General features: G+C 48.8%; 6 protein-coding genes across 14 annotated transcripts in view; all 6 read right to left on the bottom strand.

Annotated features, from left to right (window-relative positions):
• The window catches only part of Ak1 (adenylate kinase 1), a 13,990-nt gene extending 6,352 nt beyond the window's left edge, over window positions 1-7,638 (bottom strand). Inside the window, exons 1-4 of one of the 2 annotated variants that reach the window (XM_045142039.1) lie at window positions 7,504-7,638; window positions 2,185-2,223; window positions 629-664; window positions 70-233 (exon numbers count right to left, since the gene is read on the bottom strand). In XM_045142039.1, coding sequence (XP_044997974.1) covers window positions 70-233; window positions 629-664; window positions 2,185-2,191 — 207 coding nt within the window. In that variant the 5' untranslated portion in view covers window positions 2,192-2,223; window positions 7,504-7,638. Of the gene's footprint in view, window positions 1-69; window positions 234-628; window positions 665-948; window positions 1,059-2,184; window positions 2,224-7,503 lie in introns of those variants that run through there. The other variant, XM_045142037.1, reaches the window with a different exon arrangement.
• A 7,916-nt stretch (window positions 7,639-15,554) lies between these two features.
• St6galnac6 (ST6 N-acetylgalactosaminide alpha-2,6-sialyltransferase 6) lies at window positions 15,555-44,041 on the bottom strand. 4 transcript variants are annotated; one of them, XM_004671630.2, is made up of 7 exons: window positions 38,497-38,604; window positions 37,592-37,646; window positions 36,170-36,260; window positions 31,092-31,271; window positions 26,752-27,158; window positions 18,612-18,719; window positions 15,555-16,982 (listed from the first exon to the last, which is right to left on the bottom strand). In XM_004671630.2, the coding sequence occupies exons 2-7, from the start codon at window positions 37,615-37,617 to the stop codon at window positions 16,793-16,795; spliced, it is 1,002 nt and encodes a 333-aa protein (XP_004671687.1). In that variant the 5' UTR covers window positions 37,618-37,646; window positions 38,497-38,604; the 3' UTR covers window positions 15,555-16,792. The 4 variants fall into 4 exon arrangements, with proteins under 4 accessions (XP_004671687.1, XP_004671686.1, XP_045005949.1 ...); XM_004671629.2 differs by lacking the exons at window positions 37,592-37,646; window positions 38,497-38,604 and adding an exon at window positions 37,448-37,558; XM_045150014.1 differs by lacking the exons at window positions 37,592-37,646; window positions 38,497-38,604 and adding an exon at window positions 36,855-37,003.
• Window positions 44,042-44,597: 556 nt separating this feature from the next.
• On the bottom strand, window positions 44,598-61,534 carry St6galnac4 (ST6 N-acetylgalactosaminide alpha-2,6-sialyltransferase 4). 2 transcript variants are annotated; one of them, XM_004671628.2, is made up of 6 exons: window positions 61,376-61,534; window positions 60,853-60,939; window positions 57,163-57,348; window positions 51,216-51,628; window positions 48,161-48,268; window positions 44,598-46,076 (listed from the first exon to the last, which is right to left on the bottom strand). In XM_004671628.2, exons 2-6 carry the CDS (start codon window positions 60,862-60,864, stop codon window positions 45,887-45,889), a joined length of 909 nt encoding a protein of 302 aa, XP_004671685.2. In that variant the 5' UTR covers window positions 60,865-60,939; window positions 61,376-61,534; the 3' UTR covers window positions 44,598-45,886. The 2 variants fall into 2 exon arrangements, with proteins under 2 accessions (XP_004671685.2, XP_045005972.1); XM_045150037.1 differs by lacking the exon at window positions 48,161-48,268.
• Window positions 61,535-70,834: 9,300 nt separating this feature from the next.
• Pip5kl1 (phosphatidylinositol-4-phosphate 5-kinase like 1) lies at window positions 70,835-81,521 on the bottom strand. 4 transcript variants are annotated; one of them, XM_004671668.2, is made up of 10 exons: window positions 81,432-81,521; window positions 80,460-80,663; window positions 79,148-79,201; window positions 78,820-78,974; window positions 78,540-78,664; window positions 78,310-78,344; window positions 78,145-78,200; window positions 75,615-75,727; window positions 75,177-75,330; window positions 70,835-72,206 (listed from the first exon to the last, which is right to left on the bottom strand). In XM_004671668.2, exons 1-10 carry the CDS (start codon window positions 81,459-81,461, stop codon window positions 71,936-71,938), a joined length of 1,197 nt encoding a protein of 398 aa, XP_004671725.1. In that variant the 5' UTR covers window positions 81,462-81,521; the 3' UTR covers window positions 70,835-71,935. The 4 variants fall into 4 exon arrangements, with proteins under 4 accessions (XP_004671725.1, XP_044989982.1, XP_044989989.1 ...); XM_045134047.1 differs by lacking the exons at window positions 78,820-78,974; window positions 79,148-79,201; window positions 80,460-80,663; window positions 81,432-81,521 and having other exon boundaries at window positions 78,548-78,642; XM_045134054.1 differs by lacking the exons at window positions 78,820-78,974; window positions 79,148-79,201; window positions 80,460-80,663; window positions 81,432-81,521 and having other exon boundaries at window positions 78,310-78,334; window positions 78,540-78,568.
• A 2,650-nt stretch (window positions 81,522-84,171) lies between these two features.
• Window positions 84,172-87,752, bottom strand: Dpm2 (dolichyl-phosphate mannosyltransferase subunit 2, regulatory). Its single transcript, XM_004671667.3, has 4 exons — window positions 87,617-87,752; window positions 87,283-87,372; window positions 85,841-85,943; window positions 84,172-84,742 (listed from the first exon to the last, which is right to left on the bottom strand). The coding sequence occupies exons 1-4, from the start codon at window positions 87,617-87,619 to the stop codon at window positions 84,684-84,686; spliced, it is 255 nt and encodes an 84-aa protein (XP_004671724.3). The 5' UTR covers window positions 87,620-87,752; the 3' UTR covers window positions 84,172-84,683.
• A 4,650-nt stretch (window positions 87,753-92,402) lies between these two features.
• On the bottom strand, window positions 92,403-134,506 carry Fam102a (family with sequence similarity 102 member A). Its single transcript, XM_004671627.2, has 11 exons — window positions 133,977-134,506; window positions 106,468-106,588; window positions 106,202-106,231; window positions 103,319-103,435; window positions 101,138-101,184; window positions 100,210-100,367; window positions 97,826-97,930; window positions 97,549-97,744; window positions 96,975-97,096; window positions 96,802-96,871; window positions 92,403-94,925 (listed from the first exon to the last, which is right to left on the bottom strand). The coding sequence occupies exons 1-11, from the start codon at window positions 134,120-134,122 to the stop codon at window positions 94,880-94,882; spliced, it is 1,158 nt and encodes a 385-aa protein (XP_004671684.1). The 5' UTR covers window positions 134,123-134,506; the 3' UTR covers window positions 92,403-94,879.
• Between the last annotated feature and the right edge of the window lie 96,459 nt (window positions 134,507-230,965).

Below are 230,965 nucleotides of genomic sequence, written 5' to 3'. Positions count from 1 at the left end.
GGCTTTGCTGGCTGGCCCCCGCTCCATGCCTTCATGGTTCCTCACCCTACCCCGCCAGGGTGCACTCACCAATGGCACCAGCTGCCCCTTCTCCATGATTTCTGACAGCATCTTGCCCCTGGATGAGCCTGAGCTGACCTCCGCGCGCAGGAGGTCGCCAGTGGAGAGGTGGGTGTAGCCATACTTCTGCACAATCTTCTCGCACTGGGTGCCCTTTCCTGAGCCAGGCCCACCTGCAAGCACCCACCCACTCAGAAAAGGGGCCTCAATGCCGGGTGTGGGGGGTGCATGCCGTTAATCCCTGCACTCGGGAGGCAGAGGGAGGATCATCGAGAGTTCGAGGCCATCCTGAGACTACATAGTGAATTCCAGGTCAGCCTGAGCTAGAGAGAGACCCTACCTCAAAAAAAAAAAAAAAAAGAAAAAGAAAAAGAAAAAGAAAGAAAGAAAGAAGAAAGGAAAGAAGGAAGAAAGGGAGGGAGGAAAGAAAGAAGAAAAGGGGTCTCAGAAGGGACTGGGATGATCAGGGTCCCCCATTGAGAGAGAGAAAGGCAGAGCCCCAGGTACAGCCCCGGGCCTGGGCTCCTGCTGCGCCTGCGCAGACCCTCCCTGCTTGCCAGCAACTCACCCACCACAAAGATGATCTTGGTGTGCTTCAGCTTCTCTGTGGAGAGAACCAGGGAGCAAAGCTCAGTCAGTAGCTGAACCAACAGCCGGAGGCACGTCTGTGTCCCAGGCTCAGGCCGAATGAGCAAGGATGGGGGCAGGGAGGGCAAGTTGCGCCAGGCGGGCAGGCATCCGCCCACGAGAAGGTCTGGAGGCTAGGAACCTAGCATGCTGTGGGGCTGGGATGCCAACCCCACGGGGGCGTGCTGAGACGCCAACCCCACGGGGGCGTGCTGGGACGCCAACCCCACGGGGGCGTGCTGGGACGCAAAGGTCAGTCACCTTTGGCCTTCTTGTCTCTGTTTTGGCGCGTGTCACTAGATGAGCAGCAGCCCATGATCCTGTGCTGTTTTGGTCCCCTACCCTTTCCCTCTCAGGCCTGGCCTTCCCATGGCCCGCCTGCCGGGGAAGTACTGAAGTGGAATTGGCAACCACAACATATGTTGCTATGGAGATGGTTGCCAGGGAGGAGGGCTGCCGGTGGGCAAGTGGAACTCTTGCCCAGACAGGGAGATGAGCTAACTTTCCAAACTGTCTCCTAAGAATCCACAGAGCTGGGGTACAATTCAACAGAGTGTTTTGCCTAACATGCTTGAGGGCTTGGGTTCCCCGTCCTGGGGGGAATGTAAAAAAAAAAAAAAAAAAAAAAGGCCCTTACAGCCCACTGGCTAGAGGAAAACTAGGGCGTAAAAAGTGCCTGAACCCAAACTGGAGCCTGGGGCTCTCCCCCGGACATCTTCCCCTTTAGGGACATGAAGTTGGGTCATCATGCATTGCTGTGGGACCTCTGGAAAGAAGTACCCTCTCTCTGTCCTCTGCTCCTGACCCAGGAAGAAACGGCCTTGGTGCTCCCAGGGGCCCTCCATGAGATTGGGTCCTAGAGGAGCTGTAGGCAAAGGGCACAGCCTGGGGCTCAGAGAGGCCTCAGCCCTGTGGCAGCTGAGGGGGTAGAAAATGGTCATGTAATTCAGACAGCGGCAGCAGTGAGACCCAGCGGGCTCCTTTAAGAGTCACCCAGACAGAGGCCCAGTGCCAGGGACTGGGTGACTAGCGCTGCCAGAAGCCAGGGCCAGCCCACTCCGGGCTCTCTGCCTACCCATGTCTCCCTCTAGGTCCCCAGTGCACAGGAGAGAGAGAGAGGCTCAAGGCATCAAGGCCCACCCCTCCAGTGACAGGGACACTGAGGGACAGTGAAGAGACAAGGAAGTTGCCTGTCACTGCCAGGCTTGGTAGTTGATAGACTTGGAGCTGTACTTAGGGGCAGCCCCTTCCCCAGCACCCGCCTTCTCCAAAACGTGGTGGGCACAGCTCTATAAACACCAGCGTAGGTGAGCCCTGGGCCACAGAAGGCTTGGGAGGCCTCCTTGCTTCTAAAATTAATCCTGGAGCCAGGCAGCCAGGGAAAGGCCGGAGGAGGAGTTCCACGGCCTCCTCCAACCCTTCCAGACTGGCTCTCCCAGAACCCACCCCTTACCACATGTGTGTGCTGAGGCGGGGCAACTCAGGGATTTGTCTTACCTTCCATCCTGTCGGGGTCCCGAGAGCAGAGTCAGCACTCTGCAAGACAAGGCATGGGTGGGAGTGAGGGGTTCTCCTCCTCACCCTGACTCAGCTTCCGCCAAGCCCCACCCATGTGGTGGTAGGTGTGTGCCAGGTCCCAACATGCAATCTAATCTGTAGCTCTATCCAAAACCACAGAGGGCAGAGAGGCCCCTGGGCGCGAAGATGCCCAGGAGGTGAGATGACCTTGAGAAAGTCACCTTCTTGTTGTCTTCCACTGCTTCACCTGTCTCAGGGCCCAGTCAGCCCTGCGGGGTGCCTGCGTGGTCTGCTGGAGGCACCTGGGTAGATGCCACAGAGGGGAGTGAACAGTGCTGTGGAGCCTCCTTGTCCCAAGACACCATGGGGCCAGCATCAGCCCATCGCCTTGACAACACTCCCCGGGGCCCTGGAAGGCTAGTGGGAGCTTCCAGGAGGATACACTGGGGCTCAAAGCCACTTCTGGGACACAATCCTTCCTAGGTTTTTGTTTTGTGTTGTTTTTGCAGGGTTTGGGGGTTGAGGCAGGGTCTTACTTTAGCCCAGGCTAACCTGGGATTCACTATGAAATCTCAGGATAGCCTTGAACTCATGGTGCTCCTCCTACCTCTACTTCCCAAGTGCTGGGATTAAAGGTGTGCGCCACCATTCCCGAATAATTTTTTTTTCTTTTGAAATATTTTATTTATTTAAGAGAGAGGGGTGAGAGAAAGAGAAAAATGGGCACACCAGGGCCTCTTAGCCACTGCAAAGGAACCACAGATGTACGTGCCACCTTGTGTACCTGGCTTATGTGGGTACTAGAGTATTGAACCTGGGTCTTTAGGCTTCCCAGGCAAGTGTCTTAACCACTGAACTATCTCTCCAACCCTAGTTTTTATTTTGATTTTGTTTAAGACAGGATTTCTCTATGTAACCCAAACTCACTATGTAGCCCAGGCTTGCCTCAAACTAACAGAAATCTTCCTGAGAATGGGAGTTTCAGGTGTGAGCCACCACACCCAGCTCTTTCCAGTTTATTAAAAATATTGATTTTTTTTTTTTTTTTTTTTTTGTAAGCAGAGAGAAAGAGAGAGCAAACACGAGAATGCCAGGGCCTTTTGTTACTGCAAACAAACTCCAGAAACATGCATCTTATGCATCTGGCTTTATGTGAGTACAAGGGAATAAAACCTAGGACCTTAGGCTTTGCAAGCAACTTCCTTTAACTGCTGTGTTATTTCTCCACCCTTCTTTCCAGTTTTTTGGTTTCTTTTAAATTTTTTTTTTGTTCATTTTTATCTACTTATTTGAGAGTGACAGACAGAGAGAGAAAGAGGCAGATAGAGAGAGAGAATGGGCATGCCAGGGCCTCCAGCCACTGCAAACAAACTCCAGATGTGTGTGCCCCTTTGTGCATCTGGCTAATGTGGGTCCTGGGGAATCAAGCCTTGAACCAGGGTCCTTAGGCTTCATAGGCAAGCCAGTTTTTTTGTTTTTGAGGTAAGGTCTCACTCTAGCCCAGGTTGACTTGGAATTCACTATATAGTGTCAGGGTGGCCTTGAACTCAAAGCAATCTTCCTATCTCTGCCTCCCAAGTGCTGAGATTAAAGGTGTGCACCAAAAAGCCTGGCTCTTTTTCCAGTGTTTAAAGTAGGGCTAGGGGGTTGGAGGGATGGCTTAGCAGTTAAGGCATTTGCCTGCAAAGCCAAAGGACCCAGGTCAACTCCCCAGGATACATGTTAGCCAGATGCACAAGGGGTCACACACGTCTGGAATTTGTTTTCAGTAGCTGGAGGCCCTGGCATGCCCATTCTCTCTCTCTCTCTCTCTCTTTCTCTGTCAAATAAATAAATAAATAAAATATTTTAAAGTAGGGCTAGGGATAAAATAGGGTTCAGTGGATAAAGCACTCGCTGCATAAGCCTGAGGTCCTGAATTCAGACCTGCAGAACCCTCATGAAAGTCAGACACTATCTAGCACTCCTACAATAAGAAGGGAGGCAAAGTCAGGAGCATCCCCTGAAAACTAACCAGCAAGCCAGTGAACAGAGCTATAAACAAGAAGAGATCCTGGAGCTGGAGAGATGGCTTAGGGGTTAAGGCATTTGCCTGTGAAGCCAAAGGACCCAGGTTCGATTCCCCAGGACCCATGTAAGCCAGGTGCACAAGGTAGCACATGTGCCTGGAGTTCACTTACAGCGGCTGAAGGCCCTGGTGTGCCCATTCTCTCTCTCTACCTCTCTCTTTGTCTCTCTGAAATAAATAATTAAAAAAAAAAACAAGTGACCCTGCTTCAAATGAGATGGAAGGCAAAGTTGTTTTCTGACAGCCACATGCATGTCATGACACACATGCATTTGTATCACACCTGTGAACATACATATCATACACCCCCCCAAAATATGCAAAACAGAGCTGGGGAGATGGCTCAAAGGTTAAAGGTGCTTGCTTATAAATCCTGTCAGCCATATTCAATCCCCCAGTACCCATGCACAAAGTGACACATACATCTGAAGTTCTTTTGCAGTGGTAAGAGGCCCTGGTGTGTCCATTATTTCTCTCATCCCCTCTCTCTTAAATAAATAAAAATATTATTTTTTAAAAATAAGCAAACAAGCCAGGCATGTTGGTGCATGCCTTTAATTTCAGCACTCAGGAGGCAGAGGTAAGAGGATCGCTGTCAGTTTAAGGACAGCCTAAGACTACATAGTGAATTCCAGGTCAGCCTGGGCTAGAGCGAGATCCTACCTAGGGGGGGAAAAAAGCAAACAAATAAATAAAAAGTAAGTACAGCTAAGCATGGTGGTGCATGTCTTTAATTTTAGCATTCTGGAGGCTGAGATAGTAGGATAGACATGAATTTGAGGCCAACCTGGGCTACAGCGTGAGTTCCAGGTCAGCCTTGTCTGAAAAAGGAGGGGGTTGGAGAGATGGCTCAGCAGTAAAGGCACTTGCCTGCAAAGCCAAGGAAAACAGGTTCGATTCCCCAGTACCCATGTAAAACCAAAGGCACAAGGTAGCGCATGCATCCGGAGTTCCTATGCTGTGGCTGAAGGGCATGGTACGCCCATTCTCCCTCTCTCTGTATCTACTTCTTTCCCTCTCTCTCTCTCTCTCTCAAATAAATAAATAATTATTTTTTTTAAAGAAAAGTACGTAGGAGCCGGGTATGGTGGCACATGCCTTTAATCCCAGCACTTGGAAGGCAGAGGTAGGAGGACTGCTGTGAATGCAAGCCCACCCTGAGACTACATAGTGAACGCCAGGTCAGCCTGAACAAGAGTGAGACCCTACCTAGAGCAACACCCCCCCCCCAAAAAAAAGAAAAGAAAGAAAGTAAGGTGGCCCCAGGCTTGAGGAAATTCCACATGCATCCACACCTGGCTCGGCTCCGTGGGGACCTTGCTACACTGGCCCTCCTTGCCTGTGCCTTACTCTGCTTCTCAAGTCTCCTAGTCCACCAGTGTCTTCAGAAGTGCCCCATTTCCTCACCCACTCAACACTGAAAATCCCCTTAGCCACCATGCCCGCTACCTACTCCATACTCAACCTTTGTCCTGCCTCTCACTCTGCCCTCTCCCCCTGGCTTCAGGCACCCCCTCCCTGAATCTAGGCAGCCAGCCCATCATGCTTCCTACCTTGCGTTTGCCCTTCCCACCACGTTCCAACCTTCTATTCCCCAATGGCTCTCTGATCTGCTTCTCCACCAACCATGCTGCTTCCAAGCACTGGCCTAGACCATGGCTGGCCTCGGTGAGGCCTCTGCACTCCACATACTCACCAGGCAATGGGCAGATTTTCACTGCCAAGCGTGAGCTACCTGACTATCACTTCTTGGCTCCCTAAATAAAACCTGAACCCCTCCACCTAGCTGGCAAGGCCCCAAAGATCTGGACCTTACCACCCTCCCTTATCCACTGTAACAATGTCTCCCCCTCTAAGCCTTGAAGAATGTTAGACCCGATGTTTGGGATGTAGCTCTCCAATATTATTGTTTAGGCCTCAGCAGGTGTCACCTCCTTCAGGAAGCCTTCCTAGACTTATGTTCCACAATCCCACATTGACAGGTGCACTCAGGCAGCATCACCCCCAGCATGAAATGTTAGGCCACACTGTTTCCTCGTGCGGGGACCAGTGTCTGGCTAGGGTCAGGCTCAGGCCTGGCTCCAAGAACCAGAGAACTGTGAGCAGCTGTGCAGACACAAACTGCCTGAGGGCACGAGTTACTGCTGAGTGTGCAGAAGATGGATGGCACTACCAAGGGCCCTTCAACAGCTGCCCAGGGCAGGAGGAGTGACCCAGGGCAGACACCGCTACCAGGAAACCCTGGGAAGTGGCTCTACCCCACCTGCCCCACCCCCTTCCTGGTAACCTAAGCCCCTCTATCCCACAGACATCTGCTACCTCCTTGGCTTAAAATAACTCGGGTTCTGAGGAGGCCTCCAGGAGACCAGGGCTAAGCACCCAGGCCTTATAAGGCCCCCTACCTAGGTCAAGGCCACAGTGGCTCTAAGTTTAGCTGGGTGGTCTGTTAGGTGGCCTGGAAAGCCAGGGCCCAGAGGGACAGCAATCTCTGATCACAAGGCAAGGCTGGCATGGGATCTGGGTCTCCCTGGAGGCTTGCCCAACAGCAGCCCTGGCAGTAGCTGGCATAGCTGGCAATCAGCTAGGGTTCAAATCGCAATGCCATCACTCAGCTGTGTGACCTTGGGCAGCAGCTGTCCCTATTCTGGCTTGTATACTCTGCAGAAGGGTCCTGGGCTAAGAGCTGAGCAGCAGGACCCCACAGGGGCAGGTCCCAGGACTTCGCTGGGGGAGGAGGGGCTCAACTTTGGCAGGAGGCAGAGGGGTCCAGCCTACAGGGGCAGGGTCTCCAGGTCCTCCCGACACTTGAAGTGACATGACCATCCTCACAGCACACATGTTGCCCCTGCCCAGGTCCTCTGGGACAGAGAGCCAGGCTAGAGGCCATTTTTCCCTGAGCTCCAGCTGAGACTTAACCAAAGGCAGGAACCCCAGGACCCCAGGAGAGCGGGCAGAGACATAGGGGCCTGGGGGTGCTGGAATGGGCTACACATGCATGCATGCACAGGGCACATGCTGGGAGGTACAAGACCCAGGGCTGAGAGAACACTGATATGTGAATACACTTAGTCCATAACCATGGATACACACACACACACACACACACACACACACACACACACACACACACACACACACCCCTCCCAGGTGACACTTCCCCGCGTCCCACAGGCGCGCCCTCCCCGCAGGCATCCGCCCAGGGGCCGTGGATGGAGCAGTCACACACTGACCTGGAGCTGGGCAGTGGGCGATGGGCGGTGGGCGGTGGGCGCCGGGACCAGTGCGTGCCCTGCCCGTCCTCACAGCCGCCTGCAAAGGCGACTATTTATAAGGCTGTCAGCGCCCGCACAGCATGCTGGGAGCCAGCCCTCCGTGCGCGAAGGCAGGGAGAGGGGAGGGAGGGCGGGAGGGAAGGAGAAGGAGGGGAAAGGAGCAAGTGGGGGCCGGACCGAGCTCGGATGGAAAACCCAGGCAAGATTTAGCACCCCCACGGGGCACCCCAGGAGCCTGTACCTGCACAGTTTTCCATTCTTCTGTTACCTCCACATTGCCCACATCACTGTGGGGAGCAGGGAAGGGAGTTGGACACGATTAAAATCCTCTGCGGTAGCTGGGGAAACTGAAGCCCAGAGAGCCGAGATCGTTTGCATAAAATCCTACCGCGAGAGAGAAGGGCATGGACCTTGGGATTCCAAGGGCCCTCCTTGGACCCTGCCCCGAGGGACTGGGGGGAGAGGGCTTCCCTGTTGGGAGAACCCCTCGAGGTCCTCTAGGGACCAAAATTTCTGGGACTCAAGACCTGGTGTTGGGTAGATTATGACTTCATGGAGCTGCCAGTGTCCAGTGGGCAAGCACGGAAGTGAAGGATTTTCAGAGAGCTGTGGGGACCCAAATGGGGGTCTGACAATCCTGGTTTAAAAAAAAAAAAAAGGGCTGAAGAGATGGCTTAGTGGTTAAGCGCTTGCCTATGAAGCCTAAGGACCCGTGCTTGAGGCTCGATTCCCCAGGACCCACGTTAGCCAGATGCACAAAGGGGCGCACGCGTCTGGAGTTCGTTTGCAGTGGCTGGAAGCCCTGGCGCGCCCATTCTCTCTCTCTCCCTTCCTCCCTCTGTCTGTCTCTATCTAATAAGTAAATAAATGGGAAAAAAAATTACCTATTGTTGGGGCTGGAGAGATGGCTTAGTGGTTAAGGTGCTTTCTGCGAAGCCTGAGGACCCAGACTGGAGATTCCCTAGTACCCAAAGTAAGCCAGATGCACAAGGTGGTGCATGTATCTGGAGTTCCTTTGCAGACAGTAGAGGGCCTGGCGTAGTTTTTTGAGGCAGGGTCTCACTTTAGCTCAGGCTGACCTGGAATTCACTATGTATTTTCAAGGTGGCCTCGAACTGACAGTGATCCTCTTACCTCTGCCTCCCAGTGCTAGCATTAAAGGCACAGGCCACCACACCCAGCAGAAATATATATATTTTTAAAGTACCCATTGCCAGGCTTGGTGGCACACGCACACCTTTAATCCCAACACTGGGGGTGGGGGGGGGAACAGTAGGAATGTGTAGAAAGTCTCTACCTGGTGGGGAGGTACTCATTAATGAGAGTATCTAGGTAGCCAGCAAACCCCAGCTAAGTCTGAAAGCCCTGAGGACAAACGAAAACAGTGAAGATGCCCAAGGCATCCTGGTGAAGGGGTAAATTCCCCCAGCATTTTGCAGGGTAACTGACACAGAGTAGGTAGTCAACCATGTAGAAGGGTGAGGATTGGAGCCTGGGATCATGCAGGTTCAGAATTCACACGTCTGATCACTAGACCATGTAAGACCTGGAAGGCAGTGACTCTGAATGGGAGGGTGGGCTGAAATTGAAATTTGTCTTACAGGTGCTAGGGAGCACAGAAGGCATTTGAGCAAGAAAGTGCAACTCCTGGAGCATGAGGGCTATCTCAAGTGACGGTGCCTAAGCAACAGCAGCAGCTTGGATACCAGGAAGCCTGAATCCAGTCCCCGCTCTGCCACCTGTGGCATCAGGCAACTCCTAATCTCTTAGGACTTTAGTTTCATCTTCTGAGGGAGGGTGGGTGCAATGAGACGGTGGGCTTTTATTGCAAATGGTCTGGAAGGCCCACCCAGAAGCCAGAGGTGGGCATGAGCATTAGCAACCACCTTTGGAGAAGGTGAATTGATAGTGTCAGCAAAACTTCCACTGTGTTCTACTTTAGAATTCCATTCAAGGGCTAGAGAGATGGCTTAGCAGTTAAGGCACTTGGATCCTGGTTCGATTCCCCAGGATCCACATAAGCCAGATGCACAAGGGGGCGCACGCGTCTGGAGTTCGTTTGCAGTGGCTGGAAGCCCTGGAGTGCCCATTCTCTCTCTCTCTTAAATAAATAACTAAAAATATATATTTTTTAAAAAGGATTCCATTTGAAGAAAGTACTTGTGCACACAGAACTTCATACAGGAAGGGTTCCTCATGCCAGCCAAGGTTGACTGGAATGGGTGGGTGGGAGGTGGTGACTCTGACATAAGGACTTGGTGAGAAAAGAAGTATGAACCAGATAGGGTGGCGCATGCCTTTAGTCCCACCACTGGGGTACGGGTGCTAAGGTAAGGGGGTCTCTGTGAGTTCAAGGCCAGCCTGGGCTCCAGAGTGAGGCTCAGGTCAGCCTGGATTAGAGTGAGACCCTACCTGAAAACACATGTAACTGATCATGGCAGCTTTAATTCCAGCACTCAGGGGGCTGAGATAGAAGGATGGCCATGGATTTGAGGCCAACTTGGGACTACAGAGTGAGTTCCAGGTCAGCCTGGGCTAGAGTGAGACCCTTCCTTAAAAAAAAATAAAGTCTTCCTAGCTACAGATGATGGGGCTTCTGCGCGAGAAGGAAAATACTTGGTAGCAGAGGACAGTAAGTTAAAAAGGAGACATAAAGGGAAGAGAAAGGAAGGAGGAGGGTACTTAATAGGTTGATATTGTGTATATGTAAGTACAATGATTGTAATGGGGAAGTAATATGATGGAGAATGGAATTTCAAAGGGGAAAGTGTGGGGGTGGGGAGGGAGGGAATTACCATGGGATATTTTTATAATCATGGAAAATGTTAATAAACATTTAAAAATTAAAAAAATATATATTAAAAAAAAATAAAGTCTGGCCGGGCTTGGTGGCGCACGCCTTTAATCCCAGCACTAGGGAGGCAGACATAGGAGAATCACCATGAGTTTGAGGACCCCCTGAGACTACATAGTGAATTCCACATCAGCCTGAGCTCGAGTGAGATGCTACCAAAAAAAAAAAAAAAAAGTCTGATCATTCATGATGGGGTAGGAAACCCCAGACATGCATAAGTTAGTGAAAAATAGATACGAATCCTACGGGCCCAGGTCTGATCCTATCTGCATAAAAATTACTCTAGGGGGCTGGAGAGATGGCTTAGTGGTTAAGCACTTGCCTGTGAAGCCTAAGGACCCTGGTTCGAGGCTCGATTCTCCAGTACCCATGTAAGCCAGATGCACAGGTGGCACATGCGTCTGGAGTTTGTTTGCAGTGGCTGGAGGCCCTGGCACACCCATTCTCTCTTTCTCTTTTTTATCTCTCAAATTTCAAATTTATATATCTGTATTTTATTCTAAGACAGGTGTGGTGACGCACACCTGTTTTTTTTTATTTTTATTTCTTTTTTGTTTTGTTTTTCAAGGCAGGGTCTTACTCTAGCTCAGGCTGACCTGGAATTCACTATGTAGTCTCAGGGTGACCTTGAACTCACAGTGATCCTTCTACCTCTGTCTCCTAAGGGCTGGGATTAAAGGCGCGCACCACCACACCTGGCTTTGTGGGGTGTATTTTGCTTCTGCAAATTCAAAATCATGTCGTCTTACTATCAGAAAGAAAGCAGGCATCCTGAGCTTGGGACATGACGTGGCTCAGTAGTTAAAGACACTGCTTGCACAGCCTTCTGGCCCACACAAAGCAGGATACCCAGTGGCACACGCATCTGCGATCCCATTGCCGATGAAGCTTGCAGGCCGGCTAATCTGACCTTCCTTTGCAGTATGGCACTGTGTTTGCAATGGTAAGAGACCTGTTTCAGAGAAGGTGGTGCACAGACACTTGACGTTGTCCTCTGACCCCACACAGGCACCTGTACCCTCAAATAAATAAATACAGATAAACATACAATCCAATAAATATAAATACAAATAAATTGTATTTATTTATTTGCAAGCAGAGAGAGACAGAGAGAATGGGCATGCCAGGGCCTCTAGCCACTGCAAATGAACATGATACATGAGCCACTTTATGCATTTGGCTTTATGTGGGTACTGGGGAAGTGAACCCATGTCATTAGGCTTTGCAGGCAAGCACCTCTAACCACTTAAAACTAGGCGTAGGGGCTGGAGGGATGCTTAGTGGTTAAGACGCTTGCCTACAAAGCCAAAGGACCCAGGTTTGATTTCTTAGGATCATGTTAGCCAAATGTACATGGGGGCGTATGTATCTGGAGTTCATCTGCAGTGGCTGGAGACCATGGTGCATCCATTCTCTCTCTCTCTCTCCCTCCTTCCCTATTTCTTTTTGTCAAATAAATAAATAAAAATAAAAAAAATTTTTTTTAAAGCAGGCATGGTGGCACATTCCTGTAATTCCAGACCACTGGAGATAGAGGAAGATCAGAAATTCAAGGTCAGGGCTGGTGAAATGGCTTAGTGGTTAAGGCACTTGCCTGCAAAACTAAAAGACCCAGGGCTGGAGAGATGGCTTAGCGGTTAAGCGCTTGCCTGTGAAGCCTAAGGACCCCGGTTCGAGGCTCGGTTCCCCAGGTCCCATGTTAGCCAGATGCACAAGGGGGCGCACGCGTCTGGAGTTCGTTTGCAGAGGCTGGAAGCCCTGGCGCGCCCATTCTCTCTCTCTCCCTCTATCTGTCTTTCTGTGTCTGTTGCTCTCAAATAAATAAATAAATAAAAATTAAAAAAAAAAAAAAAAAACAAAACTAAAAGACCCAGCTAGGTACAGAAAGTGGCCCATGAGTCTGGAGTTCATTTGCAGTGGCTGGGGGCTGTGGTGTACCCATTCTTTCTCTCTGCTTCTTTCTCTCTCAAGTAAATAAATTTAAATAAAATATTTTAAAAAAGAAGTTCAAGGTCATCTTCAGCTATACAGCTGACAGCCTAGTACTGTAACAGGGTGTTAGGGGCCCAGGAATATACTTGAACCCCAAACCCTAAGTTTGTTTCTAATTTTAATCAAAAAATTGAACAAAAAAAGATTGAGATGGATAATTATTAAATTATTATATTTGTTGAGGGAAGTACAGAGCCAAGGAAAGATACCTGTGGCTAGAGATCCCACGTGGAGGGCCTGGAAAAGCCATGGAAAGAAAAAAGAAAGTGCAAGGAGCTCCTGCCTTGTGGAGAGCTGGAGGGGGATCAAGAACCCAGCTGGTCCTGGGCCTGGCTGGGGCCCCAGGCCCAGATGAGGGAACTCACCCACAGCTGGAAGTTTTTAAGTAGTCTGACAGCCTGCCCCCCCCCCACCTTTTTTAAAAAAAAATTTTGTTTTAGTTTTTTGAGGTAGGGTCTCACTCTAACCCAGGCTAACCTGGAGTTCACTATGTAGTCTCAGGGTGGCCTTGAACTAAGGATGATCATCCTACCTCTGCCTCCTGAGTGCTGGGATTAAAGGCGTGCGCCACCACACCCAGCTAAAAAACTTATTTATTTGAGAGAGAGAGAGAGAGAGGGAGGGAGGGAGAAAGAAAGAAAGAAATGGTGTGCCAGGGCCTCCAGCTGCTGCAAACTCCAGATGCATGTGCCACCTTGTGTGTGCATCTGGCTTAAGTGAGAACTGGAGAATTGAACCTGGGCCTTTGGCTTTTCAGGCAAACACATTTATTAACCACCAAGCCATCTCTTCATCCCCAAAAATTGTTTGTTTGTTGTTTTGAGTTTTTTTTTTTTTTTTTTTGAGGTAAGCCCAACAAACTGGCCTTGTTTTATTTGAAAGAGGAGACAGAAGGAGAGGGAAAAAAAAAAGAAAGGGGGAGGGAGAGAGAATTGGTGTACCAGGGCCTCCAGCCACTGCAATTGAACTCCAGACACATGCACCCCTTTGTGTGTGTGTGTGACATTGTGTACTTGCGTCACTGTGTGTGAGGCTTACGTGGAACCTAGAGAGTCGAACATGAGTCCTTAGGCTTTGCAGGCAATCCATCTCTCCAGCCCCTAAAACTGTTTTTTACAAAAACATTTTAAACATATTTTGTCTGCAGCTGGGCATGGTGGCACATGTCTTTAATCCCAACACTTGGGGGCACAGGTAGGAAGATTGCCATGAGTTCAAGGCCACCCTGAGACTACATAGTGAATTTCAGGTCAGCCTGAGCTAGAGTGAGACCCTACCTCAGACAAAACAAAACAAACAAAAATTGTCTATAGAAAGAACTGCAAGGCTTAAAAGACACCCTGCAGGGGCCTAGGGCAGGTATAATTCAGGCCTCCTCAGTGAGCCTCACACCAGGACCACTGGCTGTGGGTCAGCACTAGGGTCAGGGCTAGGAGTGGGGGGGGGGGTGCCCAGGTGGCCTGGCCGGTGGGGCAGGAGGAGCCAGTGACGCACATCCTCAGGAAACAGCTGGAGAGGAAGGGGGAGAGGAACAGAGGGGAGCGGCCCCGGCTGTGCAGCTGAGGCGCAAGAGAAGGCCAGTCCTCCAGGCTCGGCCCCTAGCGGGGTGAGGAGGTGGAGAGGCCTGATGGAGCTTCTTCCCTCCTCCCCACCCCAGGAATGCACACCCAGAGGAAGTTGCTGGAGGGCCTAGGATGCCTGGTGAAATGGGTTGGGTCCTGGTTAAAGAATGAACCGGGAGTCCATAGAAGACTTCAGAGCCATGGAGAGATGGCTTTCCGAAGCTAACTTTGCCAACGAAGAACAGGTATCTGTCGGGTTCCAGTTGAGCGGGTGAGTTGGGGTGCAGAACTACGCTCTCGGACTGCCAGCCTCCACCATCCTCCACCAACATCCCACCTCCTGATGCCTAACTTACTTACTTCTAAGCAACTGGTGCTCACCCAGCACCTGAACCCTCCTGATGCCCCTCACCAACTTCCTCCACAATACTCTGAGGGAAATTCTACCCAGAAAGCCCTGCAAGGACCCAGATTCCCAGAAGCCTTTGCAGAGAGTCAGAAGCATGTCCTATCTCCAAGCCCACACAGGGCTCAGTGTGCCCCATGTTGTGACATTGCAAAGGGTCCCTTCTCCCCCAGAAGTGCACTGTAGTCACTGCCTGCACCGCAGTGGCTGCTCAGCTCCTGGGCCTTGCTACCGTCCTGCTGGACTTCTGCAGACTTTGCCACCCTCAGACTGGCATTCCTGGCCTTTGGCCATCTGGCCCTGAGTCTCTTGTCTGAGATCACTCTGGCTGCTGCCACCTCACTCCTACTGAGCAAGGCTTTTCACTCCCACCACTCGGCTTCGGTCTGAGTTATTGGTCCCAACTGATATCCTTCCCCTCACCCAGTTGCACCTAATGTAGTGTGTGGCACGTGGCTACGTACAGACCACGTAGAATAAGAGAGGAACGCTAGCGGCCATTCTTGCCTCTCTGCTCCTGCGGCCCTCCATCCTGGCTGGCCTGCGGCCCAGGAAAGCGCTTTCCACCCCCAGCAACCCCCTGGGAGATCTCGGCAGGCTGTCTGCCCTTGTCTCACAGCTCCCCTTTGTTAGGCCTTGCTCCCAAGGGTATCTTATCTGCCTAAACAGACTGTAATCGCTCAGGAGTCAGGGACCCCTTGTCTCCTGCCAACCTGAAGTAAACAGCCCTGTGCTAAGAGACTGGCAGCAATGCGAGGCCATGGCTCACCACACCCTACCATGGGTAGAACCACAGGGCCAGAAATCTCCCAGCTATAAGATCCCCAGACCCTAGTGCTCACCTCCGGTCCTAGTCAGCCTGCCCTTAACCTTTCTGCCCAGTTTGTAGCTGCTCTCTGTGGCCGATGTCTTCCCCCAACCTGTAAAGAAACTCCTTCTAGAAGTCATGGTGCCTCTTCCTTCCAACACCCTGTGCTCCTTGAGGAAAGTGTGTGGTCCTTGGTGTTCCTGGAGAGGAAGTGACTTGCCCAAGGTCACACAGGCAGAGCTGTCATTCTGGACACAAGACTCCCTGGCCAGCTAAAGTAGCTGACTGACCTAGTTTGGAAGCTTCCAGTGCAAAGGATGTGGGCCTGGTCCTCCTGACATCCCCAGCTGAGACGGAGAGAGAGGGAGCTAACACGCAACACACAGCTGGGGCACAGGTGTGTTTATTCCTGTACAAATCATTACAAAACCAGCCTCGGGGGGCTCTCACTGCCCCCCACACATCGCCCCAGTGTGCGAGGGCTCAGAGCTGGCCTCTACTGATCCCTCCCATTCCACAGCCTCCTGTTAGAAGCCCTTCCCTTGCAGGCTGAGGAAGGGCAGACAGTACACACCCCATCGAGCCCCAGCTTATTAAAGTGCCCGAGCAAGGGACAGAACCCAGGTGACCCAACCCCTGGCTCCCTACACCTATCCCACGCCCAGCACAGGGGAGACATCTCCTCCCCAAGCCCTCCACATCTCCAGTCTACTCCCGTGTGCCTGGGATCCCCCTTCCTCAGCCCCCAAAGACTCCTGGGTAGGGGAAGTCCCATACTGCTGGACAGTTCTGAAGAAAGGCCTGGTCTTTCAAGGTCCAGACTAATGGCAACTGGGCTGAGAAAACAGCTTAAGGTTTGTTTCCTTTCTGTCAAGGGTCCCCCAACCCTAGGGACATTTACCCAAAACTACCCTAAAATTTTCCAGAGGTGGGGAAGGGCACCTCAGTCCCCACTCAGGGAGATGAGTCCCCCAGCAAGGGATGGTGGCTGGGGGATCCATACTTAGGGGCCACGGGAGTGGTGTGGAAGGATCTCCTACTCCACACCAGAACCTGCCACGGACAGAGGGGTCCAGGAAGATGGAGGGGCTTGTCCAAGGTTACTCAGGAAGAAGCTGAGACCTGGACATGTGACTCTGGCCTCCTGGGCCTCTACACTCTGCAGCCCTGCCTCCTGACAGACAGCTCTGATCCCACACAATCTCTGATGCTGGGAATGAATGGACAATACCATGTCCTCAGCTCCTTGGGACAGGACCCCACTGTCCCTGATAAGGAGAGAATGATTATGAGGTTCATTCCTGGGGCTCTGAACCAAGGCCTCATGGGAAAGGACATGTCCTTAACCTCCAATTGACTCAGAAAGACCCCTATACCCTGATTGACTATGCGCAGACCCTGACTGGACAAGAAAAACCCAACACCTGAATAACCACACAGAATCTCAAATCCCTGATTGGTCAAGAGACATCCCCAGCCCTTTGGCAGGAGGACACACCCTCATCAAGGCCCTGATTGGACAGGAAGCATTCCAGCCAGCCTGCATTGGTCAGAAGACGGCCACGGTCAAGTGGTTTGGGCCCAGGGCCATTTTTCCCCCATTCAAGGTCACACCGACAAGGAGGCTAGGTCCAGGAAGGGTGGGAGAAGGTGATGCCATACAGTTGCGCCCACGAGGAGAAGACCCTCTTCTCGGTGATGAAGCGGTGGTGGTTGCCCTTGCGGCTGTGTTCATTCTGGATGTAGGTGACACACTCATCCGGCCCCTTGGGCTCATAGTAGTGGTAGGGCATGCGCTGGAGGCGGGGCCGCTGGCTGGTGACAGCAGATGGGAGACGTCAGGGTAGGGTGGGCACCTGGGAGACCCTTCGCTTTTCCACCCCTCACTTGCCATAGACCTTCAGTGGTGGGTATTCCTGCCCTTCCCTGGCCTGTTTCCTCTTCTATACACGGGTTCGTGGTGGATTAGGTTTGCAACCATCTAGCTTCTTTTTAAGGTGATGAAAACTTTTTCTTTTCCCAACAGGGCAGCTACAAGAATTCAACCTTGAGGCCCAACCTACCCCTTATAGTTTGAGACTTTAAGCCTCTCACCACACACCCACCTTAGTTTTTTCTCACTGAAGACATGAGGAGGGCTAGAGAGATAGCTCAGTGGTTAAGACATATGCCTGTGAAGCCTAAGGACCCTGGTTTGATTCTCCAGGTCCCACGTAAGCCAGATGCACATGGTGACACATGCATCTGGAGTTCGTTTGCAGAGGCTAGAGGCTCTGGCGCGCCCATTCTCACTCTCTTTCTCTCTCCCTCTGTCTTTAATAAAAAAATAATAAATAAATAAATAAATATATATATTTTTAAGTTTATTGGAAAAAAAAAAAAAGGAAAATGCCAGGTGTGGTGGTGCATGCCTTTAATCCCAGCACTCACGAGGCAGAGGTAGGAGGATCATCCTGAGTTCAAGGTCACCCTGAGAATACAGAGTGAATTCCAGGTCAGCCTAGACTAGAGTGAGACTCTACCTCAGAAAACATCAAAAAATAAGTAAATAAAGAAAGAAAAGAAAAGAAATGAGGAGAAGCCAGGTGTGGTGGTGCATGCCTTTAATCTCAGCACTCGGTAGGCAGGGGTAGGAGGATCGTTGTGGGTTTGAGGCCACCCTGAGACTACATAGTGAATGTCATGTCAGCCTAGGCTACAGTGAGACCCTACCTGGAAAAAACAAAGACAAAACAAGAAATGACGGCTGGGGGATAGTGGTGAAGGTACTTGCCTGCAAAGCCAAAGGACCCAGGTTCTATTCCCCAGGACCCACATAAGCCAGATGCTCAAGGTGGTGTATGAGTCTGGAGTTCGTCTGTAGCAGCTAGAGGCCCTGAGCACCTATTTTCTCTTTCTCCCCACCCACTGCCTCTTTCTCTCAAATAAATTTTTTTTTTTTTTTTTTTTTTTTTTTTTTAAGGTACGGTCTTGCTCTTGCCCAGGCTGACCTGGAATTCACTATGGAGTCTCAGGGTGGCCTTGAACTCATGGCAATCCTCCTACCTCTGCCTCCCAAGTGCTGGGATTAAAGGTGTGCACCACCACACCCAGCTTAAATAAAATATTTTTTAAAAATGAGAAAAAAGAAAGAAATGGGGAAAAACGACAGCACCTCTCCCTTAGCGCTGCTGTGAGTAGGAATCAAGGTGATAAGTGCAGCCATGCCTAGTAACCTGGCCACAGCACTCAGTAAAGCACAGCTGTCACCTGACAGGTTGTTTATACACTCACTACTATGAATAAACAAACCTACACAAAGCTTAAGGTGAAAGCCCCCAAGAATCCATTTCTGCAGACCATGAGAGGCCTTTGAAGCAACTCCAGCCCAGCTCACCAGGTCCCCGAGCTCTGCAGCTAGCAACTAGGCATTGTCCCCGGAGGGCACTGGCCAGGAGGGCTCACCTGCAGTAGTCAGGAGGGACCATGCCATAGACGTGAACGTGATCACACAACTCCACCGCAATCACCATGGTAAACCAGCCAGTGCTCAACCACGAATGAGATTTGGCCCTGGAGGCAGAAAAGGGTCACAACAGGAGTGGGGGGCAGGCAGGGAGAAAAGGTCAACCCACACAGAGCTTCCCAGGAACTCTTCCCACCACTCATGAAGGCCATGCTGGGCTGACCATAGCACTACCAGCCATGTGTGGGTGGCTTAATAAGGACTTTACATATGGCTAAGTGGTGCTGTGATACACACTGGAGTTCATGGGTAGTATGAAAAGCACAATGTAGAATATGTCTGTGACAGTGTATTACTATTATTATTCATTTTGAGAGAGAGGAAGGGGCGGGAAGAGAGAAAGAGAGAGAATGGGTGCGCCAGGGCCTTCAGCTGCTGCAAACGAATTCCAGATGAGTGCCCTCTCTTGTGCGCAAGTGTGACACTGCGCTTGCATCACTGCGCATCCGGCTCCATGGGACCTGGAGTCCTTAGGCTCTGCAGAGAAGTGCCTTAACTGCGAAGCCATCTTTCCAGCCCTGTGATAGTTTTTTCAATTTTTTTTTTCTTTCAAGATGTGGGTTCATGCTAGTCCAGGCTGATCTGGAATTAACTCTGCAGTCTCAGGGTGGCCTAGAACTCATGGCGATCCTCCTATCTCTGCCTCTCAAGTGCTGGTATTAAAAGCGTGAGCCACCATGCCCGGCTAGTTTTTAAAAAAAAAAATATATATATATATATATATATATATATATATATATATATATATATATATATATTTTTTTTTTTTTTTTTTTTTTTTTTTGGTTTTTCGAGGTAGGGTATCACTCTGGCTCAGGCTGACCTGGAATTCACTATGTAGTCTCAGGGTGGCCTCGAACTCTTGGCAATCCTCCTACCTCTGCCTCCCAAGTGCTGGGATTAAAGGCGTGCGCCACCACGCCCGGCTTAAAAATATTTTTTATTGCACCCATTCTCTATCTCTCTCAAATAAATAATCGTATTAAAAAAAATTTAAACAGTGGGGTTCTTTTGGTTGTTTTTAAAATATTTTATTTATTTATTTACTAGAGAGAGAGAAAGAGCCAGAGAGCAAGAGAATGGGTGTGCCAGGGTGTGGCCTCCAGCCACTGCAAACAAACTGAGGTTGCATGAGCCCCCTTGTGCATCTGGCTTACATGGGTCCTGGAGAGTCGAAACCAGATCCTTTGGCTTTGCAGGCAAACGCCTTAACTGCTAAGCCATCTCTCCAGCCCCATTGGTTTTTGAGGTAGGGTCTTGCTCTAGCCGAGGCTGACCTGGAATTCACTAGGCAGTCTCAGGGTGGCCTCAAACTCAGGGCAATCCTTCTACCTCTGCCTCCCAAGGGCTGGGATTAAAGATGTGCACTGCCACTCCCAGCCAAAAGAAAGTTTTAAAGGGGGACTGGAGATGGTTCAGTGGTTACCAAGCCTGACAGCCCAGATTCAATTCCCCAGCACCCACGTAAAGCCTGATGCACAAAGTGACATGCATCTGGAATCATTTGCAATGGGAAGAGGCCCTAGTGTGCCCACCCCCCCCATTTTCTCTGTCCCTGCATTAAGTAAAGTAAAAATACTTATGTTTAGAAGACAGACATTGTGGCACACACCTTTAATCCCAGCCGTTGGGAGGCAGAGGATTGCTATGAGTTCGAGGCCACCCTGAGACTACATAGTGAATTTCAGGTAAGCCTGAGCTAGAGTAAGACCCTACCTTGAAAAACCAAAAATAAATAAATAAATAAATAACCAACACCACCACCAAAAAGTAGGGCTGGAGAGATGGATTAGCGGTTAAGGTGCTTGCCTGCAAAGCCTAAGGACCCATGTTGGATTCTCTAGATCCCACGTAAGCCAGATGCACAAAGGTGAGGCAAACACAAGGATGCCCATGCCCACTAGGTGGCAGAAGCATCTGGAGTTCAATTATGGTGGCTGAGGCCCTGGTGTGCCAATTCTCTCTTTCTGCCTCACTTTCTCTAAAAGAAAAAAACTCAATAAATATTTTTTTAAAACTATAAATAAATAAATAAATAAAAATTTTAAGGCTGGGTGTGGTGGCACACACCCTTAGTCTCAGCACTTGGGAGGCAGAGTTAGGAGGATCACTGTAAGTTTGAGGCTAGCCTGGGCTAGAGTGAGACCCTACCTCAAAAAAAAGAAAAAAAAAAAAACAGGGCTGGAGGAATGGCTTAGCAGTTATGGTATTTGCCTGCAAATCTAAAGGATCTTGGTTCAATTCTCCAGGACTCACGTAAGCACAAGGGGGCACAAGCATCGGAGTTCGTTTGCAGTGGCTGGAGGCCCTGGTGTGCCCATTCTCTCTCTCAAATAAACAAATAATAAATTTACAAAAAAATTAAGTTTTAAAGTTTTAAAAAACACACCTCTATCAAGTCTGACAAAGAAAAGATGATATAGGGCTGGAGAGATGGCTTAGCGGTTAAGTGCTTGCCTGTGAAGCCTAAGGATCCCGGTTCGAGGCTCGGTTCCCCAGGTCCCACATTAGCCAGATGCACAAGGGGCGCATGCATCTGGAGTTCGTTTGCAGAGGCTGGAAGCCCTGGAGCGCCCATTCTCTCTCTCTCCCTCTATCTGTCTTTCTCTCTGTGTGTCTGTCTCTCTCAAATAAATAAATTTAAAAAAAAAATTAAAAAAAAAAAAAAAGAAAAGATGATATAAATTACCAAACTCAGGAATAAAAGAGAAGTGACCACATATCCCCATAGACATTAAAATGGTAAGAAAATTCCACAAACTACATATGCAATTTTTCTTTTTTGTTTGTTTTTCGAGGTAGGGTCTCACTCTAACTCAGGCTGTCCTGGAAATCACTATGTAGTCTCAGGGTGGCCTTGAACTCACAGCAATCCTACCTCTGTCTCCTGAGTGCTGGAATTAAAGGCATGCGTCACCACACCCGGCTTTTAAAGAATTCCAGATACATGTGCCCCCTCGGGCTTCTGGTTTACATGGGTCCTGGTGAATCGAACCATGGTCCTTAGGTTTCACAGGCAAATGCCTTAACTGCAAACCATTTCCCCAGTCCCATATAAATTTGACAAGATAGATAAAATGGCCAACTGCTTAAAACCCGTAAGTTACCCAAGATGAAACAGTCACTTGATTATCTTTCTTCCCCGCCACCCACAAGGTAGGGTCTCACTCTAGCCCAGGCTGACCTGGAATTCACTATGTAGTTTCAGGGTGCCCTTGAGGCCTTGAACTCATAGCAGTCCTTTAATCCCAGCACCTGGGAGGCAGAGGTGGAGGACTGCAGTGAGTTCTAGGCCACCCTGAGACTACATAGTGAATTCCAGGTCAGCCTGGGCTACAGCAAGACCCTACCTGGAAAAAACAAACAAAAAAAACCTTCTGAGAAATAACTGTCTAGACTAGGTTATCAATTCTACACAATATCTTCCACAGAATTAAAGAAGGTCAATTTTCAAGGTATTTTCTGAGGCCAGCATGACCTCAATACAAAACTTGGCAAACAACAACCATCACATAACAAAAACATACCAGGTTGAAAGAACTCTAGCCAGTATAATAAAGCAAAAAAAAAAAAAAAAAAAAAAAAAAAAAACTGAAGCATATATTAGAAGTAAAAAAAAAATCTGGGGCTGGAGAGATGGCTTAGCGGTTAAGCGCTTGCCTGTGAAGCCTAAGGACCCTGGTTCAAGGCTCGGTTCCCCAGGTCCCATGTTAGCCAGATGCACAAGGGGGCACACGCGACTGGAGTTCGTTTGCAGAGGCTGGAAGCCCTGGCACACCCATTCTCTCTCTTTCCCTCTATCTGTCTTTCTCTCTTTGTCTGTCGCTCTCAAATTAAAAAAAAATTCTGAATATCTTTATTTGTATATACCATGATTATCTGCATAGAGCAATCTCAAGAGCCTATAGAAATCTCCTAGAAACAGACTTAGAAGATGGATCACCAGTTAAAGGTGCTTTTTCTTTTTTCCTTTTTTTTTTTTTTTGTTTTTTGTTTTTTGTGTTTTGTTTTTTGAGGTAGTCTCATTCTAGCCCAGGCTGACCAGGCTGGAATTCACTATGTAGTCTCATGGTGCATATTCAATTTCTCAGTGAAGGAGGATAGGAGAAAGCTTGCTCTTTTCAGGCAGTTTTTGTTAGAAATTGAGGCCCAGAGAGAACCAGGAGATCCTACCCCACATGCTATCTCGCCCTGACATAAGAACTTAACTCTTCTTAAAAACATTTTTTTAGAACTGGAGAGATGGCTTAGTGGTTAAGTGCTTGCCTGTGAAGCCTAACGACCCCGGTTCAAGGCTCGATTCCCCAGGACCCACGTTAGCCAGATGCACAAGGGGGCGCACGCATCTGGAGTTCGTTTGCAGTGGCTGGAGGCCCTGGCGCGCCCATTCTCTCTCTCTCTCTCTATTGACCTCATTCTCTCTCTGTCTGTCCCTCTCACATAAATAAATAAAACATAAAAAATTTTTTTTAATTTTTTTAAATTAATTTATGTATTCGAGACAGAAAGGCAGATAGAGAGAATGGGCCTCCAAACCCTGCAAATGAACTTCAGATACATGTGCTACCTTGTGCATCTGGCTTATATGAGTACTGGAGAATTGAACCTGGCTCCTCTTGGGCTTCACAGGCAAGCACCTTAACTGCTAAGCCATCTCTCCAGCCCAAAGAACTGAACTCCTGGCAGAAATGAACTCGTGTTTGATAGAGACTGATCTACAGTAGCCCCTGCTGCCCACAGTCTAGCATGCTAAGTAGACAGATAGCCTAGGTGGGCTGGCTCTGGGATCCATCCTCCAAATCTAAAACCCAATCCAGTCCCTTGCCCCTGTCACTAACGCTACTCCACCCTGCCCAGCTCAACTCCGCTCAGTTCTTCTTCAGCTCTGTTCTGCCTCTTTGCTTCACCACATGGACACAAATGAGTCCGGCTTCCCCCTGGGGGAGCATCAAAGTGTTTCTTGGTCCGAGGGAACTTTTCTGCTTGTCTCTGCTTTATACTTTGGGGTAACTTCTCACTTTGATTATATGCATGATTTTCCTCTAGTCTCTAATCTACCATTTGTGTATTTTCCTTATAGCCCAGATCTACCATGTGGGTATTTTCACTAACTCTACGTCTGCTACCTGTGAAATTTCTTTAAACTCAGGGTAACTATGAGTGTAACTCTCTTCATTACTCATTTCTCCTCTGAATCTCTTACTCTCTGCTTTGATATCTACCCTCTCATTTTTTCCTTGAGCCTCACCATTTGCCCTCTTAACTTCTCTAAAAACACATGGCAGATGCCATGTGGGTTCCTCCTCTCCCTATAACAAGCTCCTAGATTACACTTTCCACACATTTGCAGCTCTATTCCACTTTTTCCCCAAGAACCTCAATGTCTCTTAAATGAACCTTATAAACTATGCAGTATTTCCTTAGGAGACCCACATAAAATCAGATATACAAAGTTGTGGTTGCATGTGCCTACAGTTAGTTTGCAACAGTGAGAGAGGCCCTGGCAAACCCATGCTCACTCTGCTCTCTCTCTGTTAAATAAATAAATAAAAATAATTTAGGGCTGGATAGATGGCTTAGCAGTTCAGACATTTTGCCTGCAAAGCCAAAGGATCCCGGTTCAACTCTCCAGGACCCACATAAGCCAGATGCACAAGGGGTTCATGCGTCTGGAGTTCATTTGTAGTGGCTGGATGCCCTGGCATGCCCATTCTCTCTCTCCCTCTTTCTCTCTCTCAAAAAAATAAACAAAATATATTTAAGAAATAATTTTTTAGCCGGGTGTGGTGGCGCACGCCTTTAATCCCAGCACTCGGGAGGCAGAAGTAGGAGGATCACCATGAGTTCAAGGCCACCCTGAGACTACATAGTGAATTCCAGGTCAGCCTGAGCCAGAGTGAGACCCTACCTCGAAAAACAAAAAAAAAAAAAAAAAGAAATAATTGTTTAAAATCTCGGGGGGGGGGGCTTAGGAGATGGCTTAATGGTTAAAGCACTTGCCTGTGAGGCCTAGGGACCCATGTTTGATTCCCTAGTACCCACATAAGCCAGATGCAAAAGGTGGCTCATGCATCTGGCCTCGTTTACAGTGGCTAAAGGCCCTGCCACACTTATTCTCTATCTGTCTGATGTCCTGAGTTTGATTCCCCAGTAACCACATAACCCCCGATGCACAAAGTGGGGCATGCATCTGCAGCTTGTTTTCAGTGACAAAAGGCCCTGGCATGCCCATTCTCTCTTTGCCTTTGTCTCTGTCTTTCCTTGTAAATAAATAAAGAGCCAGGCGTGGTGGCGCATGCCTTTAATCCCAGCACTCGGGAGGCAGAGGTAGGAGGATCGCCGAGAGTTCGAGGCCACCCTGAGACTACATAGTGAATTCCAGACTACATAGTGAATTCCAGGTCAGCCTGAGCCAGAGTGAGACCCTACCTCGAAAAACCAAAATAAATAAATAAATAAATAAAGAGACATTAAAAGAAAAAAGAGGGCTGGAGAGATGGCTTAGTGATTAAGCGCTTGCCTGTGAAGCCGAAGGACCCTGGTTCGAGGCTTGGTTCCTCAGGACCCACATTAACCAGATGCACAAGGGGGTACACACATCTAGAGTTTGTTTGCAGTGGATGAAGGCCCTGGTGCACCCATTTTCTCTCTATATATATATCTGCCTCTTTCTCTCTCTGTCACTCTCAAATAAATAAATAAAAAATGAACAAAATAATTTAAAAAATAAAGAATAAGGGCTGGAGAAATGGCTTAGCAGATAAAGTGCTTGTTTGGGAAACCAAAGGACCCAGGTTCCATTTCCCAGTGATCACATAAAGCCAGATGCAAAAAGTGATACATGCATCTGGAGTTTGTTTGCAATGGCTACAGGCCCTGGCATGCCCAGTTTCTCTTCTCTCTGTTTCTTTCTCTTTCTCTAAAATAAATAAATAAACGAAAATTTAAAAAAAAATTTTTTTGGTTTTTAAAGGTAGTGTGTCGCTCTAGCTCAGGCTGACCTGGAATCCACTATGTAGTCTCAGGGTGGCCTTGAACTCAGCAATCCTCCTACCTCTGCCCCCCAAGTGCTGGGATTACAGGCATGCACCATCACACTTAGCTTAAAATATTTTTTTTTTCTTTAAAAGAATAATAAATGCTGGGCATGGTGGTGCATGCCTTTAATCTCAGAGGTAGGAGAATCACCTGAGTTTGAGGCCACCCTGAGACTACATAGTGAATTCCAGGTCAGCTTGAGCTAGAGTGAGACCTTACTAGGGGAAAAAAAAATCTCCAGGGGGCTGGGAAGATGATTTAGTGGTTAAAGTACTTGTCTGCAAAGCCTAAGTATCCATGTTTAATTCCCCAGTATCCATATAAAGCCAGATGCACAAGGCAGTGCATGCATCTGGAGCTTGTTTGCGGTGGCCGGAGGCCCTGGCGTGCTCATTAAATAAAAAAAAAGAGTCTCCTAAAATGGACACATTAGTGGTGCATGCCTTTAATCCCAGCACTTAACAGGCAAGCACCTTCACTAAGCCATTTCTCCAGCCCTATATTTTGGTTTTTTGAGACAGAGTTTTCACTTCAGCCCAGGCTGATCTGGAATTCACTATGTAGTCTGAGGGTGGCCTTGAACTCACAGTGATCCTCCTGTCCTCTGCCTCCTGAGTGCTGGAATTCCCACCCCAGCCCATATCTATTTTGAAAAGCACTGACCTAGGTTTTAGGGAGATCAGAGAAGAGCAGGCTGGGGATGATGCATCCATAGAATAGAGCATGCTGGGAACAACTGTGTGTTTAAATCCAAGCATGCTAGGAATAGTCATTATTTCACGTTAGGTGCCGCCTTTAAGGTGAGCCTTTGAGAAAGAATGGTGTAACCCTACAGCAGAGCACTGTGGGGGTCCTTGTCCCCACACAACAGAGTGGTACATGTTGGGAGGAAGCTCATCCAAGGACGAGGAGCCATGCACAGCATGACAGAGCTGACCCATGAGAACCTTCCTAGGAAACCTGACCAGTGGGAGGCAAGGTGGGGAGATGCTGGGAGCCAGCACAGGGATGGCCAGAGAGGGCAGGCTGGGAGGCTGGTACCTGTCCTTGCCCGTCTCACCCCGGAAGAGGTCGTCAAACTGCTGCATGCGGACGGGAGAGACGGCGTAGGCCTCCAGGTTGGGGAAGGCGAGGCCCGCCCGCTGGATAACGCGCACGAGGCTGCCCTGGGGCTTCTGCATCTTGCTTGGGGGACCCCAGAAAATGAACACTGTTTCTGGGGTCCGGTTGACAAATTCCTGGGGCCTCCGCAGCACATGGAACACACTGGAATGGGCCACGATGCGGAAGGTGGTTTTGTTGCCCACGTCGGCAGAGTAGCCTGTGGTGGGTGCGTCGTTCATGCGGATGGCACACTCAGCCCGCTCAATCTCAGGGCCCAGCTTGGTGCCCAGCAGGTGGCTAGAGCTGGTGACGATCACACACTGGTTGCACCGGGAGGGCAGCGTCTGCAGAGACAAGGAAAGTGAATACTATTGCAACCACTCTGCACAGACCTGTGCACTATACGTCCCTGCCTTCTCTAACCAGGAGCCATTATACCCATTCCTTCCTCTCTTCATGACAGAGAGAGAGAGAGAGACAGAGGGAGAGAGAGTGTGTGTGGGGGGGAGCACTAGGGCCTCTTGCCACTGCAAATGAACTTCAGATTCATGTGCCACTTTGTGCATTTGGTTTTATGTAGATACTGAGCAATCAAACCCAGGCTGGCAGGCTTTGCAAGCAAGTGCCTTTAACTTCTGGGCCTCCCCAGCCCCATTATGCTTGTTTCAAAGACAAGGAAACTGGGCTAGAGAAATGGCTCAGCAGTTAAGGTACTTACCTATAAAGCCCAACAACCTGGGTTCAATTCCCCTGGTACCCCAGTAAAGGCAGATGCACAAAGTGGCTCATACATTGGAGTTCATTTGCAGTGGATGGAGGCCCTGACATGCCCATTCTCTATGTCTGTCTCTCTTCAATCTCTCTCTGTTTACAAATAAATAAAAAATATTTTTTTAAAAAATGACAAGGAGCCAGGTGTGGTGGCACACACCTTTAATCCCAGCACTTGGGAGGTAGAGATAGGAGGATCGCTGTGAAATTGAGGCCACCCTGAGACTACATAGTGAATTCCTGGTCAGCCTGGACTAGAGTGAGACCTTACCTCAAAAAACAAAACAAAACAAAGTAAAGCAAAAAAGGAAACTAAAAACCCTTTCAATAAACATTTAGCAAATATTCATAAGAGTCTGATATGGTGGCACATACCTTTAGTCCCAGTATTCAAGAGGCTGAGGAAGGACAATTGCCCTGAGTTCAAGACCAGCCTGGGCTAGAAAGAGCCCCTTCCCAGAAAAGATAACCAAAAATTCGCAAGCTGGGTGGGGGTGGTTCAATAAACAATGACATTTGCTCCTTCTCTCAACAACTCAGAAAGCCAGACTAAGTGCAACACATGCAAGGAAAAAGTAACACAGGGTGATGGAGTCCTTATGGATGGAGGTTTCTTTAGAACAGAGTGAAAACTGGAGGATAAGACACTACCACTTAGGGAAGAGTAAAAGCATTCTAGGGCTGGAGAGATAGCTTAGCAGTTAAGGCATTTCCCTGCAAAGCCAAAGGACCCAGGTTCAATTCCCTAGGGCCCATGTAAATCAGATGCACAAGGTGTCTGGAGTTCATTTGCAGTGGCTGGAGCCTGGCGCACCCATTCTCTCCTCTCTAGCTCCTCCCCCTCATATAATAATTAATGGAGATAATAACCATAATAAAGTATTTCCAGGCCACAGGACCAACAAGTACAGAGACTGGTGGAATACAGGTGGTATGCTGAGAAATAGAAGAGGGCTGGGTGGAGTTTACAAATGAGAAAACAAAAGGCCACCTCCAGGAGCCTGCACTTGACCTAGAAGGTCTATGTGGCCCTGAACCCCAGTGTCAGCCCTAGCTCCCCAAGCACAATGCCTCCCCGCCCCCAAATGTACTCAGGACATTGTACATAGCCTCTAACTAGCTCTTGCTCCTACAGCCACTGCAACACATCTCACGTCTCCTGAGCTCTTTTTTTTTTTTAAACAATTTAAGGACGGAAGAGATAGCTCAATGGTTAAGGCACCTGCCTGCAAAGCCTAACGACCAGAGTTTGATTACCAGTACCCATGTAAAGCCAGATGCACAAAATAGTGTATGTATCTGAAGTTCTTTTATACTGGCTGGAGGCCCTGGCATGCCCATTCTCTCTCTCTCTGCTTGCAAGTAAATAAAATAAAAATATTTTTTAAAGAATAATTATTAAGCCGGGCGTGGTGGCGCACGCCTTTAATCCCAGCACTCGGGAGGCAGAGGTAGGAGGATCGCCGTGAGTTCAAGGCCACCCTGAGACTACAGAGTTAATTCCAGGTCAGCCTGGACCAGAGTGAGACCCTACCTCAAAAAACCAAAAAAATAAAAAAATAAAAAAATAAAAAAAATAATTATTTAGGGCTGGAGAGATGGCTTATCGGTTAAGGCACTTGCCTGCAAAGCCTAAAGACTCATATTCAACTCCCCATATTCCATGTAAGCCAGACACACAAGGTGACACATGTATAAGGTCGCACATGTACACAAGGTAGTACACACATCTGTAGTTCAACTGCAGTGGCTAGAGTCCCTGGCATGCTGATTCCCTCTCTCTCTCTCACTCTCTCTTTCTCTCATAAAAATTAATAATAATTTATTGGCACATGTGCGTATGTGCCTCTGTAACAAATGAACTCCAGAGTGCATGTGGCATGGGGGAGCAGCACCCAGGCCGGCAGGCTTTGTGAACAAGCCCCTTTGGCAGCCGAGCCCTCTCCCAATGCCCTCAGCTCATTTTGTGGCTTCCCCATGGTGCTAGAAGCAGCAACAAGCCCAGCGGCACTCCTTTCCTTCCACACTCAAAAACTGTTCCACGCTCTTCTCCTTCACCTTTCCTGTTTCTCTTTTGGAGGTTTTTTAGGGTCAAGAAAGATTCAGGGGCTGGAAAGATGGCTTAGCGGTTAAGCGCTTGCCTGTGAAGCCTAAGGACCCCGGTTCGAGGCTCGGTTCCCCAGGTCCCACGTTAGCCAGATGCACAAGGGGTGCACACGCGTCTGGAGTTCGTTTGCAGAGGCTGGAAGCCCTGGCGCGCCCATTCTCTCTCTCTCCCTATATCTGTCTTTCTCTCTGTGTCTGTCGCTCTCAAATAAATAAATAAATAATTTTTAAATAAAAAATAAAAAAATAAAAATAAAGAAAGATTCAGGTATCACTCCGTCTCTAAACACCTGCTAATGGGCCCTTTCCCAGGGCGAGTATGTCCAAAGCCAAGGGACAGGGTTTCTTGTATTCCAGAGTGGCCTCAAACTCACTATGAAGTGAGGCTGGCTTTGAACTCCTGATCCTGCAGCCTCCACCTCCTGAATGCTAAGATGACAGGTGTGTACCACCATGTCGAGTCCATGCAGTGCTGGGGACTGAACCCAGAGGTTCATGCATGTTAAGTAAGCGCTCTACCAACTGAGCTACCTCCCCAGCCAGGACTTGGCCTTTCTTCTCAGCTGCAGTTTGGTAGGGACCAAGGAAATCTTTAGCTTTATCCTTCCTCTCCGTGGGGCTTTAGACAAGGGATTCACCTTTCTGAGCCTTGGGTACCTTCTCTCTGCTAAGGAGATAACACTGGCCAGCTGGCACTTGGTAAAGAGCAGCACCTCTGTGTCCTGTCTGTGTGGAGTCCCCAGAGAGCCATGAAACTCAGAATCTGCCTCAGGAGATTACAGAATTTGAACATTCTGGAGCGCACTGAGGCTCAGAAAAGAGCAGGGCACTGTTCAAAGTCACACCGCACGGATCTGGGGAGATGGCTCAGTGGTTAAAGGCACTTGCTTGCAAAGCCTCACGGCCCTAGGTTCAATTCCTTAGCACCCATGTAAAGACAAAAGTACAAAGTGTGGCATGCATCTGGGGTTTGCTTGCAACAGCAAGAGGCCTTGATGTGCTCATTCTCATTCTCTTCCCCCCCCCCCCGCTTACAAATAAACAAATAAAAATATTTTTAGCCTGGTGTAGTGGCACACACCTTAATCCCAGCACTTGGGAAGCAGAGGTAGGAGGACAGCTGTGAGTTTGAGGCCACCCTGAGATTACATAGTGAATTCCAGGTCAGCCTGGGCTAGAGTGAGACCCTATCTCAAAGAAACAAAATAAAAACAAAAAAATTTTTTTTTTAATTTCACACAGCAGGCAAGGGGTCAGGGTCTTGATTCTTGGAGCCCACTGTGTCTGCTAGAAGGCAGGAAGGTGGAGAGCAGAGGCGGGGAACTGGAGACGAGACTGCAGAACAGCCAGCGGGAGGGAGCAGCACGGGGGGGGGGGGGATACCCCAAGTGGCCACTTACTTTGTTGCCGAGGATAGGAACGTAGCCATTGGTTATGCTCCACTTCTTCAGGTTGATGGGCTGTCGCGTGTGGCCCCGCAGAGAGCCGTAGTGGAAGACCTCGTTGGCACTGTTAGAGCTGTAGAGGATGAGGATGGTGATGAGGGCAAAGAGGACCACGAACACTGCTGACCGCTGCTCCTGGAGAAGAAAGAGGCCATGGACGGTCCAGGCAATCCAACAAGCTGGGCACCCCACCTCCTTGCCGCCCACCATGCTCTTCGTGCCAGACCTGCTGGGGCACCACTTCTGACAGCTCCTGAGTTCCCCATCGCAGCAGCGACGGGCAGTTCTGGAGGTGGCATCTAGGGCCACTGAGCTAAGTCTCCAGCCCCATCGCATTGCCTGCAAACTGCCAATTTCCTCAACTAGACCAGGAGTGCTGGGGACCGGGGCTGAGCGAGTCTTGAAACCCCGATCCCTGCACGGGTCCTGCAGCACAGAAAGTTCTCAAGAAGGAACAGGGCGTGGTGCTGCATACTGGTGATCCCAGCACTAGGGAGGCTGAGGCAGGCAGATCACTGTGAGTTTGAGACCAGCCTGGCCTATAGTATAAAACCTAGTTTCAAATAAAGTCATACACATGTACATAAATAAGGACTGAAGGGCTGGCTCAGTGGTTCAAGACCCTAGCTTGCAAAGCCTGATGGCCTGAGTTTGATTTCCTAGCGCCCATGTAAAGTCAAATACAAAAAGTGGTACACTGGGCGTGGTGGCACACGCCTTTAATCCCAGCACTCAGGAGGCAGAGGTAGGAGGATCGCCATGAGTTCAAGACCACCCTGAGACTACACAGTGAATTCTAGGTCAGCCTGACGTACATCAAGACTTTACCTTGAAAAACCAAAACAAACAAAAAGAAAGTGCTCAGGTCTACAATGGCTGTGTCATGTACAGGCTTTTCACACTGTTATTATCCCGAAACAATATAGTACATATCCCCCCCCCCACTGGGAGACAGGGTCTCATGTAGCTCAGGCTGGCTCAAATTCCCAATCCTCCAGCCTTCACCCTTGCATGCAGGGACCAAGGATGCCATTACACCACGCTGCACCACTGGTTTTTGCAGCATTTGCATTATACAAGGTGCCATAAGTAATCTATAGATGACTGAAAGTATATAGGGCTATGTATATATTATATGCAATCATGAAGCCATTTTATTTAATCATTATTTTTAAACATATATATTTATTTATTTATTTATTTGAGAGAGAGAAAGAGGAAGAGAGAGAGAGAATGGGTGTGCCAGGGCCTCTAGCCACTGCAAATGAACTTCAGACACATGCACCACCTCATGCACCTGGTTTACGTGGGTACTGGGGAATCAAAACTGGGTCTCTAGGCTTCCCAGGCACGCGCCTTAACCACTAAGCCATCTTTCCAACCCCTAAATATATATATTGGTTTTTCTGAGGTAGGGTCTCACTCTAGCTCAGGCTGATCTGGAATTCACTGTGTAGTCTCAGGGTGGCCTGGAGCTCACGGCAATCCTCCTACCTCTGCCTCCAAAGTGCTGGGATTAAAGGCATGTGCCACCATGCCCGGCCTAAATATTATTATTTATTTGTAAGAGAAAGTAAGTATGGGCACATCAGGGCCTCTTGCTGCTGCAAACAAACTCTAGATGCATGTGCCACTTTGTGCATCTGGCTTTACATGTATTACTGGGGAACTGAACTCAGGCCAGCAGGCTTTGCATGCAAGTACTTTTAACTGCTAAGCCTTCTCCCCAAGTGCAAAGCCATGTTATATAAAGGAGTTAAACACCCTTGATTTTTTTTTTTTTTTTGGTCTGATCATAAGATCCAGGCACAAATTTCCTATGTTTACCAAGAAATAACTACTTCCCTTCTCAGCTCCAAGCTCATCTATTTGCCCTGACTGTGAAAATGGATCTGGGCCCTTTAAATATTTTCCCTTGACAGCCAGTTGCAAATTAAGTAAACTTTGTCAGTAGAGGGCACTGGAGAGACACTGCAGGCATGGACCCCAGGTCTCTTTCTGGCTCTTGCTGGGGTCACAGCTTCCCCAAAGTCCAGCTCCTGTCGGGCCCTTTACCACTTGCAGCACTCAGAGGCCAGCAGCTTCCCCTACCAGGACAGAGTAGCATGGAAGACAATGGGCTATGACCGCGCCCTCTCCAGCCAGGCCTGTACCTCAGCCCTTGGGCTTGGGGTGGGAGTTCCTTACACCCACTGTTCCTACACAAACAGTCCTTGACTTAGAATCAGGTTACACACTGAGAACCCAAATGAGGCTCTGTCTGCAATGGATAGCACATTGGACTTTTGATAAATGCATTGCAAGTGGAAAATAACAGAGCTGAGAAAATACATCTGGGGGCTGGAGGGATGGCTTAAGGCATTTGCCTGCAAAGCCAAAGGACCCAGGTTTGATTTTGCAGGACCCACGTTAGCCAGATACACTAGGGGGTACACGCATCTGGAGTTTGTTTGCAGTGGCTGGAGGCCCTGGCACGCCCATTCTCTCTCTCCCTCTTTCTTTGTCAAATAAATAAATTAATTAATTAATTAAATAAATAAAGAAAAGAAAATGCATCTGATACCTCTAGGCAGTAGAACAAGCACTCAGCCACACAGGGTGCTGTGGAGTCAGTTATTCCTCTGGGGTTCACAGGGGCTCTCTGGGAGCAAAGATGCAACTATGAAGCCATTTTATTTAAATATTATTATTATCATCATTGCATATTGCTGACCACAGAAAAGATCAAGACTGGGGCTGGGGGCTGTAGAGAGGGCTTAGCTGTTAAGGCGTTTGCCTGCAAAGCCAAAGGACCCAGGTTTGATTCCCCAGGACCCACATAAGCCAGATGCACAAGGTGGCGCAAGCGTCTAAAGGTTTACAATGGCTGAAGGCTCTGGTGCACTCATTCTCTCCCCTCCCCTCATCTACCTCTTTCTCTCTCTTTCTCAAATAAATAAAACTAAAGTAAAAAAAAAAAAGAGGGATGGAAGCATTTGCCTGTGAAGCCTAAGGACCCAGGTTCAATTCTCCAGGTCCCACGTAAGCCAGGTGCACAAGGGGGGCACATGCATCTGGAGTTTGTTTGCAGTGGCTGGAGGCCCTGGCACACTCATTGTCTCTCTCATAAATAAATAAATAAAACAAAATAAACTGGGAAAGCCAGGCATGGTGGCATACGCCTTTAATCCCAGCACTGGGGAGACTGAGGTAGGAAGACTGTTGTGAGTTTGAAGCCAGCCTGAGACAATTCCAGGCCAGACTGGGCTAAAGCAAGACCCTGCCTTGGAAAACAAAACAAAACAAAACAAAACACTGGGGCTGGAAAGATTGCTCAGTGGTTAAAGATGCTTACTTGCAAAGTCTGCCAGCCTCAATTCAATTCCCCGGTACCCATGTAACACCAGACGCATGAAGTAGCATCTGCATCTGGAGTTCATTTGCAGTGGCAAGTCCTGGGCAAACCCATTTTCTCTCTTATTCTCTTTCTCTTTAGGGGCTAAAGATGTGGCTCAGTTTGTACAGGGTTTTCTCACACACACAAAGCTCCGGGTTTGATCACATAAACCTGGTATAGTGACACATGTCTATAATCCCAGCACGACTGAGGTGGGCATAGGAGGGTCAGAAGTTCAGGGTTAGCCTCAGCTACATGAGACCCCATCCCAAAAAGTTAAAAGAAAATCTAACCATCATAAGTCAGTGACCTCCGTATTATTAATTTTTTTGTTGTTGTTGTTTTGATTTTTTTAAGGTAGAGTCTCACTGTAACCCAGGCTGACCTGGAACTCACTCTGTAGTCCCAGGCTGGCCAAATACTCACAGTGATCCTCCTATCTCTGACTCCTGAATGCTGGGATCAAAGGCGTGTGCTATCACACCTCGCCCTATTTAGTTAGTTAGTTTTTTGAGGTAGGGTCTCCTTCTAGCCGAGGCTGACCTGGAATTCAGTCGGCTTTCACTGCGAACCTCCTACCTCTGCCTCCCAAGCGCTGGGATTAAAGATGTGTGCCACCACACCCAGCTCCTATTTTTTTTTAATTTATTTATTGAAAAAGAGAATGAGCACACCAGTGCCTCCTCCCACTGCAAATGAACTCCAAAGGAATGTGCCACTTTGTGTATCTGCTTTACCTGGGTGCTAGGGAACAGAACCTTGGGCCACCTGGCTTTGTAAATAAGCACCTTTAACCACGGAGCCATCTTTCCAGTTCCTTTCCAGGCCCATGCTGTTCCAGTGTCCTACTGTCAATGATGGTTATTAATCTTTCCCTGCCAAAATACTACCTAGTCTTTCCCCTAGCCCCACAGTGATACAACCACCCACCCACTTCCAAACCTCACGCTCTCTGTGCGAGGACCAGATATACAGTAGGTACTCAGGAAAGACTGGAGGAATGCATTATGGGAAATCCTAGTGTTCAGGGTCAGCTTTCACTCTGAACACTAGCACCCCGAGTCCCCTGCTCACCGTTACCTCTCCAGCCCATCCCACCCCACCCCACCTGCCACACAACATTCCCCAGGCACCTTCACAACCAGTTCCTCACCTCAGATATACCAGTCAAGCCCTAGAATGATGGAGAAGACCCCAGGGCCAGTAGGACATAGGACACCCCCCCCACCCCCCGCCTCCCAGAGATACTCAGAAAAACCAGTGACTGAAGCAGAGCTGAAACCCAGGCCTCCTGGGCATTAGCCTTCCCCAGTGGCTTAGAGTCATGGTGGTTGGGCCAGAGGCAGGTTCAGAGGACCCTATTTCACAGAAAGATATGAGAGGTTCTAAGGAATAAGAAACGGAGAATGGGGCTGGAGAGATGGCTCAGCTGTTAAAGGTCCTTGCTTGCAAAGCCTGACAACCTGGGTTCGATTCCCCAGTACCCACATTAATGTCAGATGCACAAAGTGGTGCATACATCTGGGGTTCTTTGGCAATGGCAAGAGGTCCTGGCGCTCCCATTCTCTCTCTCTCTCTCTCTCTCTCTCTCTGCCTCTTTCTCTGTCACAAATAAATAAGTAAAAAATAAAAAGGAAAGGAAGTGAAGGGGACTTACTTTCTTGCTACTCATCTCTCTCCGACGTCTGCTGAGGGGTAGGGGCCAGCGTCCTGCAGGTGGCCCAGGGGGCAGGGATGTGGGGTCACACCTGCAAGCCACCAGAAAGTGTTACGGCTTGGGGCCTTCCCCTGGGTCCAACTGGTCTCACTTCTCTACCCCAACAGCTGCCCTACATGCCCCAACTTTTAAGGCTAAGAGCTGTTATTCATTTTGTCCCGAGTCCCACCCATCCCTCCAAAGCCTGGGTAGACCCAGCAAACATTTCTAAGATCCTCCTCTCTCTCCAGGCTGAGAGCTCCCTAGGGTGCAGCCCACGCACATCCTCACTGCCACCCTTCCCTAAGCCTCTGCAGACTCAGCGACAGCAGCAGGTGCCACAGGGGCTCGGTGGGTGAATCGGGTCATGAGCAAGTGCAAGGTGGGGGTCAAGGGCACAGCCTCAGGTCTGAGAGATCTAGTCCTGCCTCGTGTGGTCTCTGCTAGGCCTCAACCGCCTCTTCGCTGTAATCACAGCCTTTCTTGGTCACTGCCTCCTGACCCGAGCTGGATGAGGGACCAGGCCAGCTGGACTCAACCCTCGCCCCCTCCCTCCCCCCCAAAGCTGGGACCTGGCCTTCAAGCTTCCATCCCCCCACCTCTGAGCGGGCCCCGTGCGTGCGCCCCCCCACCCCGTCCACCACACCTGCTACGGGTCAGAGGATGAACAGGGGAGGAGGTGAAGGAGGGAGGCTTGGAGAGGGGGGGCTCCTCACTTCCGTGCCTCGTCCGGAGGCCTCTCGGCCGCCACTATCTCCGCCCCGTGACCTAGCGGCTGTTTACTCCTAACCCGTCACGGGAAGAGCTGAAGCACCTCAGGCCAGAGCGCCACTCGCTCACCCCGCTCCTGATTGGTCACGGGGACCCCGCCCACCCCGGGACCCCGCCTCTTCCCCCTCCCCAAGCCCCCGCCCCTTCGCTGCTAGTCTGGGAGACCCCGGGCTCCCACCTGTGCCCCTGCGGGACAGGCCAGCAAAGTGAGGCTCGTGCTTGGACTCACAGACGGATGGCTCAGGACGAAAAAGACAGGGGTATGGGGGGGGGGAGTGGGGAGAGGGAGCTCCATCGGCCCCTGGGGGGGTCTCTGGCCTTCCAAGCGCTCCCGTGTCCAGCCAGCAGCAGCATCTCCCCAGCCACGGCTCGGTCTCACTACCCTTCCTTGCGCATGCCCCGCGCGCGCGGTCCAGACACCTAGAGCACTCCAGGGTCCCAGGCCCGCCCCCTCCCCCACTGTCCCACCTTTGCCTGAGAGCAGTGCCCTCAGCCAGGACCACACCACGGTCCCCCTGGTCAGCCCCGTCACAGTCCTGCTCTGAGAAGGCCATGGTCTCAGGACAGCGTGTCAAAGTCAGGTGCCAGTGCGAAAGTCGGGTCCACACTTACTGGCTGGGGGGCCTCGCGCAAGCCATGGGACCTCTCTGAGCCTCAGCCTCCTCATCTGCGAAACGGGAATTATAAGAACGGGTAACTGCAGGGTTATGGCAAGGGTTCCTGCAGCTGTGACATGAGACTTTTCAGGGCCTGGAAGTGCTCCATCAACAGCAGCAGCCCTGACTTTTATCTTGGGGTTACTGATAGTTCATGGCCCGACCCCTGCACGAGCTTGCCACTGAAACAACCCTCCTCGCCTGACCCCCCCCCCCAAGTCCAGTATGTCTCTCTAATCAGGGAACGTGCCTCGGAACCCCGCTAGGCGTCTCCCACCCACTGAATCCTCCTTAACAACACGGCCTCCAAGGAGTTCTTCCTCCCCCCATTGCACAGATGAGGAGACTGAGGTTAAGGGAGGCAACGTGTCTAGCGGGCCTCCGGAGCACCTGAGGAATCCCGAAGAGGGGGCGTTGGGGGTACAGGCTTGTTGACAAGGTGGAGCCCGCCAGGGTCGGCCAGGAGGGTCCCCTCCGACCCGTATGGGTGCCATCTAGGGGGCAGGCCTGGCGGGGGAGCAGCTGGGCAGCATGGACGTGCACAGGCTGAGCTCAGGGTGGGGGCCGCACCCTGCGCTCTGTCGTGGGCCCCCTCCACGATCCGCTCGGAGAGAGGGGACTCCAGGAGGGACCCGCGCCCCTCGGCAGCTCGTGCATGCCGGGGTCCTGCGGCCTGACCCTGGCTCCAAAAGGGAGGGCAGGAGGCCCAGCGAACCCCGGGGGCCTTTGGGGTCTCGGGGAGCCCCACGGGGTCCCGCATGCACCCTTATCCCCAGCAGTTCTCCATCCTCCCCCTCCCTCCCGCACGGACATCATCATTCCCCCCCACACACTGCCCGCCCCCGCGCGGCGCCCGCTCACCTCCGCCGGGGAGCGCCCGGCCCCCCGCGGCTCCCGAACCCCCTCACATGGCGCCGGGAGTAGGGGTCCCAGCTGCTCGGGCCGCCCGGGCCTGCGGGGTCCTAGCGCCGCTGCGGCTCGGCTCCCGGGCCTAGGCCGGGGGAGGAGGGCGGAGCCTCTGCGGAGGCGGAGTCGGCGAGGAAGAGCGAGGGGCGGACCCCCAGAGTCATGCAGTCCTGGGGACGCACCCGCCACCTTTCCGGACTAACGGCTCGGGTGGAGTGCCCTAGCGTGAATCTGGCCCACTTCTTGCTCTCCTTGATGATACCACGGCCTCAGATAGGGAAACTGAGTCTCAAAAAAAAAAAAAAAACACATGGAACCCTCACTTAGGGTGTGTCCAGAACCTGGAACCCAGTATCACCCTGGGATTCAAGTCAGGGTTCAAGACCGCTCTGCCATCCACCCACTGACTGTGCTGCTCAGATGCGTTATTTCCGGTTGCTTACCCATATTAATAGAGAATAAAGACTTAAAATGTGACTTTTGCTGGTGCAGATGGCACAGGTCAATAAATCACGACACTTGGAGAGCAAAGACAGTATTTGCTGCAAGTTCGAGGCCATCCTGGTCTGCACAGTAAATTCCAGTCCAGCCTGGTCTACATAAGGAGATCCTTTCTGAAATATTAACCCCCAAACACTCATACACGGAAGTACTACTTTTTTGGAGGGAGGCTCTCATTCTAGAACAGGCTGACCTGGAACTCAGTGATCTTCTGGCCTCAACCTCCTGAGTGCTAGGATTCAAGGAATAAGACACCACACTATGGTGTTATTTTTTATTTTTCCAAGGTAGTATCTTGCTCTAGCCCAGGCTGACCTGGAATTCACTATGTAGTCTCAGGGTGGCCTCGAACTCACGGTGATCCTTCTATCTCCCAAATGCTGGGATTGAAAGCATGCACCACCACACCCAGCTCTGGTGTTACTTTTTAAAACTACCTAGGTATTCATTAATCTTTTCATGTGACTGAAAACAAGCAATATAAATAACCTTTGTTAGGAGATTAATTAAGTAAACACAGACCCAGCCTGCCCAGAGTACACTAAGACGTTATTAAAATTAAGCATACGGGCGGGGCGTGGTAGCGCATGCCTTTAATCCCAGCAATCCGGAGGTAGAGGTAGGAGGATTGCCATGAGTTTGAGGCCGCCCTGAGACTCCAGAGTGAATACCAGGTCAGCCTGGACTAGAGTGAGATCCTACCTCGAAAAACAAAACCCCCCAAAAAAGTATATGGGCTGGAGAGATGGTTTAGCAGTTAAGGCTCTTGCCTATGAAGCCTAGGGACCCAAGTTTGATTCTCCAGGTCCCATATTAGCCAGATGCACATCGTGGTGCATGCATCTGGAGTTGGTTTGTGGTGGCTAGAGGCCTTGGCATGCCCATTCTCTCTCTCTAGCTCCCTCTTTCTCTGTCAAATAAATATATAAATAAAATGTTTTTTTTTAAAAAAAAAAAAGCATTTGCAGTGGAAAGAGACCCTGCCCCCCCACACAAATAAAAATGTTTTACAGAATTATTTACTTATTTATTTGAGAGCAACAGACAAAAGAGGCGAGAGAAAAAAAAATGGGTGCAGCAGAGCCTCTGGTCACTGCAAACAAACTCCAGATGCATATGCCTCCTTATGCCCATGTGCATCTGGCTTACATGGGTACTGGGGAATCGAGCCTCAAACCGGGGTCCTTAGGCTTCAAAGGCAAGCACTTAACCACTAAGCTATCTCTCCAGCCCCAAAAATGTTTTAAATTTTTTTTGTTTATTTTCCTTTATTTATTTGAGAGCGACAGAGAGAAAGAGGCAGGAGAGAGAAAAAGAGAGAATGGGCCCGCCAGGGCCTCCAGCCACTTCAAATGAACTCCAGACACGTGGGCCCCCTTGTGCATCTGGCTAACTTGGATACTGGAGAACCGAGCCTCAAACCAGGGTCTTTAGGCTTCACAGGCAAGCGCTTAACCGCTAAGCCATCTCTCCAGCCCCCCAAAATGTTTTAAAGAAACAAAAAACAGCTGGGCCTGGTGTGGTAGCGCACGCCTTTAATCCCAGCACTTGGGAGGCAGAGATAGGAGGATTGCTGTGAATTTGAGGTCACCCTGGGACTACAGAGTGAGTTGCAGGTCAGTCTGGGCTACAGTGAGACCCTATTTCAAACAAAACAAAACAAAGCAGAAATTAAAAAGAAGAAAAGAAAAGGAAAAAAAAAAAAGAAAATATCTATTAACCAACTACACAGCGTTGCTAAGGCATAAAGCTCTCACAGCCAGGGAAGGAGATAGCTTTTGCTTATCTCAGTGATTAAAGTTTTAAAAGCAATAGTTCTGTTTCTAGGGGAGGAAATGGAGAAGTGTGCACACTATAGTAACAGTGGGGACTAAGTGCAAGAGGTTCATCATATTAATATTTTATAATTACAAATATGAAATAGACATTTGTGTGTGTAAAGAAAGGTGCAGGGGCATAGTGGCACACACCTTTAGTGCCAGCACTCTTTAAAGCCAGCGGAGGTAGGAGGATTGCTGTGTGTTCAAGGCTGAGACTACATAGTGAATTCCAGGTCAGCCTGGGCTAGAGTGAGACCCATCTCTAAAACAAACTAAAGGGGGGGGGGAACAGGTGCAAAAAGGACAGGTAACAAGTTATGCCTTGTTTATTGGGATTAAAGTGTCAGTAAAGCCAGGCTGGGTGGCATGCCTCTAATCCCAGCACTTGGGAAGCTGAGGTAGGAGAATCACCAGGAATTTGAGGACAGACTGGGCCAGAGAGTTGCATTCAGGCCAGCTTGAACAAGAGAGAAACCGTGCCTCAGAAAAAAAAAAAAAAAAAAAAAAAAAAAGCCGGGCACGGTGGTACATGCCTTTAATCCCACCAAGGCTGAGGTAGAGGTAGGAGGATTGCTGTGAGTTCAGGTCAGCCTGAGACTCCAGAGTGAATACCAGGTCAGCCTGGACTAGAGTGAGATCCTACCTCGAAAAACAAAACCCCCCAAAAAAGTATATGGGCTGGAGAGATGGTTTAGCAGTTAAGGCTCTTGCCTATGAAGCCTAGGGACCCAAGTTTGATTCTCCAGGTCCCATATTAGCCAGATGCACATCGTGGTGCATGCATCTGGAGTTGGTTTGTGGTGGCTAGAGGCCTTGGCATGCCCATTCTCATAGTTGAGAGTTGAGTTCCAGGTCAGCCGGAGCTACAATGACACTGTACCTCAAAAGAGCAAAAATAAAGAAATAAATCACTGATGATGGATATAGTGGTGGAAATTTGTAATCCCAGCTACTGGGGAGGCTGAGGCAGAATTTTGAGTTCAAGGTTAGCCTGGACTAAACAGCAATTTGGGCCAGCCAGTATTATGTTAGACCCTATTGAGGGAGAGATAGGAGCAAGGTAGTTGTTTTCAAATAGGCAATCAGAGGGCTGGAGAGATGGCTTAGCGGCTAAGCCAGGTCAGCCTGGGCTAGAGCAAAACCCCACCTGGGGGGGGGGGAGTACAAGACTTCAGCCTCCAACCACCATGGGGAGGGGTCAACCCACCAGAATGGGAGTGGGAGGTCTGGTTTCCTGGTGTCCATCTCCAAGTGCTTTGGGAGCCAGAGCCCCATTGCAACCTGACCCTGCCCTGCCCAAGCCACAGCAGAAACCACAAGGGTGTGGAGGAAGTTCTAATTAGAAGCCTGAAGCTCTTGGGCTGGAGAGATGGCTTAGCGGTTAAGCGCTTGCCTGTGAAGCCTAAGGACCCCGGTTTGAGGCTCGGTTCCCCAGGTCCCACGTTAGCCAGATGCACAAGGGGGCGCACGCGTCTGGAGTTCGTTTGCAGAGGCTGGAAGCCCTGGCGCGCCCATTCTCTCTCTCTCCCTCTATCTGTCTTTCTCTGTGAGTCTGTCGCTCTCAAATAAATACATTAAAAAAAAAAAAAAAAAAAGAAGAAGCCTGAAGCTCCTGACCCAGCAAGGCCACCAAGAGACTGAAAACTGGGGAGGCTCCTGTGCTTCGGCCGGGCCTGGGTGCCACAGCTGAAATATCCCCTTCAGACCTCCCAGGACAATGTGTGGATCCAGGGTGAGTGTAGGAAGCCTGGTTTCCCTTCCATGACCATCTCTGTATCAGGAGTTTGAGAAAAGGAGCCTGTCCCATGTGTGCGGTGCAACCATACCTCATTGGCTGTCTAAGAACCTGTGGACTGGGAGCTACTGGGAACCCACATTCCAGATGTAACTCTAAAACTCTGGGGACATGGAGGTGACAAGGGTGGGATTCCACTGGGCTGGCCTGATGAATCCGCATCAAGCATTCAGGGAGAGCTGGGCCAGTCACACCAGAATGCTCATGAATGAGGCCTGTGGCTGCTCCTGGCAGGAGATGGAGGGTTTGTGTGTGACAACCTGACACCTGTACCTCTGAAGCAAGTGGATCTACCAGAGCCACGCTTGGTCTCCCTTTAGCAAACTTCTGTAGGTTCTTAGGATTTTCCCCTCCATGGGACACCATGAAACTTTTCAACAGCTAGAGAGATGGTTCAATGGTCAAAGGCACTTGTTTGCAAAGCCTGGAGGGCCAGATTCGATTCTCCGGTTGTCATGTAAAGCCAGATGCACAAAATGTGCATTTACAGTGGCCATTCCCTCTCTCTGCTTACAAATACATAAAAAGAGCGCTCCTTACCTACCAATCTACTTTCGTGTGTGTGTGTGTGTGTGTGTGTGTGTGTGTGTGTGTGTGTATGTTTTGTTTTGAAGGCAGGGTCTCACTCTAGCCCAGGCTGATCTGGAACTCACTCGAGCCCCAGGCTGGCCTTGAATTCACGGCTATCCTCCTACCTCTGCCTTCTGAGTGCTGGGATTGAAGACGTGCTACTTTCTAATTATAAATAATGCTTTCCAATTTATAAAAACCAAATTACTGAAGCCTAAAAAGAGGTCAGGGCCTGCCCACCGTTCCCCAGAGGGAGCTGCACAGAGCTGGGCTGGGGGTCAGGCCTGGGAACTCCTGCTTTTAGCCTCTGGAGAAGGGTCCTGAGAGCGGCGGGTGGTGTGGGGGCGCCTGCGTGGGCGCTGCAGCCTGTGCTCGCTCTGAGCTTGGCCCCGGGGTCAGGAACCGCAGCGCCTGTACAGGATGCGGATATGGGAACCCACCAGCTCTCAGCCACCTGGCGTTCCTTTCTTTCTGAAGTAGTTTTCTTCTAGGTAGTTCTAAAGCAGGCTGTGAAGTCTGCCTGGCTTTCTCTTGGGGCTTGGATGGAAGTAAACGGGTCCCCAGCCAGTGCACGAAAGGGACAAAGGAACCAGAGTGGGGAAAGGAACACAAAATCTCAAAGACAGGCACACCTGGGTGACCCTAACTCAAGCATGGAGATGTTTCCTGGCCACCACCCCCCACTCACCTGCCAGCAGCCACAGGGCCAGCAGTGACCAAGGAGGGGGGTCCTCAGTGTCATCATGGCGCGTCTTCAGCAGCCACCACACTTGTCAGGGGCATCTTCACGTGTCGGGAGGAAGTGGTGGATGGGACTTCTTATAGGTCACCACCCAGGGAAGAATATTTGGGCCAACCCACCAATTAACACTCCACCCGAGGGGGTGGGAAGGGGCAGGGCCAGGACAGAAGCGCCTCTGTGCTCTGGGCCCAAAGGCTGGGCCAACAGTTTTCTGGGGCGGAGGAGGAGGAAGACCCGGTTTCTCTGAAGACTGCTGAGTTGGAATCCCATTAGGTCTCGGCCAGGATGAGTGTGTGGGCAAGCAAAGGGCCTGCTTCTCATCTACACCAAAGTGGAGCAGGGTCCGCTGAAGGGCAGTCTCCTCACTTAAATGGTGGACCCCACAACCATGTACCAAGTGCATCCTAAGTCCCTGAAATGCAGTCTAGCATTTCTGAGCTGTGAGGCAGGGACGACGTTAATGCTGAGACCCGAGAGGACCCTGATCAACCAGACACACGCAGCAGGTCCCCAGTCCCTCTTGAGATGTCAAGGGAGGAAGGGAGAGTACACCAGGACATTGGAGTCCTTAGCATGACCGGCTCTGTCATCTTTGAGATCTAGCATAAAAACCAAAATGGGAGGCTCCTTATTGAAAACCAAACATCATGAAAAACTTCAAGTTTGAACAACAACCAACAAAAAATTCAAGTTCGCAACATCAGAGATTAAACTACACAGAGTTCTGGGTTACCACACTCAGAAGGGCCCTGAACCCTGGAGCTAAAAGCTAGAAGCCAGGGGCTCCATCCTTCAGTCACCTGGTGGGGGAAGGATTCAGGGCAGAGATGAGCATCCCAGCTTAGTCACCCGTGGAAGATGGTCTTGGTCATGCACAGCCTACCTCACCTGTGTCCCTGTGCAAGGAAGCCTCTCTCCCCAGATGGCCACACCCCCCATCAACAACGGGACAGCAGCTGTTGCGACACTTCACAGGTGAGTCAGGCCTGGGCTTGAACCAGCCTAACACTGACTGGATCACTTCCAGAAACCCCCCTTCTCAACACCCACCCTGGGGCTGCCTTTGGAACCCAACCCAGAATTAAAAGGCAAAGGGACTGGTGAAGACATCGGAATCTGACCCGTGGGCCAGAAAAGCAACATGAGGTGGAATTTCCTTCTTACCCTGAGGAAAGCAACATGGGTGGAATTTCCTTCCTTACCCCAAACCCAAGGCCTTGGCTCAGCTCCTGCTGACTTCGCAGGGGAGGTGCCCAAGAAGCCTGGTGAGGATGGGGAGGCTGTGGGCCAGACACAGTGTGGAAACACAGGCACCTGTGGGCCTGGGGAGGGACTGCCCTGAAATGAGCAGGTTCATGGGCCTGCGGCAGGGACAGGAGGCTTGACCTCCACCTCACACCCATGACCACAGTAGACAGTGTCCAGAGAACACGTTTACCCGTACACTCCGGAGGTGGCCCTGGGAGTCACTGCTCAGAGGCCCTGCCACCCAACAAACCCCAGGCTCCAGGTTGCCCCAGCCAGGACCACTAGCCTGAGAGTGTGGCACCTCGGGCGGCAGGGGGTAGGCAGAGGGAATATCAGAACTGGCACAAGGTCATAATGCTGGTGAGTGGGGACCATTGGCCCCAGGGCAAAGGCCACTTGAGAGTCCCGGTGGTGGATGAAAACCCCGAAATGAAGACATGGATTCTTCAGGGAGCAGGGGTTGAAATAGTAGTACCCCTCGACTCCTCTTCAAGTCATGAGGTCCAGAATTTTCCCAAGTGTCTCCAGAGTGGAAACAAAAGGCATCCCCAAGTCCACTAGGCAGGTGGCAGGAGGCAAAAGTCACAAATTAAATGTTCTTGATGGAGTGCGGTGGCCTGGGAGGGGCCGTGGGCCTGGTAGAGGCAGATGGCCGCCGGGGACCAGGGACTACTCGGCCTTCCAGGATGGGTGAGCAAACACGATGGGCCTCTTCTTGGCCCAGCGAGAGAACACAGCCTTCTCGGTGATGAAGCGGTGGGCACTCCGAGGTGCCCTCTCGTGTGCCAAGTACATCTGACACTCGTCCAGCCGGCCTTTCTCAAAGTAGTGGTAAGGCACCGAGGGGGGGCTCTTCTCCCTACAGGGAGGGAACAGGGCCAGGTGGAACAGATGTGGGACCCCAGAGTGGCCTGCATCCTGTGACCACACCTCCTTAGGTTCCAAGGCCTAAAAAGACCCACATCTGGACAGCCAGCAGGAGCTGGGTAGCCATGGAACCCAGTGACCAGGGTTCAGATCACAGCCCCATTTCCCTCTTGTAAGATAGGTGACTTGGGATTAAAGATAAACCCCTAGGAGCCTCAACAGCCCATCCAGAAAATGGAGACAGGGCCACCCAGCTTCCAGAGCAAGCACAGGTTGCTGTGCTCTCTGTGAGTGATCCCCAACGCCCCTCAGCACAGACCTACCAGCCTCATGTACCCGCTGTGTAGATCAGCCATGGCAGGGTGCTAGGCTCCTGTGATCTCACCCCTGTGCCCAAGAAACATGTTCTGAAGAGGGTGAAAACCTGAGGTCTTTTCTGAACTCCTTAAATCATACAGTACTGAAATCAAGGCAACAATGTTTGTGGGTACAGTGGCTCATACCTTTAGTCCCAGCATTTGAAAGACTTAAGGTGGGAGGATTACCATGACTTCAAGACCAGCCTGGGCTACAGTGAGACCCTGCCTTGATTAAAAGAAAAAAAAAAAAAAAAGGAGCCGGGTGTGGTGGTGCACGCCTTTAATCCCAGCACTCCGGAGGCAGAGGTAGGAAGATCACTGTGAGTTCAAGGCCACCCTGAGACTACATAGTGAATTTCAGGTTAGCCTGGGCTAGAGTGAGACCCTACCTTTAAGAAATAAAAATAAAAAAGTAACCACAATACTAATCTACACTTGCACTTAATATTAATATTATAACTTAATATTTAAGTTACAGCTAAACCAAAAATTTATCTGTAATCTATCTCCAATGTATGTATGGGTCCAATGTAGGGGGAAAAGCAATATTCTCTCTAGATAATTCAAAAACCTTCTGAGAAAAGTGCAATTCTTTGGACTGCAGAGATTGCTAAGTGGTTAAAGGCACTTGCTTGCAAAACCTGATGGCTTGGGCTTGATTCCCCAGTATCCATGCACAAAGTGGTCCATGCATCTGGACCACTTTGCATCCTGCCAAGGCCACTCTCACTCTCTGCTGCAACTTTCTGTCTCTGTCTCTCCCACAGATAATTTTTTGGGGGGTTCTCATTCTAGCCCAGACTGACCTGGAATTCACTATGTAGTCTCAGGCTGGCCTCACACAGCAATCTTCCTGCCTCAGCCTCCTAAGTGCTGGGATTAAAAATGCCTAGCTATATATATTTTTAAATTTATTTTCAAGCAGAGAGAGAGAGAGAGACTGAGAATGAGATGAATGGGCACACCAGGGCCTCCAGCCACTGCAAACAAACTCCAGATGCACGCACCACTTGGACAGCTAGCTTTATATGGGTAATGGAGAATCGTACCTGGGTCCTTTGACTTTGCAGGCAAGTGCCTTAACCAATGAGCCCTGTTTTGATTTTTTTTGTTGTTTTGTTTTTATTTTGAGGCAGGGTCTCATTCTAGCCCCAGGCTGGAGTAGAACTCACAGGTGATCTTCCAAAGTGCGGGAACCAAAGGGATGTGCGATCATGCCCGCCTTGATTTTAGTTTTTAAAATTTTTGTATAGATGACGTGTATATGTATATTCCTGTAAGTGTGGGTGTGTGCATGCCACAGTGGAGGTCCGGGACAACTATGTATGTTAGTACTTGCCTTTCTACCTTGTTTGAGGCAGGGTCTCTTATGCTACCATGTCCAGCTTTATATGGGCTCTGGGGGTCCAAACTCAAGTAATCAAGCTTGTGCAGCAAGCATTTTTGTTCACTCAGCTATCTCCCTAGACCTAATTTTGTTTTTTTTGAGACAAGAAATCATGTAGTCCAGGCTGCCCTTGAACTCCTGATCCTCCTGCCCCAACCCCCCAAGTGCTAGGGTTACAGACGTATACTGTACTCTGCCTGGGGCAAAGTCAAATTCTTTCTGAAAGCCTGCACTTGTGGGGGGCTCAGTGCTTGAGCCCCCCATCCTAAAACCCCCACTGTTCCTAGACCCTCTGGTTTAAGGGCCCCCCCTCCCAGCTGCTAGGCTGACCTGCAGTAGCTGTCACTGACCATCCCGTAGACTACGATCTCCTCACACAGATCCAGGGCCAGGATCATGGTGAACCAGCCAGTGCTGAGGAAGGAGCCGGACTGCCTCCTGGGGAAGAGTGGGAACATGGTCAGTGACCCCCTACACCTGGGGGAGGGTAAGAAAGGGGCAGAGCCAGCCCAAGGCCAGCAATGGGTCAGAGGAGGAAATGGATGCAAACCCACGTCCACTCATTATCCACCACCCAGGCTGATGACAGGGTAAGGGCCCTGGCGAAATCCTCCCTCATCTAAGGGGCCAGGCCCAGGGAAACAGCAGATCACATAGCAGGTAAAACTTAGGGAGTCTGGGGCTGGGAAGATGGCTCAGTAGTTAAGGGCGCTTGCTTACAAAGCCTGACAGTCTGTGTTCAATAATTCCCCAGTACCCACATTAAAGACAGATGCACAAAGTGACAAGTTTCTGGAGGTCATCTGCAGTGGCAAGAGGCCCTAGCATGCACATATTCTCTCTCTCAGATAAATAAATAATTTGTTAAAAAAAAAAAAAAAGGTTGGAAGCCAGGTATGGTGGTGCACGCCTTTAATCCCAGCACTTGGGAGGCAGAGGTAGGAGGATCACCGTGAGTTCAAGACCACCCTGAGATTACATAGTGAATTCCAGGCAAGCCCAGACTAGAGTAAAACCCTACCTCAAAAAACAAAAACAAGGGCTGGAGAGATGGCTTAGCGGTTAAGCGCTTGCCTGTGAAGCCTAAGGACCCCAGTTCAAGGTTCGATTCCCCAAGACTCACGTTAGCCAGATGCACAAGGGGGCGCACGCGTCTGGAGTTTGTTTGCATTGGCTGGAGGCCCTGGCATGACCATTCTCTCTCTCTCTCTCTCCCCCTCTTTCTCTGTCTGTCATTCTCAAATAAATAAATAAAAATAAAAAATATTTTTTAAAAAACAACAAAAGTTTGGGAGTCTGTTTCAAGTCAAATAACCCTCTGTTTCAGGCCTGCCTCTGTGGTGGGCATCTGACTTGTTCATTCCCTTCTCTCTGATCCAGAGCGGTGAAATGGGGATGACTGCAGGCGATTTTGGAGAAGGAATCCTAGCAGGGGAATCCCACCCAGCACAGGAGGGCTCTGGCTGCCTCCCAGTGCAGGGTCACCTACCTCCATCTCTCCTGAGGGCACCTATAGGCTGGCTCGTCCATTCCAGAACCTGCACACCTGGTGCTAACATATTCTCAGGGGAGAGGGCAGCAGGGAGACAATGCAAGTCAGATGACGCCAGACAGCAGCAGAGACTGGGAAATAGAGGCGTGAGGTAAAGAATGTGAGGGTGGCGAGTGTCCCTTCAGATACAGTGGTCAGCATGTACAAAAGCGTTGCCAGGTGGGAAGAGCGTGGATGTCTGAGCCCCAGCCAGTACCAGTGCTAGCTGGTCTCAGAGGCAGACAGGGCCTGGATCTCCAAGAACGGCAGGACAGGATACGGATGGGACCCAATTCACACGAACTACTGGAAGAGTCCAGACCATGGGGGGGATGGTGGAGTGACAGCAGAGAGCTCAGTGTGAGGTGGCTAGGAGGGCAGGGAGGGATGGTGGCGTGGGCTGAGTTGGTGCCCAAATGCATGGGGAAAGACTTGGGAGTCAACTGTTTGTGACAGGGTGGAACGTGAGGAGTTCAGGTTTTGGCGGAAGTTCTTGAGGCTGCTGGTTCTGTGTTCTGAGCTGGGGTGGGGGAGGTGTGTGGGTGTGGAGAAGGAGCCAGTGAAGCTGAGAGTTGGAAGGACTCTCTTTTGAGTGAAGGACAAAAAGATCTTCGATGGCTTTCGTTGTTTCTTTTGAGGCAGGCTCTCATTCAAGCCCAGGCTGGCCTCTAACTCATAGCGATCCTCCTATCTCAGCCTCCTGAGTGCTGGGATTATAGGTGCAGGCCATCACAGCCAGCTTTTTATTTATTTGTTTGTTTTGTTTTCAAGGTAGGGTTTCACTCTAGCCCAGGCTGAATTCACTATGGAGTCTCAGGGGGGCCTCGAACTCACAGCGATCCTTCTAACTCTGCCTCCCAAATGCTGGGATTAAAGATGTGCACCACCATGCCCAGCTTCAGCCTCCTTAAAAAAAATTATTTATTTGAGAGAGATAGAAACAGGCAGATAGAGATAGGGCCTTTTTGCACCAGGGCCTCTAGCCACCACAAATGAACTCCAGACACATGTGCCACCTTGTGCATCTGGCTGACACGGGTCCTGGGAAATGGAGCCTGGGGTCCTTTGGCTTTGCAGACAAATGCCTTAACCACTAAGCCATCTCTCCAGCGCCACCCCCTCCTTTTTTTTTTTTTTTTTTTCATGGTAGGGTCTCACTCTAGCCCACGCCAATCTAGAATTCACTATGTAGTCTCAGAGTGGCCTCAAACTCACAGAAATCCTCCTACCTCTGCCTCCTAAGTGCTAGGATTAAAGACATGTGCCACTACTTTTTTTTTTTAAGAGAGAGAGGAGATAAGAGAATTGGTACGCCAGGGCCTCAGCCACTGCAATCGAACTCCAGACGCTCTCAGCACCTAGTGGGCATGTGAGACCTTGCACTTGCCTCACCTTTGTGTGTCTGGCTAATGTGGGATCTGGAGAGTACACCATGGGTCCTTAGGCTTCGCAGTCAAGTGCCTTAAGTGCTAAGCCATCTCTCCAGCCACCGCCCCCCCGCCTTTTATTGAGACTAGATCTCATGCAACCCAGGCTTGCTTTAAACTATGTAATCAAGGATGACATTGAACTCCTGATCCTCCTGCCTCTACCTCTGTAGCGCTGGAATTATAGACAAGTGCCACTACACCTGTCAGTTTAAGTGGTTCTAGGAATCAAACCCAGGGCTTTCTGAATGCTAGGCAAACACTCTACCAACTGAGCCACATTCTCAGCTGGACTGCAACTAGCACTTCAGTTATTTAGAAGGGACCTCAGAGGCCAACTCAGACCTCAGTGCATCCCCTGTAGGACAGACTAGACAGAAGCTCCTTGGAGAAGGCAGGCCCCAGCTACCAGGGGTGCCCAGCTCACCGGTTCTTGCCCGTCTCATCCTGGAAGATCTGGTCACAGTGGGCCATCATGCGCTCGGTGAAGGTGTATATCTGCAGGCCTGGGTACATTTTGGTGAGCTGCAGCAGCGTGCGGTAGGTCCGGCCACCCAGCACCCGGTCCATGTGCCTGCCCTGGCCCCACACCACATAGACCGTGTCCCGGGCCTGCTGGAAATAGTGAGAATAGTTGCGCAGCAGCAGAGGCACGCTCGTGTGAGAGATCACACGCAGGGTACTACGCTGGCCCACATCGGCCTCAAAGCCCAGGGTGGGTGCCTGGTTCATGCGTAGAACACAATCAGCACCATCGATCTGGGTGCCCAGGCCAGAGCCCAGCATCTGGCCAGAACTGGATACCACCGCACAGCTGTGACATGGTTCTCGGACGAGTGGCTGCAGAGGAAGAGAGAAAGAGCGAGAAGCTTGGACACTGGGCTGCCGTCCACCTGCCCCTCCCTCACCCTGTCTCACTCACTGACCTTGCCAGATGGCTGGATCAGTTCCAAGGATTAAGATTTGCTGAGGATTTTTTCGGTTTGTTTCAGGTTTTGTTTTTGAGACAGGGTCTCGCTACACAGCGCATGCTAGCCTTAAACTCTCTGTAACCCTTCCACATCGGAAGTGCTGGGACCACAGACAGCCATCCCCACACTGGCTCCAAGGACTGAGCTTAAACCACTTGGCAAGCTAGGCAGGTAGAATGACTTTCCCAAACTTCCTTATCAGTTATAGCCATCACTATTGCCTTCCCTAAGGCCCTAAAAGTCCCTACATCATAGGGATCTTGTTAAGGTTACAGGAGCAAATATTTAAAAAGCACTTAAAAGGGCACAGACTAGATGTCATATAAGTGTTTATTAAGTAACAGGAACTTGGCCCTTCAAAAACATTCTCAGACTCTCTCTGTCCTGTCCAAGTCCCACCCATACTAACACCAAGTTTACTAGAAGGATCTTCTTTTTTTTTAATTATTTATTTATTTATTTGAGAGCGACAGACACAGAGAGAAAGACAGGTAGAGGGAGAGAGAGAGAATGGGCGCGCCAGGGCTTCCAGCCTCTGCAAACGAACTCCAGACATGTGCGCCCCCTTGTGCATCTGGCTAACGTGGGACCTGGGGAACCGAGCCTCGAGCCGGGGTCCTTAGGCTTCACAGGCAAGCGCTTAACCGCTAAGCCATCTCTCCAGCCCTAGAAGGATCTTCTTAACAGAAGAGGTTTCATGTCTCTCACACCTTCTGTGGTGGTTTGATTCAGGTGTCCCCCATAAACTTAGGTGTTCTGAATGCTAGGTTCCCAGCTGATGGAGATTTGGGAATTAACGCCTCCTGGAGGGAGTGTATTGTTGGGGGCTGGCTTATGGGTATTAAAGCCAGTTTCCCCTTACCAGTGTTTGGCACACCCTCCTGTTGCTGTGGTCCATCTTATGTTGGCCAGGGGGTGATGTCCACCCTCTGCTTATGCCATCGTTTTCCCCTGCCATCGTGGAGCTTCCCCTCGAGCCTGTAAGCCAAAATAAATCTCTTTTTCCCAGAAGCTGCTCTTGGTTGGGTGATTTCTACCAGCAATGCAAACCGGACTGCAACACCTTCCAAGGCTCAGGGACCATTGTGGAAGAGGCGACAGAAAGGATGGAGGAGCCAAAGAAGGGGAGGAGTGCTTACAATACTGTCTTCCAGACACAAAGTGGCCGCTGTACTCATGACCTCACAGTGGCTACCTACGCAAGACTTACACAATAGGATGGGGGAGAAGATGACATCAAAATAAAAGACCGCAGGGGGCGGGACTAGAAAGAGGGTTTTACAGTCAAGGCGTTTGCCTGCTAAGCCTAAGGACCAAGGTTGGATTCCTCAGTACCCACATAGGCCAGATGCACAAGGTGGTGCATGCATCTGGAATTTGTTTGCAGTGGCTAGAGGCCCAGTTGTGCCCATTCTCTCTCTATCTGCCTCTTTCTCAAATAAGTAAATGAAAAAATATGTTTAAAAATATTAAAAAAAAAAACAAGAGTGGGCAGGAGAGATGGCTCAGTGGCTAAGGCGTTTGCCTGCAAAGCCTATCCCCAGTACCTACATAAAGCCAGATGCAGAAGCTGGCACATGCATCTGGAGTTCATTTGCAGTGGCTGGAGGCTCTGGTGTACCTATCTGACCCCCCTCTTTATTTTTCAAGGTAGGGACTCACTCTAGCTTAGGCTGACCTGGACATCACTATGTAGTTCCAGGCTGGTCTTGAACTCACAGGGGTCCTCCTACCTCTGCCTCCTAAGTGCTGGGATTAAAGATGTAAATCACCACACCCAGCAGGTAGGTTCTTTCTCTATCTCTCTCTCAAATAAATAAAATAAAGAAATGACTAGTTGGCCAGGTGTGGTGGTGCACGCCTTTAATCCCAGCACTCGGGAGGCAGAGGTAGGAGGATTGCCGTGAGTTCAAGACCATCCTTGAGTTCAAGGCCACCCTGAGACTCCATAGTGAATTCCAGGTCAGCCTGGGCTACAGTGAGACCCTACCTCAAAAAACCAAAAAAAAAAAAAAAGAAATGACTAGTTGGAAAGCAAGGATTCAGCGGAGGAGGAACTAGGAAGAGGGAGGGGGAGAGGATTATGATCATGGTGTATTGTCTACATATACGGAAATATCAATAAAAAAGTTGAAAACAGGGCTGGAGTAGCCAGGCATGTTGGTGCACGCCTTTAATCCCAGCATTGGGAAGGCAGAGGTAGGAGGGTCACCGAGAGTTCAGAGCCATCCTGAGACTACATAGCGAATTCCATGTCAGCCTGGACTAGATGAGACCCTACCTCGAAAAACAAACAAACAAAAAATAGGGCTAGAAAGATGACTTAGTGGTTAAGGCACTTGCCTGTGAAGCCTAAGGACTCTCCAGGTCCCACGAAAGCCAGATGCACAGTGATGCAAACACACAAAGTCACACGTGCGCACACGTGTCTGGAATCTGATTACAATGGCTGGAGGCTCTGGCATGCCAATTCTCTTCCTCACTCTCGCATTAAAAAAAAAAAGTTAAAAATAAGCAGAGCATGGTGGTGGTGCATGCCTTTAATCCCAGCACTCAGAAGGCAGAGAGAGGTAGGAGGGTCACTGTGATTTCGAGGCCACCCTGAGACTAAAGAGTGAATTCCAAGTCAGCCTGGGCTATAATGAGACCCTACCTTGAAAAAAACAACAAAACAAACAAAAGTTAAAAATTAAAAGAAACCTAGCCCTTTTAGGTACTAAGGAATTAAACACAGGCCAACAGGTTTTGTAAGCAAATGCCTGTAAGCACGGAGCCATCTTCCCAGGCCCAAAACTGGTCTTTTAGTCTACACTAAGGATGTTTGGTTTACCTCCTGGTCCATAGGCCCAGTGCCGACCATCCTTGAAATTGGTCTCCATAGAGACTGGATTCTGGGAACTGTGGTGTGGGGCTACACCTAGGAGGCTGGGTGCAGTTTCCTGGTCCCATGACCACTGTCCCCAGCAGGGTCACGTTCTGTTCGCTGTACTCCGCTCCTTGACTTTTTTTTAAAAAATGCCTGGGCAGTGATTGGCCCAGACCTCACATATCGTAAGGACCTACTTCCAATTAGTTATCTACCAAGAGGCAGAAGCTGAGTCACCACAGGATATTAGGTCTCCCAGGTAAGGACTAGCTCCTCACCCAAGCCTCTGGCTCTTCCTGGAGAAACTGGGGTTAATGAAGGCATGTAAAAGATGTGGGAACATTAATTCTACTCCATAAAAGGTAACTGCCAAATCCCACTCAGGGACATTTTTATTTGACAAAATGTTGATTTAAGGCCTATTTTCTGTGTTCCAGTGATAAAGATTTCCTAAAGCAGGTGTGGCACACACCTGTAATTCTGGCACCTGGGGGTGGAGGTAGGCGGATCAGTTCAAGGTCATTCTCTGCTAAAGACCAGCCTGGTGGGGTGTGAGGGGGGAGGTTAGAAGGGAGAGGAAGAAGACTTCCTTATTTTGCCTTCAATTTCAGTCTGTCTAGACAATTGGGGAGGTCTGTTCTGATCCCAAACCAGGCAAGCATAGGGAATGATAGCTCAGCCACCATGTGGCTTGAAGAATAACACTTCCCTACAATGCACCCGGCAACCTGTTGGGAACCTGGGACACCCCCTCCCATACTTGCACGCCACTCACATGTACACCTCACTCCAAAAACTCAAACTGCTTTCTGCTCCACCAGCAAGTATGATTTGTGATCAGTTTTGTTGTTGCTGTTGTTTCTTTCAGGGTAGGTTCTCACTCAAGCCCAGGCTGACCTGGAACTCACTCAGTAAGTAGTTCCAGGCTGGCCTTGAATTCATTGATTCTCCTTCCTCTGCCTCCCAAGTGCTGGGATTAAAGGCATGAGCCACCACACCCATCTTATTTATTTATTTACAAACAGGGAGAGAAGGAGAGACAGAGAATGAGCATGGCCAAAAACCTCATAAGTTAGAGGCCAGCCTGAACGAGATCCTGCCTCAAAATAACAACAAAAAAGGGATGGAAAGATGGCTCAGTGGTTAAGGCGCTTGCCTGCAATGCCGAAGGACCCAGGTTTGATTCCCCAGTACCCACATAAAGCCAGCTGCACAGTGGCGCATGCATTTGGAGTTTGCAGTGGCTCGGGGCCCTGGCACACCCATTCTTTAAAAAAATAAAAATAAATTAATTAAATAACAACAAAAAGTCTACCAAATGGGACCACTGCTATCAGGATGAGGGAAGTAAAGAGCCCTGAGCCTCACCAGGCAGAGCAAGTGGAAGCAGATCAGCACAATGGGTAAAGGGACATGGCTGCTTCATCCACCCTGGGACACGGCGACCCTGCTTCCTCCATGGAGGGAGAGTGCTGGGACTGCAGATAGCCCTGATCTGTCACTTCTTTACTCTTAGCTGCCATCGGCACAGGGCCAAACACACTGCAGGTGACAAGCACATGCCTGTTGAGCAGGTGGCGTGTAGACAGCTACATTTAAAAACATACAGGATAGGGCTGGAGAGATGGCTTAGTGGTTAAGGTGTATACCTGTGAAACCTAAGGACCCCAGTTCAATTTTCCAGGTCCCACATAAGCCAGATGCACAAGGTGATGCATGCGTCTGGAGTTCGTTTGCAGTGGCTAAAGGCCCTGGCACACCCATTCTCTCTCTCTCTCTTTCTCTCCTTCTCTCTAATAAACAAATAAAAAATAAAATCCAAGCCAGGCGTGGTGGTGCAAGCCTTTAATCCCAGCACTCGGGAGGCAGAGGTAGGAGGAGCGCCATGAGTTCGAGGCCACCCTGAGACTACATAGTTAATTCCAGGTCAGCCTGAGCCAGAGCCAAACCCTACCTTGGAAAACCATAAAATAATAAAAAATAAAATAAGATCCTTTTTTAAAAAGTGTAAAAAATATTTTAAAAAAACATACAGAATAGGGCTAGAGGAAAGGCTTAGCAATTAAGGCACTTGCCTGCAAAGCCAAAGGACCCAGGTTCAATTCCACAGGACCCACATAAGCTAGATGCACAAGGGGCACATGCATCTGGAGTTCGTTTGCAGTGGCTACAGGCTCTGGCGTGCCCATTCTCTGTCTGTCTGTCTTTCTCTCTCCTCTTGTAAATAAATAAAATAACACAAAAAGCATACAGGATATACACATCACAGACCCCCTGCTGTTATCCAGTGTAGGCAGCAACTCTGTCTAAGGCACCTCTTCATCCTCAGCAGCCCGCTGGGCATAGCCAGGCAATATTTGCTTCGTACAAATCCGGTGTCTGCTAAACTCTGGGGGCTCAGAGAGGCAAGGTGGTCAGCAGAGGTCATAGAGGTGCTGAGCACAGAAACCAAGCTCAGGGTCCATCCTGTTGTTCCCATTGGGGGTACGCTGGCCTCCTCAGCACAGCCTGTCTAACAAGGTACCTGGCTGACTCACCTTCCCATCTGGCACGCTGCTGTAGCCACTGAAGGGCAGGGGACCCGGCACAGTAGGCCTCGAGCCCCCAGGGAGGTGGCGATCCAGGCAGGTTGCCAGGCAGAGGGGCAGGCAGGTCCAGCAGCACAGGAGGATGTAGATGACAGGGAACGTCAAGGAGCAGAGTATGATGAACAGAATGCGACCCTGAGGGAGACAGTGGTCATGGGAGCATACCCAGCCTCCTCGGTGTGGCCCCACTCCAGCAGTTCCTAGAATCCCGTCTCTACTGACAGAACCTATTTCAGGGATGAGCAGTGCTGGGCCCATGAACCAGGAGGTAAACCCAACATCCTTAGTCGACTTTAAAAAAAAAAACAGTTTGGGGGCTGGACAGATGGCTCAATGCTTAAAGACACTTGCTTACAAAGCCTGTTGGCCCACACTTTATATCCTCCAGTACCCACATAAAGCCAAGACACACAAAGTGGCACAAACATCTAGAGTTTGTTTGCAGCAGCAAGAAGCCCTGGTGCACACATGGTCTGTCTCTCTCTGCTTGCGAGTAACTAGTTTAAAAAGGGGGAGCTGGAGAGATGGCTTAGTGGTTAAGGCACTTGCCTGGAAAACCTAAGGACCCAGGTTCGATTCCCCAGTACCCATGTAAGCCAAATGCACAAGGTGGCACATGCATCTGGAGCTCATTTGCAGTGGCTAGAGGCCCCGGAATGATAGATGAGGGAGGGAGGGAGAATGGGCACACCAGGGCCTCTAGCCACTGCAATCGAACTCCAGATGTGTGCGCCCCCTTGTGCATCTGGCTTATGTGGGTCCTGGGGAATAGAACTTTGATCCTTTGACTTTGCAGGCAAGTGCCTTAACTGCTAAACCATCTTTCCAGCCCCCCCCCCACCGAGTGCCCATTCTCTATCTCTCTTTCTCTAATAAATGAATAAAAATAAATATTTTCCTGAGCTAGAGTGAGACCCTACCTTGAAAAACAACAAAAAATTTTTCTGAGTCCGGCATGGTGGCACACTCCTTTAATCCCAGCACTTTGGAGAGAGAGGTAGGAGATCACCATGAGTTCAAGGCCAGCCTAATGCTACCTCATGAATTTCAGGTCGGCCTGGGCTAGAGTGAGATCCTACCATGAAAAACAAACAAACAGAATATACATACATATACATACGTACATACAATCAGTGAGAGAGCTGGAAAGATGGCTCAGTGGTTAAGGCATTTGCCTGCAAAGCCTAACAACCCAGGTTTGATTACCCAGTGCCCATGTAAAGCCATATGCACAAAGTGGCACATGCATCTAGAGGTCATTTGCAGCAGCCAGAGGCCCCGATTCACCCATTTTCTCTCTCTCTTTCATTCTATCTCTCTCTGCTTGCCAATAAATAAAGTGTTTCTTTTTTTAAATGCCAGTTTTATTTGGGCATGGTGGCTCACGTCTTTAATCTCAGCATTCAGGAGGCAGAGGTAGGAGGATTGAAGTTAAGATCACCCTGAGACTACAAAGTGAATTCCAAGTCAGCCTGGGCCAGAGTGAGACTCTGCCTTGAAAAAAACAAAAGAAAAAAACAACAAAGCCAGTTTTGGCTGAAAACTAAATATGACAGCAAGGAAGTTCAGGGTAGGGCCTTAAATCCAAAGTGCAGAGTTCAGATTCTCAATCTAGAAGTAGAAACACTTTGTGTCTTTGCGTATGCATGACCCTCATTCTTACTGGCCTTCAGTCCAGGCCCAACGCCACCTCCATGGCCCCACGTCTGACTCTGTGCATCCCCCTAGCAGAAAGGTAAGCTTTCTAGCTAGGCATGGTTGCTCACACATGTAATCCTAGCACTTGGGAGTCTGAGGCAGTTCAAAACCAGCCTATGTTACATAGAGTCCCAGCTTAGCCAAGGCTACATATAGACCCTATCTCTAAAACAGAGGGAGTTGTAATCTGGGACTGGTGAGATTGCTCAGTGGGTAAAGTAAAACTCACATTCAGATTCCCAACACTCATAAATACTGGGCATGGTGGTATGTTCTATAATCCCAGCACTGAGGAAACAGAGATCGGGGATTCCTGGGGCGTACTGGCTATCTAGTCTAGCCAAAAGAGTCAGCCTCAGGATCTGCGAGAGAATCCCTGTCTCTAAATAAATAAATAAATAAATAAATAAATAAAAATAAGGCTGGGTGTGGTAGCAGATGGTAGGAGGATCATTGTGAGATGGAGGACAGTCTGGGCTACAGTGAGACCCTGTCTTGAAAAAAAAAATCAAAAACAAAACATAAAAAAAAAAAAAAATAAGATGAAGAGCCAGGCGTGGTGGTGCACGCCTTGAATCCCAGCACTTGGGAGGCAGAGGTTGGAGGATCGCCGTGAATTCAAGACCACCCTGAGAGTACATAGTGAATTCCAGGTCAGCCTGGGCTAGAGCAAGACCCTACCTTGAAAAGCCAAAAATAAAAATAAAATAAAATAAATAAGGTGAACAACTGGGGCGTGGTGGTGCATGCCTTTCATCCCAGCACTCAGGAGGCAGAGGTAGGAAGATTGCCATGAGTTCAAGACCACCCTGAGACTATAGTGAATTCCAGGTCATCCTGGGCTTAAAAAAAAAAAACACACAGCTGGGCATGGCCATGCACATCTGTAACCCTAGTCCTGTGGGCAGTACAGATAGGAGAATGGCTGGGCCTGGAAAGGGAAAGCTCTGGAACCAGTAAGAAACTCTGTCCAAAGGAAAAGCAGGCAGGTGAGTGATGGAGGGAGGCCAGGCAAACACATGGGCCACAGCCTCAGCACATACACTTGCATACGTCATGGGACCGCCCACATGCATAAAGAAATGTTTCCGATAACTGGAAAGCTGCTGCACTGCCTCGAGAAACCACATGCCAAAGGCCACTGGAATGGGAAGCCTTCTGGCCCTCTCTCCCGCTGGCTGATCCACTAAAATGGCTCACCAAACCTTGGAGAGGAACTGTGGCTGGGGGGCGGGGGAATGGATAGGCAGGAGCCTGAATCTGCCACCGTGTACTGGACCATCCTGGTCAGTAGCCGTGACTCTATGGCTCCAATTTTCTAGGCCGCAGGCTACCTCTAAGAAACTGCCTACGAGCTGGCTGGTACTCCCAGAAAATCAGAGGTGGGGAAGCAGGCGCCACTCCCAAGCTCCCGGGCACATCCTGACAGAGGCCCACCCTTTCTTGTCTGCCTGGAAGCCACAGCACTTTCTACAAATAAGCTTCCTCCCTGTGGCCAGCTGTTCAGCCCACAAAGTACCAGAGACGTTAACTCAGGCGGTGGAAGTCATCTGACCTTAACAACCCCAGGACTCCCAAACCAAGACAAGAGCAACAGACCTGAACCCCCATGCTCTCTCCCATGCCCAGGCGACTTCTGTGGATGACCTCGGCCTATTCAGGAAGGGGAGCGAGGAAATGAAACCGAATGGGGCTGTCACTTGCCTGGGGTTACACAGCTCCAAGAGCAGGGCTGGCCGGCAGTCAGGGCCCCTGCTGCTTTACTTGGGGACCCTGGGGCTGAAGCAGGGGCTCGGTGTTTGGAGCATGTGCTTAAGCCTATGCAAGGCCCTGAGTTCATTTCCCAGGAATCTCTCTCTCTCTCTCAGTAGTTCTGGCGTGGGAAGGCTGCTGAGAGAATGCTTGGCCCCGAGTTACCTCCAGGTCCCCAGTGCCGCTTACCCGAGTCTTCATGCTGCCGCTGGCCCTCAGCAGTCCGGGGGCTGCTGTCTCCAGGGATTGGGATGAGAGAGGTGGTGAGCTGGTGTCCTGCCACGACAAGGAACTCAGAGCCAAGAAATGGGGAACATGGACCTGATCCCAGGACGTGAGGGAAACTGAGGCAAAAGGAAGGTACAGACCGACCCAGGACAAGGCAAACGGCGTTCAGGAATCAAACGCCTTAAAGTCCCCAAACACAGGACAACGGCGTCCCATGTTAAAGGATCTGGGATCCACGACCTTCACCAAACCAACCCCATCGTGCATCTAGATGGGGAAGGAGAGGCAGAAAGGAGGCGCTTGCAGCTCAAGGTCACCCATCGGGTCCGAGGCAGACGGGGCCAGGAGCCAGGAGCCCGGGCTTTCTACCCCATCCACCCCACCTCCCTGCCGCGGGTCCATGGAAAGGCCTGGGGATGGCAGGACGTGGGATTTTTATCCTTCTTCAAGATTCCATCGCCCCCGTTCCCTGGCCGGCACTAACCGGATGGGCAGGCTGGGGTGCTCCCGAGGCTCACGATCCGCTGCTCGGAGCTCCATGTCCTGCGGGCCGGGCCAGCCGGCCTGGAACCTGGGCCCCAGGGCGGAGGCGACACAGCCACCGCAGCTTCTGCAGGCTGGAAGGCGACCCGGCGCTGCCGGGGCCCGGGCGGGGGCTGCCGGAGGGGCGGAGACTTTGCGTGCAGGGGCGGAGCCCTGAAGGCGGCCGAGGAATCCTGGGGCGGGGTCTGCGCGGGGAGACCTCCGGGCTGGGGGCGGGGCCTCAGCATCAGGACCCGGCCACGCTGACCTCGCACCCTATCTTTGTTTACTTGTTTTAAAAAAAGATTTTTATTTATTTGTTTATTTATTAGAGAGAGGGGGGATAGAGAGACAGAGAGTGAGAATGGGCACACCAGGGTCTCTAGCCACTGCAAACGAACTCCAGATGCATGTGCCATCATGTACACCTGGCTTACGTGGGACCTGGAGCATCGAACCTGGGTCTTTAGTCTTCATAGGCAAGCCCCTTAACTGCTAAGCCATTCCTCCAGCCCTTATTTATTTATTTTAAATATATTTTATTTGTTTATTTAAGAGAGAGAGGGAATGGGAACGCCAGGGCCTCCAGCCACTGCAAATGAACTCCAGATGCATGCGCCCTCCTTGTGCATCGCTTACGTGGGTCCTGGAGAATTGAACCGGGATCCTTTGGCTTTGCAGGCAAACGCCTTAACCGCTAAGCCATCTCTCCAGCTCTATTTATTTATTTGACACAGAGAGAGAATGGGTGCACCAGGACTTCCAGCCGCTGCAAACAAACTCCAGACGCATGTGCGCCCTTGTGCTTCTGGCTTATGTGGGTCCTGGGGTGTTGAACCTGGGTCCATTAGCTTTGCAGGCCAAAGCCTTAATTGCTAAGCCATCCCTCCAGCCTGGTTTCTGCGCAGGGAGTGGACTGCTGAGAAAAGAGACCTGCAGAAGGTGGAAGCCACCACATAGTGGTGGACTAGCTGGACAGACTTTAGATTTGAGCTTCTCCATTTACTAATCAAGAGCCCTCAATCAGGCAGCCTTGGGTAGCAGGCAGGGAGGATTGGTCAGATGTAGCAAGTAAAATACGAGATGCCCAGTTAAGTTGGAATTTCAGGTAACAATCAAGAAAGAACGGCTTTATATTTTTTCGGCTGGGGGGGTTGAGGTAGGGTCTCACTCTAGCTCAGGCTGACCTGGAATTCACTCTGTATTCTCAGGGTGGCCTCGAACTCATACCTCTGCCTCCCGAGTGCTAGGATTAAAGGCATGTACCACCACCCCTGGCTACTGTTGTGTTGTCTTTTAAGGAAAGGTCTCACTTTAGCCCAAGCTGAACTGGAAGTCATTCTGTAGCCCAGGCTGGCCTTGAACTCATGGTGATCCTCCTACCTCAGCCTCCCTGAGGTCTGGTACTAAAGGAGTGGGCCACCACACTTGGCATATATATGTATATAAAAAGTTTTATATATATATATATGTGTGTGTGTGTACATACACACACACACATATATATACATATACATATTTTTTAATTTGCAGAGACAGAGAGAATGGGCGCACCAAGGCCCCCAGCTGCTGCAAACAAACTCCAGACACATGCACCACTTTGTGCATCTGTTTTTTTGTGAGTACTGGGGAACTGAGCCTGAGTCTTCAGGCTTCACAGGCAAGTGCTTTAAGCCACTGAGCCATCTCATCAGTCCCCCCTCCTTTATTTAAACTTATTTATGAGAGAGAGAGAAAGAAAGAAACAGAGAAATGGGTGCACCAGGGACCCTAGCCACTGAAAAAAAAAAAAAAAACCACTCCATATGAATGTGTCACCTTGTGCATTTGGCTTTATGTGAGTACAGGGGAATCAGACTCAGGTCCTTAGGCTTTGCAAGCAAGTGCCTTAACTGCTGAGCCATCTCTTCAGCCCCCCTTTTATTACTTTTTTTTGGAAAGAGAGAGAGGGAGAATGGGTGTGTCAGAACCTCTTGACACTGCAAATGAACTCCAGACACATACGCCACTTTGTGCATCTAGCTTTACATGGGTGCTGGGGAATCAAATCCAGGGCTGTCAGGCCTTGAAAGCAAGCACCTTAACCGCTGAGCCATCTCTCCAGTCCCCTGTCCCATTTTGATGAATTGCTTTATTTTAACTGTCAGTTTGACCTTCACTTTCAGTTTTTCTCCTCTACAAAGTGAGAGAAATAATCCCTCCTAGTGAAAAATAGCAGAGATAGCTCAGGATAGCTGGGTTTCAAACCCAGGGAAAGCTGCCTTTCCAGAGCCATGACCTGGACCTACTTGGACCTCACACAGGCTCTCTTGCTGAGTGACCCCGGTACAAGCCAGTTCTGTCTGGCATTGGCGGGCAGCAAAACGTGTCCCATTGCAAGGCTCCTATGGGCTTCTTGTCAACTGTAGACGCCTCTAAGTGAAGGAGTTAACTGAGAATACGAAGGAAGTTGAATCAGGAGACCAAAGAATTCTCAGGCATATAAAGAGAATAATTGGACGTGCTTGGTGGCATGCCACCCAAGTGCATTCTTTTATTTATTTATTTATTTATTTATTTATTTATTTATTTATTTATTTGAGAGCGACAGACACAGAGAGAAAGACAGATAGAGGGAGAGCGAGAGAATGGGCGCGCCAGGGCTTCCAGCCTCTGCAAACGAACTCCAGACGCGTGCGCCCCCTTGTGCATCTGGCTAACGTGGGACCTGGGGAACCGAGCCTTGAACCGGAGTCCTTAGGCTTCACAGGCAAGCGCTTAACCGCTAAGCCATCTCTCCAGCCCCCAGGTGCATTCTTGTGTTGAACCTCCTACACTGCTCTCAGAATGACTCCCTATGGCTCCATATTATAAGTAACATATAGTGATTGAGCTCTTACTCTCTGTTCGGCTCAGGGCACAGCTCCTGTCTTAAGGTATAGTTGCTTTTGATTTCACCTCACACACACAAACATTTTTCTTTGTCTTGGTTCATAATAAAAATCACCATGTCGGGCTGGAGAGATGGCTTAGCGGTTAAGCGCTTGCCTGTGAAGCCTAAGGACCCCGGTTCGAGGCTCGGTTCCCCAGGTCCCACGTTAGCCAGATGCACAAGGGGGCGCATGCGTCTGGAGTGCGTTTGCAGAGGCTGGAAGCCCTGGCGCGCCCATTCTCTCTCTCTCCCTCTATCTGTCTTTCTCTCTGTGTCTGTCGCTCTCAAATAAATAAATAAATAAATAAAAATTAAAAATAAAAAAAATTAAAAAAAAATCACCATGTCTCCCAAAAACAAACAAACAAACAAAAAAAGAAGAAGCTGGGCGTGGTGGCACACGCCTTTAATCCTAGCACTCGGGAGGTAGAGGTAGGAGGATTGCCATGAGTTCAAGACCACCCTGAGACTCCATAGTGAATTCCAGGTCAGCCTGGGCTAGAGTGAGACCCTACCTCAAAAACCAACAAAAAAAATTTTTTTAATCACCATGTCAGGCTGGAGAGATGGCTTAGCTGTTAAGGCACATGCCTGCAAAGCCTTAGGACCCAGGATCAATTCTCCAGGTCTCATGTAAGACAGATGCACATGGTGGCACATGCATTTGGAGTTCGTTTGCTGTACCTAGAGGCCCTGATGAGCCCATTCTCTCTCTAATAAATAAATAAAAATAAATCTTAAAACTAAACAAAAAAGAGTGTGCCATCATACCTAGCTTTTTTTTTTTTTGAGGTAGGGTCTCACGCTAGTCCAGGCTGACCTGAAATTGACTATGAGTGTCAGGGTGACCTCGAACTCACAGCAATCCTCCTACCTCTGCCTCCCAAGTGCTGGGATTAAAGATGTGCGCCACCACGCCTGGCTTTTTTTTTTTTTTTTTTTTTAGTGCTTAACTGCTAAGCCATCTCTCCAGCCCAGCCCAGCCCAGCCCAGTTTTTTTTTTTTTTTTAAGGTACACTTGAGCAAAGGTAGGTAGCTCTCGCAAACATTCATAAATCCCAGTGTTCATTCTAGGCAAGGCCAAAAAAAGAAGGTTGTGTTAGCCAGAAGACTCATCTCACCATCCTGTCCATGCCTGCCTGCTCAAGGTCCCAGTCTGGGAACTAGCCCAGACTCCCCTCTGACTATGCTCCCCCCTTTTTGCTGTTGTCTTTTGAGGCAGGGTCTCATTCCAGCTCAGGCTGACCTGGGACTCACTCTTTAGTCGCAGGCTAGCCTCTAATTTGCCGCAATCCTACTTCTTCCTCCCAAGTGCTGGGGCTATAGGTACGTGCCAGCACACTCCACTATCCTCCGCCACTTTTTTGTTTTGATTTGTCTTCTTTTTGAACAGAGAACACTTTAAGCAGCATTCTGTGTTCAGTCATTTCCTCTCTTTTTTTGTGAGAGATACAGAATTGGCACATCAGGGCCTTTAGCCTCTGCAATTGAACTCCAGACGTGTGCCACCTAGTGGGCACCTGCAACCTTAAGCACGCGTCACCTTGTGCATCTGACTAACGTGGGATCTGGGGAGTCGAACATGAGTCCTTAAGCTTCGCAGGCAAACGCCTTAACTGCTAAGCCATCTCTCCAGCCCTGTCCCCAGCTTCTTAAAAAAACATATTTTATTTATTTGCAAGCAGAGACAGAATGAAGAAGAGGGAGGGAGGGAATGGGTGCACCAGGGCCTCCTGCCATTGTAAACGAACTCCAGATGTGTGAGCTACTTTTGCATCTTACATGGGTACTGGGGACTCAAACCCAAGCCGTCAGACTTTAAGCAAGCAGCTTAAACCACTGAGATGCTTCCCCAGCCCATTTGACTCCCTTATCAGACTCTGCTCTTCTACACACACACACACACACACACACACACACACACACACACACACAATTTATTTGAGAGAGAGAAAGCTGCTGTAAACGAACTCCAGACACACGTGCCCCCAGGTGCACATGTGTGACATTGTATGCTTACATCACTGTGCATCTGGCTTACATGGGATGTGGACATTCAAACATGAGTTCTTGTGTTGCAGGCAAGGGCCTTAACTGCTAAGCCATCTCTCCAGCCCCCCCTTTTTTTTTCCGAGGTAAATCTCAGTCTAGCTCAGGCTGACCTGGAATTCACTACATCATCTCAGGGTGGCCTCGAACTCTCGGTGATCCTCCTCCCTCTGCCTCTGGAGTGCTGGGGTTAAAGGTGTGAGCCACCACACCCAGCTACCAGCCCTCTTTTTAAATTAAATTTAATTTTTATTATTTATGTAAGAGAGAGAATAGATGCTCCAGGGCCACTAGCCACTGCAAACAAACTGCAGACTCATGCGCCACCTTGTGCATCTGTCCAGCCCTCTTTTTATTTATCTATTTTTATTGGTTTTTCAAGGTAGGGTCTTGCTCTAGTCCAGGCTGACCTGGAATTCACTATGTAGTCTCAAGCTGGCTTCAAACTCAGTGATCCTCCTAGTTGTACCTCCAGAGTGCTGGGATTTAAGGCATGAGCCACCTTGCCCGGCTGCTTTTCTTTTTTATCTTGGCTCAGGTATGAGGAGGATTCCAGGACTCCATCCACAGTTCAGTGTCCTACAATGTCTAACTCCTATCACTGAGTTACATAGTTTCTGCCCAGGGAGTGGACAGCTGGGGAAAGAGAAGTGCAGAAGGTTGCAACCACCACATAGTGGTGGGCCAGCTGTACAGAAAACTTAAGAGTTGAGTTTCCCCATTTACTAAACAAGAGCTCTGAGCCTGGCAACCCTGGGTATCAGGTGGGTAGGACTGGACAGATGGGCCCCCATGTCTTGCCCTGCATTATCCAGGAGGCAGGAAGGGTGGCTGAAGTCTCTGACCCCAGAGGCCCCCTTTGATCACAAGCCTTCCTTGTCCTTCCCATAAAAGCAAGAGTGGATCTTCAAAGTCAGGCACTGTTGGTTCCAGTTTGAGAAAAGAGGATTCTGAGATGAACTGTTTCTTGGGGCCATGAGATTTATTTAGCACCAGATGACAGCACGGGCAGAAGAGGCTTGGCATGCCTCTTGTAAGGGAAGGGTGTTGGTTACAAGGCTTCTCCAGGAGGGAAGGGGCTTCTTGGACTGTGAGGAAGGGCCACGCAAGGGAGAGTTCAGACACAAGATACAGGTGGACAGCAGGGACCCAAGACTATGTGACCTGCTAAACTCCTTCAAGGAAGTAAATCTTGGAATGTCACTCCTCCATTCAGGGCCATGGGCAGAAACCTGATTTTTGTCCCTTTCATCTTCACCCTGGGGTAGTGGGGCTGTACGCCAGGGATTACAGTCACAGACCTGGGTACACCGCAGGTACCTACGGAGAGGGGCACAGAGAGGCAGCTTTCCTAAAACCGGACATCCAATTTCTCAGTTTTCAAATGTCTCACCGTAGATGAAACCCCAAGGGAGAAGTTCCCTATAGAGTCGTGGGTCACCCACAATGGAAGATGAGGAGAGAACCCCTTTCCCAATGAGGCCACTTCTCCCTTGCTAAGGTCACATGGCTTCAGTAATACACCGAGATGGGTCCACCTCCCTAGACAGATGAGGGTCCACAGTGGAACTGAGACCTGGACATTCCACAGCCCAAGATGAGGAGCTTCCGCTTGGTTGCATTGAATACACAGTTTTTACTCTGGCCTGTAAGCCACTGAGGGCGCGAACAGCCTCCCTCCACCACAGCTACCTTCTCATGGCCGATCACACTGAGCTCACATCTACCTCAGGTCTCTGCACTTGCTGTATCCTCTACCTGCACTGCGGTGGGCCTATGGCCTGCATGGCCAGGAAGGCTCCTTGTCTCTCAGCTCAAACCTTACCTCCTCACAAAGGCCCTTGCCAACCACCCTAACACTGCACCCCATGTTGCTTCTCTTACCCAGTGTTTTTTGTTTGTTTGTTTGTTTTTGTGAGCAGAGAGAGAGGGAGGAAGGGAGGGCAAGGACACACTAGGGCTTCATGTACCACTTGGTGCAGCTGGCTTTATGTGGGTACTGAGGAATCGAACCTAGGCTACCAGGCTTTGCAAACAAGTACCTTTAACCACTGAACAATCTCCCCAACCTACTTTTGAAGGTGCTTTGTAGTTCCAGGCCTGCCTCTCACAGTGACCCTCCTACTTCTGCCTCCTGAGTGCTGGGATTAAAGTGTGCATCACCATCCCTGGCTTGTTTTTGGTGTTTTTTGTTTGTTTGTTTGTTTTTGAGATAGGGTCTTGCTTTTCTAGCCTAGGCTGACCTGGAATTCACTATGTAGTCTCAGAGTGGCCTCAAACTCATGGCAATCCTACCTTTGCCTACACCAGTGCTGGGATTAAAGATGTGTACCACCACGCACGGCTCTCACCTTTGCTTTTTTGTTTTAAGAGGGGGGGGGGAGGGGTCTTACTATATATATAGCCCAGGCTAGCCTTGAGCTGGTGACAATCCTCCTGCCTCAGCCTTCCAAAGTGCTGGGATTATAGGCATGAACCAACATACTTGGCAACACACTCTGAAATCACCCTATTAATGGGTTTGTTTATGACCACCATGCCCATTAGATCCTCAGCTCTGCATGGTCCTGTGCTCCATCATGTTCAGCACATGCATGGTGGCCAATACATATAGAACAAAAGAGCCAGGAGTCCTGGGGTGAGGACTTAGTTATGCCATATCACTCTGTTCAATTCCCCAGCCGCCCACATAATGCTGGATGTGCATTCATCTGTAGTGGCAAGAGCAGGTGCACACATACACACACACATATGCAAATTTATCAATTTAAAAAAAGAAGTTAGAAGCTGGGCGTGGTGGCACACACCCTTAATCCCAGCACTCAGGAGGCAGAGGTAGAAGGATCGCCTTGAGCTTGAGGCCACCCTGAGACTACGTAGTGAATTCCAGGTCAGCCTGAGCTAGAATGAGACCCCTACCTCAAAAATAAAAATAAAAATAAATAGAGAGAGAAAGAGAGAGTAGCTTAGCAGCTAAGGTGCTTGCTTATAAAGCCTAAGGACCCAGGTTTGATTCCTCAGAACCCACATAAATGCACAAGGTGGCACATGTGCCTGAAGTTTGATTTTATTTATTTTTTTCTTTTTGGTTTTTCTCTCAGGGTGGCCTTGAACTCATGGCAATCCTCTTACCTCTACCTCCTGAGTGCTGGGATTAAAGGTGTACACCACCATAAACCCAGCTAAATAAAATATTTTTAAAATTTTTTAAAGAAGTTAAAAAAAACACTCAGGGTTGGGGATATGGCTCAGAAGTTAAAGGCACTTGCTTACAAAGACTGCTCTTGAGGCTGGGTGTGGTGGCACAAGCCTTTAATCCCAGCGCTTGGGAGGCAGAGGTAGGATTGCCGTGAATTCGAGGCCACCTGAGACTACATAGTGAATTACAGGTCAGCCTGAGCTAAAGTGAGACCCTACCTCAAAAATAAACAAACAAACAAATAAATAAATAAATAAAAAGACTACTCTTAGGGATTCAGTTTCCCAGTACCCACATAAAGCCAGATACACAAAGTGACATGCATGTTTCTGGAGTTCATGTGCAGTGTCAAGGGGCTGTGCCATGCTCATTCTCTCTTTCCCCCTCTATTTCACTCAAATAAATAAATATTTTTAGGAGGGCTGGAGAGATGACTTAATGGTTAAGGTGCTTGTCTGCAAAGCCAAAGGAGCCAGGTTTGATTCCCCAGATGCACAAGATGACACATGCATCTGGAGTTCCTCTGCAGTAGCTGGAGGGCCTAGCATGCCCATTCTCTCTACCTGCCTCTTTCTCTTTCAAATAAATAAGAAAAAGCTGGGCATGGTGTTGCATGCTTTTAATCCCAGCACTTGGGAGGCAGAAGTAGGAGCTTCACTGTGAATTCAAAGCCACCCTAAGACTACATAGTGAATTCCAGGTCAGCCTGGGCCAGAGTGAAATTCTACTTTGAAAAACAAACAAACAAAAAAACTAAAAGAAAAAATTACACACACACACACACACACACACACACACACATATATATGTATGCATGTATGTATTTAATCCCAACAACCTCTATGTATCAATTTCCTGTGAGAAATCCATGCAGTCATACCAGCCCACAGAGGTTGAGTAATGGCCCAAGGTCACTCTGACTCAAGGCTGTGATGTCTCCCATTTAAGTGCTAACCAGGCCCAACCCTGCTAAGCTTCCAGGATCAGATGAGATCGAGTGCATTCAGAGACAAGGCTGTGATGTCTGTGTTTGAAAAGTATGTTCCCAGAATTCACACTCAGGGCAACCCCATCAGCCCTGCCCTGCTCACCAGCCGCTCTTCTCTGGCTATAGCTGATGGCTCAGTGGGACAACAATGTTTAAAGTCAGAGGGAAGCTTTCTCAGTATCTTGGCTGCCCAGTCCTGGGGGTCAACTCTCGTCCCATGTAGCCCTCCATGACTTTCACACTACCCCCTCTTGCTGTTTTTTTTTTTTTTTTCTCTCTCTCTCTCTCTCAAATGTTAGTCCCCTTCATTATGCACTGGGACCCAAAAGGGACATGTCTGACCCTACTGGTCTCAGTTTAGAAGTAGATATCAGTAGAAGATAAAATGATTGTATAACGTTCCTCCCCCCAGCTCTGCCCACCCCCCACTTCTCCATGAGGCTGTCATCCCTAGGACTCTGTCACCCATCACAGGGCGGGAGCTCAGTTAGTGTTTAATGAGTTAATGAGATCTGTTTATATCATTCCCATTTTACACATTAGACCACTGAGGCACAGAGAGATTTAGCACCTTGTCCTGGTCATATGGCCAGCTTGGAAGGAGAAGTCCCTTAAGCCTGATTGGACTGGACTGGGGTCAGAGGCCAAGGTGGTTTTCCAGAAGAGAGAGAATGGGTGGTCAGGGGCTACACACCCTAGTCCAGACAATGGCTTCAGCACTGAGCACATTTCTCAGATGGGAAAAGCCTGAGGATCTCAGAGGTCACTCAATATCGACAGTGTGATCCTTCCAAGTGCCTCCCAGACTCACCTCCGGAAGCTGGCCACTGGCCCATCTCCTTCTACCTGCATCCCAGAAGGAAACAGCGGGGCCTGAGTCACAGCAGGGAGTCGAGGGGCGTGGGTTATTAAATTGACGTTGCTGCTTACGGGGCATTAGCCCCTCAAAGTCTCTGGGCTCCTGTCCCCCTAGAGGGACCAGGGACGGAGCCTTCAGCCTCCCGCTTCCCTCCAGCAGGGGCTTGAGCTGTGGGAGCCGGTGACTTGAGAATACACGCTCCCAGGTCCACAAGGCATGATAGGTGTTGGTTCCGGCATTTATTGCTGAATGCTCTTACTCAGCTCCTTTATGTCCTAAGCCTCCATCTTGTGGTCCGTAAAAAAGAGATTCCTAGCGTTTCTGAGGGCTAAATGAGATAATGGAGGGGAGTCCTCGGCACTGCGCGTGGCACAGCACCACCACCGCAGCTGGGCGCTTACAGCTTTAGTTGGGGAAATGCTGCCTCCCGGTGGTCACCAAGAGGAACAGCAGGCGCGTTTCCCGCCTCCCGCTTGGGCAGCTCGGGAGAAGGAACCCAGGGATGCCCGACGTGGGTCACTCGGTGGTGTGCGCTTCCATCCACTGGCACAGGCGACTGGCATAGCGAGCCGGGCTGACGGTAGAGAAGGTCCGGCCAGGGTAGCGCAATGTCTTCCACAGGTGCTCCAGCCGTTTGCGAAGCCCGTAGACAGTGGCCAGATCCACTAGGCCCAGAAAATAGCGCTGCTCAGGCCCGTCCAGGATGTGGATGGCGTTGGAGGTGTCCGGCAGCAGCCGGCGGTTCTGGGATCCTGGTTCCTCCGAGCTTTGAACACCGTGCATAGACCTAGGCGTGGAAAGAGACGGAGGGGAGTCTCAGCCTCTTGTGTGTACGTGTGTGCCCTGTGCAGGTGTGTGAATGCAGGTGGGTGCATGTGTGTGTAGGGCCAAAGGCCCATGTCAGGTGTCTTCCTCAGTTGCTCTCCACCTACCTTAGTTATTTAACAGATTACTCCTTTTTTTGGGGGGGGGGGTTCAGGGTAGGGTCACACTCTAGCTCAGACTGACCTGGAATTCACTATGTAGTGTCAGGGTGGCCTCGAACGCATGGCGACCCTCCTACCTCTGCCTCCCAAGTGCTGGAATTAAAGGTGTGCTCCACCACACCTGGCTTTCAACAGATTATGCTCTTTTATTCCCTTTCCCCTGTTCCTGTTTTTTTTTTTTTTAATTTCTTTCTTGTTCTTGCTCTCTTGATTAAAAAAAAAAAAACACAAAAAAAAAAAGAGAGGAAGGAAGAGGGAGAGGAAAAGAGAGAGAGAGAATTGGTACCAGGCCCTCCAGCCACTGTAATGGAACTCCAGATGTGCGCACCACCTTGTGCGCATGTGCGACCTTGTACGCTTGTGTCACTTTGTGTGTCTGGCTTACATGAGATTTAGAGAGTCTAACATGGGGCCTTAGGCTTTGCAGACAAGCGCCTTAACCACTAAGTCATCTCTCCAGCCACATTTATTTATTCTAGATGTTTTATTTTATTTATTATATAGACAGAGTAAGAAGTAGATAGGGAATGGGCATGCCAGAGCCTCTAGCCACTGCAAGTGGACTCCAGGGGCAAGTACCACCTTGTGCATTTGGCTTTATGTAGGGAATTGAACCTGGGTCCTTTGGATTAGCTAACAAGTACCTTAACTGCTAAGCCTTCTCTCCAGCCCTACTATATATTTGTTTGCAAAGAGGGTGGGGGAGAAAGAGAGAATATGGGCATATGAGGGTCTCTTGTCACTACAAATTCCAGATGCATGTGCCACTTTGTGCATCTGCCTTTATATGGGTGCTGGGGAATTGAACTCTGGCTAACACAGTCCAGCAGGCTTAGCAAGCAAGTGCCTTTACCCACTGAGCCATCTCCCCATCCTTCTACACCTTGCTTTTTTTTTTTTTTTAACTTTTGAAAGTAGGGTCTTGCTGTAACTCAAGCTAACCTGGAATTCAGGCTGTAGTCTCTGGCTGGCCTTGAACTCACAGTGATCCTCAGAGTGCTGGGATTAAAGGAGTGTGCCATCACACCTGGCTCCAATTTACCACTACTTTTTTTTTTTTTTTTTGCCCAGGTAGGGTCTCGCTCTAGCCCAGGCTGACCTGGAATTCACTATGGAGTCTCAGGGTGGCCTCAAACTCACAGCGATCCTCCTACCTCTGCCTCCCAAGTGCTGGGATTAAAGGCTCGTGCCACCACGCCCGGCTTCTCAGGCTGACCTTGAACTCATGATGATCCTTGGCCTCCTGAGTGCTGGGACCTGGCTCCACCTTACTTTTTTTTTTTTTTTTTAACTTACTTCCTTACTTATTTATTCATTTTGAGGCAAGCCCAACAGACTGTGCCTTTTTTGTGTGTGTGTGAGAGAGAGAGGAGAGTGTGTGTGAGTTGGTGTACCAGCACCTGCAGCCACTGTATTCAAACTCTAGTCACATATGCCCACTGTACGCATGCGCGACCTTGCGTGCTGACCTGGAGGTCACTATGGAGTCTCAGGCTGGTCTCGAATTCACAGCAATCCTCCTACCTCTGCTTCCCAAGTGCTGGGATTAAAGGCTCGTGCCACCACATCTGGCTATTTATTTTCTTGAGAAAGAGAGAGCATGGGCTCACCAGGGCCTCCATGTGCCATATTGTTCATCTGGCTTATGTGGGTCCCGGGGAATCGAACTTGGGTCTTTTAACTTTGTAGGAAAGCACCTTACCACTAAGCCATCTCTCCTTTCCAGCCCAAGCCTGGAAATTTTCTGTCTCTGTTTCTCCAGCACTGGGATTATAGGTGGGCACTGTGTTCAGCATTTTACATGGGTGCTAGGAATCTGAACTCAGACCCTTGCAAGGCAAGCACTTTACCCACTGATTTATCTCCCCAGTCCCTCCCCCTTCATTTTTTTTTTTTTTTTTGAGGTAGGGTTTTGCTCTAGCTCAAGCTGGCCTGGAATTCACTATGTAGTCTCAGGCTGGCCTTGAACTCACTGCAATTCTCCTACCTCTACCGCCCGAGTGCTGGGATTAAAGACATGTGCCACCATGCCTGACTTAATTTTTTTTTCAAGGTAGGGTCTCACTGTAGCTCAGGTTGACCTGGAATTCGCTATGTAGTCTCAGGCTGGCCTCTAACTCACAATGATCCTATCTCAGGCTCCCAAGTGCTGGGATTAAAGGTGTGCACCAACACTCTTGGTTTTATTTTTATTTTTATTTATTTATTTGAGAAAGAGAGAGAGAGAGAGGTGAGTAGATAGAGAATGATTGTGCTGCTGTAGCTACTGCAAATAAACTTCACATGCATTTGCTACCTTTGCTGCCTTGTACATCTGATTTACATGGGTACTGGGGAATTGAACCTGAGTCCTTAGGCTTCATAGGCAAGTGCCTTAACCACTGAGCCATCTCTCCAGCCCATAACCCCCCCCCCCTTTTGAGATAGGGTCTCACTCTAGCCCAAGCTGACCTGGAATTCATTACATAGTTTCACAGCCTTAAACTCATAGCGGTCCTTCTACCTCTGTCTCCCAAGTGCTGGATTAAAGACATGTGCTACCATGTCCGGCACCCCTTTAATTTTTGGGACAGGGAATTGCACTGAACCTAGAACTCATTGATTCATCTAGACTAGCTAGCAAGCAAGCTCCAGGGACTCTCTTGTCTCAGCCTCCCATCACTAGGACTACAGGTTTTTAAACTTTTGGTCGGTAATCTACCATAATCATAATCCCCTTCCACCACCCTCTCCTTTTACACATACTTTTGGCCCCTGGGGACAGAGCTTACCTGGCCATGCGAATGATGAGATTGCTGCTTGAGCCCTTCTCATCCTCATGGAGAAGCTGAAAGGCCATCAAGAGGCTGTAATCCAGCACATTGAGCTCCCGCAGGAAGGTGGTGTCCAGCTCCATCTGGCGGAGGAGCCAGCTCCGCTGGGGCCCTGCAGGAGTGCCGGAGTCACACTTGAGCTCTCATCACATGATGGCCACAGAGCTCCACATGCAGATGTCACTGCTGTCCGCAACGTTGTGCTAACAAGCAGAGCCATTTATTTTGCTTTGTACCCCCTGTTGTATGTCTGGTACCAGGGTTTGTACCCTGTCTGCCTGAGCCCTGAATCTGGGCTCCTAAGGACTTGGGCAGAGGACAGTACCAGAGACCCCCTTCAGAACCTCACCATGAATGGATGAAGAAGAGAGAGGCACTGATCACCCCATGACTCACCTAGATTGATTGTCTTGCCCTGAAAATTGAGGTCCTTCAGTACCAGGACAAGGGGGCTGCCCTCAGGTGCTGGCTCCACCCAGCGGCTCACCTCACAGCCCTTGATGTCATATCTGGGAGGTGGGAGACACACAGAGAGCCCCACAGGAATCAGTGGAAACAAGAACTTCCTCTAAGCCGGGCATGGTGGTGCACGCCTTGAATCCCAGCACCCGGGAGGCAGAGGTAGGAGGATCACCGTGAGTTCGAGGCCACCCTGAGACTCCATAGTGAATTCCAGGTCAGCCTGGGCTAGTGAGACCTACCTCAAAAAAAAAAAAAAAAAAAAAAGAACTTCCTCTGGGTGACTGTGTAGGCAGGGAATCATTGCATATGGTACCTCCAAACCATATGGTACCTCCAAACCTCAGCATACCCCAGAACATGGCCCCAGTGTTACAGATGTAAAAACAAGCACCAGCATTCCTCATACTTGCCCCATGGTAAGCACAGGGCACACCAACAATTTGCACTCAGCTGGATGTGGTGGTACATGCCTTTAATCTCAGCACTCAGGAGGCAGAGAATCACATGAGTTCAAGGCCAACCTAAGACTACATAGTAGATTCCAGGTCAGCCTAGGCTAGTACAAGACCCTACCTCAAAAAAAAAAAAAAATTTTTTTTTTTTTTTTTTTTTAAGGGAGAGGGCTGGAGAGATGGGTTACCAGTTAAGGAGTTTGCCTGCAAAGCCAAAGGACCCATGTAAGCCAGATGCACAAGGTGGCACACTCGTCTGGAGCTTGTTTGCAGTGGCTTGAGGCCCCGGTGCACCCATTCTCCTTCTCTCTCTCCTTCTTTCTCTCTCTCGCTCCCTCAAATAAATAAATTAAAGGGGGGGTGCAAGCCCAGCCCAGGCGTTAGCTTTAGCCTGCCTTACTGGTCTTCTTTGTCACCTTGCCTCCTAGAAACAGTGCCAGACGTAGAGATCCCACCCTGGGTTTGAATCCCTGCTCCTGTTAGCTTCCTCATTTTCTCAGCTATGAGGGTTGTCAGCCAGCTGTGGTGGTCCACACCGGTAATCCCAGCGCTTGGGAGATAGAGGCAGGGCAATGGCAAATCGAAGGACAGCCTGGGGTGATATGGGAAGCCATTGACTCAAACTGAAATTTAAAAAGGGGCTGGGAATGTAGCTCAGTGGAAGAGCATTTGCCTGGCATGGGCCAGGTCCTGAGTTCCACCCCCAGGGGTTGGAGATTTAGCTCAGTGGATGGGCACTTGCCTAGCAAGCACGAGACCCTGGGTTCGGTCACCTCAACACCAGAAAAAAAAAAATCCAAAAAGACCAAAAAGGGGAGTGGTGAGTTCCATCCCCAGTACTTGCCCTTCAAAAGATAAGTGGGACTTACACAAGACCCTCATAGTAGGAGTAAAAGATGATGACATCAAAATAAAAGAGGGGGAAGATTATGATTTAAAGGGGGAAGAGCTATGATGGAGAATGGATTTGCAAAGGGAAGGGGAGAGAGGAAATTAACATGGTTAATAAAACTACAGACAATAGTCTATAATTATGAAAGTTGCCAATAAAAAAAATAATAATAGGAGCTGGAGAGATGGCTTAGCAGTCAAGGCATTTGCCTGCAAAGCCAAGGATGCAAAGGTTCAATTCTCTAGGACCCGTGTAAGCCAGATGCACAAGGAGGTGCATGCATCTGGAGTTCATTTGCAGTGGCTAGAGGCCCTGGCACGCTCTCTCTTTCTCTCTGCCTATTTCTCTCTCTTAAATAAATAATTAAATATAATAATAATAATAATAATAGTAATAATAATAACTCGGCCGGGTGTGGTGGCACACGCCTTTAATCCCAGCTCTCGGGAGGCAGAGATGGGAGGATTACTGTGAGTTTGAAGCCACCCTGAGACTCCATAGTTAACTCCAGGGGCAACTCTACCTCAAAAATCTAAAACTAAAAAAAAAAAAAAAAAATGAAGAAGAAGATAAATGGGACGCAACTGGTTCAGCAGAAGTCCTTGTGCATACTGAGCTGTCAATAGTGGTGTCTGGCACTCTCTCTGGTCCACCAGACCTTGTCTTTTTTTTTTTTTTTTCCCTGTCTTTTTTGAGATAGAGTCTTGCTCTAGCCCAGGTTGATCTGGAATTTACTATGTAGTATCAGGGTGGCCTCGAACTCACGGAGATCCTCCTACCTCTGCCTCCTGAGTGCTGGGATTAAAGGCATGAGCCACCAAGCCAGGCAACTCAGGGTCCAATCTTTTGTTGTTGTTGCTTTTTTTTTGTTTTTTGAGGTAGGGTCTCGCTCTAGGCCAGGGTGGCCAGGAATGTCATATCAGGCTGCCCCCAAACTCACAGTGACCCTACCACTGCCTCCTGGGTACTGGGATTACAGGCATACACCACCATGCCCTGTAACTCTGTGTCCAGTCTTGCTGGGCCTCAGTTTCCCTGTGGACCTGGTGAGTGCAAGTGTCTCAGGTGATGCCCACCCTGTGGGGTTGGGTTCTCTCTACACCTGCTCCCTCAGACTCACCTCTCGGAGATGCGCCCGGCAGGATAGAAGACACTCTGCATGACGATGAAGTACTTCTGGGGATGGAGGGCAGGGGGGGTTGGGGGAGATGAGGAGTGAGGGAAGCCAGGACCTCACCCGCCAGCCACCCCCTCTGCCCAGCCACCTCGCCTCAGCCTCACCCACCTTCTTTCCCTGGGCCACCCGCAGACTGTACACTCCTGGAAGGGAGGAGGTGATGTAAGTCCCCACCTGGCCCAGATCCCAACTGCAAGGCTTCTCACTTCCTTTTCAAGACCCTGCCCCCAAACACCTGCCAGTCCTCCACCTCCACCCCCCCCCACCATAGCTCCAATGATGTCCACCCCTAGGCATGACCCCACCCGCAGCCTCCACCCCCATACCAGTACCCGTACCCAGCAACCTGGCGAGCAGCGAGTGCGGGTGCCTTTGAAGGTGCTGCATGTAGCGGGGCAGGTGAGCTAACAGCACCTGCACCTCCTGGCGACACTGGGTCTTCAGGAAGAAGCGCTGGTCATGGCTGCAGGACAGGAAGCAGAGGTCACTTGCCAGGCTTGGCTGGAGCGGCTCCCACCGGGGCTCCTGTTCCCAGGGTGCACGTGAGGATCAAGGATCAGCTTTCCCTGGTCTTGGGACCTCGCTCCCACCCTGCCCCCAGCCCTGCTGCAAGCTCACGACATGAAGAATCTGGCCTTGCTCTTGGAGGTACTGAGGAACTGCAGATAGGGGCCACCGGGGCCCAGTGTGGCCTGATAGTCCTCCTCGGTCAGGCCCAGGGAGCGGCGCAGGCGGGCGAAGGCAGGGCCAGCAAGCGTGTCCAGCTCGAAGCCCTGTGAGGGAGAAAGAGCCGGCCCCAAGGGTGTCCAGGTATGTGCACTTGACCCTGGTATGGGCGGGGACCACACCATTCCTTCAAAGCCCCAGGTGAGGGTGAGGGGGAGAAGGAAGCAGGACCAAAGCCGAGCAGAGGACCCCTCCCACACTGGAGTGGCCGGCTTCCTACCTCTTCGTGAACCTGGGTCATGACTTCTGAGAAATCCTCCTGGGTGGTTGGCCCCTGCAGGCATGGATTAGAGGGGCATAGAAAAGTCAAAGTCCTTCACAGCCCACAGGAGGGTCCCCCAGTGTCTTGTACCTGGCCCTGCCCCCAGTTTGATTCCTTTAGCAAGCAGGGACTTGTCATGTCCCCTGGGTGTGCCCAGGTTGGGCAGATGGGCTACTGGTCCACCTAGAGCAGGAGGGGAGGATGAGTGTGACTTGAGCCAGGATCTGGACTGTGTCAGCCACTTCTGGGTCCTAGGCACCGGGCTCTGAGTTTAAGACCAGCTCTCAAACACTCATGCTGGCCAAGTAAAGCCAGATTCTGTCCCAGTATAAAGAGACGGCCCTGAAGTCCAATGATCTGCCTGCCTGGGAAGGCTGTGATGGATGGGAAAAGGCTGCCTGAGGGAGGTGACCTCTGAAATGAAGTCTGAAGGGAGGTGGAGGAGCAGGGTGCTCATGGCAATGGAAATGGCACTGGTGGCCAGCAGCAGGGTGAAGGGACCTGAGCTTCGGGGCCAGGCAGCCAGGTACATGTGGATGAAGCTGAAAGCTGGTCCTTGCAGCATCTCAAGACCATGCCCAATACTAGGGAGCCATGGGAGATGGTCAGCAGGTGGGGAGGTCAGGGAGTGGGCAAGGGGACTTCCTCGGGATCCTGTGATAGGAGCAGTTCACATATGCACACACACAAACAACACATAGGCTTCCCTGCCTGCCAGGCTGCTGAGCTGGCAATTGGGGTGGCCTTTTCTGCTGAGCCAGCGTGGCCCCAGCCTGAGCTCCAGGGAGAATGATGGGCTGTGCTGGTCTGGAGGGGGTGGGGTCCCTTCTCAGCCATACACAATTTGGCAGGGCTGGGGGGGGTGCTCAGAAACCAAGGAGTATGGTTCCCTCCACCCCCATTATGTGGATGAGAGCACTGAGGTTAAAGAGAGACAGAGGCCCACCTAGAGGCAGATAGCCACCACTTCAGTCAGGGAGTTCCTTATGCCCCAAACTCCTGGATTTTCTAACTTCCACCCCAAAGTGTCCCTCTTTCCTGGCATAGACCCTGCCTTCTTCCCATTGGTTGGCCTTTCTGATCCCCAGTGTGGCAGTATTAGAAAAACACACATCAAAAAAGAAAAACAAACAAACAACAAAAAAAGAAGAAAAGAATAAAGAAAAACACACACCAACAGAAAAACAATAAAAAAAAAAAAAAGAGAAAAGATTCATCAGCTGTGTCTTGCCATCAATGTTTGGGGTACATAAGGCAAAATGTCATTCACCGTGGGTGGGTTGTCCATGGAGACCTGGGTGGCAGCCCACAGCCCTGCCTGCATCATACACGTCAGCCCATGCAGTTCATGCCCTGGGCCGATCTCAAACAGGCCAAGACGCAACTGCTTGTCTCGTAGGCGCCAGAGGAGGCCATGGTGACGGGCACCTGAAGTGGCTGCTGGGTGTCCAGCCTCTGGGGAGGGGGCCAGGATCTGGTGGGAAGAGGCACAGGACACAAAAGCACGTGGTGGCATTTCTGAGGGGGAAAGAGGCAGATTCCAATCCTGCTTCCACCACCTATGAGCCTTCCCACCTGTACGCTCTGCCTCAGTTGAGCTGGAAAACACAGGGCCAGTGCTGTAGCCCTCTCACCAGGTGTTGTGAGGGGCCCACAAAGCACCTGGAACCCAGTGAGCATCTGAATAAAGTGGAGGCAGGGCATCCATTCTGCAGCCAAACCCAGCTGAGACTAACGGACTGCATGACCTTAGATCCATCCCAGCCGCATTTTTTTCTCCTCTGGAATAGAACTCCCAGTAAGGAAGTCCTTCCCGGCAAGTGTTAACTGTTACTGGTGCGTTTGACTTCTCTGCACAGAAGCCTTGCTAGCAGGTGCCAGGATGCCAGGGAATCAGTGAAATATATTCCCACCTTGGTCAATGTTGTGATCATACCGGTTGACCCACTGCAAGTGGGCAGCCCAAAGATAAAAGCTTGAGTCCTAACAGTCCTATTGAAGCAGCTTGTTACCATATATTCCATTTTCCTGTGAGGAAACTGAAGATCATCTGAGGGAAGATACCCACAAGATTACCCCTCCCTTCATACCTGCGCCCCATGTGGGGCGTGTCCTGGTCCTCACCTAGGGCAGGGCCCCTCCCTGCTGAGATGGGGGCGTGTCCGCGCCTTGGTCGGAGAGGAGACTGGGCTCCTGCCTACCTACCCTTCCCTCTTCTGTCCCCTCTCAGGTCCGCACCTACCTCACGAGGCCCCGGGCTTGGCGCGGCCATCGCCCCCTCAAGCAGCTTCCCCGGGCTTTGGCCGGGTCCCCGCTGCCCCGCTGCAGGAACCAGGCCCCGCCCCTGCCTCGAGACCGACCAATCGTGAGGCTCCTGTCACGGCTGCACCCAATCCGCGCCGGGGGCGCTGGCAATTGCCTGCGGGTCCCGCCCCCGCGGCTGCAGCATCCTTCGGACCGCGGTCCAGGCCGGGCGGGGCCGCCGGGCGTTGGCTGGGGTCACCAGGAGGGAGGACATTTCCTAATCTCTCCCTGGGAAAGGACTCATCTCCAGGGCTGCCTGGGGAGGCGCGTAACCTACATGCTGTCCCGCCCATCCATTCAGGCGTGAGATTCCCATTGACTGTCTCCGGTGAAGAAACTAGGATCCAGAGAAAGAAGCGACTACCTCCAGGTCACACAGGAAGTCCGGACATTCGTTCATTCAATTCGGAACATCCACTTGGGACCAGGATCAATGCTAGGCCTGGGAGATTTCGTGGTGAGGTAATAGGAGACACAGCTACCACCGGAATCTTTTAAAAGCATGAGTCAGTTGATGTCACTCTCGTGTTTTAAGCCTGCCGTGGCTTCCCATGGCAATGGAACAAAATTTAAGCTGCTGGCCATGGCCCCAGGGCTTTGGCCCCACTCTAGACCCACCTCCAAACACCCACCAGCCCCCAGCTGGGAAGTTCCCATCTGCAGGTCTTCTCACTCCCTATCTAGTGCTTTCCCAGGCTTTTGTGTACGAGTATATGCATGTGTGTGTGTGTGTGGTCAGAGGACAACCTTGGTGCATAGGTTCTCAGCTCCCACCTTGCTTGAAATAGTTTCTCGCTTGTTCACTGCTGTGAAATGCCAGGCTAGCTGGCCCATGAACTTTGTGGTTCTCTTTATCTGGGCTCTGGAGATTTAAACCGTCATGGTCAGACTTGCGTAACCTGTGCCTCCAGGCTGGGAACCATAGGACCTCATTCCTTGCCTCAGTGTCCAGAACAAACTGGTGCTTGATATATGGGTCCAATGTGAGTAGCGTAAAGGGCCTTGGTTAGTCCTGGGAAGTGAGAGGCCAGAGTGGCTGCAGTGATTAGAGGGGAAGCACTGAGTGTACAGGGTCTTGCAAGCAGTGGTGGGAGGAATGACCCGGAGAAGCATTAGAAGTGAAGGCGAGAAGATGCTCAAATGTGTTTTCAACAGGCCATCAGTTGTCATGTATAATCAGAATGGAGGCCAGAGTAGCTAGGGAAGGGCAGTGAGCAAGCCTGTACTCACTTAGGGCAAGCAGAGGCACCTTTGTATCAGAAAGGGATCTGGAGGGAGAGGCAGAAAAAGGGAAGGAGAATGGACAGAATTTGGAGTCATATGTGTGAGTGATGGAGGAAGAGAGCTGTGGTCAAAGGCATAGGACATCAGACATCAGGCTTGAGCTTTTAGGGGAGGGGCTCTAAAGGTCCCTAAAATACTAGTCCATCTTGGCTGAGCAGGCACAGGAATGGCATAGCAAAGGTGTGCTAAGACCATTGCTGACTCCCCAGCTGTGACATCTACCCAGCCAAAACACAATGGCTCCACTTTACCCCGTGGAAGGCATGAAGGGAACCATATTTGGGGAAGTCTGAGAATTCAGCTCATGATGGGAGGAGGTGCCACCATCCAGTGGGCAACTAGAGCCTTTGTATTCCCATTGGAGCTCCAGGAAAGCTGGGCTGGAAGGTGAGGTCCCCAAAGAGGATGTGGGAGGCACACCCAGCCCTGAGGTGCCTAGCATCTCATGACAAAACAAAGACATCAGTAAAACCATCCACCTGACAGGACCTGAGGTTGGACCCAAGGGTGCGTCACAGACCAAATGGGGAAGAGTGTCAGGTGGTCCTTTTGGACTTAAAGAGCTCTCATTGGTGGTGTCAGTGGGTATTTCCTGGAGTGATGGAGAGAGGGGAGGCCTAGCACAGCTGGGACTAAAGAAATCACTGGGAAGAGAGAGAGAGAGGGGGGTGGGGGAGAGCGCGCACACACCGCAAGCTAGCTGGAGGAAGTACACTGTTGGTAGAAGCTTCTATTGGTGGGAGTCTAGAGAACCTCCTACTGGGAGGCAGATGTGTTCCCGAGACTCCTGCCTGGCCTACAGGACAGAAGAGATGGTAAAGCATGGGAACGCAGGGTCTCTCTGATGAGGGAGATATCTTTGCTAACTGAGGACCTGTGAGCATCCAAGGTTGCAAGGATGGAGGTTTTCTCCAGGCACTGGGAGAATGGGTGAGCTAGCTGCTTTATGGCGGGATGGCAAGCAGGACTGGAGGCCGCACCAGCTAAGTCAACCCTAACACAGAGGAAGTGGTGCTGCTCTAGCTCACTGCTCAGAGCCACACCACGGGCTGCTGGGTAGAAGAGATAGAAGATAGGCTTGGACTGTCAGGGGAGTGGCTTGAAGATCCCTAAAATACTAGTCCATCCTGGCTAAACTGGTACAGGGGAGGCATGGCAGAGGTGGGCCAGGCCTCTGCTGACTCCTACCCAGCTAGAACCACATCCATCCCATTTCCCATTCTACCCTGTATCCACACAGGCAGAGCAGAAATGGCACTTGAGGCATCCTCACTGAACAGTCAGGGCTTCCTGATGATGGATGGATGGATATATATGAGACTCATGTGAGCAGAGCCACTTCTGAGACCCCTCTGGCCCACTTCTCCATGACAAAGTTAATAGAGAGGCAAATACCCACATGATAAATATTTATTAGTAAGTTCTCCCAAAGCCAGCCAGCCTGGTGTGGCTAACTCCAGTATGTCCTTGTGTCAGACTTTCTCCAGAGGTTTCCAGGCCCAGAAGTTCCCATGGAGTCTGGTGATACCAGACTCAAAAGAGCTGCCTTTATAGAGGGTCAGGCCTTGTGGAGAGAAACAAGGAGGTCCCGTGCAGCCTCAGAACCTGTGAAGTCCAATACCAGCACGTGACAGGAGGGAAACTGAGGCAAGAGAGCAGAACCTAGAGGAACAATTGACAGGAGCCTGACAGTGAGGTGGCCAGGACCAACCCCATTCAGGCTCTGCGCCCAAAGAGGGTGGGAGGGAGTCCTCTGCTTCTTAGCTTCTGGAAGGGTGCGCAAGAAAAGGGAGCTCCAGTCTGTCAGAGCTGAGCTGTGCAGAGCTGTCTTGCACACGGCAAACCTGCTCCCTGCCCTGGCAGGGCTGTGTAGAAGGTGCTGCCATGCTCCATCCCCACTGGTCCTTCACTGAGCCTTCTTGGCCACCCTCTGGCTCTTCAACATCACGTAGGTGATGAACAATCCTGGAATGTACAGAGCGGAGAAGGCAGTAAGATCCATGCAGTGGCTAGGAGGCCAGGAGGAGCCTCATGCAAGGTCATGCACACAACCACCTTGATGGTTCCAGGGGCATCTCCCCAGCCACTGACAAGCTGCACGCCCATTCACATCCATCCAACCATCACCAAGTGAGTGTCTACTACAGGCAAAATGCCACATGGAGTGTTTCAGATTCCAAGGGGGGAACAGGATCCACCCATCTACTCGTGCATCTGCCTTCCTACCACACTGGCTCATCCACTCCATCATCAAACCGCTCTCCCGAGCATCAGCTCAGTGTCGCAGCCTGTGCTGGAACTGAGAACACCATGATGATGAGGCCCTGGTCCCCAGCCCCCAGAAGGCATGACAGGAGAGGGGTGCAGGAGGTAGAAACCAGGGTGACAAGTGGGTAGGAGATGACTGAGGTGTGAACGAAGTGATGATGACGGTGGGGATAGGAAAATGGGAGACATATTACTGTCCCAAGAACTTGAGGTGTTGGGAAGACTGGCGGCGGGGGGGGGGCTGTGGACTTGAGGCTGTGGAGGAGGAACAGGAAAATCCCAGTGAGAGCTGGAGACAAAGAGATTAAAGTAGGATGTATAGCAAATGTCAAAACACGGAAGGAAAGAGGGCGGGGAGATGGCTCTGCAGTTACAGGCACAAGCTTGCAAAGTCTGGTGCCTGGGTTTGAGTCCCCAACATCCACAAAAAGCCAGATGCAAAAAGTCACATAAGCATCTGATATTTATTTGCAGCAAAATGTAAGAGACGCTGGCGTGTGTGTGCACACACATAACGTAACTAAATATTTTTATTTTATTTTATTTTTTTTATTTATTTATTTGAGAGCGACAGACACAGAGAGAAAGACAGATAAGAGGGAGAGAGAGAGAGAATGGGCGCGCCAGGGCTTCCAGCCTCTGCAAACGAACTCCAGACGCGTGCGCCCCATTGTGCATCTGGCTAACGTGGGACCTGGGGAACCGAGCCTCGAACCAGGGTCCTTAGGCTTCACAGGCAAGCACTTAACTGCTAAGCCATCTCTCCAGCCCACTAAATATATTTTTAAGACTTACCCACAAACAGGAGCAGAAGGAGGCCTGCAGCCAGTGGAATGATGATGGCATAAGCTCGGGGCAGGAAGTACTTGTGGATGACATGCTGGCTGTCAATGAAGGGCTGGCACCAAAAACAGCTCTGGTGAGCACTGCTCACCTGACCCACCCCCTGTGCAACCATCCCACCTCTAAGGTTCACCCAACTGAGAGCGCTGGAAAAGCATTTGCCTAGTACCGGGGAGGACCTGCCCAAAGGCATCCAGAGCCTGTCAAAGGCACATGAAGAATCTTAAAGAGATTCTCAACCTGGGCTCTCCTGGATTTTTTTTTTGGGGGTGGAGGGGTAGGGGAGGTACAGAATCTCACTATGTACTCCAAACTAGCCTTGAACTTGAGATCCTCCTGCCTTAGTCTCCTGAGTGAACTCCAGGTCTTCTAACTGTGAGCAATACAGAGATGTGCTATCTTTTTTCTCAAAGGGTTAAAAAGACAAGAGAAACTCCATGCTGGAAGGACACATTCTGTGAGAAGCCCCTCTTTGTGAGTTGTCTGTCCCTGAGATCAGAATAGTTAACAGTCCTTGAGACCAAGACAAACAAACAAACAAACAAAAAAACCCAATTCTTGAAAACACCGCTTCTATTTCTATATCTGGTTTTTAAAAAAAAAAAAGTCCTTAAAACGTCCCTTCCTTTAGCTTTATCCTAGAAACAAGTCCCTCCCCCCCACCCAAGGTAGGGTCTCTCTCTCTCTCTCTCTAGCCGAGGCTTACCTGTCATTTACTGTGTAGTTTCGGGCTGGCCTCGAACTCACAGCGATCCTCCTACCTCCCAAGTGCTGGGATTAGACTTGTGCCACCCCCCCCCCCCAGGTAGTTTTTATATTTTAGCCAATCGCATGAGATTGTGAGGCTAAATTCTGACTCAGAATAACACCCAGAATCCTGTCTACATTACAAAATATAAAAACGTCAGCAGATCCTCTGCTTTTGTGCTCGCTGCCAGAACGCTTTAAAACGCCCTGCGCCGTTCTGCAGAAGTAAACACTGCCTTGCCAATATCCTTGGATTGTATGACTATTCTCGAACCCTAGACTCGTTTTTAACATTACCAAGTGATGCAAGATTTTTGCCTTCCAAACCTCACCGCACTTTTAAAACGACGACTTAACAAAATTTCCCAGATATTAGGACAAAACAGGAACAGAGCTCTACAGTGCTGAGGTTAAGGATGAGCGCTAGAGCCAGACCTCTTCACCTTGAGCCTCAGCCTCATCGATCACATGCGGACACCATCAGCAATGTCCTCATCGTGGCTGACCCGGAGATCTCAAGGGCTAAGTAAGGTAGGCAAAGCACCCGGCAGTGTCTGGCAAGTGGTTTTAAGCAGCTTGCATAAGTTGTGTCAGGGGTCAGCTTAGAGCTGCGTGGAAGTGAGCCAGGTGGAGGGGGAGACACATACCAAGAGAATCACCCAGGCGGTGTAGTAGGCGAAGATGATCAGGCTAACGGTGACGAGGCCAAATCCCACTACCTGGTCTGTCCCGGTGGCCTGGAGAAAAGGGGAGGCTCAGCTGACGAGATGGCCCTCCGTTTTAAGGGCACCAGTCGAAGGGCGGCACAACCACTTTACGCCTTAAACTCATTCACTTAAAACAGTTGTACGGAGCGGCTGACAGCATGAGAAGTTGTGCCGAGCCTTGGCATTTTCACCAATACATAGCCCAAGCCCAGCTCCTAAGCAGACTCCCTTGACGACCCCCAACCCCACGCCATAAGCTTCCACCCAAGCTCACCATTTCCCAAGCGTAGTACACGAGCAACAGGCTACATCCGCTTCCTGGTCGGGGCACTTCCGGCTTCGGATCGCGGTGCACGCCGGGAGTTGTAGTCCCTAAGGCTGGCCCAGTGCCTTGTTGCCCGAGTCCTGCAAGCGTTTCCGACTCCCCTTTTCCGCGCCTTTTGCATGTTGGGAAATGTAGTTTCTCAAGAGTACAGCCGGGAGTTTTGTTTCCCATGTCCCCGGAGGGAGCCGGAGCTGGCAATCCTGACTGCTTGATCTTTGCCATAGTCCAGTCAGAGCCTTCCCACCAATAATATACATATAAACGTCACAGTCTCAAAGCTAGAATGAAATGAGGGGCTGGAGTTAGAAGTGCCAGTTTTCTGATGGGAAAGGTGAAGTTTACAGAGGGATGGATTATAATCTGCGTCAGTGGGGAAAGTGACACCAGAACTCAGGGCCCGACTTCCTGGTCCGGAGGCCCTAATCTGTTCCTCTTTTTTTTTTTTTTTTTGTTTGTTTGTTTAGTTTTGTTTTGTTTTTGAAGGTAGCTCAGGCTGACGTGGAATTCACTATGTAGTCTAAGGTGGCCTCGAACTTGTGGCGATCTTCCTACCTCTGCTTCCCGAGCGCTGGGATTAAAGGCGTGCGCCACCACACCCAGCATTAATCTGTCTGTTGGCCGAATTAGTGCAGAGAAGGAACTCTGGTCTAGGTTGTGAGGAGGAACGGGCTCTCCAGAAGGGATTGGGAGGATTTCCATCAGCATAGAAACAGATACTCCTTTACCATTGCCTGGCTGCCCTTGTGACCCCCCCCCCCCTTGGGCACCCTCCCTCCTTTCATTACCAGCCTCTAGGATGTTGGGTATCTATCACACGGTTCAGATTGGCTCTGTGCGCTGGTCCATCTCATCTTGGAGGCTCTTTCCTCCAGAACAAGGAGAGGGCCAGGCCAATTCTGATGCTTTTATGTCAGCTCTTGTCTGCATTTCGATCATTTCTCCTGCTTATCTATCAGGTCTTGCCAGAGGCTACACCCTCTAGGGGAGCAGAGGCTCCCTCTGCAGTGCCCTACAGCCACAGAGTGTCCTCACTATGACTCCTTTGAGTGCATTGATCTGGCCCTCCTTAGAATCATGGCTACATTCCCTGCACTCAAGAGTGGAGCTCTACTTGGAAGCAGCAACTTTGAATGCATCAACCAGCTTTAAGATTCAGTGACTTATGGTCTGGAGAGATGGCTCAGTGGTTAAAAGCACTTTCTTTAAAAAAATTTTTTATTTATTTGAGAAGGAGGAAGAGGCAGAGAGAATGGGCACACCAGGGCCTCTGGCCACTGCAACGGACAAACTTCAGACAAATGTGCAACCTTGTGCATCTAGCTTTACATGGGTACTGGGGAATTTAACCTGGGTCCTTAGGCTTTCCAGGCAAGTACCTTAACCACTAAGCCACCTCTCTAGCCCCAAAGCACGTTTTCTTCTTCCTCCTCCTCCTCCTTCCTTCCTCCTTCTTTCTTCCTTCTTCTTTTGGCTTTTTGAGGTAGGGTCTCACTCTAGCCCAGGCTGACCTGGAACTCACTATGTAGTCATAGCATTCCTCCTACCTCTGCCTCCCAAGTGCTGAGATTAAAGGCATGCACCACCATGCCAGGTTTAAAAGCACTTTCTTTCAAAACCGAAAGACCTGGTTTCAATTCCCCAGTATCCACATAAAGCCAGATTCACAAAATGGCACATACATTTGGAGTTCATTTGTAGTGGAGGAGGCCCTGTCATAATCATACTCTCTCTCTTTTTGTTTTGTTTTTCAAGTTAGGGTCTCACTCTAGCCCAGGCTGACCTAGAATTCACTATGTAGTTACAGGGTGGCCTCGAACTCACAGCAATCCTCCTACCTCTGCCTCCCAAATGCTGGGATTAAAGACGTGCACCACCACACCTGGCTTCACTGTATCTCTTTAATAAATAAAAATATTTTTAAAAATTGGTGACTAATGTTAGGCATCATGGCCCATACTTGTAACCCACCACTTTGGAGGTAGAAGCAGGAGGATCTAGAGCTCACGGTTAGCCGGGCATGGTGGTGCATGCTTTAATCCCAGCACTTGGGAGACCAAGATAGAATGTTCGAGGCCACCCTAAGACTATAGAGTGAATCCCAGGTTAGCCTGGACTAGAGCAAGACACTTCCTCAAAAAAAAAAAAAAAAAAAATTCAGGGCTGGAGAGATGGTTTAGCACTTACGGTGCTTGCCTGCAAAGCCAAAGGACCCAGATTCTATTCCCCAGGACCCATGTAAGCCAAAAAGGTTGAGGTTACCCTGAGCTACATGAGACTGTCTCAAAAAAAAAAAGCCAGGCGTGGTGGCGCACACCTTTAATCCCAGCACTCAGGAGGCAGGGGTAAGAGGATTCTATGAGTTCGTGGCCACCCTGAGATGACTACATAGTGAAATCCAGGTCAGGCTGTGTTAGAGTGAGACCTTACCTCGAAAAACAAAACAAACAAAAGGCATGGTGGCACACGCACCTTTAATCCCAGCACTCAGAAGGCAGAGGTAGGAGGATCGCCCTGAGACTACATAGTGACTTCTAGGTCAGTCTGTGCTGGAACAAGGCCTAAACAAAAACCACCAAAAAATACCCCCCCCCCCAATAAATCAGTATTCCTTGTTGTTGTTGATCTCCCCATAAAGGGACTGATCAGCAGCCTCAGTAAAGGGTGCTGTGGAAAGGTGGGCTCTGAGCATAATAGCCATTTCTCTTAATCAAGGCAGCTGATTACTTGATCGCACCAGATTCCAGCCACATACTCCATCCGGGGCCTCCCTTCCAGCTGTCATTCTGTGGTCTCTGGAAGTGCTAGCATATGGGGGCGGGGAGCTAACAGGGAAGAGGGGAACTCGGCAGCTGTGCAAGTCATCACCCATGCTGGGATGAGATTTCTCAGGGATGGAGCTGTCAACCATGCTCCTGTAAAGCTAATGCTCACTAGACTTGGGTGGAATCACTACTTTCCTCTGTTGTTGGTACCCTATTTAGGGTGAGTGGATGTCTGTGATTCTTCAGGAAAAGTTGACCCTTCCAAGAGAAAGGGCAACTCCGGACTCCAGACTGCTGGGTTGTTTCTTCAAGCCCGTCTGCTGCAGAGGAAGCTGGCAGTTACTTGCCCTTGGGTAGGCAGGCATCTGAGTCAGTTGGAACTTAGACTCAGAACAGAGCTATCAACACCCGCCCCCCCAAAAAAAACTTGGGGTGTGTGGTGGTTTGATTCAGGTGCACCCATAAACTTGGGTATTCTGAATGCTAGGTCCCCAGCTGATAGCAATTTGAGAATTAACGCCTCTTGGAAGCAGTGCATATATTGTTGGGGGCGGGCTTATGGGTCTTATAGCCAACTTCCTCTTGCCAGTGTTTGGCACTCTCCTGTTGCTGTTGTCCATCTGATGTTGGCTAGGAAGTGATCTCCAACCTCTGTTCATGTCATCATTTCCCTCTGCCATCATAGAGCCTCCCCGTGACTCTAAGCCCAAATAAACACTTTTTCCCACATGCTGCTCTTGGTCGGATATTTTCTGCCAGCAATGCAAACCTGACTACAACAGGGTGATTGTGGGGGCACATGTCTTTAATCCCAGCACTCAGGAGGCAGAGATAATAGGATCACTGTGAGTTCAAGGCCAGAATGGGACTGCAGAGTGAGTTCTAGGTCAGCCTGGGCTACAGTGAGACCCTACCTCAGAAAAGCAAAAGAACGAGCCAGGCACGGTGGCGTATGTCTTAATCCCAGCACTCAGGAGGTAGAGGTTAGGAGGATCACCATGAGTTCCAGGCTACCCTGAAAATACTTAGTGAAATACAGATCAGTCTGAGCTAGAGTGAGACCTTACCTCAAAAAACAAAACAACTTGCCGGGCGTGGTGGCGCACGCCTTTAATCCCAGCACTCGGGAGGCAGAGGTAGGAGCATAGCTGAGAGTTCGAGGCCACCCTGAGACTCCATAGAAATTCCAGGTCAGCCTGGGCTAGAGTGACACCCTACCTGGGAAAAACAAAAAAGTAGGGGCTGTAGAAATGGCATAGTGGTTAAGGTGCTTGCTTGCTTGTAAAGCCAAAGGACCCAGGTTCAATTCCCCAGGACCCATATAAGCCATATGCATAAGGTAGTGTACATGTCTGGGGTTTTTTGCAATGGCTGAAGGTCCTGGCGCACCCATTCTCTTTTTGCTTCTCTTGTCTCTCTCTCTCTCAAAATAAAAAAATATTGTTAAAAAACAATAAGTGGTGGTGAGGACTGCGACTGGGGTCAGCAGTTTAGAGAGATGTCCTATCCCTTCCCCACTCGTGGCATGTCATCTTACACACATGGCTCCCTTCCATTTGGTGGTTTTGTTTGTTTTTCAAGGTAGGGTCTCACTCTAGCTCAGGCTGACCTGGAATTCACTGTCTCCTCAGGGTGGCCTTGAACTCATGGCAATCCTCCTAACCTCTACCTCCCAAGTGCTGAAATTAAAGGCGTGTACCACCACACCCCGCTTGATGCTTGTTTTTGACCTCAAAGTCAACTGGGTAATTGTTTTTAAATTTTTATTTTGGGGGGTGCACTGGGGCTTTTAGCCACTGTAAACAAACCCCAGACACATGTACCAATCACCTTGTGCATCTAGCTTATATGGGTCCTGGAGAATTGAACCTAGGTCCTTTGGTTTTTCTAAGACAAACACCTTAACCACTAAGCCACCTTTCTAGCCCACAACTTGGTTAACTTGAGGTGATTAAAAAAAAAATACAAGAGAGTAAACAAAAACTGCAACATTTAATTTTCCCCCAAACCAAAGACTGATACTAGGCCGATTTCCCGTTACATTATTTTCTACAAGCTGGGACAGAGATACACATAGCCCATGGACTGAGAGCAGCAGTGACAACATTCTGTTAGAAAGGAGGGAGGCTAAAAATCAGCACACCACCCCTTCCCCATCACCTCCCTGTAGGGAGGAAAATAAGGGAACCCTCCATCCTGGCAGACCATGCAACACAGTGTGTGGTAACCAGAAAGAACTCAAAAACATTGTACACCTTTATTTTCTTTACAACTCCTAATAGAAACATTAAACTGTCTTTCAAGAAGATTCCAAACTGGCATTGCATAGACCAATTAATTCCTTTCCAAAAATATCTCTAATATATCCTATCTCTGTATGGAGTTTGAAGCGTGGGCACCGGGAATCATTGGGAAAGCCCCTGGCCTCTGGCTCCCACCAGCGTTCATTTGGTTAGGACCAAAGTCTTAGCCCAGTTATTTTGGCTCAGGGCCCAGTGTGAGAGAATGGGGTAGGCTCCGTCTCCTTCTGGGGTGACTGTTGAGCTCAGACCTTGACTTGGGTGGGGGGTGGGGCTACTGGTTTGGGGGAGTCTTCCTGATAATGCCAAAGTGAGCTTCATTGTGCTCAGAGCATTGAATCAATATCCTGGCTGCCACCGCCCCCCTGAGCTGGGTGAGGTCATGGATACCAAAGGGAATGGCCATGTTCCCCCAACTTTAGCGGTCACCTCATCTGGAGACATTGAGACCAGCTTCCTTTAAAGTGCCAGTACCTGCTGGGCAGGAAGGGACTCTGAGCTGACCATCATCTTCCCCAGCCAGAGCCCATGTTCTGCTCTGCCTCAGTAGCACCTTCTAACATTCATTTTCTAAGAGTTAATGAGTGATCAAAACCGTGGCAACAACAGAATCTAGAAATGTTCTGGTCCCAACACCAGGGAGTTCCAAGACCACAAACCCCAACTCTTGCTGGCTGGGGCAGACAGACAGGGACAGGGCAAAGAACCTCCCATCCTGGGGAGGCCAGTCACCCCTTACCCAGAGAACAAACTCGTGAAGTCGTCAATCCCCAGCCCCGCTGGGACCCAGCCAGCAGGTAGGGTGGAGAACAAGATGCCCCTTCTCTCACTGGGAGAGGAGGAGATACAGAGCTGTGAACTTAAAAAAAAAAAAGAGAAAAAAATAATAAAGCAAGCCTGTGGGGCAAAGGAACACCAGCCTGCTGGTTGAGACAAATGAAACTTAAAGGGAGGGAGTCTGTCCAGGGCTTGGCTAGCGGCCAGAACCCTCCTTCAAGCAAGTTACAGGATGGAGAAAGTGCTGGGGGTGAGGGCTTTAGCAAAGGGAAAGGCTGGGAGGGGGGGAAGGGTCAGACTGCTCCCCAGGGCACACATGCCCCTTTGGGGACCCCTTTCCTTGCCCAGAAGTGGGAGGTGCATCCAGTAGAGGGCTGAGGCCTGTCCAGTAGCAGGAAGCCAGCTCCGGCCTTTCCAGTCACAGCCCACCGCCGCCTCTCTAGTCTGGGCCCCAGCCCGTGCTTGCTGACCCGAGGGCAGAGGAAGGGGGCTTTGCTTGCCCAGCCCAGCTAGGCTTCTTCCTTCCTGCAGGAAGACCAGCTGCTCAGGTCCCAGCCCTGGGCAGATGGCACTATGACACTCAGGCCTTGCTAGGTTCTGCTCTTGGTCCTGAGCTGGGGTTAACTGCAGAGCTGGGCAGCACCGCGTACCAGCCGGGGCTGTGGACCCTAGGCCTGGCTGCACAGCAGGCGGCACTCGGGAGTCCCAGGGAATGGGGAGAGGGGACAGGGCAGGGGCCAGTGGGACTGTGTGCTAAGGACAAGCATGTGCAAAGTGCAGGCTGCCTGGGCAGCAGGACAACATTCGATAAGGGAGGTGGCGTCTCAGTCTGGAGTAGGGTGGGGTCTGAGGTCTTGGTTCCTAGGAGGAGGCCGCCAGCGGGTCCCCCCAGGACATAGGGAAGGGACAGCTGAAGCACTAAGCAGAGGGTCACAGGTGGCAGGATTCTAGGAGTGATCCAGCCCCTCAAGGGCAAGGGGCAACGGAGCAAGGCCGTGACAACCTGGTGGAAGCGGGTGCTCCTGGAGTAGGCAGGTGGCAGGGGCAAGAGGCGCCCTCAGGCATGAGCACCCCAAAGTGGAGGAGCTCCCACGCGTCCTCGTCCAAGGCCAGATCCATCTCCTGGCCAGCTCTGTCTTGCCCCCTGCCTTCTAGTGGTTCAGAGGATATTCACAGTGGCACCCAGGCCCTGTGGTCCTGGGGTGGATAGGACAATGGAATGACACTTTCGGGACAGGGGTAGGCTGGAGTACGTAGAGGAGGCACAGATGCGAGGCGGCATGGATCCGAAAGGCAGGCTCCTGTTCGTCCTGGAATGATGCAGGCCGGGGCAGCCGAGACAGCAGGGCCTTCTCCAGCTGCACTCTGCGCTCTCAATGGCTTTCAATCACCACTGGCTCGTAGACCCCAGAGGAGACCCTGCAGGGACAGATAGACAAGCTTATCACCTCAATGCTCCAGTTACAGCATTCCCCTGGGCCAGGCCAGGCCCTTGAGGGTACTTCATAAACAATTACGGTTCCTATTTTTTATTTTATTTTATTTTTTGAGGTAGAGTTTCACTCTGGTCCAGGCTGACCTGGAATTCACTACGTAGTCTCAGGGTGGCCTTGAACTCACAGAGGCTCTCCTACCTCTGCTACCTCCCGAGTGCTGGGATTAAAGGCGTGCGCCACCATGCACGGCCCCAGCTGTGTTTTACAGAGCAGCTAAAACTGAGACATATAGATGTTAAGTTACTTGCCCAGCGTGAGAGAGACAGTAAGATATAGTTTATGGGGTCCACTGAACTGGCAAAGTTGTACCTGAGCCCCTCCTGATATTGGCAGCTCACATCCTCCGGGTGTGCTGCCCCTATCCTCAGAATAGCCCTGGCAAGGAAGGATTGGGCCCTGTTCCATTTGATGAAAGATGAAGAAAGAGACAGATTCAGCACTGGAGAGAGAGTTCTGTGGTTGAAAGCATTTGCTTATAAAGCTTGAAAGTCTGACAACCCAGGTTCAATTCCCCAGTACCCACGTAAAGCCAGATGCCCAAAGTGGCACATGTGCCTGGAGTTTGTCTGCAGTGGTAGAGGGCCCTGGCATCCCCTATACTCTCTATTTTGGTTTCTCAAGGTAGGGCCTCACTCTAGCCCAGGCTGACCTGGAATTCACTATATGTAGTCTCAGGCTAGCCTTGAACTCATAGTGATCCTCTTACCTCTGCCTCCTGAATGCTGGGATTACAGGTGTGTGCCGCCACACCCAGCTGTCACTCTGTCTGCATCTTTCTTTCTCTCATAAAATAAATGAAAAAATAAAAATAAAAGAAAGCTGGGTGTGGCGGCACACACCTGTAATCCCAGCACTTGGGGGGACAGAGGTAGGAGGATCATCATGAATTCGAGGCCACTTGAGTCTACACAGTGAATTCCAGGTCAGTCTGATCTAGAGCAAGACCCTATCTGGAAAACAAAAACAAAACAAACAAACAGAAACAACAACAACAAAACCCTGAGGCTTAGAAGGACTCTGAGGTTTGCTAGATAGGAGAAGAAAGTTCGGGGGCCTGACCTGCTCTTTCCTGCTGAGGTATTTGAAAGTAAGTGCCTTTGACCGCTGAGCCATTTCCCCAGCCCCTGTTGAGGTATTTGGAGTCTGCATGCTACCCTGCTGCAGTCTTGCTGCTCAACAGACTGATTTCTTCCCCACTATCTCCAAAGCACCAGCTTCCTTATTGTTCCAGGGAACAAGGGACAAGTCTTCTCAACCTTGCGAGGAGGCCTTTGTGGTATCTTCTGGCTTTCTCTTTCAGGGCAGCCCAGAATGCTGACTGGGAGAGTGGTTGTAATTTTTTTTCTTATTTATTTATTTATTTTTAATTTTCATTAATTTCCATGATTATAAAAAAAAAATCCCATGGTAATCCCCCACCACCACCACACTTGCCCCTTTGAAGTTCCATTCTCCAGAGTGGCTGTAATTTCTAGCCTTATCCAGCTGGGGTCAGCAAAGTGGCATGAGGGTACAAATCCTGGGACAGAGCTGCTAAGGCCATTTCTTGGGCTCTGGACCCAGAAGTTCAACAGGCACCTGGCCGGCAGGAAGCAAACAAAGCCTTTGGCACAGCCCACAGTGTAAGAAGCCAGAAACACAGGTGCTCACTCTAAAGGAGTGAGAAGGTGCTCTGCCAACCACAGGGTTGGAAAACAGGCTGAGGGAGATGGAACAGGCCCAGTCAGTGATGACATTCAAAGCCAGGTCAGGCAGCTCCGTGGCCACCTGGCCACCCCTTCCTGGTGCTTGCCCCCTACCTGTTGGCCAGCTGAATGCCGCTCAGTGTGGTGGAGCCGTCACGGCTCACGAAGAGCCGGAGGTTGCTGTCTGTGGGGACGCAAGGAAGGACAGAGGATGAGTGGGGGAAGAGGACACCCTTGGCGCACACGGTGTTGTCTGTCCCCCAGCTGGTTGGGGGCCGGCAGCTCACCCTCGGTGTTGCTGCCGTCGGTGAAGTCCTGGCTCTGCATGATCTTCTCCACGATGTCATCGGCATCGATTCGTGTGTCATCCACCCAGGTCGGGTGGCTCTCCACTGAGTCCTTCTTTCGCCTTGGGGGAAGCGGGGACGTCATGACAGTCAGGGCAGCAACAGGCACAGCAACAAGACAAGGTTGGTACCCCGGCACCTACAGCACTTCCCTGTCCTCTGCACACCCCACGCTACGTTTCATCTAGCAGGTGCTGCTGCTGTCTGGGTTGATGGACAAGGATGCTGGGCACTGAAAGGTTAAGCAAACTGCCTGAAGCCACACAGCATGTTTGTGTATGGTGGAGATAAAGCTCAACCCCAGGGGTACTGGGTTTACAGATGGGCAAAACTACAAATGGCAGCATCAACGAAGCGCAGGTGGTACGCCAGGTCTGGGGCTGCACCTTTTATGACCAACGGAGGCTAAATCCTCACCATCCAGTGCTCAGAAGTGGGGACTCTACTGACCCCGTGTCATGGACAAAGAGAGAAGTTTAGGAGGCCACTTGTAGGGATCCGCAATGGGACTCACCGAAATGAGCGGTCTGACAGATGCAGGGGACGCGGTGGCCGAGGTGGCTTCTCGGGGGGCCGGTGCTCCCGCTCAGTGCCCTCAGGGCCCTCCACAGCCATGCTGAGGCCACCAGAGGCACTGCTGCTAGTGGATGTGTTGCGGCGGTGTGTCAAGTCGGACAGGCTGGAGGAGCGCGAGTGCTCCGTGCTATGGCCTGTGGGCACGTGACACAGGAAAGTTATTACAGGGGTCCTGGGGCTGCAGGAGGTCCCGGATACAGGGTCAGGTCACTCACTGGAGAGCTTGGACTGCTGGCTGGCATAGCTGGAGTTGCGGGAATGGCCTGAGTGGAATACCTCCTCAGGGCTGGACAGGCTCTGGTCTGGCTCCTCCGGCAGCCCTGGGGAAGGGAAGAGGACAGGCTTACACAGGGTTCCTACCTCATCCTCAACCTCCTCTCCCAGAGCCTTCAGGAGCAGTTTCTTCACTTAGCCTGAAGACTGAGGGCTGAAGGAACAGCAACCTGCCCTGAGCCACAGATCACCCTCTGAACTCAGGTTGCTAAACCCACACACAGCTGTGAGGACCTCTTTGTACAGGGCCCCTGTGCCAGCCAATGAGGAGGAAGGATGCTGAACAAATTCTGGGTCAGTTACCACAACTACGGGAGTGGTGTGGAGAAGAGGCAGTATGCTTGGGACCTAATCCTGTCTGTGAACCATAAACATGGCATCGGGGAAGGGAAGCCAGAGGAGGGGGCAGGGATGGGCCTTTCCAAACAGCATACCCCAAGGCCTAAGTAAGGTTGGAATGAAGTTGGATCTATTGACTGAGCAGGAAGAAGGCAGAGCAAGGGAGGCCAACAGTTCTACCCCCCAAGTTACCTCAAAACAAACTTTCCTGGCATCCACAGCTGTGCACAGGAGAAATGGGAAAAGGAAAAACCTACCTCCCAGCCCTCCCCATCAATACAGGAAAGGACTCACTTATTCCTCTTCAGAGATGAGCACACCCACTGAGGCCATGGGTACACTCAGGTCTGCTCATATGCTCACCCCAAACCAGGTGGCTTTTTGTTTATTTTTATTCATTAAAATGTTTTATTTATTTATTTGAGACAGAGAGAAGGGGTTAGGGGTGTATGTGTGTGAGAGAGAGCGCAAGAGAATGGGTGCGCCAGGGCTTTTAGCTGCTGCAAGCAAACTCCAGACACATGCACTACCTTGTGTATTTGGCTTCCGTAGTTATAGGGAATCGAACCTGGGTCCTTTGGCTTTGCAGGCCTTAACTGCTAAGCCATCTCTCCAGCCTTTTATTTTATTATACTGAGGTAGGGCCTCCTGCATTGCAGACAGGTCTCAAACACTACGTAGCTGAAGACGATCACGAACTCCTGATCCTCCTGCCTCCACCTCCCAGGTTCTAGGATTCCAGGCATGGGCTACCATGCAGGCCCACATGGTTTTTCACATCCATGTGTTCTCTCTCTGACTATGATAGGGGAACCACCTGCAGAGACAAATGGACCCTCAAGTCCCACCCAGCCGGGGAGAGATACCTCATTCACTCTATACAAGGGCACCATCTGTGCTGAGGTGGCCTTGTAGACCCACAGGTACAGAAAGCAATGGCCCTCCTCCTACACACACCTAAGAGGCCAAGGCAGACAGGAGCCAAAGCCTTCTGCTCTGGGCTTCTCTGGGTTGGGTAACAGCTAAGCCCTAGAGGCTGGAGGGTCCCTCAGCTCCCAAGCCCCAGGGACGAACCCTCCTAGAAGACCTGTGACCTTCTAATTCTGCCGGTGGCCCACATTAGGGCCACATGAGCTGCCTGCTGACTGATCAGCCTTGGGGACTGTCTACCTCTCAGCTGAGCCCCATCCCAAGAGGGGGTGAGGGCTGAAGCTCGTGACTCTGGGACTCCCATTCCACCCTGCAGTGACAGACCCAAGTTGGGGTTCAGCAAACACCAGAGGGCAGGACAGGGCCTCCTCTCAAGGCAGCACCTCTCTTCCAATGGCCATGATGTCCCCTCAAGGGATTTAGGCTCCTTCCCCTTTTCCGTAACAGCATCCGTAGTCATGACGATGCAGTAAAGCGACACAGCACTGTGCTGCGGGCTCATGGGGTGTCAGGCTTATACTGACGTACTTACAGGCTTAGTTAACTTTCAAGCAAACACTGATGTAGTTAGTCTCACCAATCTTATTTTCCAGAGTAAGTAACTTGAGAAAGGAGAGGTGCGACGGCCAGTCAAGGTTACCCCACAAGTGGAAGTCCAAGAGTCCAAGAGTCCTCAGGATGTCCCTCTGCTAGGTACACCCAACCTCAGACACCACCTCCCCAGAGCTCTCCCAGCCATCACACCCAGCATCAGCAGGATCCTCCCCTCCAAGCCCGTCCCTGTCTCCTCAGCTCTCATTGTATCAGTAGGGAGACATGCTGTTTTCTTGGGCTGGAGAGCCACAAGGGCGTGAGGACTGCCCCCCCCCCCCCGTCTCAGCACCAGGTGCTACCCAGATCCCAAGTGCAGCATGGCAGCAGGCACATGGGCAGACAGCGCATGAGCAGGTTCACACGCCATCCTCCAACCCCTCGATAAGCGTGTCCCCAGCACAGAATGGTCCCGGAAAGCAGCTGGGAACACTGGCAGGGGAGTGACAGGCAGATGGGACAGTACCTGAGGCCAGGACGGTGGGCCGGGCCTTGGGGGGCCGGGACCCAGTCAGAGAGTTGGTGCTGCCGCCGCCACCACTGCTGGTGCCACCACCTTTACATGTCAGTTGTAGGGAGGAGTCCTGGCCCGGGATGGAGATGGACTTGGCAGTGGACGGTGGCCTTGGGAAAGGACAAATGGGTGACTGACGTGCCCCATCTCAGGCTCAGATGGAGATGGAGCACCTCAGAGCCTGAAGGAAGTTAAGAATCCCTGTCTTTTAAAAAAAATATTTACTTATGAAAGAGAGAATGAGAATGGGCACGCCAGGGCCTCCAACCACTGCATATGAACTCCAGGTATACACACCACCTTGTTTATTTAGCTTACATGGGTCTTGGGGAAATCAAACCTGGGTCCTTTGGCTTTGCAGGCAAGCGCCTTAGCTGCTAAGCCATTATCTCCAGCCCCACTTTTTAAAAATTTAATTTATTTGGGAGAGAGAGGGGCAGAGAGACAGAACATATGTGCCAGGGCATGTGCCACCTTGTACATCTGGCTTACATGGGTCCTGGGGAATCAAACCTGGGTCCTATGGATTTGCAGGCAAGCACTTTAACTGCTAAGCCATCTCTCCTGCCTCCACAATTTTTTTTTTTTTAAGTGAGGGACAGAGAGAGTGTGTGTGAGAGAGAATTGGCACACCAGGGCCTCTGGCCACTGAAGTTGAACTCCAGGTGCATGTGCCACCTTGTGCACAGGCATCACTTCGTGTGTCTGGCCTATGTGAGTTCTGGGAGGCAGACCTGGATCCTTAGGCTTCACAGGTAAGCACCTTAACTACTAAGCCATCTAGCCATCTCCAGCCCCAAGAACCCCTGTCTTGAACACCCTGCATCCTAGTACCCAGGACAGAGCTCCCATCCACTCCCAGCACCTGTTCAGCACTCACGTCTTGAAGCAGGGGTCTCCAGAGAGCAGGAACATGCCAATGGTGACCTATAGGTAGAGGGGAAAGATCAGCCCTGGCTTCTCACACCCAGACCAGGCCAGCCACCCCAGCAGCCCCTGGGCTCAGGCTCAAGAAGGTCTAGGACAGTCCTGACTCTGCTCCTTCCCACCAGGGTGCTGGTGCAGCCACTTGCCCACAGTGAGTCCTGTTTCTTGTGTGGAGGGTGAAGTGGATAATGAGGAGACACAATGAAAAGAGGTTCAACTAGCTGGGGGCCTGGCAGCCTGGGTGTACAACAAGTGAGCTCCTGTGATTGCAAACTGTGATTGGACTGAGCCCCAGGGGAGCACGTTTGCTTAAAATGCAGAGCTCTCGGGGAAGGAAAAGGGTTCACAGAGGCTCACAGGGGTGGAGGACACCACAAGGACCACTATGGCAAGCAGAGGATGGTCAAAATTTGATAAATGAACTGGACGTGGTGGTGTACGCCTTTAATCCCATCACTTGGGAGGCAGAAGTAGGAGGACTGCTATGAGTTCAAGGCTAGCCTGAAACTACAGAGTAAGTTCCAGGTCAGCCTGACCTAGAGCTGAGGTAGGAGGATTGCTAAGAATTTGAGGATAGCTTGGAACTACACAAAGTGAGTTCCAGGTCAGCCTGAGCTAGAGTGAGACCCTATCTCAAAAAAAAAAAAAAAAAAAAAAAAAAAGGAAGCTGGGTATGGTGTCGCATGCTTTTAATCCCAGCACTCGGGAGGCAGAGGTAGGAGTTTCACCATTAGTTCAAGGCCATTCAGAGACTACATAGTGAATTCCAGGTCATCCTGGGCCAGAGTGGGAACCTACCTCGAATAACCCCCCCCCCCAAAAAAAGGGTGAACAGAGAAAAACAAGAAGCCAGTATGGAATTTTGCACTTACTTGCCAAAGATTAGGCCAGTGCCTGAACACGGCAAAGTTACCAAATCTGGGTTGAGATGGAGTGACAAGAGGAGAGAGTGCTCAGATCCTAGGGCTACCACTGACATCAGTGTCATGCGACCACTGGACTGAGGCTTTATGAATAATGATTTCACTCAACTATGGTAACAACATACAAAGTAGGTAATGGCCCCAGGTTGTAAGCAAAGGAATTAAGACTCGATAGAGGTGACCAGACTGCATGTGGGGAACTGGCCTTGAACCTGAGGCCACCTGGCCTTAAGGCCGTTGACTATCTTCACTGAGGGTGTGCACAGACCCACTAAGGCAAGGCTGAAGGGTTTGGCTCTCACCAGTCAGCCTGGACCGTTTCTCTCTCAATCTCTTTTTTTCTTGGAGACAAAGTTGCGTTTCTATATATATATATAACCCAGACTAGCCTCCGACTTTGATCTTCCTGCCTCAGTCTCCTGAATTCTGGAATTGCAGGTCATGCCATTATACACATTGGCCTAGATTTATTCAGATACATCTCAGGACTCTGTCTACCACCTTATGCCCAGCTTGGTACCAGGCACAGTGGCCACTCCTGAGTCAGTTCTTGGAGGTGGCAGTAGAACAGACTTGTTTCCTCAGCCAGATGGAAGGGTGTGGAGAGAGGAAAAGGTGTGCACTGGCAGCAGACACGTGGGCATCTCTGCTTCCAAGAGGACAAGAAGGCAGCTCTCTGGGGGGAGGAAGCTGTCCGGGCTCCTGGGAACTATGTGGCCAGCAGGGCAGATGTGCTATGCACAGCGCCTATGGGCCTCAGACATTGGTTCTTCTGCTCACTCACGCTGTGCCAGGAGCATCATGAGGGCAATGATTAGGAGCTGGGCCATGGAGGTAAATGACAGGTAGGGTCAAGTGTCCGCTCTCCTTGTGAACTGGAGCCAATGATGGACTTCAGTGTCTCAACCATCTCCTATGCAAATTTGGTGCTAATAACAGCCACCACACCCATGGGCTGCTGTCAGGGTCACGAGACAGGAGAAGCAGGCGCTCACTCAGCACAAGGCTGATCTTGTCAAAGGTGTGCTCACCAAACCTTTATAGTAGAGGGGAGGGGAGAGGAGGTCCACATTTTCCCAGTGTCTCTAGCTGCTATCTAGGTGGAAACCGGTATTTTTATAGCCCTGGTGGTGGTGGTAGGAGACTCTGATACGAGCTAGGTTTGTTCCCACGCCTTGGTGAGGCAGAAGAGGCAGCAGGGGCCCTGGTACCTTGAGGATGGAGTTGTCCTGGCGCGTGTTTTTCGTGTCATATCCCTCCAACAGGCAGCAGCGCACAGTGGAGCCTGAGCCTGCAAACTCAGCCAGGTTCAAGTCGGCAAAGCCCAGCTGGGAGGAGAAAGAGAGCGTATGTGGTTGTCTGCAGGGAGTTTGGACAGGGGGCAAGCTAATGCACTGAAAGGGTTAACTGAAGAACTGGGGGAGGGGAGGGGAGGGGAGGGGAGGGCAGGCAAAGTCCCTGGGCCTGTCCCATAGCCCCAACTGTTGCATAACCAGGACCCAAGGACAGGGTCCCCGGGTCAGCAGCATCAACGTGGCAAAGCAAGGAGCTCACATCCCTGAGAGGCACAAAGCGCCCTTTGTGCCGAGTCCCAGGGTGCACCGGGGCCAGTGTGCCAGAGATGAAAGGACATTGTTGTCTGTGACACAGACACATTGTTCCCCGGGAAACAAGGCCAGGCTGTCGGGAGCTGCTAGGAGAGCAGGCAGAGGAGTAGGAGGAGGATGAGGAGGAGGAGGAGGGAAGGCCCCTGGGAGCTTGGTGATGGGGATGAGGTGAGGGGACACCCCCATAAGGGGCCTAGGAAGAAATTCTGTAGAGTGGGCAGGATCTTTGTGGAAATCTATAGAGTCCAGTGTCTGGGCATGTTCCTCGGGGAGCGGGGGCCTGCTCCTCTGGCACTTCATCCAGGAAGGGGGCAAGCTAGATGGAATCTGAATTTGCCTAACTAAGGGAAACTGAGGCTGAGGTAAGAGAGTGCCAGGCTTAGGGATCAGAGGAACAAGCAAACCAGTCTGGTATACTTGTCCACCACCAACTGCATATGAGTGTCTACTGCAATGTTTAGGGGCAGAGGCCCCAGAATCAGAAGACTCTAGCTTGCCAATGACTCAGAGGGACCTCATTTACAGATAAGGTCACTAAATTCAGGGAGGACAGATGCAGCAACCAGGGTCAGACAGCTTGGCCAGAGGAGACAGGACCGGAATTAGGCCCAATCGGAATAGTCAGACCCTTGTGAGGGCATCAGTTTCCTTGTCTGCAGCATGGGTTTTGCAGGGCCTGTGGTGAGCTTCAGCAATGGAACGGCAAGTAAGGGCACAGCAGAGTCTGTCATGAGCCGGAGGGTTCTGGCTGCTACTGGCAGCCCGCTCCTCCCCTCATGAAACCAACAGGAGACATTCACACTCTGACAGCTCCCTCCACTGCTGAACTGCCCCTTCTGCCCTCTGCTTCTGGAACAGGCAGGCAGCTAGCACCTGGGTTGGGACAGAGCATGCCCAGTGCAGGAGGCCTTCTGCACAGGATGAGAGGTGAGGTGAAGGCATACTGCCTCTCCTGTGCTGGGATGGAGAGCTGCACAGGCTCACTCAAAGCCTGGACCTCTTCTTGCACTTTTCCCCATAGAAAAAGCTCACACTGTCTGAGGAGACCACAGAAGCTCAAGAAGAACTCAACTGTCCCAACAGCAGGGACTGGCTAAGTGAACACTCATCAGGCACACAATGAGACAAAGCTGCCATGAAAACGCATGCAGAGCAGGGCGTGGTGGCGCACACCTTTAATCCCAGCACACGGAAGGCAGAGGAAGGAGGATCGCTATGAGTTCAAGGCCACCCTGAGACTACATAGTGAATTCCAGGTCAGCCTGGGCTACAGTGAGACTCTACCTTGAAAAAACTAAAACAGAAAACTGAGAGTACCTGAAGAGATGCTCATGGTGTGCTGAGCAAGTAAAAGCTCAAGTGGCAGAACCTCCCTATTCTAAAAAAATAAAAATAAATAAAAAAAATCAGTTTGCAGACATGTGAGCATGCAAGGAAGGGGCTCACTTTATTTTTCTACACCACACGCATGTTTCTTTCCTTCTTTTTTCCTCAGAGGTTGAGGGTACACATGTCAGCGGTAGAGCACTTGCCCAGCATGCACGAAGCCATAGGTGCAACCTCCAGTCCCCTGCCACGACTGCCAACATGCACGCGTGCACACCAGCACATACACATGTAAAAAGAGCCTAACCAACTCTATTGGTGAGGTCCTAGGAAAAGGCAGAGAAGGGGTCCCCCAAACAAGACCTCTCACTCCCCAGCCTTCTGTCCCATTTGCACTGTCGCAAGCAAGCACTGTCTTCCTAACAAGGGCAAAGCTTCTCAGTGCAGCTACTCCCCTAAATGCTACACCGCAGGGGCTGAAGCGATGGCTTAGCAGTTAAGGCATTTGTCTGCAAAGCCAAAGGACCCAGGTTCAATTCCCCAGGACCCACGTTAGTTAGATGCACAAGGGGGCGTCTGGAGTTCCTTTTGCAGTGGCTGAGCCCCTGGCACGCCCATCCTCTCTCTCTCTCTCTCTCTCTCTCTCTCTCTCTCTCTCTCCCTTTTTTTTGTCAAATAAACAAATACATTTTTTTTAAAATTTTTATTTATTTATTTGAGAGCGACAGACACAGAGAGAAAGACAGATAGAGGGAGAAAGAGAGAATGGGCGCGCCAGGGCTTCCAGCCTCTGCAAACGAACTCCAGACGCGTGCGCCCCCTTGTGCATCTGGCTAACGTGGGTCCTGGGGAACCGAGCCTCGAACCAGGGTCCTTAGGCTTCACAGGCAAGCGCTTAAACCGCTAAGCCATCTCTCCAGCCCAACAAATACATTTTTAAAACCTTTAAAAAATCTTATTTTAAAAAAAGAATATAAGTGAGACCCTACCTCAAAAAAAAAAAACCAAAAAAAAAAAAAAGAATATACACCTCATGTTGGGGTTGGTGTCTCCTGTTTGGGGCAGTGAGGAGGTTAGAAGTTCTGCAACTTTCTCCCATGCTTGCCCCCAGCCACCCACTGCGCCCATCCGAGTGCCCCTGCACATGGCTGTACTTCTTACCTTGGAATAAGCCTTCCCACCTTTCAGCTCCTGCAGAGAGGGAGACACACAAGCACAATGACTAGGGAACCAGGGCCCCTCTGAAGTAAGTCTTCCCAGGCCCCCCGAATGTGAGCGCCAGGACAGCAGGGCACAAAAAGGGGCTGAGCAACAGCCACATCTTCCCTTGAAGGGGACACAGCAGGAGAGTGGCCTAAAACGCCATCCCCACCCTCAGCTCTGGGCTCACAGCCTTCCTCCCACCCAGCCACAGAAGCTGGCCTCACCTTGCGCACAGACACCCGGAAGATGCAGGGGTCCAGCAGGCCGGTCGCTGGGTTGGCGCTCATCTTACAGGCAAAGGTGAACCTCTTCCGCCACCGCACGCAGTTCTCCTGCACCTCCTCCCTGTGGAGACAGGCTGGGTGAGCGTGGGACGGGGGACTGTGGAGCCCCCCCCCAAACCTAGGGCCTATAGGGATAGGGCAAGGGTCTTACTGTTGGGAGTGTTTGCACAAGTGTGTGCTAGTGTGATCATAAGCACAGAAAGAAAAGCATGCCATGAAAAATGAAGCAACTCTAAGACACTCTCCATGAGGTGAGGACAGGCTGTGGCAGCTGCTCTTCCCAGGCAGCCCCTGCCGCATTGAGTCTCAGCTCCAGCACGGGGAGGGGGGCAAGGGGGGCCCCATCTCTCTGACCTTGGCGGGCCCATTATCTGTGCCTGCCAGGCTCCTGCTGACCACCTCATATGACCTCTCATTAGTCTTCTCAGGCCTGACTATGCAGCCCCTGTACTGATAAGAAGCCACAGCTAGGTCAATTCCTCGGATCTCCAGTCAGCCACCCTCACTGGGGCCCGGCCAGACTTCAGAACCACGAGTAACAATAATGACAACAGCAATAATCCTAATAGCTGATGACCCCAGTGCTGCCTCCCACGTGCCAGGCACCGCTCAAAGCGCTGCGAAGCCAGTAATCAAGTCCTGCTCGAGTACCCTAGCTACCCAACCACCGTGTGGGCAGGTGCCATAGCCAGCCCAAGTCTCCAGAGAACCTGGAAGCTCTGAGATACCAATACAGGAACACTGAGTGAGGGGTTGGCCTTCTAGCCCTGGGACAAGTCCACAGTGACAATCTAGCACCCCTAAATGGGGAGGTCATCGTGCCCTGGGCACGGTGCAAGCGGTCCATCTGAGCTTGGCCTCGTTGCTGCAGGAGTGTGGAGAAAATGCTGCAGCCCCCACCCCCACTCCTGGCAGAATCAGTCCTCAGGAAGGGGTGGCCACGGAAGGGTGGGGTGCTGAGACAGTATCTCTGCTCAGCGCATCCCACTTAACCGGATGGACTGCCACGCGGACAGCTGAGAAGTGACCTCTCTACACTCTGGATGTCCCTGAGAAGCACAGGTCACCCGCCAGATCAAGGCTGCAGGTGAGGGTCAGAGAGGCATCTCCTCCTGGCTTCTCACAGCAGCTTGGGGGGGGGGGGCGGGGACGGGGGGGGGGGGGGGGTTGAGGCTCCACAAGATCACACCACCCAGTAACTGACCAAGCAAGGTGAAACCCAGGCTTCCAGCTTCCGAGTCAGAGCCCTCAATTGTCACCCAGGCTCGGGGGGCACAGAGCCCAGGAAACCCTGGTAACACAAGCCCATGGGCTTTGGGGCCAGCAGTGCCCTCTATGTGCCCCCAGAAACTGGCTCATGTCACAGAGCCCAGGAAACCCTGGTAACACAAGCCCATGGGCTTTGGGGCCAGCAGGGCCCTCTATGTGCCCCCAGAAACTGGCTCATGTCTTTCAGCAAACTGGCCATTCCTCAGCATCTACCGTGCTAGCAGAGGACTAGCAATTAGGTCTTCACCTGACAGAAATGGAACCGACACCCACACCAAAACCTGCATATCAATGTGCAGCGAATACTACAATAGCCAAAAGGTGATGGCAACTCAATGCCCATCCCTGGTGAATGGACATATGGACACACACACACGTCTGCTCCTGGCACAGAGGATTACTTGGTAACCAAAGAAAAGCAGCACTTACACAATGGGACTAACCTCATGTAGATTTCTTACAAAATGCCCAGAACTGGGCTGGAAAGATGGCTTAGTAGTTAAGGCACTTGCCTGCAGAGCCTAAGGATCTGGGTTCGATTCCCCAGTACCCACAAAAGCCAGATTCACAAGGTGGTACATGTGTCTGGAGTTTATTTGCAGTGGCTAGAGGCCCTGGTGTGTCCATTCTCTCTCAATAAATGAAAATAAATTTTAAAAAGTACCCAGAGCAGGCAAATCCAGAGAGAGAAAGTAGACGGTGTTTGCCAGGGGATGGAGGTGGGGAAATGAGGAGTAACAGCAAGCAGGCATGGGGGTGCTGTGTGGGGGATGAGAATGTTCACAGGACACTGGTGTGAGTGTTAAGAGCCACTGACTTGTGGGCTGGAGCCGGGACTGAGTGTGGAGTGCTGGCCTAGCACTCACAAGGCGCTAGGTTCCATCCCCAGTACCACAAAGCAACCCACTTAACCAACACTGAAGAGCACATTCAAGTGGATGGATAACGTGGTATGTGAGCCCAATGTTAAGAGGTTTAGATAAATAGAAATAAGGAAAACGGAGCAGGGGTGGGGGAAGCTGGGCAGAGGTGAGAAGGTACAGCTGCTAACTTTAGGCAAGTAGATGACCCTGATGGCAGTGATGAGTGTGAGGATGGACAGAGCAAACAATTAGCAAGTGCAAAGGCCTTGAGAACATGCTCGGTAAACAGAGACAGCAAGAAGGCCAGTGGGGAGTGTGGTGGTTTGAATAGAATAGATGGCTCCCAATATATTCAGTTCTTTATTGTTTGTAGTTTGCATCTGCTGGCTACCTGGCTGGTGGCAATGTCACTGGGTGATCTTAAAGTGTGGTGGTGGGTTTCCGGATTTCAACCTAAAGATATGCAAGTGTGCCTAGCTGGAGTTCCTGAAGTGTGCTGTGGCTTTTGACCTTTAGGCTTGTGCTTCTCTCTGTAGCTTGGTCCTGTGAAGGCAGGCCAATTTCTTCTGCCATTATGGAACTTCCCCTGGACCTGTAAGCTTCAATAAATTTCCCTTCCTCCGTAACTGTGCCTGGTCTGGAAGTTTATGTCAGTGAACCTGAAGCTGTCTGTTACAGGGAGAGAGGAGGGGCTGGGGATGCCACTGGTGAGAGGCTGGGGGTCAGCTCTCTGGACCTCACTCTGAGGGCAGACACACAGGCTGTGTGGATCCTTAGACCCTACCCCTACCCTACCTAGGAGTGGGAACACCTGCAGGAGACCTGAGGGAGCTGGCAGTTGGGACATGCTCAAACACCCAGAGGAATTAGAAACACCCAGAGGAATTAGGATTAGAGTCCTGGAACAAAGGCAAATTGCCTACCCCACCCTCTCCCGCCTAAGAGACTTGCCATGGGAACACCAGCCAGGAAGCCCAGAGGCACATTTGTGGTTCCTGTCAGCCCTGCTAGGCCAGACTAGAGAGAAAGCCACGTGGAGCCCTCCCAGGCTCAGGTGACAGGCGTGTTCCCTCCTTCTGCAGGAAGGTGAGCAGGGCAGAGCTCAGGGATCCCTCCTGTTTCCACAGAACTCTGAACAATTAGGGTTACATGTCACCACCCCTAGGGGAAGAAGCCCGCAGCCTCACCCTGGCCCACGGGGGGGGGGGGGGGGGGGGTCACAACAAGGGTGAAATAAACACCACAGCGGCAGTCACTTCCTGAGGACCTACTGTGCCCTCTGCCACTCTTCAACACGGAGGGGTGGCCTTTCCCGTGGCTCGCTGTCACATGGAGAAAGTGAGGCCCAGAAATGCTTATACTAAGTCTAAGAGCTACAAAAAACCTAGCTTGCCTCTCCACGCCCCCAGGCCTGCCTGCATCTACGGCCTGGGCACAGACCTGCAGGGATGGCAGAGGCACCCTAACAGGCCCAGGGCCCCTCTAGAGAGGATAGAATGAGGTCCCAGACACAGGGCAGGGAGGAGAAGAACACAAGCTCAGGCCAAAGGGGCGCAGAGGGATGCTTGGAAAGAGGCGGACTGAGGATGCCAAGTGGACAGCCATGAGCCAGAGGGGTAGGAGGTGGCTAGGCTGGGTTTGAGGGACTCTTGGACAAGTTTCCCTCAAAAACTTTTCTACTGAGCACACACTGTGCTTTGGACACTGCCAAAAGCCCCAGAGACGGAAGCAGTGCACAAATAGACAGGATCCCTGCCTTTGAGGGGCTGATAACTGTGGCAGTGGGTAGGAGACTCACAAAACTAGGCAAAGGTGTGTCCTAGGTGTATTAAGTGTCATGGGGAAAAGGAATGGAGGAAGGGGGCCTCCTGCAAGTCACACATGAGGGGAAAGTGGGCAGGGAAGCCCTTAACAGGAGGTGATATAAGAGCAAAGAACTGAAGGAAGAGAGAGAGCAAGAGTCACACAGGTATATGCAAGTCAATGTATAAGGAACAACAAGGACAAAGGCCCCAAGGTCCTTTGGAATGTGGACAATGTGTGTGCAGAGCGGCAAGGGGGCCAGGAAGGGGCAAAGAGTGGCAGGAAGGGAGATGAAGAGGGAGATTTGGCCTCTCACACCCACACGGGGTGAGAGGCCCCAAGCCTTCCCAACTGTACAACAGGAAACTGCTCAGTGGCATGAAGCAGGTAATTGGCAGAAAGGAGGGAAGGGAAGGGGGTGCTCTTGTTCACCAACAAGGAAAGAGCCCTGTTCCACCAGCAGGAAAAGCATCATACAGGAGGGCTGTCTAAACAATGGCACGGCCTTTATTTTTCAAAGGGACATATACAAATGTTGGTGTGGTAGAAAATGTTGGAGATGGCCCCACAATATCACACTGAAAGTGAGGGTCATCTTGGGCCACAGAATTGTCTGTAGGCTAGAGATGAGGAGGCAGGGAGGGGACATTGTACCTTTATTACAATTTTTGGTGGTATACCTGGGGATTGAACCCAAGGCCTTACACACGTATAAGTGTTTTACCACTAAGCTACAACCCTAGCTACCCCCCATTTATTTATTTATTTATTTTGAATTGGAAGAATTCGTTGTCAAATTTAGCTAATGCATGCCTTGGATAAAGGAAACAAACTCCTCTCAGAGTCCTGGAGATTGCAGGGTGGTAAGAGGCAGAAAAGCCACCATGGAGATGGCAGAGGCGTCCTGAAAAGTGAGGACCCCAAGAGAGTCAAGGAATCTGAGAGCTCGGCACCACCCTGTGGCATCTGAAACTTCAAGGGACTGAGGGTGCTAGGAGAGCAGAGGCTGTCAGGGTGCTGTGCATCCATGGAGCAGTGTCAAAGACATGTCCCACTGAGCAGAAGCCAGGTAGCTGCCGGCCTTGGAAGGAGAGGAAGTGGGAAATATAAAGCACATGAGCACCTGCAGATCTCAGGAAGGCCAAGGTAGGGGGATTGCTATGAGTTTGAGGCCAGCCTGGGTTATAGTGAGATCCTGGCTGAAATAAAGAAAGCTGGAGAGATGGCTTAGCGTTAAGGTTAAGGCGCCTGCCAGCAAAGCCAATGGACCCCAGGTTCCATTCCTCAGTACCCATGTTAAACCAAGGGGTGCATGTGTCCGGAGTTCGTTTGCAGTGGATAGAGGCCTAGTACACACATTCCCATCCCCCCACCTCTTTCTCAGTTCTCTCTCAAATAAATAAATAAATATATGCATATATATACACACACATATATGCATACACACACATATATATACATATACATATACACATACATATATATTTCTTTGGGGGGGGGGTTCAAGGTAGGGTCTCACTCTAGCTCAGGTGACCTGGAATTCACTATGAAGTCTCAGGCTAGCCTTGAACACATGATGATCCTCCTGCCTCTGCCTCCCAAGTGCTGGGATTAAAAGCATGCACCACCACGCCAGTCTCAAAAATAAAATTATTTTATTTTATTTATATATATATATATATATTTATTTATTTGCAGGTAGAGAGAGGAGAGAGTATGGGATCACTGGGCCTCTTGCTGCTGAAAATAAAATGTACCACTTTGTGTGTCTGGCTTCACATGGGTACTGGGGAATCAAACCCAGAGAATCAGGCTTTACAAGCAAAAATTATTTTTTTTAAAAGAAATCAATCACACCCTCCAGGTCTCAGGGTCCATTGCGGCAGAGGTGGCAGAAAGAATGTAAGAGCCGAAGGAAGGGTACCACTCCTTACATACAACTGTCTGGACAGAAACTGGCCTCTATATCCAAGACCTTGTTCCCAGTGCCTAGAAATACCTATACCCTCATAATAGGAGAAAAAGATGATGACATCAAATTAAAAGAGAGACTAATGGAGAGAGGGAGGGATATGACAGAGAGTAGAGTTATGAAGGGGAAAGCAGGGAAGGGGTGGGAAATACCATGGTTTGTTATTTGTAAGTATAGAAGTTGTCAATGAAAATTATACATATTTAAAAAAAAAAGAAAGCAAGAAAGGGCTGTGGAGATGATTCAGTAGTTAAAAGGAGCTTATTTGCAAAGCCTGCCAACATGGGTTTGATTTCCCAGTATCCACATAAAACCAAATGCACAAAGTGGTGCATGCATCTTGAGTATGTTCGTAGCAGCAAGAGGCCCTGGCACACCCATGCGTATATGCTCTCTCTCTGTTCACAAACAAAAATATATGTATTTTTTTAAATGTGCATTGGGAAAATAGGCTGTGCATCCCCCTTCTCCATTACCTGTCCTGCTAATGTGGTTCAAGATAAGATTGGACAGCATCAATCAATTCTAGATTAATTTTTAAAAATTTATTTATTTGTGTGCATATGAGCTTAGCAGGGTCTTTTGCTGCTGCAAATGAGTGTTAGTTAGGCGTGTGCTCCACTTTGCATCTGGCTGTATGTGGGTATATATAGGGAAGCGAACTGGGTCAGTAGGCTTTGCAAGCAAGTTCTTTTAACTACTGAGTCAACCCTGGCCATATCGATATTTATTTATTTGAGAATGAGTGTGTGAGTGTGGGCACATCAGGGCCTCTAGCCACTGGAAACAACCTCCAGATGCATATACCACTTTGTGCATCTGGCTTTACATGGGCACTGGGGAATCGAAACCAGGCTGGCAGGCTTTGCAATCTCCTCAGCTCAACAATTTTAAAATCACAAAACTGAGCAGCGGGCATAGCTTTGGGAAGGCTTCTGCGTGCCCACAGCACCCACCCCAAAGCTGCCAAGAGATGTTCCAGAGGAAGGTCAGCTCCACTGAGGGCACAGGTGCAGTGAAGGATGAGCGCAAGCACACACTGGCCAGGCTGCCTGCCAAATCCATTCCAGCCAAAGTGGAAACAAAGCCAAAGAGAGACCGTGGGAAGATAAAACTCCAGGAAAAAAACAAAGTCCCAGCACAGGCAGAGGTAGGAGGATCACCATGAGTTCAAGGCTACCCTGAGACTACATAGTGAATTCCAGGTCAGCCTGGGCTAGAACAAGACCCTATCTCAAAGTACCAAAAAAGACGCGCAAACAAAAGAAGAAAAGAAGGGAGCAGAGGAAAAACAGGCTGAAGCAACTAATCCAAAAACTGATCCACCTGCAGAAAACGGAGACACTAAACAGAAGGTGAGCCCAGCCCCTGACGAAGTACAAGAGAGAGCAACAGTCTGACATCACTGTGTCCGTCAGCAGCCCTGTCTCCCTCCTGCACTACCCAGAGGGATGCTTTTATCAACTATTTTGTAAATGTAAGCTTTTTAGTAGCTCTAGAAACATTTTTATTTTTTAGGTTTGTTTTCTTTTTCCACTCTAGCCCAGGTTGACCTGGATCTCACTGTATTGTGCCAGGCTGGCCTTGAACTCACAGCAATTCGCCTACCTCTGCCTACTGAGTGCTAGGATTAAAGGTGTGTGTCACCACACTCCCTGATTTATTCCATTAAAAAAAAAATTGACTTATTTGAGGGCAGGAGGAAGAGAAAGAATAGGCATGCCAGGGTCTCTTGCTGCTGCAAAGGAACTTCAGTCATTCCAGTTTTTAAGTGTTAAGTAATTTTTTTTTTTTAGGGTAAGGTCTCACTCTAACCCAAGCTGACCTAGAACTCAATCTGTAGTCCCAGGCTAGCCTCAAACTCAAGGCAATCCTCCTACCTCCGCACCGAGTACTGGAATTAAAGGTGTGCGCCACCGTACCCGGATATGAGTAACTTTTTTTTGGGGGGGGGGTTCCAAGGTAGGGTTACACTGTAGCTCAGGCTGACTTGTAACTCACTATGTAGTTTTAGGGTGGCCTTGAATTCATGGCGATCCTCTTACCTCTGCCTCCCAAGTGCTGGGATTAAAGGTGTGCACCACCACACTGGCTTGGAGTAATTTTTAAAGAGACACAATACATGGTTTTCTATTTCGGTACTAGATGACTAAAATGCTTGTATACTCCTCCTTAGCACTAATAAAATTATGAATAGATGTATTATTGCCACCCTGAGACAACATAGTGAATTCCAGATCAGCCTGGGCTACAGTAAGACCCCACCTCAAAAAAAAAAAAAGAAAAAGAAATATTACAACTTTTGTTTGTTTGTTTTTCAAGGTAGGGCCTCACTCTAGTCCAGGCTGACCTGGAATTCACTATGTCCTCTCAGGGTGGCCTCAAGCTCACGGCAATCCTCCTACCTCTGCCTCCCAAGTGCTGGGATTAAAAGTGTGCACCACCATGCCCGGCTCTTCTTTTTTTTTTCTTTCTTTTTTCTTCTTTTTCTTAATATTGTCACTCTTTAGTCTGATGTTATTTAAGTTGTACAAAAATATTTTGTTATCTTCCTATAATAGAGGTCTGAACTTTAAACTCTTAAAATAGGCTAAAAAGTCGGGCATAATAATAATAATAAAATTAAATTAAAAAGTCGGGTGTGGTGGCACACATCTTTAATCCCAGCACTTGGGAGGCAGAGGTAGGAGGATCATTGTGACTTCAGGGCCACCCTGAGACTACACAGTGAATTCCAGGTCAGCCTGGGCTAGAGTGAGACCCTACCTCAAAAAAACAAAATAAATAAATAAATAAAATAGGTTAAAAATAAAAATAATGTTTTTTGGGGGGCAGAACACCAAACCTTAGCTCAAGGCCCTGCAGTCAATTCCTAGCCCCAAACTGACGACTAAATAAATAAAATGAAGGTCTGGGAGATGGTTCAGTGGTTAAAGACGCTTGCAAAGCTTTCTGGTCCAGGTTCAATTTCCCAGTGCCCACATAAAAGCCAGATGCACAAAGTAGCACATATTTTTGGAGTTTGTTTGCAGTGGCAAGAGGTCCTGGAATACACACTCTGCTTTCAGATAAATAAATAAATAAAAGTAAGCAAGTAAGTAAGTAAATAAATAAATAAATGCATGCAAAACCAAGACCCAGAAATCATTCCAACCCAAGAAGGCATGGTTCTATAGGAGCCCTGGACACATGGCTGAATAAGCCCATGTGAGTAAGACTGGTGTGTGGGGACAGTGGCCAGAAGGGGGCAGCTCAGCCAAACCTGACAACGATGCAGGTGAGGCGTGCTGGGCCACTTCCTGTGTTTGTTTCCCAGAGTTGTTCCCTCACTCAAAATTTAACTGTCAAGGATTGGGGAGATGGCTCAGCAGTTACAGATACTTGCTTACAATCCTGCTGGCCGGAGTGTGATTCCCTAGCACCCACATAAAGTCTGCATACCTCCTATGGCAATGGGAGTTGAAGCCAGGAGAGCCCAGACACTCACAAGCCAGCTAGTCTGGCTGGCATCCAGCAGCAAGATAACGAAGCTAAAAGGCCGGGCGTGGTAGCACACGGCTTTGATCCCAGCACTTGGGAGCAGGCAGAGGTAGGAGGACTACATGAGTTCGAGGTCACCCTGGGCTAGAGTGAGACCCTACCTGGAAAAAAACAAAAACAAACAGCAACAAAAACCCAAGGGAGACTGCATTTCAAAAAAGGTGAAGGGGAGCCAGGTATGGTGGCTCACACCTTTAATGCCAGCACTTGGGAGGCAGAGGTAGGAGGATCACTAGGAGCTCAAGGCCACCGTGAGACTACAGAGTGAGTTCTAGAGTCAGCCTGGTCTAGAGTGAGACCCTACCCTGAAAAACCAAAAGGGGGGGATGTGAAAGGGGGACTAGAGAGATGGCCAGTGATTAAAGCACTTGCCTGCAAAGCCTGAGGACCCAGATTCAGTTCTCCAGTATCCATGTAAAGCCAGATGCACAAGGTGGCTCATGAGTCTAAAGGTCATTTACAGTGGCTAGAGGCGCTGGTGTGCCCATTCATTCTCTTTCTCTCTCTGCCTCTTGCTCTCTCTCAAATAAATAAATAAATAAATAAATAAATTTAAAAGTATTTTTAAAAAGGTGAAGAGGACAAACACCCTTAAGTTTTCTTCTGATGACCTCTTCCATGACGTACACACACTCACACATACAATTTTTTAAAATATATTTTGTTCATTTTTTATTTATTTATTTGAGAGCGACAGACACACAGAGAAAGACAGATAGAGAGAGAGAGAGAGAGAATGGGCGCGCCAGGGCTTCCAGCCTCTGCAAACGAACTCCAGACACGTGCGCCCTCTTGTGCATCTGGCTAACGTGGGACCTGGGGAACCGAGCCTCAAACCGGGGTCTATAGGCTTCACAGGCGAGCACTTAACCGCTAAGCCATCTCTCCAGCCACCCACACACAATTTTTAAAAAGTGTAAACAAGGGCTGGAGAGATGGCTTAGCAGTTAAGCACTTGCCTGTGAAGCCTAAGGACCCCATTTTGAGGCTCGATTCCCCAGGACCCAAGGAGGTGCACGCGTCTAGAGTTCATTTGCAGTGGCTGGAAGCCCTGGCATGCCCATTTTCTCTCTCTCTCTCTGCTTCTTTTTCTCTCTGTCACTCTCAAATAGATAAATAAAAACAAAAACATTTTTTAAGTGTAAGCAAGTTAAAATTAAATGGAGAAAAAGGAACAAGGTTAGGAGGGCTGCTTATATGAAAAAGGGATTTGAGTCTCACCTAGCAGATTCAAGCCCTGAGTCCACTCTTGCCCTCCTGAGGCACTGTCAAGTGGGGACACGCTACGTGATGTGGGAGACTGGTTGGTAGGGCTGGTGGTTGGCCCTCCCAGCTTGGGGTATCAGGATGTGCCTCCCCACTGCTCCTTGCTGCCCCTGCCCAGGACAGGTAATTACAGAGACAGGTTTTGTTTTTAGCTTTAAGATATACAATTAGACCTGCAAATCCCAGCAAGGCAGGGTGAGCCCTCCACCCACCGCGGCCGCTGCAGCCACCACAGAGGCAGAATGCAGCTATTTCTGAGCTGTCCTGAAATAGAGCGAGGGCCCACCAGCCTGTGTACTCCAAAGCTCCGAACTTTGCCAGAGTTTTCCTGGCCCAGAAGGCCAGCCTGGCTCCCTGGCTGCCCTCTGCCTATCCCAGACAGCCATTAGGGAAACTCAGGGACCTGGACCCAAATGCCAAGCTGAGCCTCTGTGAGACATCCAAGCTGGCTGCAGGTACCAGCTCAGGTTGTGGGCACAGGGCAAACCTGGAGGGGATGCTTTGCAGGAAAAGAACTGGCAGCTACTGGAGTTTCAAGGAAGAAAGCTAAGGAGCTCATCACAGACACAGCAGGAGCGACTAGTCTAGGGTGACGTCAGAGCTGGGAACCCCCCCACACCCAAGGCTGTGGTCAGTTGGGTAAATGAGGACCAAGATGTCCCCGGTAATGAGGAGAGCAGAGAGAAGTCTGAGGGGGGCATGAGGCTACTAGGTGTCCAGGGAGGCCTCTGAAGAGAAAGGGTGATTTACCCAGGCACCGGGTTGTTGAGGTGACTCCTCCAATGCTCAGCCCACGGAGGGTATATAAAGAAGTCTGTTGTCAGGCACGGTGGCACATGCTTTTAATCCCAGGAGGCAGAGGTAGGAGGATCACTATGAGTTCAAGGCCAGCCTGAGACTACAGAATGAATTCCAGGTCAGCCTGGGTAGAGTGAGACCCTACCTCGAGGAAAAAAAAAAAAAAGTTGACCTGGCATCTTCAGGGCTACATCTTCCTAACGCCTGCCCTGTTGCCTTGGACTAGGCTAAAGTAAGCAGTGGACCTCAGTTTCTCAGATGGAACCTTTGAATACCCCCATCAAGGGCCACCCTGAGTCTGGGTCCCATGGTCCCTGAGGTCAGTTCACGGCCATATCCTCAGCACTTGGCCTGGGCATAGTAGCATCACTGTGCAGTGATGCAGCACCAGGATCCCGTAGCCTTGGTGGCCCCAGGTCTCTTTCATACAGACAACAGCGGCTCAGCGCTGTGGGAGCCACCTCCCACCCACACGGAGCCTCCCCCCAAAACTTGATCCTAAAGTGCATGCATGGCAGCAGTTGCAACCCCAACAAAGTTAGGAAAGGGAACCCCAAGGATTAGTGGGGCAGCCCAACCTATGACAGGGCTCCAGGGTGACAGTACGCCCACCCTCAGCACTTCACTTCCCAAGGCGTTAAGTGCCCGTCAGTACATCTGCCCACCACTATGGCATGTAAGGCAACAGATAGGGCTTTGCTCATGAGCAAAGGGGGATGTGAGGCCCAGCACACTCAAGGGACCATAAATGTGTCCACTAGCCTGCCAACAACCCAGAGTTCCCGTAGGCCCTGCAAAGACCGTGCACGGGACTTCTGTCAAGAGCTGACCTGTGCCTGCTCTGCAGTGCAGTACTTATCTGATCAGTACAAGCACCCCCACCACCTCCAATCTCATGTGAAAACCTCCACCTCCAGACATTACCAAACCTGCCCCAGTTGAGAACCAACCACTGCGAGGCGCTTTGGAAGCACTCTTTCAACAGTTTCCAGGTGACTCCAGCCTAGGGAGGTAGACATCTGTGTGTGACATTAGGGACCTCTCAACCCCAGCTATGTTCCTGGCAGACCTGGACCCTCCATCCGGCCCGGCCCACAGGCACAAGAACAAGCTTCATCACCTGGGTCCCTCTTCTGCTGTCCAGCCTGCCCCTCCTTGGCAGTGTCCTCTGCCAGTCTGGTCCCCTAGGCCTTGCCTAGGTTCCTCGAGGAACAAGCATCCCAATGATGCAATCAAGGCTCCTGGCTGATGAGAGGCGGCCTGGGCTGGGAAAGGGAGTCCAATAAGGAAACAGTTCAAATGTGCCAGTGCTTTCCCGAAGAGAAGAGCACAGCTGCCTGGGGAGGGGCCCACCCCAGGGACCAGCTAAGGCATCTGTCCAGGGGCTGTAGGCCGGAAGAGCCAACGTGGCAGCCCAACAGGGCTGCGTGCGGAGAAGCAGCTCTCGGCAGTTCTGGCAGAGCCAGCCCCTCCTCCTGCAGCGAGGCAGCAAGAAGTTCCTAGAAGCCAAGCCACTCGGTGCCTCACACAAGCACTCAGAGGCGCGTGTTGTCCCCCGCCCCTGCCCCCGCCCCTGCCAGAGCTCCAGGCTGCCTGCTCTGCTCTCCTGCCAGTAAGGGCCCTAAGAATGGCTGAGGGTTGACAGATGGGCTGCAACACAGGCTGCTGTCAGCACAGGGTAGACAGCCCATCAGATGTTTGGAAATTTCACCACAGACAAGGGTGTTGGCCAGGGCACTCAGACTTGCTAGGTTGAGGAGGGTCAGGGTCAGACACTCATGGGCTTGAGTCCTGAGGAATGATCTACAAAAATCCATGGCAGCCAGGTGCTAACATCCCTTGTCTAGGAACACAGAGGAGCAGCTGGCCTACTCCGCCTTCCGCTCCGGAGCCCGGGGAACTGCAGACAGCTCGGGCTACCACCCAGGCAAATGTCTGTGAGCATGACTCTCGACTGATGCCAGGAGCCACGACCTTTTCCTTTCTGGTGCTAGGGATGGGACCCAGGACCTTGTGCATGCTAGGTAAGTGAGCTGAGCTGCATCCCCAGGCCTTGGTCCCTCTGCCTTGCTCTTAAAGGATCCAAAACAAACTGCTGGCCTTAACTCAAGCGCAGTTTAACCCCACGCACTGAGGAAAGGAGCCCCTGCCACCAAGTGTGGCCCAGCTTGGTTCCTGTGTGCTGGGCACCCTACTTGTGCTGGGTACTTCTCGGGCACTGCCTCCTTGCTTCCACTTCACAGACCAAGACGCTGATTCTCAGGGAGCCCAGGGGCTTGCTTCACGTCACACTGTGAGTGAGGGATCGTCTGTCCCCTCAGCTCCTCTCCTGCAGGACCCTTGGAAAAACCCGCCCAGATAGCAGAGCTATTCTCACTGCAGGCTGCTTCTCTGGGCTGGGCGTCAGGTGCAGTGGAAGTGCAGGGGACACAGCAGCACAGTGATTGGCTCACACCAGAATCCAGGGACCTGAGCTCTGGGGCTGACCCTGTACCATCCTGCTTGGAGGAAGATACGGGAAGACACTCCCACATCAGAAACTCGAAGCAAGAAGATGCGGCGGGCATCGCACTGGGCTGTGTGGATGGCAGCTTCCTTTCCCGGTACCCACCTAGACTGTAGTCCACAGAGCTGTGGGGCTGGTGCTGCTGCTTAGGGGACTTCCTTTCCTGCACCTGTTGCCCTTCCAGCCCACCAACTTGGAAGGCACAGGGAGGTAGAGAGTTGGGTCCAAGTGAGCCTCTTGCCATCCAGCAGGCACCTGAGCTCTCGGGGCCTCAGCCCCCACTCTTTCCCTGACTCATGGAGTTGCTATAGTATCTGGCCCAAACACGTGTCATCCACGATGACTGGAGGTCATGGCCTAGTCCTTCAGAATATCTCAGAGAGTGAGCCTCAGAGGTCAGGGGTCCAAGAAGCATACAAAGACCCTTCCCTGCTTGGGAACCATGGGTCATTTCCCTGGAGCTGTGATGTCTAGGGAAGAGCAGTGAGTGGCAGGTGGCCAGGCATGTGTGACAAGCTCCTGACTGACTCAAGCCTGGGTGGTGGTTGATTCACCAGAGAAGGAAGGACTGAGGGGGAGGGCTCCCCATGGGGCCTGGTTCCTCAAATGACTGGACTCCAGTCATGGGGAAGCCTCCACCCAAGCCCATCCTGAAGGCACCCTTGCCCATGCAGGTTTCTTCTTTGGGCCTGGGTGTCAGATGCAGTGGAAATGGAACGTGGCTCCCGTCTCCCACAGCAGAACTCATGCAGGCAGGGCCACTGTGGGCTCACTGCTATCTGTCTTGCTTGGTGAGGATCTTAAAACTGAACAGAGAACCTTTTGCACTTCTGCTTTACAAGGGATTCCCCACCCCCCAAGCCCTCCTGCACCTTCTCCAGGCAAAGGTTCCAGATGTGGTTACGCCTCATTCTCTACTGAGTCTGAGGTTAGAGCCATCATCGCTGCCTCTGTTACCCAGGGGCTGCAACTCCTGCCACACAGCATTCATTTCCTGTGGCTCCCTGGGCTTCTGAGGTGACGAGATAATCAGGAGCTGCTTGGTCAGAGTCACTTTTTCTTCCAGCCTGGCACTGACTCAGACTTGTTGTACAAGGCAGTCCAAGATTCCAACCACAGGGTGGAGGGCTTCGGACCAGGCAGGACCATGAGAGCCTGATTCAAGGTCTCCACCTCCTCCCTGGACACCTGAGTTTCTACAGACTCACTGACCATCCCTGAGTTAATTTTTTAAATATTTATATTTTTATTTATTTATTAGAGAAAGAGAGGCAGAGAGAGAAAAAATGGGCGTGCCAGGGCATCCAGCCACTGCAAACGAACTCCAGATGCATGCGCCACCTTGAGCATCCAGCTTATGTGAGTCCTGGGTCCTTTGACTTTGTAGGCCAGTGCCTTAAATGCTAAGCCATCTCTCCAGTCCCTGAGTTGACTGACTGGTCAATTGATTTCTTTCTTTTTAAAAAATATTTATTTATTTGCAAGCAGAGAGAGATACAGAGGAGAGAGAGACAAAGAGAATGGTTGTGCCAGGGCCTCTAGCCACTGCACATGAACTCCAGATGCATGTGCAACTTTGTGCATCTGGCTTACGTAGGTCCTGGGAAATCAACCCTGAGTCCTCAGGCTTCGCAGGCAAGCACCTTAACTGTTAAGCCATCTCTCCAGTCCCCAACCCTGGGTTGATTTCTGCCTGTCATTCAGTTACTCCACACTCATTTGCCTAGCACTTAGTAGGAGCCGAGCTGAGCAGGAACTGAGGGTACAAGCAAACAGACCAGACTGTGGTCTTGAGTGTTTAAGATGGGCAGGTCCAGCTATACGGAGTGGTCTTCTTAGCTGCCTCAGCCCAGGGTTGGCCTTCTGGAGCTGCAGGAACACATCAGTCAGGGGTTCATACCCAAAGGCGGCTCAGGACCAGCGTAAGTGGAGTGGCGAAGCCCATCCTCTGCCCTGCACTGAGATGGATGTATCTAGTAGTCTCCTCACACTGGTAGGCCCCAAGCAGAGACCATCGGTATCTTGGCCAGGGCAATGCCCCAGCTCTAATCACAATGGGGAAACTTGTAGAAAAGAGTGGAGCAACAACTCAAGGAAGACAGGAAGGAGTGTGGACCTGTCTTTCAGCCCCAGGTCCCCTTCACCCACTGCCCTGGATAACAAATACCAGCCTTTACTAAGCATGTACTCAGGAGCCCCCCACCAGACTTCTGAACTGCTAAGCCCCACCATGCGCAAGCCTTGCTTAGGTTGCAAGAGGTAGAAGGAAAATCCCCAGGCTAAGAGGAGCTCTGGCAGCTGCCAAGACGAGCTGCTGCCTCATAAACAAGTGATGCTCATCATGTTGGAATGGTTGAGGCTGTCTCGCCAGAAAGGCCCAGCAAGAGCCTCGAGGACCAACTCCAGGCTTCCAGGCACCTTCTGTTGGTCTAGAGGCCTTTGATGCCTGCTCAGAGGCCAAAGGTGTGGGTGTCTATCTCAAGGTCTATTTCTGGCACTGAGATGTGCTGCTCACAGGTCATCAGAGAGAACACACCCACGGAACCAAGCCCAAAAGTGGAACTCAGCAGGCAAAGAAGCCCCTTCCAGACATGACTTAATGAAGACGACCTTAGCCTTCCTGAACCAGGACGCTTGTAAGGGTCACCACGGGCTCTTGGCACAGCTCTTCTTTGCTCAGCAGTGTCCTGGGATGAGTCCCTGAGGCAGGGGCAGCATGATGGGTGAGAAGCCACCCTTCTCGGCTCACACTCACCTGCCCCTTCTGCAACCTGCAGCCCCACGCAGTCCACCCGCTGCTGACCTTGGTGGCTCTGAAACTCAAGTCCAACTTGGATTCAAAGCCTCCTGAGACTCCTCAGTGCACTGTCAAGTCCCTCCCATGAGCCTCCCTGCCCCAAGCTCCCTCCCAGACGGCTGGCTCTCCTCTGCTCAGCCACTCTTCTCCCACGACCAACTTCTCACCCTTCCCACTCTCCAGACCCCAACCCAACTTTCTCAGAGCCCGCCCAGCACTGGCGGGATTCATGCGCCACAGAAAAGTCCTCCAGGGAGGGGCGTCGGCTGCATCCCCAGGACTCGGGAAAGGGCAGAGGTGCTCAGGAGACTGTCATGGAGCAAGGGGGGAGGTGGTGGAAGCACAGCCACAGGTGCTGCCTGTGCACATCCGCAGAGGACAGTTGAGGAAGTGGTGGGAGGAAAGGGGCTTCACATTCAAAGGGGGCCCTGACTCCGCCCCTCCAGCACAGGCCCAGGGCTGCTCACTTCCTTTTTCAGCTGCTTTAGTTAGTGGTAGCTGCCAGGGCCTGGCCATGTGCTGAATAGAAGCTCTAACTTCAGGGAGCCCTCCTGCCACCAGGTGAGCACTTCCTGGAAGAGAAACACTTAGGCTGTAGGGACAGAGCCTTTGGTTATAGTCACAGAGCCATGCAGCAGCTGCAAGGCCCGGTGGCGCCTGAGCAGGGTCCCGGCTCACTTTCCTCCTCCGCAGTCAGCCACGGAGAACACTACCTTCTGCCAGGGTGGACCCAACTCAGCCACTTGGCCGCCTCAGATGCAGTCTCTGAGCCCACAGTGGACCCAGCTGCCCGGTATGTGGGCGAGGGCTGCTCCTGACACGGACTGGGACTGACCCATAGGGGGAGGGGGTTTGGCAGCTGGTGGTGGCCACCGTTCAGTCAACACCAGCACCCACACTGGTTCAGAGCCAGGGGAGAAAAGTCCCAGTCTGTGGTGGTGCCAACCCATAGCAAGAGGCCTCAGGACTAAGATGCAATGGAGGCTCTGCGGCCTGTGAAGGCCCACAGTCTGGGATGGAGCGGGACACAGGGATGGGGACTGTAACACTAAAGGCCCACACTGAATGACAAGCGGCCAGGGAGGATGGTTCCCCAGAAGTGGCCCTTGGAATGGGCAGAAGCAAAAGGTACGGGGTGGAGGAAAACCAGAGAAACCAAACAGGAAAGCAGCAGGATAAGGGCCACTGAAGAACCCTGGGCGCTCCCATCTGTCCCTGCCTGCCAGCAAGCAGTCAGTGCCCTCCACCTCTGGGAGAGCTGCATGGGGACAAGAAAGTATGCCAACCCTGAGCTCAGGGCACTCCTTATTGGCGCCCATTCCTATTGGGGGCAGAATGTGCAGTGAGCAGGATACTATCATCTCTTGGATACTATCATCTCTTGGAAGCACCCCAGCGTCCTGGCCCTCAGGAGAGTGCTGGCTGCCATGAAGTATGCCTTTTGGCCCTGGGGCAGGAGGGCAGAGTATAGCATCCAGGGTCCCCACCATGGGCCAGAAGCCAAGCTTGCTGTCTACAAACATTACCACCACATCCTCCCAAGAATAAGTGGGGCCGGCAACGATAGCCCTGCTTCAAGGGAGGGTCAAGAAGGCTGGGGTTCAGGCCAAGGGCACAAGCAGTGAAGGACAGGCCCAGGGAAGGGCAAAGCAGGAAGCTAACAGGTAAGGGAGTCTTCTATTTCTTTTAAAAAATATTTTTATTTATTTATTTGACAGAGAAAGAAGGAGAGAGAGAGAGAGACAGACAGACAGACAGACAGAATGGGCACACCAGGGCCTCCAGCCACTGCAAACAAACTCCAGATGCATGGGCCCCCTTGTGTATCTGGCTAACGTGGGTCCTGGGAAATAGAACCTGGGTCCTTTGGCTTTGCAGACAAATGCCTTAACCGCTAAGCCATCCCTCCAGCCAAAGGGAATCTTCTTTATCAGAGCTCCTTCCTCCAGCCATTTAAAGCTGGCTGCCAGGGTGGAGGGCTGCCCACTGCCAGTCAACACCGGGGCAGGATGAGAGTGAGTGCAGTTCTAGGCCTAAGCTCAAGAACTCTTCCAAGCACTGGAACCAAAAGAGACGCAGAGCAAAACCACCAAGGGTTTGCAGGCACAGTCTTTGGGGGCTACATCAAGGCCAGAAGACATTTACTGGTCAGTTTCAAGCCAATCACATTGCAGTCTAACCTTCCCAGGAGGTGGCTAACAGGTCCCAGAATACATACAGTATCTGGGAGCAGAACTCAAGTCCTCATGATCCCAAGGACTTGCCAGGAGAGGGCAATGAGGGGCCTCACCCCATTAGCTCCAGGTCTCTGGCTAAGCAAATCTGTTGTCTCTCCTCTGCTCAAACCTCTCAGTAGCTTCCTAGTGAAATGCAGATCGATCTACACTGGCTTATTGTCCAGTCTATGACTCCATACAGTGAGTCCGTGGGCTCCTTTCAACTGGAGGCAGACCTTCCACCAGCCATCTGAATGCAAGCTGGGGCTTCTAGGCACTGAAAAAGCAGGGCTCAAAGCTATCCAGGGCCTCCCAGCTACTCCCAGGCAAGCAGGCCCCAGGTGGGAAGTGTTACAGCTGCCAAGAAGCCCCAGCAAAGTAGCTCCCAGGATGGGGCTCCACGCAACGAACAGGCCTCAGGGAACAGCCCTGGCTCCATGGAGCCAGGAGTCAGGGCTACTGCCAGGTAGGCAGGCAGAGGCACTGCCAGGGTGGCACATGCCAAGTGTGGCCAACTGGCAGCATAGGACAGGTCTAAGCGGCAGTCACATTGGCCAGGCAGAGACTGGACAGCTTCAGACTTCTCTCAGGACATCAGCAGTGTAAGCTCAAGGGGAGCCAGCTGACTTGGTGCCATAGCCTTGCTGCCCAGTTAGCCTCTTGATGCCTACTGTTGGCTCTGCCTACTCCTGCCAGCAGGGCTTCACTCCATGGGCCCCTCGGCCCTGTGCCTGTACACTGAAGGCTTTCTACAGGGGTCCTAGAAAAGAGGCTGGTCATGACATGAGGCACGTCAGCCATACCAGGGATCTAAGGGGATATGGTGAGATTAAGAGGAGCCCTGCTGCATGCCTCCCAGTTGACTACAAAACCCTTTGAGCAAAATACTACCACATATCACTGTCGTTAGAGCTTCCACTTAAAAGAAAGGAAAGTCTTAGGTTTTCAAGTAATAGGTCTATAAAACCTTGGCCAGGGCTGGTTTGATTGCTTAGTGGTTAAGGCACTTAACCACTGCAAAGCCTAAGGACTCAGGTTCAATTCCCCAGGACCCACATAAGCCAGATGCACAAGGTAGCGCCTGCATCTGGAATTAGTTTGCAGTGGCTAGAGCCCATGGCATGCCCATTCTCTATCAAATAAATATATAAATATTAAAAAAAAACAAACCTGGACATCTTGGGCCACTGTGCACCTCTATCCCCCAGCGTTTTTTCTTCTTTTTTTTTTTTCCAAAAAAAATATTTTTTTGCTTGAGAGAGAGAGACAAAGAGACACACAGAGAGATTGGGTGTTCCAGGGCTTCCAGCTGCTGCAAGCAAACTATATATGCATGTGCCACCTTTTGCATCTGCCTTTGCATGGGCACTGGGGAATTGAACCTGGGTCCTCAGGCTTGGCAGGCAAGTGCCTTATTCACTAAGCCATCTTTTCAGCACCCCCCCTTTTTTTTTGCTAACCTGCAAATATATATGTGTGTGTATGTGTACATGTGTGTGTGTGTGTGTGTGTGTGTGTGTGTGTGTGTATGTATGTATGTATGTATGTATGTAGCTCAGGCTCACCTGGAATTTACTATGTAGTCTCAGGGTGGCCTCAAACTCACAGCAATGCTCCAATCTCTGCCTCCTAAATGCTGGAATTAAAGGTGTGTATCATCATGCCCTCTTCCAGCATGGTGCCGGGATGGCGACCTCTCCTGCCCACTCTGCCTGCTACCCTTTCTAATATGGTCTTTTTTTCTCCCTCTATTGCCACCACCCAGCACAGCCTGCCAGCCCATTTCAGCTGCCTCTTATAGGATGAGTGCCCAGCCAGCCTCCTAAGAGTTTCTCTTTAATTTTTAAATTTTTCTTGTTTTAAATTTTTTTGTTTATTTTAATTTATTTATTTGAGAGTGACAGACAGAGAGAGAAAGAGGCAGATAGAGAGTGAGAGAGAGAATGGGCGTGCCAGGGCCTCCAGCCACTGCCAACAAACTCTAGACGCATGCGCCCCTTCTGCATCTGGCTAAAGTGGGTCCTGGGAAAATCGAGCCTCGAACTGGCGTCCTTAGGCTTCACAAGCAAGCGCTTAACCGCTAAGCCATCTCTCCAGCCCAATTTTTTTATTTTTAGAGAGAGTGAGAGAGAATTGGTGCATCAGGGCCTCAGTCACTGAAATCGAAATCCAGACAATTGTGCCACCTAGTGGACAAGTACGACCTTGTGCTTGCCTCACCTTTGTGTATCTGGTTTACATGGGATCCGAAGAGTCAAACATGGGTCCTCAGGCTTTGCAGGCAAGCGCCTTAATGGCTAAGCCATCTCTCCCACCCTCTTACAGTTTCTCTGCCTGGCATCTAAGAGCTATCATCCTAATTGGCAAACCAGGCTACAGCATTCCTATGCCCCTCACAGGGCTTCCAAGACCAGGGGGAAAAAAACCTAGTCCAGGGCTGGAGGGATGGCTTAGTGGTTAAGGCGTCTGCCTGCAAAGGCAAAGGACCCAGGTTCAATTTCCCAGGACCCATGTTAGCCAGATACAGAAGGGGGTACATGCGTCTCTCTCCTGCTCCTTCTTTCTCTGTCAAATAAATAAAAATAAAATATTTTTAAAAAACCTAGTCCAGCTGGACATTGTGGCACATGTCTTTAATCCCAGGACTTGGGAGTCAGAGGTAAGAGGACTGCTGTGAGTTCAAGGCCACCCTGAGACTACACAGTGAATTCCAGGTCAGCCTGGGTTAGATCAAAACCCTACCTGGAAAAACAAAACTAGTTGGAGCCAGGCATGGTGGTGCATGCCTTTAATCCCAGTACTTGGGAGGCAAAGATAGGAGGATCTCTGTGAGTTTGAGGCCACCCTGAGACTACATAGTGAATTCCAGGTCAGCCTGGACTAGAGTGAAACCCTACCTCCCCCAAAAAAGACTAGTCCAAAACCTTCAAGGCTCCTGTGAGGAGTTCCTTCATTCCTCAGGGAAGTTGTGGGAGGGTGGGGACCACCCCCTAGCCTGGGTGGGTGCTCACTCAACACCTGCCAAATGAGTGGAACAAAATGATTCCCCAATTTATCTGCCTGGGGTCCACTGGGACCCATATGGACCTGCTCCAGTTCTGCTTGGCCTACCAGGCATACTGCCACCACCCACCTGGGGGCTCCCAGGAACAGGGCTATCTGGTCCCACTTAACCTCTGGAAGTCCAGGAGCTGGGCAGTGAGTCCCAGTGGAGGAGGAACAGAGACCCATGCCAGCCTGCCTATTCCTCCCTCCTCGGTGGCTCAACCTACAGACCCCTGCTCTGAGGAGGCCTTGCTCATCTCAAGGGTTCCCTGGCACCCCCACATCGCCACCTTCCTAGAGCTCCACACCAATATATCCTAGCGTACTTTTCATGGCTATGGACCCAAGTGGCGTTTTACAGCCTTTTCCAAGGAGGGAGGAACTGGGAACAGGGGCAGGGCCCTGGCAAGTATGTGGCCTGTGTGAGGAAAAGACCAAGTCAGCCCAGCCTCCCTGGGCCCGGCCACAGGGTCTCCAGCTGTGGAGCTGATAGGCCCACAGAGTTATTATTATTTTTTTTAATTTTTAATTTATTTTTTAATTTTTGGTTTTTCAAGGTAATATCTTGCTCTAGAGCTCAGGCTGATATGGAATTCACTATGTAATCTTGGGTGACCTTGAACTCACAGCGATCCTACCTCTGCCTCCAGAGTGCTGAATTAAAGGCATGCACTACCATGACTGTTTTTTTTTTTTTTAAATATTTATTTATTTGCAAGCAGAGAGACAGAGGCACAGAGAGAATGGGCACACCAGGGCTTCTAGCCATTGCAAATGAACTCCAGATGCATGTGCCATTTTGTGCATCTGGCTTTATGTGGGTACTGAGGAATCGAATCCTGGTCATTAGGCCTTACAGGCAAGCACCTTAACCAGTGAGCCATCTCTTCAACCTGTCCATGGACTTCTTTTATGCTGAAAGAATCCCAAAGGCACTGAGCATGGTAATACACGCCTTTAATCCCAGCCCTTGGGAATCAGAGGCAGGAGGATCACCATAGGTTCAAGGCCACCCAGAGACTACATATAGTGAATTACAGGTCAGCCTGGACTGACCCTGGCTAATGTCACAAGATTTACTTAGCCAGAGACCTGAAGCTAACATGGGGTGGGGTGTGGGGGAGGCTCCTTATTGTCTGCCTCTCCTGGCCAGTGCTTTGGAGTTTGGGGACATTAGTTACTAATGTTGAGACCCTACCCCAAATGAACAAAGAAACAAACAAATCCCAAAGGCTCGTAGGAGGCCTCCCACCTGTGTCCAGAGAAGGTAGGCAGTGCCTGGGTGGCCAGCATCCAGGGCTCTAGTTGCTAAAATAAAATCCGGCTGAAGGTCGACAGAGAAGCCAAAGCAGGATGTAGGGGGGCCTTACAGGGTCATCTGACTTCTTGACAGGCTGGCACTCAAGTGCAGAGCAGGAGCTAGCGTGCCCCACCAGGGTCAGAGGGGGCCAGAGTTCAGGGCCAGACTATGGTCCGTGCAACTGGGCAGTCTGCTTTTCCTATGAAGTGACCCAGACAAGTGATTTCTGTACCCCCAGGCCTCAGTTTCCCCACTAAGTGGCCGAGAAAGCACTGCCTTTCTCTCCTTTCCCTCCCCTCTCCTGGCCCAGCAGCCACATGCATGGACCACGCCAGAGGACCCGTGCCAGCCTGGAGCACAGCCCTTGGGAAGTTTGGGATTCTTCCTGCCTAAAGGCTGTCTTGGACAGGTTGGTTACTTCCTGACTCACTAGACTTGGCTGGGACCTCTACAGCCCTCCCAAAACACCCTCCATCCAAAAACCTCCCAGCTGCCTTTTGAATTGTCTGCCTTGAAGGTCTCCAGGCAGGGAGCCCAGCCAATGCCCACTGTACTCCGGTGCTAGTCTGTGCCTGCCTGGCCATAGGTTCAGGGCAGTGACCTTAGACCCACCCTTGCTATATGGTCCTAGGGGCTCTTAACCTAGGGCCTCATACGACACCCAGCCAGCACCTCCAAACTGTTCAGCTCCAGACTGTGCCACTTAACCCACTGACAGGAGCCTATGTGAGGGTCCAAGGTGTCACATGTGGGTCTATATATGTATGCTTCTAACCCATGCTACCAAAGCAAGGCAGAGCTCTGAGCTGAACTGAAGGTTCCATTGAGTTGTATCTCTGCTACACACTGAGCGACCAGGGCTCAGCCACTTCAGTCCTCTCTCTCTCTCGTGTGTGTGTGTGTGTGTGTGTGTGTGTGTGTGTGTGTGTGTGTGTGTTGTGGGGGGGGTATGTATGCTGGGCGCAGAGGCATATGCCACATCACATGTGTGTGGTGGCCAGGGGACAATGCTGGGTGTTCCCTGTACCACTCCTCCACCTTGTTTCCCTGAGACAGGGTCTCTCATGTAACCTGGCACTTGCTGTTTCTCATTTAGACTGGCTGACCAGTGAGCCCAGGTGATCCTCCTGTCTTGCCCCCTCCTCACTACCAGAGTTACAGGTGTGCATGGTCATGCTCATCTTTTGACATGGCTGCTGGGAATTGAAATCAGGTCCTCAAGCTTGCCAAACAAGGTTCTAACCCACTGAGCCAGCTCCTCAGCTCGCCACTTCAACTCTCTCGACCCCGGTGCCCTTACCACAAGTGGAGCTAATGGCCACGCATTGGAGGAGCTTAGCATGCCCCTGGCACCAGTAAGTGCACTATCAAAGGAGGCCACAGTGAGCAAAGAATTGCTTTCCTAATGCCCATCTATCACCTGGTGCCCTTCCGCAAGTGGTTTTACTCTCTGGCCTTGGTGCTTTATCCAGATGAGCAAAGGATTAATGGGGTACCACAGGTGAAACACATCACAGTGCATGGCCAAGCCCAGACACTCCAAACACAGAAACTCAGAACTGCCTCCCCCTCACCCCGTTCCTGGGGAGGTGTTGGAAAATAAGCTGGGGGACAGCCTAACAAACCACCTGCTGTACCTGCTCAAATTGGGTCACGCAAAACTGTGTACCCAGCTGTTGCCATGGCACCCAACACACAGGGAAACAGCAGTTAGGAGGGCGGGTGCTGCGGGGTGGGGCCTGGAGCTGTGTCAATCTGACACTCCTCCCCTCCCTGTGCGGCCAACAGCAGGTCTGAGCCACCTCAGAGGTCTCTGGGCTGAGTTTCTAACCAGATCCAGTCACCCCAGTGGCCCCACTACAACTTGTAAGTAACTGGACTTTGGCAGTGGAGGAGCGGCTGAGGCAGGGCTCGTGGTCTACACAGCAGAGTGGGAGGGTTGTGGGTAGAAGGAGCAGCAACACAGGAATCCCCATCTCCTGGGCAAAAAGCCCACAGAACCAACCCAGCTGTGAAGAGGCTCAGGCTCCAGGGTCACTGCTCCCTGCCGCTAGCCCCGCCTGCAGCACACAGCATCCTCTAACGGGCTCAGCCTAGGGCGTCAAGGTCGCCTCCTTCCTCCACAGCACCCCTCAGGCTTCATCTAGGATGAGGGCTGGCAAAAGCTAGCTACCTGGGGTTAGCTGGGTTCTGGGAATTGAAGGCTCCCTGCCAGGAGGAAGAGGGAAAACAGGTGAAATCCAGACATGTGGGCTAAGACCAGGAACTTTCCAGACTTTCCCGGATGTTGGGGCAGGTTAGGGCAATGGAAAGGCTGACAGGTAAGGTGACAGTGGCTAAGAGTTTGGGAGGTCAGATGACTCCTAAGAGTGGGCTTGGTACCAATTCCTCAGTAATGTCACCCCTTCCAGCTCACGGGTAGGCATCCCGCTGACTCTATGGGGGGTATCCTCCCTATACCTGAAGGGGCTGGGGGAGGGGGTCAAGTCTCCTCTGCCATGGTAACCTTAACTGGTGCAGCAACTTGCCTGGCCACACAGGTGCATTACCCATTCCCTGCAAAACCAAGGAGTGGGTATTACTTCCCGTTTACAAGAGAGGAAATAGAGGCACGACAGGATAGTGCTAACAGCTCATCTTGAGTTTCAATCTAGGCTGCACCATATTAACTCAGATAGGTCACACTCTCTGAGCCTCGGTTTTCATCTGTGAAAAGGGGATAATCCTTTGGGGGGGGGTTACATGCTAGAAAAACAAGGGGCACAGCACCAATAATCGTTGGCTCTTGAAATCAGAGAGGTGGGGTAACTCATCCAGGGTCATCCAGCCTGACTCCAGGCTCAATCTCTGAGCACAGAGATCCGCTGGGCCGCTGTGTGGGGCAGTGGAGGACTACAGACTTCACTGGCAACAGACAGCCGCTGCCCCCTCCACACCGGGCTACTCTGGTCCAAATTCCTCAGATAAGCAGCTCCCAACTGAACAGAAAGCTAGTGCACAGAAAAGGCAGCCCCGCCCCGTCCACTCAGAAGATTCCAAAAATCTGAAATAGGCCACACAATTCCCCACCTCCCAGCAGATTCATCCAACAGGTCTCTCCAGAGGCCAAGTTCAGCTGACAGCTACCTCCGGCAAGGTCCCCAGCAAGCCACTAACTTCCCCTTTCTGAGCCTCATTTTCTCCCATCTCAGAAGAGCTGGGTAGCTCAAGTTAACTGGGCCCATGACAAGGCCTAAGGAGCAAAACGCGGACCAGAGAAGGGGAGCAGAGTGCCCCGGGCCCTGCACTGTGTTCTATCTGCTTACTGCGACTTCTGCAGGACTCTGATGGAGAGACCTGCGTTAGCTGCAGTTTCCAAAAGAGGTAACGGAAGCCCAGAAAGCGCCAGGGAGACTTCATCACCCCCCACCCCACTCCACACACCCACCCATCTGTTGGAACTTCAGGGATCTCTACAGATAAGCCAGGTCTGTATGACCCCCAGGTGGTATACAGCCGTAAGTGGACAGCTGGACCTGCCGGGATGGGAGATCAACACAAAACCAAACTCGACAGCTTCTTTCAGAAGTCTCCAGACAAGGGTATTTGCAATGCAAAGCAACCCAGCTCCAGTCCAGAGGAGGGCAGTCAATCAGATGGGGGGCTGGGCAGGCCAAAATCCAGTCCACCACCCTCCAGAGAGATCCAGGGAGTGCCAAGGACAGGGCTTTCCCAGGCAGCCACAGGAGAGTGCCAGAAAACCTGTGGCTGGCCCAGACTCAAAGACAAGCCAGCTGGGGGGCAAGGCAGCCTGGAACATCCCTAACACACTCTCAGAGCAAATCTCACTTGGCTCTCCGAGCAAATCTGCAGAATGAACTCTGCATCCAGGGCCCTTTAAAAGAAGAGACTGAAAAAATAAACCTCCAGGGATCTGGCTGGTTACCTGCAGACAGGTGCCTGGAACAATGCCAATTTGCCCTGGACACAGAAAATGCCTGGAACCCGCCTGGTCCCGAGAGGCTCCCTCGCTTGCCAAGTAGCTAGATCCCATTCATCAGTGCCCTTCCCCGCACGCGAAAGGCCGGTTCCTACCTGGACGACAAGCTGACGAAATCCCCGCCATCCAGCAGCCGGACTTTGCAGAAGAGGACCCCGTTCACGAAGGGGACTGCCGTCAGCTCCTCCAGAGTGAAAGTGGTTTGGAATTTGAATTTCTTCTTCTTCATCAAGAAAGCCATGAGCGAGTTCCCTGAGTCTGAAGCCCCAAAAGCCAAAAATACAAGGAGGAAGGGGGACCAGAAACCCCCAGGATTCCTTTCCTAACACCACAACCCCTCCCCAAAAAAACCCAGAGCCGGATCCCGCCCAGATGGTGGCGGTGGCGGAGACGGCGGCGTAGCAATCGAGGATGAGTCCGGAGCCTCCGGTCTGAGAGACCAGTCCACTTCTGCAGGGCAGCTGGCTTCACCCTCGGGGAGCCGGGGTTCGGAGGGGCGCGGAGCGGCCGGAGGCTCCACCGGCATGTAAACCGAGGGGCACAGCCCAGGAGGCAAGGACAGGGGTGGCCGGCGGCGCGCGAACCACTGCACGGGCGGGCAGCATCCCGAACCGCGGGCCGCGGGAGCTCACGCCGCACGGCCAGGCAGACCGGTGAGACTGAAGGGCTGCAGGCGGTCCCGGGGAACCGAGGGTTGCTGGCCGCCCCGCCCCGCGGGCGGCCGGGGGAGGCGCCCTCGCCGTGCACACGCCCCCGCACCTGGGGCCAGGAGGCCCGAGCAGGTGAGGCCACGAGAGGTGGAAAGAAGCCCAGGGGCGGGCCGGGGCTTCCCGGGAGGCCTCTCCGAGAGGCGCAGCGGGAACGCTCGGTGCCGGGATCGTCCTGCAGCTGGACCTCCTCCGGGAAGGCACTGGCGGGGGGGCGCTGCCTCCTCCTCGGCTCAGGGATCCCGCGCTGCGGGCCCCTTGGCGGAGCTGAGGCGTCCTCCGGCCCCGCCGGCGGTTTTCGCCTAGTCCGCAGCTTCTGTCCCAGCACCCGGCGGGCAGCAACGCTGCCACTGGCCGCCACCCTCGACGCAGCCGCCCGAGCCCGACGCAGCGCGGCGCCGCTCGGAGAATGCCGAGGCCCTTCGCGGCTGCCCGCCGAGCCCGGGCCGAGCGCGGCAAGGGCGGGGCGCTGGAAGCCTAGCCTAACAGCGATTGGGTAGTGAGGCGGGGCGTGCGCGGCCCTCCATTGGTTGGATGGGGCCTGGGGGCGGGACTTGTGGAGGCAGAGGCGGATGGGGGCGCTCGGATTGGTGCGTTCGCGATAGGACCCGCCTCCTCGGGAGGAGAGGGGGGTGCCCCCCACGAGGCAGTGGGAGGTCGCGGAGTGGGGGGCCGGGTGCTGCCTGGGACTAGGGGAGAGCGCGAGCTGAAGAAAAGAAACAATGACTGGGAGAAAAGATCTGAAAAGTATGGCCGGAACAGCCTTGCAGATTTCCCGCCAGACTGAGCACGCGGAGCAGTGAAACAATGCAGGCAGTGAACCCCCTCATTTCTCAGGAAACTGACACCCCGAGAAGTGGCCCACGACTCAAAGCTGGTCTTTCTCGGCTCCGAATCTAGTCTTAAGAAGTGTCGCCGGTGAGGTGACTTGGAGCAGTAAAATCATACAACCCTGTGACCCGACTTGACTCGTTCCAGGCTTTTTTGTTGTCCTTCAGTTTCTTGGATAGCTCTGGCAACATGATCTGCCCTGGAGGCAGTGGACACTTCAAAAGCCTGGTACTTCCCAGGCTCTGGGCATTTTGTAGCGTATTCATTCCGTCGCCCCGAGTACAGGGGCGGGAAGTTTGGCGGGCTTGTCCTCTCTGATTCCTTCAACCTTAGAATAAGAAACAAACAGGGACGCAGACAACTATAAATCTGGTAGAGCTGTGAAGTAGGAGATACTCAAAGACACCCACCTCTTGGCATGTTGAGACAGAAAGGAGATTCAGAGAGAAGGTCTCTGGCACAAGCAGTCCATGCACGCTGCATGTCCTGAATGGGACAGGGTGCAGCCCACAAAAGGAGTACCAGGAGCATAGTGGCCAGACAGCCCTGTGCTCACAGAAGACTTTGAGCATTTCCTCTGCTTGCATTTGATTTGGGAGAGGGGCAAGAGATCAGACTGGAAAGACCTGTAGCAGCTTGATCTAGCAGTATTCTAGAACCAGAATAAGGAGGGAGCCACCAGCACGTGTTTGAACCAGAGTGTGACCCAGCTACATTTGCTTTTTGTAGTAAGAAGCTTGTTCTGGCTTCAGATAAATGTGGAGGGGAGAAGATGGGAAATGGGTCATTAAGGGGCCTGTTTGCGATCCAGGCAAGGGATGAGGTTCCTGCAGGGCCTCAGCATGGGGGAATGACTGAAAAGTCTGAGGCATTCCAAAGGCAGATTCAACTGAACTTGGGATTCATGTCTGGACATGTGAATGAAGATTCCATTCTGAGGGCTGGAGAGACGGCTCAGCAGTTAAAGGCTTACAAAGCCTGATGGTCTGGGTTCAACTCCCCAGTATCCATGTAAAGCCAGATGCACAAAGTGGTGAATGTATCTGGAGTTTGTTTGCATTAGCAAGAGGCTCTAGTGTGTCCATTTTTCTCTGATTGCAAATAAATAAATATTTTTGTTTTGTTTTGTTTTGAGGTAGGGTCTCGCTATACCCCAGGCTGACCTGGAATTCACCATGTAGTCTCAGGGTGGCCTCGAACTCATGGTGATTCTTCTACCTCTGCTGGCCAAGTGCTGGGATTAAAGGCATGTGCCATCGCTCCTGGCTATAAATAAACATATTTTTAACAGATTCCATTCTGATCCTGCTTCCCAGTGACATGAGTGGAAATCTGTGCTTCTTCCTTTCTTGTTTTTTTTTTTTTTTTTTAGAGAGAGGAAGAGAGATTTGGCATGCCAGGGCCTCAGCCACTGCAATCAAACTCCAAATGCTTGTGCCAGCTAGTGGGCATATAACCTTGGGCTTGCCTCACCTTTGTGCATCTGGCTAATGTGGGATCTGGAGAGATCGAACACAGGTCTTTAGGCTTCACAGGCAAGCGCCTTAACCACTAAGCCATCTTTCCAGCCCAAGTTTCTTTATATATATATAGAATTTTTTTTCAAGTTAGGTTCTCGCTGTAATCCAGGTTGACCTGGAATTCGCTATGTAGTCTCAGGGTGGCCTTGAACTCACAGTAATCCTCCTACCTCTGCCTCCCAGTGCTGGGATTAAAGGCGTGCTCCACTATGCCTGGCTAATATATATTTTTTGTGTGTGTATGTATTTATTTATTTGAGAGAGAGAAAGAGGCAGACATATATATGGGGGGGTGGACATGCCAGGGCCTCTAGCCACTGCAAATGAACTCTCCCTGAATGTGCCACCTTGTACATGTGCTATGTGAATACTGGGGAATTGAACCTGGGTCCTTGGGATTTGCAGGCAAGTACCTTAATAACCAAGCCTGTGTTTCAGCCTTGTGCTTCTTTCATTTGTTGTATAATGTAGAAAATAAAGCCAGGGGTCTGGAGAGATGGCTTAGCAGTTAAGGCATGTGCCTGCAAAGCCAAAGGACCCAGTTTCAATTCACCAGGACCCACGTAAGCCAGATACACAAGGTGGCACATACATATGGAGCTCATTTGCAGCCACTGGAGGCCCTGGCAGGCTCATTCTCTTTCTCTCTATCTGCCTCTCTGTCTTGCTTGCTCTCTCTCTCTCAAATAAATAAATAAAAACATTTTAGCTTGGTATGGTGGCACATACCTTTAATTCCAGCACTTGGGAAGCAGAGGTAGGAGGATCACTGTGAGTTTGAGGCCATCCTGAGACTACATGGTGAACTCCAGGTCAACCTGGGCTAGAGTGAGACCCTACGTCAAAAAAATTTTTTTTTAATTTTTATTTATTTATTTGAAAGTGACAGACAGAGAGAGAAAGAGGCAGATAGAGAAAGAATGGGCCTACAGTCACTGCAAACGAACTCCAGATGTGTGTGCCCTCTTATGCATCTGGCTAATGTGGGTCCTGGGGAATCGAGCCTCGAACTGAGGTCCTTAGGCTTCACAGGCAAACGTTTAACTGCTAAGCCATCTCCCCAGCCCCCCCCTCCACTTTTTGTTTTTTAAGGTAGGGTCTCACTCTAGCTCAGGCTGACCAGGAATTCACTATGTAGTCTCAGGATGGCCTTGAACTCATGGTGATCCTCCTACCTCTGCCTCCCGAGTGCTGGGATTAAAGACGTGGGCCACCACACTCAGCTCAAAATCTTTTTAATTAAAAAAGAAAGAAAATACAGCCAGATTGGAGCAAAATGAAAATGGTTGTTCCTAGTGCTATTCAATATCCCCATTTACGGACAGTAAAATAGAGGTCTAGATGGTTTAGATCCCTCTCTGGGGTCTTGACCTTGGCCCCCAAGTCCAGGGTACGGAACTGGGTTGCCCTCATAGCACAGGGGCTGGGTTTTGCTCACATGCTGCTGGAGACTGCTCCACAAGGGAGAAGCCTATGGTCAGCTGAGCCTAATAGGACTTGAGAAGAGATAGCCAGCCTAGGATATCCCAGCCTCTCAGCTGTGGCCATGGATAAACCTCAGGGCACTCCAAGAGGAAGTGGAATGGGACTTGCTACCAGACTTAGCTCCATTCCATTTACCTCTGTGTAGCCTAATTGCTGGGAACCCAGGGAAGATCTCTTCCCTCACTTCCCAGATGGCACAGATAAATAGATAATGGGCTTTACCTGGGCCTCCAGCTGCTGCAAACAAACTCCAGATGCATGTGCCACCTTGTGCATCTGGCTAATGTGGGCCCTGGGGTATTGAACCTGGGTCCTTTGGCTTTGCAAGCAAGCACCTTAACCACTAAGCCATCTCTCCAGCCCAAAATATTTTTTTTCTTTTTCTGTTTTTTTTAGAGACGAGAGAGAGAGAGAATTGACACATCAGGGCCTCATCCACTGAAATCAAACTCCAGATGCTTGTGTCAACTAGTGGGCATGTGTGCCCTTGCACTTGCCTCACCTTTGTGTATCTGGCTTACATGAGATCTGGAGAGTGATTGAACATGGGTCCTTATGATTCACAAGCAAGTGGCTTAACCACTAAGCCATCTCTCTGGCCCCCAAAATATTTTTTTAAAAAAGAAAAAAAAAAAAGAATCTTGAAGAGCCTGTTACTGGAGCTATTAGGGTCAGAGCCTTGGCTCTGGCAGCCCTAACAAGTGAGGCTCAGCCACCCTCAACATGCCAATTAAATAGACAAGTAATATGGTAAAAAGAAAAGAAAGGCGATTTATTCAGTGTGGCTACACTGGGAAGAGAAAGATCTAGTAAGCCCCTTCCAAGTCCATCTTTGGGGTAATGACATGAGGTTTAGATTTAAATAGAGGGTAAGAGGTATACTTATAGAATATCTCACTCCTGCCAAGATGGTTACAAGCTAAATGAATGAGGACTATTTTGAGCCTGCTTCCCAGTGACATGGGTGGCAATTTCATTTGCCCCATAATGTAGACATTATGAAGAGGAATTATGCTGGTAATTCCTAGTGCTACTTGATGTACCCTTTTATAGGCAGGGAAGCAGAGGCTCAGGGGACTTAAATCCCTCAGCTGAGTCTTGACCCTGGCCTCTAGGCTCAGAGAATACTGAGCTGGGCTGTTTGAGGGGGAGAGGGTTGGTCAAAAGGCAGTAAACTCTGTTGGCAGAAGCACAAATTGGTATATTTGGGAGACTTTGTGTAACTAAAAAGGGTAGAGGGGCCATAAAAAGGGTTGGGGCAGGTAGGGCCCTGCTCACATGGGTTCTTATGGGTCTAAGAATTTACATTTTACTTTTTTTTTTTTTTTTTTTTTGGTTTTTCGAGGTAGGGTTTCCTACATTTTACTCTAAACCAAAGGGAAACCAGGCACACTCCACTTGGGAGGTAGATGCAGGAGGAAGGAGTTCAAGGTCATTCTCTGAGATTTAATGAATTTGAGGCCAGCCTAAGTCACATATGAGACCCTGTCCCAACCCCCTACCCTGAATAAATGCATACATAAATAAATATAAACCTCATACCGGGAAGATGGCTCAGTGGTTAAAGGAATTCGCTTGTTCAAAGCCTGCCAGCCCCAGGTTTGATTCCCACTACCTACATAAAGCCAGATGTACTAAGTGGCTTGTCATTTATTTATTTATTTTGGTTTTTCAAGGTAGGGTCTCACTATAGCCCAGGCTGACCTGGAATTCACTATGTAGTCTCAGGATGGCCTTGAACTCATGGCAGTCTTCCTACCTCTGCCTCCCAAGTGCTGAGATTAAAGTCATGTGCTACCACGCCCAGCTTAGAATATTTTTTAAAAGGATACATCTACAAGACAGTCCCATCATTGCTAGGTAGATATCTCACTCCTGCCAAGATGGAAGAATGATGAGGTAGGAAGCTAGATGTTGGAGAGCAGGAGGAAGAGGAAGGCCTTAAGAGCAAGGACTGAGTTTTATCTCCTGCTCCCTTCAGGGCACCCAGGAGAGCACATGCCATACACTAGCGCTCAGTAGGTATCTTGAAAAGGCAGGAGATAGATGGGCTGAGGTGAAAGAGTGCATCCTCCCTCACAGAGCAGTCTGCAAAGGACAAGCTTATTTTTATGAAGAAACCTGGTATGTTTATGCAGGCGTGGAGAAGAATCTTGAAGGATACACCCAAAACTTACTGCCAGAGGCCTCCATCTGAGGAGAGGGTTTGGAAGGAAATGTTTGTTTGATTTGAATGAATTTCCCAGGCTATTCTGGGTCAGGGTGTGGCCTAGCAGTAAATCACCTAGCATGTGTGCAGTTTATGGGGTTTGATCTCCAGCAACCCCCCCCCCCCCGACACACACAGAGTCAATTACTTTAAAATAATAATAATAAAAAAAAAATCTCCTGGCCTGGACAAATGGCTTAGTGGTTAAGGCACTTTGATATCCCAGTACCCACCCACATAAAGCCAGATGCACAAAGTGGCACATGCATCTGGAGTTCATTGGCAGTGGCTGGAGGCCCTGACTCACCCATTCTCTCTCTTTCTCTCTTCTCTCCCTTGTTCTCCTTGCAAATAAATTTTAAAAATTAATAAAAATTAAAAAAAAATACTCCTGCCTATTGTTTGATTTTTGTAATAGGATAAGTTAAGCTCTATTTGTTGTTGTTGATGTTTGCTTTTTTTTTTTTTTGGAGGTAGGGTCTCACTCTAGCCCAGGTTGACCAGGAACTCACTCTGAAGTTCCAAGCTGGCCTTAAACTCACAGCGATCCCCCTACCTCTGTCTCCCAAATACTGAGATTAAAGGTGTGAGCCACCTCACCCAGCTGAGTTAGTATTGTTTCTGTTTTGAAATAGTCTCATGTAGCCCAGGCTGGCCTCAATCTCATTTTGTACCCAAGGATGACCTTGAACTTCTGATCCTTTAGCCTGCAACCCCCCCGGTGCTGAGAGTACCGGTGGGTACCACCATGCCCAGTTTTTATTTTTTTATTTTTTACTTTTTTGGTGCTGGAGATCAAACTGAAGGCTTCATGCCTGTCGGGTAAATACTCTATCAACTGAGCTGCATCTCCTAGTCCTGAGTTAGTTTTATCATTCAACAATATGTAATTATAAAGATAAACAAAAGCCCTTCCTTGTTTCTCTGTCTCTCTCCATAAAAGACAAGTTCTTAGCCTGGTGTTCAAGACCTCTTTTTTTTTTTTTTTTTTTAATTTTTCGAGGTAGGGTCTCACTCTAGCCCAGGCTGACCTGGAATTCACTATGTAGTCTCAGGGTGGCCTCGAACTCACGGCGATCCTCCTCCCTCTGCCTCCCGAGTGCTGGGATTAAAGGCGTGCACCACCATGCCCGGCCAGACCTCTTGAAGCAACTACCCAGCCCCTCTCTGCGTCTTCTCTCAGGTCCCTGTATGCTACTACCCAAAGATACTCAGCCTATCACCCTCCATTTCTGCCCCTGCTCAGTGGCTGGCTCTAGTTCAAGAGCATTCACTCCGCCTTCACCATCAGGTATAAAGTCCTGGCCCTGTGTCCTGTTACCAAACTTCCCGTGTGCAGAGGAAATGAAGGCCCTGGTTCCTATTTACGGTCTCCCCAGAGTTCAGGACAATACCTGGGGGCATTAATTGGAAGAACGAGCAGAAGGGAACAAGGAGTGATCGAAAGAGAGAAATAGAAAGAAAGGAGAAACTGAGGTCGAAATGGTAAATGTCACTTGCCCAAATCACCCTGAGGGCAGCTACCCAGCTGGCCCAGGCTGTCTGTCACCTGACACCCGGCACAGAGCCTTCTTCACACAGCCATGCCACGTCAAGCCGCCTTCCCGGCCGGCTTGCCAAGGGCAGTCAGTGCTGATTCACCGGTGACTGGCTCCAATTATTTGCAGAACCGGAATGGCAGCCGAGCCCCTGCAGCAGCTGGCCAAGGGCATATTGATTTGTCCTGGGCTCCTTGCTGCCATCTGAGCCAGTCACATGAGAAGATAAAAGCTCCAAAGAACTCGCCCACAGCATTATCCATCCTGTTTAAGCCTCCCACAACCAAGCCCACAAGTCTTCCTGTTAATCAGCCAACTCTCCCCTTTCCAACCAAAGCCTGACCATTGCTCACAGAGGCTAGTAGTCATGGTTCACAGCACGAGATCTGGAGTCAGGCGGTCTTGAGTTCTGGCCTCAGACTTATTGAGTTCAGGGGGTATTTGCATATTTATTGTTGAGAGATTCTGTCAGACTGCCTTCTAAAAAGGTTGGACACCACTTCATCCACAAGTGCCACCAATGACAAGAAAGTGCCCATTCCCTCGCCTCGTCTATCTGTGCTCGCCTGTGGAAATGAACAGATTAAGCTCTCCTCCAGTGCCTGCACGGCTTTCATCAGCATATTCTCACTTCTTTTGTCTATTTGAATTTCTTCTTCTACAAATTGTATAGACCCTTCATTCGTTTCTTTTTTATTTTAATTTTTATTTATTTATTTGAGAGAGAGAGAGATACAGAAATAGGCAGAGATTGAGAGAAAGAGAAAGAGAGAATGGGCATGCCAGGGCTTCCAGTGGCTGCAAACAAACTCCAGATGCATACACCCCCTTGTGCATCTGGCGTATGTGGGTCCTGGGGAATTGAATCTGGGTCCTTTGACTTTGCAGGCAAGTGCCTTAACTGCTAAGCCATCTCTCCAGCCTTCATTTCTATTTATTTATTTATTTATTATGTTTTCTTTTTGGGATTTTTGAGATAGGGTTTCTCTCTAGCCCAGGCTGACCTGGACCTCATGGTGATCCTCCTACCTCAGCCTCCTGAGTGCTGTGATTAAAGGGGTGCCCCACCATACCTGGTTCCTTAGCTCATTCATAAATCAAGGCAATAATATTTTCTTATTCGTAGTAGCTTATAATGTATTATGGACGTCCACTGTGATTATATATGTTCAAGTATTGTTCCCATTTAAATTATCTCTGGGGATGGGGAGATGATTCAGCAGTTAAAGGAACTTGCTTGCAAAGCCTGCTGGCCTAGGTTCAGTTCCCCAGTACCCACATAAAGCCAGATGCACAAAAAGGTACATGCATCTGGAGTTTGTAGAGAAAAGAGGCCCTGGCACACCCGTACTTTCTCTTTTTATGTTTCTCACTTTCAAATTAAAAAAAAAAAATTTTAAGTTTTTTGTTTTTTTGAGATAGGGTTTCACTCTAGCCCAGGTTGACCTGGAATTCACTATGTAATCTCAGGCTGGCATCAAACTCATGGTGATCCTCCTACCTCTACCTTCTGTGTTGGTATTAAACGTGTGTGCTACCACACCTGGCCCTAAATTATTTTTTAAAGAAAAAATATTTTCAGATTTTTTAAAACTTATTTATTTGAGAGAAAGAGATACAGAAATAAGCAGAGACAGAGAGAGAGAGAGAGAGAGAGAGAGAGAGAGAGAGAGAGAGAGAGAGGGAGAATGAGCACACCAGGCCTCCAGCCACTGCAAATGAACTCCAGATGTATATGCCACCCTTGTGTATCTGGTTTACGTGGGATCTGGGGAATTGAACCAAGGTCCTTTGGCTTTGCAGGCAAGCGCCTTAACTGCTAAGCCATCTCTAAATAATTAAATATGTTAATATTTAATTTAATATTTAAAATATTTTATTTTTTATTTATTTGTGAGAGAGAGAAAATAGGCATACCATGGCCTCTAGCCACTGCGAATAAACTTCAGATGCATGTGCCACCATGTGCATCTGGTTTACGTGGGTTTGGGGGATTTCTTTTTTTCTTTTTTCTTTTTTCTTTTGTGTGTGTGTGTGTGTGTGTGTGTGTGTGTGTGTGTGTGTGTTTGTGTGTGTGTGGTGTTTTTTTTGAGGTAAGATCTCACTCTAGCTCAGGCTGACCTGGAATTCACTATGTAGTCTCAGGGTGGCCTCGAACTCACAGCGATCCTCCTACCTCTGCCTCCTGAGTGCTGGGATTAAAGGCATGTGCCAGTACACCGGGCAGGTTCTGGGAGTTCTAACCTGGATCCTTAGGCTTGGCAGACCAGCGCCTTAACCGCTAAGCCATCTCTCCAGCTTCTTCAGTTTTTAATTCTCCTTCCTCACCTCCCAAGTGGAGGGATTAAAGGTGTGTACCACCACGCCCAGCCCTAATTTCCACTTTCCTTCCCTGATTCTCTGTATGACTTTGAACCAGTCCTTAACTTCTCTTTCCCTGTGTGCTAATTATGAGTATTCAATTAAATGGTCTCTGAGGCTTATCAACTTCCATAGTCTAGACCAGCGCTGTGCAACAGATCTTTGTGACATAACTGAAATATTGTATACCTGCACAGTCCAACATGATAACACTAGACATGTGACTATTGAGTACTTGAAATTGGTTAGCATGATGGAGGAACTGAGTTTTCCTTCCTTCCTTTCCCCTTCCTTCCTTTCTTCCTTCCCTTTTATCCTTTCTCTATGTCTTTTTTTAATGCTTTTATTGCTGCGCATGATGTCATACACCTTTAATCTCAGCACTCTGGGAGGCAGAGGTAGGGGTAGGAGGATCACTGTGAATTCAAGCTCAGCCTGCATAAGAGTGAAACCCTACCTTGAAAAAAATTTTTTTTTTAATTTATTTGGAAGGAAGAGAATGGGTGCAGGGCCTCTTGCTGCTGCAAACGAACTTCAGACACATGCACCACTTTGTGCATCTGGCTTTAAGTGGGTACTGGGGAATTGAACCCAGGCCAGCAGGCTTTGCAGGCAAGCACTTTTAACCACTGAGCCATCTCCCCAGCACTTTCTCCATGTCTTTTGAGACAGGGCTATAGCTAACTTGTATAACTCAGACTGGCCTATAATGTGTAATCTTCCTGCTTCCACCTCCCAGGAAGAATTTAGATTTTTGTTGTTGTTGTTGTTGTTTCCTTTTCTTTTCCAAGGTAGGGTCTCACTCTAGCTCAGGCTGACCTGGAATTCACTGTATAGTCTCAGGATGGCCTCAAACTCATAGTGATCCTCCTACCTCTGCCTCCTGAGTGCTGGGATTAAAGGCATGCGCTACCCTGCCTAGCAGAACTTAGTTTTCAATTTCATTTGATTCAAGTTTAAAATGTAGATAGCCCCTCATGGTTAATGACTGCCATACTGAATAGGACAGGTGGAGAGGGCCTGTACCTCTGAGGGGACTACAGTATAGACTTGTACCTAGGAAGGGGCTCTAGAGTAGATCTCACTCTACCTCTATGAGCCTCAGTTTTCCCATCTGCTCAGTGGAGCCCGCAGCAGCTTTGATTTGTGAGCACACGTAAAGGCTAAGGCCTGACATGGCAGAATCTGGCCAAATTTCTGGGTTGAAACCTGAAAGTGCGTTTGCCCTATTTAACTTATGACCCATGATGGCTTTCCCAGAGCTGCCCATCTCCTCCTCCAGCCCCTCTCTAGTACTTCAGCTCTAGAAGACCTTCACCAGGCATGCAGACTGCGGCAGGGCAAGGGCCACCTGCAGCCCATGTCCGTGGCCAGTGAAAGCTAGCCCGCCCTTGGAATGCCACCGTTTGTACAGCCTATTGGGTGATTGGCCCAGCAGCTCCCACCCTCACCTGCATCTGCCTCCCATCCTTGCTTTCGAAGTTCTGCTGAGCCCTTCATTCATTCACTTCATTCATTCTCAGGTGTGTACCCCACCATCTGCTGGTGGGGTTGGGAGGGAGCTGGGGCTGCAGAGAGGGCCCGGCAGATGTGATACATCTTGGTGGTGTTCTTTGGAAAGGAGTGTCAGGAGCATGGGGACATAGAGAAACCCGACGCAGTGGACTCCCCTGAGGAAGTGGCATTGAGTCCAGGTCTGAGGAATGGGTAAAAGTCAACCAGAAGAGAGGGAAACTGGTGGAGAGGACCCCCTTAGCTGGCTCATGACAGGAGGGAGTGTAGGAACCCAGGATCGGCCAGAGGGATGAGCACAATAGGGCAACACGGCGGACCCGATCCCACAGAGGACAGTGGAGGCTCTGTTAGTGATGTGGTAGTTAGGTGATGGGGAATCTTGTGAAGCATCTGGAGAAGTAAGCCCAGGCCAGCTTGCCATGTGCCTTTTGCTTCGTTGTAAGATTCAGAAATTCAGCCTCTCCACCTTTCCTTTTCCTATTTCCTTCCTGGGTCTTAAAATACCTCATGAGCCTGCGGTTCCCAGGACCCCAAGTGTCATCTGTCCACTCAAGATGTGACGGGAGTTCAGATCCCAGCCCTGCCACGCCTTGGCGTTAAAGGGAATCATTAACCTCTTTCACCTCCAGTGTCCTCACCTGTAAAATAGAGATAATGACACTCTCTTTGCACAGTTACATAAGCCATTGGAGGAAAGGGCACTGTACAGTCACTTGGATAGTGGAGGGAGTCTGGCTGAGTGGGACCTCTGCAAAGCCCAAGAAGGGGGCTGAAAGGGTTTCCCCAAAGGGAAAGCCAAGTACCATGCCTGGGAAGCGTCTCTTGGATTCAGCCAGCCTGAGGGGTAGAGAGGGAGGTGCTGGCTGAGGTCCTCTTTAGTTAGCCTGACAACATACTAGGTCACCTTGAAGAAGACCTGCTGAACCTAGATTTGGTCTTCTCGATCTTTCTAAACCCCCACCCAGTGGCCAGCAGTCAGCTGCAGGCATAGCGCTTATATAACTTGGCAGGAGCCCAAGACCAACCAGTGATCAGGGCTTTGTTGGTGCTCCTTGGTCACCGCCCTGTCCTGGGACACCTGCCTTCAGCCTTCCTGAGCTCTGCATATTTGCTGAGTTCTTAGTCACGGTCCTTAGGCTGCAACTGTCAGCCAGCGCTATTGTTTTTAAAGGTCAGAAGCCTGGAAGGAAGTGGTAAAATAGTGGGAAGGTGGGAGCAGTGGTAAGGCCAGAAGGGGCAGGAGACATTCGGGCTAGAGAGCCACCAGGGGTGTGAGTGCCACCCTCTGCACCTGCTAGCTCTGTGACCTGGAGCCAGTTGCTTTGCATATCTAATCCTATTTTTTAGATTAATTTTTCAAATTATTTAGTTATTTATTGTTGTTGTTTTGAGGTAGGGTTTCACTCTGGAATTCACTATGTAGTCTCAGAGTGGCCTCAAATTCACAGTGCTCCTCCTACCTCTGGTGTACACCACTACGCCCAGTTTCTTCTTCTTCTTCTTTTGTTAAAAAAAGTATTTATTTATTGTAAGTAGAGATAGATAGAAGAGAGAGAGAGAGAGTGAATGGGTGTGCCAGGGCCTCTAGCCACTGCAAACGAACTCCAAATGCATGTACCACCTCATGTATCTGGCTTTATGTGGGCACTGGGGGATCAAACACAGATTGTGAGGTTTTGCGGACAAGTATCTTAACTGCTGAGATATCTGTTCAGCCCAAATTTTCTTTCTATTTTAAAAAATATTTTATTTATTTACTTACTTATTATTTATTTGAAAATGGGTGCACCAGGGCCTCCATCCACTGCAAATGAACTCCAGATACATGTATTATTTTGTGTATCTGGCTTATGTGGGTCCTGGGGACTCAAACCTGGATCCTTTGGCTTTGCAGGCAAATGCTTTAACCATTAAACAATCTCTTCAGCCCTTTTTGTAAATTTTATTTATTTATTTGAAAGCAAAGATAGGTGGAAGAGAGACAAACAGAGAGAATGGGCATTCCAGAGCCTCTAGCCACTGCAAATGAACTCCAGATGCATGTACTACCTTGTGTATTTGGTTTTACATGGGCATTGGGGAATTGAATACAGGCTGGCAGGTTTAAGAAAGTGCCTTTAATTGCCGAGCCATCTCTCCAGCCCATACTTTATGTTATTTTTAGAAAGACAAAAATGAGATAACATGGGCTAGGCATGGTGGTGCATGCCTTTAATCCCAGCACTTGGGAGTCAGAGGTAGGAGGATCACCAATGAGCTCTGAGCCAGCCTGAGACTCCATAGTGAATTCCAGATCAGTGAAACCCTACCTCAAAAAAAACAAAACAAAAAAGAATCATCAGTTGGGAGTTAAAAAAAATTTTTTTAAATTTATTTGTCTAAGAGAAACTGAGAAAGAATGTGTGTGTCAGAGCCTCCAGCCACTGCAAACAAACTCCAGATGCATGCACCACTTTGTGCATCTGGCTTACTTGGGTACTGGGGAATCGAATCTGTGTCCTTTGGCTTCATGCAAGTGACTTAACTGATAAGCTATCTCTTCAGCCCCAATTGGGTATTTTGTAGATGGCCCTTTCATATTATTTTTTGTCTGTTTTTCCCATGATTATCTTCTGAGGACAGGATGAGACAGAAGTGATGAAGCACTTGTTCATTTCTCTCTATCAAAAGGTCATGCTGGGGCTGGGGAGATGGCTCGGCCATTAAAGGGGATTGCTTGCAAAGCCTACCAGATGGATTTTAATTCCCTAACACCCGCATAAAACCAGATGCAACAAACAGTTCATGCATCTGGAATTTATTTACAGTGGCAAGAAATCCTGATATGCACACACACAGGACATAAATAAGAACTTTAAAAAAACTTTTTTTGTTTATTTTTATTTGAGAGCGACAGAGAGAGAAAGAGGCAAATAGAGAGAAAGAATGGGTGCGCCAGGGCCTCCAGCCACTGCAAACGAACTCCAGATGCATGCGCCTCCTTGTGCATCTGGCTTATGTGGGTACTGGGGAATTGAGCCTTGAACCCGGGTCCTTAGGCTTCACAGGCAAGCACTTAACCACTAAGCCATCTCTCCAGCCCATAAATACTTTTTTTAAAAGAAAGCTGTTTGTGGAAGTTGGGCTTGGTGGCACATGCCTTTATTCCCAGCACTCAGGGGTTCTAGGTCACCCTGAGTCTACATAGTGGTCAGCCTAGGCTAGAGTGAGACCCTACTTTGAAAAACCAGGAAAAAAACAAAAGATAACTTAAGACATACTGTCTTGTTTCACCTGTCAGGGACTCTTTAGAGACTGCTCTGAACAGTGTTCCAGTGTTGTTTGAACAACATTCTCTTCGGGGCTTCAAGGTCCTCCAGGTGAGGGCATCCGCACTGGATTTAGCTGGTTCCATCAGGCTCTGTGGAGGTGCTCACAAGTTTTTCCTATTTCTGGCTACACGGTGCTGAACACTTTGTCTCTGTCCCCCTGTGTGCTGGTGGGAGGGTCTTGGGTAGAGCCTGTGAGCCAAAGGGCAAGAACGTTTAAGGTTTCCTCCCAGACATCAAGCCAGCTCTGTCAGAGGGCAGAGGGCAGGAAGCCTGGAGACTCTCCCTGCCCACTGTCGCTACTGTTTTGTTAAGCAGGTTTAGGAGAGTCCTTTTTGCCCAGTCTCTCCCAGTGACAGCTCTGGCTGTTGCCATCCACATTCAGAAATGGACCATCCCAGCCGGGCGTGATGGCTTACGACTTTAATCTCAGCACTCAGGAGGCAGAGGTAGGAGGACCACCAGGAGCTTGAGGCCACCCTGAGACTACATAGTGAGTTCCAGGTCAGCCTGGGCTACAGTGAAACCCTACCTTGAAAAAACCAGGAAAAAAGAAAGAAAGAAATAGACCGTCCTTATCAAGATGTTTTATCAGGTGGCTAAGCCCAAGCACTTGTCAAAAACCTCAGTGTTTGCATTGAACTCGTTTAGAGAAGCCAGGAGTGCCCCGCACAAGCTCTTGGAGAAAAGCCAGGGCTGCCTCTCTTCGCTCTTAAGAGAACCACCAGACCCTAGCGGCCAGCCTCTGATCAGCACCTCCACGCAAGGCTGGTCGCCTGGCTGCTCCACTTACCTTCCCATCAAGCCAGTACCCTTTTTTTTCCTGACTCATCATCGACTCCCACACACAGCATCACAGGACGATTTGGGGGCCAATGTCTCCTGGTCACACTCCGGGGTTGTCGTCTTGTCATCTCTAAGAAAGCGACAACTCTGATTGGTGATTGGGAGGGTGGGACAGGGTCACAGAGAGCAGCTGCTTACCTGGAGACCAAGTCAGGGTCCTTATCAAGCCTTGTCACCAGCGCCCAGGTGACCTTTGGCAAAGTGCTTGCCTCATCCGGGGAATACTGTACATGCTGTTCCCTCTCGTCTGGCATCTCCACACTTTACCTGGTTTCTCTGGGTCTCAGTACCGGTGCTCTCTTTGATGCCAGGGAGGGATGGTCCCTCTCTAGAAACACTTACAAGGACAAAGCTTGCAGCACCTAAAAAAAATGATATCATTACTCTTCCCTTTCCTCCTCCTCCTCCTCCTCTTCTTCTTCTTCTCCTTTTTCTTCTTTTCCCCCAAGGTAGGGTCTCACTCTCTATCCCAGACTGACCTGTAGTCTCAGGGTGGCCTTGAACTCAAAGTGATCTACCTACTTCTGCCTCCCAAGTGCTGGATTAAAGGCGTGCACCACCACGCCTGGCTTCTCATTGCTCTTTCTTATATCCTTTCCCCAGCAGTTAAGCCCAGGCAGCAGACCCAATGTCTTGGTCTGTTTTTCAGTATCTAGAATTGTGACAGACCCATGCCTAGGGAACAGTGTAGCGCAGTAAATACAAGTGGGACTTGGGGATTTCAGAGCCTGTTACCCAGGTTTGAATCTTGCCTCCTCCACCAACTGGGCAAGTTGCGGAATCTCTGTGCCTTAGTGTTTCCCACCTGCAAAATGGGGCCAAGCATAGTGCCTGATGTTAGGGTTAAGTGGGCTACATGTGCGGAACCATGGGAGGTACCTGGCCTGCAGGAGTGCTGGATCCAGGCTAATCATGCACTCCATGCGAGTGGTTGGATAAAGGTCCCGAAGGTTCCACTGCAGATGCTGCCTCCATAGCACCCTTCTGCATGGGAACTACGGACCGTGTGGAAAGCACTGTCTTCGTCATGGCGATCGTTTTGTCAGCTGCATCCCTGCTCACATTCTTCTGCTTCAGCTGCCTGCTTTGTTGTGTCTTTTCCACCCCTGCTTGGGTTGACAAGAGCCTGGCCTTTCCGCTCACAGCCTAGCTCTGTTCTCTTCCTGTGGGCGCCCTGTTGGGGCAGAGCTCTACAAGAAGATTCCCCAGAAGCCAGGCTCCATGGCGCATACCTATCATCCCAGCCCTTGGGAGGTGGAGGCAGGAGGATTAGGAGTACATGGTCATCATTCTCAGATATATGCTCAGTTTAGGCTAAGGCACAGATCCTGATAATGGGCCACTTTGTGGGAGGGGTTTGGGACAGACTGGCTCTCTGGGCTTGGAACCCTTACAATAGCTGCCACATAGAGACACCATGCTGCCTGGGGGCTTCCCCTTGTTTACAGCGTGCTCCTGTGGGAACAGGCAGCCCACTCCTGCCTCTTCTTTGAGAACTCCCTAGGAGGCATCTTTAGTAGGCTTGACCTTACCCCACTGGCTGACTGCGTGCCAAGATGGGCCAGTTAGATTTTACCCTGGGAATTTTGATTCAGAGTAACTTATTTAATTTTATTTAGTTATTTATTTATGTGCAAGGAGAGAGAGGGAGAAAGAGAGAATCGGCACACCAGGGCCTGCAGCCACGGCACACGGACTCCAGATGCATTTGCCACTTTGTGTAACTGGCTCCACGTGGGCACTGGGGAATCAAACGCAGGTCCTTAGACTCTGAAGGCAAGTGCTGAGCAATCTTTCCAGCCACAGAGCATTTTTTGTTTGTTTGTTTGTTTGTTTTGCATGGGCAGGTGTTGTGCATGCACGTGTGCATGTGAGTTTGTGTGGCGGTGGGTGCCTACGCATGAATGTGGAGGCCGGAAGTCAACATCAGGTTCTGTGACTTTTCCACCTTATTTTTAGTTTAGCTTAGTTTAGTTTATCGAGGTAGGGTCTCACTATAGCCCAGACTGACCTGGAATTCACTATGTAGTCTCAGAGTGGCCTCGAACTCCTACCTCTGCCTCCCTAGTGCTGGGATGAAAGGTGTGCGCCACCACACCCAGCTCCACCTTATTTTTATGAGACAGGGTCTTTCACTGAACCCATCAACTCAGCTGAACTCCCTAGCCAGCAAGTCCTGGGAATCCTCCTGTCTCTGTCTCCTCAGGTCTGGGATGACAGGATTGTGCCTCCATGCCTCGCTTTCATGTGGGTGCTGGGCATCCAGACTCAGGTCCTCATGCCTGTGTGGCAAGCACTTCACCCACTGAGCCATCACCCTACCTTTGTAAAAAAACAAAGTTCTCATTATGTAGCCCACGCTGGCCTTAGACTCATGGCAGTCCTTCTGCCTCAACCTCTCCAGTGTCGGGATTACAGGCACATGCCACCACACCTAGCTTCACAGCAAATCTTTGTTGATGCACACACACAGTCTACCAAAGGTAGCCACAGGGCCAGAGAAGCCAAGAACAAAACAGATTGTCCTTGGTCCTAAGCATTCTAGAGGGTTCTGCTAGTCTCCCAGGTCTCTGTTTTGGTCCCTGGAGAGCTTGGCTGGATCTCTTGTCTTTGGTTTTCTCCCTTTCCCCATGTGGTGCACCCCCCAGCCTCTTTTAAGCTAAGCTCAGGAGGGCTCCCCTCTCTCACACAAGGCCGAGCCCGCATCTCCCAGCTGGGCTGCCCATGCAGAGGAAATGCCTGATGCCTGGCCCCTCGCCCGCCAGCCCAAGCAGGACAGGTTCCTGCTGCCGCCGACCTTCCGGGAAGCATCTGCTCAGCTGCTTCGTCACTACCCTGAGTGCCTGGGAAGAGGCCCGCCAGCCAGCACAGGAAGCCCCAGAGTCTGTCACCTCCAGCCAGAGAGTACCCGCCATCAGAGAGAAGCCCCGGTGAGGACCGGGGGGCCAGGGGGGCCCCAGGCTCTGCTCAGAGCACTAGCTTGTTTTCCTCTCGCAAAATGGAAATGGTTTTACTATGAATATAAATGCAGACATGTGGGGTTTTTTTTTAAAGAAAAACATTACGCAAATGCTCAGGAAACTAAAGAAAATAAAAACCTCCTTCACCTCTGATCCCATCATGCAGAAAGCGCACAAACATACACATTTTTTTTCTCACAAAGGAAATGAAACTGTACCTACTGTGAGACTCTAATTTTTTTGTGTGTGTGTGTCTGTTTGTTTAATCTGAAGAGACAGGGTGTCATTTTATAGCTCAGGCTGACCTTGAATTTATAATCATTGGCCTACCTCAACCTCCCAAATTCTGGGATTATAGGCATGAGCATTTGGCCTTTGTTGTTTGTGTATGTGTGTGTGTGTGTTTATTTTATTTTCACTTATTTTTTAGAGAGAGAGAGAATGGTGTGCCAGGGCCTCCAGCCACTGTAAAAGAACTCCAGATACATGCGCCACCATGAGCATCTGGCTTACATGGGTCCTGGAGAATCAAACCTGGGTCCTTAGGCTTCTCAGGCAAGTGCCTTAACTGCTAATCCATCTCTGCAGCCCTGTTTGTATTATTTGAAACAGGGTCTCTGACCCAGGTTGATCTGGAACTCGCTCTGTAGCCCAGGTTGGCCTTGAACTCCTTGTACCTCAGCCTCCCAAGTGTGCTGAGATAAAAGGCGTGCCACCATGGCATGCTTTTTTCCCCTGAGACATGCTCTCCCTATGTACCGGTGTAACTAAAGCTGTCCTTGAACCAATGTCAGTTCTCCTGCCTCAGCCTCCCAAGTTGAATCTAGCTTATCTTTTTTTTTTTTTTTTTTTTTGAGGTAGGGTCTTGCTCTAGCCCCTTGTGCACATGTGCGACCTTGCATCTGGCTGGCTTACATAGGACCTGGAGAGTCAAACATGAGTCTTTAGACTTCTCAGGCAAGCACCTTAACCGCCACTAAGTCATCTCTCCAAATAATACATCTGGCTTTAGGTGAGTGAGAGAGAATTGTCACGTCAGAGCCTCTAGCTACTGCAATCAAACTCCAGATGTGTGTACCACCTATGGGCGTGCATGACCTTGTGTGCATGTGTCACCCTGTACATCTGGCTTACATGGGATCTGGGGAGCTGAACCTGCAGGCAAACACCTTAAGCACTAAGTCATCTCTCCAGTCCTGTTTGTTTGTTTTTTGGGGTAGGATCTCACTCTATCCCAGGTTGATTTGGAACTCACTATGTAGACTCAGAGTAGCCTCAATAATTTGTCTTTTTATTTTGTTTTATTTTATTGCAAACAAAGAGAGATAGAAAGAAGAGAGACAGACAGAAAGAATGGGTGTGGCAGGGCCTCCAGCAGATTGATCCTAGCTATATAGTAAGACCTACATTATGTTTTTGAAAAAAAAATTTATTTATCTATTTATTTATAAACATGGAAAGAGACAGATATATATATAGAGAGAGACACTGGTCACACCAGGTCCTCTAGCTTCCACTGGACTGCCATCTCTCCAGTCCTACATTATTTTTTTAAACTGCTCTTTTTTTTTCTCCAAGGTAGGGTTTCACTCCAGCCCAGGCTGACCTGGAATTCACTATGGAGTCTCAGGGTGGCCTCCAACTCACTGCCATCCTTCTACTTCTGCCTCCTGAGTGCTGGGATTAAAGGTGTGCACCACCACGCCCGGTTTAACTGCTCTTTATTAGAGAAAGAGAGGGAAGAAGGGAGGAAGAGACAGAGAGAGAGAGAGAGAGGAGAGAGAGAAAGAGAGAGAATGGGCACACCAGGGCCTCTAGCCACTGTAAACGAACTCCAGATGCATGCACCACCATGTGCAGCTACTTTACATGGGTTCTGGGGAATCAAACCTTGGTCTTTAAACTTTGCAGGCATCATCTTAATTGCTAAGCCATCTTTCCAGCCCCATTATCTTTTTGTTTTATTTTGCTCTGGATTTGATATTTTGAGGTAAAGTCCCACTCTAGCCCAGGCTGACCTGGAATTCACTATGTAGTCTCAGAGTGGCCACGAACTCACAGCAATCCTCCTACCTCTACCTCCAAGTGCTAAGATTAAAGGTGTGTGCCACCACTCCAGGCCCCATTATTATTTTTTTTAAAGAAAAAGAGCAAGAAAGAAAGACAGAGGGAGAGAGATAATTGGCACACCAGGGCCTCAGCCACTGAAATCGAACTCCAACTAGTGGGTATATGCAATCTTGCACTTGCCTCCCCTTTGTGCAGCTGGCTAAGGTAGGATCTGGAGAGTAGAACATGGGTACTTGGGCTTTGCAGGGAAGTGCCTTAACCACTAAGCCATCTCTCCAGCCCTCATTATCTTTTTTTGGTGGGGGGGGGATTTCGAGGTAGGGTCTCACTCTAGCCCAGGCTGACCTGGAATTCACTATGTAGTCTCAGGGTGGCCTTGACTCACAGCGATCCTCCTACCTGTGCCTCCCAAGTGCTGGGATTAAAGGCATGCGCCACCACGCCCAGCCTCATTATCTTTTTTATTTTTATTTTATTTTATTTTTTTTAATTTATTTATTTGAGAGCGACAGACACAGAGAGAAAGGCAAATAGAGGGAGAGAGAGAGAATGGGCGCGCCAGGGCTTCCAGCCTCTGCAAACGAACTCCAGACGCGTGCGCCCCCTTGTGCATCTGGCCAACGTGGGACCTGGGGAACCGAGCCTCGAACCGGGATCCTTAGGCTTCACAGGCAAGCGCTTAACTGCTAAGCCATCTCTCCAGCCCCTCATTATCTTTTTTAAAAAATATATTTTTTTATTTATTTGTGAGAAACAGAGGGGCAGACAGAGACAATGAGGTGTCAGGGCCTCCAGCCACTGCAAAAGAACTCCAGACACATGCACCACCTTGTGTATCTGGCTTTACATGGGTATTGGGGAATTGAACCTGGGTCCTTTTGCTTTACTGGCAAGCACCTTAACTGCTAAATCATCCCTCCAGCCCCACATTATCTTTTTTTTTGCTTATTTTTATGTATTTGAAAGAGACAGACAGAGAAAGAGGGAGATAGAGACAGAATGGGCATGCCAGGGCCTCTGGCCACTGCAAACGAACTCCAGACGTGTGCCCCCCCTTGTGCATCTGGCTAACATGGGTCATGGAGAAACAAGCCTTAAACTGGGGTCCTTAGGCTTCACAGGCAAGCACTTAACGGCTAAGCCATCTCTCCAGCCATACATTATTACATTATCTTTTTTTAGGTGGAAGGATCAAACCCAAAACTTCAGTGTTGATAGGCAAACACTCCACCACAGGCAACATTATATGTATAATTTTTTTTTTTTTTCCCAAGGTAGGGTCTCACTCTAGCTCAGACTGACTTGGAATTTACTATGTAGTCTCAGGGTGGCTTCGAACTCATGGTGAAACTCCTACCTCTGGCTCCCGAGTGCTGGGATTAAAGGTTTATGCCACCATGCCCAGCAACATTATATTTTTTTATTTGCTCAGGCTATCTTTGAATTCACTCTATAGCTGAAGTTGACCTTAAACTTCTGTCTCCACCTCCTGAGTGGTAGGATTGACAGGCTTGCCCCACCATGCCTGGCTTATCTTTTGTGAGTGTTTGGAATGCATGTGTGAGCATGCATGCCAGAGGTGGTCGATGTCAGCTAACTTCCTCAATCACTCTCCACCTTAGTTTTATTTTACTTTTTTAAAAAAAGGGGCTAGACTCTTTTTCCCAGAAAAAATAAAAATAAAAAAAATAAAAAAAGGGGCTAGAGAAAGCTGGGTGTGGTGGGGCACACCTTTAATCCCAGCACTTGTGAGGCAGAGGTAGGAGGATTGCCATGAGTTCAAGGCCACCCTGAGACTACATAGTGAAATCCAGGTCAGCCTGCACTAGAGTGCAACCCTACCTTGAAAAAAAAGGGGGGCTGGAGAGATGGTTTAGCAGTTAAGGCCCTTGCTTTGAAGCCTAAGAATGCATGTTTGAACTTCTAGGTCCCATGTAGCCAGAAGCCAAGTGATACAAGCATGCAAGATCGCACATGCGCATAAGGGGCACACGCATCCGGAGCTTGTTCACAGCAGCTGCCCATTCTCTCTCTCCCTCTCTCTCTCTCAAAAATAAAATAAAACTTAAAAATATATATTTATGCCTGGTGTGGTGGCACACGCCTTTAATCCCAGAACTCAGGAAGCAGAGGTAGGAGAATTGCCATGAGTTCGAGGCCACCCTGAGACTATAGCATGAATTCCAGGTCAGCCTGAGCTAGAGTGAGAGACCCTACCTTGAAAAAATTTTTTATTTTATTTTATTTATTTGCAATCAGAAAGAGAGATAGAGAAAAGAGAGACAGGTGCACCAGGGTCTGTAGCCACTGCAAACGAATTCCAGATGAATGGGCCACTTTGTACATCTGGCTTTACAAGCAAAGCCTTTACCGTTGAGCCATCTCACCAGACCCACCACTTTATTTATTTATTTTTTTTTTAATTTAATTTATTAGTTTTCTTTTCAGTAAATACAGGCAGTTTGGTACCATTATTTAGGCTCATCTGTGATCTACCCCCTCCCATTAGACCCTCCTTGTTATTGAAAATGGGTCGTGCATTGTGGAGTTAGCCCCCAGTTATTAGTATGATAAATGTCTCTGAAAATCATGACCCAACATGTAACTCTGACATTCTTTCCGCCCCCTCTTCCGCAAGATTTCCCTGAGCCATGTTGGGTTCATTTTTGGTCTGCTTCAGTGCTGAGGTGTTGGGGGCCTCTGAGGCTCTGGCTCTCTGATTTGGTAGGAGTTGATTTTTCTCTGCATTGATCTCCTTCCCCTTTGTGCTGGTATCCAGTTCACAGGAAAACATCACCCTTGCTTATTTCGCCAGTTGTCCTTAGTTTCAGTTGGGCCCCTTCTGAGGTATGTTGGGGCAGCTCTCTTCTTAGGATCTGCATCTATCTGGAAAAGAGAAGTAGATTCTCCAACGGAGAGTAAGTTAGCACCCAGAAAATTGAGATAATACTTACTTTTTTGATAGACAGTTTGATAGGTGTAGGCCCTCTTATACCCCGTGATTGATGGTAGCTTGATATTGTAGAGTGGGCTTGTGTTTGGGTATGGTTCTGACTTGTTCCCCAGCTCCAGCTAAGGGTCTAGTACCACTGAGTGGATCGGTTAGCCAAATCAAAAGCAATTGATTCCTCACCATGGCTGTGTACCACTATTGCACTTGTGTGGGTATCACATCCGGTTAATTGTTGCTACTTAGGTTAAACAATGTGTTGCTTGGACAGATCTTGGTCACTTCCCCCAGTCGCCTATGTAGCGCCTTCTGGCACTAGACACGCTGACTGTCTGGGGACTGACTCTCTCCTGGCTTCCAGCCATGTCATTCCATTTTGCGTGTCAGCTGCGTATGGAGTCTTCAGCAATAGGGTCTTACCACTCCACCACTTTATTTTTTGAGACAGAGTCTCTCACTAAACCTGGAATTTACCAATACATGTAGTCTAGGTAGCCTGCAAGCCCAGCTATCCTACTGTCTGTCTTTCCCGTGATGAAATTACAGGCATATGCCACTGTACCCAGCATTTCACATAAGCACCAGGGATCTAAATTCAAGTTCTCGTGCTTGCATGACAAGCATTTTAACATCGGGCCATCTCCCTAGCCCTGGATTATAGTTTTGAGTGACTACATACTACTACAACATAAGAGGCATCATTTTATTTAATCAAGACCCTGTCGGCGGGCATCACGGGAGGCTTGGAAGTGTTTCTGTTCCACAGAAGGCTGTAATACATCACCTGGCACGTGCACCTCTGCACACTTACGTATTTCCTTCCTGGCGTGGACCGTGGGAGGGACGCGTGTTGTTTTAAGACTTGAAATGCACTGACGACTATCTCCCCTGGAAACCCGCACTGGCGCATTCCAGCCCCGTTGGCAGCATATAGGAAATGGTTCCTGCTTCTAATTCAGGCAGAAACCTCCAGAATGATGACTTGCAAGGTTTGAGGAAGTCTTTCAAGTGTGACCCCATGACTTTTGGCAGGAAGCCAGCAATGAGGGTAACTTGACCGCAGGACTCAGAACAGCCTTGGGAAATGCTCTGGATGGGCTGGGGCAGTGAGGTTGTTTCAAGGCTGAAGTTAAAGGAGAGGAGTGGGGTGTCAGGCCTGGGGGTAAGCCTAGACACATTCAGTCCTTGCTCTGTGACCTTGGCTCAGCTACTTGACCTTCCTAACCACTTTTCCCAGATGTGGAAATACTAGCCATTAAGTATGGGAACAAAGATGTGCGGGCAGGAGGGTTTGTTTTTGATACAGGGTTCCATGTAGCCCAGGATGGCCTTGAACTGGTTATGTAGCTGAGGTGGGTCTTGAACTCCTGGTCCTCTTGTCTCCACCTTTCAGGTGCTGGAATTATACATGTTTGCCCCAACACCTGGCTTTGGTAGGAACTTTTCTTTCCTCTCCAGATATGGGGCCTGGGAGGATGGTTAGTGGTGAAAGGTACTTGCTTGCAAAGACTACTAGCTTAGGTTTGAGTCCCCAGTACTCATGTGAAGCCAGATGCACACTGTGGTGCATGTGCCTGGAGTTCCTTGCAGCGACAAGAGGGCCCTGGTATTCCCATTCTTTCTCCTTCACTCCCTCTCCCTCTCTAGTAAATTTTATATATATATATATATATATATATATATATATATATATATATAATTTTTTTTTTTTAATCCAGCTCAGGCTGACCTGGAACTATGTAGTTGTAGGGTGGTCTCGAACTCACAGTCCTCCTACCTCTGCCTTCCAAGTGCTGGGATTAAGCCGGGCATGGTGGCGCACACCTTTAATCCCAACACTCGGGAGGAAGAGGTAGGAGTATGGCCATGAGTTCAAGGCCACCCTGAGACTCCATAGTGAATTCCAGATCAGCCTGGGCTAGAGTGAAACCCTAACTGAAAAAAAAAAAAAACAAAACAAAAAAGTGCTGGGATTAGAGGCATGTGCTACCACACCCGGCCCCTGTTTATTTTTTATTTTTTGGTTTTTCGAAGTAGGGTTTCACTCTAGCCCAGGCCAACCTGCAATTCACTATGGAGTCTCAGGGTGGCCTTGAACTCATGGCAATCTTCCTACCTCTGCCTCCCGAGTGCTGGGATTAAAGGCCTGTGCCACCACGTCCGGCAGTAATTTTTATTTATTTGAGAGAGGGAGTGAAACAGAGAAAGAGGCAGATAGAATAAGAGAGAATGGGTGTACCAGGGCCTCCAACCACTGCAAATGAACCCTAGATGCATGCGCCGTCTTGTGCATCTGGTTTATATGGGTCCTGGGGAATTGAACCTGGGTCCTTTGGCTTTGTAGGCAAACACCTTAACTGCTAAGCAATCTCTCCAGCCCCCCTGTTTATTTTTCAAGACTCTTCTCAGAACTCTCTCTTTTTAAAAAATATTTTATTTTTATTCATTTATTTAAGAAAGAGGGAGAGAGAGTGTGTGTGTGAATGGGTGTACCAGGGCCTCCAGTGGCTGCAAATGAACTGCAGATGCATGCGCCACCTTATGAATCTGGCTTACATACATCCTGGGGAATAAAACCTGGATCCTTAGGCTTTGTAGTCAAGCACCTTAGCCACTAAACCATCTCTCCAGCCCCTATTTTTTCTCTCTCTCTCTCTTTCTCTCTTTCTCTTTTATCCTCTGCACTCAATTTCTTTTATCCCTGAAAATGAGTAACATCTGCCCTTCTTGCCTTAAGGCCTTTGTCCCAACCATTCCACCTAGCAGGAAAGCAGCCACCCAGCTCTGTACGCCAGGCTGATCTGTCTGTTCTCTGCTTCCAGATTTCTGGCTTCCCCACCCTCCAGCTAGATCAAATGCAGCATTGCATTCCACAGATATAAGCCCTTGTGGTTGGTTACCTGGTTGATATCTCCATCCTCCATCAGGTCATGGGGGCCAAGAGGTAAATGTTCGGGAAAGGGATAAATAAGGAAATAAACAACTGTCTGCTTACTGAAGGAATCAAAGCTGGCATTGAACTCCTGATCACCCTGCCTCCACCTAGGATAATGTGCATCACCACCCCTAGGTTTTATGTTTTTGTTGTTATTTTCTTTTTCCTTTTCAAGGTAGGGTTTCACTCTAGCCCAGGCTCACCTGGAATTCACTATATAGTCTCAGGGTGGCTTCAAACTCATGGTGATCCTCCCACCTCTGCCTTCTGAGTATTGGGATTAAAGGTATATGCCACTATGCCCGGCTTGTTTGTTTTTTTTTAAATTTTATTTTATTTATTTATGAGAAAGAAAGAAAGAAAGAGAGAGAGAGATTGAGAGAATGAGCACATCAGGACCTCTAGCCACTGAAAAGAAATCAGCTGCATAAGCTACCTTGTTCATCTGACTTATGTGAGTACTGGGGAATTGAAACTAGGTCCTTAAGCTTCACAGGCAAGCATCTTAACTGCTAAGCCATCTCTCCAGCCCTGGGTTCTTTTATTTCTATTTTTTTTGTTTTTTTGAGATAGTGTTTTGCTCTAGCACAGGCTGACTTGGAATTCACTATGTAGTCTCAGGGTGGCCTTGAACTCATGGCAATTCTCCCAAGTGCTGGGGTTAAAGGAGTGCAACACCATGGCTGGCCCTGTTTTGTTTTGTTTTATTTTATTTTATTTTATTTTATTTTATTTTATTTTATTTTATTTTATTTTATTTTATTTTATTTTATAAGAGAGAGAGAATGGGCAACAGTGAACATTGCAAGCCTTATATTTGGCCACTCAGGCCAAATGAGTCAAAGGGTGCAATAGTGGCATGTCTGTCATGGTGGAAACTAACTGCCCTCTAATTGGACTGGAGGCCCACTCCATGGAAGGGAATACATCCCTGATACTGAAAATTTAAAACAAGGGTAGTCATGAACCCTAGGGGTGTAACGTCTGCTGCTGTCTGGCTAAATGTATATACTATGCTTATCAAACTGTCCAGTAAGCACTTCTCTTAATATTCATACCCTTATATTAATGCTACTCTCACTTTTGGTAGAGAATCTTCTCTTTTCAGATGGCAGTGACCTTGGGATGACTCAGAAGGCATCATGGTGCTGGAAAGAAGTGACTGGAGTGCTCAGTACCGCAATATCTCTATCACACCTTCCAAGGCTCAGGGTCTATTGTGGAAGAGGTGGCAGAAAGAATGTAAGAGCCAAAGAAAGGGTAGGACTCCTTACAATGTGCTCCCCTAGACACACAATGGCCTGGATATCCATGACCTCAAAGTGCCTGACACTACCTACACAAGACCATCATAACAGGAGGAAAAATCATGACATCAAAATAAAAGAAAGACCAGTTGAGAGAAGGAGGGGATATGATGGAGAATGGAATTTCAAAGGGGAAAGTGGGGGGAGGGAGGGCATTACCATGGGATATTTTTAATAATCATGGAAGTTGTTAATTTAAAAAAAAAACTTAAAAAGAAGAAAAAAAAAATGAGAGAGAGAATGGGCACACCAGGGCCTCCAGCTACGGCAAATGAACTCCAGATGCATGTGCCTCCTTGTTCATCTGGCTTACATGGGTCCTGGAGAGTCAAACCTGGTAGGTTTTTTGAGATAAGGTCTCACTATAGCTCAGGCTGACCTAGAATTCACTATGTAGTCTCTGGGTGGCTGCGTACTCAAAGGGATCCTCCTACTCTGCCTCCCAAAGGGCTGGGATTAAAGGTGTGTGTCACCATGCCTGGCTTTTTTTTTAAACTTAAATTTGTGTGTGTGTGTGCGTGTGCGTGCGTGCATGTGTGTGTGTGTAGGCATGCCATGGTCTCTTGCCTCTGCAAATGAATACTCACATGGGTTTAAATGATTGGCTGTAGCCAGGCATGGTGGCACATGCCTTTAATCCCAGCACTCGGGAGGCAGAGGTAGGAGGATCACCAGGAGTTCGAGGCCACCCTGAGACTACATAGTGAATTACAGGTCAGCCTGAGCTAGAGCGAAACACTACCTTGAAAAACTGAAAAAAACAAAACAGAAAAAAAGAAAAGGTTGGCTGGGTAATTGAATCCAGTCTGGTAGACTTTGCAAGCAAACACCTTTAGGTGCTAAACCATCTCCCCAGCACCCTACCTTTAAAAAAATAATTTGCTTTATTTTATTTATTTGCAGGTGTGTGGGCACGCCAGAGCCTATTGCCACCACAAACAAACATCTGGCTTACATGGGCGGCTTGGAAATTGAACCCAGGTTGGCAGACTTTGCAAGCAAGCACCTTTAAACTGTGAGCCATGTTCCAGATGCTTCCAGATGCTTTTTGAGGTGGGGTTTTGGTCTAGCATAGGCTGACTTGGAATTCACTATGTAGTCTCAGGGTGGCCTTGAACCCTGGTTTTATGCAGTGCTAGAAATGGAACCTAGGCTTAGTGCGTGCTAGGTAAGCACTCTACCAACTGAGCCACACCCCTGTCCTTCATCCAGTTTGTTGTTTTGTTTTTTCAAGGTAGGATCTCCAGGATGCACGAAGGTCCTGGAGCTCACTCTGTAGCCCCAGGCTGGCTCAAACTTAGACAATCTTAGACCTCTGCCTCCCGGGTGTTGGAAGTAAAGGTGTGAGGCACCAGGCTGGCTTCATTCCGAGAAGCTGAGAGTCACCAGGAAACCTGGAAGTCTTCCTTCTGTCTTACAGGAACCAGAGCTTGGGGCTGAGGTTCTGAGCAGAGGGCCACTGTGAGTAGGGGTCAAAGCTGGAGGAGCTGGGGCCCATCCTGGAAGCAGGTCTTCCAGGGAATGTGCTGAGTCCAGCTGCCCAGGCAGAAGAGGAAGGAACACAAGGCAGGAGTGGGGACGCCCAGAATCTGCCCTGTGGCCCAGCAAACCTGGCTCCCACCCCATCCACATCCCTGGGCCACACCCTCACTCACACACTCATTGTGACCAATGTCACCATGCAAACGGCTTTTTTTTTTTTTTTTTTTAGAGGGGTCACACTGAGAGTGGTCAAAAGTTGAAGTCAGGCCCACTGACTCACTGTGGGCAGGAGTGGGAAACAGTTTACCACCATTTGGGAAGATTTGTCACTGTTGTGAAAGCATTCAAGGTATGTGTGCCACCTTGACCCCTCAGGAATCCATTTCTTAGAATTTGTCCTCAAGAAAGGCTAGCTTCACCAGCAGCAAGATTCACAGGAGGTTTACAGAGAGCAGATGGTCCTGGCAGAGAGCTGGGAGCCGCCGACGTCCAGCCAGAGGAAACAGCTTAATAAATGTTGTTCACCGACCTCACAGAGAACGGCAGAGTTTAGAGCGTGTGCTGACTGCAGGGAGGGAGCTCTCCATGGCACCGTGCTTGCCTGGCATGGGTGTGGCCCTGGGTTACAACCCCAGGGGGGAGAGAGAGAGAGTAAATCAATGAGTTAACATAGGAGGGTGGTCATGATATTTGTATGTGTTGTCAAGAAAAGTAGGGGTAGCCAGGCGTGGTGGTGCACACCTTTAATCCCAGCACTCAGGAGGCAGAGGTAGGAGGATCACTGTGAGTTCAAGGTCACTCTGAGACTACAGAGTTAATTCCAGGTCAGCCTGGACCAGAGTGAGACCCTACCTCAAAAAAAAAAAAATAAAAAGAAAAGAAAAGAAAAAGAAAAGCTAGGGGTGGTAAACCAGGTGTGGTGACGCACACCTTTAATCCTGGCACTCAGGAGGCAGAGGTAGGAGGATCGCCATGAGTTCAAGGCCACCCTGAGACTCCATAGTCAATTCCAGGTCAGCCTGAGTTAGAATGAGACCCTACCTTGAAGAAGAAGAAGAAAAAAAGCTAGGGGTGGGAAGCTGGCTCAGAGGGTGCTGTGCAAACATGAGAACTTGAGTTCAGATCCCCAGAATCGGAACGTAAAGCCCGAAGTGTCTGCAAGATGGGAAGCAGATACAGGAGAATCCATGAAAGCTCACAGGCAGCTAGCCTGGAATGCAAGACCTGCCTCAAACGAGGCGGATGATGAGGGCTTTAATCCCAGCACTCTGGAGGCAGAGGTAGGAGGATCTCCACGAGTTTGAGGCCACCCTGAGACTACATAGTGAATTCCAGATCAGCCTGAGCGAAAGTGAGACCCTACCTCGAAAAACCAAAACTAAAGGACTGGAGATACGATTTAGTGGTTGTGGCACTTGCCTGCAGAGCCTAACAACCCGAGTTTGATTCCCCAGCACTCACATAGACCCAGATGCACAAGGTGGAGCATGTGTCTAGAGTTCATCTGTAGCTGCTGGAGGCCCTGTTGTGCTCATTCTGCCTGTCTCTGCTTACAAATAAATAAATAGTTACAAAAAAAACATTATTTAGGGCTGGAGAGATGGCTTAGTAGTTGAGATGCTTGCCTGTGGAGTCTAAGGACCCAATTCCCCAGAATCCACATAAACCAGATACACATGGTGGCATTCGTCTGCAGTTGTGTGCAGTGGCTGGAGGCCCTGGCGTGCCCATTCACTCTCTCTCCCTTCTTTTCTCTCTGGCTCAAATAAAAAAAAGTTAAATTTTTTTTTAAAAGACAAAACAACATCATTTATGCTGGGCATGGTGGTACACACCTTTAATCCCAGCATTTGGGAGGCAGAGGTAGAAGGATCGCTATGAATTCAAAATCACCCTGAGACTACAGAGTGAATTTCAGATCAGCCTGGGCTAGAGTAAGACTCTACCTCAAAAAAAAAAAAAAAAATATATATATATATATATATTATTCATTTATTTGAGAGAGGATGAGAAAGAGAAAAAGGCAGATAGAGAGAGAATAGGTGCTCCAGGGCCTCTATCCACGCAAATGAACTCTGGACACATGTGCCACCCTGTGCATCTGGCTTTACCTGGGTACTGGGAAATCAAACCCAGACACTTGGGCTTTGCAGGCAAGCACCTTAACTGCTGAGCCATCTCTTCAGCTCCCCTTAGTGTTTTATTTATTTATTTATTTATTTACTTATTTATTTATTTATTTGAGAGCGACAGACAGAAACAGGCAGAGAGAGAGAGAGAGAGAGAGAGAGAGAATGGGCATGCCAGGGCCTCCTGCCACTGCAAATGAACTCCAGATACATGTGCCCCCTTGTGCATCTGGTTGACGTGAGTCCTGGGGGATGGAGCCTGGAGTCTCGAACTGGGGTTCTTAGGCTTCACAGGCAAGCACTTAACTGTTAAGCCATCTCTCCAGCTCGTCATTTCTTTCTTTTTGCAAAACTTTATTTATTTATCTGAGAAAGAGAGAGAGAGGGGAGCAGAGACATAGAGAGAGAATGGGTACCTCCAGCCATTGCAAACAAACTCCAGACGCATGTGCCACCTTGTGCATTTGCCTTACGTGGGTACTGAGGAATCGTACCTAAGTCCTTAGGTTTCACAAGCAAGTGCCTTAACCGCTAAGCCATCTCTCCAGCATGTATTCATTTCTAAACACCATTCTCTCATGCAAGTAATTAAAGCTTCCTAGAGAAGTGGCAGATTCTAAAACTGAGACGTGGAACATCTTACAATGCCAGAAAGCAAAGACTTGCTCAAAAGAAGAAAAGGATAGTCAGTCACATGTCCAAAGCACCAGGAGCCAACCTGAAAGTACTTCCAATGGCAAAAATTAGAATAATCTGAGCAACCAAATAATGTGCTAGATTATAGCTCAAAGTATAAAGGTAAGGGCCTGGTTAGAGTGTTTGCCTATCATATGTGAGGCCCTGAGTTCCATCCCCAATGCTGCAAAAACACGAAGAAATATAAAATGGTTATACATGAGTTCACACCAGTATCAGGCAATAATTGAGAAAGCAAATAAATGGAAAAGAATGGCAGTTTTTCCTTATGAAAAACTCCTAAACCAGGCATGGTGGTGCATGCCTTTAATCCCAGAATTTGAGAGGCAGAGGTAGGAGGATTGCCCAGAGTTCAAGGTCACCCTGAGAATACATAGTGAATTCAAGGTCAGCCTGAGCTAGAGTTAGATCCTACCTTGAAAAAAAAAAAAAAAACAAAACAAGCAAACAAACAAACAAAAAGACCTAAATAATCAATGATACATTTTTCTGGGGAATTGCTTAAATTCTAATCTGTTCTAATTATAATATAATTTTGGGCCCCAGCACTGCATGCCTATAATCCCAGCATTTGGGAGATGGAGGTAGGAAGATCAGAAGTTCAAAGTCACCCTCAGCTACAGCTAGTTTGAGGCCAGCCTATGATTTGTGAAACTTTATCTCAAAACTAATTTACTAGCCAGGAGTCTTGGGAAGGCAAGGTAGGAGGATTGATGTAAATTTGAGAAGACCCCACCTCAAAATAACAAACAAACAAAAGCTGGGTGTGGTGGTGCATACCTTTAATCCCAGCACTCAGAGAGGCAGAGGTAGGAGAACTGCCATGAGTTCAAGGCCACCCTGAGACTACATAGTGAATTCCAGGTCAACCTGGGCAAGAGCAAGACCCAACCTCAAAAAAAAAAAAAAAGAAAAGACACTTGCTTGCAAAACCTGCTGGCCCAGGTTCAATTCCCCAGGGCTACATACAAGGTGGGCCCGCACTCTATCAACTGACCTATATCCCAGCCCATGCTGTTGTCATTTTCTATCTCCCACCACCCTTGAACATAAGCTCTGGGAGGGATTGGTCAGTCTGGGGGTTTGCTCATGGCTCTGTCCCCAGCCCAGCAGTCAGGCCAATAAGCACGTGGTGAATGAATAAATGAATGAGAGAAAGAATGAGGGGCTGGATAAATCGCTCAGGGGTAAAAGGCACTTGCTTGCAAAGCCTGACAATCTGGTTTCGATTGCCCATTACCTATGTAAAGTCAGATGCACAAAGTGGCACATGTATCTGGAGTTCATTTGTGACTGCAGAAGGCCTTGACTGATCATTCTCTTTTTCTCTTTTTCTCAAATAATTAAAAAAAAAAAGACACTGAGCATGGTGGCACACACCTTTAATCCCAGCACTCGGGAGACAAGGTAAGGAGGATCGCCATGAGTTCAAGGCCACCCTGAGACTATATAGTGAATCCCTGGTCATCCTGGGCTAGAGTGAGACCCTACCTCAAAAAAAGAAGAAGGAGAGGGAGAGGGGAAGGGGAGGGAGAAGGAGATTAGTGATCGGGCTGTAGAGATTGCTCAGTGGTTAAGGTGCTTGCCTGCAAAGCCTAATGACCTGAGTTCAATTCCCCAGTACCCATGTAAAGCCAGATGTACAAAGTGGTATACATATCTGGAGTTCATTTGCAGTGGCTGGAGGCGCTGGTGTGCCCATTCTCTCTCTGGCAGGCATGGTGGCACATGCCTTTAATCCCAGCACTTGGGAGAATGAGGTAGGAGGATGGCTGTAAGATTGAGACTGGCCATAGACCAATTCCAGGTCAGCCTGGGCTAGAGTGAGACCCTACCTTGAAAAAAATTTTTTATTGAGATCACAGGCTCTGGAAACAAATAAATCTGCTCACACCCTCTTCCTAGATTTTCCTCCTAACTGTGTGACCCTGGGTGAATGACTCAGCCTCTCAAGTATCATTTTTTCCACCTGGGGCTTCCTAAGAGAACTGCAGTCTCTCAGCACAGCGCCTGGTACTCCAGCAGGGGACAATAGTCATGTCTGTCCACCTGGGCAGTGTAGCCCCAGGCTGTCAGACACAGGCAGGTGCATGCCTGGGGCTTCATGACCCGGAGCCCTTCCTTAAGCAGCCGCACCCCAGGCCACCACCCTGCTTCTGGGTGGAGATACAAGAGGGGTCAGAAGGCTGTGTTCCTGGCTGTACCAAGCAGGCTGGGCCTCCCTCTGAGGAGAGCTAACAGGCTTCTAGAATGTGCTTTCTCAGCACTTCCTTCCTCTGTGTGGCCCAGAGCTGTTCTCTCAGGGTATTGGGAGGGCTTTGCCTCAAGATGGCTGTGGCCAATGCTCTGGGATAGGAGAAGAATGGTTAACCTGGGGGGCTGAGAATTAGGAGAGTGTCCTGGGCTCCCAGAGCAAGAAGCATAAATTCTCACAACATGAAAAAGTGAGAAAGGGGGCTGGAGAGATGGATTAGTGGTTAAGCGCTTCCCTGTGAAGCCTAAAGACCTCGGTTCTATTTTCTTTTTTTTTTTTTTCGGTTCTATTTTCAATTCCCCAGGACCCACATAAGCCAGATGTACAAAGTGGCACATGCATCTAGAGTTTGTTTTCAGTGGCTGGAGGCCCCGATGCACCCATTCTCCCTCTCTCTCTCTTCCTCTCTGCCGCTTTCTCTCTGTGTCTGTCTGTCGCTTTCAAATAAATAAATAAAGATAAACGAAAATGGGGGCTGGAGAACTGGCTTAGCAGTTAAGGTGTTTGCCTGCAAAGCCAAAGGACCTCGGTTCAATTCCTCAGGACTCACATAAGCCAGATGCACAAGGGGGAGCACGCATTTGGAGTTCATTTGCAATGACCGGAGGCCCTGGCATGCCCATTCTCTCTCTCCTTCTCTTTGCATCTTTCTCTCTCACACACAAATAAATCACATAAAAATAAAGTTAAAAAAATAAACGAAAGTGGGAGAAAGAGACTCCACGTTACTTCCAGATCTGAACTGTACCAAAGGACAAATCTTCATTCACATCATCCTCCGCGTCTCACTCACCCCATCTGCCACCTGGATGTCTATGCCCTGGCCACCAGCACAGAGTGTAGGACCCCTGCACTTGGAACCCCATAACAGTTTTGTGGAGAAAGCCTTTCCCTCACCCCTTCCTGCTGTCACTCGACTTCACTAGAATGGGAAGTAACCCTGGTCTGTTAGACAGCGACAGCCTCAAGGGTTCCGACACCAAAGCTAACAGCGTGTTCTACCAGATCATCTTGGGCAAATATTTCTCTTTTCATTTGTTTGATTTTAAACAGGGTCTCATTCTAGCCCAGGTTGACTCTGTAGCCCAGGCTGACCTCACACGACAATTCTCCCACCTCAACCTTCCAAGTGTTGGGATTAAAGTCGTGCACCATCAGGCCTGGCTAGGGTAAATCTTTCTAAAATTATCATTGTGGGGTTGGAATCAGATGTCCCCCATGAACTCATGGGCTTTGAATGCTTGTTTCCCAGCTGGTGGTAATTTGGGAGGTGGAGCCTTGCTGGAGGCGCTGTGCTGTTGGGGGCAGGCGTATTCGTGTATAGTTCGGCTCACTGTCCTTGCCCACCTGATATTGTCAGTGAGATCATGTCCAGTCTCTGCCCATGCCATCCTTTCCCCAGACATCATGGAGCATCCCCATGATACAGTCATGGAGACTGTAAGCCAAAAATAAATCCTTTCCTCCCATAAACTGCTTAACAATAACTGCAACAATTCTATTTCTCCATCAGTTTGCTTAAGAGAGATATATATGTTATTAAAAAAATGTAGGGCTAAGGCTGGGCATGAGGACACATACCTTTAATTCCAGCGCTCAGGAGGCAGAGCTAGGAGGATCACCAAGAATCTGAGGTTAGCCTGAGACTACATAGTGAATTTCAAGTCAGCCTGGACTAGAGTGAGACCCTACCTCAAGAAACAAACAAAAAAATGTAGTGCTAGGGAGATGTCTCAACTGTTAAAGGTGCTTACTTACAAAGTCTGCCAGCCTGGATTCAATTTGTATCAGTAAGAGGCCCTGGTGCACCCATATTCTCTCTCTTTCTCTCTTCCTGCTTGCAAATAAAAATATTTTAAAAGGTTCTATCTGAGCTGAATTAAATATTTTTATTTATTTGAGAGAGAGATAGAGAATGGGCTCACTAGATACTCTTGACACCATTTCCAAAATCCTTTGTAATTTGTGTGTCTGGCTTCATGTGGGTACTGGGAAATTGAATCTGGGACAATAGGCTTTTCAGGAAAGCACTTTTAACCACTGAGCCATCTCTCTCGCACAAATAAAAAAATATTTTTTTAAAGTAGCACATGTAGCTGGGCATGGTGGTGCACACCTTTAATCCCAGCACTCAGGAGGCACAGGTAGGAGGATCGCTGTGAGCTCGAGGCCAGCCTAAGACTACATAGTGAATTCCAGGTCAGCCTGGACTAGAGTTAAACAAACCCTACCTCAAAACAAACAAAACAAAACAGAAAAGAAAGTGGCACATGCACTGACACTTTGATTACAGCAGCAAGAAACCCTGCCATGCCTCCTACATGCGTGCAAATATATGTATCACATGCTATCTCTCTGTCTGTTCTGTCTCTATCTTTCTCTGCTTGCAAATAAATATTTTTTAAAATATTTTCTTTATTTTATTACTTGAGGGGGGGGGGCAGATATATATCAAGAGAATAGGCACACCAGGGCCACTAGCCACTGCAAATGAGCTCCAGGTACATGCACCCGCTTGTGCATCTGGCTTACATGGGTATTGGGGAATTGAACATGGGTCCTTAAGCTTTACAGGCAAGCACCTTAACTGCTAAGCCATCTCTCCAGCAGTTCATTTTCAGTGGCTGGAGGCCCTGGTGTGCCCATTTTCTCTCTCTCTGCTTGCAAATAAATAAATAATTTTTTTTTAAAAAGATATTGAAAACAAAATTTTTTAAAAAAATCACAGGGGCTGGAGAGATGGCTTAGCAGTTAAGGCATTTGCCTGTGAAGCCAAAGGACCCAGGTTCAACTCCCAGGACCCATGTAAGCCAGATGCACAAGGGACACATGGGTCTGGAGTTCGTTTGCAATGACTAGAGGCCCTGGCATGCCCATTCTCTCTGTGTCTCTCTTCTCTCTATCTCTCTCTCTGTGCTTGCAAATAAATAAACCACAGAAGTGTATAAAGGCCGGGTGAGGTGGCACACGCTTTTAATCCCAGCACTCAGGAGGCAGAGGTAGGAGGATTCCTGTGAGTTCGAGGCCAGCCTGAAACTACCTACTGAATTCCAGGTAAATCTGGGCTATAGTGAGACCCTACCTCAAAAACAAACAAATAGGGCTGGAGAGATGGGGTTAAATTGCTTGTCTACAAAGCCTAATGACATGGGCTCGATTCCCTAGCAGGTAAATCCAGATACACAGAGTGGCGCGTGCATATGGAGTTCATTTACAGTGACTGGAGGCTCTGGCATGCCCATTCTCTCTCTCTCTCTGTCTCGCTCTCCTGAGCCTCTCTGTCTCTCTTTGTGCCAAGAAATAAATAAAAGAAGTGAATAAAGGCCCTTGGGATTTTCCTGACTTCTGCAAGGGAGATAGTCACTACTCAGAGTTTGAAAATATTCTTCCTTATTTTCCCTATGCATTTTCCCCCATGATGCAATTAAAAAGGTTTTTATTGTTTTTTTTAAAATTTTTATTAGCATTTTACATGATTGGTTTATTTTTATTATTTGAGAGCAACAGAGAGAGAAAGAGGCAGATATCTAAGGAGAAAATGGGCATGCCAGGGCTTCCATCTACTGCAAATGAACTCCAGATGCATGCGCTACCTTGTGCACTGGTTTACATGGGTCCTGGTTAATCAAGCCTCAAACTGGGACCCTTAAGCTTCACAGGCAAGCACTTAACCGCTAAACCATCTCTCCAGCCCCCCATGGTGTAATTTTGGCTAAAAAGTATAATAATGAGGAGGCTGGGTGTGGTGGCGCACACCTTTAATCCCAGCACTTGGGAGGCAAAGGTAGGAAGATCACCATAAATTCAAGGCCACCCAGAGACTACATAGTGAATTCCAGGTCAGCCTGAGCTAGAGTGAGATCCTACTTCAAAAAACAAAAAACAAAAAAAAAAAAGTATCATAATGAAGACTGGAGAGATAGCTTAGCAGTTAAGGTGCTTGCCTGTGAAGCCTAAGGACCCACGTTCAATCTCTCTCCAGATCCCATGTTAGCCTGATGCACAATGGTGAGGCAAGCCCAAGGCCACACATGACCACTAGGTGGCGCAAACATCTGGAGCTCAATTGCAGTACCTGAGGCCCAGGTGTGCCAATTCTCTGTGTGTGTGTGTGTGTGTGTGTGTGTGTGTGTTATGTGTGTGTCTTAAAAAAAAAAGTAGTTTGGAGAGATGGCTCTATGGTTAAGGTATTTGCCTGTACAGCCAAAGGACCCAGGTTCAATTCCTCAAGACCCACATAAGCCAGATGCACAAGGTGTTGCATGCATCTGGAGTTTGCAATGGCTAGAGGCCATGGCACACTGATTTTCTCTTTCTAATAAATAGATAAATAGTTTTTTTTAAGTATAATAATGAGCTGGGCATGGTGATGCACACCTTTAATCCCAGCACTTGGGAGGCTGAGGTAGGAGGATCACTGTGAGTTTGAGGCTAGCCTGAGACCACAAAATGAATTCCAGGTCAGCCTGGGCTAGACCCTACCTTAAAAAACCAAAACAAGAAAAAAACCTAATATTTTATTATAAAAGCAACTGATTGTATAATGAATATTCATGTTCCACCTGACTGAGATTTTCTTTATTTTGTTTGTTTTTTGAGGTAGGGTGTCTCACTCTAGCCCAGGCTGACCTAGAATTCACTATGTAATCTTAAATTGGCTTTGAACTCACAGCGATCCTCCTACCTCTGCCTCCTGAGTGCTGGGATTAAAGGCATGTGCCACCATGCCCGGCTTTGACCTAGATATTAAATTTTGTTTTGGTTTGATTTGAGACAAGCTTTCATGTAGCTTAGAGAAGCCTCCCCACTCACTATGTAGCTGAGGGTCACCTTGAACTTCTGATTCTCCTGCCTCCATCTCCTGAGTGCTGGGATTAGGCATAAGCACCATTTGGTAGTGCTGGGAACAGCTTCCTACATACTAATACTAGGCAGGTGCTCTACCAACTAAGCTACGATGCCTGCCCCAATCCACCTTAATTTTAACATAATGCAACATAAAAAGAGGACATCAGGGGCTGGAGAGATGGCTTAGCGGTTAAGCGCTTGCCTGTGAAGCCTAAGGACCCAGGTTCGAGGCTCGGTTCCCCAGGTCCCACGTTGGCCAGATGCACAAGGGGGCGCACGCTCTGGAGTTTGTTTGCTGTGGCTGGAAGCCCTGGCGCGCCCATTCTCTCTCTCTCCCTCTATCTGTCTTTCTCTCTATGTCTGCCGCTCTCAAATAAATAAATAAATAAATAATGAACAAAAAAAAAAGAGGACATCAGACTCTGGAGGCAGAGGTGGGAGGATCACTGTGAGTTGGAGGCCACCCTGAGACTATGTAGTGAATTCTAGGTCAGCCTGGGCTAGAGTGAGACCCTACCTCAAAAAAACAATTTAAAAAGAAAAAAAGAGGACATCAGTACATTTCCCTAAACAGTCTGAAATATTTGCTTACAATTTTTTCATTCGGATACAAAACCTGTATAGAAAGAAATGTACCAGGGGCTAGAGAAATGTCTCAGCAGTTAGAGCACTTGCCTGAAAACCCTAATGACCTGGGTTTGATTCCCCAGCACCCGCGTAAAGCCAGATGCACAATGGCACATGTAACAACTTGAGTTCATTTGCAGCAGCTAAGGTCCTGCTGTGCCCACTCTCACTCTGTATCCTATGCCAGCCTGGACGTCAGTACATACTGTGAGATGGCCTCAGATTTGTGGCAACCCCCCCGGCCCCCGTGTCAGCCTCCTGAGTGTTAGGAATATAGTCATGAGCCACCACGCCTGGTTCACATTTATTGGAATTTGGTAAGTGCAAACCCCTACCTAGGTATAGAACATTGCCCAGTTTCCCAGTAGGCCTTACCATTTTTCCTGTGCCAAGATTTTCTTTAGAGGCCATCAGATGGCATCACTGTCCTTCCATTTACACATTTCTATTGTTATTCATATCAGTATCAATTCCTATTTATTGCTGAGCAGGGTTCCATTATATGATTATATGTATACCATTTCCAGTTCTTGGCCACTCACAAAATGGCTATGAATTTTCTTTTCTCCTTCTTCTTTTTGTTTTTGTTTTTCGAGGTAGGGTCTCGCTCTAGCCCATGCTGACTTGAAATTCACTCTGTTGTCTCAGGGTGGCCTCGAACTCATGGCAATCCTCCTACCTCTACCTCTCAAGTGCTGGGATTAAAGGTGTGCGCTACACCACCATGCCTGGCTTCAATTCTTTTTTTTTTTTTTTTTTTTTTTTTTTTTTTTTTTTTTCTTTTTAGAGAGAGAGAGAGAATTGGCATACCACTGCTTGTCCCACCTAGTGGGCATGTGCAACCTTGCACTTGCTTCACCTTTGTGCTTCTGGCTAATGTGGGATTTGGAGAGTAGAACATGAGTCCTTAGGCTTTGTAGGCAAGTGCCTTAATCATTAAGCCATCTCTCCAGCCTGAATTGTTTTTTTTTTTTGTTTGTTTGTTCGTTTACTGGTTTTTAGAGGTAGGGTCTCACTGTAGCCCAGGCTGACCTGGAATTCACTAAGTAGTTTCAGGGTGGCCTTGTACTCACAGAGATCCTCCTACTTCTGCCTCCCAAGTGCTGGGATCAAAGACATGTGGGAGGATCACTGTGAGTTTGAGGCCATCCTGAAACTGCATAGTGAATTCCAGGTCAACCTGGGCTAGAGGGACACACTATCTTGAAAAAACAAAACAGAATTGCTGGCATGTAGGGCATGCCACATGCTCACTGATGTTTGGAGTTGACAGTCTTTCTCTCTCTCTCTTTTTTTTTGTTTATTTGTTTTTTTGAGGTAGGGTTTCACTCTGGCCCACGTTGACCTCGAATTAACTATGTACTCTCAGGATGGCCTGGAAGTCAGTGCTGGGATTAAAGGCATGCGCCACCACGCCCAGCTTGGAGTTGATAGTCTTTCTACTTTTGACATGTTGGGTGATTGTCAAAATTCCTCCTATGATTTACATTTTCCACATATCTGATGATGAATGAGGAACACTTCTTGCACTTACCAATAACTCAGACAGCCTCTCCTTAGAAATTCCACCCAAATCTATTACCATTTTGTTTGAATTTTCTTATTATTGAATTCTAGGAGTTATGTACATACCTTGCACATCGTTATTTTGCTGGATGTATCTTTTTCAAATATTTTCTCCAGTCTGTGATCTACCTATTACACATAATATTTTGTTATTACTTTTTGGAACTGGATCTTCTATAGCCCAGGCTAGCCTAAAATTCTTTATGGAGTCAATGATGACCTGGAACTCCTGGTCCTCCTGTTTCTACCTCTCAAGAGACATATGCCACTATGCCAGGATTTTGTTTTGCTTGAGGCAGGGTCTTACTTCAGCCCAGGCGGACCTGGAACTCACCCTGTAGCCTAGCCCAGGCTGGCATCAAGGTCACAGTGATCCTCCTACCTGGGCCTCCCAAGTGCTGGGATAAAAGGTGTGTGCCACCAGCCAGCAGAATATCCTACCCCCCCCACACACACACACACAGACAGGGTCTTGGTCAGTAGCCTTGGCTGGTCTGGAACTCATTATGTAAACTAGTCAGGCCTTGAACTTCTGGCACTCCTCCTGTTTCCTCCTCCCAAGTGCTGGAAGTACAGGCCTGCTCTACCACGCCCAGCAAGACTTCCTTTCACTTACCAGGATATCATGGAAACTTTTCCATGTTTGGTCACAGGAATTGGTTGCATGCTTTTTAACTTCAGCATATCATTTCATGGCTCACTAAAATGTATTTAATGAAGAGCTGGGCGTGGTGGTACACGCCTTTCATCCCATCACTTAGGAGGCTGAGGTGGGAGGATTGCCATGAGTTCAAGGTCAACCTAGGCTACAGGGTGAGTTTCAGATCAGTCTGAGCGGAAGTGAGACCCTATTTATTTATTTAAGAGAGAAAAGGAGAGAGAGAAAGAGGCAGATAGAGAGAATGGACACACCAGGGCATCTAGCCACTGCAAATAAACTCCAGGCACAAGCACCATCTTGTGCATCTGGCTTACATGAGTGCTGGGGAATTGAACCTGGGTCCTTAGGATTTGTACTCAAGTGCCTTAACTGCTAACTCATCTCTCTAGCCTGGACCCTCTTTTAAAAAATTGGGGGGCTAGACACATGGGAAATTCACTATGTAGTCTCAGAGTGGCCTCAAACTCACAGCAATCCTCCTACTTCAGCCTCTCAAGTGCTGGGATTAAAGGCATGCGCCACCACTCCTGGCCAAAAACAATTACAAAAAATTGCATCTGTTAGTCTCTCTCTCTCTCTCTTTCTCTGTCAAATAAATAAATAAAAAATAAAAAATAAAAGAAGAAGGGTTAGAGGGATGCTTAGCGGTAAAGGCGTTTGCCTACAAAGCCAAAGGACCCAGGTTTGATTCCCTAGGACTCATGTCAGCCAGATACACAAGGGGGCGCACACATCTGGAGTTCCTTTGCAGTGGCTGGAGGCCCTGGCATGCCCATTCTCTCTCTCTCCCTCTTTCTCTGTCAAATAAATAAATAAATAAATAAAATTGTGTCTATTATTTACTGCTGAATAACAAGTCACTCCCAAATTTAGCAGCTTAAAACAAGCATTGAGGCTGAGGAGATGGCTCAGTGGATAAAGACGCTTGCTTGCAAAGGCTGCTGACCAGGGTTGAATTCCCCAGTACTCACATAAGCCAGGAGCACAAAGTGGCACATGTGTCTGGAGTTCATCTGCAGCAGCCAGACGCTCTAGTTCCTAGTGTGCCCATTCTCCCTTTCTCCCTACAAATAAGTCAAGAAGAGATAGAAACGTATTTATTATCTCCTAGCTTCTGAGGGAGGAACATGGGAACAGCTTCACAGGCCTGTGGGCTATGCTGAGCCGTTTGAATAGGCCAAGCAACTGGCTGGCAGGTTGACTTTTCTGTTAGTTCCAGGCCACAGTTTGTGTCCTTGTAGTGTGAGAGCTGCTCTCCCAGAATGAGTACTGAGACAGCACAGGTCAGATGTTGTCACCTCCTGTTACCTAAGCTCGGAAGTGGCTGGCCACTCTGCCATGGGCTCCTTATACCCAGCTCTGCTACAGTGTGGTTTCCCAAGCTATCGTACCCAAAGCCCTGGACCATAGACGCTCTTAGGAGGTTGGCATCCTCAGGTGGCACAGCAACCCCAGGCCCTGTCATCTCACGGGACTGTCTTCGTTTGCCTCCTTGCACACCTGTGGAAGGTAGGTCTTCTCTTGGGCAAGGCGCAACCATCAACTCGCCCTGCCAGCAAAGACACACAGCCATTGTGCCCTCTGGACAGGTGAAGGAGGTAGAGTCAGTGGCCTCTGTGTCCTATTGAGGATTCTTTTTTTTTTTTTTAAATATTTTATGTATTTATTTATTTGATGGGTTTTGTTTTTGTTTTCAAGGAAGGATCTCACTCTAGCTCAGGTGGACCTGGAATTCACTATGTAGTCTCAGGGTGGCCTTGAACTCACAGAGATCCTCCTACCTCTGCCTCCTGAGTGCTGGGATTAAAGGCATGCGCCACCATGCCGAGTTTATTTATTTATTTGAGAGAGAGAGAGAAAGAAAGAGAGAGAGAGAGAAAGGCAAGAAGGAAGGAAGTACCAGGGCCACTGCAAATGAACTCCAGATGCATGCACCACTTTGTGCATCTAGCTTTTTGTGGGTACCAGGGAATCAAAGTTGGGTCATCAGGCATTGCAGGCAAATGCCTTCACTGCTGAACCATCTCTCGAGCCCCTCCCCTTGAGGATTCCAAGCCCTCCAGGAACAATTATTTTGATATGAATTCTCTCTCTCTATCTGCAGGGTCTCATGTAGCCCAGGCTGGCCAACAACTCGATATGGAGGCCAGGATGACCTTGAGCTTCTGATCTTCTTGCCTTCACCTCCTCAGTGCTGTGACGGCAGGAGAGCAGGACCATGTGACACGGCACAGAGGTCTGATGCAGCGGGCGCTGGGCAACTACTCTGCCAACCGAGCTGTGTCTCCAGCCTCATGGCATGCATTCCCAGACCAGTTTTCTCAGTGGTCGAAGAGGCCACAGAGCTCGGGGCTGACTCTCACGCTTGGACCTGCTTCAGGTAAATGAAAAGTGGGACGGGGTCATCACCTTCATCTCACAGATGACGAAACTAGCTGCCTCAGAGAGGGACAGAGACTTGCCTCAGGCTGCAGAGCTAGACAGTGACAACACTGACAGTCCGTCATGTCCCCTGACGCCTGGACCTTCCTTCCAGATTCCTACCAGGAAGTGTCAGGCATGGGAGATTTGTGAACACCCAATCCCTACAAGAACCTTTCCTCTGTAAGTCAGAGGAAAGTGAGATATATAGACAGGAGTCGTAGGTGCCACAGATGCCACCAGCCAGTGAGTGGGCAGGGCCATGGACAGGCCAGGGCTGCGGGTCTCTGAGACAGGGACAGAGGAAAGAGGAAGGAAAGAGGACGTGGGACCTCACATGAGAGATCAGCTCCTATTACTGGTTATCACGAATTCTTATCTCTGAGGCAGCACCAGAAGCAGGATGTGGGTTTCCCTTTCAGGGGCTGGTTCCTCAAACAGACATGTGTACATCACAGAAGAGGCAGTGGGCTAATTGGTTAGTACGAAGTATCTGGACTAAGACAGGCTCCTTGATGTGTGGCTGCTAATGTACGGCTTCACCTCTCTGGGCCTCTGAATAGAACCTACCATACAAGGCTGGAGAGATGGCTCAGCACTAAAGGCACTTGCTTGCAAAGCCTGATGGCCCAGGTTCGATTTCCCAGTATCCATGTAAAGCAAGGTGCACAAAGTAGTGCATGTGTCTGGCGTTCATTTGCAGTGGCAGGACGCCCTGGCATGCCTATACTCCATTCTTGTCTGTCTCTTTCTCAAATAAATTAATTAAAAATTTGTTGTTGTTGTTGTTGTTACTGTTTGATTTTCAAGGCAGGGTCTCATTCTAGCTCAGGCTGACCTGGATTTCACTGTGTAGTCTCAGAGTGGCCTCGAACTTATGGTGATCCTCCTACCTCTACCTCCTGAGTGCTGGGATTAAAGGTGTGCACCGCCCTGCCTGGCTTTAAAAAAAAAGGTTTTTATTTATTTATTTGTATGCAGAGAGAGAGAGCCGTGACATACAGACATAGAGCGTATGGGCACGCCAGGGCCTCTGGTCACTGCAAACAAACTCCGGATGCATGCATGTGCCGCTTTGTTCAACTGGCTTTACGCTGGGTACTGGGGAATTAAACTCAGGTCATAAGGCTTTGTAGGCAAGTGCCTTAACAGCTGAGCCAGCTCTCCAACCCCTCAAATAAATTATTATTATTATTTTTTTTTTTTTTCGGTTTTCTGAGGTAGGGCCACAGTCTAGCCCAGACTGACCTGGAATTAACTATGGAGTGTCAGGGTGGCCTCGAACTCTTGGTGATCCTCCTACCTCTATCTCTCAAGTGCTGGGATTAAAGGCATGTGCCACCACGCCTGGCAAATAAATTAATTTTTAAAAACTGGAATGACTTGATCAACTTTATCCTGTATAAAGTACAGAGGGGAAGCCTGCTGGGAAAGACAGGTCTGATCGCCCCACATGTCCCTCCACACTGGTGTTCCAACCCCTGTGCCTCCTGACAGAAGCTGACTGAGCCCCTTCCAGGCACCAGGTTCCCATGGCGGGAGAGGTACGAGCCCTGCTCTGACCAGATCCCGTGTCAGCTGTGTCTGGGAGCCACAATCCTAGTTTTCAGTCATGGCTTGACAGCCGGGATGACAGAAAGGAAGGGAGAGTCCTGGGAAGGCCACTGGGCTAGGCGCTACAGGCCCTTTCTAGACTCCAAAGGTCCCCCGTTTTTTGCAAGGTGCTGAGCTAACCCTGCTTCCCCTGAGCATCACACTGAAGGGCAGGCATGCAGAGGTCTTCCCAGCTGGTCAAAACAGAGGCCTCGCGCTCAGGAGTCAGACAGCCCCGGAAGGCTTGACTCCTTCCCGTCTATCACTTGCTGGCTGGGTGACATTCCGGAAGTTATTTAACCTCTCTGAGCCCGTTTCCTCAAATCCAATGTCTGACTAATGACGAGATTGTTCAAAATGCTAACTGGAAAGGTTACCTGCTTAATCCATAGTAGGATCTCTTACACAGCAACTGCTCCAATGAGCTGATGTTTTCTTTAAAATAATGTTTTAAAAATATTTTTTTGCCGGGCATGATGGCACAGGCCTTTAATCCCAGCACTTGGGAGGCAGAGGTAGGAGGATCGCAGAGAGTTCGAGGCCATCCTGAGACTACATAGTGAGTTCCAGGTCAGCCTGAGCTAGAGTGAGACCCTACCTCGAAAAACAAAACAAAACAAAACAAACACAGAGAGAAAGAGAGTAAAAGAGAGAGAGAGAGAGAAAATGGATGCACCAGGGCCTCTTGCCACTGCAAATGAGCACCAGATGCCTGCACAGCTTTGTGTAACTGGCTTTGTTAGGTACTGGGAAATTAAACCCGGGCCAGCAGACTTTGCAAGCGTTTTAAATCACTGATCCATCTATCCAGCCCCTTTAAAATATTTTTTTTTGTTTTTAAATATACTTATTTATTTGAGAGAGAGAGAACAGGCGTACCAGGAGTTCTAGTCACTGCAAAAGACCTCCTGACACATGTGCCACCTTGTGCATCTGGTTTACATGGATGCTAGGAAACTGAACCTGGATCCTTAGGCTTCGTAGGCAAGTGCCTTAGCCACTAATTCATCTCTCCAGCTCCCTCTTTTTTTTTTTTTTTTAAATTTGTTTATTTATTTGCAAGAAGAGAAAGAATGGGCACAATAGGGCCTCTAGCCACTGCAAGTGAACTCCAGATACATACTCCACCTTGCGCATCTGGCTTTACGTGGGTACTGGGGAATTGAACCTGGATCACTAGGTTTTGCAGGCAAGCACCTTAACTACTGAGCCATCTCTCCAGCCCTTCCACTTTTTTGAGGTAGGGTCTCACTATAGTCTAGGCTAGACCTGGACTTCACTATGTAGTCTCAGGCTGGCCTTAAATTCACAGTGATCCCTCTACTTCTGCCTCCCGAGTGCTGGAATTAAAGGTGTGCACTACCACATCTAGCATAAAATAATTTTTATCATCTCAAAAGAATACCACACTTCAATGAGCCTAAGACATCACCAACTACAGCGGGTACCACTCCTTACCAGCAAAAGAGAATATTACCAGCTCAGGAGGCTGAGGCAAGAGGATCACTGTTTTGGGCTGGAGAGATGGCTTAGCGGTTATGTGCTTGCCTGTGAAGCCTAAGGTCCCTGGTTCGAGGCTCGATTCCCCAGGACCCATGTTAGCCAGATGCACAAGGGGGTGCATGTGTCTAGAGTTCATTTGCAGTGGCTGGAGGCCTTGGCATGCCCATTCTCACTCTCTGTATGTATGTGTGTGTGTGTGTGTGTGTGTGTGTGTGTATGTATGTATGTATGTATGTATATATATATATATATATATATATATATATATATATATATATCTGCTTCTTTCTCTCTGTGTCTGTTGCTGTCAAATAAATAAATATAAATAAACAAAAAGAAGAGAAAAAGAGGATCGCTGAATTTGAGGCAGCCTGGACTACAGGCTGAATACCAGGTCAGTGAGACCTGTCTCAAAGCAACAAACAAGGAAACAAAAGAGAACCTTGGTGGGGCTGGGGAGATGGCTCAGTCAGTAAAATGTTTGTCTTGCAAGCATGAGGACCTGAGTTCAAATACCAGGACCCACGTAAAAAACTAGTACCCTTGTAATCTCAGCAAAGGGAGGTGGAGAGAAGAGGATCCCAAGCGCTTGATGGTCTGACCTGGCTGGCAAATTCCAAGTTAATGGAGATGCACAGCTCCTGGACAGATCGTCCTCCAGCCTGCACGTGCACACACGCTCACGCACCTGCACGCCATGAATATGCACACACAGAGAAGAGAGGCGTTGGCTTGGCGGCGGTAGCTGTCCACAGCAGGAAACACCCTGATGTCAATCATGCTAATGCAGAGGAAGCAGCCTCTCGGAATTGATGAAATGCAGGCTGTACAGGGACAGCAAAATCAACTGGTTCCCAAAGACAGAGAGCCCACAGCCGTTTCCTGCGGACCTCCGGGGCTCCCCGCTGCCGCCAGCAACAGACACACTCTGCACTTGGAGCTGATTTTTTTTCCCCTAGCACTCAAACGTCTCACATTTCTTTTCTTTGTTGGGGGGAGGGGCACATGGTTGCACACATGAGATAAGAGTGTTTGGGTATGAGCACACCAGGGCTTCTTGCCTTTACAAACAAACTCTAAACAGATGTGCCACTTTGCGTCCTGGGCTGGCAGGCTCCCCCAGCCCGCATCTCACATTCGTTTTTTTTCCTAAATTTATTTATTTTTTATTGACAACTTCCATAATTGTACAAAATGATTGTATTCTTTAAAAAAAAAATAGCCTGCTGGGCATGGTGGTGCACACCTTTAATCCCAGCACTCAGGAGGCAAAGGTAGGAGGATCATCATGAGTTCAAGGCCACCCTGAGACTACAGAGTGAATTCCAGGTCAGCATGAGAGACCCTACCTTAGGAAAAAAAAAAAAAAAAAAAGGCAGGCGTGGTGGTGGCACATGACTTTAATCTCAGCACTTGGGAGGCAGAGGTAGGAGGATCACCATGAGTTCAAAGCCACCCTGAGACTCCATAGTGAATTCCAGGTCAGCCTGGGCTAGGGTGAGACCTTACCTCGAAAAACAAAGCAAAACAAAACAAAAAAAATAAATAAATAAAATATTTCATTTATATATGGTGTAGGGGGAACTTCAGGGCTACTTGCCACTGGAAATGAACTTCAGATGCATGTTCCATTGTGTGGATCTGGCTTTACAAGGGTATTAGGGAATCAAACACAGGCTGGCAGTTTTTGTAAGCAAATACCTTTAATGAGTAAACCATTTCTTCAGCCTATACATCTTATATTTCCTTTTTAAAAAATTATTTTGTGCCGGGCATGGTGGTGCACACCTTTAATCCCAGCACTTGGGAGGCAGAGGTAGGAGGATCACTATGAGTTCAAGGCCACCCTGAGACTCCATAGTGAGTTACAGGTCAGCCTGGGCTAAGGTGAGACCCTAGCTCGAAAAACCAAAATAATAATAATATATGTACATGCATATATATATGTATATACACACACATACATATAGTGGGCTGGAGAGATGGCTTAGCATTTAAGACATATGCCTGTGAAGCCTAAGGACCCAGGTTTGATTTTCCAGGTCCTATGTAAACCAGGTGCACATGGTGGCGCATGTAACTGGAGTTTGTTTGCAGTAGCTAGAGGCCCTGATGCCCCCATTCTCATTCTCTTTCTCTCTCTCTCTCTCTGTTTCTAATAAATAAAAATAAATCTTTTAAAAATTTTTTTGGGGGGCTGGAGGGATGACTTAGTGGTTAAGGTGCTTGTCTGCAAAGCCAAAGGACCTAGGTTTGATTCCCCAGGACCCATGTAAGCCAGATGGATGCACAAGGTTGTTCATGTTTCTGGAGTTCACTTGCAGTGGCTAGACACCCTGGGGCACCCATTCTCTATCTGCCTCTCTCTCTCATAAAAATAAAATAAAAATATTAAATATATATATTTAGTACCGAACATGGTGGTGCATGCTTTTAATCCCAAGACTTGGAAGGCAGAGGTAGGAGGATTGCTGTGAGTTCAAGGCCACCCTGAGACTCCATAGTGAATTCCAGGTCAGCCTGGGCTAGAGTGAGGCCCTACTTCAAAAAACAAAACAGCAACAAAAATTTTTTAGTTATTTATTTACACAAGAGAGACAAAAGCAGAGACACACAGAAAGCATGGGCACTCTGGGGCTTGTTGCCACTGCCAATGACCTCCAGATGCCCATACCACACATGTGCCCTGTTGTACTTTTGGCTTTGTGTCGGTACTGGCTGGGAAACTGAACTCAGGCCTGCAGGTATTGAAACAAGTTCCTTTAAGTGCTCAGCCATTTCCCCAGCCACTTCATTTTATTTTTTTATTATCATTATTATTATTATTATTATTATTATTTGAGGTAGAGTCTCATTCTCTAGCCCAGACTGACATGGAATTCACTATGTAGTCTCAGGGTGGCCTCAAACTCATAGTGATCCTCTTACCTCTGCCTCCTGAACGCTGGGATTAAAGACATGCACTATCATGCCCAGCCTATTTTATTTATTTTTAATTTATTTATTTGAGAGAGAGCAAGTGAGAATGGGTGCACCAGGGCCTCTCGACACTGCAAACAAACTCCAGATGCATGCATCACCTTGTGCATCTGGCTTACGTGATAAGGCAGGATTGACCCAAAAGCCCTCTGACTTCCATACAATGTGCCCACACTCACGTGCACATGCACACACATTCAATTTTTATTTCTATTTTTCGTGGTAGGGTTTTACTCCAGCCCAGGCTAACCTGGAATTCACTACATAGTTTCAGACTGGCCTCAACTTACAGTGATCCTCCTACCTCTGCCTCCCAAGTGCTAGGATTAAACTATGTGTCATTATGCCCAGCTAATAAATAATTTTAAATTAGTTTTCATCTCATTCTGTAGCTCAGACTGACCTTGAACTCCCAGCACTTTCTCCTGTTTCAGCCCCTTAAATACTGGGATTACAGGCCCATCTGGCTAACCTGTGGTATGAACCACAGTTTGGGCAACCTTTAGACCTGGGATGGGCATTTGGATTGTTTTGCTTACTATGAGTAACACTGCTACTACAAACATTCCTGACCAAGACCCTTGTTAGACATCTGCTTTCATTCCTTTTGACTAAATACTTTCGACTAGGAGTGGAATTCACGACTGTAGCCAGCGCAGGTTTAAGTGGACAAGAACTGTAACATTATCTTGTAAAGTAGTTTTTTCCAGGTTTCATCCCTGACACCAACAGAGGAGGGTTCTGGCTGCTTGCCCTTCTCAACATTCGTAATTATTGTCATGTTATTACTTTTTGTTTGTTTGTTTGTTTGTTTTTTTAGACAGGGTGTCAGGTAGCCCAGGCCAGCCTCAAATTTGCTATGTATCCAAGGCTAGCTTTGAACTGCTGGTCCTCCTGCCTCTGCTTCCCTCCCAAGAGAATTGATTTCTCCCTTTTCCTATTGGGTGATGCTGGAGATTGAAGCCAGGGCCTTGTCCATGCTAGATAAGCCCTCTACCTCTGAGCTATACACTCAACCTGAGACTGTTTTCTGTCTTGCTGACCTGGAATTCACTATGTAGCCCAGTTGCCTCAATCTCACAGCCATCCTCCTACCTCAGTTTCCAGAATTCTGGGATTGAAGGTGTGAGCCACTACTACCTGGCTACTGAAATTTAAAAATATGCTTTTAGAGCTGGGTGTGGTGGCACACACCTTTAATCTCAGCACTCGGAAGGCAGCGGTAGGAGGATCACCATGAGTTCAAGGCCACCTGAGAGTACACAGTAAATTACAGGTCAACCTGAAGTAGAGTGAGCCCTATCTCAAAAAACCAAAATAAATAGAAATATGTTTTTAGGGCTGGAGAGATGGCTTAGCGGTTAAGGCACTTGCCTGTGAAGCCTAAGGGTTAATGTTCAACTCTCTAGGTCCCACATAAGCCAGTCACACAAAGTGATGTAAATGTGAACGGTCACACATGTGCACAAGGTGGCACACGTGTCTGGAGTTTGATTGTAGTGGCTGGAGGCCCTGGCACACCAATTCTCTCTCTGTGTCTCTCATAAAAATAAAAAAGGCCAGTCTGTTGAACTTGCCTCAAAAAATTTTTTAAATATATTTTATTTATTTGAAAGAGAGAGAGACACACACACACACACACACACAGAGAGAGAGAGAGAGAGAGAAAATAGGTGCACTAGGGCCTCTAGCTACTGCAAACGAACTTCAGATGCATGTAGGTCCTGAGGAATTGAATCGTGGTCCTTGGCCTTCGTAGGCAAACACCTTAACTGCTACAAAGCCAAAGGACCCAGGCTTGATTCCCCAGGACCCACATAAGCCTGACGCACAAAGTAGTGCATGCGTCTGGAGTTCAATTTGCAGAGGCTGAAGGCTCTGGCAAGCCCATTTTGTCTCTTACCCTCTTCCCCCACCGTCATAAATAAATAAAAACAAAAATAAAATTACTTGGGGCTAGAGAGATGTCTTAGTAGTTGAGGCATTTGCCTGCAAAGCCTAAGGACTGAGGTTTGATTCCCTGGTACCCATAAGTACACATAAGCCAGATGCACAAGGGGTGCTTGCGTCTGGAGTTTGCACCAATTCTCTATCTAGATTACACAAATGTACTAGGTGGTACTAGAGCTTGATTTCAGTGGCTGAGGCCCTGGTACACCAATTCTCTGTCTCTCTCACATTCCCACTCTCTCTAAAAAATATAAAAATAAAAATAACTACAAAAAATAAAAGCAGTAGAAGGTGAGGACCAACCCCCAAAAGTTGTTCTCTGACCTCCGCCTGAAGGTTGTGGCATATGCTTGCCTGCACTCATACACAAATGAACACACACACACACACACACACACATTCTCTACGTCTCTCACACACAGCCATTGTTAAAGAACAACAGACGAGAAGAAAAATATTTATGATCTGTATCTTTGACAAAAGATATTTATATCCAGAATATACAACAACCCCTACAACTCAGTAAGTTAGGACGCTTGCCTACAAAGCCTAAAGACCCAAGTTTGATTTCCCAGGACCCACATAAGCCAGATGCACAAGGTGGCACATGCTTCTGGAGTTCATTTGCAGCAGCTAGAGGCCCTGGTGTGCCCATTCTCTCTCCCCCCTCAAATAAATAAATAGAAATAATATATTTTTAATTTTTTAATTGGGGGCTGTGGGGCTGGAGAGATTGCTTACTGGTTAAGGCACTACAAAGCCCAAGGACCTAGGTTTGGCTCCCCAGAACCCACATAAAACAGATGCACATTGTGGTGCATGCATCTGGACTTCTTTGCAATAGCTACAGGCCCAGACACACCTATCCTCTCTCTCTTTCTCATAATAAGTTAATAAAAATTTAGAAACTGGGGGCTGAGCCAGGCATGGTGGTGCATACCTTTAATCCCAGCACTCAGGAGGCAGAGGTAGGAGGATCTCCACAAGTTCAAGGCCACCCTGGGACTCCATAGTGAATTCCAGGTCAGCCTGAGCTAGAGTGAAACCCTACCTCGAAAAAAAACAAAACAAAACCTGGGGACTGTAGGTTCAATTCCCAAGCACCCATGTAAAGCCAGATGCACACAGTGGTGCATGCATCTGGAGTTCATTTGCAGCAGCAAGAGGCCCTGGTGTGTCCTACTCTCTCCCTCACAAGTAAATGGCTGGATAGATGGCTTAACGGTTAAGGCATTTGCCTGCAAAGCCTAAGGACCCATGATTGACTCTTCAGATCCCACATAAGCCAGACACGCAAGGTGATGCAAGCACACAAGGTTGCACATGGGCAAAAGTTGGCACACATGTCTGGAGTTTGATTACAGTGGCTGGAGGCCCTAGTGCACCAATTCTTTCTCTTTCCCTTTCTGTCTCTCCTCTCTCTCTCTCACTCTCTTAGATAAAAAGGCCAGTCTTGGGCTGCAGAGATGGCTTAGCAGTTAAGCGCTTGCCTGTGAAGCCTAAGGACCCTGGTTCGAGGCTTGATTCCCCAGGACCCACGTTAGCCAGATGCACAAGGGGGCGCACGTGTCTGGAGTTCGTTTGCAGTGGCTGGAGGTCCTGGCACACCCATTCTCTCTCTCTCTCTCTCTCTCTCTGCCTGTCTGTCTCTCTGTCACTTTCAAATAAATACATAAAAATAAACAAAAAAATTTTTAAAGGCCACTCTTGCCTCAAAAAAATTAATAAATGAATAGAAATATTTTTAATGGGGCTGGAGAGATGGCTCAGCAATTAAAGGCACTTACTTTCGAAGCCTACTGGACCATGGCCAGGGTTCAATTCCCCAGCATTCATCTAAAGCCAGACACACAAAGTAGCACATGCATCTGAAGTTCATTTGCAGCAGCTAGACACCTTCTCTTTATGTCCTTCTCTCTCTCTCTTTCAGCTTGCAAATAAATAAATAAAATATAGGTTGATAATAGCCAGGCATGGTTGCAAATCCTGTAACCCCAACATTCAGGAGGTGGAGGCATGAGCATCAGGGGTTCAAGGCTAGCCTAGAATACTTAGCCATTTAGAGTGTGTGTGAACAGCCTGGGTTACATGAGAGCCTGTCTCAAAAACAAACAACTCTGTCCTGCAGTTTCAGTGGGAAGGCAAATTCCACATGCATGATTAACCTGTCCTCTGACGGAGCCCTTCGCTTGGTTGTTTTCTTCGGGGAAGAAGTCTCTGCACCCTGCAGGGGACTCCTCCCATTCCTCCCGTTCCAGGGACAAGGACAGGTTAGAAGGAGCAAGCAGCTCCAGTTTTCCTCTGCTCCAGCCCCTTGGGCTTATATTTTATTTATTTGTAAGTGCAGAGAAAGAGAAAGAGAGAGAGAGGGAGGGAGAGGGAGGGTGGGAGAATGGGTGCCCCAGGGCCTCCAACCCACTGCAAATGAACTCCAGACGCCATGTGCCACTTTGTGCATCTGGTTTTATGTGGGTCCTGGGGTATTGAACCCAGGTCGTTAGGCTTTGCAGACAAGCGTCTTAACCACCGAACCATCTCTCCAGCCTCCATTTAATCTTTTGGGACCTCAGTTTCCCCATCCAGGGAGTGTAGGTAAGAAACATAGTTACCTCAAACTTACAAGGCTCCTTCCTACCTGCTCCTTGGGCAAGGCAGGTCTGGGCCTTTAGCATTGCCCTGCCCGCAGAGCAGAGGAGACTGAGGTCCAGGAAGGAACAGGGGCCCATTGCTGGTCCGGGCAGTTGGAGTCCCTGACTTCTTTTCTTCAGCTCCTTCTGCATCCAGGGCCGCCTTTGAACTAGATGGGCTGGTGGCACCAGCGCGTCCTCTCCTGGGGTAGAAGAGCTGCTTTCCGCCAGGGCTGGACAGACAGACACACTCCAGTAACCTGTCCCTCACTGGAGCCTCACGGTGGAGCCTTACTGCGGTTATGCAGCGCCACCTTCCGGACATATTGAGAACATACCTACCGGTTTGGCCAGCCCCAGATTCTAGAAACTCCTGGCTGTCTGGGGAAAAGCAGGCTTGTATGCTCAAGCTAGAGAGAGCTCCGTGCCCTGCACGGGTCTCTCCCCCACATCCTCACCACAGCCCCTCATGACAGGAAATCCATTTCAGTATTGAATCATTTATAATATGCCTTCTATTGAAATATACACCAGGAGCTGGAGACATGGCTTTAGTGGTTAAGGCACTTGCCTGCAAAGCCAGAGGACCTAGGTTCTATTCCCCAGGACCCACATAAGCTGATGCTCAAGGTGGTGCATGTGTCTGGAGCTCATTTGTAGTGGCTGGAGGCCCTGGCCATCCGTTCTTTCTCTAACTGCTTCTCTTTCTTTCTCTTTCTCAGATAAATAAATAAAAATTAAATTAAAAAAAGAAGAAATATATACCAGTTCATTGCCACTAAAAAAGAAAAAATTGTCTATTCCAATGTAACACCATTCATCACTTAGAGTTTTACTTTGGGGCTGGGGAGATTGCTCATTGGTTAAAGATATGTGCTTGCAAAGTTTGCTGGCCCATGTTCAATTCCCCAGTACCCACATAAAGCCAGATGCACAAAGTGGCATATGCATCTGAAGATCATTTGAAGTGACAAAACGTCCCTGTGCATACAATTTCTCTCCCCTCTCCCCCTTCTCTAAACCTTTTTCTCTCTCCTTGCAAATAAAGGAAAAAGGTGTGGTAGCACACGCCTTTAATCCCAGCACTCAGGAGGAAGAAGTAGGAGGATTGCTATGAGTTTGAGGCCATCCTGATGTTACATAGTGAGTTACATGTCAGCCTGGGATAGAGCTAGACACTATCTCAAAAAAAAAAAAAAAAAAAGGGGGGGGGGCTGGAGAGATGGCTTAGCGGTTAAGGCGTTTGCCTGCAAAGCCAAAGGACCCAGGTTCAATTCTCCAGGACCCATGTAAGCCAGATGCACAAGGGGGCACATGCATCTGGAGTTCGTTCACAGTGGCTGGAGGCCCTGATGTGCCCTCTCTCTCAAATAAATAAATAAAAATAAATAATAAATAATTTGAAAAAGAAAAAAAAAAAGCCAGGCATGGTGGCCTAAGCCTTTAATCACAGCACTCAGGAGGCAAAGGTAGGAGGATCAATGTGAGTTCAAGGCAAACCTAAGACTACATAGTGAATTCCAGGTCAGCCTGGGATAAAGAGAGGCCCTACCTTGAAAAACCAAAAAAAAAGGGGGGGGGGTTAAATTTTACTTTGCCAGGCATGGAAATCCTTGCACTGTAGAGGCTGAGGCAAAAGGATCACCATGAGTTTAAGACCAGCCTAGAATACACAGTGAAACCCTGTTTCAAAAGAGAGAGAGAGAATAAAAAGAGCCAAGTGTGGTGATGCGCGCCTTTAATCCCAGCACTCAGGAGGCAGAGGTAGGAGAGGATTGCCGTGAGTTCGAGGCCACCTTGGGAAACATAGTTAATCCAGGTCAGCTTGAGCTACAGTGAAACTCTTATCTTGAAAAACCAAATAAATAAATAAATGAATGAAATAATTTAACAGTGGTGTTAAATATTTCCACTTATGCAGAGTCTGAGTTTTGGGCATTACTTTTTTTATGCAAAAGTGAGGGAGTGAGAGAGATAATTGGTGCGCCAGAACCTCCAGCCATTGAAGTCGAACCCCAGATGTGTGCACCCCCTTGTATGCATGTGCAACTTTGCACGCTTGAGTCACTTTGTGAGTCTGGCTTACATATGACCTGGAGAGTTGAACATGAGTCCTTAGGCTTTTCAGGCAAGTGCCTTAACCGCTAAGCCATCTCTCCAGCCTGAGATTACTTTTTATCTATTTATTTGAGAGAGGGAAGGAGGCAGACAGCAGAGAGAGAGAGAGAATGGGCGTTCCAGGGCCTCCAGCCACTGCAAATGAACTCCAGACACATGCGCCCCCTTGTGCATCTGGTTTTATGTGAGTACTGGGGAATCAAATCTGCATCCTTTGTCTTTGCTGGCAAGCTCTGTAATCATTAAGCCATCTGTTCAGCCCAAGGTTACTTTTTCTGGTAGGGATGCTGGGGCTTGAGCCCAAGGCCTCTCAGTCACCCAGTTGCTCCTGAGCTACACCCCAGCGCCTGTCCTCTGTGTCATCTAGAGCACAGGTGACCCAGTCGTTTTTTGACGTATTCCAGGATCATTCTGTGTCCTTCCGGGATGCGTACATGCAGGCATTGGAACATGTGTCACCATCACTCCCTGAGCCCTATGGCCTTAAGATTCATCCTGATGAGAATGTGTGTGAGGCACATCTCAGAACGATGGAGCGTGGTGTTAGTACTACAAACAAAAGCACTGGAGACCTGCCTGCTCCATGCCAGGCCTGTTCAAGAGATGGGAGACGGCCCCTTTGAGACTGACTGGTTCCTGCCCTCAGGAAGCTAAAAGTGCTGCAGGGGGAGACATGAACAAACAGAACTCCTCTAAAGACCACGGTTGCGCTATTGTAACTGTTAAAAGTCGGCATCTGGTGACACCAACTGAAGCCAATAATTGGAGCCGGGCGTGGTGGCGCACGCCTTTAACCCCAGCACTCGGGAGGCAGAGGTAGGAGGATCGCTGAGAGTTTGAAGCCACCCTGAGACTACAGAGTGAGTTCCAGGTCGGCCTGAGCTAGAGCAAGACCCTATCTCAAAACACCAAAACAAACAAGGTAATAAAATAATTGGAGAATCATGAAAACAAATGATCATAAATGTTGGCGGGGATGTGGAAAAAAAGGAACCCTTTTGCACTGCTGGTGGGAATGCAATCTGGTCCAGCCATTGTGGAAAACAGTGTGGAGGTTCCTAAAGCAGCTAGAGATTGATCTACCATATGACCCAGCTATAGCGCTCCCAGGCATATATCCTAAGGACTCATCTCATTTCCTTAGAAGCACATGCTCAACCATGTTTATTGCTGCTCAATTTATAATAGCTGGGAAATGGAACCAGCCTAGATGTCCCTCAACTGATGAGTGGATAATGAAGATGTGGCACATTTATACAATGGAGTTCTACTCAGCGGTAAAGAAAAATGAAGTTATGAAATTTGCAGAAAAATGGATGGACCTGGAAAGTATTATACTAAGTCAGGTAACCCAGGCCCAGAAAGCCAAGCGCCACATGTTCTCTCTCATATGTGGATCCTAGCTACAGATGACTGGGCTTCTGCGTGAGAATGAAAATACTTAGTAGCAGAGGCCAGTAAGTTGAAAAGGAGACATAAAGGGTGGAGAAAGGAAGGGAGGAGGATACTTAATAGGTTGATATTGTATATATGTAATTACAATGATTGTAATGGGGAGGTAATATGATGGAGAATGGAATTTCAAACGGGAAAGTGTGGGGGTGGGGAGGGAGGGAATTACCATGGGATATATTTTATAATCATGGAAAATGTTAATAAAAATTAAAAAAAAAATAATTGGAGAGAAAGGGACAAGAGAAGAAGGCTCTATTGACAACCACCTGATGGGTAGAAGAGCAGAAGATAGGGGCCTCCACTCAAATCCCATCGAGCTAGAGGTCACAGGTGCCAAGCTTAAACGGGGCCTAGTGGGAGTCTGAACTTAAAGCCGCAACCGGTGGGCATGGGAATGGGCCTTTCTTCTTGCAGGAATCAACTTCCTTGACGTGATTTCAGTGCTGTCCTTGGGTCACCAGGATCCAGGCATTCTTGGTCCCTCGAAAACTAAAGAAAGGCCAGGTATGTTTCGAGGCCACCCTGAGACTATGTAGTGAATTCCAGGTCAGCCTGAGCTAGATTGAGACCCTACCTTGAAAAACAAAAACAAAACAAAACAAAAAGCAGTCTGGAATATATAGCAAGACCCTGGTGTAATCAATCAATCACAAGCCAAGTCACAGGAAAGTAATGGAGTTAGAAATGGATGAGACTCAGGTCTGGTTGGTTCCAGGACCAGAGCTTGCTTGTTTGCTTTTTATTTTTATTTTATTTTAATTTATTTTTATTTTTTTCCTCAATTTTTATTAACATTTTCCATGATTATAAAAAATATCCCATGGTAATACCCTCCCTCCCCCACCACACTTTCCCCTTTGAAATTCCATTCTCCATCATATCCTGTCTTTCCGTGTTTCTTTTCTTTCTTCCTTTCTTTTAATGATTTTTTAAGATAGGGTCTTGCTCTAGCCCAGGTTGACCTGGAACTCACTCTGTAGTTCCAGGCTGACCTCAAACTCACGGTGATCCTCCTACCTCTGCTTCCCAAGTGCTGGGATGAATTAGTGGTAAAATCTTGTCTTGTTAGTTGTCAACTTTATTTCTCAAAGGAGCTCCATTTATTTTTACTTTTTTCTTTTTAAACATTTTTTTAAATGTATATACTTGAGAGGGAGAGAGAAAGAAAGAGGCAGATAGAGAGAATGGGCACACCAGGTCCTCCAACCACTGTAAATGAACTCCAGACGCATGCCCCACTTTGTGCACCTGGCTTATGTGGGTTCTGGGTCCTTAGGCTTCATAGGCAGGCACTTTAACTGCCAGGCCACCTCTCCAGACCCTGTCTTTCTTCCTCTTCTTTTTGGTTTCTTTTTTAATTTTATTTATTTACAAGCAGAGAGAGAGAGAGGAAATAGACAGAGAGAGAATGGGCGTGCCAGGGCCTCCAGTCGCTGCAAATGAACTCCAGACGGGTGCACCTCCTTGTGCTTATGTGGGTTCTGGGGAATTGAACCTGGGTCCTTTGGCTTTGCAGGCAAGTGCCTTAACCACTAGGCCATCTCTCCAGCCTGTCTTTCTTCTTTTGAGACAGGGTGTCATTGTAGCCCAGGCTGGCCTGGAACTCACTATGTAGCTGAAGTTGACCGTAATCTCTTGAGTCCCCTCCGTCTGTCTCCCCTAGGATTACAGACATGTGTTGTTAACTTTTTGTTGTTGTCATTAAATATTTTTATTTATTTATTTGTGAGGGAGAGAAAGAGAATGGGCACCACAGGGCCTTCTGCCCCTGCAAATGAACTACAGATGCATGTGCCATGTTGTGCTTCTGGTTTTACTTTTTACTTGGGTACTGGGGAATTTAACCCAGGAGAGCAGATTTTGCAAGCAAGGCCTTTAACTGCTGAGCCACTTCAGCCCCAATTGTTACTACTTATTATTATTACTACTATTTTTTTTTTAGGTAGGGTCTTGCTGTAGCTCAGGCTGACTGGAATTCACTGTGTAGTCTCAGGGTGGCCTCGAACTCATGGCAATCCTCCTATCTCAGCTTCCCAAGTACTGAGATTAAAGGCATGTGCCACCACGCCTGGCTGTTACTGTATTTTGTTACACCATTATTAAATAGTCCTCTTGGGGTTCAGGAGTAGTTTCTACTCCTTTTAGAATTCTGACAGTGCCCCTTCACCCTGTTGCCAATGGTGCCAGCTGGTCTACTATTTTATCTAGGCCAGTATAACAGGTTAGTTCCTCTCATTCATGTTTGAATGAGCACTGTTGTCCAGTTCAGCCTTGTACTTTCAATCCAACACTGACCAGCTCAGGAAATGGGGCCCTGTGAAGGATAAGGACTTTCCCTAAGTGGCATAGCATGGTAGATTATATTCTAGACCCCAGGCCTCCAGACTCCCAGCTCCCCGTCACATTCAGGTCCAGCAGGCCAGGCCAGGCCCCAGCCACTGCCCCACCCTTCTGAACCCTACAGAAACCACTGGTGCCTGGAGAGCAAGGGTCTGTACCTTCTTTGGTTCCAGGAAACTTGGTCAGCGGGTGCCCTGTTCCCAGTCTGTACTGGTGGTGGCTAGTTACAGGCGTCTGGGGCCTTCCTATGCCATGCAGGCTGTGAGTGGACCTAGACTCCTGATACAGCAGGTAACTCCTGCCCCATGAAATCCTCCGCCCACCCTGCTGGGGACGGGTCGAAATCCAGCCCCTCCGACCTTACAGTCCTGCTGAACCCGTCCACCACTGCTTGAAGGCAAAAGGGCTCTGGGGAAAAGGGCTCAAGACATGGTTTCTAAGATCCCCAGCCAGCCAGCCAAGCATGCCTACAGCCCCTCCCCTGGGCCCCACCATGGACCAAAGAGCCTGGGACAGACAGGCTCACTGCTCTGACACGCTTTTTTTTTTTTTTTTTAAATTTTTATTTATTTATTTGAGAGTGACAGACACAGAGAGAAAGACAGATAGAGGAGAGAGAGAGAGGATGGGCGCGCCAGGGCTTCCAGCCTCTGCAAACGAACTCCAGACGCGTGCGCCCCCTTGTGCATCTGGCTAACGTGGGACCTGGGGAACTGAGCCTCAAACCGGGGTCCTTAGGCTTCACAGGCAAGCGCTTAACCGCTAAGCCATCTCTCCAGCCCTGACACGCTTTTTAAAGAAGAAACAAAAAACCACATTATTTACTTTTTTGTTTGTTTATCTATTTATTTAAGAGAGAGAAGGGGGAGACAGAGAGAGAGAGAGAGAGAGAGAGAGAGAGAATGGGTGTGCTGGGGCCTTCTGCCACTGCAAATGGATTCCAGACTCATGTACTACTTTGTGCATCTGGCTTTATGTGGGTGCTAGGAAATTAAACCTGGACCATCAGGCTTGCAAACATGCAACCTTTATTTGCTGAGCCATCACTTCAGCCTCACTTCAGCCTCTGCTTTTTCCTCCTGCCCAGAAAAATCCATGCAATTGAAGTTGCTAAGACAAGAGACCCTGAATTTAAGAGATGGTCTAGCTACATAGATCAGAGTGCCCTTGAACTTGCAGTCATCGGCGTGTATCTGCCTCTGCTTCAGCCTGCTGAGTGCTGGCATTATAGGCATGGACTACCATGCCTGAGTAAGTTTTCCATTCTATATTTGCTTTTTTATTTTTATTTATTTTTAATTTTTTGTTTATTTTTATTTGTTAATTTGAGAGTGACAGACAGAGAGAGAAAGGGGCAGAGAGAGAGAATGGGCATGCCAGGGCCTCCAGCCACTGCAAACAAACTCCAGATGCATGCGCCCCCTTGTGCATATGGCTAACATGGGTCCTGGGATATCGAGCCTCGAACAGGGGTCCTTAGGCTTCACAGGCAAGCGCTTAACCACTAAGCCATCTCTCCAGCTCTGCTTTTTTATTTCTTATTTTTTGGTTTTTTGAGGTAGGGTTTCACTCTAACCCAGGCTGACCTGGAATTCACTGTGTAGTCTCAGGGTGACCTCAAACTCATGGCGATCTTCCTACCTCTACCTCCCGAGTGCTGGGATTAAAGGTGTAACACCACCATACCTGGCTGTTTTTCATTCTTTAAAAAACAAATGGGGGCTGGAGAGATGGCTTAGTGATTAAGGTGTTTGCCTGCAAAGCCAAAGGATCCTGGTTCCACTCTCCAGGCCCCACGTAAGCCAGATGCACAAGGGGGTACATGCATTTGGAGTTCATTTGCAGTGGTTGGAGGCCCTGGTGCACCCATTTCCCCACCCCCCCCTCTCTCTGTGCCTCCTTCTCTCTCTCAAATAAATAAAATATTAAAAGTGTATTTACTAGAGAGAGAGAGTATGGGTGTGTCAGGGCCTCCTGCTGATGCAAACAAACTCCTGATACATGTGTCACTTTGTGCATCTGGTTTAACATAGGTACTGGAGAATCAAACCCAGATCATCAGGTTTTGCAAGCAAATACCTTTCACCTCTGGGCAATCTCCCCAGCCTGATTTTTTCCGTTTTTGTTGTTGTTGTTTGTTTTGTGGGGTTTTTTGTCTTTTTTTTCTTTTTTTTTGTTGTTGTTTTGTTTTTCTTTTTCTTTTCTTTTTTTTTTTTTTTTTGGTTTGTCGAGGTAGGGTCTCACTCTGGTCCAGGCTGACCTGGAATTAACTCTGTAGTCTCAGGGTGGCCTTGAACTCACGGCGATCCTCCTACCTCTGCCTCCCGAGTGCTGGGATTAAAGGTGTGCACCACCACGCCCAGCTTGTTTTGCTTTTTGAGGTAGGGTCTTGCTCAAATCCAAGCTGACCTAGAATTCACTCTATAGTCTCAGGGTGGCCTTGAACTCACAAGTGATCCTGCTACCTCTGCTTAAGAGCTGGGATTAAAGTGTGTTCAACCATACCTAGCTTTTTTTTCCCTGTTTAAAATATTTTATTTTTTTATTTTTTATTTATTTGAGAGAGAGAGGCAGATAGAAAAAGAGAGAATGGGCATAAGGGCATCTAGCTGCTGCAAACATGTTGTGTATCTGGCTTTATGTGGACCCTAGAGAATTGAACCAACCTGGGTCCTTTGGCTCTGCAGGCAAGTGCCTTAACCACTAAGGCATATATCCAGCCCCCCCCCTTTCTTTCCAGCAGCATGTAATTGTCCTGGGGTTCTGTAGCAATTTCCACTCCTTCTACAGGTCTGAGAGTGTCCCTCCACCCTGTCACCACTGATGCCAGGCGTCGTCTGTTTTCTCAAGGCCAGTACAACAGGCTAGTTCCTCTCCGTGATGTTTGAAAGAGCACTGTAGTCATTGCAAAGCAACCCTCAGACTCTACAGGCATTACACAGACTGGGAGAAAATATTTGCCAAAAAAAAAAAATTATGTGACAGAGGACTTGTCTCTAGAGCTAAAAAGAACTCTTTTTTTTTTCCTTTCTGTTTTTGAGTCCAAGTTCCCCCCACCCCACCCGAGGAAGGTTTTCACTCTAACTCAGGCCGACCTGGAATTTACTACGTAGTCTCAGGGTGGCCTCGAACTCACGGCGATTCTCCTACCTCTGCCTCTCAAGTGCTGGGACTAAAGGCATGCGCCACCATGCCTACACAAGACCATCATAAGAGGAGGAAAAGATCATGACATCAAAATAAAAGAGAGATTGATTGAGATGGGGAGGGAATGTAATAGAGAATGGAATTTCAAAGGGGAAAGTGGGGGGGGGGTGTAGAGGGAGGATATTACCATGGGATATTTTTTATGATCATGGAAAATGTTAAAAATTGAAAAATAAATAAATAAAAGAAAGCCCTGATGGTAAAAATAAATAAATAATAAAACCAGACGTGGTGGCACATGCCTTTAATCCCAGCACATAGGAGGCAGAGGCAGGAGGATCACCATGAGTTCAAGGCCACCCTGAGACTATATAGTGAATTCCAGGTCAGCCTGGGCTAGAGTGAGACCCCACCTTGAAAAAACAAAAACAAACAAAATAATAATATAAAACAAAAAAAATTCAGATAATTGGGCCCCACCAGACCTATTCAATGACCCGAGCTTCTGAAAGTGGGTCTGGGGCTGAAGCTCAGTGGGTAGATGCTTGTCTGCCACGCACGAGGCCCTTTGTTCCCTCTGAGCACCGCATAAACTGGACATGGAGGTGCACACCTGCAACTCCAGCATTCAGAAGGTAGAGGCAGGAGGATCAGAAGTTTAAGGTCATCCTGGGCTGCATGAGACCCTGTATCCCTCCCCTAAGAAAAGACTTTTCCTTATGGAAGGAGAGGTTTAAGCAGTTACTGGTCTGTGAGGTCCTGCTAGCTATGGGGGAAGGATGTGAGGACTCATAATACAGGCCATTTTACAAGTGAGGACACTGAGAAGTAAACCCCTTTTTTTTATTTTTTCCAAGGTAGGGTCTCACTCTAGCTCAGGCTGACCCGGAATTCACTATGCTATGTAGTCTCAGGGTGGCCTCGAATTACAGTGATCCTCCTACTTTTGCCTCCCCAGTACTGGGATTAAAGGTGTGCGCCACCACACCCAGCGAAAGGAAACTACTTCTTAAAGAAGAGGTTTTTGATGGTTAGTCTGTCCTGTCAGCTTGACAGATTTGTAATTCCTTAGAAGATGCACTTCTGGGCAGGTATATGAGGTGTTCCCAGAGAGAGACCTACCCTGAATGTGGGTGGCACCATCTCATCAGCAGAGTTCTGGGACTAAATAAAAAGGGGCTGGAGCCAGGCATGGTGGCACACATTTTTAATCCAATCACTTGGGAGGCCAGAGGTAGGAGGATCGCTGTGAGTTCGAGGCCAGCCTGAGAATACAGAGTGAATTCCAGGTCAGCCTGGACTACAGTGAAACTCTACCCCAAAAAGGGGGGTACTGGGGGCTGGAGAGATGGTTTAGCAGTTAAGATGCTTGCCTACGAAGCCTAAGAACCCTGGTTTGATTCCCCAGGATCCAGGTAAGCCAGATGCAATATGCACGTGATGCATGAGTTTGGAGTTTGTTTGCAGTGGCTGTAGGCCCTGGCATGCTCCCCGCCCACCCTATCTGCCTCTCTCTCTCAAATAAATAAGTAAATAATAAAATCTTTGAAAAAAAAGGGGGGGCTCTAGGCCTTTAATCCTAGTGTCTGGGAGGCAAAGGTAGGAGAATCATCATGAGTTTGAGGCCAGCCTGAGACTACATAGCGAATTTCAGGTTAGCCTGGGCTAGTACGAGATATTATTTCAAAAAAAAAAAAAAAAAAAAAGAGGAGAGGGGCTGTGGCAATGGCTTGGTGGATAAAGATGGTTGCTTCCAAAGCCTGGTGGCCAGGGTTCAGTTCCCCAATACCCATGTATGATGGTTAAATTCCATTGTCTGCTTGATCTGATTAGGAATCCACAGACATTTCTCTTGGGCAGGTCTCTGAAGTTGCTTCCAGAAAGAACTGAATGAAGGAGGAAGTCTTTCCTCTAGAGTGAGCTGCCCACATGGCGGTGGGCTTTAGGTGAGGAAGTTCGGGGAGAAAAGAGCCCCTTTCCCGCCTGGCTGCCTATTCTGCTTGCTGGTGAGCGGCTCTCTAGGAATCCTCCAGGTCTTCAGATCCGGATGGGGACTGTTGAGGCATCCAGCCACGTGGACTGAGCAGCTGCTGGGATCCTTGACTCTCTGGCCTACAGGCTAGTATTGGAGGACTGCTTTCAGCTAGCCCAATAAATTCCCCTTTTAATACAATTTATCCTATTGGTTCCGTTCCTCCAGAGATCCCTGACTAAATACACCATGTAAGGCCAGATGCACAAAGTGGTGCACGTGTCTGGAGTTCACTTGCAGTGGCACTAGGTCCTGGCATGCTTATTCTCTCTTGCTCTCTCTCTCTCTCCCTCTCTGCTTACAAATAAATAAGTAAACATATTTTAAAAAGAAAAAAGTCGTGCTTGGCGGTACACGCCTTCAATCACAGTACTCTGCAGGCTTGTTGAGAATTTGAGGTCAGCCTGAGACTAGAGTAAGTTCCAGGTTAGCCTGGGTTGGAGTGAGACCCCATCACAAAAAAAATAAATAAATAAAATGAACCAGAAATCATGTGGGTTAGTTACCAAAAATAAAAGGGAGAGGTCAGAAAAACACAAACGTCTCAAAGGAGCCTTGTGAATCAGAGTCCAGGCTCATGGAGTCACGGCCTGCTGGAGTGTCCAAGCCAGTCTCTTCCTGAACCTGCCCCCTTTCCCCGCCCTGTGTTGAATAGCATCTTCTGCCCATTGGTGTGTGAGGTTCAAGAAAGTCCAAACAGCAGCCCTGCTCAGCAGGACTGAACAGGCCTCTGGATCCAGTTCCAAATTTCATAGAAAGAACCACTGACCGGGTTTGGACCTTGAATCCTCATCCAATCAGCTGTGGCCAGAGGGACAGTATCACGAAGTTCACACGTGGAGGGGGGAAGAGGAAGGAGGGGGGGAAGTGAGCTCAAGTGTAGGTCTTGGTTAACCATCAACTGTACTTGGTTCTGCCAAAAGTCCGATTTTTTAAAATTTTTATTTATTTTTTTAGTTTTTTGAGGTAGGGGTCTCACTCCAGCCCAGGCTAGCCTGGAATTCACTATGTAAGCAAATGCCTTAACTGCTAAGTCATCTCTTCAGCCTGATTTTTTTTCAAATTTTTTCTAACTAACAACTTCCATGATTATAAACAAATCCCATGGTAATGCCCTCCCTTCCCCCACTTTCCCCTTTGAAACTCCATTCTCCATCATATCCCTTCCCCCTCTCAATCAGTCTCTCTTTTATTTTGATGTCATCATCTTTTCCTCCTGTTATGATGGTCTTGTGGAGGTACTGTCAGGCACTGTGAGGTCATGGATATCCAGGGCATTTTGTGTCTGGGGGGAGCACATTGTAAGGAGTCCTGCCCTTCCTTTGGTTCTTACAGTCTTTCTGCCACCTCTTCCGCAATACACCCTGAGCCTTGGAAGGTGGGATAGAGATATTGCAGCACTGAGCACTCCTGTCACTTCTTTCCAGCACCATGATGCCTTCTGAGTCATCCCAAGGTCACTGCCATCTGAAAAGAGAAAATTCTCTACCCAAAGTTAGAATAGCATTAATATAAGGGTATGAACATTAAGAGAAGTACTTACTGGGCAGTTTGATAAGCATAGTTTATACATTTAGCCAGACAGCAGCTGACGTTACTCCCCTAGGGCTCATGACTACCCCTGTTGTAAGTTTTCAGTATCAGGGATGTATTCCCTCCCATGGAGCAGGCTTCCAGTCCAATTAGAGGGCAGTTGGTTTCCACCATGAAAGACGTGCCACTATTGCACCCGTTGGCTCATTTGGCCTGGCTGGCCAATTATAAGGCTTTAAGTGTCCACTGTTGAGTCTCTTCTGATGATTTCTCTCTTTCCCATTGAACTGCATGCAGAATGGCTTCTTCCAGCTTTCTGTCAGCTGGTCTACATGCAGGAGGTTATCAGCTCAGTTCCAGCAGGATTTCTCAGTGGCCTTGCAGCCCAAGTATGTGGAGTCTTCAGCAATACCGGTTAATTTTATTTTATTTTTTTATTCCTAACACAGACCCTTAGGGTGGGGAAAAACACACGAGGACCCTTTCAACTGCTGCTGCCTGACACCTGCGTTGTTCAGGAGACTCGATCTCCCTCTGTTGTCCTGGCTGGATTCAAACTCCTGGGCTCCAGTAGTTCTCACACTTCAGCTTCCCAAGTACTTGTGACTACAGGCATGGCCTCAAAGGCACCTGCTGACAATGATGTTTCGCAGGTGCTGGATATCTGGTCAGACAGATCCCCCTTCAGGAATGGCTGGATCCAAGTACCCAGATTCCAACCAAAACCTTTCTCCATCCTCTGCTTAGCTCCTGCTGGGTCAGTTCTAATACTAGATGGGTTTTCTCCATGGAGTTATTAACTGCTTCTCGAACCTAAGGCTTTTGTTTTTATGGCTTCAAACTGTCTGTAGCTCAGCCATTAAAGACACCTGCTTGTAAAGCCTGCTAGCCTGGGCTCAATTCCCAGTACCCACATAAAGCCATATGTACAAAGAGGCACATGCATCGGGAGTCCATTCGCAGCAGCTAGAGGCCCTGGCCCACCTATGTTCTCTAGGGTTGGAGAGATGGCTTAGTGGTAAAGTGCACTTTCGGCACAAGCATGAATTATCTGAGGGAGTCTGAGACAACCAGAGTTCCAACTCCAGATCCCACATTAAAAACAACTGGGCATGGCCAAGCATGCCTATAGCCCCAGGCCCCCCAGGGGCACAGAGACCCAAAAATCTCCAGAATCAGTAAGAGACTGCAGCTCAAAACAAGAGCAGGGCAGGGTGGCACACACCGGGAGGCAGAAGTAGGAGGGTTGTCATGAGTTTGAGGCCACTGAAACGACAGAGTGAATTCCAGGTCAACCTGGATGAGAGTGAGGCCCTACCTTGAAACAAGCAAACAAACAAACTGGGGTAGAGGGAGAGAGAAAAGAAAAGAAAAGAAAAGAAAAGAAAAGAAAAGAAAAGAAAAGAAAAGAAAAGAAAAGAAAAGAAAAGAAAAGAAAAGAAAAGAAAGCCAGGGGTGCATTGCTACTCCGGGCAAGAACCATGAAGTATGACTATACATGTTCAGGCCACCCGTTACCTAACTTTTTCTCAGCACTAAGGAGGCGGAGGTAGGAGGGTGGCTGTGAGTTTGAGGCCAGCCTGAGACTAATTCCAGGTCAGGCTGGGCTAGAGCAAGACCCTACCTTGAAAAAGAAAAAAAAGCCCAAGATCAGATGGAAGAGTGATGGAGCAGAACACCCAATGTTCCACTCAGGCCACCGCAGGTGGGGGATCCCCGTGGCAAGTGAGCATGTGGGGTGCTGCAAGAGCACGTACATGTACACATGGGCCCACACCACACCACACTCTCACACACATAAGTTTAAAAAAAGAAAAGCAGGGGGCGATTGGGGAGATGGCTTAGCAGTTAAGCGCTTGCCTGTGATGCCTAAGGACCCCCGTTCGAGGCTTGATTCCCCAGGACCCACATTAGCCAGATACACAAGGGGGTGCATGCATCTGGAGTTCATTTGCAGTGGCTGGAGGCCCTGGTGTGCCCATTCTCTCTTTTTCTTTATCTGCCTCTTTCTCTCTCTGTCACTCTCAAATAAATTAAAATTAAAATTAAAAATTAATAAAAAAGAAAAGGGGGCTGGAGAGAAGCTTAGTAGTTAAGGCACTTGCCTGTGAAGCTGAAGGACCCAGGTTCAATTCCCCAGTACCCACACAGGCCAGATGTACAAAGTGATGAATGCATCTGGAGTTCATTGGCAGCAGCTAGAGGCCTTGGCGTGCCCATTCTCTCTATCTGCCTCTTTCTCTCTCTCTGTGTAATGTATATATATATATATATATATATATATATATAGTTATATATATTATATATAAACTCTAGTGTCAAGCTGGACATGATGGTGCACTGGCAATTGGGAGGTCAGGAGGGTCAGGAGCTTAAGGTCATCCTCAGCTACATAGGGAGTATGAGGCCAGCCAGGGCTGCATGAGACCCCATCTTTTTTTTTTTTTTTTTTTTTTTTTTTTTATATTTTAAATTTTTTTGTTAATTTTTTTTTTTTTTTTTTTTTTTTTTTTTTAATTTTTATTAACATTTTCCATGTTTATAAAATATATCCCATGGTAATTCCCTCCCTCCCCACCCCCACACTTTCCCGTTTGAAATTCCATTCTCAATCATATTACCTCCCCATTACAATCATTGTAATTACATATATACAATATCAACCTATTAAGTATCCTCCTCCCTTCCTTTCTCCACCCTTTATGTCTCCTTTTCAACTTACTGGCCTCTGCTACTAAGTATTTTCATTCTCACACAGAAGCCCAGTCATCTGTAGCTAGGATCCCCATATGAGGGAGAACATGTGGCGCTTGGCTTTCTGGGCCTGGGTTACCTGGCTTAGTATAATACTTTCCAGGTCCATCCATTTTTCTGCAAATTTCATAACTTCATTTTTCTTTACCGCTGAGTAGAACTCCATTGTATAAATGTGCCACATCTTCATTATCCACTCATCTGTTGAGGGACATCTAGGCTGGTTCCATTTCCCAGCTATTATAAATTGAGCAGCAATAAACATGGTTGAGCATGTACTTCTAAGGAAATGAGATGAGTCCTTTGGATATATGCCTAGGAGTGCTATAGCTGGGTCATATGGTAGATCAATCTCTAGCTGCTTTAGGAACCTCCACACTGTTTTCCACAATGGCTGGACCAGATTGCATTCCCACCAGCAGTGCAGAAGGGTTCCTTTTTTTCCACATCCCCGCCAACTTTTATGATCATTTGTTTTCATGATGGTGGCCAATCTGACAGGAGTGAGATGGAATCTCAATGTAGTTTTAATCTGCATTTCCCTGATGACTAGTGACGTAGAACATTTTTTTAGGTGCTTATATGCCATTCGTATTTCTTCCTTTGAGAACTCTCTATTTAGCTCCTTAGCCCATTTTTTGATTGGCCTGTTTGATTCCTTATTAGTTAACTTTTTGAGTTCTTTGTATATCCTAGATATTAATCCTTTATCAGATATATAGCTGGCGAAGATTTTTTCCCATTCTGTAGGTTGCCTCTTTGCTTTTTTCACTGTGTCCTTTGCGGTGCAAAATCTTTGTAATTTCATTAGGTCCCAGTGGTTAATCTGTGGTTTTATTGCCTGAGCAATTGGGGTTGTATTTAGAAAGTCTTTGCCAAGACCAATATGTTGGAGGGTTTCCCCTACTTTTTCCTCTAGCAGTTTCAAAGTTTCCGGTCTGATGTTAAGGTCTTTAATCCATTTGGACTTAATTCTTGTGCATGGCGAGAGAGAAGAATCTATTTTCATCCTTCTGCAGATATTTATCCAGTTTTCAAAACACCATTTGTTGAAGAGGCTGTCTCTTCTCCAATGAGTATTTTTGGCATTTTTATCGAATATCAGGTGGCTATAGCTACTTGGGCTTACATCTGGGTCCTCTATTCTGTTCCACTGATCTACATGTCTGTTTTTGTGCCAGTACCATGCTGTTTTTGTTACTATGGCTCTGTAGTATAGGTTAAAATCAGGTATGGTGATACCACCAGCCTCTTTTTTGTTGCTCAGTATTATTTTAGATATTCGAGGTTTTTTATGATTCCAAATGAATTTTTGGATTGTTTTTTCTATTTCCATGAAGAAAGCCTTTGGAATTTTGATAGGGATTGCATTAAATGTGTAGATTGCTTTAGGTAAGATTGCCATTTTCACGATATTGATTCTCCCAAGCCAGGAACAAGGGATGTTTCTCCACTTTCTAGTGTCTTCTGCAATTTCTCGCTTGAGTGTCTTAAAGTTCTCATTGTATAGATTCTTTACTTCCTTAGTTAGGTTTATTCCAAGGTATTTTATTTTTTTTGATGCAATTGTGAATGGGAGTGATTCTCTGATTTCATCCTCCGTGTGTTTGTTGTTAGCATATATGAAGGCTACTGATTTCTGTGTATTTATTTTGTATCCTGCTACATTGCTGTAGGTTTTGATTAGCTCTAACAGCTTGCTAGTAGAGTCTTTAGGGTCCTTTATGTATAGAATCATGTCATCTGCAAATAGTGATAACTTGATTTCTTCCTTTCCAATTTGTATCCCTTTTATGTGTGTCTCTTGCCTTATTGCTATGGCTAGGACTTCCAAAACTATATTAAATAGAAGTGGAGACAGTGGACACCCTTGTCTTGTTCCTGATTTTAGTGGAAAAGCTTCCAGTTTTTCCCCATTTAGTAATATGTTGGCTGTAGGCTTGTCATAAATAGCCTTTATTATATTGAGATATGTTCCTTCTATTCCCAGTCTCTGTAGGACTTTTATCATGAAGGGATGTTGGATTTTGTCAAATGCTTTCTCTGCATCTAATGAGATGATCATGTGATTTTTGTCCTTCAACCCATTTATGTAATGTATTACATTTATAGATTTGCGTATGTTGAACCATCCCTGCATCTCTGGGATAAAGCCTACTTGGTCAGGGTGAATGATCTTTTTGATATACTCTTGTATTCTGTTTGCCAATATTTTGTTGAGAATTTTTGCATCTATGTTCATGAGGGAGATTGGTCTGTAATTTTCTTTTTTTGTTCTATCTTTGCCTGGTTTTGGTATCAGGGTGATGCTGGCCTCATAGAAGGAGTTTGGTAGGATTCCTTCTTTTTCTATTTCCTGGAAAAGCTTAAGAAGCAATGGTGTTAGCTCTTCCTTAAAAGTCTGGTAAAATTCAGCAGTGAATCCATCCGGGCCTGGGCTTTTTTTAGTTGGGAGATTATTGATAACTGCTCGGATCTCCATGTTTGTTATAGGTCTATTTAAGTGATTAATCTCATTTTGATTTAATTTAGGTAGGTCATATAGATCAAGGAAATCATCCATTTCTTTCAGATTTTCATACTTTGTGGAGTATATGCTTTTATAGTATGTCCCTATAATTTTTTGAATTTCTCTGGAATCTGTTGTGATGTTACCTTGTTCATCTCTGATTTTATTAATTTGTGTCTCTTCTCTCTTTCTTTTGGTCAGATTTGCTAAGGGTTTATCAATCTTGTTTATCCTTTCAAAGAACCAACTCTTTGTTTCATTAATTCTTTGGATTGTTCTTTTTGTTTCTATTTCATTAATTTCTGCCCTAATCTTTATTATTTCTTCCCGTCTACTACTTTTTGGTTTGCCTTGTTCTTCTTTTTCCAAGGCTTTAAGGCGAAGCATTAGGTCGTTTACTTGCGACCTTTCTAATTTCTTAATATAGGCACTTAAGGCTATAAATTTACCTCTTAGAACTGCCTTCATTGTGTCCCAGAGATTTTGGTATGTTGTGTTCTCATTATCATTTGACTCTATAAATTTTTTGATTTCCTTTTTGATTTCTTCATTGACCCACTCATCATTTAGTAGTGTATTGTTTAGCTTCCATGATTTTGTGTATGCTCTATAGCCTTTCTTGCTACTGATTTGTAGTTTAATTCCATTGTGGTCAGATAGAATGCAAGGAATTATTTCAATTTTCCTGAATTTGTTAAGATTTGCTTTGTGTCCTAATATATGGTCTATTTTAGAGAATGTTCCATGTGCTGCTGAAAAGAATGTATATTCTGCAGCCTTTGGATGAAATGTCCTGTATATATCTGTTAGGTCCATATCTTCTATGACCTCATTTAGTCCAGATGCCTCTCTGTTTATTCTTTCCCTGGATGACCTGTCAATTGATGAGAGTGGGGTGTTAAAGTCACCCACCACCACCGTGTTTGGTGTTATCTGTGACCTTAGTTCTAATAGTGTTTGTTTGACGAATTTGGGAGCCCCCATGTTAGGTGCATATATGTTTAGGATTGTAATGTCCTCCTGTTGGAGTGTGCCCTTAATCAATATAAAGTGACCTTCCTTATCTTTTTTGACTAACTTCGGACTAAAGTCCACCCTGTCTGATATTAGGATAGCAACCCCTGCTTGTTTTCTAGGCCCATTTGCTTGAAACACCGTCTTCCAACCTTTCACCCTAAGATAATGTCTATCCTTTGTAGAAAGGTGAGTTTCTTGAAGACAACAAATTGTAGGATCCTGCTTTTTAACCCAGTCTGCAAATCTATGTCTTTTCGTTGGGGCATTGAGACCGTTGATATTAAGAGATATTATTGAAAGGTGTGTATTTATGTTTGCCATTTGTGTGTGTGTGTGTGTGTTACTTGTTCTACCTGTGCTCTCTTCTGTTAACTGGTATTTGAGTATGGCTGGTTTTTTCTAGGTTCCTTATATGTGTGCTTTTCCTTTTGTTCAGCATGGAGGATTCTATCAAGTATTTTCTGTAGAGCTGGTTTTGTCTTCAGATATTCCTTTAACCTGCTTTTGTCATGGAATGTCTTTATTTCTCCATCTATTTGGATGGATAACTTTGCAGGATAAAGTAACCTTGGTTGACAGTTGTTATCTTTCAGAACTTGGAATATATCACTCCAGGCCCTTCTGGCTTTAAAAGTTTGTGTTGAATAATCTGCTGTAATCCTGATGGGCTTGCTTTTGTAGGTAACTTGATTTTTCTCTCTAACTGCTTTCAATATTTTTTCTTTGGTTTGTGTGTTTGGAAGTTTGAGTATAATGTGGCGAGGAGAGTTTCTTTCTGGGTTTTGTCTGGCTGGGGTTCTAAAGGCTTCCTGTATCTGTATTGGCACCTCTTTCCCAATTTGGGGAAAATTTTCCTCTATGATTTTGTTGAAGATGCCTACTATGCCTCTGGAGTGGAATTCTTCTCCTTCTACTATGCCCTGAATTCTTATATTGGATCTTTTCATAGTGTCCCGAATATCTTGAAATTCCCACTCATACTTTTCTATAAGTTTGTCTTTCTCTTTGTTGGACTGCATTAGGTCTGCCACCTGGTCTTCTAGCTTAGATATTCTGTCCTCTCCCTCATCCATCCTACTGGTGAGATTTTCTACAGAGTTTTTTATTTCATTAACTGTGTTCTTCATTGCTAATAATTCTGACTGGTTTTTCTTTATTATTTCTATTTCTCTATTTATGTCTTGTATTGCCTTCTTTATTTCATTAAATTGGTGTCCTGCCTCTTCTTTGATTCCTTTGATTTCCTCTTTGATTTCCTCTTTGATTTCTTCTTTGGTTGTATTCATGTGTTCTTTGACCTCTTTGAACATATTTATAATTATTCTTTTGAACTCTTTCTCAGGCATTTCCTCTAACTCTTTCTCACTGGAGGACATTTCTGATGCATTAATACTTTTAGGTGGATTTATATCGTCTTGCTTTTTAGTGTTTCTTGTGTTATAATGTATATATTTTTGCATCTTGGATTAAGTTAATGCTTGGATTTTCTAGCTAGCTGTGTATTCTTAGCTGTATCAATTGATTTGGTGTAAAATATTTTCAGGGTAGGACCTTAAGGTATTAGGTGTGGCTCTTAAGACTCTCAGAGTATCTACAAAGATGTTCTTAGGGGTTGAGTTTCCCTGCTATAGGAGTATTCAAGCAGGCTGAGTGGAATAATATACTGGTAGATTCTAAAATTTAGCTAAACACTGTACCCATTCCATCAACAACAGCCCCGAGTATGTATGCAAGAGTAGTTATTATAATGACCAGATCCTCTATCAACAAAGAGGTTTAGATTTCTGGTCTGTTGAGGTATCCAAGTCAGCTTGTGACCAGGTGAGACCCTTCCCTGGTGCAATCCCAGTTACCTTGGGTGATTGTGGTCTCAGTCAAGTTGCTGCCTGGGTCGTCGGGCTGCTGTTCTGGTTTCTGGAGCTGGGCACTGGCTTTTCCTACGGGGCAAACTGGGCCGCCTCTGCAGCTGTTGTAGGTGCCTCCGCCGGAGCCCCCACCACTGCTGAAGCTGCCGTTGTCGTGTCCACCGCTGCTGCTCACCCCGAAGCCGCTGCTGTCCTGGGTCCGCTGCTGCTGGGGCCACTGGTACCGGTGCTGGAGCCGCTGAAGTTGCTGCCAAATTCTGCTCCTGCTTGGGTCCCGCCGTCAGCCCAAGTTGGCGTGGCCGGGTCCCGGGCCGCTGCTGTGTTCGCTGGAGCTGGGTTCAGGCGGCAGGGGAGGGGAGGGAGCCGCGGCTGTTCTGGTTGTATCGTGTGCTTTTACCTCGCGGTCTGCTCCTCCCTCCGTTGCTCGCTGCCGCTCTCCCCTCACGTTTCCCGAGTTGCGGAGAGCGCGGTGTGAGGGGAAAATCCCACACCTGGCTTGTCCTGCGGCTCGAGCCGAGCGTCCGGCGGTTTTCTGCCGCTCCGCGGTTGCGGCGGGTAGCCGAGCGGCCCGGAGCCGCTGTTCCCGGCTGTGCAGGCTCTGGATGCTCTATAACTCTTCCACTTCTCCGCTGCCGCCTCAACTTCCTATACACCTCACTTTTTAGTAAAAGTGTGTATTTTGCTGAGTTTATTTTGGTCTTTCCCCCCCAGGCTGTTTTGGCGTGGTACCTACGCCGCCATCTTAACCGGAAGTCCGAGACCCCATCTTTAAAAACAAAAAAGCAAGCCGGGCATGGTGGCATACACACCTTTAATCCCAGCACTGGGAAGGCACAGGTAGGAGGATCACTATAAATTCGAGGCCACCCTGAGACTACATAGTGAATTCCAGTCAGGCAGAGCTAGAGTGAAACCCTACCTGGAAAAACCAAACAAAGAAAAAGGAAGCCAGGTGTGGTGGCGTATATTTTTACTCCCAGAACTGCAGGTGGGGAGGGGGGAGGGGGGAGGGGGAAGAAGGGGGGCGAGCCGGCTAGGGAAGATGATTCAGTGGTTAAAGGCACTTGCTGACCCCAGGTTCAATTTCTCAGCATCCACATAAAGCCAGACAGGTATTAATTCAGTCTCAAGAAACCCTGCCGCATGCGCACACACACACAAATAAATAAATAAAAATTTAAAACAAAACAAGAATTAAATTAAAATACTTGACAGATGTGGTGGCACATGCCTTTAATCCCAGCACTCAGGAGGCAGAGGTAGAAGGATCTCTGTGAGCTCCAGGCCAGCCTAGTACTACATAGTGAATTCCAGGTCAGCCTGGGCTAGAGCAAGACCCTATTTCAAGAAACCAAAAATAGCTGGGTATGGAGGCACATGCCTTTAATCCCAGCTCTCAGGAGGCAGAGGTAGGAGGATCACTTTGAGTTCAAGGCCACCCTGAAACTACATAGTGAATTCCAGGTCAGCCTGGGCTAGAGCGAGACCCTACCTCAAAAAAAATAAAATAAAATAAAATAAAATAAAAGAAAGAAAGAAAGAAACCAAAAATAAAACAACATATTTCATGCCTCTTCAGAGGCTACATGTTCCAAAAATGGTGGCATTACTGTAATCTGAGCATGGAAAATTTTGGATTTCTGTCATCAAAATGTCACCCATTAGACAACTGTACAGGCACAACAGCTGACTTGAGGTGGACAAAACTGCATCCATGTTCCTGAAAAATGACTTCAAAACTGTTACCATAGCAACTACACATCAGTGGTATTACAGAGAACAGCATTAATGGGGTGTGCTACCTAGCTATGGCCTCCAAAATTGGTGATCAAAGCAAGTAGCTAAAAGCCAGCAGAGCTGCAAGGTCTATTCAGGTTTGTCCTTGGTGTGTACTTGTATGGACCAGCCCTGGGCCACATCTACCTCACTGAAGGACAGTTGAGAAACCTGTCCAGCTCCATGGGTTGAGAATGAGGAAGGATAGCTATTTGAGATGATAGCAGAATGTCATGGTCAATAGGAGTCCCTGGGACTTCTCAGGCACCAAAAATAGCTTAGAAGAATAAGGCAGACATAGGAAAATCATGCGTTCAAGGCCAGCCTAGGTTAGATAACAAATTCCAGGCCAACCCGGACTACAGGAAGAGAACTTATTTCAAGAACACATAATGTTTTGGGCTGTAAATATGCTCAGCAATTAAAGGCACTTGCCTACAAATCCTGCTTGCTTAAGTTGGATTCCCCAGCACCCACATAAAGCCAGATGTGATTGGCAAGAGATCTAGTGCGCATGCATACACACATGTTAATAAGTAAATAGAAGTTTTCAAAAATGGGCTGGAGAGATGGCTTAGCGGTTAAACGCTTGCCTGTGAAGCCTAAGGACCCCGGTTCGAGGCTCGGTTCCCCAGGTCCCACGTTAGCCAGATGCATAAGGGGGCGCACGCGTCTGGAGTTCGTTTGCAGAGGCTGGAAGCCCTGGCGCGCCCATTCTCTCTCTCTCCCTCTATCTGTCTTTCTCTCTGTGTCTGTCGCTCTCAAATAAATAAATAAAATTAAAAAAAAAAATAAAATGGATAAAAGAGAATGTTGGGGCTGGAGAGATGGCTTAGCAGTTAAGGCATTTGCCTGTGAAGCCAAAGGACCCAGGTTTGATTCCCCACCACCCACGTAAGCCAGATGCACAAGGGGCACATGTGTCTGGAGTTCATTTGCAGTGGCTAGAGGCCCTGGCGTGCCCATTCTCTCTATCTCTCTTCTGTCTCTCTCTCTGCTTGCAAATAAATTAATTAATTAAAAAGAAAAGAATGTTAAGGGCTGAAGAGATGGCTTAGCTGTTAAGGTGCTTGCTTGTGAAGCCTAAGGACCCAGGTTCAATATCCCAGATCCATGTAAGCCAGATGCACAAGGAGGCGCATGTGTCTGGAGTTCATTTGCAGTGGCTAGAGGCCCTGGCATGCCCATTCAGTCTCTCTCTCTCTCTTTCTCTCTCTCTCTCTCAAACAAATAAATAAAAACAAAAATAAAAGGATAGGGAGATGGCTTAGCAGTTAAGAGCTTGCCTACAAAACCTAAGGACCTAGGTGTGATATTCTAGTACCCACATAAGCGAGATGCACAAGGGGGCACATATTCTGGAGTTAGTTTGCAGTGGCTAGAGACCTTAGCACACTCAATCTCTCTCTCTGTAATAAATAAATAAATAAATCTGTGAGTTCAAAGCCAGCCTGGAATTCAAGGCCAGTTGAGACTACATATAAATTCCAGGTCAGTCTGGGCTAGAGTGAGACTCTATCTCAAACAACAACAACAAAAATCAAAACGGGGCTGAAGAGATGGTTTAGTGGTTAAGCACTTGCCTGTGAAGCCTAAGGACCCCAGTTCAAGGCTCAATTCCCCGGAACCCACGTTAGCCAGATGCACAAGGGGGCGCACGCGTCTGGAGTTCGTTTGCACTGGCTGGAGGCCCTGGTGCTCTCACTTTCTATCTGCCCCTTTCTCTCTCTGTCTGTCACTCTCAAATAAATAAAAACAACAAAAAAAATTTAAAAACGTAGAAACAGCTATTTAGGGATGCCACTGGACACAGGGAATGGGAAACAAATTTGCTAGCTTTCCCCCTCTCCTTGCCCTGTGACTTTCATGGGTATTTCCCAATGGCCATACATCCTAGGGAGCCAGAGGACAAGGCAGGTAAAAAAATAAATAAATAAAAATAAAAAAATAAAACAGCCGGGTGCGGTGGTGCACACTTTTCATCCCAGCACTGGGAGGCAGAGGTAGGAGGACCACCATGAGTTCGTGGCCAGCCTCTACATAGTGAATTCCAGGTCAGCCTGGACTAGAGTGAGACCCTACCTTGAAAAACAAACAAACAAAAATTAAATTAAAAAAAAAACAACAGTGAAACAAAACTGCTAAAACTAAACCAGCGAGGTCTAGCATGGTGCTGCATGCTCATGACCAGGTTTCTAAGGAGGCAGAGATAGGAAGAGCACCATGTATTTGAGGCCAGCCTATTCTACATAGCAAGCTCTAGACCAGCACATACATAGCAAGACCCCATATTGAACAACCCAGCAGTTATGCATAGTGGCATATACCTTTTAAGCCCAGCACTTGGGAGGCTGAGGTAGGAAGGTGTTGCCGTCAGGTTCTCATTGCTGGTAGAAATCACCCAACCAAGAACAGCTTGTGAGAAAAAAAGAGGTTTATTCTGGCTTACAGGCTCAAGGGGGAAGCTCCATGATGGCAGGGGCAAATGATGGCATGAGCAGAGGGTGGACATCACCCCCTGGCCCACATCAGGTGGACAACAGGAACAGGAGAGTGTGCCAAACACTGGCAAGGGGAAACTGGTTATAACGCCCATAAGCCTCCCTCAACAATACACTGCCTCTAGGAGGCTTTAATTTCCAATTGCCATCAGCTGAGGAAACTAGCATTCAGAATACCTAAGTTTATGGGGGACACCTCAATCAAACCGCCACAGAAGGCCATCATGAGTTTGAGGCCAGCTGGGCTACAGGGTAGGTTCTAGTTCAGCCTGCTTTAAAAAAAAAAAAAAAAAAAAAAAAAGAGGGCTGTAGTGCTGGCTTAGTGGTTAAAGTACTTGCCTGCGAAGCCTAAGGACCTATGTTTGACTCTCCAGATCCCACGTAAATCGGATGCATAAAGGTGAGGCAAGCACAAGGTCACACATGCCCACTAGGTGGCGCATATGCCTGGAGTTTGATGTCAGTGGCTGAGGCCCTGGTGTGCCAATTCTGTCTCTCTCTGAAATAAATAAATAATGCATTAAATTTTTTTTGAAAAAAAGGGGCTGGAGAGATGGCTTAGCAGTTAAGGTACATGCCTGTGAAGCCTAAGGACCCAGGTTAGATTCTCCAAGTCCCATGTAAGCCAGATGCTCATGATGGCACATGTGTTTGGAGTTCATTTGCAGTGGCTGAAGGCCCTGGTGTGCCCATTCTCCTTCTCTCTCTCTCTCTCTCCCTCTCTTTTTCTCTGTCTCTAATAAATAAATAAATAAATATTTTAAAACTTTTTTTAAAAAAGAAAGAAGTGCCGGGCGTGGTGGCGCACGCCTTTAATCCCAGCACTCGGGAGGCAGAGGTAGGAGGATCGCCGTGAGTTCAAGGCCACCCTGAGACTACAGAGTTAATTCCAGGTCAGCCTGGACCAGAGTGAGACCCTACCTCAAAAATAAATAAATAAATAAGAAAGAAGCCAGGTGTGGTAGCACATGTCTTTAATCTCAGCACTTGGGAGGCAAAGGTAGGAGGATCTCTGAGAGTTCAAGGTCACTCTGAGACTACATAGTGAATTCCAGATCAGCCTGGGCTATTAGAGTAAGACCCTACCTTGGAAAACCAAAAAAAAAAAAAAAAAAAAAAAGACAGAAATAAATACATACATAACTGGGTGTAATAGTTCACGCCTTTAATCCCAGCATTTAAAAGGCAGAGGTAGGAGGATTACTGTTGAGTTTGCAGCAAGCCTGAGTCTAATTCCTGGTCAAGTGAGACCCTACCTCGAAAACAAATCAATAAGAAGAGAGAGAGAGAGGCTACCATAACAAAACAACAATAAAATGGCCAAAGGAGATCAGAGCTGCCTTTTGGCCCAAACTCCCACCTCACCAGGATCCATTTGGAGGCCCCCCATGACTTCAGCCTAGGTGGGGTCACCTGCACAGCCAGTCCCACTTTGTACTTGATTCCTAACAGGTGGGTGGCATGTGAGTATCGTTGCCAGCACGTTCACTTGACTCACCAAGAACAAAGCAGAGCCCAACCTGGAACCTCCCAGTGAGTCAGACTGGCCCTGGCAAAGGAAGGGGCACCCTTACTATGGCCAACCTAAGAAGGACAGCCACTCCCATGAAGGCGGGGCAGGTAAGGCATAAGAAAAGAGACCTGGCATGCCAGCCTCCTGCCTGCTAAACTCTGCCTCCAGCTGCCTATTTCTGGCTCCTCCTGAGATGCTAGCCACTGGTCCCCAAAGGGTTAAGTGTGGAATTTGCAAACAGGCCTCCATAGGTTGAGACCAGCTCAGTGAGCCCTTGTTTGGTTTGCAGGAGGTTTAGAAATACTTGGAAATCAATATGTTTAAACTGGAAGATTTCACATTCAACTCTGGGATTCTGAACTGTTTTTGTAGGAAGGGACAGGTGTTATGCCCAGTTCTCGGCACCCCCAGTGACCACCAAGGAGAACCAAACACGTATTCAAGGGCAAGGAGCTTTATTTCGGGCTTAAGCTCAGTCTCTTGACTTCACCAACGCAGTGGATCTGTACAAGAACCCAAGTAGTGGGAGGGCAGGGTTTTTATAGGGATTTGAACGTAGAAGAAGGGGATGGGTACATGCTTGGTTGATTTAAACAGTGTACTCCTCTGGTTGGCTTAGGATTTTGGTGGGCAAAGTTGGTGGGCTGGGGCTTGGGGAATTGAACTTATCTATGACTACAGGAGTGTATGGCATAATCAGTTTCCAGTGTTAAACCCACCCTTACCAGAAAATTTAAAAACTTATATCTTGCCTACTGAGGACTCTGAAGCCTGTCATGGTGTCCATCTGGTTCCTGAGTCCTTCACAGGCAGGGTAGGGCCCCAGTCCTGACCTTGAGATGGCCTTGTAGCAGGTTCCAGACTCTGGAAGGCCTCTTGCAGGGGCAGCCCCTTATCAGAGCTTAGGCATGCTATCAGAGTTACCTCAGGTTGCAAGCAAGTCAGGCCATGAGGCAGAAGAGCAGAACCCTCAGAGAGCTATGCTACAATGGGCACCCAGTAGGCCCTTTCCTGCTCCTCATTTCTTTGCCTGGATTACCCTACCATGGTCTCCACAGATTTCTCTTGCATTGATCCTAATGAATCCTGTCTCAGCCCTTGGCAGGAATTAAGCCGATAGCATCTCCCAGCCCGGCAGGTGCTTGGACTTTCCCATGATCTCAGCCCTGAGGTGGGGCTGGCGCAGACAAGGTGAGGCTCCTGTCACAGGTCTAGGGTCCAAGCTGCAGGTCTGGAAGGCTGATTCATGAGCAAGCTGTCCACTCTCACAAGAGGTTGACTCACAGAGAGAGGCTTCGGCAGGTATGCCTGGGGTGGACTCCTGGCTCTGCCACTTACAAATATGTGCCAGCCAGTGAGTATCAGCACCTGGGTCTCTACCTCTCCAGTAGGAGGAATGCAGACCATCCTACAGGGTTACCACCAGCACCCTGTTCAGTCAGCGCTGCAATAAAAGGTGCCATCAAGCCTGGCGTGGTGGTGCACGCCTATAATCACAATGCTCAGGAGGCAGAGGTAGGAGGATCACCATGAGTTCAAGGCCACCCTGAGACTATGTGACCCTACCTTGAAAAAGAAAACAAAGAAAATTTTGTATTATTTTTAATCATTTTTATGAGAGCAAGAGGTTGAAAATTGGCACGGCTGGCCCTCCTCCAGCCACTGCAGTTGAACAACAGGTGCAGGTGTCACCTTGTGCGCATGTGCGACCTTGCTTGCAACATCTTGTGCGTCTGGTTTACGTGGGAACTGGAGAGTCGAACGTGGGTCCTTAGGCTTCACAGGTAAGCGCCTTAATCACTAAGCCAGCTCTACAGGCTTATTTTTTTAAATATTTATTTTATTTATTTATTAGAGAGAAAGTGATGAGAGAGAGAGAGAGAGAGAATGGATGGATGACACACCAGGGCCTCTAGCCACTGCAAACAAACTCCAGACACACACACCTTTAATCCCAGCACTCAGGAGGCAGGGGTAGGAGGATCACCATGAGTTCAAGGCCACCCTGAGACTACAGAGTGAATTCCAGGTCAGTCTGAGCTAGATTGAGACCCTACCTTGGAAAACAAACAAAAACACCAAAGACAAAAAAAAAAAAAAAAAAAAGTGGATCAAAATAGTCTAGGACTGGAGAGATGGCTCAGTGATAAAAAAAAAAAAAAAGCTTGCTGTGTATGGCTGTGGTGGCGCACGCCTTTAATCCCAGCTCTCAGGAAGCAGAGGTAGAAGGATCATCATGAGTTGGAGGCCATCCTGAGACCTCATAGTGAATTCCAGGTCAGCCTGAGCTAGAGTAAGACCCTACCTTGGAAAACAAACAACAACAAAAAAATCAGGGCCAGAGAGATGGCTTAATAGTTAAGGTGCTTGCCTACAAAGCCAAAGGTCCCAGGTTCAATTCCCCAGTACCCATGTAAAGCCAGGTGCACAAGGTGGCATATGTGTCTAGAATATGTTTGCAAATGCCCATTCTTTCTATCTTTGTCTCTCTCTCTCTAACAAATAATTTTTTTAATATTTCATTTATTTATTTGAGAGAGAAAAAGTGGAGAGACAGGAGAAGAGAGAGACAGAGAGAGAAGGGGTGCACCAGGGCCTCCAACCACTGCAAACGAACTCCAGATGCATGCGCTGCCTTGTGTATCTTACTTACATGGGTCCTGGAGAATCGAACTGGGATCTTTTGGCTTTGTAGGCAAACACCTTAACCACAAAGCCATTTCTCCAGCCCAAATAATATATATATATTTTTTTTTCTTGTTTTTTTGAGGTAGTGTCTCACTCTAGCCCAGGCTGACCTGGAATTCACTATGTAGTCTCAGGGTGGCCTTGAACTCATGGCGATCCTATCTCTGTCTCCCGAGTGCTGGGATTAAAGGCGTGCGCCACCACGCCTGGCTAGGGTCTCTTCTTGTTTGTCACTGGGGATGATAGACTAGCTGTGAATGTCAAGACTCTTCTTGTAATGGGGTGCTAGGGGTTCTGGAGAGTCTTTGAACCCCAAATCCTAGGTTCATATCTACTTTTAACCAGATAATTGAATATAATAAGACTGAGAAGGAAAATCATTAAATTATTATATTTATTGAGGGGAATACAGAGCCAAGGGAAGGAAAATGAATATGCCCACGTGGTCTGACAGCCCACATGGTAGGCCTGGAAAAAACCGTAAAAAGAGAAGAAGGAAAAGAAAACACAAAGAGCTCCCGCCATGTGGAGGTGGGATGGGGCGATAAACCTGCGTGGGAGAAGGGGTCAGGGTTCTCCCCTCATCTCAATCCATCTGGGCCAAGATGAGGGGAAGCTCACTAGATCCTAGAGGTTCAGGAGTGGTCAGGCAGCCCCCCACCCAAATAAAATATTTTTAAAAGTCAGCAAGCACAAACCAGCAGCAAGCAGGAGCCATGCCAGAGCTCAAAAACCTCTCTGTATACCTTTGGGCTGGAATTCAGGTCTTCCCCCAATGACACCTCCTCCAACCAGGCAGGTGGAGACCCAAGTTACAAGTTACAAGCTTTAATAAAACACCTAAATATCTGGGTTTGGTGGTGCACGCCTTTAATCCCAGCACTTGGGAGGCAGAGGTAGAAGGATCACCATGAGTTCGAGGCCACCCTGAGACTCCATAGTGAATTCCAGGTCAGCCTGAGCTACAGCAAGACCTGACCTCGAAAAACAAAAACAAAAACAAAACACCTGAATAAAACACATTCAAACTGCCATACCACATAAAACCGGAAGCACTAGTGAGCACTAGTAATCTCAGACCTGCTTTGATGAGATGCAAGGCAGAGACAGGAGAAAGCTGTTGAGCCAGCTAGCCTGGCATCCACAACAGCAACAGGAGCCCTGCCTTAACCTAGGTAGAAAGCAAGGACCAACACTTGACGTTCCCCTCTGACTTCCACATATGGGCTATGGCACATGTGTACCTCCACTCAAAATGCAAACACCCATCTTACATACACACACAAAGATAATTTTTAAAAATCTTAATTAAGAGCTGGAAAGTAAAATATTTTTTTTAAATCTTAATTTAAGAAAAAGTCTGAGCTGGGCATGGTGGCGCATGCCTTTAATCCCAGCACTTGGGAGGCAGAGGTAGGTGGATCACCATGAGTTTGAAGCCACCCTGAGACTACATAGTGAGTTCCAGGTCAGCCTGGACTAGAGTGAGACCCTACCTCAAAAAATAAAAACAAAAACAAAAAAGCTGGAGAGATGGCTTAGTGCTTGCCTGTGAAGCCTAAGGACCCCGGTTCAAGGCTCGATTCCCAGGACCCACGTAAGCCAGATGCACAAGGGGGCACATGCATCTGGAGTTTGTTTGCAGTGGTGGGTGGAGGCTCTGGCGTGCGTATTCTCTCCCTCTGTCTCTCTCTCTCTCTCTCTCTCTCTCTCTCTCTCTCTCTCTCTGTCATTCTCAAATAAATAAATTAAAAAAAAAAAAGACTCGGAGGCAAGGAGACCAGAGGACAGGCTGCTTGGGGGTGGGGGGATGGCACAGATGAGAGAAAACGAGTAATTGAAATTCTTGGACTTCGGAAGGACATCATGGAGTTGAGGATGCCAGGAGATCTTCCCAACCATCAGACATGCAAGGTGATGTTATGGAAGGATTAAAGATGTCACCCAGGTATCCATTTAGGACAGTTGGGAAGAAGAAAGAGGGTGGGGGAGGCTAGGTCCCTGGAGCCATAGAGCTCTCCGTGAGGGAATCAAAGAGAAATCAAGTCATGCCACAAGAGATGAATGGGGCCTTTTGCAGCTGGCGTCTCTGCTGACCATCTTCAGGTCCTGTGTCCTTAGGTCAGAGGCTCATGGGGACCCGCTGATCCAACTGCTTTCTCGAAGGCTGTTGTCTAGCTGGTCTTCCACCGTCTGTGGCCTACATGGGCCTGAAGGACCCCTCTGCGCTTAAGCCGTGGTAAGTCCCACCCGCCTAGGGATGTGGACTCGACACGTGGGAGCACAGGATGGAGAAAACGCTTTATTCTTCTCTCTTGGAAGTTGATGTTTTCTTAGGGATCTTTTTTCTTATTTTTTTAAAAGTATTCCTAGGCCAATCTCTTGCATTCCCTTAGTTTGTTACCTACAATGTGCAGACTACTTGCAAATCTTTCCTCCAGCCCGATACTACTTTTGAGCTCCAAAGCCTACTTCTTCGCGGAGCCTCTAACTGGCTGTCCATTGGCAATATGCCTTTTCATTTTCTCAAGTGTATCTGTAGACCTGCTCAGCGCTAGTCTTGTGTTGATGAAATGAATCATCCACTGTTCCCAACTAGAACATCTGAGTGCCATTCTAGAATGATTTTCCTTGCCAACCCACTTGTTTATTATTTCTCTCCATTTTCACCTTTTTAGGGGGACTTTTATTGTGCAGAACATATGAGATATTTTAATCTTTGGCTTTTTTTTTTTTTTTTTTTTTTTAGTTTTTCAAGGTAGGGTCTCACTCTACCCCAGGCTGACCTGGAATTTACTATGTAGTCTCAGGATGGCCTCAAACTCATGGCGATCCTCCTACCTCTGCCTCCCAAGTGCTGGAATTAAAGGCGTGCGCCACCACGCCTGGCCTTCATTTGCTAAATTTTAACTTCAGCAGCCGCAACTGCAGTCACAATGGTCTGTAACCATTACTAGCTGTATACAGCTTTATTTTCTTTTATTCTTTTGGGGAACATATTTGTGGCAAAGACTGTCCTTTTTCCCGTTGAATAGAATCGCCATCCTTGTTGAAAATCAGTTGGCCAACTGTATTTCTTTCTGGTATGTCTACAATAAAGGGATCTATAAGTGAAGTAGAAGTCTGCATGCCACTAAAAAATAAAAGAGAGAGAGAGAGAGAGATTGAGATGAGTGGATCCAGGGAGCTGTGGGAGGGGCAACAGGGAAGGAACTGATGTAGGCACTGGGCTGGCCTGGAGTTAGGAAGGTGGCTTAAGGAAGTGAAGGCAAGCGGAGCACTGCAGGCTATCCAGTTGGCCAGGAGACAAAAAGGAACAGACAAGGCCTTGTGTTGGCAGAAAGCCAACACCTTCCAGCACAGCCTCTAGACTGATGTCCTGGGACAGGCCACTCAGACAACCATATCTCCCTCTACAAATATCCATACCAAGTTCACTGCATCATCTCCAGCCAAGGGAGTTGGGTTTGACCCTGCCTGTGCTTCCCAGTGGCACTCCTGGGCCCCCTCCCAAAGCCTGAAGCAATTGTCTAAAACTTCCCCAGGGTCAAAACATCATTTCAGGAAGATTTCCAAGCAAGACCTGTGAGTGAGCCATCTTGGAAGTCAAATGACCAACCCCAGGGGACCACCCTACTGTGCACTGAGAAAAAGGCAAGTTGTTCCTTTTGAGCCCTGCTTAAATTATAAAATCAGGAGCAAATGAAAGATTGTGTTCTTGGGCCAGGTAGATTGCTCAGTTAAAGGCACTTGCTTGCAAAGCCTAAAGGCTCAAATCACGTTCAAATCCTCATTAAAGCCAGATGCACAAAGCGGCACATGCATCTTTCTCTTTTAAAAAATATTTAATTGCATGAGAGAGAATTGGCATGCCAGGACCTCTAGCCATTGTAAACAAACTCCAAACACATGTGTCACTTTGTGCATCTGGCTTACCTGGGTACTGGGAATTCAAACCAGGGTTCTTGGACATCAGAGGCAAGCACCTTAACCACTAAGCCATCTGTCCAGACTTCAAATAAACTTTAAAAACAGATGGTGGCCTTCCAGGAATAGATGGTAAGACCCTATTGCTGAAGACTCCACATACTTGGGCTGCAAGGCCATTGAGAAATCCTGCTGGAACTGAGCTGAAAACCTCCTCCATGTAGACCAGCTGACAGAAAGCTGGAAGAAGCCATGCTACATGCAGTTCAATGGGAGACAGAGATACCACCAGTGAAGATATTCAACAGTGGACACTGCAAGCCTTATATTTGGCCAGCCAGGCCAAATGAGCCAACAGTTGCAATAGTGGCACATCTTTCATGGTGGAAACCAACTGCTCTCTAATTGTACTGGAAGCCCACTCCATGGGAGGGAATACAACCCTGATACTGAAAACTTAAAACGGGTAGCCATGAGCCCTAGGGGTGTAACATCTGTTGCTGTCTGGCTAAATGTATATACTGTGCTTATCAAACTGCCCAGTAAGCACTTCTCTTAATGTTCATACCCTTACATTAACTCTACTCTCACTTTTGGTAGAGAATCTTCTCTTTTCAGATGGCAGTGACCTTGGGATGACTCAGAAGGCATCATGGTGCTACAAAGAAGTGATAGGAGTGCTCAGCACTGCAATATCTCTATCACACCTTCCAAGGCTCAGGGTCTATTGCAGAAGAGGTGGCAGAAAGAATGTAAGAGCCAAAGGAAAGGTAGGACTCCTTAAAATGTGCTTCCCCCAAGACACAAAATGCCCTGGATATCCATGGCCTCACAGTGCCTGACACTACCTACACAAGACCATCATAATAGGAAGAAAAGATCATGACATCAAAATAAAAGAGAGACTGATTAAGAGGGGAAGAATGGAGTTTCAAAGGGGAAAGTGGGGGGAGAGAGGGCATTACCATGGGATATTTTTTTTATAATCATAGAAGTTGTTAATAAAAAAAATTGAAAAGAAAAAAAAAGATGGTGGTCTTCATGCCCCCATGTTTTAGGGTAATTGGTTACACAGAAAAAAAAGAAAAAGAGTGAAAGAAGTAGCTACCTTTTAAAAAATTTTGAAAGAGAGATAAAAAGAGGAAGAGAGGAAGAGAGAGAGAGAGAGAAAGAAAAAGAGAGAATGGGCATACCAGGGCTTTCAGCTGTTGCAAACAAATTCCAGATGCATGCACCCCCTTGTGTGCATGTGTGACATTGTGTGCTTGCCTCACTGTGTGTCTGGCTTGCATGGGACCTGGAGATTCAAACATGAGTTCTTAGGCTTCATAGGCAAGTGCCTTAACCACTAAGCCATCTCTCTAGTCCCAAGTAACTACTTTAAAAACTATTTTTTTATTTAATTAATTAATTTATTTTTATTTGAGACAGAGAGAAAGGGAGAGAGAGAGAGAATGGGCACCTCAGGGCCTCCAGCCACTGCAACCAAACTCCAGACACATACGCCACCTTGTGTGTCTGGCTTACGTGGGACCTGACTAATCGAACCTGGGTCCTTAGGCTTCATAGGCAAGCACCTTAGTTGCTAAGCCATCACTCCAGCCCCCAAGTAGCTACTTTTTAAATTTTATTTTTATTTTTTATAATTAACAACTTCCATGATTGTAAACAATATCCCATGGTCCAAGTAGCTACTTTGAATAAGACCTCCTCTGTGTCACAGTAGATGTCGTGTGAAGTGAGCTGCAAGCATCAACTTGCTTTCACACTAACCTTGTTTTGAGAAGGATGTCTCAGTGTGGTAGCTGAGGTATGGAGAAATCAAATGATTCTATCCCAAGGCAGCCAGTAAGTAAGGAACAAGCTGAATTTAAGGAATAGTTGTGGGGCCTGGGAAGATGAGTCGGTGGTTAAAGGCTCTTGCTTACAAAGCCTGCCAGCACAGGGCTCAGTTCCCAAGCCACCCACATAAGCTGGGTGTAAAAAGTGGTGAAAGCATCTGTTTTGTTTTGTTTTTTGTTTATTTATTTATTTATTTATTTATTTGAGAGCAACAGACACAGAGAGAAAGACAGATAGAGGGAGAGAGAGAGAATGGGCGCACCAGGGCTTCCAGCCTCTACAAACGAACTCCAGACGCATGCGCCCCCTTGTGCATCTGGCTAACGTGGGACCTGGGGAACTGAGCCTCGAACCGGGGTCTTAGGCTTCACAGGCAAGTGCTTAACCACTAAGCCATCTCTCCAGCCCTTGTTTTGTTTTGTTTTCAGCAAAAGGCCCTGGTGTACAGGCATGGGTATTCTTGCTCATGTGCAGGCACACATAAATATTTTTATTATTTTATTTTTTTGGTTTTTTGAGGCAGGGTTTCACACTAGCCCAGGCTGACCTGGAACTCACTATGTAGTCTCAGGATGGCTTCAAACTCACGGTGATCCTCCTACCTCTGCCTCCCGAGTGCTGGGATTAAAGGTGTGCGCCACCACACCCGGCCCACAAAAAGCTTTTTAAAAATCCAAAAAACTAAAGAACAGCTCTGGTCACAAGCTACACATGTCTCTTCAGGCTGACAACTGCTGAACAAAGCATGGAGTGGGGGAAGATGCTCTCCCAACCCATACCTGGCCCAGTCAAGGAGGCACAGCCCCTGCTGAGCTAAGCACTTATGCACACCCGCAGTTCTGGTCTGTGCGCCTCCAGCCACAGCCCCCCCCCTTTTGTAAGTGTCTATTCTTTTTAAAAAAATATTTTATTTATTTGCAAGCAGAGAGAGAGAGAAGAGAGCGAACAGAGAGAATAGGCACACCAGGGCCTCCAGCCACTGCAAACAAACTCCAGATGCATGTGTCACTTTGTAGTATCTGGCTTTATGTGGGTATTGAACTCAGGTCATTAGGCTTTGCAGGCAAGTGCCTTAATGGCTAAGCCATCTCTCCATCCCTGAAATGTTATTCTTTTGTGTGAGTATGGAGGCCAGAGGACCACCTCAGGTGTCATTCCTCAGGAGCTGTCCACCTGTTTTTGGCTTGGGACTTGTCATGAAGGATAGACTAGCAAGTCAGCAAATCGTGAGGCCTGTTCTGCCTCCCCAGTATTGGGACTATAAATTCAGGTTACTATGCCTATACAGGCCTCTCTATTTGGAACCCTTAACCGAAGACTTCTATGGTCATTTGAATCAGCTGTCAGGCTGGAGACATGGCTTAGTGGTTAAGGTGTTTATCTGCAAAGCCTAAGGACCCAGGTTTGATTCCCTAGTACCACATAAACCAGATGCATAAGGTGATGCATGCGTCTGGAGTTCATTTGCAATGGCTAGAGGCCCTGGCATGCCCATTCTCTTTCTCTCTCTCCCTCCCTCTTTCTCTTTCAAAAATGTTTTTTTGGGGGTTCTAGGGAGATGGCTTAGCAGTTAAGTGCTTGCCTGTGAAGTCTAAGGACCCTGGTTCTAGACTTGATTCCCCAAGACCCACGTCAGCCAGATGCACAAGGGGGCACACACATATGGAGTTTGTTTGTAGTAGCTGGAGACCCTGGCGATCCCATTCTCTACCTATCTGCCTCTTTCTCTCTCTATTGCTCTCAAATAAATAAAAATAAAAAATATTTTTAAAAAGTTTTTTTGAGGTGGGATCTTGCTCTAGCCCAGGCTGACCTGGAATTTACTATGTAGTCTCAGGTGGCCTTGAACTCATGGCGATCCTCCTACTTCTGCCTCCTGAGTGTTGGAATTAAAGGTGTGCACCACCATGCCTGGCATTAAATAAAATATTTTAAATCAGTTGTCCCCAATAAATTCATGTGCTTTCAATGCTTGGTCCCCAGCTAGTAGCAATTTGGGGGGCATAGCCTTGCTGTAAGAGGGGTGTTGCTTGAGCCAGCTTTGGATGTTATAGCCTAGCTTCCCTCTTGCCAGAGCTCAGTTCACTCTCTTGCTGCTTTCTGCCACCTGCTGTGGCAGAGGTGATGCCCAGCTTCTGTTCTGCCATCCTTTCCCCTGCCATCATGGAGCTTTCCCTCAAGACTGTGAGCCAAAATAAACCCTTTCCTCCAGCCAGCTACTTTTGTTTGGGTGTTTTGTACCAGCTACATGAAGTTAACTGTGGCAACTTCCTACAGTCAGGGCCTTCTGGCAGAAGTTGGGCGAATCTTGAAGACTATGGATCCTGGAAGAGTTGAAGAAATCACTTTGTTTTGTTTGAGACAGTATCTTGCTATGTAGCCCAGGCTGGCCTAGAACTCGTGAGCCTCCCGTCTCTGCCTCCTGAATGCTGGGATTAGAGGCTCTAGGGAATCTTGAAGAAGTTTTTCTCCCAGTACTCCCCACTCAGCTCTTCCTCCTGTCGCCTCTTCCCCTGTCCATAAAGCAGCCGGGGCTTTTCTTCCCAATGCCCCTCAGCAATGAGGTGACTTCCATACCTTCAGTCCATCTGAGCAAGTATGTGTGCCCTTCCCATGGCACTGCTGTCCCTTGGGGGAGAATGGAACATAGTGAGCAGGGACTGTCATCTTTTCCTCACCTTTAGACTTTGTCCTAAGGAATTGCTGGGATACCTAGTAACCACACCAGCTCCAGTTCAGCTCCTCACTAGACAACTGGAAACCTATCCCTTTCAAGCACCTGTGACCACAGCTAACCATCTCTGATGCCAAGAATTCAGAGCTGAGCTAAACAGCCACAATGCCAGGTTCAATTTTAATCAAGGATTATTTATTATTATTATTATTAGTAGTAGTAGTAGAAGTAGTAGTAGTAGTAGTAGTATTTTAGTTTTTCAAGGCAGGGTCTCACTCTAGCCCAGGCTGACCTGGAATTCACTATGGAGTCTCAGGGTGGCCTCAAACTCACAGCGATCCTCCTACCTCTGCCTTCCGAGTGCTGGGATTAAAGGCGTGCGCCACCACACCTGGCTCTCCGGATTATTTTTTTGAGTTAGGGTCTCAATGTAGCCCTGGCTAACTTGGAACTTACTCTGTAGACCCAGGTTGGCCTTGAATTCATAGTGATCCTCCTACCTCAGTCCCCAAGTGCTGGGACTAAAGGTGTGCACCACCATACCCAGCTATTTTTTTTTAAGTTATTTGCAAGAAGAATAAACAAATAGAAATATGGGATAAGGGCATGTCAGGGCCTCTTGCTGTTATAGACAAACTCCACATGCATATGCCACTTTATGCATCTGGCTTTACCTGTGTACTGTGGAATCAAAGCCAGGCCAGAAGGTTTTGCAAGCAAAGGCCTTTGACTGCAGAGCCATCTTCTCAACTCTTGTTTTTTTGTTTTTTGTTTTTTTCTTTTCTGAGGTAGAGTCTCACTCTAGCCCAGGCTGACCTGGATTTCACTATGGAGTCAGGGTGGCCTCGAGCTCATGGCAATCCTCCTACTTCTGCCTCCTGAGTATTGGGATTAAAGGTGTGTGGCACCACACCTGGCTTCTTCTTCTCCTTATTCTTTTTAAAACATTTATTAGAGAGAAGGAGAGAGTATGGGCATGCCAGGGTCTCCTGATGCTGTAAATGAACTCTAGATGCATGTGCCACTTTGCACATCTGGCTTTATGTGGGTACTGAGGAATTGAACCCAGGTCATCAGGTTTTATAAGTGCCTTTAACTGAGCCATCTGCCCAGTGCCAGGAGAGGTGCAACAACAAAAGACAGACATGTGCAAATACATGAATTTTTAAAAATTTTCACAGGCCAGGAGTTCAAAGTAGTTAGGCACTGAGGACAGTAGCTACACCAGGCCTGAAATCCCAGCACTTAGGAAGGGCAAGTAAGGACGATCACAAACTCAAAGCTTGCCTGGGCTACAGGATGCAGTTCAAGGTCAGCATGGCAACATAGTGAGACCTGGTTCAAAATAAAAGCTACTAAAAGGGATGGGGTGGGGTGGGCTGGAGAGATGGTTTAGCAGTTAAGTCATTTGCTGCAAAGCCAAAGGATCTTAGTACGATTCTCCAGGACCCATGTAAGCCAGATGCTCAAGGTGGTGCATGCATCTGGAGTTTGTTTGCAGTGGCTGGAGGCCCTGGTGCATCCATTCTCACTTTCTCTCTCTCTCTGCCTCTTTCTCTCTTTCAAATAAGTAAATAAAATTTTTTTTGCAGCCGGGCGTGGTGGCACACACCTTTAATCCCAGCACTTGGGAGGCAGAGGTAGGAGGATCACCATGAGTTTGAGGCCACCCTGAGACTCCATAGTGAATTCCAGGTCAGCCTGGGCTAGAGTGAGACCCTACGTCGAAAAAGAAAATAAATAAATAAATAAATAAAAACGGGGTGGGACTCGGGAAATAGTTTAGTGTTAGACTACTTATCTAGTGTACCTTGGGTTCAATGTCCAGCACCAAACCCCTATCTCTCTCCCCCACAAAAAAAAAAGTAGCCAAAGGCATAGGCTACCCTGGGAAACAAAACAGCTCTGTGGCTTGAGGCAGACTGTTTAACTAGGAGAGCAGAGCATGTTTATGCTATATAGCCATAGCACTTTGCCTCCGGAGCCTGTTCTAGGCATTAGGTGAGACCTGGGTAATTTCCCCCAAATCTGATAATATATACTAACCCAGGAATCAGTAAACTTCTATAAAGGGCCAGTGAATAACTATTTTGGGTTTTATGGGCCACGCACTAAGAGGGAGTCAGGTAGCTTTGTTAGGCACTTAGGGTGACTGGGCCCCTGAAAGTAAGAGGCAGGAATGTCTTTGGCCTATCCTTGTAGTCTCTACTTTGCTAGAGATCTAAGTATGATCTGACTTCTTATCTCTTCCATAGATCCGAGTTTCCACACACAACCAGGGCTTCTCTCGGGAGGGAGGTCTCTCTTAGGGCTCACGTCGAGCCCTAACATTGTGGCTGGTCGAGTTCAGCCCCCAGAACGTGGCATCCTGGCTGGCTTCTTCCTGAGACAGACTCTAGCCCAGACCAATTAGCTGTCTCTGCGGCTCACCTGAGCCAGAATGTAGGGCCCACCGCCATGAGGTTATAAATAGATGCATGCGAGGGGACAAGCTTCTTTTCTTGGCAGCCTGTTCATCACTTCTGGTAAGTATATCCTTGGTTCAGCCCAGATGGGAGAACCCCACTAACCCCTACTTTCCACATGGGCTCTTTACCTCCTCCTTTTTGTACTCTCGTTTTCTTCTTTTCTTTTTGACTTTTTGAGCTAGGGTCTTGCTCTAGCTCAGGCTGACCTGGAATCTACTATGTAGTCTCAGGGTGGCCTCGAACTCATGGCGATCCTCCTACCTCTACCTCCCGAGTGCTGCTCTTTGTACCTTCTTTTACATCCTCCCTACAGTTCTTCCAGGCCTACCAAGTGCAGTCTCAGGCCATGTGGATATATTCATCATCCTTTCCTTGGTTCTGTACTTCCCTGAATAAATACAATAATTTAGTAATTATCCTTCTCAGTCTTATTTTATTCAATTTTAAAAAAATTTGGGGGAGGGGTAGGGTCTCACTCTAGTTCAGGCTGACCTGGAATTCACTATGTAGTCTCAGGGTGGCCTCAAACTCTCAGTGATCCTCCTACCTCTGCCTCCCGAGTGCTGGGATTAAGGTGTGCACCACAATGCTCAGTTTATTCAATTCTTTAACATTTTTAAAAATTAGACATGAACCTAGGGTTTGGCATTCAAGGGCTTTCCTGAACCCCTAGAACCCCGTTTCAACATGTCACTGTTACAGCTACTCAACTCTGCTATTACAGTACAAAATTGCTATAGATTCCTAAATGAGTGGGTCTGCCTATTTTCTTTACTTATTTGAGAGAGAAAGAGGCAGAGAGAGGGGCTGGAGAGATGGCTTAGCAGTTAAGGCGCTTGCCTGCAAAGTCAAAGGACCCAGGTTTGACTCCCCAGGACCTGTATAAGTCAGATGTACAAGGGGGTGCATGCATCTGGAGTTCATTTGCAGTGGCTGGAGGCCCTAGTGCACCCATTCTCTTTCTCTTCCTCTACGTGACTATTTCTGTATCTCTCTCAAATAAATACATACAAATTTTAAAATCCCTTTTTTATTTAAAATTTTTTA

This window comes from Jaculus jaculus, chromosome 1 (genome assembly GCF_020740685.1).
Source record: "Jaculus jaculus isolate mJacJac1 chromosome 1, mJacJac1.mat.Y.cur, whole genome shotgun sequence".
NCBI classification, from domain to species: Eukaryota; Metazoa; Chordata; class Mammalia; order Rodentia; family Dipodidae; genus Jaculus; species Jaculus jaculus.
The sequence above is the reverse complement of the archived record's forward strand: the minus strand, read 5'-3'. Positions and strand labels throughout refer to the sequence as shown.

Coding starts and splice junctions, on each gene's coding strand:
- Pip5kl1 (XM_004671668.2), bottom strand. CDS start 81,461: ATGGCCGCGCCAAGCCCGGGGCCTCGTGAG. Junction 80,664..81,431: donor CAAGCCCGGGGCCTCGTGAG/GTAGGTGCGGAC, acceptor TCTTCCCACCAG/ATCCTGGCCCCCTCCCCAGA. Junction 75,728..78,144: donor GCCGGGCGCATCTCCGAGAG/GTGAGTCTGAGG, acceptor CCCACCTCCCAG/ATATGACATCAAGGGCTGTG.
- St6galnac4 (XM_004671628.2), bottom strand. Junction 48,269..51,215: donor GATGAGACGGGCAAGAACCG/GTGAGCTGGGCA, acceptor ACTCTTCCCCAG/GAGGCAGTCCGGCTCCTTCC. Junction 46,077..48,160: donor GTCAGTGACAGCTACTGCAG/GTCAGCCTAGCA, acceptor CCCTCCCTGTAG/GGAGAAGAGCCCCCCCTCGG.
- Dpm2 (XM_004671667.3), bottom strand. Junction 85,944..87,282: donor CCGCCTGGGTGATTCTCTTG/GTATGTGTCTCC, acceptor TTTTGGTGCCAG/CCCTTCATTGACAGCCAGCA. Junction 84,743..85,840: donor CCTTCTGCTCCTGTTTGTGG/GTAAGTCTTAAA, acceptor TGTACATTCCAG/GATTGTTCATCACCTACGTG.
- St6galnac6 (XM_004671629.2), bottom strand. CDS start 37,533: ATGGCCTTCTCAGAGCAGGACTGTGACGGGGCTGACCAGGGGGACCGT. Junction 18,720..26,751: donor GGTGAGACGGGCAAGGACAG/GTACCAGCCTCC, acceptor TTCTGCCTCCAG/GGCCAAATCTCATTCGTGGT. Junction 16,983..18,611: donor GTCCCTCCTGACTACTGCAG/GTGAGCCCTCCT, acceptor TGCTGTCACCAG/CCAGCGGCCCCGCCTCCAGC.
- Fam102a (XM_004671627.2), bottom strand. CDS start 134,122: ATGGCTTTCTTGATGAAGAAGAAGAAATTCAAATTCCAAACCACTTTC. Junction 101,185..103,318: donor AGGACAACTCCATCCTCAAG/GTACCAGGGCCC, acceptor CTCTACCTATAG/GTCACCATTGGCATGTTCCT. Junction 100,368..101,137: donor GGAGACCCCTGCTTCAAGAC/GTGAGTGCTGAA, acceptor TCCTTTCCCAAG/GCCACCGTCCACTGCCAAGT.